The sequence below is a fragment of the Idiotropiscis lumnitzeri genome, chromosome 3 (assembly GCF_059441095.1).
Source record: "Idiotropiscis lumnitzeri isolate Australia: NSW breed Sydney's pygmy pipehorse chromosome 3, RoL_Ilum_1.0, whole genome shotgun sequence".
In the NCBI taxonomy this organism is placed as follows: domain Eukaryota; kingdom Metazoa; phylum Chordata; class Actinopteri; order Syngnathiformes; family Syngnathidae; genus Idiotropiscis; species Idiotropiscis lumnitzeri.
Window position 1 is genome coordinate 30,595,135 of NC_142393.1, and position 266,990 is coordinate 30,862,124.

At 41.9% G+C, this 266,990-nt stretch overlaps 8 protein-coding genes across 15 annotated transcripts; 2 read left to right on the forward strand and 6 right to left on the reverse strand.

The window, feature by feature from the left end:
- The first annotated feature begins 456 nt into the window (after positions 1-456).
- Positions 457-1,204, forward strand: LOC148340867 (pro-glucagon-like). The gene is made up of 4 exons (XM_088289230.1): positions 457-499; positions 585-684; positions 778-930; positions 1,072-1,204. The coding sequence occupies exons 1-4, from the start codon at positions 457-459 to the stop codon at positions 1,109-1,111; spliced, it is 336 nt and encodes a 111-aa protein (XP_088145356.1). The 3' UTR covers positions 1,112-1,204.
- Positions 1,205-5,817: 4,613 nt separating this feature from the next.
- On the reverse strand, positions 5,818-77,195 carry scn8aa (sodium channel, voltage gated, type VIII, alpha subunit a). Its single transcript, XM_088289982.1, has 27 exons — positions 76,871-77,195; positions 69,187-69,520; positions 59,862-59,980; positions 59,075-59,164; positions 58,806-58,934; positions 55,459-55,550; positions 50,501-50,716; positions 50,177-50,240; positions 49,233-49,374; positions 44,361-44,567; positions 44,015-44,296; positions 38,128-38,442; positions 36,781-36,916; positions 36,341-36,579; positions 33,716-33,889; positions 33,208-33,564; positions 31,156-31,629; positions 29,457-29,574; positions 28,212-28,366; positions 27,665-27,838; positions 20,035-20,157; positions 14,751-15,035; positions 14,386-14,439; positions 13,171-13,308; positions 12,988-13,092; positions 12,038-12,308; positions 5,818-10,362 (listed from the first exon to the last, which is right to left on the reverse strand). The coding sequence occupies exons 2-27, from the start codon at positions 69,463-69,465 to the stop codon at positions 9,203-9,205; spliced, it is 5,898 nt and encodes a 1,965-aa protein (XP_088146108.1). The 5' UTR covers positions 69,466-69,520; positions 76,871-77,195; the 3' UTR covers positions 5,818-9,202.
- Positions 77,196-90,758: 13,563 nt separating this feature from the next.
- On the reverse strand, positions 90,759-145,475 carry dip2ba (DIP2 acetate--CoA ligase B (putative)a). Of its 5 annotated transcripts, none has more exons than XM_088290525.1 (39): positions 145,028-145,475; positions 122,063-122,125; positions 120,854-121,009; positions 120,641-120,766; positions 118,752-118,988; positions 118,527-118,658; positions 118,035-118,046; positions 117,624-117,743; positions 117,346-117,543; positions 116,281-116,372; positions 116,090-116,200; positions 114,089-114,212; positions 113,745-113,854; positions 113,504-113,606; positions 111,962-112,026; positions 111,791-111,884; positions 111,590-111,709; positions 111,366-111,480; positions 109,934-110,073; positions 109,694-109,830; positions 109,205-109,285; positions 108,992-109,119; positions 108,795-108,909; positions 107,825-108,026; positions 107,641-107,753; positions 106,018-106,098; positions 104,790-104,913; positions 102,878-102,999; positions 102,679-102,790; positions 101,874-101,983; positions 99,531-99,661; positions 99,291-99,459; positions 97,125-97,295; positions 96,974-97,035; positions 96,845-96,902; positions 96,694-96,768; positions 96,131-96,305; positions 95,943-96,066; positions 90,759-92,106 (listed from the first exon to the last, which is right to left on the reverse strand). In XM_088290525.1, the coding sequence occupies exons 1-39, from the start codon at positions 145,110-145,112 to the stop codon at positions 91,854-91,856; spliced, it is 4,746 nt and encodes a 1,581-aa protein (XP_088146651.1). In that variant the 5' UTR covers positions 145,113-145,475; the 3' UTR covers positions 90,759-91,853. The 5 variants fall into 5 exon arrangements, with proteins under 5 accessions (XP_088146651.1, XP_088146648.1, XP_088146652.1 ...); XM_088290522.1 differs by having other exon boundaries at positions 120,854-121,027; XM_088290526.1 differs by lacking the exon at positions 118,035-118,046.
- A 53-nt stretch (positions 145,476-145,528) lies between these two features.
- LOC148340870 (large ribosomal subunit protein uL4A-like) lies at positions 145,529-152,921 on the forward strand. Its single transcript, XM_088292199.1, has 4 exons — positions 145,529-145,612; positions 146,438-146,510; positions 152,596-152,716; positions 152,791-152,921. Exons 2-4 carry the CDS (start codon positions 146,497-146,499, stop codon positions 152,878-152,880), a joined length of 225 nt encoding a protein of 74 aa, XP_088148325.1. The 5' UTR covers positions 145,529-145,612; positions 146,438-146,496; the 3' UTR covers positions 152,881-152,921.
- Positions 147,014-152,335, reverse strand: LOC148340871 (uncharacterized). The gene is made up of 4 exons (XM_088292038.1): positions 152,287-152,335; positions 149,805-150,488; positions 149,531-149,628; positions 147,014-147,019 (listed from the first exon to the last, which is right to left on the reverse strand). The coding sequence occupies exons 1-4, from the start codon at positions 152,333-152,335 to the stop codon at positions 147,014-147,016; spliced, it is 837 nt and encodes a 278-aa protein (XP_088148164.1).
- A 10,157-nt stretch (positions 152,922-163,078) lies between the features above and the next one.
- atf7a (activating transcription factor 7a) lies at positions 163,079-206,476 on the reverse strand. 3 transcript variants are annotated; one of them, XM_088291583.1, is made up of 12 exons: positions 206,417-206,476; positions 183,683-183,754; positions 177,647-177,740; positions 177,421-177,536; positions 175,260-175,424; positions 175,042-175,190; positions 174,059-174,152; positions 173,855-173,974; positions 172,504-172,626; positions 169,066-169,254; positions 168,466-168,571; positions 163,079-168,152 (listed from the first exon to the last, which is right to left on the reverse strand). In XM_088291583.1, the coding sequence occupies exons 2-12, from the start codon at positions 183,728-183,730 to the stop codon at positions 167,917-167,919; spliced, it is 1,440 nt and encodes a 479-aa protein (XP_088147709.1). In that variant the 5' UTR covers positions 183,731-183,754; positions 206,417-206,476; the 3' UTR covers positions 163,079-167,916. The 3 variants fall into 3 exon arrangements, with proteins under 3 accessions (XP_088147709.1, XP_088147708.1, XP_088147707.1); XM_088291582.1 differs by having other exon boundaries at positions 172,504-172,653; XM_088291581.1 differs by lacking the exon at positions 206,417-206,476 and having other exon boundaries at positions 163,079-168,149; positions 172,504-172,653; positions 183,683-184,422.
- Positions 206,477-208,654: 2,178 nt separating this feature from the next.
- On the reverse strand, positions 208,655-217,136 carry asb8 (ankyrin repeat and SOCS box containing 8). The gene is made up of 4 exons (XM_088291692.1): positions 216,992-217,136; positions 216,123-216,289; positions 215,937-216,041; positions 208,655-210,799 (listed from the first exon to the last, which is right to left on the reverse strand). The coding sequence occupies exons 2-4, from the start codon at positions 216,249-216,251 to the stop codon at positions 210,164-210,166; spliced, it is 870 nt and encodes a 289-aa protein (XP_088147818.1). The 5' UTR covers positions 216,252-216,289; positions 216,992-217,136; the 3' UTR covers positions 208,655-210,163.
- Positions 217,137-222,216: 5,080 nt separating this feature from the next.
- On the reverse strand, positions 222,217-247,533 carry larp4aa (La ribonucleoprotein 4Aa). 2 transcript variants are annotated; one of them, XM_088291004.1, is made up of 17 exons: positions 246,927-247,533; positions 239,728-239,845; positions 237,562-237,726; positions 236,615-236,696; positions 236,387-236,523; positions 236,207-236,310; positions 235,980-236,090; positions 234,377-234,430; positions 234,095-234,304; positions 231,592-231,692; positions 231,425-231,466; positions 227,349-227,567; positions 227,200-227,254; positions 226,949-227,107; positions 225,738-225,865; positions 225,434-225,659; positions 222,217-224,242 (listed from the first exon to the last, which is right to left on the reverse strand). In XM_088291004.1, the coding sequence occupies exons 1-17, from the start codon at positions 247,041-247,043 to the stop codon at positions 223,847-223,849; spliced, it is 2,424 nt and encodes an 807-aa protein (XP_088147130.1). In that variant the 5' UTR covers positions 247,044-247,533; the 3' UTR covers positions 222,217-223,846. The 2 variants fall into 2 exon arrangements, with proteins under 2 accessions (XP_088147130.1, XP_088147131.1); XM_088291005.1 differs by lacking the exon at positions 231,425-231,466.
- Positions 247,534-266,990: the final 19,457 nt, after the last annotated feature.

The window sequence follows — 266,990 nt, forward strand, 5'->3', positions numbered from 1 at the left end:
AATGTAATCACACCTTGTAACATCAAGTGACATTTTTTGATAGATCATTTTGGGGGATTTAACAGCGTGGGCTGCGTCAACAAAAATGTAACAAAACAAACAAAAAATGCAGAGTAATGAAAATAAATATATAATCATAATAATGATATTAACTGTCTCCTGATACAACGTGGTTTGTTGTGCTAATAAAACAAAAACTCATGAAAGTACATAAGAAGTCAACAGTTAAAGATCTTTCTTCTCCTCACACCTGCTGCTGTCTAAAGAAGCCAGGCTGAGTTCCGACCTTTGACCAGTGTAGAGAGCACACCACTCCACTGTGGTTCTGATCCACCCATAATGAGGAAGAGGGTCATCTTCTGTGGGAGGTGACTGCGGGCCCCCGAAGGACACCTGCAGCCTTTATAAAGTCATCGCAACATCAGAGGTCCACTCTCAGAGCTTTTCATTGGCTTCATGTCCTCCAAAGAGTGTTGCACTTCACTAAAGGCTGCCAAAGGTGAGTTGCTGTCCTTCAAAGATACCTCCAGACAGTGAAGAGTACGCATCTTTAGAAAATGCCTCTCTGCTCCTGTGCCGACCAGGCAATTGGAGGATGGTCCTTCTCATGTGGTGCATGCTCGTCACCATTTTCTTTTCGACCAGTATGGAGGTTGTCCTTGATAAAAGCAGTCGCCTGACAAGGTATTTATGTCCTAAATGTTTGCAAACGTGAGAGGACACAGTCGAGAGTTTGTTGGAGAAAATCGATCTTTATTTTATGCTTTCCCCTGCCAGATGGCAATCGTATCAGATGGAAAAGGGACAAAACATAATCGAGAACTACAAGAGACATTCCGAAGGAACCTTTACCAATGACCTGACTGGCTACCTGGATAAAATGAAGGCCAAAGATTTTGTGGCATGGCTGACCAGTACCAAGAGAGAAGGGTAAGTAAGCTCAAATTTGGGAAATGTAGAAACGGAGCAGAGACATTACAGTTTGAAGCGAAAATGTCTAATGACCTGATTGTTTTACTCAAGTGTGTAAACTCTCCACCTAGTGTAATCCACTTTGCATTTTCATTGCAGATGTCATGGAAAGTTGCTCCAGATCACAGCAGATGTATAAGAGCAAGTCCAAGGAGCATGCAAGAATAACAGCATTAAAAGTCAAATTTTCCCCTCATTAATATTAGAAACAATAGCAATAATAGTAGTTTAGTAGTGGCATTTGTCAGAATTAATCAAATGATGTACTTTTTTGTATTTGAATGTAAACTGCATTTTATTTTTGCTGTCAAATTAATTATATTACACAATTTCAGATTTAAATTTGAGAATAAAATCTTCACAGGCTGCAATGTTTCTCTATGGCTGTGTATCGCATGGTAAAATATCCAATAAATATTTTATTGCACAATGCTGTGACACCTTTGCGTTGATGCTCTTGGCTGACCACATGAGGGCGCTGTTACTCTGCAAATCTGGCAGCTAAAAACTCGGGATGAATTGGGGGATAAAGTCACGATGTGGTCGTGAAGGCTTTATAAATACTACAAAACAAAATTGTTGACAATAATAATCATAATGTACAACATTTTATCATTATTTTTTACTTTACTTAACAAGCGTTGTCTTACAAATCGAAAAGCACATAAAGGGTAAAAATGTCCAGATTTAGCCAAATAAGGTAGGAGAGCTTGCAGAACGCAGACAGTGCCGTGTAGCGCATCTGAATTGAAATGTGTCCGAATTTTATGAAACAATCGGTTGTGAGTGTCTGGATTGGATTCATAATGGGAGACCGCGTCAAGCTCGTCCCCCAGAAGTTATTAGCATAAATATGGCCTATATTGTACAAAAGGAATTTAACCAAACGCATAATCGTCAAAATTGTGTTATGGTCAGTTTCGATGCTTTTGTGTAACACTTAATCGACTCACTCTAATAATTCTTACTACGTGAATGTGCTTATTTCCGTTTCAAAGTAAGAAAAGGGACTCGGCCCCCTGGAGTTCATCATGGGGCCCGCCCTCCTCAAGGAGCTAGATTGCAGTCAAATAGCATGAAGATGCTTTGGATTTGTCAAATGACAACTTGCATTCATATTCAGCACTGCCCAGACTTTATACTTTCACATTCTTATCCATTGACAATTTAGACTTTAATTGGACCTAAAAAGCATGTTTGTGGAATGCTGCTGGAAAATGGAGCCTATAACACAATACACAATAACAACGCCGATTCAAACTTCAGCACCGTGAGCCACATAAAACCACTCGCTTCTGAGCTGCACAGAAGAACAATTGGATTTGGAAAATGAAATCGAATCCAATCCTTCTTGGTCAGATTGTGATGTATTTGTTTTATTTATTTTTCCACGTGTTGGAATCGATTTTAAGGTACAATGGGCCAGTAAAAATAAAGCTGCCAGCTAAAATAGTGCTCCAGGCTGAAGATTGGCATTCCCGATCAATTCATGTGATCATCGTCATCATGGGCAGAAAAACATTTGAGGGTATTCATGTGGAATATGGAGCGACATGCGACACTTGTGTGTGCGTGTTTGTGGCTGGGGTGTAGGTTAATGTGCCTCGCTGACAATTACGTCGAGCTAAACAGAACTTTTATCTGAAAACACACACTAGCTCGGTACGCCTGTCGTTACTGCCCGGCTTCAAGCGCACCAGAGCCGCCCTGAAGGATGTCCAAGCTCCCGGTGTCTCTCCGCCTAGCGGCAACAACATCTCCTCGGATGACAGCTATCCCCGCCCGACAAACGACGCCATCGTCACTCTCTCTGAATAGTTTCCTTTTCGAGGGTCCTTGGACATAACTAAAACTGTGCTTTCCGAAGCATGCGTCGCGCATGCATGCATACATGCATTGTGACGGAGGCGCTGGCCCAAATTGGGAGTGTGCTCCAGACTCCGCCTCAACTGCTGCATTAATTTATCTGCACTGCAGTGCTCCACCACCTCCCTTCGCTTTCTCCCCCCGCCCCACCTCACCTCCCAGCACGGTCACCGAGCCATGATGGCCAGCAAAGGGGTGTGGTGAGAGTTTTGGGTGTCGTCCTCAACGCATCAGCTTGACACCTCGATTATGCAACTGCGATCTGCTCTCTCCAAATATGGGAGGGAAAGTGTTTAGAATGTTTTTTAAAGTTCACTCATTTTAAAAATCCACGATTAATTTCAATAATATGCAAAAAGAAACATGCCCTATCAGATCGAAGTCCTTTTTTAAAAAATATTATCATATGTCTAGTCATCGCTAATGTAATTCCATGTGCATCAGCTCAACGTGCAGGATGCTGACATTTCTCGTCACCATCTTTCTGCTATGGAGACCCAAAAGAGATAATCACCCGATCACAAATTTGCGGGATCAACGACTACAACATGTGTAGCAAATGCAATGCACTTACTTGGTCACTTGAGGGAATATTGGAAGTAATTTGTGATGACATTTTGTTTGCACCTCTGCGAAATATATTGGCGGTAGGCTTGCGAATTGTGTGCTCTCAGTGGGTTTAGGTCGTTGCATTCTATTAGTTCACCACTAGAGGGCACTAACTTCTACACGCTGTGCCTAAAAAAATAATAAATAAAGGTGGAGGCCGTTATTGCTCTCCTCTGCCTATCTTGGGCACACGGAGGTGGGATTTTGTCGCGACATGTTGCCAAGGTAATGAAGATAAGATGACGCGATAAAAATTTAAACTTTCCTCTATTTTGCGTTACAGTTTGCCAGGCACGCATAAAGATAAACGATTGATTTCTGGATGATTATAAAACAGCAACGTCAGATTAAGTAAATCATTTGAGCTCAATGTCAAATCAAATGTTAAAATATTAATCGAAATTTGAATGACAAAACAAAATTTATGAGATTTGGAACATGATGGACATAGTGTTTTTCTCCCCATTTTATTAACTGTTATACCGGGCCTCTGAAATTATAAATTCATTATTTTGATGTTCACTGTAAATCTTTATTACGGTTCAGGCTTTATAAACCTCATCATTCTCTTTTCTTTTGAGATGTAATTATCAAAACCCCACCACCCTGGAAGAGCAGTTCAACATTGTTTTTCTTATTCACATTATCATTCTGTGGAGAGAAGGCGAGAGGTGTGTCGAAAGTGGTAGTCTACATGTTACATCATAAAGTTTGAGACATGAATCAGTCTGACCCGTATAAGGGTCAAATTGTTTTTTGTGCTTTTGAAATGACAATGTGAGTCATTCCTTCAATTGACCAGCAGTCTAACCACTCTTGTTCTGTGCAATTGTACGTTGATGTCTACCCTATTTAGCCGGTCTGTCCTGCGTCTGCCGTCAGTGCCCTGGGCACCCGTCCACCCTTACACTTTTGTCCTTATTCATAAAAATAATCCCCCTCAATCACCGTATATCTTTGTCCTTTTAAAGTATACATTCTTGCCTTGAACTCCCCTCCATCCCTCGAGTGTGCCAGAGAGAGAGAGAGAGAGAAACAGAGAGATTAAGAGAGAGAGAGGAAGAGAGAGAGAGAAAGAGGCAGAGGGAGAGGGAGGGAGAGAGAGAGAGAGTCAGAGAGAGAGACAGAGAGAGAGACAGACAGAGAGAGAAGTTTTTGTCCGGTATCGTAGTGGCTTAATTTATTAGCGCGGACTCAACTCGCAATGTGGACATAACATCCATACCAGGCCAGGAATGGTAAGGTTTGACAAGCAATGAAGATCATCTTCCACTTCTTGCTCATTAAAAATATTTAGCACAGCATTTGTTGTCTCCTCTCGAAATCTGATGCACCTGCCTGTTCTTGTGCAGTTGTGCACATGGAGGCTGGACAAAACCTACATTTTTTGAAAAAAAAAAAACAACAAAAAAACGTGGCGCAACATGTCAGTGTACACCTTGTTTGCTGTTTCTGTTCAACTTTGCAAATGATTGCAATGCATTATGGCATTTATTTTGCATCCTCCTCATCCAAGGTGTTCCTAATGTCCAACAGTAAATAACACACATTACATCTCGTTGAACCCATCATGGACCCTAGTGTTGAAAATGTTGCCATAATTTATATGAATATAGAGGTGCATTTTTCACCAAATGCATTTTCCAAGCGAATTTAATTCATTACTACCAATCAAGGCACATGTGTAAAATGAAAGAAGCCTTCTTTAAAATATGTCAATTCCCAAGGTTGTCTATAAAGTGTTTATCAACACAAAGTAACAACAGCCAGCTCCATTCTTAAATCTTTGTTCAGAAGCAGACAAATAAAAAAAGAGAAAGGCAGAGAGCGGTTGTGATGCCTGTTTTGATTGGTGGTTTAGATACGTATTAAAATGGTCACACAGTTGGTGTCGATATAATATCGGCAGATTCTGTGCCAACCAAACACTGCCATCCACATCAATAAATTGTCCCACCTTTGAGCAGAGACCATGCAGTAAAGATCGTATTCCCAGGACAAACATTTCAATGTGTACTCATCAATGTTACTGCTTCACAGCCTATTTACCGCATGCTGGACCACTAACTGTAAAAAATAAATAAATAAAATAAAGGAGATGTAGTCATGGGAGGTGGTGGGGACAGGGCGGATCTTGATGCACGGGTCTTTTAACAAATTCAATAAACCCATTACAAGGCGAGGCCTGCAACCACAACAGCACTCAACTGCATTTTGTGATCCTCCTGTGTCCTCGCGCCGCAAACGGCTGAAAGGAAGTCATTGTGAGCGTACCAACCATATTGACTGTGCTTTTCAAAAAAGCTGTAAAAGCACAAGTTTGTCCACAGCAAAGGGCTAATATACCAAACAGAAAATGAAACAAATACATAGTTTGAACTGGAAGGCTGCTTTATTGGTAATAAAAAGGTTCGTGCTCAAATGAAGACAATCTTTCATGTATTCTTGCCAAGAGTCCGAGGGGTTGTGCAACACACCAGCATATTGTATTGTATATCCATTTCACCCCTCATATTTTCAAATGTGGTGGAAAATGAAAACAAAAAACAAATTTTCAGCAAAAAGAAACGGCCATATAATCCAAATAATCCATGCGTTAAAAAAAAAGAACAGTGATGTGTCCTATAATCAATACATATCGTTACAAAAATAAAATTTCAGGGGGAAACGTGGAAAGGTGGAGGAACTTAAGAGAAAAGTATCAAAGGCAAGCTGCTTTTCACAAGCCAAGTGGGTGACGCATACACACATATATAGCACTAGAAGAACAGGACATTGTTGAAGTAGAGGATTTTTTTTTTCTCTTAACGACACACACGCTTGAATATTAAGATATAGTGAGGTGTCTGTATGGCAGTATTGATGACTCCACATCCCTGATGCCTGTTGTGCTCACCCCGCTCCAGCCACTGCCGCACCAGCCGCATCTTTGAATCAGTCATGATATTTGTTTTTTCTTTCATGTTTTTCAGGTGTGGCAGACATACAAATTTCAGAAAAAGCAGAAAAAAGGCACATGCCATTGAGTGGAACACTAGAGAAAGAAAAAGGTGTGGATGAGCTGTCATGGCACTGAATTTTGTGGTGGTGGGAGGAGTAAAAGGTTGGCAGGTAGACTTTACATGGTCGGGTGGGGTGGATGAGACACACCAGCTGAGTGGCAGAGAGGGGCAGTGTGCACAGTGCGTGCGTGTGGTGAGTGAATATGACGTGCTGGTAACATTATCGTTGTCGTCATGATCAGGCTAGAATTCAAACAAACAAGCTCACCCCCACGCCCCCTTACATTGAAACATCCACTTAACGTGTTGCACAGAAATAAAAATTTGACAAACCGTGTTCTTCTGTTTGATGTATATACATATAGACATATATGTATACATAGATGTTTTCATATTATATAATATTTATATCTATATATATTTATCATTCAATTCGATTCAGTCAACAAAGTGAAAAGTGTCTCAAAAAATTCAAAAGGTAACAAATGTGACAAAGGGCATAGCTGGAAGCCATTCTATATTATTGTTATGATTCTTTTTTTGTGTGTTGGTGCGATTAGTAGTAGTAACAGTTTTAAAATTCTTTATTTACAAAAACACAACAATGCATGCCGATAAAATAAAATCATATGTTACAATATTTATAGCTTCTCTCAAAAAAGTCGTCCTTTTCCAGCAATTGTGCCATTTACAGTACATCATTGCGTGCGCTGTACATCCACATCTTCTTTTTCTTGTTTTTTTTGGTCTTTTTTTTCTTTTTTATTTTGTTTGTGAGTGAGTCAGTCAGTCAAAGCGGTTCCATCCAAGACGAGCGCAGTTCAGCTGGACGGCGCAGCTCGCTCCAGTGGTTTTCTCATTGGGAATGTATTTGGTTTTAGTGCACAGCAGCCAAAACTATGGGGAGACCTCACGTTGTAAACAGACCTTGTTTCATGGTACAGACAAAAGGGGGTGTTTTCGTTGGGGGCACAGGCAGTGTTTAACACACCAAAATGGCATTAGTGGTGCGACGGCAGATGCTGGCTGGGCTAGTCATCCACGTAGAAATAGGACCATTGGCTTGGCTGGCACGTACAAAAGGAATGGCAGGAACACCTCAAGAGGCAGCTGGATTGACAAAGCCTTGCGCTTCTTCACCGAGGAGAAAACATCCACAAAACGTATTTGATTGCTCACACACGGTAGCTGCATTCATGTGAAGCCTGCTGATGCTCATCGGAAGTTTTGCTTTTGTCACCTTTGTACGACTCACTGGAAGCGTGTGTGAAAAAAGATGGTGCCAATGATACACTGACAAACATGGCAGTTGATTCAGTTGTTGAGGACCACCCGCGGACAAAGACTACTGGATTATAGCAACCACAAGCCCTTTTTGTTGCAATACCCCTTCCTTCCATTCATGCTAGGCACGGCGAGGCAAGTGCTTGGCACAGCTGTGTGCTAGCCCTGCCCGCACTTTGCGATGGTCCATGTCGTTCTCCAGCCCCGTGGGAGGATAACAGAGAAGACAAAATCCCAGAACGGTGGCTCCAAATTGTCAGAAACGCGTGATATTACACAACGACTTATTGGCTGGGAAGCTCTAATGCATATCTGTCAAGTACAAAAAGATAAAATTAAACATGTCTTATTTCTCCACTGTCTACAAGGGCTACAACAGTAGTGGGGATCTTCTATTAACAATCGAGCACTCCAGAGCAAATCACCGCAAACTCTGTCCTGACAAAGAAACAACAAAAGTGATGTGAGCGTCGCCCTCTCATGAGGATGAGCGAGCATCCCCAACATGAGAGTCGAATTCTGCCTCTATGACGCCGGCATTCACATGCAGAGCAGCAAAAAAAAGCTTGCCAAACAGCTGCCATTTGCCACATTGGAAGTTTGCATTAAAAAAGCTCATTATCCCCTCGTGGGCAGCCGCCCCCAGCTCACACTGTGAAACCACTGTAAAATGAGCAATAGGTGTTATGTGGACTATGAGTACTCATGCATGATTCCTGATCAAAACATGCCTTCATGCTATGCAATGAACAAGCACAATAATTACTATTATTGATCTGAGTCTCCTTCGGCCCGAATCCAAACTGTATCCAAAACCGGAATGTCTTTTCCTTATGTCAGCATAACAGAGAGATGAAAGTGCTTGGGACATGACCTTGATGATGCCTTTTTTTTTCTTTTTTTGCTGCTCAAATCATGGAACGATGCACTGAGGCACAAACAAGCTAAAAAACCCAGCCTTTGTCTACGTTAGTCAGTATTCCACCTCCCATCCATCCATCCCCCGCGAGCTGGCTTGCTTGTGTGGTTGATTTGTGATCTTATTTTTTTCTTCTTCTTCTTCCTTTAGACTGATGTTACAGTTCTAGCGGTGCTCCCGCATGGAAGCTTTGCAGAGAGACTTCACATGCTCACCAGTGGCAGGGACGTTGCTATTTTTTCATTCACTCAGCAGAGAGTTGTGTGCCTTGGCAAGTTGGTCCCCAAAGATATCGGTATGTGTGTGTGAGTGTGTGTGTCAGTGCGTCATGGCCAGCGCACTGTTGTGAGTCACTACGTCTAAGAACTTGGTTATTATGCAGCAAAGTTCCACAGTAAACTGATTGTGTTTGGTTCAGCTGTCTTTGATGACATAAGAAACCATGTTGCCTCAGTAGTCTGTAAACATTTTATCCAGTCGTTTTCTCGGGGTTATTACTTGCAAATGATCACTCTTTCTACTTGGGTGGGGCTCAAGAGTCTCATGGGGCCTAACACTTAGATTCCCACTCATCTTTTTGGTTTTTGTCCTTCTCTTTCCTGGCCCACTCCTCCTTGTTGTCATCCTGCTTCTCCTTGTCAGGTTTGGTTACACTATCATACGAAGGGAGCGAGGCGGTGGATGGCGTGCTCTCCTTCTTCTCCTGGTTGGTGCCCCCATTTTCAAGCTTGTTGTTAGTGAACGTATGGCGCTTGAAAATGATGCCTCGGCGGATAAGGTGAGCACGATAGGCGTTTTGGATGATCCTGGCCGAGACGTCTTCCTGCTTGCGGCGCAACGTGGTGGTGATGGGCTCGTATGACACCTTGGAGGGGTTGGCCGCCACAAAGCGCTCCTCCATCTGCTGCCTCAGCATGTCCAACTCACCACTGTCGCCCAGTACGCGCTTGGTGAAGGCAAACAGGATGTCCAGGCAGTGGATGCGATCGCCGCTCACCATGGGCATGTCCATGGCAATCAGCTCGATGGTGTTGGGCTTGGGAACACGAAGCGGGTGCTCTAGCGCGTCAGCAAAATCGGACAGTTTGGCAAAGGTAATGAACTGAGAGGCAGTGGGATCAAACTTCTCCCAGATCTCGTAGAAGGTCTCAAAGTCATCCTCACTGAGAGGATCGGCGCTCTCCTCCGTGGCCACGCTGAAGTTCTCCAGGATGATGGCAATGTACATGTTGACGACAATTAGGAAGGAAATGATGATGTACATGACAAAGAAAAATATCCCCACTGAGGGGTTACCGCAGTCGCCCTTGACCGAGGTCCCGGGGTTCTCCAGGTTGGGGTTGCAGTCTGGCGGGTAGTTGAGGATGGGCAGAAGCAAGCCGTCCCAGCCGGCTGAAGTGGTGATCATGAATAGGATGATCATGCTGTTGCCAAAGGTTTCAAAGTTGTATAAGTCGTCGATGCCGGCACCGTGCTTCACGTAGCCAAAGTTGGACATGCCGAATATGGAGAAGATGAACATGACCAGGAAGAGCAAGAGGCCAATGTTGAACAGGGCTGGCAGTGACATCATCAGGGCGAAGAGTAACGTACGGATGCCCTTTGCTCCTTTGATGAGACGCAGGATACGTCCGATACGAGCCAAGCGGATCACTCGGAACAGCGTCGGAGATACAAAGTACTTTTCGATAAGGTCAGCCAGGAACATGCCTGTAAGGATGAACAACAAACTGGATGTAAAAAAACCGTGGCTGGGTAAAGAAGACACACATAAGCCCTTTTAAGAAAAACATGGAAAATTGACATATATACATATATATATATATATATATATATATATATATATATACATATATATATATATATATATATTTATATAAATATATATATATAAATAAATATATATATATATATATATATATATATATATATATATATATATATATATATATATATATATACACACACACAAATATAAAAAAGAGAATACAAATACAAATCGATCCATTTAAATATATACCCATCCATCCATTATCTTATCTGCTTTTTCTTACAAGGGTTGCGGACGTGCTAACCAGTCATTGACCGTGTCGCCAATACATTGCAATTGCCCAAGACAGTAAATCCAAACGCACCAACACGTGCTTTGCCAGGATTGAGGAAAAGAAAGCCCATGACTCAATGCCGCACACATGGGTACTCGAATGTTTGGAACCTTATAACATCAACAGGATTCTAAGAACCTCCATTAAGAACTCAACGAGGCTGTGGACTACAACTCTGGAGGCCAACTCACAGACAGTTGCACAGGTGAATATCAAATGTGGCATACTCCAAGGAGATGCTCTGCCCCCGCTGCTGTTTTGCCTAGGTCTCAACTCATTCAGTCAGCTCATAACCAAGAGTGGTTTTGGGTACCGGTTCAAAAGTGGTCAAACGATCAGCCACCTGTACATGGATGACATCAAGCTGTATGCTAAGAACTAGCGTGACACCGACTCTCTGATAAACCTCACAAGGATATACAGCAGTGATATCAGAATGCCATTCGGAAGAGATAAGTGTAGGAGAATGATAGCAAGGAGAGAGAAGATCACAACCAAAGGGATTGATCTACCTAAAGGCAACACAGCAGATCTGCAGGCCAGATACAAATGCCTTGGAATTCCACAGCCAAACAACAATTATGAGGAGGCAGCTCGGATGGCAGCGAGGGTAAAAACCAAAGGAGGATGAGGCAGATCCTGAATAGTCATCTGATCGGCTAGGCCATTAACACCTATACCTTGCCTATAATCAGACAACCCGCTGGCATAATGACCCTGAAAGAGATGCAAGCCACAGATGCACGGAAAGTTCCAGCCCAAGTCAGGCATCCTGAGGCAATACACAAAGTGGAAAGTGGGGCGTCGTGGACTAATGAGCCTTGTCCAAGTCCACAAAGGACATCTTTGGGGCGAACTGCCACAGAGTCTGCATAGGGTGTAGAGCTGGCCTACTGTCAAACTGTCTGAAATAAAACCTCACTGCTCCTCCTGAATGTGAGATTTGTCACCTTGGTGGACTCGCTTCTCCAGCACACCCAAAAACACCTTAGCAGGGAGGCTGAGGACAGTGATCACCCTATAGTTGTACCACACACCTGTCCCCCCTCTCCAGCCAATCCAGAGGCACTCTCAACGATGTCTATGCAATGTTCTCGGTACATATCAAACAGGACTGCCGCGCCGCATCCAGGGCCTTCAGTAACTCCAGGTGGATCTCATCCACTGCTGGGCTCTGCCACCGAGGAGCTTTTCAACCATCTCGGTGTAACACATGAACATTTCAGAGACAGTAATACTGTATTATAACTAGACAGATGTTTCTCAGCCCTGCAACTCACCGACAATAGATAGGATGACCACCACCACATCAAATATGTTCCATCCATTGGTGAAGTAGTAGTGGCGAAGAGCAAATAGCTTCAGCAAGAATTCTGTGGTAAAGACCACAATGAAGATGAAGTTGACCCAGTAAAGGACATTTTCTGTCTCATCAGACTGGTCATCTGTTTCCACCATCATGGTGACCATGTTGAGACAAATAAGGATCATGATGGAGATGTCGAAGACTTGCTGTGTGACAAAGTCGAACACCATTCCTTGGATCTTGTTCTGTGGAGACATATTCACACTTCAGCATGAGCAAATTCACATATTCGCACATTGTTTTTCCAAGATAACCGCTGTTATTTGCGGAGACTCGTTGTGTTTTTGTTTTTCACCAGATCCCTTTCTTATTTGTGTTGCCCTTTAACTCAGCCCATGCTTTAGGTTTGTTTTCGAGGCAATTAGAAGCGAGCATAAATCATTTGCAGATTTTTTCTGTGATCAGGGTACAGTAAAGTATCAGACAATAAAACACACATTTTATTCCTCAGTTTTAACCCTGGCATCTTAAGAAAAGACAGCTAATTTATTCAATGTCCTGACCCAAGGAGCACGTGCTGTACATTAAAATGTAAAATAAGACATTTCTAGTTGATGTCTTTTGTAACAACCCATACATCTGTTGTATGTAGGTACAATTCTCGCTGATATTGTATAAGATCAATATTGATCAAGGCTGCAATATCTGTGAAGTGCAAATGATGCGCCTATGTACACTGAAAAGCCAGGCAATCTGATTACAGTTAGAGAGCAGGAAGAGGGCACTTGGAACAGAACAATGGAAGTGGAATTATACATCATATTTGTTTTGACTGAGGGAACTGACTAACTAATTATAGTGAGGTAAACAGTAATTTCTCAAAGAGGGATTACCTTTTAAAAAAAAAACAAAAGCATACTGTACCTGTGGTCGAGGAATGGGTTTCTGAGGCTTTTTGGAGCCCAGTTTCTTCATGGCATTGTAGTACTTCTTCTGTTCTTCTGTCATGAAGATATCCTGACCTCCAAAGTAAAAGGGATTAAAAAAAACATTTGGTCATAATCTTGTACCTGGACTGGACAGGGGGAAAGGCTGTGTTAGACTTATCTTTTTCTTTTGCTGGTTGAAGTTGTCAATAATCACACCAATGAAGAGATTGAGCGTGAAGAAGGAGCCAAAGATGATGAAAACCACAAAATAGATGTACATGTAGATGTTAACTTCATAGTCAGGCTGGTCTTCCACCTTAGAGAAAGAGAGGCAGGTCACAGGGTGTTATTTTAGTCTTTGCTGCTAAAAATTAAGAGCCAAAGTTTGGACACCACGAAAAGAATCAAAATGTGAAATTATTTGGAACCGGAATGGAAACAAAAAAACCTGAATTGAAACTGCCTGTATTTCACAATACAGACTAAGTGTGGAACCAGTTAGAGAACCGAACAGAGATAGTGTGAGGGAAGTTATAAACAGTTTAGCTAATGTTAAAAAAAATTATGGCTTGTGGAAATTCTGAATGGCTGGCAACTTTAGAGAGTCACCAGCCAACCATCTTTGTCTTGCTGTTCAAGTTCATCTCGAACCATGGTGACTGATGAGGTACCAGTGACTTGATATGCACTTGCAGGCCCATTTTTGGCGGGCACGCCTCTCCTTTGCCTTGCGCTCACCTTTTGCCTTTGGGCTTTTCCTGAAACAATGGCAGAATATCCTTCCCCATAAAAATAGCAACTGGGCATAAGACCCGGAAACAAAAGCAGAGTGAATGGACCACAGGCAGCTGAGAGGATTAAGAAGATCATACGTTCCAAAAACAAAAATTGCACACCCATGACATCAAGGGCTCTATTTTCGCGAATATATATAAAGTTGGCCAGTCCACAGGGCTGCACTATGAAGTGTGGCGTTGAAGACCGCCTTCGACCACAAACGCTCCCGGCACCTTACACAGTTGCACGGTGACCAGTGGTATAAAAACATAATAATATCATAAAAATATAATAAAGATGACAATTAATGCACCTAAAGATTTTTCCAATGACTGAGAGGGGGTATGTTGCACACTATATATATGCCAGGATGGCCGAGTGGTCTAAGGCGCCGCGTTCAGGACCCAGTCTCTCCAGGAGGCCTGGGTTTGAATCTCAAATTTCCCCATTGTGGGACTAATAAAGGGAATATTATTATTAAACATTTATCTATTTTAATTTGTATAGAAAAAAAGGATGTCTAAAAAAATACTTGCATTGTTAAAAACGGTTTTATGATGGTTATAGTTATTCCAAATATAATTGATATTGAGAATAAAAGGTATAACAAAAGTACCTCTCTGGAATCCACAGCTGCATACATAATGTCCATCCAACCTTTGAATGTGGCCTTTGAAAAGAGAAACACATTTAAGACATGCTGATAAAATTTACTATAGAAAACACAAAGGAAAAGCCAACATTCCATTAAAAGAAAAAAAACAAAGAATATCCAAACTCAAACCAAGGGTGATGCATGTCCAGTTCAACAGCTTGTGAATGGAAAGAAAGATAAGAATAAGAGAAGAAACACTCAATGCACAAAATGGAAAGCAGCCTCTGAGAACTGTGGATGCAAATGAAAAATGAGACAATGACAGCAAGTTAAAATAATCAAAGAAAAAAAAAAGAGACAAAGTCCAATAAGAGGGACACTCTCACCACTTGCAACAAGGCCAGGTAGCCGGCGCCCACATTGTCAAAGTTGATTTTGACGTTCTTCCACCTGACCTCCGTAAAATTTTGTTCCATGAGGGCCTCACATTGGGTCTTGTTGTTGACCATGTCAACAGGAAAGTATTCCTCGGAGGTCTCGTTGAAACAGAAGTAGTACTTGCCCGCAAACAGATTGACCCCCATGATACTGAAAATCAGCCAAAAGATGAGGCAAACCAGCAACACATTCATAATGGAAGGGATGGCTCCCACCAAGGCGTTGACTACCACCTAAACCAGACCAGGAAAGACAGGATACGACACTGTTAGCACCAGGAAACACAAATCAATCATTTTATCCTTTTGGCATGACACATCATACTTCTATGGCCTATTATCAATTCTTTTTTACTAGTAGATGAGCCACAATTTGTCAAAAGTATTTTATCGAGCATAACTAGTCTCACATTGCGTTGACATGTGGTGAACTAAGCACATGAGGTCACACGTCCCATGTGGTGGACTAGTGACATGCGGACAACTAGTAACAGTGTGTAGAAGACCACTTGTGCCATATGGATAACTAGAGAACCATGCGGTGAACAAGTTCTGTGTTATGTATCAGTCACGCTTGTAGTTTTCTTTTCATTTTGTTACGTTTTGATCATGTGGTAAATGGTGTGCAGAGCTTAAAGACCAAGTGTGAAGTAAGTTTTGAAAATGCCAAATTAAATATTTTTGTGTCACAAGTAAACTAATTATATTATAACTGAACCAGATATTCAGGAGACCTAAAATATTGTGCATCTGTCAAATCAGCCGATTTGCACGTTCAGGACATTTCGGCAGAACACCAGACATGGAGTAGAGACTAGATTCACGGAGACTGGAAGAATGGTAAAATATATAGGCATTTTGCCGAATAACGCAACAACAATGGCGGACAATCAACAATGCAGTACAAGTCTGTAAATGACGTAATCCCCGAAGAATACCAGAGATTGTCGAAAAAAAGCATTTTTGTTGTTCGGGTGTTGCTATCGGCCTAGAACGTTTGCGTTAAAAAAAATAAAAAATAAATACAAATAAATAAATAATGTGAATATTCTTAAAATAGATTAGTTACTTAAAATACAATTGGTCAAGTTTACTTCACACTTGGTCTTTAAAGGGGCTGAGAAAGGCTGTTCCATTGCACATACACAATATATAATAAAGAAAATGATAATGTGCACTAGCCACTGTGGACAGGTGGTTAGCATGTTTGCCGAACGATTCTTAGGTTCAGGTGTGAATCTCGGCTACGGCCTTCCAGTGTGGAGTTTGCATGTTCTCCCAGGGCTTGTGTGAGGTTTTCCTACCACATACCAAAAACATGCATATTTATCTTCATCAAAGTCGAAATTAAATCTGTCCATACGTATGAATGTTTGTTTGAAAATAGAAAGAACAAAAAACAGTACACATTGTGTTTTTTAGTAATAGCTCATCATCTGGATTACTACTACTTATACTTATTTTCCAAACTAAAGATTCCAACTTCCAATTAGTCTTAATAATAATGTCATTTTGACACTGTTTATATTATTTTGAACAGATTGATGTTTTATTACATACCAGTATGATGTGTCCAACCTCTCATAGTCCAACAACAACCACATAGTGTCTTCAAATTCTCACTATGAATTTGTTTCATGACTAGCTCAACTAATATTCTACAGCAGTCAAATCATACATCAAATTTAACCAGCCCAAATGTATTCTTAGCAGTGCAGTATAATTCACTGAATGCTAAGCTAACATAGCAGTGCTATTAAAATGGCAGGCTGACAGCTGAGCATGCATGTCCTTGTTTTGTGAAGCCATATTCCCTCTCTGTGAAGCACTGTTCTCTCAGCATGCCACCGCCACCACTGCCAATGTTCACAAATGACGTCAACAACTCGGCATCCACAGTAACGGTGCAAATCAGCATTAAAAAAGTCTTTGTTGCACCTGCTGAGAGAATGGCTCTGGTTGTCATATGAACAACAGCTAAACGGTTTTGCCAATATGCTGCTTGGAAAACAGCGGATTAAAAAATAAAAACAAACAGGAAAAAGAGGGAAAATAGCTTTCCAAAACGCATAATGTGCCAACAGTTCTAGTACATGCATGTTACGTGGCATTGTGCAACCTCAAGAACCACTCAAATCAATAAATGAATCAAGAAATAAGTGGATAGAGAGCGAGTCGAGAGATCATGGTAGAATGGCTGCTTTTGTGTTTGGGGCGTTGTTGCCATTTGAAGAGCATTTAAACTAGATTGGTCAATTGGTCAATACAAGACTGAATGCACTCGGCTAAAAGGTGGCAGGATTTGCATTGCTCAAAACAGAATCAAGGAGAAGAAGCAAAGACGAACTTGTATTGACGCTACACCTAACACTTATTATTTCATCGAAGCTGTAATAGGCCTACAAGCGTCGAAATGTGGTGAACAACTTCCATGTGGCACAATGATGATGAGGAGGATAATAACATCAACAATAACAATAAAGCCCATGTTACACATCTATTTTTTTGTCATCAGTATTGCAACTGTCCAGAATCTCTCTCAGCTCTCTATTCATCCACTTCCCCATTCATTTGTTTCTTGCTCAGCGTTGACATCAGCCACTTCAAATAAAATGTTATTTATATATGATAGGTAAACATCAACATTGTGGTCAAACTGATACAGGAGGATCTTTTTTCCCCTTTTACCTCTCGTTCCACCACCACCCCCACCCCGATTTCCCCATCTATTTATTCCACAAGAAAAGCATCTAATGTGTGACTAGTGTAACATCCATACAGCCTATCCAGGGCCTTAAATGCCTGCTCATACGCATCGCATTTGAGTCAATGAACAGCTCGAATGAATGAGCCTGGATGCACTTGATGATTGCATGCAGCTTCTTAATGCTGATTTGACATTTTGGGAGGAACCGAAACACCATTTGCCGTTCTTAACCCACAACTCAGAGTGAAGAGTTGAACGGGGCTGTTCCCCTCCCATGCAAATGGAAGGCAACCGGAAGACAGGGACTGCCGCATGCACTGTATGGTGCCGTGACATGCACAGCTTGTGTGAAATGGCAGCCAAGCATATTTGTCAATCTTCTGCCAGTGCCCCAAAAAGGTGGGCGACATAATGGAATGAGTGGAATTAGATGAAACAGATCAGTGCGCATTGATGGGCAGAAGGTAAACAAATACACTGTACTGTCACTGCCACAACACTGTGAAGGGGCGCTTGTCTGTCTCAGTCCCTAACACGCCCCAGGAAACAGTGTGCTGAACCTTCATTAGAGGCAGAGTTAGTGGTGGAACAGTAAGACGAGAGGGTAGGGATGGTGGGAGTTAGGTGGGGTGTTGTAGGGTGATGTGGACGCTGCGCTGTGCGACACGTGTGGGCCTGAAGCGGCGGATGTGAAGAACAGACAACCAGTCCAAAAGTAGTGAGAGCTAAGAGAGGTGGAGTGGGAGTGCATGGGAACTTGTGATATTTGACCAACACTATGCGAACTGCGAGGCACAAGCTTCCTATTAATCAGCTTTTAATCATCTACAATATAATTAAATAAGCCACTTTTTTTTTTTTTAAAAAACATTGGGCCCTATTTTGGTTCGAGGCGCAAGTCTCGCGGAGTCTTACTGTGCATGAGTGGGCTTTTCTTTCTTTTGGCAATTTGCTAGCCTTTTTGCCAGTTGAATTTGGTGTAACTGGGCATTTGCACATTTGTGCACCGTTATGGGATTTAAAGTAGTGTTTTCCAGCCAATCCTTGGCGGCGTCCCTCTTTTTCATCGAAATTAGGATGCTACGGAGTGTATGCCCAAGTATGCCATGATTATATTGCAGAATAATATAAACAGAACTAAGACTCGCTGGAGAATGAATTGGCACATAAACTATAATATCTCCCCTTTTGGATGATGTCGTTGGCCGTGCGTGTGACGTAGGAAATTGGAGACTTGGGTGCTATTAAAATATTTGACTTAATTAGGGCTGGGCAATTTCATGAGTTAATTTCGCATGATCTCATTTATAATGCAGAGAATTTTTATTGGAAATTAATGCCATTCGTACTGTCTATGATTGTGAAAGTCTGTTGCTTCCAGTTTCGACGCTCACTGGAACAAGAGAAAAAAAAAATCTGTAATCCCCGATTGTGGGAGAGGGCCGTTTGGGTTGCGGAAATGAGCTGTGATTGCACTAATGGTTTAAAAAAAAAAAAAAAAGGCGCATTGTTCACCAAATCACTGTATCGAAGGGTTCGATACAAATAAACCCCTAGTGAAAATGTACTTCCTTTTTGTCCTTATTCACCCCCCCCCAAAAAAACATAACTGCTTACCCTTTTGAGGAAAAGTGTTTCATATAATGGATCGATGGACATAACGGCTATTGTTGACTGCATGAGCAGTGTGCATCACATTCAACCGTAACAGTAAATACATCACAGCATACGTAGCTGGCCTGATTACGAGCTCCTGCGTCATAACAGCAATACTATGAGACTTTGTGATATTTTGTGCCGCCCCAACTTCAAAATCCTCCGAAAGTGTCTATAAAAGGAAACAGAAACTAGCTCCTTGCCATCTTCCATTGCACATATTTAGGGTGTGACTGGTTGTCTAGAGACTTTGGCATCCCGTGGTTCCCTGCTCGGTGTTGCCACCAATGCACTGAGGAATGTTGCGTGCTGGGGAAGGAGTGGGAGGTTATGGGCATGTGTATGGGAGGCTGTGAGAGAGGTAGGAAGGTAAGTGCGGGTTGTCTTCTTCTGTGAAAGCAGTGGTTGAGAATCAGGCCAGATGAGGAGCTAATTATTGATTTCATCACTGTGTGAGATGACATGTAAGCGTTCGCACTGCAAGTGAGACACAATTTGTGGTCACCAGCTGGTAACAATGTAAGAAGATATAATCAGAATTTCTTCATTGTCATTTATGTGATGAGGCAGCTTTGCGATAAAAATCAATTTCAAATTTTTAGAATGTTTTAGACAATCAATTACAATGTATGTTGTTCTACTGCCACTACAGCTGCATCATGACTTGTTTGCTAATGCTAACAAAAAAAAGGAACACATGGTACAGAATTGGAAAGGTTTGGCTTTCTGGTTTCAGAGAACCCCCTCGCCCCCAAATATTTTGGTGGATTTTGTTGTTGTTTTTCTTATGTCGGTAGTTTTCAGTTTTAGCATGCTTGAACCTGTTGAATGGGCATGCGGAAGGATCAGCTGCTTAGCTTTGGATCTTACCCTCATCCCTTCAAAACGTGACAAGGCTCTGAGGGGTCTCAAGGCCCTTAGTGTCCTGAGTGATTTAATGGGCCCTAGATCGGAGTAGCCCAGCGCATTAGCTACAAGGCTGACTATAGACACCTACACAAAAAACAGAGAAGCAAAAGAGGTTCCAAACTGTTAGAAGTGTGAGATTATTTACTAAGGAAGAGAGAGGGCTCTGGCATAGGCGAGGAGAGTTGCTTAACATACACACATAAATCTATGCAATGTATATGCATGTATAACTTTGCATTTATACATGCATAGCCACTTGAAAGAGAAGGTCATTGTTTAGTAAAGGTTTTTTATGCGTGGTGGGTTTTTTAGTAGCAGAAGGCCAAGGGGGTCGTTAATGTCAGTTAATTTGGGGCAAAAATCCAGTGTACCTGCAAAGAAATGTGGAATTGAGCGAGACAGAGAGAAAGAGAGAGTGATGGAGGGAGAGAGAGTGTGAGAGAGAAAGAGATAGAAAGAGAGAGGGCGAGTGAGAGAGACATAAGACTCAAATCAAGGGCAAATCAGGCAGAGAAGAACATGACGCGGTTTAGTACAAGCGAGAGGAGCTGGGGGGACACAGAGGAAGACTTGGGGAGGGGAAGGCAGGAGGAAGAAAAAGAGAGGTCACCCTGCAGGAGTCGATTAAACACCCAACAGATTGGAGAGCCTTACCCTTGCCCCTCTAACATTGTCTCTCCGTGTCGCTCTTGGGCTCAAATCCCAATCACAATTTAAGACAGACAAACTAACGGTACCTAAGAGAAAGAATACAAGTCAACATGTACAAGAGTGTCACTGGGCTGCCATCATTTCTCATACATCATGTAAGTTCAAATGGTCACACAGTTGTGCGGGGGAGAAGGGGAAGGGGTTCAAATAGGGGCGCCACAGTCACATGAACCACACACGAGAGACAGGGTTGGACGTTTAGGGTACACCTGATGGATTTATAAAGGGCAGATAAACCTTATTGACTACAGTCCAGTTGTACACAATTAACAGCACACGGCAAGAAACGGATACAGCCCCTCTTGTGTCAAATGTTTTAAGTGCAAAATGCAAAGTGTATGCATTCAACTAAATGATGAAACAAGCTAAAGTGGCCAGATTGTTTACCATGAGCCCCTACAGCTGTGGCCTGTAAACATGAGGAGGAAATGGACGATAGTGCGGGTGATCAATAATCAGCGGTAATGTTTTTTAATGGCCGCTTAGTTAGAAATGAAGGAAAGACTTGAGCGCATCCCCTCTAGTGCACCGCCGGCCTAGGAAGTAGAAGTGCCGAATATTGTACAATTTGGAGTTTTGCCAAAATCAGCAACAAATATTTTGGAGTTGGAACCATCACTATGGTTTTACCAACCAGTAGTATGACTCAGCCAGCATCAAAGTTGTGCGCTTGACTTTCTTGTTCTTTGACTATTTCTCACTTTTCTCGACACAATCGAAGACACATTGCTTCTTTTAAAGCCAGGTGCACGTACACACATAGCAATTATCAGGCCATCCCCTATCCAATCTTGTGGTGCGGGTTGTGTTAAAAGAGTGTTTTTTCCTCCTCAACATGCTCAAAAAAAAAAAATGCCTGGACTGGCAATTGTAAATGCGGGCTACGTAACTGTAATGTGAAGGGGAACGGCAGCCGATCAGAAAGCAAACTGAAGCTGGTCCTGTTCGCGGACTCAAAAAGTGTGAGCGTTTGTACGTGAGTGAATTACGTGTCTCACAAGACATTCATGGAATCAAAAGGTCAAGACGAGTTTGGAACCACTGCATGTACAACCTAAGCTAACAGTTAGCCTAGCTTGTCATATTGCTTCTTTTCCCACTGGGTAGTCTTTCTTTTTTTGTATTTTCTGGCAGTCTGAAATCTATTCCCTGTGGCACCGTGCTGTCCCTCAAATTTAAGTCTTGATAATATGACAGACTTCTGGTTTCGGGGAGGATGTGGATAGAGAAGTGGTTGTGAGTGGGATGTATTGTGTTGGTCAGCTCCTGTAAACCTCCTTTATGGGTGGCTCGCTCACATTTGAGAAATCCATTGTTTAAAATTAGTTTGTGTGTGTACTCGGCTTAGCCAATGCGCTTAAGCATCAGTGATTTTATTTTGGTGGGTTGTTATTTGTGGGTTGTTATTTTTTGGACTCAGCTAGTGGCATTGAGCAGCATATTATGTTTTCTGCGACTGCTGTAGTGCATTTGAGACGCTCTGCAGTGTTCGACAACAAGGACCACGGAATGAGGATGTAGACTGCTTCTCGTGCTAGCAGACAACTGGATAAGCATTTACTTCATTGAGGGTCAAACGTTTGCGAACATTTGCGAAAGTAGCCAATGTTGCGTTCTCGTCAGTGCTTGTTCAACATTCACCAAATGTTCTCTAGATGTTTACCAGACATTCACTTCTACATTTCTTGTTGCAAGGAAATTTTAAACATATTCAAAATTTCTTTGTGACAAGAAAAGGCATCAAACTGTTGGCGAGCATTTGGTGAACGTTTGCAGCCTTGAACGAACGCGTATTTGTCTCGTACATTTGTGACAATGTTGAAAAGTATAGATGTGATCTTTCCTCATTTCAACTGAATAATTCCTGCTCACTTGTAATTGACAGAGGTCGGCGCGGCAGTACGTTTTTACAAATGTCAACAGGAGTTCACCAGTGATGGACTGAGAGGGGCGCCGGTACTGACCCAATTAGTGACGATTCCAGTGAAGGATGAAAATTCACTTCCATCTGTGCATCGTCCGTCAGCTTTTCAAAGTTTTCCATCATTCGTCATTCACCAACAAACAGGGCGTACATCAGTGACTGACTGACGGACCTTCGGTCAGTACTGAATGCGCACCTCTGGTCAGGTACCGGGACTTAAACTATTGCCAATACAGTTAATAACAATCCACCAAAATTGTCATAGAACTTACCGAGGCTCACATTCTTCTCGTCTTGTGTCGCCTGCTCACTCATACAAATTGTACACGTTTAAAGACTAGGGCTGAGGGGTGTAGCCGTTTCTTACAAACAAGGAAAATGTCAATAGTCAACACATGTGAGTGTACCTCCAACCAGCCACTGACACCAAGTGGTCAAACGCACCACATGGAGTACATAAACATCAAACGCTTACCAAAGTCACGTAGGGAGGATTGTGTAGGCAAAATCTTCATTTTAACCGGTGTCACAGCAATGTCAACAAAAGTGGTTAAAGATAACATTGTGGAGAGAAAAGCAAAGACTAGTTATTGTTAGGATGACTTAGTTTTGTGAATGCAGACTTTTAAAGTAAAGATTTTGCCTTCATCTACGCTACAGTGTTTGGGGTAGTTGTCACCTTCAGCCTGACCCCATGGAGCGCACCCATTCGGGGTGCCCGGCATATGGCCCCAAGCTGGGCCAACTGGGTGGGCGTGGCCTCAGTATCTCAGCGTCCTTCTGCAATTCAAGGCCAATGACATCTGGGGCTGTGATCCCGGATGACGACAGCGCAAAACAAACAGAAATAAAGCAAACTAAAACCAGAAGGGGAAAAAAAACACAATAAAACCATGAAAAATAATCTGAGTGGAAAAAGAAGGAATGAATGAAGAACGACACTTGCTAGCCTCCTGTTCGTGCACTGAACTTCAATTTTGAACCAAAGTATTTCAAGATCTAATCCAAATATTAAAGGGGACATATTATGCAAAATGTACTTTGTTGCTATTATACATAAATGTGGGTCTCTTGAGTTCCTGCCAATCAATGTAGTGAGAAATTAAGTTAATTACTTAGTTATTAACTAAGTACTATCTGCCTGCAATTATCCACTCACGAAAATGCAAAAGATCTTTCAATTATTTTCATAGTAACTGTTCACCCTCTCCCCTCCCACACTATCTAGCAGCTCAACTTGACACTCGATATGCAGCACAGGGAGAGCAGTGGCTAATTTATATGAAACAGAAGCACCTCCCCGAAAACCAAGTCATTGTAACCAGGTTGATAAAAGTGAATGTTAAGTGTACCGTAATTCTTTATCCTTTGTCTATTTTGAGTGAATAATGCCAAAGACCTTTTATAAGGGCACCTACGACCTGTTTTAAATTGCCTCCCAAAAATACAAAATATGTCTCCTTTAACATGTACAACTTTGCTGGAGAAACGTTTAACATTTAACACTAAATTTGACAACCGACACTCCCTGCTGTCTACAGTAAATAGCAAAAGAGACACAAATGTGTAAGAAAAAGATGCAGTAACAGAAGGGTGATGAGGAAAAGAGTCAGGTGCATCCACAACAAGAATAAGATGGGCTGATTTAATGATGGTGCCCCACCCCCTTTTGCAAGTCCACGGCAACAGTTGCACCCCACAACACAGAACAGCAGAGGCCACAACACCAAACCACCACAATTAAAACCTTTTTTTTTCTTTTTTTTTTTAACAGGGGGGAGTCCTTAGTGAAGACCAAACTTACCGTTGGGCGCCTGTCACCCACCATCATTACATCTCAGCAAAACATCATCACATTTCAGAGGTTACACGTTCCAGAGGGAGTGAGCAGGGGGACGGTGGGGGAAAAAGGTTGTCACGCTTGACGGCACATTCCCTGTTGGCTTGGGAAGCTACACAGTCCCAAGTACTTGGTAACACACCAACTGGGAGGGAGACTCCAATAGCAACAACTTTGAATCAGGGGAGGGGAACTCTGGTTCTCAAGGGCCGGTATCCCGGATGTTATATACTGTATGTCTCGTATGCTCCAACACACCTGATTCAAATGATCAGGAGGAGGGAGACATATAGTATTAAAACATCCAGGATACTGGCCCTTGAGGACAGGAGTTGCCCACCCCTGCTCTAAAGTCTGCATGGACTCTTAACCTTAAAAAAATAGATAGCAAGCATATATACACTATGCAGTCAAGCCAAATACTATTAAAAATGCAGCGGTTTGAATAATTTCGGGCATGACTGCTTGCACTCTATTTTAAATAGGGATAGGCCTACAATCAAGCACAAAATATTATTCATACTCCTTGGTGTTTATATGCGAATGTATGCACTATATATATATATATATATATATATATATATATATATATATATATATATATATATATATATATGCATGTATATCTATATGTATGTACCGTATTTTCCGGACTATAACTATTCTTAGATTTTGAACCATGCGGCTAATACAATGGTGCGGCTTGTCTGTGGATTTTTCTTTCACCAGTAGGGGCGCTCTATAGTTCAGAAAATACGCTAAATAAATCTTGATTTTTTTTTTTTTCTCTTGAGTCTGTTGATTAGCAAAAGTTTTTGCCATGTTAAAAGGCACCGTTTTAACAATCTGTTTATGTACCTTTATGTGCATTCACAGTACAAAATCATTGTTCTGTACATGCAGTAAACAACTATTTTTTTTTAACATAGAAAACTGTGGCTGATAGCCTGGTGTGGCTTGTATATCTTTTGTTGTTGTTGTTGTTGTTGTTTTCCCAAAAAAAAGTTGCTGCGACTTATATACAGGTGTGCCTTATAGTCCGGAATATACGGAGTGCGTATATATTGGGGCATTACATATGTCATGAATAATGATTTGTGTTGTTAACAAATGACCCTTTGCAAAGCCATACCCTGTAATTGCAGAATGGCCAATCACAGTGCAGTACAACATCAAGGTAAAACACATTCTGGAGGTATTCCATTGAATTCAACATATATTACAGGATTTAACAAAAAGCTTTTAGGTACATTAAAGTGAAGCAATGGTATTAACCAAAATGCTAACATTATGCTTCTAACCGAGTTATGTGTTAAGTGGCACAAGCTATTAAATGGATGAAGAGTGATAGGAAATTAATAGCACAGCTAACTTTACAGAAAGTGCTGCTCCTTGATATCGTTGTTGTCTTACAGTATGTGGCTGACTCATATCTTCAGTGCCGAATCAGCCCTCTTAGAAATATGAATGAAAGGAACGAGGTAGCCGACATATTAGATATCTCCTACAGCGTATGCAGCATTAACATGCTGATTGGATATACCCTGATTTTGACTGCCAGTTGTTGAAACTATTATTTACACCTAATTTGTGCATCTGCATCGTTTGATCTATTCCATCACATGAACTCTAGATAGAAATAAAGATTGTAAAAATGTAGGCATTCAATTGCAATTGCCCTTGAACCTACGTCACTGTCATCTAGTGACATTGCCTTCAAAGGCATACGCAACCATCCGACTGCTTCTATCTCAAACATACCGATTACAAAAAAATGGACAATGGATGGATGGATTGAATTCTCTCAGACAGGAGGCATCCTGTTGAAATCTTGACCGACTTAGCGACAGCAGCTGAAGAGGGTTTGTCTTTGCAAAAGGTCAGTGATTATTGTGGGATGTTGACGCTTGTGTTTGCAACTGAGTTTAACTCCGCATGGTAGTCACTGACAGGAGTCCATTCACAGGTTTGGGCTGAAGTGTTGGACACTGTGGAGAGGCGTTTAGTTCAAGAAGGAGGACAGAAGTCGGAGAGGTTTTTCTCCTTTTCAAACACCTCATAAAGTGGAAGTGCTTTCGAAAACTTCTCTTTTCTGGTCCTTCAAACTTGACTCAAGACACAAGGAGCAGAGAAAAAGGACATTGGCAGGCTCATATCAACAACAACAACATCTTACGAGTCAGACAAGGGCAAAGACACTTTTTTTGAAACATCCCACAGCTCTGAGCGACACTTGAATATGGTTGCAATTAGTAGGCGAGTTATTAATTATTTGGTCCAATAATTTCCTAAATACTAGTTCAAAAGAACAGAGAATTTGGTCCTGCTGTGAGAATTGTTGCACATAAAGTACAGTATAGAAGCGTCTCAGAGGAGAAAACCAATCATAAAACTTGATTGATTGGGAAGTAAAAGGCACATGTCCATCTCATATGGACTGATGCAGAATATTATTGTAAAACACAATCAGGGCTCCAGACTAGCCAAAATGGTGGCATTTTGCCCTGAGAATTTCAGACAGTGCCACTTAATTTTTCATCTAGTCACGCATGCTTCACTAGTAAATTTGCTGAGTATTTCTTGTCGTTGACAAACTTCTGCTCCACACTTCCACCTATTTATCAAAATAGTGGAAATGAGTGAAAATGTGAATATTTTCTTATATTTACGCATGTTCATTTGTGACACCCTACATTCTCTACTTGCGCCCCTAAAATTTTAGGGTAGGGACCACTGCACGCTTTGTTAAATTATTAAATAAATAAATGGATTTTAAAAATGTTAGTCGGGAGCCCTGCTTAACCAATAATATATAAACATCTTGCCTTTCCACCCAGTTAAGCATCTTTTAATTAGAAACCTAACCACTGTCAGTTGACAACAGTTAGCTTAAAACATCAGATCCTATATCAGTATACTTAGCACAGTATATTCACATTTATTTTTAAGATCATTGCTTCATTCCCAATAAGATGAACGCAAGCAGTAAAAGTATGGCATTTGCATTTAGTTATCGTCATTTACATTTATTAATTGTAATGTTTAAATAATGCATTATTACAAGTTGTGGTGGCGGACTGATTAAATGCTCTAATAGAGTCAAGAGATGCACTTACGTCCACAATGAAGAAGTCCAGCCAACACCAAGCGTTGGTGAAGTACTTGACGAAGCCATACGCAACCCATTTCAGCAGCATCTCCAGGATGAAAATGTAGGTGAAAACCCTGTCTGCGTACTCCAAAATAATACGGACAGTTTTCCTTTGCTCAATGTACACGTCCTCAAAGGCCTTAGGGAGAAACAAGACAAAAAAAGGTTGAGCGCAACGGAAGCATCACATCGCGATGATTTACAATGCTGCTAACGAAGTGTGTGCAGCATCGTGACAAATCGTAATAAATCGCTGTGATATATTTCAAGTAAGTAGCAGCTAATCTAGATATGCAGAAATCTTTGCTGTAATTCAAGTAGCCTTTGACAAAATTGGGAATAAGCATCTCACCACCACTGAAAAAAGAAGCCCAATTTGATAACTGGTGCGGTCCATAAAGCAAGACAGGAAGACAGAACTACCAGTTTGATATCACCCCTCTAATTCCCACAGCACACTGGAGTGGAAGTACTTGTATTGAATAAAGTACATTTATTTGCCTCCGACTTACCAGAGCTCCACTGCTGAGGAGGATCATAAAGATGATCAGTGTCTCAAACCAGTTGTGCTCCACGATCAGGTAGCAGGTTTTCCTCAGGAACCACCAGCTCTTCCCCCAGCCCATGGTGATGTCGACATCGCAGCACTTGTACTTAGCCACGCAAGCTGCGTGCACACAGGGGGAGACGGGGATTCTACTGTCAGTGACAACACAGGATCCATGTCTTGAAAGAAGGCGTCATCCTGTGCTAAATCGCAGATTACGCCAGGATTTCAGTGGGACTGTGCCCTTTTCTTGCTTGATTGGGTGCCTCATATGAATAGGTTAAATTCATTACGGAGCTCAAGTCCTGGATGCTTCTGGAAACAGGTAAAATACTGAATTTAAAACCATGATAGTATGTTTAAAAGAATGCAACTGACTTTGCTGGCATCACTGAAAAGCGATGAATCACTGTTGTGAAGGCACGAAAAGGGGGCGAAGTAAACCGATAATATTTATATGTCAATTACTGTCTGATTCCCACTCCTTGAGTCCAGCACACACATAACCCTAATTGGTCTGATTTTGAGATTGATTGCGACCACTCACAAGTCATTTCCCAAAATTAAGATGACAAACAACCATGTATCACAATGATTCCATACAAGATAGCTTTTTTTAAATTCTCCTCCTACAATTAAACTTCCTTTTCTGGCAGTCTGGTTGTCCGGTGGCACCACTCTGCCTTTAATAAGTTAAGGTTTGGTACTCGGACAGATATCTGTTTTATTGGAGGAGACTCCCAGTTGTGGGTGGAGATATCATGTGTGTGATGTGCTGGGTTGGTACAAGTACAAAACAGTAAGAAAAGTACAAGAAAAGAACAGTAAGCACACACATGAACATAGTTTCCTTGTCATGTGTGGGGCCTCTCACCCGTTGGATTCTTTTTAGATGATTTAAAAAAAAAGAAAACGGCTTCCTAGTGACCTGAGTGAAATTTCTGACGGACACATCCCCCACTGAGTATAACAGTATTCTCAGTGTCTTTTAAAACAGCATACTGCATATTCACACTTATCTTGAGGGCATTTAGGGATCAGTGACAGGGATGGAGGGAGTCAGACAGTGATGACAAATAGCGGGCATGCTCGAGTGAGTCTTTATAATGACACTGTCCTTCACCCAGCTGCCCTATCATTGTCACTCAGCCCAAGGGAGTCTCGGTGCTATGACTGGAGGTAATGGGCGCCATGGGAGCAGCGGCCTCACCATCTGTCCAACATGCCTCTGGTTCCATGTACTCCTCCACCGTCTCCACCACCACCACCTCCTCCACATCTGGCTTGATGTCAATGGTGCTGCCCTCCGACGAGCTGGTGTCGTCCAACTGCAAAGACGCAGATGTTAAAATAAATAGATAAATAAATATACAATAACTCAGTTCTGTTCTCAGGGTAAAATAGCTAAACAAGTCTGTATGGAAATATGAACGTCATAAATAAAAATTTGTTGTACATTCTCTCAGTTTAAATACTGGATTATTTGGGCATCTTTACCTTGGAAATCCAGGGTACTTAATGTTGTATCCAAGACAATTTGGTGAAAATTATTCCCTTACGTCAGTGCTTCTAAACTATTTTCTGTTATGCCCCTCACCCCCTTAGCAAGAAGAAAACAATTAGTGCCGCCACCCCTCCACCCACTCTCCGCCGCAACTATAAATAACAGCATTTTCGTTGCAAAATAAACGTGCAACGTAGAGTTAATACTTGCTGCGCACAATGGGTAATGAGAGCGCCACTGCCAACGACTGGAGTGGATGTGCAATTACACTTTAGTGTAGTGAAGCTGAAAAAAAAGCATGTTCCCCAGGGTCACACGCGCCCCCCTCAGCATCACACCGCGCCCCCCAGGGGGACCCGCCCTGATTAATTGAGAACCACTGCATTAAGTACAAACGACAAACGCCCCATTACACCCTTTTTTACCAGTGCAAAGCTCAGCAAAATAACCAAAGAAAGAAAAGTCCACCCATGTGCACATTTGGACTGCGCTTTGTGCTAGACTTGCAGCCTGAACAAAAAAATAGGGCCCCGTGTGTGTTTGTGCGGGCAGGTTGGGTTGGGGTGCGTCTTTCAGTTACTTGCGCATTAAGTTTGAGTTCGTAGAACATGTTCGAACGTATTTGTAAACACGGTTGAACATATTTGCAAGCTACTTTCGAACATATTGATAAAATGTAGGCTAAATATGTGCAAGTCATACATAGCATTATGAGAAAAAAAAGTCAGCGTTTTTAGGGTTTAGCCTACATTTTATCAAAATACGTTCGAACGAGTTAGCTAGTCAAAAATATTTACTTTACGTTGGTAGTTCTATGCTTCCGTACGAACATGCTTGTGGTGTGTGTCATACTTTAATAATAAAAAAAAACCTAAAAAACAAAAGAACCTCTTAAGTAACTGAAGTCATGAAAATCGTTTTTTTTTTCTCAGCCCTCTCACGCAAGACCCCCGAATTATTCGCGGGAGAGAAAATATCTTGGGGCCGTACCTGATAGTATTTCCATGAGAATAGTGGCTAATTTCATTTTGGACTTGTGTAACCATTCATGTGAAAAATTAGGTGTGCGGTTCGGTGTGTGCATTATCTGCCCCAACTAAGAATAAAGGTGTATTTAAAAAGTGTGTAGTAAATTCACAAATACTGACTGGTGAAGTTTGGTTATAACTCTACGACAATTACAAGTATGTTACGTCGTTGTCTGAAACAAAGGTTTTCTGACAGTTTAGAGTACAAATTGTCACAATGGGACATTTTGTTTTGAGTGTCGACCAAATCCGAGTGCAACAAGCATCTCAGAATGCATTGTTGTCAGACATGGAGGTACCATCGCATGGTTTGCCAACACACTGACATGCATAAAGTAGTGGACTGCGCTGCTCGGTGGCGATTGAGTCATACTCACCTCTTTGCTGTTCTCATTGTCTGACTCGCTGCTGAAGTCCTCCGTATTAAGATTCTCAAAGTCAGACTCCCCAACCGCAATGGGTACGCAGACGGTCAGGTTGGGGTTGTGGATGAACGACATGTGGTCTTCATCAATCATATACTTGCCCACGCTGCTGCCAATGCCGCTGGTCGTGCCATTGCCGTTCTTTGCAAAGTCCAGATCTCGGTTTATGTCCACCCCGGTGTGGTTGGCAATGCAGTTCAGCTTCTTGTCATACATGTCGTCCAAAGGCTTTTGCTCGTCTTCCATGGGTGGTTTTCTCAGCAGGCTGGCAACCAACAGCCGCACTTTGGCTTTGATCCACGCAATGCCTTTCTTGATGCGAATGACGGAAATTTGTAGGTTGTTAAGCTCGCCGTCGTCATCTGTGGCAGCCAAGTTGTCTGCGCTGAAGGAGCTCAGCAGTAAGGCAAGGAACAGGTTCAACACCTTTGCAACAAGAAGGAAAAAAGTTACGCCAATGTTAGCATGATGGGCAATCTTCAGAAAACATCCATCGGGTAAAGACGTAACCTTCAGGGTCAACTGCAACATGACATTGCAACAATACAGTGATTATGCAATTTGGTGGAAGAAAATCAGCTTGAGAAACATTAAGCATCCATCCATTTATCATCCAAGTCGCTTCTCCTCACGCGGGTTTTGGGCGTGCTGGAGCCTATCCCAGCTGTCTTCGGGCAGTAGGCAAGGGACACCCTGAACTGGTTGCCAGTCAATTGCAGGGCACACACAGGCATGCAACCTTCTGCGCCAACACTCACATCTAGGGACAATTCAGAGTGTCCAATCAACCTGCCATGCATGTTTTTGGGAGGAGGGAGGAAACCGTAGCACCCAGAGGATACCCACGCAGGCACGTGGAGAACATGAGAACATGAGGCCGGAGCAGGGATCGAACCCACGACCTCTGCACTGTGAGGCTATAGTGCTAACCATTAAGCAAACATATTTCAAATTTTTTTATAATTTATTACCTTTGTTTGAAAGTAAATATCCAAATTTGTATCTTTGATAAAAATGTACAGTATTGGTCAGTCCAATAAATTTATTATTTTTGAAAATGATTAACAAAACTAAAGCGGCACAACTGGCTTGCTCTATAATGGCTGAACAAACATGCCATTATTTGGCTCTGCTGAAAGGTGTTGATTTCAGGGACATGAGGATTGGGTAGATGACATGCGGCCATCACGCGACAAAATATAATCGTCGACGGGTGGGAGCGGTGGGGCGTTCTGGAACATTTACAAAATTAGCTCCCTATTTCTGAAAAGGTGTTTGTGAGCGAGCTGTCCTGAATCACAACCCCACTGTCAGCTAACAATGGCTAAATTACATAACACTGCCCCCACACAAAGTTGTCTGTCACCTCTGGTCACCAGAGTACATTGTCTAAAACGATATTACTGCATTGAGTGTTGTTGGATGCACAGATTAGTGAGCACTATCTTCCAGCATTAGCTTCTAATACACCATGCATACTTTATTGCTTGGTGAAGTTGTGTTTGGTAACTTGCCTGCGGCATACGCCACATACAGATATTCAGAGAATGAATCCATGCTGTCTTTATGGGTGCTTGCACCTTTCATTTTCATGGTAACAAATTCTGTACATTCATTTGCCTATGAGAAAATGGGGCGAGGAAGGCCTGGCACACTTGCATGGAAGAACCCCCAAAAAGATACACTTGCACACACACACGCACACGCACACCCCCCCACACACACACACACGATGCATAATATGCTGGCAAGGCTTTTATTTTAATTACTTCAATGATTTACTGACGCTGTTATTGCTGTTACTGCTACAGTAGTATATGGTTTGGTGGTTTGCATTTTATTGACTGGGATTTGTGTTCTAGTTGGTCTGTCAAAGCACTTTGTCAATGTGAGATTTTCCTTTTTTTTTTATTAATATCATTATCATGCTGAGTTTTTTTTATTATATATAAAGAAGAATTGTGATATATTACAATATGGATAATTTGTGCAACAGGTACTCACCACCAAGTTGCCAATGACCATGACCATCATGAAGACGATGAGGCACATGCCCTGGCCAGCCACCTCCATGCAGTCCCACATGGTCTCAATCCACTCGCCGCACAGCACTCGAAAGACAATCAGGAAGGAGTGGAAAAAGTCGTTCATGTGCCAGCGTGGCAGTTCGCAGTCAGCGTCGATCTTGCATACACAGTCTTTGTAACTCTTTCCAAATAGCTGCATGCCCACCACGGCAAAGATGAAGACGATGATGGCCAACACGAGAGTCAAGTTCCCTAAAGCGCCCACAGAGTTGCCAATGATCTTGATCAGCATGTTGAGAGTCGGCCATGACTTGGCGAGTTTAAACACTCTCAGCTGGAGAAAGGGCAGGGAGGGAAAGGGCATCATTAGTCGGGGTCATGTCACGTCATTCAAATCTGCATATATCATATTTCCCCCCCCTTCCATCAACATGAACATACTTCACCAGCTGTGTCAATGTGCTATTACTAAAAAGATCATTTACCAATCGGAATGACCGCAGCACTGAGAGACCCTCAACGTCAGCAAGAGCCAGCTCTACTAAACTCAGCGTCACGATGAAGCCATCAAAACAATTCCAGGCTTCTTGGAAGTAGTAATAGGGATCCATAGCCACTAGTTTGAACATCATTTCGCCAGCAAAGATCCCAGTGAACACCTGGCAGAAGGGAAGGCAGGAAACATCAAAAGGCATTAATCAGAAATGTGAAGGGGCTGTAAGGATGACTTTTGGGATAGTCAGGTTGGCAGACACAATACAGAATTCAAAATGTAGTGCAAGTAGCTTCCTCTGTAAGGAATTGGCTTGAGGAGAGTCCAGAGTACATGTAAAAATCAAGCTTAGGACTGGACTGGAAAAGAAATACCAGTGCACTGCCAAGGTCACAAACTCCTTTATTCTGACATCTCTCCTTGCACATCAACAACAAAATAAAAATACAAAATGAAAGCTGTGAGAAGTGATGAACGGGCCCTTGTTCCCCTTTTATATGGCAAGATGTTGTCCAAACTCGAGATTTAGTTCTGACTGAGGCTCAATTAGGCAAATTCGCCAGGTGGAGTTCATCAATTGACAGGCCCTGGAATTCACCCAAAATGGTTGCGTCAAACCAAAATGGCCGCACTATGATCGACATGTCCACCAAATGTTGTGTTGTCCACTGGTGTACCTGTTTGGCGATGGCAGGCGGGCTTTTGGGGGAACCTTGAAAAACGTAGATTCTCACTAGGTAACAAAAAGGCCATTCATTCATCAAAATAAATTAAATTAAATAAACATAATTTTGGACTATTCTGCTTGTACCTACTGTCATTAATTAGGTTCCAAAAATATAATACAATATTGTATGGGCAAATCTTAAACATTAAGCAAGGAAAAAGGAACCATGACAATATTTTTCTTCTGCAAAGCACTGGCTTGTTGGTTTTACAGCGAGGAACCATGAAAACTATGCTGCACTGAATGCATCGGTGGGAATGAGATGCACTAAGTGACAACAACAGAGAAGAAAGCTCTCCAGTATTTACTCCTGCACGGTAAGGAAAGTAATTTCAAAGTAGAGACAATACCAAAGCGTCCAAAGCTGAGGAAGAGCCACAGGGTGATCTGAACTATCCTCACAAGTTAAAATGATACGCCTGCGGGACCAATGAGGATCCAGCAGTGGTTTAAGTCTCCCAATGGGAAAATGCCAATAGTAAGTCGTTAGCGAAAACTTGAACAGTGCAAAAGGTCACCTTGACTTGGGCGGGGATTCCAAAGTGTGTTGTCTCTCGAGTGGGTGTGTGAGATTAAAATGGCATGGAAGATGAAATACTGAGCACACCAAACTGGACCCGTTCAACGCCTTGGCTGCACCGAGATATTCGGTCCATAAAGGTTATGAACAGAATCAGTGACTAAGGGCAACCTTGGTGGAGTCCAACCATTACTGGAAATGAATACGACTTAAGCCACTAATGTGGACCAAAACAGCCAATATCGGGGGATTTCAAATTCAAAGGCATTCTCCAAGTCCACAAAACACATGAAGCCTGGTTGCGTGAACTCCCATGCACCCTTGAGAACCCTACCAAGTTGTAAAGCTGGCCGACTGTTCCACAGCTCGGATGAAAACCAAACTGCTCAACCTTTATCTCACACTGCAGGTCTTGATGCTCATTTTTTTTTTCAAACATGTTTGTGCCCAAAGTGACCAGCATGAGCAGAAAATGAGACGACGTCACTCACAACCTTCTGTTTACAGAAGTAATGTAGTAAATGTGATCCAGCATGTAGGGGCCATCTTTTTATTAGCTCATACCTACAGAGGAGTGATTTGGGAGGAAGTAGAAATACAGTATTTAGGGGAGACGAGGAAAGGCTTTTCGATCACATATCATGAAAAAAAAACGTCACGTCATGGGCATTCGTCTACGTGGCTACAACTATGACCACAAATGTTCAATTTATGATTCATGTTTCGTTCAAGTGGGATTAAATTAAATGTGACCGCGCCTGCGTGGATCAAGGGAATAATGACATCTCGGTCGGCTAGATGTGACCTGACCATTCAGATTGCGGTTGCATTGTAAAAATTCCAATACGTATCCAATCTCGGACCAGGTGTGAAAGCGACCCAGGTCAGATTGGAAAAAAATCTTAATTGAGTCGTTTAGACCGTTATCAAAAAATAAAAATCCGATACAAGTCGCATATTGGCAAAAAACTCTGATCAGAGTCGCATTTGCCTGTAGTGTGAATCTAGCTAAACATTCGACCTCCCTCTAGACGCTCCTGTCTAGCACCCCTGTGTTGATCACAACTGTGAAAACATTGTATGTGAATGATTATTGCTGTGGAGACAATTTAATTTCCCTGACAGTGATAAATCAAGTATTAAAATATTTGCAATGCATTCAATTTCACTACAGTTTGACTCTTGGGTGTTGGGAAGAAGTGGTTCAGTTCTCGTTATGGTTTTGAGGGTGCGTCTCCACCCAACTGAAGTAGGGAAGAAGGAGTAGAAAATGTCAGCTTACTACGTGTAAAAATATTACAGGATACATGAAAGACTCCAGAAGGCTGGTTTCATCTCCGAGAGAAACAATTGCATTGCCACTCACTCACCAGATTGCCCACGTAGAGCACGTCCTCGAAGTCGGGTGTCATGGGGTAGTGCTCCATGGCCATGAAGAGCGTGTTGAGGACGATGCAGATGGTGATGGCCAAGTCCACAAAGGGATCCATGACTATCAGGTTGACAATCTCCTTAATCCTCAGCCATTTGGGGGAACATTCCCATATCAGGAATGTGTTTGAAAACTTATACCAGCATGGTGGACATTTGCGCTGGGACTCCTCCAGTTCTGAAGACATAGCAGGGATCAGACGTCACAACCAAACGTACGTGTGTGCGTGAAGCAAGCCAACATGCAAAGGTCTTGAGTATGTATCTGTATTGCTGGCTATGCAAAGCGGATAAGCAGGAAATACATGTCAAACTAACCAACCAATAAGAGCAGCCCTGGTTAAATAATAATGAAAAAGCTGGGTTAAAGAGGCAGTACCCTCCACTAGTGTGTTGGTAATGACGCTCATGACACTGTTGGCCCGCTCTTTCCGACCAAAGGAGGTATTGAGCTGGTCCACAGACACCATCAGGGAGCCAGACAGCTTCTTCTTCACCTCAACCTCAGTAGTGGGCTGTCAGGAGGAGAGGAAGAATCAAGCACCCATGGAGAGGACATGAACACCATCCCACACCACCACCGGTGGCTGGCGGAGGCAAGCGAACAACAACATTGGCAGTAAAAAGTCGTTGTGGTTGTTGGGGGATCAGTATCGAGGCATGTTTCATTTTTCGTGTGTGCGTGTGTTTAATGGGAGTTAAAGGACCTTTTTGTGTGCTCTAAATTCATTTACAGGTGAGATTATCCACTCTACCTAATGGTCAATTTTAAGAGGTTGTCCATATTAAAACACTTGGCTGTCAACTTCTTCAAGAATGCACATTGCGGGCCTTTTCATGCCATGGCAATATCATGGTTGTTGCTTGGAAACCGATGGTACTGTGTGTTGCTCATAATGCTGATAAATGCAAAAATTGGAAAGAGATACTAATAATAATAAGCGAGACATTCATATCAATCCAGTTGTCATGCATGAGCATGCTCCAAGTCAAAGAGGAGAGGAATCTACAGACTAATTTGTCATGCTTTTGTTTTTTGTTGTGGCTCTACCATGCTATTGTCAAACTACTGCAGAAAATCAATTCAGTCATGTTCATCGGGAAGTTTGGAAAACAGAGAAAGGTCAAGACATACAAGGACAGCAGCCCTCCTTTGCTTTTTAAAATTATGGAAATGTGATCTATGCATTAGAGAAGCAGATAAAAAATGTCTCTGCTGGCTATGTACTCCACCTCCTACTGTAAGGCGACCCACACAGGCTTGCAGAGGCCCAGGATGCCTGAAGGAGGAACACAGCAATACACTGCGATGGAGTATGTTGCTTTAAAAGCAGGCTGGTGGGCAGGGGGGAATGGTTTTATCAAAAATGTAAGGTGTCAGTTGAGAAGCATTCATATTTTGCACCACACACTGACATTCAGAATTATGAATCAAATCAAAATTGCCGGAACCTCAGTGACAGACGCAGTTTCACAATCCCATCAAATATAGGGCTGCCTTAAGTATGTTTGTTAATGACTCCATCCTTTGCTGTACTATGGAGGGCAGCATACACTGCAGGCGTTGGGGGAGGAGAAGGGGGGCGGGCGGGGTGAGCGCTGAGCCAAGAGATACATACGGATTTGCAAAGATGACAGATCAGAAGATAGAGAATCAGAAAGAGAGGAACGGACAAGAGGGGCGGGGGGTCCATGCCTAGATAGGTCTACTCATTGACTTCCTTACACTGTTGTCAGTAGCTGCCTTATCTATTTTCACCTCAGGCAGAAGGCGTCCACCGGGCCCGGGGCCGATGAGGGACACCACGCCGTTGCAATCCACCGTGCTGTTCCTTTTCCCGTGGTAGCCACTATAGCTGCTGCGCCGATACGGGCTGAACAAAGACCCCCGGCGCTCCTCACACTCCTCCACCGTGCTGTGTTCGTCGTCCGCAAACTCGTTCTCTGAACCCACGTCCTTGCCTCGGCCCTTGAAACTGAAGATGCTGCTCTTGCTGTTATGGCGGGACAGGAAGGGCGAGCCTGGGATGCTGAGGAGAGACTAGAAGGGAGCAGGAAAATCACAACTTGTTGGTACCTTGTAAAGCTTGAATGTGTATTGCTGTGACTCCGAATGTTTCTTTGAATTTGATGTAGTATTTTTTTTAATATCCAGTAGACGACAATTTGTCTCGTACGGAGTGTGCAACCACCCAACCTTCATATTACTCTATTATTTGCAACGTCTCGCCTCACTTCCTTAGATCTCAACATGCTAAAAACATGGCTTGGCGCATTACTGACGTCACTCCCCAAGACGATTGGGCATAGATGACCTCATCTCATAATGTTTCAGGCTTTAATACACCATATTTTCTGGACTATAAGGTGCACCAGTATATAAGCCGCAGCAACTCTTTGGGAAAAAAACACGATATACAAGATGCACTAGACTATAAGCCGCGGTTTTCTATGTTGAAAAAAATTAGTTTACTGCATGTACAAAACAATTTTGTACATAAACAGATTCTTAAAACAGTGCCTTTCAACACGGCAACAACTTTGCTAATTAAAACAGAACAGACCCAAGTGAAAAAAAAAATCTAGATTTGTTTAGCGAATTCTCTGAACTATAGAGCACCCCTCCTGGGGAAAGAAAAATCCACAGAAAAGCCTCACGTTGTATTAGCCCCATGGTTCAAACTCTAGGGAAAAAGTAGTGTCTTATATTCCGGAAAATACGGCAATTGTTTTTCCCTTTATTTCATGTTCCAAAATGTAGAGTTGTTTGTTGTGTTTCCCTGTCAATTAGAAAAAGGGTGTGTTTGACTTCCATTTTTTTCATTTGTTAACAATTAATTTTGTTTAAGGTGCAGCTAGGCAAGGTAAAAAGTCTCAGAATATATAAAGCAGCAAGGGGTAACAAACATAGAGGCAAAGAAATGCTTTATTTTCACGTCCATAAGGCGCACTTTAAAGTCCCAAATCATCCCCGGAACAGAAGAGATGGTGCCCTGTACTGCAGCACGACTGAGACTCGTAGATCTGTACACATGCTATTCACTCGAGCAACGGGTGTGACGCCACGTTGAGCATTACAGGGTGCATGTTAGCACACCCTGCAGTTGAAGTCTGAGACTACTGTGCGCAGACTGTGACAACTAAATTTTGTGAATACCTCATTAGGTGATGGATTCACACAATCATACCAGTATGTATGTGTGGGAGCAAGCTGGACAAGAGAGAAGCTGTACACGATGCCGTAGTCTGTCTCATCATTCATATTATTGCAAGCAGTGGTGCAAAAAGTATGTATGCGGCAGATGCAGCGCATAGGGGCTGCAGGCTAGTGGGGGCACCAAGCGATGGGCGCAAAAGAATTTTTGAGTGGGTATTTTATGTAATAAACGGTGGTTTGTTCATTGGTCTGGTTTGATCTCATCACTAATACTAATAGAGGCATGTCACTGATAGGTGACCCTCTGCTCCGTGACTGTCACCGGCTACATATAAAAAATGAAATTGTTATTATTATCGCTATTTTTATTATTATTATTATTATTACTATATATTTTTGGGGGGGGGGGGTGGCGCCAGTTATGTGTCTGCATGCCCCCCAGAAAGTAGGTAGTTGCCCCCATGATTGCAAGCAAGAAACATCACAGGTTTAGACAACAGACTGAAAAAAACACTGCCCAAAGCGTACGCGAGCTAGCTAGCATTCGCGAGCCAGCTAGCATGCGCGAGCCAGCTAGCATGCGTCTCATAGTGCGACGTGCCTAATGAGTGTGTTACATACAGAAATAGCACCCACAACAGACACTGCAGACAGATAACTGTGTTTTGCTTCAATAAATTAATCATAACTCATTTAATTCTTTACCCATTTTGACATGGATTGGTTTGAGGAAAACATCAGATGTGATTATAATGCCAAACACACGTGGGTAACTTTATAATCGGGACTTTCATAAAATCCATCCATCCATTATCCTATCCGTTTCTCCTAATGAGGTTTGCGGGCATGCTGGAGCCTATCCCAACTGTCTTCGCGCAGTATGCGGGGTACACTCTGAACTGGTTGCTAGCGTAGCGCAGGGCACACAAAGACGAACATCCACTCACACTCACACTAACACCTAGGGCCAATTTAGAGTGTCCCAATAACCACGCATGTCTTTGGAATGTGGGACGAAACGGGAGTATTCGAAGAAAATGCACCCGGGCAATGGGAGAACATACAAAGTCCACACAAGGAGGCCCACGACCTAAGCCAGGGGTAGGCAACTCCTTCCTTGACACAATTGATTTGAATGATCAGGGCTGTCAGCAAGTTTGTTGATGAGCTGATCATTTTAATCAGGTATGTTGAGGAGGGAAACTTCTAAAACAGGCAGGACAGTGGCTCTTCAGGACCGGAGTTGCCTACCCCTGACCTAAACACTGTGAGGCGGACGTACTAACCAGTCGCCCACAGTGTCGCCCGCTTTCAGAACATATTAAATATAATGGTAGGATCAAATGTTTCGTCATTTAAAAAAGATCAGTCAAAGTAACAACAATGAACTTGATCTTATATTACATTCTTGATTTTCTTGCTCTCACATTGTTGAACAAAATGCAATTGATGGAGGCTTAATTAAAAACATCATAAGCTAATATAAAATGAATGAAATGTAGGTTAAGCTTCTATTTTGTGTTAATATTTCTATATCTTAGTCCAGAGGGGTCAGTGCCTCACCAGTCATTAACCTCACTGCAAGTCACTGGTCAATAGATAATCTGCATTTATACCTTTAGTACAAATTCAGCCCAAACTACCCAATACTTTGCATATATTTGTCAACAGTCATCTGTCTCTTTGTTTCAGTCAGCTTCAATGAAAACTCTAATATTGCCGCAAATGTCAATTTTAAAGCTTGTTTGCTTGCAGGTGTGACTCACTGAGGACCAGTACAGGGTGTACAACATCTCTTCCCAAAAGTCAGCTAGGATAAGCTCCAGCTCTGCCACACCCATAATGAGGACAAGCGCTAGGTCAAATGACCATGAAGACAAGTAAATGGATTGACGGATGGATGGAGGAACGGGTGGGGTCAAAGGGGCACTAAATGTTACTAGCCACGCTTCTCCCCGAAGTCACTTCACAATGAAGTGGGTTAGTTTTAGGTCAGCGATAGCTAACACTGCAAAGGTCACACTAAAATGCAGGTGGCCAAAATAGCATTGTTAAGTTACATGAGTCATGACAACATCAATCTGTGCCGTTGCCAATATCGATCCAGCCTTTAAATAAAACCTTAACTGGCACAATTGAAAGGTTTTGGCAACGGTCTGCCTGAATGTTAAGTGAAGAAGCAATTGCAGGCAAGCACACCACATTACATAAGTCCCATTTTGTTGTTTTCAGAAGCCCACACTATGCAACAATATGAGCGCTGCCCTTGCAAAGCTGCCGGATTGCACCCTCTGAAACATTCATGTCATTACTGTGAATTATTCAGTCTGAACGTGGGCACGTCTACACATCTGGCCACTGTATGCAGCTCCGCCCTGCTGCCACTCAATACCAAGCGTGTTCCTCAGCTGAGAGTGAGGATAAAACTGAAATCTTATATTTTGGACGATTCGTGAGCCATTCTTATTCTTCCAATATGTTGGAAACAACTTAAAATCATTGTGGGGTGGTGTGGGTGTGCTTTGAGATTACAAAACACAGTTTTGGGTTTGTTTTGATGGTTGCAGTAAATACACTAAACAGCTTGAATGAATATATTTGAAATTTGTATCACTGCATGCTTACAGACTGAGGAGAAAATTATTACCTTAAACTGACATAGCTTATCTTGTGCACACTGCACAGAGAACACAAAAGCCAGATGTGTTTTTCATTCTTCCCATTATGTGCATGCTGAGCTCACTACTTAGTAACATGATGGCTTGTGTTCATTTGATACAAAAATAACCCTTTTATCATGTTTTGAATAGTTAAGCATGACCTATTTGTTTTTGCAACAGAACTACAATGTTTTGGTCAAAGGTTTTTTTATTTGTCTGAATAATTTTGCAAAAATAGCCAATACTGTAGTTTAAAAAAAAAAAAAGTTTAATCCATCAGGAAAGTAAAGTACAGGAGCTGTCATCACATCTCAATGGACCTCATTTCATCCAAATTTGTTTTGCCTTACTCTTTGGCTTTTCTCAAGGCTTATAAGGAAACAACAATGCTGGTACAAGAGGAAGAATATCCATCAAAAGTTATCGGGAGGTCAATGCACTTGTGACGTATTTGTAACAGAAAATACTCCGGCTGTGTCCAAAGTGCTTTTCGTACAATGTTCAGTGTCACGATATGTGAAGACGACCACATGTAGAAGCTTTATAAATAATGACTGATTTGGGGATTTTGATCTGTTTAAGCCTTTTAAATTGAAAGAAAAAAAAGCGGCATAATGCCCCTACTGGTGACTGAGTGTACTGCAGGCAGTAAAATTCAGCCGCTGTCAGTGGTGACAGTCAAGGCCTTCTCTGCTGGCCTAACATAATCAAGAAATCATGATCATATTCTTCACATTGATGTCATATTATATCCTAGTGTTTAATTTTTAGGCTAAAGTTTTTATCCAATCAGAATTAATCTAGCTCATGTTGCCAGGCAGATTTCATAATACCAGTAGCACACACTATTCGTCCGAGGCCTTCAGATACAATCGTGCGGGCGTCTGTTCTCTTTCTCAAGGAGGCTTTTACTGTTGAGAGAGAGTTGCAATAGCCAATCAGATCACGAGTAGATGACAGTAAGGCCTTCTCGCTGGCCTTGTGTTGAAGATGATGAACGCGGCTTGTGATTGGATACTCGCTCGTGAAGGAGCAGCGCTATGCGGGATCAATTCACAGGAGAGTAACTGGTGACACTTTGAAAATCTAAAACATATTCATGCTTTTTTTAAACCACAATGGCCGAAGGAGGGAAAAGTGTGGATTTAATTGCAGATACACTAGCGAGTCCATTTTCAAGACGGACTTTTCAAGGGAAGCTAGTTTGACCAACACTCACTCGGTAGTGGGTCAGTGTCTTTTTGTACATTATTTCTCCAGCCGTATTCTCATAGATTATCATTATGAGGGGTATTTATTCAAGTCTGACCAAATAGGACTTCACTGAAGGCCTACATGTCAAATGCACAGCCCGCCACTGGCCGCTGTTAGGTAATTAAATGAATTGATAAGCGCTATAGCCAAAAAGCCAGGCTCTCGATTTGCTGGTCGATTGCCGTTTCTACTCTAACCTATGGTCATGATCTATGGGTTGTAACCGAAAGAATAAGATCCCCAAAACAACCGGAATGGATTCATTGTATTTCCATTCATTTCAATGGGAAAAGTTACCTCGATTTAGGAGCGTTTCGACTTACAAACGGGGTTATGTTTGTAACTTGAAGTCTGTTATGTGGAGGATTTAATTTTTTACTTGTCTGACAATGTTTCATTAAAGCTGAAAGAGTGGTAACGGGTGTTTTTTTGTGTGTTTTTTTTGAAAGATTAATCCTGAATGTTGAACTAGAGTCACAGAATGGATTGTTATCTAACTTGAATATAGCACTATGGACAGACATCAGAGATTTGCTCCTCACCTGGTTCATAATGGAAGATTTTCGCCCCAAGCGGTTATCCGGAAAGCGGAAGCGGCTCCTCTTACTGCCGTCGTCCGACTCGGACTTGACAAACTTCTCGCTATCGCCTTTCTCCTTCTCCTGCTCTTTCTGTCGCCACTTCTTCTTGCGGTTGCGTCGCTCTTTGGCACTCTTAGAGCTGAGCTTGGACATCTCAGAAGAGCTGCAAGACAGTCGCCCTCCTCCGTCATCTTCGACCGCATCCTCTGATACTGTTCCGGCTGAGGTTGCCATTGCAGCAGTCTAACAATAAACATAAGCATTATTGGCATCCAACAGTAACAACAGGATGAACAAATATACTCACTTGAGCATCTTCCTGTTGTTTCTTGAGCTGATCAAGCATGGCCTTAAACTCCTCCTCCTTCCGCTGGGCCTCCTCCATGGTGGCTTGGTTCTGCTCCTCATAGGCCATGGCCACCACAGCCAGGATCAGGTTGACCAAGTAGAAAGAACCCACAAAGATCACCAACACAAAGAAGATCATGTAGGTCTTTCCTGCCGCTCTCAAAGTCTGTTGGGAGGGATACATTTGAATGATGAGCTGTGAAAGTGGGGAAAAGACACTGCAGATTTTCTGTTACAGTTTAATGGATATTATTGTTCTTATAGGAGAAGTCAACCCATAAATGTTCTTTACAAGAATATGTTCTAATGCAATATTAAGAAGGCGCACAGAAAATGGCATTGCAAAAAATTTGGGGGGTTGACTACACCTTTAAAACATATCAACAACATGTCAAGTGAAGTTACTGGATCCAGTGAGTTGTCAAGAATGCAGATATCAAATCGACATGATGAGCTGAGTTTGTACAAATTTGAACGTTTTGGCCCTCCTCCATTGAAAGTCATTCAAATGTCTTTAAAAAATGAGTCTGAGCGATTATCCTGTGGTTTGCGGTTTGAGTTTTTCTGTTCGAAAAACAGGGGCCAACAATCGTGCATTTTAAACTGTTTGACTGATTTTCATTGAACATATCAACAGAAAACAGAAATTAATTTAGTTAGTACTGAAAGATTTAAAATGGGAAAACAAATAATCGTCATGAGCACAGTTTACATGTGCAAGACGGAGTAGGAAGAAGTAAAGAACTCTTGTGCTATCCTCTCTTCTCTGTGTATTTTGACTTGTTTCAACTCAATACAATAAATCATTTATATAATATAGTTCAATATTTACATATGATCGCCAACAGGAGTACAGCCATTCTTTACCCTCAATTTTAAAAATGTGTGCAGTGTTTGTTCATCTTCATTTTTTTTGTTCATTTTTCTATGCTTGTTGTGTGCAGCATCTCTAATTTAAATTTTTAACTCATGAAAAATGATTGACATTGTTATTCCATGTTGTCTGTTTCGGGGTTAAGCAAGAATTCCAATGAGACGAACGTTTAGAAAATAGCAGAAAGATAAAGAAAGTTATAAACTTTTGGAGGCCTTTTCTTCAGAATATAAACCTTGCTCTAGCAATGGCTGAGATGCTGTCAAATCGAGGCCCTTTTACAAAGAAATGGGTTTATGCAAATTTGACCCCGCAGGCATGGGCCTGTCATTTAGATGAATTCTGATTCATTAACATGCGCACATTGGTGCGAACAAAATGGGCCGCGATGTAAGCGTCAAGAATTGTGCGCAGAGTAAGAACATTTCTACGTATTTATTGTAAAGCGTAATGAGTCAAGCAGTCTCTGTCTTGTCAAGCAATCCTTTCGACGTGATTAAGGCATCTTCGGGGACATGGGGGCCAAGTGCTAATATGTGCGTAAGATGGAAAAAGTGCATTTTTTTTTTTTTTACTAATCTCGGCACTCAATGATATCGCAAAGTGCCCCCTTTCCCAAATTTGAGTACATCACTGAGAGGTTGGAGCCCCCCACGAACGACAGTGCCCTCCACACTGTGAGTACTCTGTGTATAGGGAGCGGAGAAAAGGCTCAGCTCTCCAACCACACTAATTTCAAGCCTGACTGGTGATAATTAATTTCAATAATGTAAAGAAAGGTCCAACAATGGGTCCCCAACCACTGTTGTCACACAGAGAGATTAAATAAAAGATTTTTATAGGGGTGATCAAAGAGGCACCATGACACTATTGCAGCATTTTAGTGTATATGGCCCGAGCAGACTTGCCGTTCGTTGACAATGCTTAGCTACAACTGTGAGGAGCAATTCTGCTTTGAAATAAAAATAGAATCAGGGACAAGCTTGTTCAAGAGAAAGAAGCATGGTGATCCAGTCTCCTCATTACACAAACCACAATAATTGTACTGATGCGGTCAGACCAAACACGAGCTGAGCATTTCTGGCAGCGCATTTTTATATCCAGTGACTGCAGGCGCGGTCGTGCGCACAAACAGACACAAGACACCTCGTTACATTCCAAAACATTCTTTTCAGGTTCAATTGAAGACTTTACAATAGCCATTGATGTGAATGGTGAATAGTTTTTTGTCTCTATGTGCCCCGTGATTGACACTGTCTCAGGCATTTTCAGATTTTAAAGTGTGTTTTATCTTTTTCATGGATTTCAATGACATTCACAAGTCTAATATACGTGCTGCCATATTTTGATGCCTCTTATGAGTCTCACTGTTCACTCACATCTCGAGTCATGTGCAAATGGGAGACTATTGTGCCCAAGATATATATATATATATATACATATATATATATATATATATATATATATATATATATATATATATATATAAATTTTAACAAATGAATCACAAAAAATGCCATGATTAATTGTGATTAATCACTTTTTTTTTTTAACTACTACTTTTTGCGAAGCTTATAACAGATATTTACTTGAATAATATCTTGGAATTGATGCAAAATCACCAAATATGAAGTATGTTTAATTCAAAGACTGTTCTAATAGCTTTCTTGGATCCTTGAATATGCTCTAAATGGAGACATCTTTGCAAACATTTATTTTCGAAACATTTCTCAAAACTGCCCACAAGCACCCCACTCCAGCAGTGTTGGTTTGCAAGGCCCAGAGGTAACTTAAACACAGTGTTTTGTTCTGAGACGTGCTAAAGACAGCTAATATGGCACAATATTTGCAAAATATGCAAATTATTTTTTAAGTAAATAAATCAAGTTCAATGAGTGAAAATATTTAACTGAGTTACATTTTTTGGGATTAATCACCTGAGTTAATGCTTTAATTTTGACCTAATATATATATACATATATATATATATATATATATATATATATATATATATATATATATATATGTTTTGCAGTATGGAGCTAAATGTTAAATGTCAGCAGCAGCAGTCAGAAGTAAGAATAGAAGCGGGAGCTGGGATGCTCCCTTTACGTCTCATTGGCCAATCCTGCACACTTAATATTTCAAACATCCTTCCTTGCACTTGCAAGTGGAGACAGGAGAGTCTCCACCATTTCAGAGAGCGAATGTGAACACTGACAGATTGTTAGCATATTAGCTTCTCAAAGCAATATCAACCATCAGCATTTTAAGACATTTTAAAAGATGGGCCTATTTTGATGTCAATACACCGCTTGTTCTGGTAATCTTTGTCTATCATCATCTCCTAACAAAGAAAAAAAAGCACTTCACATGTTTTGAACATCTGTATAAAATGGCCAGTGCCTGCAATGTATAATGAATGTACAGCTATTACCACAAGTCCTAGAATGCACAGCTAACGCCAGCGCGATCCCACATACTTTCCCTCGTCTGTTGGCAGTCCAGTTATTCATAATCAAATAAAGATGAAGAGGTAATTTGAGGACACCAATCAGTGGTGCAGCTTTGAAATACACATTAACAAATTTCGTTGTAATGACTGTCAAAAACCTCACCATGAGATTATATTAGTTCAGCTCCTGAGGCCAAAAGAGTCAATATCAATGAGCTCGACTTACCAACTTGAGGCCCAGATATAGGCAAACAGTATACACAATGCAAAAAAAAAAAAAAAAAAAAAAAAAAGAACAACCTACAAGTGCATCATTGCTGGCTATTGGAACCTTTTCCATTCCCACAATACGACTCTCAACATTTTAATTAACATAAATAAATAATCCGATTAGAAAAATGAACAGAAAACAATGTCTGCAAAACTAAATTTCATTCATAATTAACTTGGCTTTTAAAACAGATGTCCCCTTAAATGATGTCCCCAGTAGAAATGCACCTCCATTGGCTAGATTTAATGAAATGTATATATATATATATATATATATATATAGACTCGAGGAACGGGCCTGATGCCCCATTGAGCATTTCAGAGTGCATGATAGCACAACCTGCTTGCTGAAGTCAGAAACGACTGTGCGCAGACTGTGACAACTAAATTCTGTGAATACCTCTTATGGGATTGGTTTGAGACAGTAATCAGTTAGAACAGCGCAGTATGTACGTGCGGGAGAAAGCTGGACACAAGGGCAGTTGTCCACGATGCCATAGTCTGTCTTATCATTCGTGTTATTGCAAGCAAGAAACATCAAAGGTTTAGACAACAGACTGCAAAAAAAAAAAAAAAACATACTGCCCAAAGCACACCTTTTCCTCACAACTCTCTAACCAGCCATCTGATTGGCTGAGGCTAATAGGCTCCCAGAATGCCTCTGTACTTTTTTGTGTTATTTTTATTTCTTTTTGGGATATGGATGGCATGTTTTGTGTTAATTGTATTTCTTTGTTTCATTGTTTGCGATTTAGTGATAGTTTTGGTTTTGATTTAAAACCCGGTTTTAAGGAGTGTGGTGACTAGTGACAACCCTCCTCTGACACTGGCGTTGGTGACATGAGAGCTCTTGTAACATTAATGGCATTTCCTTTGACAAGGATGTCGCTCTGTGAATGAGACCTAACCTGCGCGAGCTAGCATGTGACTCAAAGTGAGGTGCGCCTAGCGTGTTGTTAAATACAGAAACAGCACCCACAACTGACGCTGCGCTTATAATACTGGCTGTGGAAATATGGTACATTATATTTCCTAGGGCAGCCTAAAGAGTACTGACTCTTGCACTTCTGAATATTTTGTTTGTTTAGTTCATGTAGGGAGCAAAATCATTTGTGGTTTATTTGGGAAAAAAATAAAAAATACACTCAGGTTAATACTCTATTGAGCAATTGATCCTTGCAATGACTAGTGTGTTTCGTGTGACAGAGCGCAAGTGAACATGTCAACTTTACCAGCATGTAGAGGTTTTCCCAGAAGTCCTGCGTCATGAGTCGGAAGAGAGCTAGAAAGGCCCATCCAAAGCTGTCAAAGCTGGTGTAGCCATAGTTTGGATTCCTTCCAGCCTTCATGCACGTGTATCCCTCAGGGCAACGGCTGAGAATGGCAGGGAGAAAGGCTTCAGTATGACTCAGTCTGTTTATCGGGGTACCTTGATGTCGGAACGCCCCAAAAGTGCAAAATATTTTTGTACTTATTTGAACATATCCTGGCCAACTAAGATTAACACTTTTTTTTTTCTGCAACACTTATTCTGTGAAGACGACAAGGGCACGAAAAGAAGAATAGCAGGATGTTAAGCTATGTTTAGTGCTTTTATTTTGGTAGGTATCTTCAATTCCCACTGGCTTGATAGGAGTTTTGGCTGGTACTGAGCAGATTTTTGTGGATAAAGGACTTTGATTTGGCACATTCGAAACTAAGGTCTCTATTTACGTAACTGGGCTAAATCCTCATGGCACATGGCGTATCTCTGCACAGAGGCAGGTTACACCTGATATTGGTTAACAGGCAAGCGCAGGCCGATTTATGTGCGGGATGGCTGACAATCTCGGCCACTCAAAGTGGCTCCTTTGATCCCAAGTCAAACATTTTTTCAATAATATTATAATTTATCTGGCGGTTCTGGAATATGATTTAAGCAGAAAAATCCACCCTTTTTTTCTAATTGAGGGGGCTGCAATTTTGCCACTTGCTGTGTTAACGACCGTCTTGGCTCATCTGTTTTTTAAATTTGCTCAAGTGACATTCACAAACAAGGATCTGTTTTGAAAGTCGACCAAATAGAAGTTTGATCAGTGTCAACGTAATGGATTCTATTGGACCTTGAAGGTACTGCGGTATCTACTATGTCAGCTCAGTGCAGGCACCCCGAGAAGGACTAAGGACAGATACTCACCCTGAGTCTGAGCTGTTCCCACACAGGAGAGCATCGGACTGGCCAGGCAGGAAGTAGAAATTGGCTGAAGAACAAAATAAAAGTTCAGTACTTAAGCATTCCAGTCATATTATATATGACAAGGTTTGTTTATTAAGCAAAATGTCCGTTAATTCTTTCAGGCCACCGGAACATTTCAATTCAGCTCATTTTACATCAATTCTTTTTGTCACGGCAGTGCAAAAGTGACATACTGTTTTCTTGTGGCAGTATGTTGGCTGACTCATACACTTAGGCCTCCACGCCACGTCACTCACAGCTGCTCTGCTCTCTTCTTCTACTTACTGTTGTTCATGATGTACTCGTTCCAGTCGAAGCTGCCGTTGACCGGGAAGCTCTCGGTTATGTTGATAGGCCAAATGACACATTTGTGGCGCAGATTGCCCATGAAGAGCTGCAGACCAATGAGTGCAAAGACACTGAGGCAGAAGACGGTCAGGATCATCACATCGGAAAGCTTCTTGACCGACTGGATGAGTGCACCCACGATGGTCTTCAGGCCTGAAGGGGAGGAGCCACGCAAAGAGAGCGCACAGCGATGATGCACAAGCGACCCATTCGACAGGTATGACTCTTTCGATATTCTATTGATAGGAATGGAAGAGGCATCACAATATCCTTGGCTAACTATTGGCCAACGATATCACAATACAGCAATTGTGTGTGATCATTGACATTTCTGATATTTTTAAAATTTATTTGTCATGATTATTACAGACTAGCTTTTGTTGCGTATTTGAGGGTGGGAATGCACATAACTCACAACAAAATTGTGTCCCAGCACTGTGCCAACAATATAAATAGTATTGCCATTTAAATGAGCAAAACCATCTATGACGCATCACAATCGCTGTAAAATAAAGTTATTTAGATGTTGCGTATAGAGCAAAATATGTGATTATCAGCTTCACTAAATAAAACTAATAAAGATGGAGGCGTCAGTCAAATTCAACATAATATACTTGGACATTGATTATGTATTAGCAGGGCCACCTTTACCAACAAGCTAACCTGGGCTTGAACCCTTGGGCCGACAGTACTCAAGGGCCTATCAGAATTCTCGCCATGTGTTACCCAACCCACTGTCGATATTGGCTATAATTATAAGTCTTAATAGTTTCATATTATTTTGCCCTTTGTTGAGATTTCTGTCAGTCATTCCTCAATTGTTGCCAAAGAAGCCCGCTATAGGGGGCCTCACTTAATGCCAAAGAGCCCATCAGAGGGAGTTAAATTTCACATTATTGCGGTCGACTAACTAATCCTTGCGTGTATTTGTTTCTGCAGCCGAGCTAACAGGACCGTAGCAGAATTATTTTATCTGTCAATATTCTGTCCAAGTGAATTCACATCTCACTTGAAAAGGACATAATGCGTGGACAGGTTGGAATCTGACAGATGCAGTAGTAGTGCGTTTTCAATTATCACAATGACAGATGCCGCACTGCTGAGTCCGTGCGATCATGCAAAGGAACAGAAAGATACAAAGTTTTGGTTTACGGGCCGTGTATACTAGGAATTGCATGGCTTTAATCTTTGAGACAAGCTGACTGACAGGATCAACCAGGTTGCCTTTGGGCTGGCAGCTGAGCAGGCTGGTGGGCGGCTGCGGCACAGCACAGGCGGGCAGCTGTGGCAACGGGCGGCCCAGCAACAGGGCAGGCAACAGCACGCACATGCACATGCTCGCTGTCCCTGCCATGGTGGCTGCTACTCTTGCGGAATGGAGAGGAAGACAGCTGGGGTTGGCCGGCCCCACTCGGAAGGCATGAGAAACGCAATGCTTGCCGGAATGCCCGTCAAAGGCGTAGTGGGCGGGTGAGTCGGGGATGCCCAAGCGAGGCATCGCAGTAGATTGGGCGCACTTGCTCAGGGCAAATCCGGTGTTGGAGAGCAACCTGAGGTCTGGAGGAGCCATCCGCCATAACGTCCGCCGCTATGATTTAAATGGTACTTCTTTTGGTAGCCTGTAGAATGTTCGCCCTTTCTTTTGCTCCCTATTTACGATTTCAAAGCTTGGCATTTCCTCACATTAGCGACAAACTCTCCACCCTGCCAAAATGATGTTGTTTGCATTTGCCGCAGGTCATTGTGGGATGTGTGATGCCAACGTCCAGAGCTTTAGCATGTTTTTCTATTGCGTTTTTGTACTTTATTATTTTTTATATACTATTTTAATCTGAACATGTATTGTAGGAGTTTGTCTTGGTTAAGAGTATTTGTGTGTTATATCAGTGCAATGCTTTTTATTTTTATTCATTGACGTGATGCACTATTGCTTTACAAAAATATAGTGTGTTGGCCATTCCATTTGTTCAAATTGATGAAATGCATAAATATACGAGCAGATCTGCCTTTCATTATTGAAAAACGAGGTGAGCATCTCAGTTAGGGTTAAGGAAGAGGTTCCTATATTAAATGGTTAGCCCCGTGGCCTATCATGAGTAGGTAAAGGCGGCCCTGGTAAGTCCCATATATATATATATATATATATATATATATATATATATATATATATATATACATAAATATACGATTAATACTTCCATCTGTGGAATTTCATGACATTCTGTGCAAACGAGCATCCCAAGTTTTAATACAGGCTGAAAATATGATTAATATGTACAGAATATTTCTATTGATGTATCTAAAGATCTTTAACCAAATTGACAGTTTACACACAACTGTAGAAACAAAAACAAGAAATATCAAAGAACCTTCCCACTCTTTTCAAAATGATCCAAACAGAAGACTCAAGTGGAGTTTGCTTTTTATGGCCAAATGTGCATAGAGTGAAAGAGAGGGGGAAGGCTGCAGAAAAGTGAGAGGAAAGCACGGCAGCACAACAAGGGGCCATGAGACGGAGGCACAGGCAGGGATGGGGCAGGGGGAGGGGGCAGAAACCACATGCAGGTCATTTAAACTCCAAGGCTGAACAGGTAGCAATTCAATGCCAGCGCCATGGCGTGTGGCCGCTTTGCTTAACTGCCTGGTGTGAGGTGTCACAATGTCATCATAGTGCAACCCTGCAGTCTGACTCATCCACACTGACGAGAAAGTCACGTTACCTTGGCATCCTCTGCAGCCAGCGTTCACACCAGGCCAGCAGGAAGGAAGTCAGATATGGAAGCCGGATGACCTGCTTTTCATGTGTTAGCGCTAGCTTCGCCACTTACAGTATACTGCAGGGATATTTCCTTGCTTCTCATAATATGGATTTAGGTTTTGGATAATCATGTAATTCAAAGAAAAAGCTTAACATCACACACGAAAAATATTTTACGTGAAAGATTTGATCTTATTTGTTTTTCTTTTTCGGGAGTGTTTTGTTTTTACAGGTCCCATTTTTAGCAAGAGTACGAAACTCCAAACTGTTAAACAGTCACCAAAAAATAAACAGAGATGTGGAGCAGAACTAAAAATTTGACTTGTACTTGTGAGTAGATGGTGAAACTTCTGTGTTGGGCTCGGTTATTTTATATCTAATAGTACTGCTATCTAATACGTTTTCACTATGTTCTCATTGTTGTTTTGAATAATTGTGCTAATTACAGGGTCCTGAATGATTTATATTTTAAAGTTCACAACTTAAACTTACTCACGTGATTCACCAATTATAAATGGTTCCATATACAATGCGGGGAATAATCATTAGCAGTCTCCAATTAATTGTTGTTCATTGATTATATTTACTATCAATGAATATCAAAGAACAGCATTCCCACAGTCAAGCATAGGGGTGAAACATGACAACTTCACCGCACTGAGTGGCCAATGAAAGGAGGCATGAACTGTCAAATCTTGAATGAAAACCTCCTTTCCTCAGTGAGAAATGGGTGAGCCACGGATGAGTCGTCCAGCTTGACGATGAGCCAAGTCATTGCCAGGACGACAAAGGAGTGGCTCAAGAAGAAGCATAAGATTATGGAGCGGCCCAATTTTCACACCACAATCCAACAGAAAAGCAGTGGAAAGAGCTGATGCTTGGAGTACACAAACCAAGAGTTAAAATTCCTCGCGCAAACCTGCTGACCAATTCCAAGAATCTCATTAGTCAAATATTTGCTTCGCCACAAAGTAGTAAACTCACTGTATGCGAGTTGAAATTGGGGACTAAATATCTATTTCACTCCCCAAAAAATGACAACACTTCATAACTTTAATATTGTGTTTTCTGTGTATATTCTTTCTATTACCATAATCAATAAACAACCATAAAAATGACAAGTTACACAGCAGGGGATCCAATAGTCGTTTCTGACCAGACAGTAAAAAAAGAAGAATTGCATTCTTGAATCTGGCCTACTTGTGGTTACTTTACAAGTACAAGTAATAATATCTCTGTTGCCTCTGGTATATAAATCACTCTTGTATAAAAGTTGTTCATTTCCCCGTGAGGCCGTCCAGAGGAAGCATGACATCTGCTCAACATCCTCCATTGACGGACACGTAAGATTTGGGTCAGTGTCACTCACGAATATCAATATGTCGGTCACGTATTGCATCTGCATCCACAACCCTCGACAACTATGCGCACTGATTCATTTTCTTTCTGGGTTGTAAAGACGAGGGGGGAGGGGGAAATCAATCATCAAATTAAGACCAAACAAAAAGGAGGAAAAAAAATCATTTGCCATTTGTCAGCCAAGCTCTCAGTAGATTAAGATTAGAAAAGCAAGTGACTGAGAAGCATCATGCAGCATAAGAGATATGTTGGCAAACTAGGCTTGGCAGTCTTCATACATTAATAACTTTGTGGGTATTTGGGGGAAGATGAAGAGCCTCTTTAGTTTTCTTGTGCAACAACATTATTGTTTCATTGCACTCTTTTCAATTTGAGAGACACTGTCATATAATTAATCAGATACTAACTAATTGGGAGAAGATAAGAACGTTCCAACAATGTTCTTAGTTGGAGAAAAGGCATCTGATTATTAGGCGGGGTCGAGGGTAGGGGTGGGGTCGAGGGCAGTTTGACCACAGCTGCCGTGGAAACCAAACTCATAATGAGTGTGCTTCCGGGGAAGAAGAAGAATGCATCAACATTGGTGGGCCCTAGAGGAGACTGCAAAGCCTATCAAAAATGTATTAGTACCATTTTTGATAATTTTGGAGAATAAAAAGAACCAAAAAAATGGCCGTCTCCAATTGGTTTGCTGCTGCTTGAAAATCATAACCGTAATCATAGTGAGTAGAAAAGAAAGGGTGGGAGGATCAGCCTTAGTGTTTAAACGGAGTCTCACCTGGAATGACAGAGATAGTTTTCAATGCTCGGAGAACTCTGAACGTTCTCAGCGCAGATACATTGCCCAGGTCCACAAACTCTGTTATATATCTGGAACAGGGGAAGGATCACACACAGAACACACACGATGACCAAAACCAAACACGGCAAGAGCACAACACCAGCGCACCAGGAGGAAGAACGACGTCACTCACAGAGCCTGTCCACGGAGGAGAAGGGTGGAAGGTAAAGAAAGAAAGGAGGACACATACACCTAACACCGACCCCGCCCACCCGCGCCCCCCTTCAGCCACCACCCTGCCCAATCCTGTCTTACCTGGAATGACAGAAATAGTTTTCAATGCCCTCAACACCCTGAACGTGCGCAGAGCTGAGACATTGCCTAGGTTTACAAACTCTGTTATATACCTGCAGGATCAAACCACAGTTACAACAGCGGGTTATTTTCATGTGCACACATGAGCACGGGGAAAGGGTACAGGTGATAGGATCGACAGCAATACAGTGGTACGTCCACTTACGAGTATTTCGAGATACGAGCAATCGCTGGGCCAACTTTTTGTCTTGAGTTTGGGCTATGAGCTACAGCTGCAGTGGCAGCCAACCGCTCAACAAGCAGCAGTTGGGCAGGTATTAAACAATTATTAAAAATACTTTCTTTAAATATAAACATAAAACATCCAGAAATATATGTTGTTTAAGCACATTAAAGTTGTCTGACTAAAGTCCATTAGCGTATTGCTAACACGCAAAGCAAAACACCACAGCTGGGCTGTATTTTTAAACAACTTGAAAAACGAGCAGTACGAAGACATGCAGACAGAACACACCACAATTCTCACAGGCATATATTCTTTATCCTCAGTGGGAAAAAAAGAATATTATTGCGCCATATTAGCTATGGTCTTCTTCTGTGTCTCATCATCAAATTTGTGTTGGTGTTTTTTTAAGGCGCTAGAATGGATAAATGGCATTTCCGTTTGTTTCAAATTGGGAAAATGATTTGAGCTACAAGCGTGATCATGAAACAAATTAAACTCGTAAGTCAAGGCACCACTGTATATAGGTTTTACAAAAAACAAAGCACCACAATGTGTCCCACCAGACATGACTCCAATTGACCTTTCGCCAACACCCACCTCCCCCTGGCGACTGTTGCTAGGTCGTTTTCAATGACACACTCCCACACTGGAGAAATATTACCTAATTTTCGGATGAGAACATTTTAGCAGCATGCCTTTGAATGTTTGAAGCCAACACGGCTGGCTCAGCAAAAGTAAGCATCGCCTCCAACACTGCTCCTGTTACTTTAGTCATTACACTCATTCAAAAGCAAGAATCAATAAAGCAATTCAATAGACTAAAACGAATATTGCAACAAGGAGTACTTAACTACCTTATGATAAGAAAATCATCTTAGCTAAGCACATAGTAATTAATCTTAATGTTTGGAGCATAACATATAAGAACCCTGACATTATTTGCACACAGCACATTTAGGTACACAACAAATATTTTGTAATATTTACTGTTATAGTGCAGGTTCCCCAAGCATATCCTTTAACAAGACTTACCTTTTAAAAAGAAAAAAAACATATATTGGAGAGAGATACGTTGGCCCACTGTTCTATGCTGCATTGTGATGGGCCTGCCTACATAAAACTTTGTTTGTGCGCACAAAAAAACAAATGATGGGCATGGCGGACATACAAACAATATACACTTACTGTTTCATCAGATCTTATTTTCAAAATAGAGTCAGTAGTAGTCATAATCTTCATATTTCATTGAAACTTGAAGGGGAGTTTGCAATTCAAAAAAAAAAAAATCACACCTGTCATTATAAGCTGACAGTAGTACAAGAGGCAAATGAACTGTGGGAAAAAAACAGCCATCCTTGGCCTCATTGTACCTGAAATTATGGAATTCCCACCTATTGGGAAAAAAAAACATCCTTTGTTTGCCATCAACAGGGCATAAGACGGTAACTGAAACGAAGGGATCGCACAGATCCCCCGACGGAAAAAGGGTGATTGTATTAGTTGTCTTTCGAGGTCATGGCACATAACAGACTTAAATGATTGGTTGAAAGTTGGTCTCCAACTGATTTTTCCAGTCAACTTCACATTATTCTTTTTTGGAAGTCTGCTCACAATTCTTTAGAAACTTACTTTGTGTGCCTCAGCCTCGTGTCAGACTCGAAATGTGTTACTTCTTGCGCCACATCGGTGTGCATCTCATGTGCTGTATTTAAAGGGAATTTAAGGAGCCACTTCCATTGGCGCCGAATCATTTTATAAATGTGTGTCCGTGAAAAAAATACCAACACTCGGTCTAACGTGTCTACGAAGAGTTAGTTTGCCAAGTAGCAGCCATGGCTAACATTGGCTTGTTGTCCAAGCTAAAGTTAAGGTAGTAATGCTTAGTATTGCTATGTGGTTGAAGCTGAAAATAACTTCTTTGTGGCTATTTGTTATTTTCATAATCGCAGGTCCTACTGAATGGTCATGTTTGAGAATTGCGCTTGTGCACGTTAGTGAGGGGCGTGGCTTAGAGACTCGGCGGAGTGAGGCCATATTCAAATCTCGCGAGCAGTTTTAACGTAGCAAACTCCCCCTTTAAAGCAACATTTTAGAAAGTGTCCCATTTTAGTTCAAAGCTAAGTGACGATGACATCATTCATTGCGTTAAGTCTGAAAACAACACATCCAACATTGTTATGGACAAACTACAATGTGAGGTATAGTAGAATACTGGCCAGGGAAGAAGAGGCGCAATAAGGGGTGACAAAAAAAGAAATGTGAGGATCTGAGGTGTCACGGTGAGTCGAGTGGAAATCTTCAAGTTCCAAAGAGAAATGCCAGAGATGATTCTCAGTAACAATGGCGGAAAAACAGAAGATGAGTTGTCAGTCAGGACATACTGCACAGTGGTACCTTGAAGTTGAAACTCCCCAAAACATTTGGAACCATCATTGTTCGTGACATCATCACATGGCATCAGCTATCTGCATGCCTTTCTGTACCTCATTTGAGCCAGGATCAAAGCAGTAACTCAAAGCAGTTGTGAGCTTTGCACACTTAACACAAGGATGAGGACTATAAAGAGAAGACTATGATGTTGACGCTGCAATCTGGAATGAATCGTCACAAATATAATTGCTGTCAAATGGAAATTGAATTTGAAAATACACAAATTGGAAATCATTTCGGAAGGGATTGTGATCAAACTTCAAAGTACCACTTTACATTCTCCATCCACACTTCTCAACACCACCGATTGCTTCTTCCGATAGAAATCTCCTACAAGTGCTTCTCCTTAAGACTTCTGGAGAGAAATACTTACGCCATGGAGATGACCATGAAGTCCAGCCAGTTCCATGGGTCTCGGAGGAATGTAAAGCCATCTATACAGAATCCTCGGGCTGTGATTTTTACAAGAGACTCAAATGTATAAATTCCCGTGAATGTGTACCTGAAAGACAAGGGTATCAACATATCAGCAAATAATAGTCAAGCGAAGATAACACACGCAAAGCATATAGTAGCGCAAGACTGGAGGCGCAAAATTCAAACAGGATCATTTTGAGAGAGAATAATGAAAGATGTACTTACTCTACTTGTTTTGACCACTCGGGAGGATCACTAAAGGTCATGAATATACAGTTGGTCAAAATAGTACACATAATGATCATGCTGAAAAGAGTGAGCGTGAGGTCAAGGAGGGACAACGGCAATTGAAGGAGGCAATGACAAACATAATAAAATGTATCATTAACATTCTGTTATTATTTAGATTTTTTTTGAGTCATTCAGAAGCTCATTTGCCCACTGATCACGACACAAAATAAAATCATACATTGACTAGCTTGACTGAATAACAGATGAGCTTCCATTTGTGTTATATTCTTTCACGTTTCACCTTGAATATGGAAATTCTTTCATTCAATTTCATCCATACATACTATTATGTTGATCAAGAAATGTAAAAATGGGCAAGTATATAAAAGTAAATCTATACAAATAAGTCTTAACCTTGATTATACACATGGGAATAATCAAGCCGATTTTAAGAAGAACCAATTTAAGCCCAAAAGTCTGTGTGCTGCACATGAGTTCATGAGTATTTGGGTTACGAAAAAGAATAATTTTTAACAGCACTCAAACATGTCATGCCTACAGATGCAAGTAATCTTAAAGGATGTTCGGCTTCCACATCATTACTACAACCTGAAGTCAGCAAAATGACTTGCATGCTCCTACTGGGAGGAAGCTGTCTGTTATTCAGTCCACTTTGCACTGTTTATTCCTCACGTGAAACATCCACAGACTCTGAGGGCAAATCATCATGAATAATACACATAAGCAGGCTTTGCATTTAAGACAGCATATAAAAGGATATGAATGTATCAAAATTTTAATAGCTATTTGCCTAACCAGATTAAAAGGACTTATGAAGTACAAGGCAGGTGTGGCACTGAAACGGAAGATTGTCTTCCCCCTATTTAGCACTATAAATGTCTGCGGAGAGAAGAACAGAGGGAGAGAAAATATGTATCAGTAAACAGAACAGTTGGTTTGAAGAGCAACTTCAAATGCAGAGACCAACACAATGTAGTATACCAAGCGCAATTTCTAATGCATTGGAATACACATGAACGCACAATTAAAGTTGCACTTAATATCGTATTTTGCATAGATGTGATCTTAAGTTGAAAATGTGAACATGTGCATAAAACCATAACGCGTGACAATAAAGCCAATGCGCACAAACAATATGAGCTACTGCAGAAATAGCCAGGATGCTCTGTCATTTTTTTTTAAATTTGACTGGGTTCCTTAATTGTTCGAACTGGTAACAGGATTGAAAAAAAACACAATGAGGAGGAAGAAAACTAAAGACTGATGTGACTTTTATTTTCTTTCTTAAATTAGTATCCCCCACGACCCTAGTGAGGAGAAGCGGTATAGATAATGGATGGATGGATGGAAATTAGTATCCTTGTTAAAGAACTGTTTTTTTTATTTTCATTATTACACAGAACAAATATTTTGTCATTAGCTGGATTTTTGACCGAAGTTTTGTTTTATTTTCTACCCTTACAGAGGAGGTAAAATCTAAATTAGAGCTGCAAAATATATTTTTAAAAAATTGTGATAATGGCACAGGCAGTCCAGTAGCCGAAAGACTGGTATAGTATGCTTTCATCTAATCAAATGCACATGGCCATCCATTAGAATTACTGTATGGGCATTAATAACATCAAATATTTTTTATAAGGATACATTCATTTCTTTCATTCAATAATAAAGATGTTATTTCTTTAGGTCCATTTTATTTATCGCAATAATATCAATATTGCAATATGACACACCCATATCGAAAAATAAAGTTTTTCCAATATTGTGCAGGCTTACTTTACAATTATTAGCGTTATAATGAATGACTTTGAGTATCATTTCTGTATCTCCAGACCAGGCTGACCGTCCACTTTTTTTGAAAATCCAAATATGGTCACCTGGCATTATTAGTATATTGTCTATTAATGCAGCATAGCTGTTTAATCACAAATTGTCCCTTTCCCACTGAATACATCATAGAAATATGTATGTGAGTGTGGGTGTGTGTTTCTGAGGACCAGTAAGTGTGTTTCCTGTTTAGCCGCCATTCACTCTTCTTGCTTTTTGAGTAACCAAAAGAAGCTGGCAAGCCTCTTCCTGTGGATAACCTCATAATTGTTTAAATAAAAGATGGCGAAGGGCATGAATGTTTAATGAGACACTGCATTTGCACAAGTGATATGGCTGAGCGTGCTTTAACGAGGTCTCCCTCGCTACATGAATCCCCCGGATGTGTGCGTGTGCGTGTGCGTGTGCGTGTGTGTGTGTCACATGACTCATGTCATCTGTGCAATCGCAGCCCAAACCAAGCAAAGTGTACACAAAGCAAACCAGTACATCAACATCTCAAGATCAAATATGGAGCATCTTAATTGTGGTCACGTGACCCTTGTTCATATGCATTTGATTGACATTTAGAGGTGGTCCAATTAGGCCAATGAAATGTTCCTTTCCCTCGTTTATCATCATCAGTGCAGTGTAAGCAGCCCAAATGCACTTCAGCTTCTGCCAGCAGTGAAGGATCTCGCAATATACTCTTCGAATGTGCAATTGCTTTTTTTGTTCTACATATATGGTGAAGAAATTATAGACACAGTTAACTAATGTAAAATGAAAATTTCCATTTGTTGTGAGGAGGTTGACATGAAAACAGTTAAAAAGGAGAATAGAGGGTGTCTCTTGAACACAAGATGACATTTGGAACCTGTCAGTCCAAATGGACAAATTCCCAATAAAAAAAAAAAAATAATCAAAATGATACCGGTGTTGGAAAATGACGATAAACATCACTTCACAAACTATTGGCCAATCTCTCCGCTCCAAATATTCTCCAAAATTCTTGAGAAACTATTTAACCTACAATTATGCAAACTTATAGAAAAACACAGATTACTCAGTGCTTGACAGCAAATCGCAGATTTGTGGCAATGTAGCCAGAATATTGTTGCGGTTTTCCTGGAGATTGCTCGTCGATCGTGTGCTTCTTTCTTCCGCCATGTAACTTAGTCTCATGTAAGTAATTCTGGTTTGAGTAATTTTGGTTATCCTTTCTTGTGCTGTTAGGACTTACTTTTGTTTTTTATAGTCACCTGTATTTCTCCCAATCGGGCTGACTTCTTTTGCTAGTTATTCACTGCGATTTCGTTACATTCATTTCCGTTTTGTGGTTTTTGTCACTTGTGTTAATTCCGTAGTCGCATCAGCTTTAGGCTGATGTAGTTCTTATTTTACGTACTTTGCATTTGCTCATGTTCTCGTATTCCTTAGGTTCGATAGAGTTTTGTCATCGCTCAGATTTGTGTTTGGCTCTGCTTTGGGGTTTCGTGGTACTGGGCACGCGGTCGAATAAAAATAAATCTCTTGGGGTAATTATTGATGACAGAATTAGTTGGAAATATCATATAAAACAGAGATGAACTAAACTATATAGAAGCATTTCTGTCCTGTTCAAAGTCAAATTCTTCCTGAATTATAAATCACGCTACATTCTTTATAAATGATTGATATTACCATATTTGTACAATATTGTTCAGCGATTAAGGGAAATGCATGCAAGAGTTCTTTACAACCGTTTTGCATTTTTGAAAACAAGCTAATAGAATAACACGTCACCTGTCATGAACAGACTAATAAATTATTCATACAGTCCACAATAATTACATGATTTGATTTAATTGAATTCAAAACTGTCCAACCAATCTACAAAGTTAGAAAAAATCTATTACTGGGAAATATACAGGCAATGTTTATTGATGTAGGTGTGCTATAAGTAAAGGGAACAACTCCATCCAACCATTATCCAAGCCGCTTGTCCTCACGAGGGTCATGGGCATGCTGGAGCCAATCTAACGGGTTGCCAGCCAGTCGCACGGCACATAAAGACGAAAAACCAACCGCTCTCACGCTCGCACCTTAGGGACAATTTAGAGTGTTCAATCAACCTACCATGCATGGCTTTGGAATGTGGCAGCAAACCGGACTACCGGGAGAAAAGCCACGCAGGCACGGCGAGAACATGCAAACTCCACAAAGGAAGGCCGGATTCCAGAATTGAACAATGCATCTCTGTGGCATACATCCTAATATTTGCTCCTAGCCCCTTTCAAGCATGTGAAACATGTGAAATTGTCTGCTTTCATTTTGTTATATTTTTCAGTTTTGTTTTTTTCTTTCTTGTCTGGTTTTGTATATACATTTGTGTGTGCGTTTGCGTGTGTGTGTGCGTGTAGGTGTGTGTGTATGTGTGTATATGTAAGTGTGTGAGTAGACACATACAATACAACAGTACAACTTTATTTATATTGCGCATTTCACAACAGCACAAACACATTCATATATATATATATATATATATATATATATATATATATATATAAAAGACAGTGTCAAACATCATTTCATGCGTCCCATGAAAGCAAATAATGTGCAGCGTCTCCATATTCCAAGCTAAAATCTGTTTTTCGCATTGCGAGTAATTTGGTTCATTTTTGTTAGCAAACCCTTTTTTAAAACCAACTCTGAAAAGTGATTTTCATTGACTTTTGATTTTCAAAATCAGGTAGCCATGAATTTGCTGTGTACAGGTAATATGATGACGAGCCTGACCGTACCTATGATGCCTCTGTTGCCACAATTTTTTTTTAACGTGAAGTCACGTCAATGATCACTTTTAGCTTCGTCCCACAATTAGCTTTATATGCAAATCATTTATATGCTCCACTTTCTTGTCCTGTATGCTTCTTTTGAAAGGTGAATCAAAAGTTTAGATTCATTCATTGTTGTTGGATGGAGCAAATAAAAGTAACGTTAAAGAGATCATCCAGCCAGGATGCTCCATTTTCAATAACAAGCTCCATTTGTACATTCTTTTATCAGGAAAATGATTTCAGCTCGCATTTTGTTTTGGAGAAATCAGAGAATAAATTCCAATTTTAAATCAGGCCCCTAAAAAGAAGGACTACGTCCACTCGCCTCCCTCGATGTCTTGTTGAAGGCACTGTTCACAATTTGTCCATTCAAAGTCATTGTAAATGTGTTGCTACTAAATCAAAAATAATGGGACCAACCGGGCCCAAAATGTATGTGGACATCTCTACTTTGGCCCACTTCAACCTCTGAAAACTTCACAAAACAATTCGCCTTTCAATGGCTGACTTAAAAGAGAATGAGGGAATGAGCAGTTTCTGTCTTGTCAGTCCATGTATCATTCGTTCATTCGCTTTTCAAAACAAAATAGAAAGTGAAAATTAAACATTTTCAATGCACTTATTTTAGTTGCATTGTAGTTACATTTCTTGATGTTTGCAACAAAACAAACCACATGAAAATCGTTTACATATTCAGCAAGTTATTATGTTTTAAAGTTCCCGTCAGTCAGGTGAAAGCTCTCTACTAGTTCAACTTTAGATACGGGTCACATAATTTGCAGCAGATGACAATATCTGACGTGCATTATTTGTTTCTTTTTTTCCATTTGTGCACAAAATGGGAAATTAGAAAACGAGTCGTTGTCCTTTTTACATTTTGTTTTTTGGAATCAACATTGACAAAAGATCCTTTGGTTTTTTTTAACATCCCGTTTTGTTTTGAAAAGCAAATGAATATGACACAGATTCATGTGCCTCACCGTCTCTTTAGCTCACACAAACAAGCACAGGCGCATCGAGCGCAAACGTGCACACACAGCTACCATGTATGTATCAAGTCTTCTCCCCACTCTGTAACGCATGATTTAAGTGCTGCAAAGCTGCTGAAAATTTCATAACAGGGCGCCGGGTAAAATGGCGAGTGAGTGAAGCAGGCAGGCAGGCGGCAACTGTGGCGGCGGCAGCAGCAGGCCAAGGAGGCAGCCAGCCAGAAGATGACGAGAGGCAAAGGAGAGGGTGGGAGCAGCGAAAAGAGGCGGCCGCCATTAAGCGCACGGCTGCATCATCTACATTTGGACGGCTCGTGGTGAATATTCAATGAACCCTCGTCACCCGCCCTCTTATCGGTTTATAGATTGCATGGCGCCACAAACACAGTGCTCCAAATAATTACGTAAGCAAGAATCTGTATTTCAGCCACCCCAACCAATCTCAAATAGCGAAATGTTTGCCATGGCGTCAGAAATACATGAAGACTCATTTTCAGAGCGTTTTATTTACTGATGATTGCCATGCTTCTTTGGATGGGTCAGAAAAGTGGAATAATGGCTGGTTGATTGCCAGCCACCAAGTCCCAATAAGGGTGCAACATCAGCCCTGAATGATATTTTGGGCAGGCATGACTGGAAGTGCGATGATGGTCCCCTTTTAGATACCTGAAGGCGTCAAAAGAACTCCTTCGCACTCTAAAAACACTTAAAAAACAAACGTCAAAAATACCCCAATTTGGGTCAAACACGGACTGATCCACTAATTGGGTTAATTTCTTCTTCTTTGGTTGTTTTGTACAACAGTACTCATTTTGGCGTATTTTTTGCAGAAAACAACCCCCAAAATGGGTCAAATTGACCCAAAGTAGTGGATTGGCCCGTTTTTTACTCAAATTGGGTTATTTTTGACCAAACTATTTTTAGAGAGCGGAAAATGTAGTGCCTAATTTATCATTTCCTACCACGATATAAAAGTGGAAGAGAGCTTTCTGAAGCAAATTATCATGGAAGTACAGGATATACACTGCGCAACACGCACGTGCACTGTCAGGTGCTCAAGTCAAAGGAAATCACCCCCATCGCCAAATGCATTCATATAGTTAAGAAACTACAAACAAAGGAAGTGAATGGAAGCTACAGCGGTATAAAATGGCAGGTTTTCGTCATATACAAAAAGGGGACACGATAAATACATTGTATTTTTTTTTTAATTCTATTAGTCAAATGTTTAAATGGCCACCAGGACTCAGCATGCACCGGCCACCATTTAAAGTACATCTCATTCACCACAAACAAATTTCCATTTTTTTTTTGCAGTTCCATCTTACAACACAAGCCGTGGACGACAGCTTCTGCAACATTATAGAGATCTCATTGTTCATAGGTATTAGTTGGGAAAAGGGTACAAAAAGATTCCAAAGCATTAAATCTAGCAGGAACACAGTGAACACAAGGAAAATATGGCAGGGACAGCTCTAAGAACAGGACATCAGGTCGGAATCCAAGCCAGGCTACCAAAGACATTGTGAAATCACCTTTTGGCCGTAATTCTTAAATTTATTTTGGGTGCAAACACAGCACTGCTCATCAACAGAAGGACTCCAAAACGACTGTACAATGAATTAATTGAAGGAAATTCTAATTAGCAGTTCCAAATAGCAGTTCTTGTTAGCACCAGACACTCAGAGCCAAATTCATTTAAGGATTGTGTGGCTTTTGCGTGGTGCTAACGTTAAAAACAGTGTAAACAAAATGAATCTAATTCACAAAGCAAGCAAAGACAATATGCTGTTGGCATGTTGTTATGTCCACTGCCTATTAGGTTGTAGTATTGATTATTTGCCAAAATCTTTTGACGTTAACATCAACTGTTAAGGTATAAATGGTGACGTGAGAGTTTTGGTCAGGATACCAAAATTAAAAAATATTAACATTCTACTGCAAAACGTGTTTGTGGTCATGCTTTTTTTCTTCCGGCTTTAACATGAATATCATTAAGATTTTCACTGAAATAAATCTCGTGAGCTCTGTTGTCGATATGCCTCCCCTCCCTGTCGCTTCATTAAAAATGGCAATTTAAAGTCAACAAACTAGACAAGGCTTTGAATCCCAGATTTTATTATTATTATTTTTTTAAATTATGTGCTAACCATTACCAAACCAGCTAGCAAGGTTTAGGGTGTTTTTCAGCAAGTGTGGTCCAATCGCATGGTCGAACGCCAGTGGTGTTTCATCAGGACCTTCAGTCCTTCTGTGCAGGCCTTAACTTGTCAAAAGCACAGACCTGTATTTAAAAAGTTGGAATTTTTAAAAAAAATATTATATCAATTTATTTACAACAATCTTTCATCTTCATTCAATATCATGTGTCATGATAGCGCATCTTAAGGTCATTTGTGCATTATCCTTATTAACTTATTAGCATATTTCAGCTTGTATGTGTTGCTATATCGTCCGTGATATATATAAATTGACCTGCTGGCGTCGCTGCGTCCTCGCTGTGCCCGCCAGTCAGGGGAACGCGTTGACAAAAACGTATCGCAAAAAAGAAAAACAACTTTGACCTGATCTAACGTCAAAGCAGCATCACCAATGGCCAATGACACTAGGTACACACTACCGCACATTCAGCACTCATGGCCTTCGTGCAAGCTTGGCGTGAGGCATTTTCTGTCCTCATATTGGTTGAGCTAAATAGTCTTGCGATGAGCGCAATCGGTTACAAAGGAGGATGAATGTCAGATCATTTTTATTAGTTCTTCAACCCATAAAATGATGTATAGTGCTTTTCCTGAGCAGACAGCTAGCATATAGGCAGAGACAAAGAAATGTAAAGAATCTCAGAATCTATGGTGAGTAATTCATTTAAAAATGTATGATTTGGCCACGCTACAAAATGCTGCCACCAAACTGTTGACACTTCTACTCTCTTTCCATGTTTGACAACGTAAAGAACTATCAAGCACGTTAAACAATTTGGTCATTAATTAAATTGACACAACGGCTCTGGTGTAATATGAAAACACAGGCAAGAACATCGACCCGCTTTCACTTGACCGAAACAAGGTAGCTTTTTGTTCCTTTACAATCACATATACTCATCATTCCCTTTAAGTAGGCTGACTGTAAGAGGTTCTTGAGGCAATTTGTAAGCGTAATCCAAAGAGAAATGACCTTAAAAATGAACCCTCAGCACTCGTTCCCAATGCAAAGGCACATCTCGACAGGAGCAGCTCAGCTGAAAACGTCATTTTACAGCCATGGGGAGATGTTGACAAGGTCACCCAGACCAGCCAGTCCAAATCTATCGTCATATGGAACAATGAGTCACAGCCTCTGACCTAAAGCTGTGAAAGCCCCAAGAGCTCCTCGTAACACCATTAAATCCTGAAATCAACCCTGCATGGCAGCCAGTGCAAAATAGAACACATGACAGCCTAACACCATGACGTGCCCTGACGTCATTGCGATGAATGATGGCCGCATCCACCAGTCATCACAGCAACATGCTTGCTGCAAAGAAGATAACAGAAGGGACAACAATGGAGGACGTGCAGCTCGTTTGTGTTCCTTCTTATAAACATTGTTAATCAATTAATCGATGTGTTTATATTTTAAAAGAGAAAAATATTTTTGCAAATTTGTCACGTTGAGAAGAATAAGGTTGCCCAGAGGAGGTGTTATGTAGCGTGGCAATATCTCATCTTCGCTTAGCTTATCTTAGGTTATTTTAGCATCGCTGATGTTATGTTGAGAGTAAATCAAGAGCCCAGACGTGAACTTCATTTGGCCTCAACTGCTTCGCTTAGAGATGGAATGAAAATCACTTCCACTCAATGGATGATCAATTGTATCCATCCTTCCATTTCGTCGAAAATGCCGTATAACTAATTCAGAGATAACTGAGCTAGTGGTGTCCCACTAGCTCACATAACCTGAAAAACTCACCAAGTGTAAATAGATCCTTGCAAACTGCGACCATGAAACATGTTGGGCCCACTCCTTTCTAAAATCCGTCCCACCAAGCATTTCCATTATTAATGTAGCCATTTTTACCTAAAAACTTTCTTATTAAATAATTATGTAAATAATTTTTTGTAATAACATATAATAAGTCAAATAAACAATTTACATTTAATTTCCAACCGTTCTCATTAGGCCTATTCCTTGTGTCCTTGTGAGTGTTTTGTCCACATGTTTCCAGATGTCTCGCCTTTTTGCTGAGTGTTTTGTTACTTCAGTTGACTTTTAGTGCTTCTTTGCTACTTTGAATCTTGATTATGAATGTATTTGGTTCATTTAGTATTTGGATTCTTCCCTTTGACCACATTCCTGACATATTCTGTCAGGGATGCATGTAGACAGAGGAAAGAAATTGGAAGAACGGATGGACCAGATACAGGAATTCAAGGCAGAATGAATTTCACAAACCAAAAAAAAAATGTTTCAAAAAGACAATGCTTAAACTCACTTTCTGAGAATTCAGGTAGTACGGGTCCAGATCCTCCAATGGTACCGCCACCATTCCCTTTGGGATGTCCCCATAAATGTAGGGCAGGCTCTTGCCAGCCTCCAGGTCACTGTTGGGCTTGGGTTTGTTCTCATCATCGTCATCACGGTAACTGCTGTCCTGCTTGGGCGGCTTCTTGCTCTTCTCCTCATTGATGCGCAGCTCAAGGGCCGCCAATGATTCCACATTAAATCTCTTGAAGCTGTCAGGTCCTGGCGGTGCGATAAGGGGTGCAGCCATGTTTTCATCCTGCAACTACGTGGTCTTTAGGTTGTGACCATCCAAGGTGGCAGATCTGAGGGAAGAAGGAGCAGAGGGCAAATCAACGTTGTTTCTGTACTTCACCATCGGTGAGATGAGCTCCCCAAAAAAATTAATAAAAGGGTTTAGTATTTTCTCTTTGTAAAATAAACTTTGACACCAAAACGCACATTTGAACAATCTGAAGAAGCAATTCCCAAAACATAATGCTAGGTTAAGTGAAGACCCTAAATTATCCGTAGGTGTGAATGTGAGGAGTCTGAATGGTTGTGTCAACTATATATGCACCAGCTTTGGGTGTATTCCGCCTCTCCCCCAAATTCAGCCGGGAAAAGCTCTAACACACCCACAAACCTAGTGAGAATATGTGGTACAGAGAATAGGGCAAAAATATGGATAAACCACTGGTGTGACACGATATGATGATGACAGAGAATATAAAGATATTAAGATATAGGACAACTGGATGGTTTGCCATGATCCACTTTGGTTAAGAAAAACAAATCTGAAAAATGATACAACAATAAAGGTAAGCGTGGTGTACAAAAAAGTATTTGAATTAAAAAATTAATTTTGATTTAATGGATACAAATGCAATAGAAAAAAAGCTCATGATACTGCATAAAAACTCATGATATGAAGGAAAAACGCTGATACTGAAAGAAAAGAACAATTTTGTGTTTGACAAAGAAATAGGATTGGCCAGTCATTTTTATTATTACGCATTTATTATTACCATGCGTATTGGATTAATGCCCCAGAGTATCATGGTCCATGGAGTTCACAATGCTGTGTTTGGCTGAAGTGAGCAAAAAGTAAAGTTTTTTTGATGCAGTTGAAAAATATTTGCTGGTTTGACTGTGTATCAAGTCAATTAGTGGAGGAACCCAAAGGTTAGATTCCCCTTCATCTGGTGATTAGCGTGGGTCAATATAGGTGGCCAAAATATGAAAAATTCAAATTAAACTGCACTAATAAACTACCCGACGAAGGGTGCCGGAACTCCACAAATTGAAAACAATTTGTCCTTTTTAACAGATGTGCTCCTTTTAATATTGTGGCATGAAGATGACGATACTGTGACAATTTTAATATTGTGATATTGACATTTTTGTTGCATCCCTACCGCTTATCCTGTTCTTTGTAATGGGAAGCTGGAGCCTATCTCAGCTGACGTGAAACGTGAAAGTCAGATATCACCCTGGACTGCTTGCCAGCCAATCAAAGGGCACATATATAGACACACAAACATTCACACTCGCATTCACACCACAGATAATTTAGGGCTCATTTTCATAACAAGGTCAAATTCAGCGTGACTCTGCAAGGAGGCGGTTTAGACCAGGTGTTTGTAATTTTGCAGATGTATCACAAACCGGCTTATTTTAAAAAAGAGCGGTTTGCGCCGCTGTGGGTGTGAACACAGGCGCCTCCATTTGTCACTGTTCAAAAGCTTTTCTCCGTCCCTTTTACTGTGGCACACTCAATTGACACATGAGAAATCTCTTATGTGGAAAAGAAAACTGCAATCTGTGCAGGACCGGAGCATTTTCACATGGGGTGTGTGATACAACTGTTAGATGGGCACTTTACCCTATTTTTTTCCTTGTTTTACTGGCTTTGGACCTGGCGGGGATTTTTGTCTGTGATTGTTTTGGATTGCGGACCTTTTACAGTATCTCCCTCTGGCCACAGTGAGTGATCTGGATCATGTTAAATTTCTTGAAATTCAATGTTAAGAAAACAGAGGTGATGGTGTTTGGTCCCAGTGGCACTTTTATTTCCCATCCTGCTGACCTGGGCACCATGGCTCCTTACCTAAACACTCTCTAACAGTGATTTTAGATTGGACCGCCAAATTGGTGCTATTGTTGGATTCATTTTTTTTTCATAGGCAGACGGCTACAGTAAAGTATCTCCTTTCTCAATAGCACCTTAAAACAGTAATTCATGCCTTCGTCACATTTCAGTTGATTACTGTAAAGAAATTCATTTTGGAGTCAGCCAATCCACCATCAAGCGTCTCCACTTGGCCCAAAATGCTGCAGCTCACCTCTTGACTGATACTCGTAAGAGGGAGCATACTCCTACAGTGGCATCGATTCACTGGCTCCCTGAGCATTTTAGAGTTACTTTTAAGATTTTATTATTTGTTTTCAAATCTTAAATGGTCTCGCCCCACCTTTCCTCTCTGAGGTCCTCCACCCTAAGGCACCTGCCCAGCGCCTAAGGTCAATGGATCAGACGCTGTTAGAAGTACTCAGCGAAGGCTCAGAGGGGATCGAGCCTTTTCCGTTGCTGGTCGCTCTCTTTGGAATGACCTCCCGCTCAACGTTAGGAAAACCCCCTCGATTCCCATCTTTAAAACTTGTCTTAAAACTCATTTTTATTCTTTGGATTTTGACACATCGCGAGACTTGGTTTCTGGCTTTACAGTTTATGTGGTTTTTACGGTCTTCATTATTCATTTGTTTTATTGTTTGTTATATGACTTACTTTTGCTCCGTGTGCACTTTGCATACAGCGGTGGTTGTCTTAAAGTGCTTTAGAAATACAGTTGGGTTGAGTTAATCCAACGACCAGCTGCAGGGCCTATTACACCACAAGCTTCGACAGAGGCTCGCATTGAACCACCTGAACGTTATTCTTGGGAACCAACCAGGTAATGGTCAGGCGTTTCTGACGCACCAAACTCTATTTTTTTTCTTTTTTAACTACAGCCTTTTCTCTTTTCCAACAGGGCGCTTTCGCGTTGCCTTCATTGTTCCATTGCTTTCTGGCAGAGATATTCTTTGGGGAACTGCGCAGTGGGAGCGGTCCTCTGCTAACTGTGAATCTTTCCGCTCCTTTTCAGAAGCTTTGAAAAAGGTATTTGACCCAATTTCATGTGACACAGAAGCATCTCATAGACTTCAGCACAATTCGGTCATCGCCTCTCCATCCTTATAAAAATAATCATCCCCGTCGGTCCTTGCTTTTCACTACTCTGCCCCACCCTCCAAAAAAAGAAAAAAACAAAGAGAGGCAAATGGCAAAGGTTTCCTACTTCCTGTTTGAGCTTCCAGTTTTTTGTTTGCATGGTGTACCATTGACCATCGTTTCAGACAGAGGACCCCAATTTGTATAGCAGTTTTGGAGGAAGTTTTGCCGACTTTGTTTTTTTTTTTTCGTCAGCCTTTCCTCTGGTTTCCATCCCCAAACAAGTGGTCAATGTGAACAAGCCAATAAGGTTTTAGTGACCGGATTAGGGTTCCTGCGTGTCGACACTACTACTACTTGGACCAAGAATTTAGTCTCGGTTGAAAATGTTCATAATTCTCTCCCATTGTCACAGGTCCGCCTGTTTTCTTTGTAAACTATGGTCATCAACAACCAGTGCCAATCCTGCGAGATCAGGATGTACATGTTCCTTCTCCTCATGGTCTGGCCTGCAGATATCAAAGGGCTTGGAGGGGGGCACAAGTTGCCATGCTCAAGAAATCGGTTGTATGTCAAGCAGCCCAATCGTCATCGTAGGCCTGCACCTGGATACTCCGTGGGACAAAAGGTTTGGCTCTTCACTTCAAATCTGTCATTACACCTTGATCCTAGAAAATTGGCTCCTTGTTTTGTTGTACTCTTTCCCATAGAAGAAAATTGCCAATCCAGTTGCTGTCAGCCTTATGCTTCCAAGAGCTCTACGCATCCACCCAACTTTTCATACATTCTAAAGTCAAGCTGCTCAGAACTAGTATCCTGTAAATAAAGTAAGTAAATACAATAGGGTAGGGAGATCATTTGGACTGTTTTGGGAATGTGGGAGAAAACCAGCTTATCCAGAGAAAAACCTCTGGACACAGGTATGTCATATAATTTGAAACTACAAAATGAAAGCGAATTAACCGAAGAAGGAAACACTTTCTAAATCAAAACATCAAACCTACAAAATGATTTTGAATATGGAAGTAAAGATGCCAATATTCTGTGTCTTTCTGTTTTGAAGTTAGAGAAGGTACTGGCATGTCAACAATCAGGTCAAATTTGACTTTTTGTTTTTTTTTTCTTCTGATCCAAGCCAGTTTAGTTGAGCTGATCATCATAAGTGATTATTTTGAAAACTAAGGAGTTTACAAATGCCTCTTGAAAATGAGCATTATGGCCACCGATCACAATTTGTTCATTCAAAATCATTGTAAATACATCGCTCGTAATAACGGAACCAACCAGCTCCAAAATGTATGTGGACATCTCTACTTGGGCCCTCTTCAACCTCTGAAATCATCAAAAAAAACAATTCGCCTTACCATGGCCATTTGAAAGAAAATTAGGAAATGAGCAGCTTACGTGCAGCTTCTGTCATGTCTTGTCTGTTTTCTTTAACAAGTTCTTTAACAACAATCTTGATTCGCAAACACAATGCATTGCGAGAGGCTTATCGTCAGGTTAAAGATCATTGCCCGTCTGCAGGCTGTTGCTGCCTGCCACCCCACGCCGGTTGCCTCCTGAGACTTCACAAAACTTTAGTGTGGCTAAATGTCCGGAATATAACCAATCGGGGTTCATGTGTGCATTCTTGCTCTTGTCCACTTCAGCCTGTGTAAGTGGAGAAGAGATTGACAGTGTATTTATGATTTTGTGGAGGTGATCACATGAGGTCACATTTGATGTCAATTACTCCAACCGATTGTGCAGATCCCTTTTATACTTTCACAGGTTGCAGTGGAATAGAGTAGTAATGTGCAGTTGCATTTTGGTGGCGATCGGTTGCCGTTTTAGACAACAGACCTAACAAAGCAAACAATATTGCAATGCTTGCCTCCCTGCTATGTAGACAGCTAAGATGGGAAAAAAAAGCAGAGCTCCAAAAGGGGGCGTGCCAATTTGTCGTAAATCTCATCACAAAAAAGCCCTTAAAACACTACAGCCTTTTTTGGGGGGGAGGGCATTTTATTAGTCATTTTTACATGCAAACATGATATAAGTGCCAATGTTAACATCAAACAAGTTTCCCTTTGAGAATAACACTTTTTCATTTTTTTTTATTTAAAAAAATAAGTAATGTTACATTGTGTAGGGATAATTATCGGTACCTACAGGTTGTGAAAAATTGTTGTTGAATGTAACAACATTATAAATGTATAATAATCAATTTTTGCTCCTCAACCAAAATTATGATGGCCTCACAAGTGGATTTTATCCTTATTGGGACTGGGTGAGAAACAAGGAAACAGCCATAAATCAAAGCAAACATGTCTATGGCATACTGATGGCATTTATTTGTATAAAAGTGGGTGCTTTTAATGTTTTATCATTCAAGGAATACATTTGTTTTAACGTGTCAACACTTGGACATCAAACAGCCCAAATATTTTATAATTGATGATTTTTGTATAGGCACTGCATCATAAACACCACAGTATATAATCTGTGATCTATCAATGAAATATTGCACCATCCTTAGTTCATTTGTTGAACATTATTGTTTATCTTCAGCTTATTCTTGCAAATTCCATCTGAATCAGCAGCCGACTGAAAATGAACTGAAAGTCAACATAATTGTAAAGAAAAACAAAATCTGCCATGTAATGATAAAGTCAAAGCGGACCTGTGCTCTTATTAACTGTATTTTTATGTTGCACCTGAATCACTGTGCAAACTTGACTAATAACTAAATTGTATTTTTACTTTCGTGTCAATGATTGGGCTCCGCCAAGGTTTACAAAGTGGCTCAGGACCCAAAATGTCTAAAAACTTTATTTAAAATATCGCTGAAAAATTGCAATACAGAGTGACAAATTAGTCAACTGTCATTCCAAAAAAAGTAGAACAATGTTGTTTCTTGTGTGATTGGTTGAGGACCAAGTGAGTGCCTGTTTTAAGGTTAATTATTTCTGGGGAAAAAAATTCAAATGTAAGACTTTGTAGAGGATGTATGCTGTGCTGTATCTCAGCTTAAAGACATCGGCAAGTTCTAACAGAAAACCCGCACTGCCCTATATTAGACTACTATTTTTTTAAGCAGCTCTTTAATGGCTGCTCAACTTAGGGAAAGCCTTTTAGTCAGCCCATGAAGGTTACATGACAAGTGCTCAAGCTGCAGGAAATTTCAGGGCCAACTCAACTCATGTGAAGCAGCATCCGCAAAAAATGGCATATTGGAGTATAGAACCACGTTCAAGTTTAGATGGGATGTGCCATTTTCTAGACAGTCGCGGATGCAGATTTGTCTAATTTGGACGCTTTCCCAACACCGTCTATGTGAACATGTTGGTCGTGAGAACCTCTCTCTCTCTCTTTCTCTCTGCTTCTCTCTCTCACACACACACACACACGCAGGAGCGCGCGCCCGCACAATCACGCACACACGCACGCACACGCACGCACACACACACACGCACACTAGTTACAACAATCAAACATGCATCCCCTTATACAAAAACGTTTGTTTGTAAAATGGAACCCATAATAAAGAACCACTGAGCCTTCTGTTGCTCTTTTGGCAAACGTGTACACCACGCAAACACACGCGCACACAAACCGCGCGCATGTATTAAATTGAGATCATCAGAAAATAAGACAGTCAGTCCTTCGACGGCGGAAAAAAAACATTGATAGCGTTCCACACACGCCACACTGCAAAAGACACGTACATGTGTGCATTTTCTGCGATGTGATGGAGATGATGACGACAACGAAAGTGGATGTTTGTGTAACATTGAAGGCTACAGTGCGCAAAAAAAGCGGCACAATGACCGAGGCAGGCAAGCAGGTTGCTGCTGCAGTGGGTGGTAACATAAAAAATAAATAATAGTCGTCATATTCAGCAACCCCACCAACCATTATGATCATTTTGGTGAGACACGCAAAAGACTTCTATGCGGCGCACCTGGCGAGCTACATTTTCCCTGAGCGCTGCCTTGAAGGGTGTGCACCACACCCGTGGAGCCTCGTCGACTAGCAAATCAATACACACTCTGTGTCCGTGTGCGTATTATATGTATTAACAATAATAAAGAGAAAAACGAGACAATGACGCATGGAAGCCATGAAAAATGAAGGAATACTCACAGGCATTTTGTCATCCAAGGTTGACCCTAGTGTACCGCAATGTGAAAATCATTTTTTAGCTACAAGCAATGTAAATTTTTTTGTTGTTGTTGTTTAAGATGGACCCATCTTATACTCAGTCGTATGTGTGCTCCTTCCTCCCTTAGCACATATGATGAGCACTTGACATTTCTGACGTCCGTGGACGATGCTGAAGACACATATTCGGCTCTTTAAAAAAAAATGGGGGGGGGTGCTGTTCTGCGACATTCACGCTAGACAACCCCACCATGAAGAGTAAATTTCTCCTTACCCGTCACCCACAACGAGTTCCACATGTAAGGGAAACTGCGCTTACCTCGGAAGCGTCACAGGGAATCCGTGAAGCCGTGGCAAGACTGCAGAGGCGCGAGTGGTCTTGGAGAAACTGCGGTTGTCGCCATATTGCTGCTGCCGTCTTCCCCCCCACTCCACACGCACACCAGCGCCTCCACCTCCAGCAGTAGCAGCCCTCCTCAGAGCGAGCGGCTTCCCTGCATAATTGATGTCTCTCAGCACAATGTGAGGGAGTGTCGGCCAGTGCCTACTGCTCCAATCCTAAAGGTCATTTAGGCCTCCTGTTCCGCGCACCTCCGAGAACCCGACGACTGTGCGCCACCACGGGGGAGTGTGCATGGATGGTGCGCATTAAACACGCGTGCGTGTGAGTGAGTGAGAGAGGTCAATGCCGGAATGCTGATCGCATCGAAGTTGTACACGTGTGCACATGACATATGTAGAAAGTCATGGAAAATGGTTGAACACCAGTCGACTTCCATGTTGGTCACATTTTAAAATCAACAAAATAAGACAAAATGACGGTGCACAAGACTGAACGAATGGTGATCTCATAGGTTCCAGAGTCACATTGTCACCCTTATTAAACCTTTTACAGCATTGACAGTTTGTCATTTCTGCACACGTCATTCAGAGGCATTATTTTTTTGTATGCTTTGCTTGTATTGCTCTCAGTCTTTTGCATATGAGTAGGGAATTTTTGGGGTGTCTCTGGCAGAGAAGGTGCTAGAGCTGAGGTTGAGAAGCTCTGATTGACTTTATTTATATGGCACATTTCATACACACGGCAACTCAATGTGCGACATACAAGCAAAGACATTTAGAAAACTATTTAGAAACAGAACAGTCAACCACATTCACAAACTAAGCAGAGAAAACAAAAGAATCTCCAAAATTACCAAGTGAATGTTTGAAAGTAAAGTAAAGGTAAAAAATTTCTTTGCAAAATTACTAAAACAGAGAAAATATTTTCTAAAAATATTTCATATCCTCAATGCTGTCAGGCTTCGCCGTTCGGCAAAGAGGAGGTGGACCCAAAATGCGAGGAAGCAAGGATAAGGATAACTTAAGGGAATTTATGAAATGAATTCAACGAGGGCAAACAAGCGTGGCAGGGTGCAAAAATCAAAGACAACCTAAACGTGACAAAACTGGATTGAGGACGAGAACAAAAACCGGAACAAAATAACGAGGGACGTGAACGAGAGCGAAGGCAAGATTAAACACATGAACAAGATCGGAGCGCGATCGTGACAGTCCGTAGGGAGGAAAATGGAGCTACACGGGAAAATGACCCGACACTGAGTTGACGGTATCGGGTGCTTAAATTGTCCAGTCATTAGGGGTGCAGATGTGAATCAGGTGTGTGACGGTTAACGAGGAGCAGGTGCGTGGCTGGTGAGGACGAGGTGCTGAGGGGGAAACGCCCCTACTCAGCTGACCGAAAACAAACCAAAACAACAACACAAAAGCATGAACCGTAAAAATAATAACAAAACCCTGTCATGCCAGACGCGGATCATGACAGTACCCCCCCCCCCCCTCAAGGGACGGATTCCAGACGTCCCAAAACAAATGAACAAAAGAACCCCATGTCCAAAAACGAGGCTGGGCGGAAGGGGTCGGGAGGTGGGACCACCACCCGAGTTCGAGGCCGGTCTGGCGGATGTCCGGGAGGCCAGACCAGCGAGTCTTTTCGTGGCCCTTCAGGCGGCCGTGCAGGTGGCCAGACCAATAAGTCCCATTGTGGCCATTCAGGCGGACGTCCGGGACGACCCGGACGCCACATGGAGTCCGCTGACAGGGCTGAGACGAGAGGCGGCGGCGGGACGCTGGATGGAGCTTGGACCGACGGCGAGGCGGATCGTCGGGTGCCGCCGAGTCAGGAATGTGGAGCGGCGGCGGTTCGTCGGGCGCCGCCAAGACAGGAACTTGGGGCGGCAGCTGATCGTCGAGCGCCGCTGAGACCGGAACCAGGAGCGGCCGTGGGTCGTCGAGCGCCGCCGAGACAGGGACTTGGACTGGCGGCGGTTCGTCGAGCGCCGCCGAGACAGGAAACTGGAGTACCGGCAGATCGTCGAGCACCGCCGAGGCGGGAACGTGGAGCGGCGGCGGTTCGTCGGGCGCCGCTGAGGCAGAGGCGAGAGGCGACGGCGGGTCGAGCTCTGCCTGAACGTGAGCTTGAGGCGGAAGCAAGGCGAGCTCCACTGGAACGGGAACTTGGGACGGACGCAGGACGTGCTCCACCGGAACAAGGGCTTGGGACGGACGCCAGACTGGCTCCGCGGGTACGTGAACATGGGACGGTCGCAGGACGTGCTCCGCTGGAACGTGAACGTGGGACGGACGCACAACGTGCTTCGCCGCAACATGGACTTGGGGCGGGCGCAAGACGTGCACCGCAGCAACATGGACTTGGGGCGGACGCAAGACGTGAACCGCCGGAACATGGACTTGGGGCACACGCGGGACGTGCTCCGCCGGGACATGAGCTTGAGGCGGACGCAGGGCGTGCTCTGCCGAAACAGGGACTTGAAGTGCTGGCGAGGCGCCAGAACGGGGCTCAGCAGCTGGCGAGGAGCCGGAACGGGACTCAGCAGCTGGCGGGGAGCCAGGACGGGGCTCAGCAGCTGGCGGGGAGCCGGGACGGGGCTCAGCAGCTGGCGGGGAGCCGGAACGGGGCTCAAGAGGCTGCAGCCGGCGAGGGGCCGGCACTGGAGGCTGCGGCTGACGTGGAGGCGGCGTGGGTTGCAGCAGCAGACGTGGAGGCGGCGTGGGTTGCGGCAGCTGACGTGGAGGCGGCGTGGGTTGCTGCAGCCGACGTGGAGGCGGCGTGGGCTGCGGCAGCTGACGTGGAGGCGGCATGGTCTGTGCCGCTGACGTGGAGGCGGCATGGATTGCTGCAGCTGACGTGAAGGCTGCGGCGGGCCGCCCGCAGCAGGCGGGCCGGGCGCAGCCGAGACGGGGTACCTGATCCCTATCAGCCTGCCGCCATAGGGAATCAGGGGAACGGGAACAGTCAACCACATTCACAAACTAAGCAGAGAAAACAAAAGAATCTCCAAAATTACCAAGTGAATGTTTGAAAGTAAATTAAAGGTAAAAAATTTCTTTGCAAAATTACTAAAACAGAGAAAATATTTTCTAAAAATATTTCATATCCTCAATGCTGTCAGGCTTCGCCGTTCGGCAAAGAGGAGGTGGACCCAAAATGCGAGGAAGCAAGGATAAGGATAACTTAAGGGAATTTATGAAATGAATTCAACGAGGGCAAACAAGCGTGGCAGGGTGCAAAAATCAAAGACAACCTAAACGTGACAAAACTGGATTGAGGACGAGAACAAAAACCGGAACAAAATAACGAGGGACGTGAACGAGAGCGAAGGCAAGATTAAACACATGAACAAGATCGGAGCGCGATCGTGACAGTCCGTAGGGAGGAAAATGGAGCTACACGGGAAAATGACCCGACACTGAGTTGACGGTATCGGGTGCTTAAATTGTCCAGTCATTAGGGGTGCAGATGTGAATCAGGTGTGTGACGGTTAACGAAAAGCAGGTGCGTGGCTGGTGAGGACGAGGTGCTGAGGGGAAACGCCCCTACTCAGCTGACCGAAAACAAACCAAAACAACAACACAAAAGCATGAACCGTAAAAATAATAACAAGACCCTGTCATGCCCGACGCGGATCATGACAAATGCAGCTTCACCATACTATTAAAGACCTCGTGTGAAGTAAGTTCAGAAAATGCCAAATTTAAAAAAAATCACAAGTAAAGTAATTTCACACACACACACAATACAAATAATAAAACATTTATTTGGCATATTTGACAAAATAATAATTTTCCCGAAGTGAGATTCTGGAGACTGACAAACCAGGAAGTGTGATGTCATTCCAAGACAACTATGGCAGTGCTCAACATAGAAAGTGTACTAAGCCAGTCAAAAAATGACTCACAAAACAAAAACTCAAGCATATCTGAGGGGAGCGAATTATTTGAAGAGTTGGAGGAAGATGAGCTTGTTGGAATTATGTTCGTTGGACCATACATATTCGAGCCAGATGAACAAGAGAACGGCAATATTGTGCAGCTGTCAAATCGGCCTCTGGTGGAACGATTCACACGTTCTGGACATTTTGGCAGAACACCGGACATGGAGTGGAGACTAGTCTCATCGAGACTGGAAGAATGATAAAATATATAGGCTGGGATTATTAGTTTTGCATTATTGTTTTAAATGCAATGCTCGGTTGTGCTGTAAATGATGCACAGTGAGATTATTCAGCTAGTACTGAGACCACACATTATAGTGGGTTGGTTTCCTACGTTGTCATTGGTCACGTATTTAAAGTTTATATACACACTTGCTGTTCAACTCTCTACTTAACACCCGCCCGCTTATTCTCCTCGGCTCCTTGTTCACACATAACAAGCGAATGTACACTCCGCATGCATACATCACAGCCGTCAGTCACACCCAAGCTGTCACAATACACGCAACACACCACACGTTTTTCAAAATGGTTTATAATCACACCTACATTTTTGTGAACACTTTATCATAAGCAAAAGGGTTCGGAAAACAGATATCTTTGAAGTGCTCGTGGCAAAGAACACTCGTCGACATTAGATTGAAATTCCCTCTCCTTGCCAGAACTAAATTGGTTCATTTACGTGACGTATTTTTTTTTGTTTTGTTTTGGCCACTCAAACAGATGCTTCCCAGAATGCGAACAAGGCATTGTCACACAGCGCGTCACAGTATATGCAGGTCCATGTGAACAGATACGTATTTTAATACTCTCAACACAATTATGATTATAGAGCACAACAAAAAAACACAATACAGAATAGATTGTCACGGTCTATTGTGCAAATGCAACAAAATTGAGCTTGTGACAATCGATAACAAACTAATAATACTGACGAGCATAAGATTTTACCCGATTTTGCCGGTCCATCCCCCGTCCGCTGACGGGGCACCGTTCTGTCGTTGTTCTTTTAAAGCGCTTCCTTGCATTTCACCTGTCCGACCACAAACCTTGGCAAATTTCCTAGAAATTTCCACTGATTGTAACTTCCAGACAACAAAACATCCATCCATCCATCCATCCATCCATCCATTATCCGCCGCTTATCCGGGGTCGGGTCGCGGGGGCAGCAGCTTCAGCAGGGAAGCCCAGACTTCCCGCTCCCCAGCCACATCTTCCAGCTCTGCCGGAGGGATGCCCAGGCGTTCCCAGGCCAGCCGGGAGACGTAGTCTCTCCAGCGTGTCCTGGGTCGTCCTCTGGGCCTCCTGCCGGTGGGACATGCCCGGAACACCTCGCCAGGGAGGCGTCCAGGAGGCATCCTAAACAGATGCCCAAGCCACCTCATCTGGCTCCTCTCTACGTGGAGGAGAAGCGGCTCGACACTGAGTCCCTCCCGGATGGCCGAGCTTCTCACCCTATCTCTAAGGGAGAGCCCAGGCACCCTGCGGAGGAAACTCATTTCGGCCGCTTGTATCCGAGATCTTGTTCTTTCGGTCGCGACCCACAGCTCGTGACCATAGGTGAGGGTAGGAACGAAGATCGACCGCTAAATCGAGAGCTTTGCCTTCTGGCTCAGCTCCCTCTTCACCACGACAGACCGATACAGGGTCCGCATCACAGCGGAGGCTGCACCAATCCGCCTGTCGATCTCTCGCTCCATCCTCCCCTCACTCGTAAACAAGACCCCAAGATACTTAAACTCCTCCACTTGGGGCAGGATCTCCTCCCCGACCTGGAGAGGGCACTCCACCCTTTTCCGACTGAGGACCATGGTCTCAGATTTAGAGGCGTTGATCTTCATCCCAACCGCTTCACACTCGACTGCGAACCGCTCCAATGACAGTTGGAGATCACGGCTTGACTAAGCCAACAGTACCACATCATCTGCAAAGAGCAGAGCTGAAATACTGAGGTCACCAAACCGGATCCCCTCATCGCCCCGACTGCGCCTAGAAATTTTGTCCATAAAAATTATGAACAGAATCAGTGACAAAGGGCGCCTTGGCGGAGTCCAACCCTCACTGGAAACGAATCCGACTTACTGCCGGCAATGCGGATCAAACTCTGACATCGGTGGTACAGGGACCCAACTGCCCGTATCAAGGGGCTCGGTACCCCGTACTCCCGAAGCACGCTCCACAGAACTCCCCGTGGGACACGGTCGAACGCCTTCTCCAAGTCCACAAAACACATGTAGACTGGTTGGGCGAACTCCCATGCACCCTCAAGGACCCTGTAGAGAGTGTAGAGCTGGTCCACTGTTCCACGGCCAGGACGAAAACCGCACTGCTCCTCTTGGATCTGAGATTCAACCTCCCGACGGACCCTCCTCTCCAGTACCCCTGAGTAGACCTTACCAGGGAGGCTGAGGAGTGTGATTCCTCTATAATTGGAACACACCCTCCGGTCCCCCTTCTTAAAAAGGGGGACCACCACCCCGGTCTGCCAATCCAGAGGCACTGTCCCCGATGTCCACGCAATGTTGTAGAGGCGTGTCCACCATGACAGCCCCAAAACATCCAGAGCCCTAAGGAACTCCGGGCGGATCTCATCCACCTCGGTTACTTCAGCCCCCGAGATAGGTGAGTCCACCACGGAGTCTTCAGGCTCTGCTTCCTCAAAGGAAAGCGTGTCGGTAGAATTGAGGAGGTCTTCGAAGTATTCTCCCCACCGACTCACAACGTCCCGAGTCGAGGTCAGCAGCACCCCATCTCCACTATAAATAGTGTTGGTGGCCGTCTGGAAGTCGTTTTCCATGTCCTCACCGAACTCCTCCCACGCCCGAGTTTTTGCTTTGGCAACCTCCGAAGCCGCATTCCGCTTGGCCAGTCGGTACCTGTCAGCTGCCTCCGGAGTCCCACAGGCCACAAAGGCCCGATAGGACTCTTTCTTCAGCCTGACAGCATCCCTTACCGCCGGTGTCCACCAGCGGGTTCGGGGGTTGCCGCCACGACAGGCACCGACCACCTTACGTCCACAGCTTCGATCGGCTGCCTCAACAATGGAGGCACGAAACATGGTCCACTCAGACTCAATGTCCCCCGCCTCCCCCGGTACGTGGGCAAAGTTCTGCCGGAGGTGGGAGTTGAAACTCTTTCTGACAGGGGATTCTGCCAAGCGTTCCCAGCGGACCCTCACAATACGTTTGGGTCTGCCGGGTCGGACCTGCATCTTCCCCCACCATCGGAGCCAACTCACCACCAGGTGGTGATCAGTTGACAGCTCCGCCCCTCTCTTCACCCGAGTGTCCATAACATGCGGCCGCAAATCCGATGACACGACTACAAAGTCGATCATCGAACTGCGGCCAAGGGTGTCCTGGTGCCAAGTGCACATATGAACACCTTTATGTTTGAACATGGTGTTCGTTATCGACAATCCATGACGAGCACAGAAGTCTAGTAACAGAACACCGCTCTGGTTCAGATTGGGGGGGCCATTCCTCCCAATCACGCCCTTCCAGGTCTCACTGTCATTACCCACGTGAGCATTGAAGTCCCCCAGCAGAACGAGGGAGTCTCCAGGGTTGAACGCTCTCCAGCACACCCTCCAAAGACTCCAAAAAGGGTGGGTACTCTGAACTGCTGTTTGGTGCATAAGTACAAACAACAGTCAGCACCCGTCCCCCCACCTTAAGGCGGAGGGAGGCTACCCTCTGGTCCACTGGGGTGAACCCCAGCGTACAGGCAACAAAACACACATCATTAAAAGTCACAACAGCTAAATTTTGGCATAAAAACGAATTTGTAGATGCATTAGTAGCTTCAGATGAATAGTTGCGGGTCTCCACTTGATTAAATGGGGTATTATCTATATTATAAACACCGGGAGACTTTTTACCCAGCAGACAACCACAAACGCAGCTCTAATTACACAGCTTTTCAGACACTTGTTATCACATGAAGGAAATTCACAGATGAGCTCAAATTAAACGCAACATAAGATCATAATTGAATTGAAAAAATTGGCTCTCAATTGCTTCTTCACACAGCCCTGCATATGTTTTTGCCAACTCTCTCTCTCTCTCTCTCTCTCTCTCTCTCTCTCTCTCTCTCTCTCTCTCTCTGCCCGAGTGCAAATATTTGAATTCCATACACATGGTACTTTACCCGGTTAGGGACGATTAAAAGGTCAGACAAAAACCCACTTCCGGCCTTGCTTAATCCATCTTTTTTATAAAATTTCTCATCTTCCGTCATCCATCTTAGAACAGAAACCCTGATAAATTAAGATATGATAGATGGAGTGATTTTGATTGTGGTTGGATGAAAATTCTAAACATAGAACATTCATGACATATAACTTAAAACACACTCTATTGGTTTGTGCATGATACATTACACCTGCACAAGATGCAAATCAACAAATAATGACAATTGCCGCACTCAAACTAGTCCAGATGTATAGATGTCTGAGTGTCCATGTTCCAACCGAGTACCAGCAGCGAAGTTCACAACCAGAAAAGCCAGCCAACCATCGCAGATCCCTGTTCTTACATGGGGGAGATTTTCTAAAATAACTGATTTCAAATGCGCTGTAAATTTTGCGAACCAAATCAAAGTGCCGCCAGGTCATGGATTACAAAAACTCGCCGTCAAATTTGAAAAAGTATTTTGAAGGAAGCTGAAAGTTTATTATAAAGGGATGTTGAGGGATGTTGACTTAATTAGACTTGAACCAAATGTTGTAATGCGAATTCATTTTATGGCTACAGGTAATACCTAATAAAAATATTATTGCATTATTACTGCATTATTTTTCTCTCATGTTGAGTCAAAAGCTGAAGAATAAAAATGTGTCTTCAAACGGGTTGTAAAAATGGACAGAGAGGGGGCTTGCCTAACATTCAATGGAAGCTCATTCCATTGGGAAGGTCCGGCAACAGAAAAGGCGCTATGCCTCCTGAGGCTGCGCTTAGTCCTCGGCACCTGTGCAGAGAGGCCAAGATTGGAGTTATATGATCCGTCTTCCGATCTCCAGTTATCAAAAGATGAGCAGCAGCATTTTGCACCAGTTGGAGGCGCCTGAGGGTGGACTGGCTGACTCCAAAGTAAAGTGCATTACAGTAGTCTAGCCTAGATGTAACGCATGCATGGATTACCCTCTAAGTGCTGCTGGGAAGGAAAGGGCTTCACTTAAGCAAGCTGCCTAAGATGCAAGAAGCTGGATCGAACAACGGCACTGATTTGCCAATCTAATTTAAAAAAACTGTCCAGTTTAAAACCCAAGTTTGAGACTGTTGGCTTTAGATAAGATGCCAAGGGGCCAAGGTCACCAGGGTTGAAAGTAGAAGGACCACTGGGCCCGAACACTATAACTTCTCTTCTTTTCCATTAAATTAAAGAAATTAAGACGCATCCAGATTTTGATTTCCTCTACGCAAGACAAAAGTGATTGATCTCAAGGAGAAAGCGTCTTTTTTGCTCAGCGGGACATAGATCTGACTGTCATCCACATAGCAAAGGAAGGAAATTCCATGCTTCCGTAAGAGGGAACCTAGCAAGCAAGTATTACGAAAACAGCAAGGACCCCAAAACGGAACCCTGTGGAACACCTTATGACATAGGGGCAGAGCGGGACTCAGAACAACCTCACCTAACTTAAAAAATGTAAATCAAGAAAATTTGGGCTGGAATGCAATACAATACAATAGAACTTTATTTATATAGTGCATTTCACAACAGCTGGAGCTGTAACAAAGCGCTATCCATATGCCGTCATATAAATTAGCAGGTCATTAGAACACAAATTAAACCACATAAACACATGTACATTAGATAATAATTAGAAGAACAAACACAACTGTAGTGATATTTAGTCATTTTTAAATTGTTAGATTTGCACCTGGTCGTCATCATGGCCACTGGTGACAATAATACACTCGACGCTGGCTATGGCAGAGAACAGGTGTCCTGAGCAAAGAGGCATAAAGCTTCCAAGTTCAGATTGGCCTGTACAGACAAGGGGACACAAAAAACAGCACAGTGCTCCACCGATGATAAAATGGTCCCTTTATTCAAGGTTTGATTTGGCCTGGCTGTGACGCACGAGTAGCAACAGAGCCAACACCTCATTGAAACATGGGCCCACATATGGAGGAGACCCAAACCCCCCAAAAATGCAACCATTACAGCTGTTGCCCACAGGAGTGTGCCAAAGATCCCCTACACACCCCTCAACACACATAATCAGTACGTGTCAGAAAGAGAGAGAGAGAGAGAGAGAATTAACAGAAATTGCGACTGTCAATTTAAATACTGCAATATTTGATAACTGATTCAGTTTAATAAAGGAGAACAATGGCCACATTTCCAACTTTAATTAGTTTTTTCATTAGGTACACATTGTTCATTTATGTTAAGAACAGAGAGTTCTCACTGTGTTAGTCTAGTGGACATGTTTGTTGTTTTTACCAAACTGATACTGCTTGGAATAGACCTTTACAATTTGGTCCTGTTTATGAGTTATAAGGTAATTTAGTCCTAAATCATCATTAATGCTGCAATGAAAATAGATCATTAAATCACATGCAATTATCTACTCATCTATTTACCCATCGATTTTGTTCTGCATATCCAGGATCTCCTTCCTCTGGAGCCCCACAGGCCAGAAGGGCCTGAAAAGACTGCTTGTAACTTGACATCATCCCTCACCGCCAGTCTCCACCACCGGTATATTGGTTGCTGCCACTATGCCGCCCATCTTATGGCCATTCATTGAGCAACACTGCCACCACACACAAGACAGATGCTATTGTCTCTCATTTAAGAAATGTGTGAAAATGGGGGAAAGAACAGGCGCTTCTGACAAAGCCTCTTATTTTTTATTATTTCACATGAACCACATCCAACGACAGCATGAAAGTTGTTTTTTTTTTTTTTTGTCAAGACAGCTTTGAAGAAATCACACCATTGATTGAACTGCTGCTTGCAGCTCGTCAATGCATAGCGGAGAGACAAGTCATTGTTGAGGTATACATTTTGGGCCCTCGGCTTCCTAATGACACCAAAAGCAAAAACATGTCCATGTACATCAGCCTGTGCTTGGAATTACTTTGGAGATATAGAATGAACGTGAATGATAACAATCCAATGTAGAAGACAGCAATGAACAGCAACTTATGAGGATCCAGACACACGTGGAGGACATTTTCACATCCCTAATTGAATAGCACCGAAAGAGGTTGACGTTAAATTATAAAACTTTATTAAAAAACTTGTAAGAGTTACAACAGAAGAATAGTCACAAAGTAGCTCATATGCTGCACTTATCCATGAGTGCTTCTCACATGCCGGTGGCACACATGTCACTCAATGCAATGTGAAGAAAAAGAGCAATTAAAACCCTGTCACATACTGTATATTAAATTCCACAGTTGGATGGAAAGGGTTCTCTTACAGTGGAGGCGACAAAAAATGAAAACAAATCAAACCATTAAAAATGAGTTTACATTTTATGATATTAAAAAAAAACAAAAAATCAAAAAAAGCCAATCACTCACACGCACACACATTCAAATACACACACAATAGTATTGGAAAAAGTGCATGGTGTTCCTGCCAGAATCATCTTATAAAATTCTGATGTTCTTTTGTTCTTTTTTTTTTGCAAATGAAAGCAGAAAATGCTGTCAAGTATGAAAGATAAGTCGAATCTCATCGACCATTTGCATGTGCACAATAATAACAGCAGTGACAACAGTATTTGCCCTAAAATACAGAATACACATTGACATCCTTACCCTCACTGATCCCCTACACCTTTGCTAATTTATCTATCTATATGACTAGCTTACAACTAGCACTCTGCTGTTCCTACCTTGTTTTCAGTGTTAGACATTCAGTTAGCGACATGAGAGACAACTAAATAGCATGGATCCAGGAGCTTCCGCAGGTTTTGATAAGGCAAAAAGTTGTGTCCTCACTCACTGATATCTTAACGATATAACTTCATTGTACAGTGTGTCACAATTGAGCTTTTTCCTGTGAAAAGGCACGGCCCTGCCTTCTAACGAGCAACCTATTTGACCAGCATGACAGAAGCTAACAGGACAGTTTTTACACAAAGTTAAAACGACTGAGCACAAGAATGTGCTTGTAACGGCCATGTCATGTGCTGTTTGAGAACAATCATTCTCATCTGGTGCTTAAAAGGATGCATGTTGCCATGTATTTCAAGACTACTTTAACTGAAATATAAATGTGCTCAGTTTAGACCTTAACTAGGGACCAGTTGAGAAGACCTGCTCTACAGTGCACCAGGTCAAGTGAGAGCCGTTAAGGTCCACACATACATGGATATTTAAAAGAATCCAAATAAAATGTATATTTTCCTAGCTCCAGGATTTTTTTTTTTTTATTACAATATACATCCTCAACACACCTATCAAGTGCGAAATTAAACAACCAAGTAAATCTTTTGTTAGCTGCCTATTTCTCCAAAATGTGTCTGTGAGCAAGCCCTTTTAAACTTTGAAGTACAGCTGATTTGCATAATTCCGTCCCCACACCAAGTCTCTCAGCCCATGACCAGAAAACTGGGCTGTCTGACGATCCACGATTTTTAAGCCACGGTTGGAGTTGGGCCACTGGACTACATAGAAGGACTACTATCGCAAGCCAAAAGGTAAGCAGAAGCTGCAGATCAGCATTAGTTGACGTTAAATTGTGCTAACTGGCACTTGCACAATAGATCAGCAAATTTGTTGAAACGGGGGAGGGGTAAATTTGTCTTTTAGATATATCCGCTGCATGCGCCACATGCACAGGCAGCTTGGTGATGAGGTACTACCTCCATCAGCGGAAATCCAAATGATAGTTTGATTTCGTCTTGATGAGGGCTCGCTTTTCTCTTTGAAAATAAATAGGCACTCACTGACTACGTTTACATGCAGTCAATAAACCTGCTTTTTAAAAGCCATGCAAACGCACGCAATAACCCCAATTGCGCTAATTTGGGTTTTTAAAATTACGAATATCATGACGGGGTTACTCCTTAAAGAAAACATGGCGAAAGCTAGAGTAAGGCCCAATCTATATACCCACACTTGCACCCTTGTGCCCTTCAATTGCGCGTTCCCATCGAGGTTGCGAGTGTGTACGGCGACCCAATTGTCAAACGTATGCTCTCGCCCTGTCCTTGCTCCACACTATGGCTGAGCCGGCATCCACGACCCCTCAGCCAAAGCACATCTCCAATCTATCTCTAACAAGCAACCTATTTGACCAGCATGACAGCGCTAACGGAACAGTTAGTCACAATCAGTCGCATTGTGGATTTGACCAAAATAACATTCGGTGGATTTCCTTTGCCGAAAAACATTTTTTCCAAGAATAAATATTGAATTATTACATACTGTATATTGGTTCATTTCCATCAATTTGTAAATATCACCTGTGGATTTTTAAAGTCACCAGAGCAGTTTGTCCTAATGTACTTGCTGAACTTGCAGCCTTCTGCACATGCGCCTGCAGAATGTGCAGGAGCTGCAAATAGTCCAAATAATGGTGCCAGAGCTCCCATCGACTGGAAGACCAAGCCCGAGTTTTTACTTCAATACTAATAATTTCAAACATCAAAATTGTCACAACAACAACCAATGTCGCCATGTTGACGCGGGGGGTGGTAAGTCGATGACGCCTCGTGCACTGTCCCAATTCTGCAATCTTTGTGTGCTTGTAACCAGCGCTTTCGAACACTACTTGCACATTACACTTCAATGAAGACCGTAGGGTGTAGTGTGCCTACTGGGATTTGGCCTAAGTACAACACCAAACTTTTGGAGCAAGGAAGAAGAAAGGAAGGAAGGAAGCGGAAGAATAAGCGGAGATGACGTAATTATACGTCATCTCCGCTTATTCGTCTGTGCGTCGCCATTTCAATCGTTTTATTTAAATGTTGGGGGTAACTCTGTCCGCTCAAGCCATGTCAAATGGTTATTCCGAATGACCTTTACTCAAATATTGACTGCATGTAAACGTAGTCCCAGTTCACAAACTCCACCCCTGGTAACAAAGGCTCTACTGGATTGACCCAGCAGTTAAGGGGGCAGCGACAACAGTGGCTCACTGACATGAGACAGGACTTCACCTTGAGAAACAGGTTAATTTCAACGAGGCAAAATAAGGAGGATAAATTGTGATGTTATTCTTCATGCTTGGCGTAGTTTGACGAAAGCATGTCACTGGAATGTTATTTAGACACCTGGGAATTGCTAAGAATTGGGGGAATTGCAAAATACGTCTCCTTTAACAGCATATATTTTCGTAAATATCCGTGTGGATGTGGACGGGGCCTTAACATGCAGCGGGCTGTCCTTCAAAAGGCTTTTTTTGTGCAAGGTTTGTGCAGAAATTCCCCAATTTGTGCTGTCAAAAGAAAACTCTGCTCACTTATTAATTCAATATTGTGTCACTATTGCCAGCTGGCTGCAGGAGAAGACAATTCAACATGAAAAAGAGCAGCTAAATGGTCACAAAACAATTAGCTCTCATCTTAACCCTCCCGACTGTCATTCAAGTGCATTTTCAGGAAGTTTTGTAACATGCGCTGCCATCGTGCACATACTAGGACACCCCCTGCTGGCGACGTGGTTTAATACTGAAGACGAGGTTTGCCCCTGGGACAGCAGCGAATGTGGAAGGAAGAGCGTGTTCCCTTTGAGGCCAGCCAGACAGGAAGTGGACTCCGAGGTGCGAGGACTTAAAGTGCAAGGGGGAGGAGGAAAGTTCCACCTCTTCTCGGTAGTTCCAGTCGGCATGCCTCCCGCTACTGAGAAGTCAGGGTCCATTATGAGGGTGTGAGGGGAATAAGAACAAAAAATAAAAGTCTGGATGGATTGTTTACTTGGAAAGCAATGAACGGCTGGGGCGAATACAAGTAATTAAAAAGATGAGCCTGAAAAGATGAGCAATGAAGGAGATGAAGGAAGCCCGCTTTGATTGCTCGTAAATTTCTTCTCCCTCAGATCACATGTTGTAGGCCACATAGATGGGGTCGAGCTGGTCGGCCAGGAAGGAGTCGCGCAGGTGCATCCGCTGCTTCTCCCCTCGGGAGTTGATGGGGATCACGCCAGGGTCCACGATGACCACTACGCCCACGATGAGGTGGTGCTCCTCAAGAACCACGTTGGTGACAAGGGGAACCAGGTCCAAAGCCTCCTGCTCGGAGCCACTCAGCTCGGCCACCACCACCAGTAGATTGGTCCACGTAAACACGGCGCTGGAGAGAACACACATGCAATTTTGATGTCAAGGAGTAATTGGTATCTAAGCACACATTAAATTCCACCCACATTTTCAGGAAGAATAAGTCTCCAAAAGGACGAATAATTTGCATGTTTACCAAAAGGATAAATACTGGAGTAGCGTCCCGAATCTGGTAGCTGATGGGTGAGCCACAAAATGGACCGTTTGTGGGTGCTTTGTGTTTAATCAAAGATACCTGGACAAATTCTCAACATCGTCAAAGTACCCCGTATTGAAAAGTACCATGTTGCTTGAAAAATAATAAAGTAAAATAATCATTTGTTCGACGTTACGAAATTACGACTACAATGTTGAAGTTTGGTCCACCTGAAGAGTTTAAATCAGGGGTATCAAATGTATGGCCCGCGGGCCGTATCAGGCCCACAAAGAACATGATTTGTTAAAGTATAAAAAATAAGTTTGGGCCAATTGAATAAACAGCCAAATTCGTCAAACAGATGATGTTAGTGGCACATAAGTACGAATTACTTCTAGATTAAGTTCACTGCACTTCTATTATAACCTTTAATTTAATAATAATAATAATAATAATAATATTCCCTTTATTAGTCCCACAATGGGGAAATTCGAGATTCGAACCCAGGCCTCCTGGGGAGACTGGGTCCCGAACGCGGCGCCGTAGACCACTCGGCCATCCTGGCAGCCAAAGCTTTACGAGCTTAATGAAGAAGTACATATGATACATTTAAAAGCATTTTTCTTGACATTTACAAGCAATGCTCAATTGAGCAATTTACAACAATCAAGTAATTGGCCAAGATGTAATTATTTAACACACAACCTTAAATCACGGTTTGTTTTGGCCACGGCTGTGTCACACTAATTCAGTTAATGATGTCAATGAGAGCCTGGGACAGTTCCAGTTTTTGGGTGAAGTCGGCGAAAAGGCTAACTCAGATAAATTCACTGATACACTTGAAATTGAAAAGACAGCACTTCTCTTTAAAATAGGTACAGGTGCCGATGTGACTGGGATGAATGAGAATACCTTCAAAAAGGTCTCTACAGCCCATAAATTGAGTATAGCGGAGAGACCCTAAATAGGTCCAAGTGGGAAGCTCAGATGTAGGGCGTGGTTCACAGCCAACACAGCATACTGGGGGAGAGAATACACTTTTCCTGTATATGCAATAAAAGGTAACTGCGGTAGTTTGCTCAGTCGACCAGAGGGTGCGGTAATAGGTCTTGTCCAGAGAGTAGAGAAGGTGAAAGCAGTTATGGGAACATCTGGTCTATTAAAGAGATAACCTTTGAAAATCATCCTAAATGACGATGCCCAATCGCTTGCAGTCCACAGTGCTAAACGAGTACAACTGCCACTAGAACCATTAGTGAAGAAGGAGTTGCACCGACTCAAAACAGAAGGCCTCATAGAGAAGGTAACACAGCCTACAGAGTGGTGTGCTGTCATGGTTCCGGTCATAATGCCAAACAAGAAAGAGGTTCAATGTTGTGTAGATTTAAAAAGATTGAATAGAGGTATAAAACGCAAAAATTCTGTGCTGGCGAGGAAATCGTTCACATCATTGGATGCTGCAAGTGGGTCCTATCAGATTCTCTTGCATGAAGAAAGCCGCAAACTCTCCACCTTCATTACACCCTTTGGGAGGTATGCCTTCCGAAGACTCCCATTGAGGATAACAGGTGCACCTGAATTTTTTTATAGGAAAATGGCAGAGACCCTACAGGGTTTAGAAGGAACGGAAGTCTGGATGATATCCTTCACGTGGAAACTGAGGAAATCCATGACAAATGCCAGGATCAGGTGCTAAAGGTCATTGAGGCAGCAGGCCTCAAATTAAACAAAGCAAAGTGCAAATTTCAAACAGCGGCAGATTTGCATTCTAGGACACATTTTTGATGAGAATGGTGTCAGACCTGCTCCAAAAAAAAAGCTGGCATAAAATACTTTCCACAACCTCCAGACGTGTCAGAGCACAAACGGTTCCTGGGAATGGTCAAGTTCCTCCCATACTTATCCACTATAAGTCAGTTGTGGTATAAACGGCTAAAAGGGACAGTTGGGCACACTCCTGCTTAAGCAGAAAGCTAGGATTGGAAACGTGTGGATAGACTTCTAGGACACTCAGAGGTTCTAAAGCAAGATACGTGCAATTAGAGAAAGAATGTCTCTCCAGTGTTTGGGCATGAGAACATATTGATAAATACTTGTTTGGACTGGACCATTTCAAACTTCTCACTGATCACAAGGTCTTAGTACCACTAATGAACAGGAAAGACTTGGACAGTGTTCCTATACGTGGCAAAGGCTTCTTATGACATTGATGTGATTTAATGCAGGAGACATTAGCAGTGGCAGATGCTCTTTACAAAGGTCTTATTCAAGGTGAAGGAGACGACATGTACAGTAATGATGTGACTGCACACATTGACTCCATCTTGAGTCATCTCGCAGCAACCACACAAAGAATGAAAAAGAAATAAGGAACCACACAGCCAAGGACTCCCAACTTCAGCTAGTGATGGAGTTTATTCAGTTAGGATGGCCTGAGTATGAAAAACAAATATCTGGATCAATTAAAGATTAGGAGGTGAGCTGTCCTTGGTGGAGGGGTTCGTCACTAGCGGAAATCGTACCGTTATTCCCTGCTCAATTAGGATTAAGATCATAGGTAAAATTCACGATGGGCACGCGGGGTCGGTAAAATGTAGAGAAAGAGCCAATCTGTGAGGATGGTGGCCGAGAATGTCACAGGACATCAGGACTAATGTCATGCAATGTAACATTTGCAGCGAAAACTGAAGCACTCAGAGAAAGAGCCTTTAATGACAAGTGAGTTACCATCTAGGCCGTGGAAGAAGGTACGCATAGATCTGTGCGAATATCTGGTAGTATCAGATTACTAATCTAGGTACGTTGAGATTGTAAATGTGCCGCTGATCACAAGTAAGCAAGTCATTGGAAAGCTAAAAGCTATATTTGCAAGTACATTCCAGACGTGTTAGTGAACGATAATGGACCACAATTAGATTAAGAGGAGTTCAGTCAGTTCTGCAAAGAAATGACTTCATCCATTTAACATCTCATCTACATTATGATCAAAGTAATGGCCAGGCTGAGAGGGCTATGCAGCGGGCAAAAGATATTCTTAAACGGGAAGATCCTCTCGCAAGTTTTGATGACATACAAAGCTACATCATCATCATCCATAAGGGTTAGTTCTGTTGAGCTCTTGCTGGGTAGAACAGATTTTTAGCTGCTTGACAACAAGTAGCCACGCACCAAGTTGCAATGCCTGAAATTCGCCCTTGGTCCTCAAGGTAATCAAAGCCATACTCAATAATGAGCCTGTACTACTTGTGGGACAGACAGTACCACTCTATTAAAACGAGCCCTATTAACCAGAAAGTGTACCCGCTTACTGCCCAAAGATGGCTGGGATCGGCTCCAGCACGCTTGCGACTCTCGTGAGGCTGAAAGCGGATCACATAATGGATGGATGTTACAACTGGCTATTAAGCGTACTGTAATTTCTATACTTTCCTATTTTGACGGGAGAATATCAGATATCCATTTTGAAGACACCTAGGAAAAAAATTAAATTGCGAGAAAAGAAATACATGTCTCCTTTAAGGTATTGTTTGTGATTTTAAATTTTTGTAACATCTAATATTTTTACACATTAAAATTTGACATGAACCTGTATTGTTGTCTTCTTCACGGCCATCACTACATTGGACTCAAAACATCATACTTCAATTCTATAGTGTTACGCATACGGATTCAACTGTAACACATAAACATGTCGAGCATGTTTGTCAGCTCACCTCTCTGCGATGCTGCGGTGCGCTCGAGACACGGACGTCTCAATGTCGATGGGGTGGTAACGTAAGCCTCTTAGTTCCAGCGTCTCATCCAGGGAGCCAACTACAAATAAGGCATCGTGGCGATCTGCAGCAGGAAACCAAAAGGTCATTAACAGTTTCACACTCCTTATTTAAAAACAACAAGTTACCTCCACTAGCATCCAGGAGCTCAGTTCTCTTGATGAAGCCCAAGTAGCCTGTTCTGGCCCACAGCGTGTTGGGATCACCAAAGCTGAGTCTGGTGTTGAAGTGGTCCGCCTGCAGGCTCTCTTCACCGTAGATGGTGTAGTAGCCACTCGCACTGTGAGGACTGTTCACCCAGATCTACACAAACATGTAAACACACGTACACACACAGAGTGACTTAGATTTGACTCACAAAGTCAATCAAATCGTATCACTTTTTGTCCAACAAAACCACACCACCGCAAAAGCGCACACACTAAGACGTGTAATCACAATGAAGCAAACGCACTAGTTAGGTCAAAATTATAGTAAATTTGTATTTGAAAAAAAAATCTAATTCCAGACGCTAAATATAAAACAATCCAAAGAAACACTTGAAAAGCCGTATCTCAAACAATGAGAATGAGACAAATGATTTGGGGCAATAAACCTCTATAAACATCTAATTAATTATTATAATTTTTTTTCATCAAATGAAACCAGTTGAGCAAATGCTAAGTTCTTGGGATCATCTCGATCCACTTACTTCTCCAAGGTGGGAGTCTCCCAGTGGTCCTCGGGTCTCAGGGTTGACGATGATGACTCGGACCCCCGGTAGGATCTTCAAGCAGAACACAATCAGCGTTTAACTGCAGGGTCTGCGGCATGGTGACAATCTGTCAATAATGATCACTCACAGTGCCAGACTCCATGAGCGGAAGACTCTGTGGGGCTCCCCGTTCCACCAGCCTCACCCTTAGTGACACAGACGTGTTTTCACAACACTATCACCTCAAAAATGTCACCATAGTCGTGTTGAGCAATACCTGTCATGACGTAACGACTTCATGTCAACGTAGACGGTGGAGGGGTCTGGTCCAGCCGTGCCCTGCAAGACAATGCGAAAGAAACACGAAGACAGCCATTAGGTACACAAACCTTCAAGAAAGGAATAAATTGAAATGTCAAAATTCGCACCTGCATACAGATGGCCAGGTTGACTCTGGAGCCGAAAGCGGTACTGACGGCTCGTGACGACAGGCCGACATCTTTGAAAAGCTTGGAGAAAGATTGCGTGAGGGCAAGTCGGGGCCGCTCCTCAGCTATCACCACACAGCTGCGCACGCATGACAAATTCACACCACGCGCCTGCAAACACACACGCACACAATTGCAGTGTTGTCATAGAGAGAAACAAATTATTTCTACGATACCAGTGAAACATGGACAAAATATGCACAGTGGTAGACAACCACATTTATCGCAACAGCCATTATCAAATTGTCAATGATGGTGTTTATGTCAAATATTTTGACCACAAAAGTGGTTCAACAAAACTGTTTTGCTTTCTTCTTGCTGATTAACAGATGGGCCATAACTTTCAGACAACCTGCACAAGCTATCGATTTACTGGTTGATCTACGTTGCCACCCTCACCTAAGTCTGGGCTTCCCTGCTTAAACTGATGCCTCTGCGGCCCAACCTTGGATAAGTGGAAGAGAATGATGATGTTGACCCACTATCGTGTTGATGGGTCAGACTTAGGGATGTAACAATTTACTCAAGCCTCAATTCGATTCGATTTTTGGCTGTCAATTACAATTTGATTCAATATTTTTATTTTTTTAATTGCTGCTATGCTTGTCTGTGCGCTCGTGTGGTGCAGCAACCATCCAGAAAACACAATACACATTGATGTTTAGCGCAAACGTGTAACAGTTTGGTGCATTTTAAATGCAAACAAAAATTAAACTATGATGAGTAGCATTATCACTATGAAACTATGTATAAATACTAAGAGAAATCCTTGATAACATTTCACTTTTCTTGGGCACCAATGCATTTTTTTACGTAGAAGGGACTGAAATCATCTGAATTAAATTGAGGAAATGGCCTGTGATTTATAATTGTGTTTTTATTTAACCTGAATACACTAGTATGCATTATATAATCTACCCATTCAAAATGTGGCATGTGCCTGAAAAAAAAACATGAAAGATTATCTTCCAAGGATACGACGGCAGATGTTCGTTTAGTTATCTCTATTTTTATTATTACAACACGGCATCGGTGGGCCAGAGAGAGAGAGAAAGAGAGAGAGCGAGAGAGATGCATTTGAAAAACTTACCACATCAATACGCATAAACCATTTAGGTACAATATTTATTTAATTCTTTTTTTAAGCACTGTTAGTATATTCTAACGACCTAGGTAGGTGTTGTTTTATTGTTGGGTGCTGCCGTTAATGGCTTGTGGCAAATGCGTCATTGTTTCGGTTGGGTAGTGAGATTTCCGATTTCATAAATGCAACACGTGGTAAGTGGTTGCGACTTAAAACGTGCTCTTACTGTTTCCACGTCATCTATCCATTATCAATCACAGGTGTATAAAAATTTTGTTTTGCTTTTTAATACACGTGAGTTGGCTGACTAATGCCCAACAATCCACAGTAGACGCTGTGGACGACGACGTGTTAGCATACCACAACAGGACATTGTGTGCGATGTGCCATCAAATGTAGCCTGTTTGTGCTAACTACAGATAGCTTTCAGACACGTCTGTAAATTAAATCGGGCATCAGCAAAGCTTCCTTTTGCAGGTTTATCACAGCATTGCTGCTATGAAAGGGATGTTTACATTGGAAATAGGAATTGTGCGTATGCAGTATGTTTCCAGCAGAGACGAGAGAGAGAGGCTGTGTTTAACATAGCGTAGCAAATCAATTCTTTTATTTATTAATTTTTTTATATTGATGCATATTTTAGGCATTTTATGTCGATATTAAATCAATTTTCGATGAATCTTTACATCCACCCATAGTGAGACTGTTGTTAACATCTTATTTTTGTGAGCGTTCCTGAAAGATTATGGTGAGTACTAACCCTATTTTTACTGGGAGATACGTGCTTGCAAGAATTGGAGAGCTTTCAGGCACGTGAATGCCTAACAAAAGGTGTAAGAACAAGAACAATAAATCTTACCTAAGCACAACAACAAGAGCTAGATTGGATGCATAAAAGCAAACAAGATAAAATGACATAAAATGGGTGATTCTATCCAGACAGGATTCTTTTGTGTTGATTAAATGTGTTTCACAAAGACAGAAAAGACAATGGAGAACTTTTAAGTGTTTTACATTCCAACCTTCAGCAGCTCCGTCTGTGTCCCGAGGCCTTTGGTACAGAGCTCCATGACAGAGTAGGAGCAGAAGGTGTCTCGGATCTTGTACTGACTGAGTGTGCTCAGCCACAGCGGAAGCGAGCTCTCCAGCTCCAGGGGAGGGATGAGGATTGACTGGTGACCTGAGTAAACACTGGACACAGCAAACAGTCACTTTTGCAACAATCACACTGCTTGTTATCATCCGTGCACCTTTTTATATACCTGGAGAGGCACCACAGGACAAAGCCGAGGCCGCAGTACGGGTCCAGGCAGATGGCTATTTGGCGTGATGAGTAGAGTTCACACTGCAGCTTGATGGAACGACACAGAGTGCTGACTGCAGCATGAGACATCTGATAACAAAATAGGACAGAACTTCTTCAAATACCGCTCAACATCGACAAAAACAACGTTGAGTGTGAGATATTACATACCAACAATATTAGGCAGTTTAGTGACATACAGTGCCACCTTGTAGTTTGGGCATGTGGTGTGTGTATATATATACACATACAGATATATATTATATATATATTAGGGCTGTCAACATTAAAGCATTAACTCAGGTGATAAATCCAAAAATTTTTAACTCAGTTAAATATTTTAACTCTGTTAACTCAGTTTGATTTACTTCAAAAATAATGTGCATACTTTGCAAATATTGTGCCATATTAGCTGCCTTTAGCACGTCTCAGAACAAAACACTGTGTTTAAGTTACCACGGGGCCTTGCAAACCAACACTGCTGGAGTGTGGCGCTTTTGGGCGGTTTTGAGAAATGTTTAGAAAATAAGTGTCTGCAAAGATGTCTCCATTTAGATCGTATTCAAGAATCCAAGAAAGCTATTAGAACAGTCTTTGAATTAAATATACTTCATATGTGGTGATTTTGCATCAATTCCAAGATATTATTCAAGTAAATATCTGTTTGCAAAAAATGGTAGTTGAAAAATGTGATTAATCATGATTCACAATGAAATTCTTTGTGATTAATTAGTTAAAAAAACTAATCACTTGACAGCACTAATATATATATATATATATATATATATATATATATATACATATATACATATATATATATATACACACATATACATATATACATATATATATACAGTGAACCCCCGCTACTTCGCGGTTCACCTTTCGCGGGTTCAGTGCTTCGCGGGTCTAAAAAATATTCGGGAGCATTGTAGTTTCGCCGAGCGGCACAAGGGGGCGCTGAAGCGGTTAGACGGCCGGCGTGCGCCGAAGAGGAGAGTGGACGAAGAAGAGAGTGGCCGAAGAAGAGCAGGTTCCCCCGGACACGATTGGTGGCGACGGACACGATCGGACACCGTGCGTGAGCTCCGAAGGAGACCGGCCGGCGTGTGTGGCTGTCAAGCCGAAGATAAACAACTTCCGCCCGGGCACTCGCGCGGCGACATTTGGCTTCGTTCGGGACCGTGCGTGAGCTCCGAAGGAGACCGGCCGGCGTGCGTGGTAGTTAAGCCGAATAGGAGCACCTTCCGCCCGGGCAACGGCGGAGAGCGAGGCTGTCAGTTATGAATGAATAAATAAATAAATGAAGAATGCCACCATTCATTTCACTGTCATGATCCGTGCCTGTCATGCCGCGTGTGTTTTTGTTTTTTCAGCTGCTGGGCGTTCCTCCAGCGATCGTCTCGCGCCATGCCATCAGCTGCTGCGAGACGCGCTGATTACACTGACTATATTGTGATTATAATAAATATTGTAACGTTGTATAATAAATCAGGCCAATTTGTCCATCAGCGAACGCTTTTATTATTAAGCCAAAAACGGCTGCTGTTGGCCGCAACCACGCCGATCAGAGAGAGAGCAACACAACGACAACAACATAACGTTCACTCCCCTGCTGCCTTCACAGCCTCCACAGAAAAGAGGAAAACACAGAACCCTTGAACTATTTACAAAGTCGCTACACTATCTTTGTATCACCACATTTTTTCCCGCGTCTGCGTTTGGAGAGTCCTGTTCAATCCTCCAGTTCTGCTGGAGGATCATAACATTCACAGGGCACACCGGACGGCGTACCAGCAGGTAAAAGTCGAAGTAATTAAATAAATACAAAAAGAAGTAATTGAATAAATACAAAAATAATGGCTGGGGAATAAAAAAATAAGAAGTTTTAATAATAATTTGTTTTTTTTGTTATAACATGAATTTCACTCTCCTTCTCTCTACCAGTATATATATATATATATATATATATATATATATATATATATATATATATATATATATATATATATATATATATATATAGGTGCGAAGTATATATATACACTGTGTTTTTTTTTGTTTTTTTGAAGGTGCGACGCTACTTCGCGGATTTTCAGATTTTGCGGGTGGTCTCGGTCCCCATTAACCGCGATAACCGGGGGTTCACTGTATATATATATATATATATATATATATATATATATATATATATATATATATATATATATATATATATATGTGTGGGGGGGGGGGGGGGTTAGTTAATTTTGCTTATCTACAGTATAAAATGTATTTTAATTCAAGGGGAGCAAATTATTACCTTTACTCCAGTTAACATGCCTGTGGTAGACACACTGAAGTCCAGGTAAGCCAACAACTCGGCTGTTGGGGGCTTATAGAGCTGCGGTGGCCGCTTTCTCGGTAGATCATCTAAGAGGGGAGCAAACAAACAAAATATGTCAATTTATTTTTTAAATACAATCGAACCTCAATTTAATGGACCTGGAACCAACAGACAGAGAAGGAGTGTCCAGTCCTCTTAAAACATCGCTTTGCTTGCACATTGCGGTCAAGTTGGCATTTGCAAATTTTCCATCGCAGGTAATGGAATGCATGGACAATGGCTTAGCTTTGCCATTAGGATGCAGCTCAAAAGGAACGGGTCGTATCTTCCTGCTCCTATCTATAGTAGTTTTAACTCAGGCGCCAGTTGTGTGTGTTTCTCTGTTCAGTGTTCTATTTTTGTTATAATACACAAGATTTAATAAAGCCCTTATCTATAGCAACTAATCATAACAAAGGTGAGAAAAATAAGCGCCAACAATTTGGTTCATGCGAACAAATGCATTATTTTCCCCCAAGCATCAAAAGGGCAACGTTTTAAAACACTTTCAAGCTTTTTTTTAAATATTTATTTTTCAATAAATTGGTACTGTTCTGGGCATTTTTAGACTATGAAGATAGTAAAAATATAAAATTGTGTACTGTATTGGGTGTTTTTAGGCCACAAAAAAAAAAAATTTTAATTTCAAGTATTTCAAAGGACACCCCCAATTAGTCGGTTAACTGAAAATGAACCTTTTTCTTTTCGCCAGTTTTCCTGCAAAGACTTGCAAATGGCCCACCTGTGTCGATGATAGTGGGCCACGTTTTGATATTGACGCTTGTGGCAGCTTCCCGGGACCTGAGGATCCTCATAAGAGGCTGAGTGGTAAGGATGCAGGCTGCTTTGCTCACCTGAAACACAAATCCATTACACACGCACGCACTTTCGTAATAACCTCTGATCAAATATGTTTCGAGATCAAGGTGGCACACACTCACGTCAATGATCATGCGGACAGTGGGGAGAGTGGCAGCCAGATTCTGTGGGTGGGGCGGCCTCACAGTCACAGGGATGACACCAGCATAGAGGCAACCATAGAAGGCAGCTATCAGGTCAATGCCTGCATGCACAACAAACGGGCACCTTGATTACTAAAATGCACAGACTAAAAACTATTAACATAATATATATCATAATATTCTCAATGGCACACCACCACCCCCTGCAGCTACTTAATCACTTAAAAGGAGACACATTGCGCATCTCTATATCAAAACTGTGTTTTAATTGACTGCATACACTGTATTTGTTGTTGCATTATTGTTATTTTATGTTATACAGTGCTTTGTTACAGCTTCAGCTGTTGTGAAATGCGCTATATAAATAAAGTTGCATTGTATTGTATTGTATGGTATGTTAAATTGCTGAATCGTGACATCACAATTGGCCTCAGTTAGACAGACAGACACATTGACAGAAATAAGGAGCTAACTGTGGTGATTGTTTCTTCCTTGATGTGTCAATTGCTATGGTCCTTTTTATGCTTCGTTCCTTGATTATGTCATATAGGCCTGATGTCTTACAGTATTTACGCTTGAGTTACTCAGTGACACATCAAGCTTCCTTCCAGCGAGGATGTCAGCTTTCTTTTATGTCATGTGAATCTAGCCTTGCTCTTGCAAGTTTTGTGATTAAATCCAAATCAACTTGGTTACAATTGTCAGATTTTTTGGGTGATTTGGCATGGAATGACGCAGAAGTGTTTTTTACTTCAATTGTACCTTACGTCTGGTAAATTTAACCAGATTGCTTCAATGTTACCAATGTTACCAAATAACATACAAAATTGACTCAAAATAAAAATAGCTCTCTCACAGCAGCAAAGGCATTGTTCACCCCAAAAGATGACTCATTTGCAAAAGTCACAACACTTAAGATTTCACTTAGATGCGAACATCTAAGTGACAGTCTTTGCTAAGTAAATCAAGACAATTAAATACAGCTGATGGAGCCATGAGGTGCTAATGGGTTGGAGCAAGGCCAAAGCCCATGCTAGCACCCATAGCATTGTCACAGCTAGGTTGACTTGTGCAGGTGCTAGAAACGAGCCAAAACTGCATGCAAGAGTAAGAGCTCTTCTTTCCGTGCACATGCACAGTATTTCAATACAGCTGAGCTGAACCGAAAAAAGTTTGTGTCGTTCAAACATTTTCTGTTTCTGCTGTCGGACAATGGAGCAACTTGGCCCAGTAAGACTTGCTTTTACCAGTCGCTATCTCAAAGCCGTCATCAAGGTTGGTGCGGCTTTACTGAAACCAGAGATGTATTTCATCTCGGGCTGTAAAGCCAAAAGTGATGACACACCCACCACAGCTCTCTTGTCACTCAACAGCGGAGACAGAGAGAGGGAGAAAAACCTCAGGAAAAAAAAAATCCAGTACAACTGAAGCTTTTTCCAGGCCATTTGACTTGTTTTCTCATTTTCCAGGATGCGTGGGAGCGCTGCTATTGAATAAAGAGCCTCATCATCAAGCATGATGAAGTGCCTCTGACCATTTCCTGCTTGACTCAAAATTGCCGCAATATTAAAGACCCAGGCTCATTGGTTCATTAGTGCATGATAACAAGCTTATTATTAATTATTTTGTCTTGTTACAAATGCGATCAATAGAAAATAAAGTGGCACTAGATTAACAAAGGAATGTTGAAAGAAGCTTTTTTGTTTTTCTAGTACATGCGGCATGTTGTATCCTTAGATCTTAAACTCAGACTGTACTCTAATCTCGTTGCACACTTGAGTACAATGACAATAATGGGATTTCTAATTCTAATTCTATTGAAGGAGCAACTGCTTCACTGTTCCTGCTCTGACAATGGTCTGTTAACATTTAATTTGATGCACATGTTCACCTGGGGGATAAAGCAGCACCACATTGTCGCCGGTGTTGAGGCCTCCTCGCTCCATTAGTGTGGCTGTGATTTTCTCGGCCCGCTTGTGCAGCTGCGCACAGGTGGCCGTGCACACCGCCACCCCCTGCAGCCAAAACAGAAGTAGAAATCAAACGCTATGTGCCATTATACTGTATTTGAAATATTATGATACTACTGTTTTGTCCATTTTCGAGGTGTGTCAGAAAGGTTCCAGGACTGGCGTCCAGATTTCAATCCAAACTAAAGGATTTCCCCTGCAAAGTGTTGCCTCTTGTTTCTATCACACATTCCCAGCATTATCAGCCTCATCTTTAGGCACTACTGGAAGGATTCATCGGGATCCTTTACAGCTCTGGCATCACAACCATCTTGATGTGAAAGGATCATTGATCATTGGGGGTCTGGAGGGGGGTGTCCATGCCTCCCTGTGAGCTTGAGACTTAGCAAAACTTTAGCGAAACTTAATGTCTGAAATATAACCAGTTGGGGTTCATGTGTGCATTCTTGCTCTTGTCTGCTTCAGCTTGTTGAACTGGAGACCTGGGGGCGTGCCAAATTGTCGTGAATCTCAGCCAGGAAGTGTCAGATGCACAGGGTATTGTGAGCAGGTGTCATGTTGAAGCAGCCAAGCGTTGTCCTGCCTCAACTCTCGACTCTTCAGGCACACTGAACAAAGTAAGTGTTGTAGAATCTTTTTGTGCTGTTGATCGCTTGGGCCACAATAAAAGGGGGAAACTTGTAAATTTTTGTTTGGGTTTCAACTACATCTTTTGTGATGCCAGTCCTGGGAAAATGTCTGACACATGTTGTGTTTAGAACAATTTGTCTAAGAATTGTTACACTACTTCTGCAATATGCTCAAGCTACTTTTATCAAAACAACTGCAGTATTTTAAAGTATGACACATTTGTTGTCCAACAAGAAAAAAATATCAAAGCAACACATTACAAATGAAATGATAAACAATTAAAAGGCCTTTTAATTTGCACATTTTCACAAAACCTTTAGTTCAAAAATTTTATTTCAGCCATCTTCAAAAGGCACTTCCAAAATTCTGATCAACTGAGGCAGTAATGCTTTCCATTACAGCCCTACAAAAAAAAAAAGATACTTGTGCAACACTAACAATCACAGTTCCAATTCATTCATCATCGGTACAATTTTTTTTACAGACATGACTAGGATGTTGTGTACTTGTTTACTCTACCTTTGCATTCAGCAGCACATAGAGAATATGGTCCGGGTCGGTCTGGGCTCTCGATTGCAGTGCGTCAGATAAGAACTGGTGCTGAAAGGGAGAGGAATAGACTTTTATACTGATGGATTATTTGTATCTCAAAAACAGACGCATAAAATAAAAACAACCCCATAAACATGACAGTGACTAGCAGCGGTTGTTTGTGAATGCTCGCTAAGAGGCGCTCACACACACAACAGGAGGGTAGCGGTGTGCAGAGGAGGTTATTTCGCCAGGTCATGCTGGGACCATCTGCACCTGCTAACAAGCCATATAGTATACAGCAGTAGGCTTTGCAAAATGTTCATGGCTCCAAAAAGGACGTGCACGGTCCAAGTCACCATCCACAACCCGGCACATGTCCTGGATTTTGGCACATTCTGATCACCACAAAGAGTACTAATGTGATTCTATGTTTAAATAGACGAGTCATAAGGCATATTTTCTTTGTCATTTTCAAATCTAGTCACTACAAAAACAAATTGTTATTCACTCGAATGACAATTTAAAAGTGCTTGCCTATTCATGACAATTCAACACAGTTTTTCAAGTAATGTTTGCTTTGTCCCTTAAGTGAAACATAAGTAAGCGTGTACTATATTTACCGCCACTTTATCTATCTGCAATTGTATGACGTACATGTCACTCTGAGGAGAGAAAAGACTTATTTCAGATCTCTGGTCTCTTTGCTGCCATTGCAAGAAACTTTAAAACATGGAGGGGAGGGCACGGAGCGAGGAGGGTAACGTGTCCCTTGGTGGTGGCCGGGGTCATGCAAGACAGAGTTGCTAGACCACTCGTCAAAGCCATGCCACACAAAGTGTCACAACGAGCAGAGGTGCACACCAAAACTGGCGATAACAATGTAGTGGTAATACACGTTTGCTTTTTCTGAACATGAATCACTGAATGCTACACTTGGGACAGCTGATAATGAGCGAGCAGTATATAAACACCATTGTATTACCTATGATTGGATATATACTGTCCAGTTTTGTCAGCGAATGCGTGTGGACCCCTGCTGGCTGATCTGTACCACTTATCCTGCGGCTTGGAGGACTTTACGACTGCTATAAGCACGTTTTGACTGACAAGCATCAGAAGCATAGCTGGCAGAAGCCAGACTAGAATCTTACCATCACTGTGGGCCACAAACACAGCTAAATGCCAACCCCAAGTGAGAATAAAAGTTGAATGACAAGAGTTGGAAGGTGAGACATCAACATGATAAGGTCCCCAACAAACTGCTGAATCATATATGGAACGGGGTGCACACAAATAAGGGTTGTTTTTCAGTCCTTATCCTTTATTGATACATTTTTCCTTGACAGTGACCTACAGTGACAGTGACTCTAATTTAAAAGTTCATTACGTTCTACAAACCTAATAAATGTGTGCTAGCTTGCTAAATTGTAGGTATGTAACGAGTACCCTTGTTCCAATCTTGTTGTACACGGAGTATAATGACAATAAAGGGCATTTGGATTCTGATTTTGTTTGTTGTCCTCATGACTGTTCGACTTATGTGCACTCCCTTTAGGATATTTTGTGTAGAGGTGCAGTTTAGTTACTCAATGTAGTGTGCTGTATTACCTTTCGAATCTGATCTTGGTCCTCCACCACGCCCAGTTCTCTGCCTGTAGCCTGGGCAATACGTTTTCCTGCCACTAGGTTTCCCACCAGCATTGACGCTGGACCAACGTCCACTGCACAGATCAAACGTTTTAAGCATAACCACTTCATAGAGGATTCGCATGGATTAATTCAACAAACTCACCAGGCTGTTTCTGCCGTGGTTTGGGCATGTTGGTGACGCAGGTGTGTGGGCACATGAGGATGTTGCAAGGGTGCAGGTTTCCCTCCAGGAAGTTCTGCTTGGTTTCACAGATGTGGATGCCACCTAGGGGCGTCTTTGGAAGGGTGTTGGCAGGCACCAGCGCAAGGCAGTATAAACCCACTTGGTGAATACTGTCGATGGCCTGTGAGGAGAATGTGCGTCATGACATACTGCAGTGTTTATACACAAAAAAAAATAAAAAAATAATAATAATAAAAACAAACATTGTGTAAACACTCTCTTAGCTATAATGCTGAATGGGGAGGAGTGATGAAACTCAATAAATGTCTCCCTTTCATTTAAATCATTAATTGTCACACACACACATATTAAGCAAAGCCAGCCACCAAGGACGCAAGACTAGAAATAAAACACTCATGGAGAAGCCATCATATGGCAGCTCGCGAAGTCAGTGGCTAAATCATAATGAGTGCAAGAAGCTACTATCCTGCACACAATGCTCCTTCCTGGGACACTTCACAACTAAATGCATGACACCATTCACAACGTTAAAAAAAAGGAACAGCTCAATCCAGTTGAATAAAGCCAATGGCTACGGAACATCAAAAGGAAGGAGAAACGTACCTTTTAATAACCAGTAATAGCACTTCAGTGAAAGAAATATCTTTGTATTCCTACGCCTACTGCTAAGGATACGAGTCTGCTTACATTACACACATTTTTTTGTGGCCATTCTTCTTCTCGCACCATCATTTCAGAAAAAATGTCACAAAAAGACAAAGAGAAAAGGCAAGAGTTCCTTTGCTGATGCTGAAGAAAATGAAGTCTAGTACACTGACAGCTTGTGTCATACATAACATGATGTCAAGTCACTCTCCTAATAATTTGAATTTTGGGGCTTATATTTTACTTAAATTCTTGATCACCCAAATTCTGAGGTTTTGCATACCTGCAGAACTCGACTCATCCATTGGAAGCTGTCCTCCTCACTGGCATCAGGCCGCTGCTCTGCCACGATCACAATCCTCTCATCATAAAAAACAGTCACTGAAAACACGGCGATCCTAGAAAGAGTGAGAGGGATGAAAACACACACACATTATAAAGTATTACACATTTCATATTAGCAAGCAGGTAGTGTCTCACCTCCCCCTGTAAACCGTTTTGACAGGCTCCACGGCAAGAGCAGTGGCCACCAAGTCGTCAGCGTTATGGCGTCGCCGGCTCACCATCAGCAACCCCTCAATCTTGCCCACAACAAATACCAGGCTGCCCTGCGGAAAGAACAGAGGAGCACCTCAGCATCTACTAAACGTATACGGAATGTCAGCACTATATTTCTGGGTGCATGGGACTTACTGGGCCGACAAATCCAAGCAAACCAGTTCGGGTAAAGGGAACTTCTCCTAAAGGCGCTCCAGTCTGGTTGACAGGGATCACCTGAAGTGGCAAAACATTAGATTGCTGTAGACGACACTGTAGCCAACGCAGCACCGGCCAATTGTCCATGAAACTGTACAGGTACAATACATTTATCTGAGATGAGAAGCATTTTGTATCACTGTTCCTCAGGTGAACACGACTGCCAACGAGTTGAAATTAAATTGTGCTTTCAATGACATAAAAACAGGTCGCAACTTTATCAAACTTGACTTAAGAGGAACAATTTGTAGCCAGCCTTATTTGTTTAGTGAAATCAATTTTACTCAATTTTATTTTCCCATGTACTCTGAAGTGCACTTTACATGTGTAGTTGTGATCATTTATGTTTACAAAGGTGTGTGTTTTCAAATAAATGTGCTTAGTTTCACTTTTATACATATCGCTTCAACTTGGGCTTTGACAGACCTCAAAAGTGTTCTTGGTGACGCCAGGAAGACCGTAGTACATGGTGCCCCCCGCTCGGGAGCTGATCACAATCTCTCCAATCTCGTCCGTTTTGCACAACTGAGGTGAGCCATCTGGTTTCACGGTGCACATCAGAGCTGAAATACACATTATGGTCAGAACATCAACTTGGGGCATATCAACGTTTTGTGTTACAATGCTGACAGTGGTTAGCATTTGCGGCTGTGGCCAGCAACGAACCTCCAGGCATGATGTGGCCGACGTCTTGAACAGTGAGAGCTGAATTCTTGTCCTCTGTGTTCACTCTGATCACGCCGTGGCTGAGCCCGCCCATGGAGAGGATGGCTCTGGCTGGCAGAGGAGCTCCTCGCGCGCCAGGTCTGCAGTGGAGGCAGGGAGAGAAGTGATTGTGTGATCTACAGGCTTGACAGCCACGTCCAAGTCATTTCCTTCTCATGGCGTTGAATAATCTCAACTCGCAGGGTTTCCCCCAGTACTTTATAAGCCTGCCGGTTTTATATTGCCGCCCGCTAGGCTATGGTGCCCCCAATTTGGATGCTGAGCTTCTCTATGTCTGATGCCAGATCCGTAACACACAAAACGGGTGATCTGGAACAACAACTAGTGGGAAGCTATAAATTTGCAATGTTGCATTTATTCATAAAAAAAAACCTTGCAACACACTCAGATTCCCCATGCCCCAACAGTGGCACGAAGTGAAGTTTTATCACCAGATTAAGATGTCCAACAGTGCGCAGAATTATTGGAATACAGACACCGATGGCTCGTTGAAGTGTAGCTATGGTGAGTGAACCGTATTATTATTATTTGCCTGCTCTTACATTGTACAATAACAGACTTTACTAGCGTAACATTTATGTTCCCCAATTGTAAGAGAAGGCTTCATCTATTTACAGGTTTTGTTTGGCGTTCTTTCAACGAAATCTCAAATCTAACTGCATGGTGCTGAGGGACGGTCAAGTAAGGAGCATGTTTTGGCTTTGGGTATCAAGCTGGTGTTAAAATGCCAACTCTACAATGCTTCACGTTTAACGCCATTGTTGTTTGTATGTTTAGATCGCACAAGGTTCTTATTTGCAGTAAAAAAAAATGGATTGGCTCCATTTCCATGCAGACATGGTTATTATGTGATTTTGTTTTGGTTGACAACTTGTCGCCAAATATCCTCCTTAGTGACTCACCCGACCCGCAAGGTAACAATTGTTCTCCTTTTGTATTAGAAAAAATGGGTGCTGTACGCCCGGGTTTAAAAATGTATTGCTTAAATTTCTTTTTTTTTTCAGGTATCCCGGCAAACATGCAATGTGGATTTTTTCTGCATCTAGTGTATTCACGCAAGCAATCGAACCTGAAATGTTACAAAGTGTAATATGAAGCTCAGCCACAGCTGTTCAATTTTGTCATTTTGTGGCTATTAAAAATTAAGAAAATTTAAAAAGCCGCCAACTGAGGCAGCACTAATTAAAGCAAGTGTGGCATATACACATATAACTACATTCAAACTTAAAGAGCAAAATAAGATGTAACCTTCCCAAGGGCGCTTTTGACCTACGAAAGACTCGACTGCACACAATCGGAAAAGTGCTTAAATCGACCAGGGAAAACACGCAAGGCAAGATTTGACTGGACACAATCTATGGACTTATTGTACCTGCGAATGGCCACCGTCAAGGCTTCGGGCGAGGTGGCACATGGACAGATAACCTCTGGCTTTAGACCGTGAGATTGGAACACATTCAGGAAGGCATCGCATGACGACACAGACCCTAATTGCACAAAAAAAAATTTAAAAATGAGGACAAGGGTAAATAACACTAAACCAAAAAAAGGTCCACATAATGATAAAAAAACAAAAAACAAACTGATTTAGCTCACATGGGTTTGCTCCATCCGCTACTATAAGCATTCGTATGGAGGACAGGTTAGTGTCCCTCTGATCTTTGTGGGCCATCATTGCCCAGTGAAGGTCACGGCACTTCACCAAGGCCACGCGGGCTGTGAGATGACAAGAAATAAAATGCGCACTGACAAACAATAGACAGACAACTATCATAATAAGGAGTGATGAAGACAAACCTTTGTGAATGTGCACCCTCTGCACCCAGGACATGGGACAGGCTTTCATGACAGAATATGGCACAGTAATGGTATGAATTCTATTCATGACACTCTGTGAAAACCACAAACACATTGTCAATGTTGGGACGTGTCACCAGTCTATTGACTATAGTGGACAAATTAACTTACCGTTAAGACGCCATGCCACAAGCCCATGTCCTTTTTGCAATCCAACACATTGACCAGAGTCTCACCTGAGACAAAAAGGAGTCACAAATTAGTGAATAGGAGAGACACATACAATTCAAAACAGCTTGCCACTACTAATTAGAATGAATTTTAATCAAGAAATGTGGTAAATTGACAGCAGTGACAAAAACAGCAGCTGGTGCTCTCTCAATCACTTAATTGAACAAACAGTGATAAAATACAGATACACATGCACATTCTTAGCCAACCTATCAACTCCCTCAATTGACTGTCACACTGCACACATGGCGAGTAATGCTAAAGCCAGCTAACAACCGAACAAACGTACGTCCCTTATGGCTCACTTAACCAGGTAAGGTCTGCCTTTGAAAGACAGGTACACATTCTGGGTCATAGATAGTCATCCAGTATGGTGACCCCAAGTGGAAAAAAATAATACCTGCACCTTACATGCAAACTTTTAAACTTTGTTTATGACAGTATACGAAAAAAAAAATACAATACAGTGAAACCCCGCTACTTCGCGGTTCACCTTTCGCAGGTTCAGTGCTTCGCGGGTCTAAAAAATATTCAAAAAATACTTTTTTGCCCGGGCACGATCGGGGCTCTCCATTCGCTCCGCTCCGCGGGGGCATTGTAGTTTCGCCGAGCGGCACAACGGGGCGCTGGAGCGGTTAGACGGCCGGCGTGCGCTGAAGAAGAGCGTGGGCGAAGAGGAGAGTGGACGAAGAAGAGCACGTTCCCCCGGGCACGATCGGGGGCGAAGTTTCGCGCGGTTCGGGACCGTACGAGAGCTCCGGAGGAGGCCGGCCGGCATGCGTGGCAATTACGCCGAAGAGGAGCACCTTCCGTCCGGGGCACGAGCGGGGCAAAATGAAACCGCGTTCAACCGAACGGAGACACGCTTCGGGGGAGCAGGTCCGGCGTGCGTGACAATTAAGCCGAAGAGGAGCACCTCTTCCGCCCAGGCACGAGCGCAGCGCGAGGCTGTCAGTTATGAATGAATAAATGAATAAATAAATAAATGAAGAATGCCACCTTTCATTTCACAGGGCACACCGGACGGCGTACCAGCAGGTAAAAGTCGAAGTAATTAAATAAATACAAAAAGAAGTAATTGAATAAATACAAAAATAATGGCTGGGGAATAAAAAAATAATGTTTTAATAATAATTTGTTTTTTTTTTGTTATAACATGAATTTCACTCTCTCTACCCGTATTCTATATGGTGTACTGTATACAGGGGGGTATACTGTATACCTGTATAGGTTTTTTTAAGCATTTTTGAAGGGGCGCCGCTACTTCGCGGATTTTCAGTTTTCACGGGTGGTCTCGGTCCCCATTAACCGCGATAACCGGGGTATTACTGTAATCTGGAATGTAGCCCCCATAAGGCTGTACTGTAAAATGCCAGTGCGGGTGGTAGAGGGCGTGGGAGAGAAACATTAGGGCACTGCTATTATTTTCTGTACTTCTTCCAATTGACGCCATGTTTAATTGTGATACTATTGCATACTGACCTTCGCAGTAGTTACAAGCCTGTGTCAGGGCTTGACAATGAGTCAGCATGGAGATCTTGGACACAGCAACACCCATCACTGTCCCTTCCTTACTGGCTTTGTACTGCAATGAATCGAAATGCACACAAACAACCTTTCAACAAGAGCTGGAGGTCAACCCGTATTTTCCATACTTCACTACACATTTGTGATGTTTCAGAAGCTACAAGATGAGAAAAATACATTTGCCTTAAGTGAGTACCTCAATGTAGGCAGTATCCGTGTTGGCGGTGGGAATATGTGGCTGCCAGTCTTTGGAAGGTTTGGTCAAGTACTTGGTGTCTGTCACCACCCATTTCATTCTTGGCCATCCTGGGGAAGGTGAACAAGTTTAAGATTACACAAAGAGAAGGGATCTCTCATGATGAGCAACACTAAAACAAAGTTGTCACTTTGCAGTCTCAACTCCTACTACACACGCAAAGAGGCCACCCAAGCAAATCTCAACACAACAATGTAAAGTCTTTCTAATGATGATCTCTATTATGTCTCCGGAGCAACGCAGAGCCAGCTATATATTGGTGATTGGGGCTTCGGCTGGCTGACCTTTGAACTGGATGATCTCTCCATTTGGTGTCTTGGGCAGCCCTTTGAGACACACTTCGCTGGTCAGTGCCAGACTGACACCACAGCTGCCCAAGAGGAAGCCAATCTGCTGGCTGCCTGCATCCTATGGAGAGAGAATATTTCATTAGTATAATGGATTATTACAAATCTATAGAACAGACGTGAACATTATGCGGCCGCCGGCCACTACAGGCCTGTCCACAATTTCTGACCAGCTCTGACATAATAGTTAGGAAGTGCCAATAAAATGCAGTGTGGTGCTTTTATATTTTGATATCGTCTGTCCATTGGGAGTAACAATGTGTTTGCCACCATGGCAATGTTGAATTGAAACAGGTGTGGCAATGCTAATTTTTACTATGTTGTCCACGCTGGTGAAGGGCGAGTCTGGCTGATCAAAAGTTGCACCAAAAGCTACTTTTTCCCCCACATTGTAAAATGGTTTACTTCGGCACCGATACGGGACTCAAGGAGAGGTGCTGCTGATTGCTCAAGAAATCAATGGAATAATCAATAGTAAAAAGATTTGGCATCGGTTTTGTGTCTGATAACAATATTTAACCATATTTGCAATTTCATATGTAGCTTGGATGAAATAATACAATTGTAATTTTCCAAGCGACACGCAAAGCTTGCTGCCAGCACTCATTCATTCTGAATGGAGAGCTCACGCTCATTTGGCCATTGTCTCGTGAATTTGTTTGTATTTCGTACCTTGTTTTCTTTCGGTTCTTGTCAGTGCATTGTCCCTGTCAGGGTCGACATCAGTTGCCCTCCTGCCTGTCTCGCCTTTTCAAGTTAAGTCCTTGTGTTTTGTTGCTCCCTGTTGTTTTATACTTTGATATTTATTATTATATTATATTGATTTATTCCAAGTCCCTTGTTTACTTTTTGTTTTGTCAATTAAAAATACAGCTTTAAGTTACTCCTGCCTCACTTCCCTGCATTTGGGTCCTCCTCCCACTCAATCTCCAAGCACAGCCTGATAGTAGGTGTGCTGAAAAGCATCACTCATGCCAATCTCCACTTTACAGTGTATCTATAATGCAACCTCCTCACTCGACAACACAGCAGTGCTACAGCTACTGGCAAGATCATCATTACATTGTATGTTTAAAAGGCTTGAAGGTAAACCCATCAGTAAAAATACAAATGAAAAAAAAAAAAAGCTTTAAAATAGTAACATTCTTAATTCCTGCAGGATGGATGGAAGAGGGGGGTTGCTCTGATGATTACTTTGGTGTCCCAACAAGAAACAGCTAAGAAGTTAGTGTTTTGGTGCTCAAAATGTCAGCACACTCTGTATGTATAAAAATTGGGACACACGGTTGACACATTTTGTGAACGATTACTGAATAGTGATATTCAGTAAAATCCCCGGCTAACACGTGCCCAATCACTAATAACAAAAAAAAAACAGGGCAAACAACACTCCCCTAAAAAGGTTCATAATTGCATATAAAGGGATTGCCCCAAAGCACAATTTTTCTATTAATCAGTGCAAAGCACATCCCGTGGGCATCATACCAACTATCTAGTCTATGAACAGCTTTCGCGGTCTTTATGAAGTCAAAACCAAGAAAATATCCAGTGCTTTCATTTTGACAGTAATAGTTTTATTTGGATGTGCATGATAAGTATTATAAAGGTCTTAATGTTCCCAAAAACATGCCTGCGTATACTGCCCTCAAGTGTGTTTCTCCACCCATAACATGGCAGCAAGGGTGGGCGGCGATCCATCATTGTCAAGCACTGGCCTTAGTCGGCGATATGTCTGCTGCATATGCCGCATGCATGGATCACATACTGATTGACAAGTGTTCAAAGTGCTGCCTGCCAAAGTGAAAAGGCTTTGACTGTTGACTCTTGTCTTGTCTAGAGTGTCCGATAATTCTTGATTTTAGGGGTATTTTGATGATAGCAAGTCACTGACGAAAAGCATAAAGTGTCACCTTCAAAGTTTGATTGCATTGTCCTTACTTGTTTCGAAAGTGGTACTTCAATAGGGACAGGGATGACCTCAGCCAATAAGCAGCCATAGAATGCAACCCAGAACATACCGGGGTCACTGTTTGGGTAAACCAGCGCCACCTAGGAGACAAGAGATAAAACATTTCAATATCACAGGTGTCATGTGAGCACACTGCAGGCAATGATTGACATGGTCATACTCGATCTCCAGGTGATAGCACAGGTTCCGTCTTTGTGCCCAGTTTGTTCAGGAGAGTGTAAGCTAGTTTCAGACTGCGACTCCACAGTTTGCCTATAAGGAAAAAATCAAAGTGGTGAAAAAGTTACGGTATTGTTGGGGGATGCTGAGGGAAGATTTGAATGATGCCAAGCAACGTGCAAACTGTACAAACATTTTTTTTTCCATGCACCAAACTAATTTTGTCTTTGGGGGTGTTTTTTGTCATTCAGATTCTGGTCAGCTATTTACATGTGACGCAATTTATACAGATCTGCCGTTTACATCCGTTTAGCACCACTACATTAATCAGAACAGCCGTTTTACTGCTGTGACACAAGCAGGCTCATGTACAGTAGCTTGCCGCAGTATTTGGCTCCCTTGAACTTTTTGACCTTTTACCACATTTGAGGATCCAAACACAAAAATATACTTGGTAAAACTGGATTTTTTTTTCATAGTCAATACCAATTGGGACACAGTTGTGAAGTGGAATGAAATTCATGCAATTATTATTATTATTTTTTTTTTTAGAATAAACCAAAAAAAGAAAAGTGGGGCGTATTATTTGGCCTTTCAGTACGAGTTCAGCCAATTCACTCCAGAAGTTCCTTAAGGATTTCTAAATGCTCCAATGTTGACCTAAATGACTGATGATAAATAGTCCACCTGTGCATAATCTGTCTCAGTACAAATGCACCTGCTCTGTAATAGTCTTAGTGGTTCGTTTGAAATGCAAATAATATCATGAAAACCAAGGACATCAGCAGACATGTCCGAGATACTGTTGTATAGAAGTTTAAAGCAGGATTGGGAAGAAGGAAGCCATAAAAAGACCGACTTGAAGTTTGCCATAGGTAACCTGGGAGACACACCAAACATGTGTATGGTCAGGTGAAGCCAAAATTGAAATTTTTGTGCTAAATACATAAAAAGTAACACTGTGCATTACGCTGAAAACGCCATCCCCATTTTTTTCCCCCAATATATGATGTTGCTCTACTTTGAGCTACAGCTGTAGTTACAATTGGCCACAATTGTTGCTCACCATAAGTGAGCGTGTAGAGTGGTTTTCCTGTGATGTCCAGTGCTGTGAGGGCGGGGCTCTTGGCCTGGGTGGCCCCCCAGCGGGCTAGGGCTGCTTGGAGGGCAGGAGGCCAGTTACTAACAACACCAAGGGGCTCCCCCTTCACTGGAATGATTTGACGACCCTCCGGCTTTGGGGTGTTGGGGTCTGGTTGGGGAACTGAATGAAACAGAGATTCACAACAAAGTCATGGTTTTTTTTTTTTTGTTGTAATGAATGTAATGAAGTTATCTTCTCACCTTCAACTATTTCCTCTGAGTCATCGAGGAAGAATTCACTTAGTGGTGGTCTTTTTGGCCGTTTGAGCGTGTTAAGCAACTGTTGAATCTTAGTGGACACTCTGCTGTTGACGGGCACACCTGCATAAATAACCACCATCGTCAACAAACAAAGCAATAAAGCAATTGATTGTGCACACGAGCAACTCTAACACACATGTAGTACACACTCGCTCACACATTCAGGGTAAGAATCAGCAACGGGAAAGATTTGAAAGCGAGTTGGACAGACTCAGGTCGGAGAATTGAGGAAAAAAGAGCATAGGAGGTTGTCTATGTCTATGTCGAGATCACAAGACACACATGGAGAGTGACAGGCTGGAAAGCAAGCTGACACGGGCGTCTTCAGCATCCCTCCCCTACCCACTTTACCTTTTCGCTTTCCTTTTTAAATGAAAGTCAAGATGGATTAATGGACCCAAAAGAAAGAAGACAAAATGTGTAATTAGCATCATGTTCCTTCACTTAAATGAACACACTCATTTAAGTGTCAACACCACAGATGTCTATCGATAAAATTTAGAACATGGTTAAAAAAAACTCACTTCACAGTAGTGAAGTCGTTCATGATTTCTTTTTTAGCAGTTTTGATAATAGCTCACACAGCTAATGAAAAACCAAAATTCACCATCTCAAGAAATTAGAAGGTTACACAAGAAAAAAATATTATTGAAATAAGGTAGGAAATGGAATGAATTCAACTCCTGAAACAAATTAACTTTGATTGAGACTCACATGTGTGACTGGATTGATTAAGAAGTAATTGCTGGGTTTTATTTCCCACACAGTAAAAATGTAAACAAGCACACACATGTGATATGACCAACACTTTTGTGTGAATGTATAGCCTTGTGTGTTATCTACCATCAGCAGTATCCAGCATGCTCGAACGGCTCTGTCCACGGCTCATGCCCCTGACGGCGGGAGGCAGGTCCATTCTCGAGCCTCTGTCCTGGACAGTGGAGGACGATGTCACATCTGGGGGAACGCTGTTCTCTAATGGAGAACCACAAAGCGAGCCATGCTAAGATGGATGTCTACAGAGGATAACAAACGTATTCATACGTGTTGCTGATGAAGGCAGTTTACCGATGCGCATGTGGGCTAGTACATCAGCCAGCACAGAAGCAGCAGGCTGAGGCGTTGGCTGAGGCTGGCTTTTCGGCTCTCCGTGGGAGAGGGTGGAGGACGCAGATGAGGACGTGGAGGAGCTTTGGACGGAACGGTTGATCCAGTAATCAGGACTTTGCAGCCCTTGGGCCAGCGCCGCACTGAGGGCGGCTTTTCTGCGCAGTGAGCCCTCATCCTCTGATGCAGAAGATGTGTCTGGTGAAAAAATCATTGGAAATCCGTCCCCTGAATCAATACTCATACACAGGTGAACCATGATGATCCAATGCTGCAAAAATTTTCCAATATGCAGTTCCACCAAAACTCAGGTGAACACTATGCCCCAAAGGTGAAAAAATTTTGGAGCCTGTATTGTTAACATACCACGTTTACAAACAGCACCTCATTTTAGCCAGCATCAAAGAATTAATCTTGTTCTTGTTCCATTGCTCTGGGCTTCAGAGGCCACTCAGCTGGGATAAAGCAACATTTTGTAAACAAAGTCAATTTGGGTCTTCTGTGACTGGTGTGGAGCATTTAAGTCCAATTACCCAAAAAGGCTTAATGTTAGACCATGGGCAAGTTAAAAACATGAAAAATGCAGAATGTGTGCTATGTATTTAATTTTAGCATCTCTTTATTTCAAAATAGCTTTTATCACTCAGTGTAAGTTACCGTATTTTTATAACCAATAGACGCGATGTATCAAAGGGCGCAGCACTGGTTGAGGGTGCTATTTCTAGATTTAATACTTAGACTAGGCGCGCCGCACTGAGGCGCATGTAAGCATGCTAGCTCACACATGCTAGCTTGTGAAGGCTGATGCCTGTTAGTAGCAAAAATGTCATGGCAACACATCTAATTGACCACGTCAGGGGAGGGATGTAACTGGTCACCACACTCCTTACAGTCATGGTTTCAAATCAAAACTATAAATATCTCTGAACAGCATAAAAGCAAACAATGAAACAAAGAAATAAAATTAACACAAAACATGCATCTCTCATGCCATTCCTATACAGCTGGACAGCTGCCCCTTTGTCCAGCTTACTTTTGTTTGTTGGCCATGAGTGAAATTATTTTTGCTAAACGAGGATGTGAGCTATGCTGTAATCTTACCAAAGGTGTGTCGAGCTATTCTCACAATGCTCTTACATATAGTGTAAAGGCAATGCAGTATGCATTAATAGGGCAGAATTCGTACAGCATACACGACAGGTAAAAGTGGACAAACGGACCGTCCGGGCTTTTAGCAGGAGCACAATGTGAAGTGAGCAACTTGTAGCTGGTAAGAAAGTAACACTTGTTTACAGCTGTTGAACCAAGAAAGCAATAGTTTGCGCATAAAACCCGGCCACCTGAATGACTGGCGCTAACCCATAATGTCAGAGAAGAAATTTTAATTGTATGATTTTTTGTTGTTGTTGTTGGTTTAAATATTTTTTCCATTGCATTTTTGCTGTGGCGGGGTTAAACTATAGAGTAAATAAACAAGTTAAAAAATATATATATTGTGCCATCTTCTGATCGAATCGCTGCTCGAGTATAGTTTTTTTCAAACGTAATGATCGCTGTTTGACTCTTAAAAACCCAGATCGCGTAAACTCAATTTTCAAAGCACTACTTTTAGACTGGTTAATGCCTGCTTATTTTTGTGGCGGTTAACAATGCTCAAATATAACTCACCTGTCTCACGACAGTCTAACCCCAGCTCAGGTTCCCCATTAGTGGGTGTGTGTGTGTATAATAAATAAAGGCTTTATGATGGCGATAAATGAAAGGTGGTCAAGCATCAGCAAAATTGGGCCAACTTGAAGGGATCTCTGCTGAAGAATATTAAAGTGAACGTCATTAGCCATTATTTGTACCTGGGGGCGTGCAAGCATCACCAGGAGACTGGACAAAAGCTGAGCGTCGCTTGGTTGGCATGGGCAGGGCCATCTTCTCCTCTTTGTGTTTGGCTAGCGCTGCCTGCACCGCTTCTGTGTGAATGTCTAAACAAACAGATATAGCGAATGAGAAAAGTCGGAAGTAAAATACATTAAATATGATATCTCATAAGTGTTGTAGTTGGTTTGAACCTGATCTATAGCGCTCATCTCTGGCCCCTCCACTGCGGTGTGCACGATGGTGTCTGGAGGCTGAAGATGTGGATGGTCCCGGGGCCTCAGGACTCGGCGTGGGCTCACCGCTGTGGCCCCCAGAAAGCTGCACATCTGGCAGAGTCACATCCGCATCTGGAGCAAGGTTAATACCTGAACAAAATGTTTAAAAAAGCTCAAGAAAAAAAAAAAACAAAAAAAAAAACAAGTGCTTCTATAATAAAAAGAAGAAAGAAATCCTAAATCTTACAAACCTAACTACAATTTAGCAAAAATGTCCGTAGTATTTATCTGTGTGAATTAATATGATAAAGTTTTCTATTTTGGCATTGCTGTAAGTCTGTACAGAAGAAAGGTCAAACAGTCGTTTGAGAATTGTTTACTTTATTACACAATTCTTAGTGAGCTTTTTCTTCCTAAATGTGCGCTCATCAAACACTCCATATATCGAAAGAACTAAAACTAAGAAAAACCAAAATTGACTGAATAATAAAAGACAAAACACAATAAAAACTAATGATATTGAGAAATCGAAAACTATTATGACACTGATCTGGAGAAATAGCATTTGGCAGCTGAATAAATAAATATACTAAACATGAATAAATGCTGCACGATACACCAAGAACACCCTAGCAACAAAATCTCTGAACATAACATCTTGTGTTAGTAGATCGCGAGCATGACACTTTGATGGTTCTCTTGGCAATCCAATTCTTTGGTGATATGACACGTCAGGTAGCTAAAAAGATACTGCGGTGATGTTTTTGGGGGGACCTTTACTGGGGAAATGGTAACTGTATCCTCTTTCTGAATAGTTCCCAGAACTACCCCTTTTAGTTTGTATGTTGAAGTGAGTCAGTTGAGGTTGTCACAAATATTTTGGTCAAACCCACTTGTGGTCAAATTAGGGTGATGGTGGCCCTTGAACGAGAATGCATTTGATACGCTGGTTCAGCAGATTACAGTGTATGTGACCCATTGTTGTGTCTTGTGTGCAAATCTAATACTGACCACTAGAGTGAGACAAAGTATCACAGATGATGGGGGAAGCAAAATTACTCAAAGGTCACACTGGACATCAACATAGCTGCTTTTTTTTAACATGAATATACTTAAAAGTTTTCATGGGTGAACAAGTGTCACAAGGAACATGAAGCTAATATAAGATTTGGTGGGTGGTCTTACTGGGCAAACAGGAGGCCAGCAGCTTGGCTCTCTTCTTCTCAAAGCCTTTCTGCGTGATGTCACCTAGGAGAGAGAACAGTGACACTAAACTGTTATATTTATATCTATTGCAGCACAAAATTCACTGTAGACACACACACACACACTCTAATGTGTGCACACCCACATCTGTCAAGCAAAATCAAGAGCACCACTCGGGCTGGGTAATATGGACAAAATTTCACATCTGAATATTCATGCCAGATATTGCAATAACAATCCTGATTTTACTAGGAAAAACAAAATCCAGTGAGAGCATGGAAAGTCCACAACTGACATTGTCTTAATTTTCTATATCAATATCTTGAATGTTCATATCTAGATATCAATACAATGACAATCCAGCCCGAGTGGAGGCATATAATTGATGGGCGGCGAGGGTCATCAAGGCCTTTTCTGCTGTCCTAAACACTATCAGAGGTACTGACCTACATTTACAACCTAAATTCTAATACTTGATCAAGTCTCTCTTGAGGGGGGCACATGCAATGAATGGGCGGGGCAATTATTATTACCAGAAAGACAGTATTTGCTTTGCTCCATATTTTTTATCCATTCACACTCTATTTATGCAACATTGCTGCACAAAGTCAACTGTCTTGAATGCCGCCCTGTGCAACACTTGCGGGCAGGTATTACCATAGACAAAATTTACAATCAATATTCATAGACACTCCCTTAAGTGCTGAATTATACGTTGATGTCGCAGCCATATCAGATGTGGCAAAGAAAAGCAATCTATGAAGATGCGTCATTCAATGCATCGTCATGCACAAACTCATGGCATGAAGACTGAATCATTACTTTTGATTGAAGTATATAATTCTAACACCATTTCACAAATATGATTTGCAGATTATATGGCTAATAAAATGGCAACATCTAATATGGCAGACGCACTGTTGTATTTCACAGAAACCGTGACCCTGCTGAAGGTGGTGTCTTTAGCAGAAGTTAAAAAAAGAGAAAAAAACAACACCATTTTAGAAATAAAGGCTGCCGTTTTTTCGATTTTGTATGAATCAATTTCAAATGATTCTAAGTTGCTGAATCTTGCCCATACTAACGCCAATGATTGACATCTTCGCTTGCCACTATGTTTTGGTGTACAAGTCCACCCAGTGCCCTTGTTAGGCTGTCATTATTTCCAAATACATACATATATCACACTATTACACAATCCCACAAAAAAAAAAGATAACCTTGAGCAAGGACTGACATATTCAGCACGTAAGCTTGCAGTGTTGCATGCCTAACCATATTTTCAGTAAAGTGTTACCAGATCACATTGGTCATTAATTAAACAAAGCCATAGCAGTATTTTTTTTTCCATGTCTCAGCGATTACAAACTCAACATTAGCATTCCTTAACAAAAATAACTATAATATATATTTTTAAATGTTGATTGTTAGAGATCCATGTAAAGTGGGGGGCACAGGCATCTTGGTGGGCAGGAACGGCGCTCTATTGCCCACCCATCAAGACCGGAGTGTATTTCATCCGTGAAATTGTACCAGTTTTTTCTGTTTACTTGACTGCCCTACTTGCAGTTTGTGAAAGTTACATTACATTACATTTACGTTACATTTTTCCCCCAATCAGATTTCATCTTGTGCTGCCATATCAATCTGACCTTTCCAGGCCTTGATATTCAGTTGTGCTGGCTGATGTAACTTAATTTATACACTGGTGCCTTCAGATATGAGTGACTCAACTTACAGATTTTCATTATAAGAGCATCCTTTTGGCCAATTTCTTTGCTTTGACTTGCTTTTGTCACGAGCGCTTAAAAAAACAAAAAAAAAAAAAAACAAACGACTTTAGGCAGCTTAATACCACTCCCAGGTGAAATTTATTGTCAAACGAAACAAACAAAGAGAATTAGACTGTGTTTAAAACAGCCAAACAACTACCCAAAGAAACGCCCTGTTAGCTTACTGCTAAATAGCATCTTTGTTGCTATGCTTCAACTTTTTAAGTAACAGACTGAACACAAATGTTTTTCTATACAGTTTTTTTTTCTATAATGCATTGCTTGTTTTTATAATTGTGAAGTGAAGTGATCGCGGTGGTGTAAAGAAGTGAAATAAGTCCGTTAAGTCCCCACAAAAGGCCCAGGTACTAAATGCACAGCCAGTCATAATAATAATAATAATCCTCTTTACACTAAATCTACTGAACAAACACATGGCGAGAGGTAGGAACACTCACTGCTCAGCAGGGGAGATAACATCATTGTTTTGCTTTAAATAAGTGTCGGTGAAAAGACATGATGAGGAAAAAAGCTAGGCTGGTGCTGCAGTGTCAACTCCACTGCTGTAGCAGTTAGCCAGTTTTGGGTGTCCAATCTCATGAAAACGACCGACTGCTGACCTAAATCCCCACGATTGCGGCGTGTGCCAAAACGAGTACGGTGGATCTGCATTACCAGACGGCGACTGTGTAAGAAGCCGAGAAGAAACGACAGCACAGCGATGTGAAGAAGGGGTCGAGTCCGGAGCGAGAGAGATTCCCCAACAAACGGAAGTGTCACAGTTACAGCAGGATGTTACTTCAGTCTTATTTATCAGCTTCATGTCACTTGGCACTTCCTCTTGTAGACAAAGTTAAAATGGGGCTTATTTCTGGCTGAGCTGGCTGTGTTTGTGACTACAGGAGTCGATTTGGGAGGGAGAAGAGGTGGGCAATATAAAGTTGCCTTCACAATGTGAAATTTTAAATTATCAAGTAAAAGTAGGGTCTCAAAAACAGACCCGTTCCGGTGCACTCACTGGCTGCAAAGTGATGAAATCAGCCAAAAACTGAAAACAAGCAAGCAAAGCAACACACTCATGCAACTCTCACCAAGTTGAGCAAACAAGCACTGCACCATAAAGAAATCAAGTAAACGTTGGCGAGACATCGCAAAGGCCGCCATCACTGTAACTTTACTTTATGCGAGTGGGTAAAAGTTCACTATTCATTTAGTCCTTACACACTTGTACTGCACTAATGATGGTGGCTGCATCTGTTGTCACAACAAACGCATATGCAATAACCACACTAACAGCTATATTTCTCTTTCCGTCTGTGTTAAGGACGGTTCACAAAAGACATATGTGGCATAAACCACCATACAACATATAAAGATTTTTTTATTTCATTACGCTTGCTGTCGTAGTGGAAGACTAGTATTTACTGAAGCTCAAAGTGTGATTATATCTGTCATTAAGGCGTGCTAAGAAACATTTAAGTGACAAGAATATTCACCCCCCCAAAAAAAAAAATCAATGAAAACTCCCAAAAGGTACTAGACATAATAGGAATTTCAACTTTGTTAAATATTGCTGCAGTGATTGGTGGTTTGTCTCTTTTCTACTTTTCACAAGTCATAACAAACAATGGTAATGTGGAAAGATTTGAAAAACTGAAGCTGACGTATCTTTCATTAGAGAACACCAATATCAGAGTGTAGAACAGGCTTGAAGGGGACATAGAAAATTTACTTTTAAATTTCTAAATCCAATAGTTTTGTCCCTGAAGTGCCAACCCACACGTCAAGAATGAAATTGAACAAAAAAATGTGCTAGTAGTAGGTTGGAAATTTATCATCATGTGTGTGACATCTCAATGTGGCAACTTAATGTCACCCAACACTGAATTTCTCTTTCGAAAAATCTCATGGGTAATCATCATACAATGTCTCGCCCCACCCCGCGCCCCCTTGCGTGTGTTTGTTTGTGGGGGTGAGTACACCGGGGTAGCTTCTAAAGTAGCAGAGACCCTCTTCCTTGTCCGCGGGCAGAAAAAAAAAGTTATTATTAATAGTTAAATATTTTCATCCATCCATCCATTTGCTGTATCGCTTCTCCTCACTAGGGTTGCGCGGGGTGCTGGAGCCTTTCCGAGCTATCTTCGGGCAGTAGGTGGAGGACACCCTGAACTGGTTGCCAGCCAATCGCAGGGCATACAGAGACAAACAACCATCCGGGCTCACACTCATACCGAGGGGCAATTTAAAGTGTTCAATCTACCTGCCATGCATGTTTTAGGAATGTGGGAGGAAATCGGAGTACCCGGAGGAAACCCACGCAGGCACGGGGAGAACATGCAAACTCCACACAGAAAGGCCGCAGCCGGAATCTAACCCACGACCTCTGCACCTAGAGGCCATCGTGGCAACCAGTGATCCACCGTGCCAACCTGCACTTAACTGATCGACACAAAATACATACAAGGATTGAAATAAGCTGATTCGCAATGCTGTTTGCGACAATATGCATTTTGTATTTTGTTAACGTGACAAAATGCAGAGCTGACAAATATTACGCAATCACTGAGTGAAAGCAAATTTGTTGACAAACCTGTCACACGTCAAGATTGTTTTGAATATTGAATATAAACAGAAATCATATAAGTGTGTGTGGGGGGGGGGGGGCGCGTATGTGTGTGTGTGCGTGTTTGTGCGTGCGTGTGTGTGTGCGTGGGTGTGTGTGTGTGCATGCGCAGCTGCGTGTGCGTGAGTTTGAGACGTGAGCGACGCGGCGTGCAGCTGTCCCTTTGAGTGTCCGTCATAACCAATCCAGGTCATGTATGAGCCTGTCTTTCGCCATTTTTAAGCATATTATTATGGAACAAGTGCAGGGTTCGCGGTTAACCACTTCCCGATTGCCCGGGGCAAGTGAAATTTGGCCACGGGCAAGGTAAAATTATGGGCAACTTGCCCAACCGGGCAAGCATTTTTTAAAGCAGTCAAATATCTTTAATTTCGACGAAAACGGTGGTGTGATCTGTTTGTGTGCACTGTATGGTGATGGTTTAACCCAGACACCCCCTTATGTTGTGGTATGGTCTATTGGCCTTATCGGGGGCAATGGGCAGGCGCTACGGGGATCAGTTAGTTCAGTGAATGTCGAGTTAAAGTGGGCGTCAATAAATCCCGCAGTATTGGAACTCGCTGTAGTATCATCCCCTTTGAAGTTTGAAAAACACAACAAAAACCTACAATATTTCAGCCGAAAATTGACAGCCGGAAGTTTTCTTACCTTCTGCGCATGTTTACAAGTGGCGACGAGTTTGTTCAAATCCGAACATTTCGGATTCCTCTGACATGACTAAAATAGCTCGAATATTTTTAAGTAGACAATTCAGTTGTGAGTAAGGAAGGGAGTAATATTTGATTATTGGCTGTTAATTCATTAGCTCCATGATGTGACCTGACATAGTGTCAGTGACTGTGTTCTGTTTATGCTATGAACCTTATGGAGGCAGCACCACAGGCACTGGTCTCAAAGGAATACACAAATTTCCCACACTCATAATTTACTCATGTGATTCCTCAATTAATAGGCTCTCCTGGATTTAAAATTGATAATCTGGATTGCTGTAATATCATTTTCCCAATTTAACATGCAGACTTGCTGATTATTAAAACTACAATTAACATTTTCAATAACTGCACAGGATGATACATGCTGTTGTGAGTAGGGTTTCATGGTTGATGATGAAAACAAGATTAATTTATGCTTATCAGATTATATGTTTATTTACATTTGTGGTGCACATTTTACAACCATAAACATTTTATTCTTAGAGAAAAAAAAGTGTCACTTGCCCAAGTCGGGCAAGTAATTTGGCCACTCGGGCAAGGCAAATTTTAGTGGCACTTGCCCAATGGGCAAGCAGTTTTTAAAGTTAACCGCGAACCCTGAAGTGGCTCAACCAAGTTTGTTGAATCCTGTTCCTCAAGGGCTGCTGTCCTGCCTGTTTTCCATCACTCCCTGCTGCAACAGACCTGATTCAGATAATCATCAAGGTCTGCAGAAGTGGGATTTGAATGTGGCGCTAACAATAGGATGGCCGAGTGGTCTAAGGCGCCGCGTTCAGGACCCAGTCTCCCCAGGAGGCCTGGGTTCGAATCTCGAATTTCCCCATTGTGGGACTAATAAAGGCAATATAATATAATAGGTGTCATCTGCGTCATTTTCAACGTTTATCCAGTACAGACATAATCATTGAGTGGGAACCGATCCCACAGTGCCCGCACACAAGCCAGGTGAGTGTACCACTACACCATCAGCGTCACACAATAGGTGATTATCTTTATTTTAGGTTTAGTTAGACAGTAAATGTAAACTGAGTGGCAACAAACAGCTTGCAGTGCATTGAATGATGTTGTTTGATGGTTTACCATGGTTTGAAAAAGTCAAGCTTTCAATAACCACTAATACTGTTCTAAAAATAGCTCACCACTGATGGTGCACTGACTTACTTAGAAGAATTACAACAGAAGAAGAGTATTTATATTTACTAATATAAACTAATCATGGGCCATGATTTTTCTCTACCAAATGTTCTAAATTTTGTTTAAAAAGAAAATAGATTGAGTTCAACGGGGGAAAAAATCCTGTTTTTGTTTACCCAAATAGTTTTGCTCTCAGTGATATCGTCAGAATTTAATATTGGCCCATGCGTAGTTAAAATGTTTGACCTCATTAAAGCACAGCTCGCGTTTGCTCCAACAGGTTTGTCAGAAGATGAAAATAAGACGACTATCCAGAAAAAAGATCACGGCTAGAGTGTTTGAGTTACGAGAGGTTTCTCTCAGAGAAAAACAAACTTGCCACCGGTGACTGATTTCAGAGGCAAAAAATAGGTCGCCCAACTTCCTTACCTACCTGTTTGACATATTGAAGGCGTCACTCAATGGGGAAATAACAACAGTGTTTTGACATGTTTAAACACGAGAGATTTTGGAGAACACATGTGCCTGGGCCAGCATTCACCCAGCTGGTGCACGATCACCTGTCGTTGCCTCTAAAAGAGCTTGAGCGCTACTGCTCATCTACAGATAGCCCACAATCTGCAAAAAATAAAAACTGCTTGGGCGGTCACATTTGATTGTGTTGCCTGAAATAAAAATTCAAATTAGAAAACAATAAATCATTCATCCCTACTTCACATCCACCATTTATGCTGCACTGTTCTCTCACATTTCTGCTCAAAAGTAAAAAAAAATAAAAATAATAATTTGGCTGAATAATGGTACCTCTCGAAAACCCATGAATCGGGTCACTTGTATCTCAATGGAAACATTTTGTTTAGGGTTTAGTTTGAACTATCTTTATTAACACCAGCCCTGGAAAAATTGTCACATAACCCGTATGTCCATGTGGGACGTTTTTGCACGGCAATGGTTTTAGTTTGTTTACTAAATGTAATCTAGCCTTGTAAACGTGCCGCGGCACATCCTGATGCCGAAACATCCATTCAAGAACAGTGATGTGCACATGGATTGTAGCAGACTGGGGCATCATTGTTCCCAGAGTCCGAGTCCTGTCACAGCCACTCCTGATCCTCGCTTAGTGCCAGAAGAGTGGAGAGTTGTCGGCCATTAGCAAACAGAGGAGAGCCTGTCGTGGATGTGGGGCAAAACAACAGAGCCAGACTGGCATGGCCACACTGACTTTGAGTTGGTTACAGCTGCTGGCAAAACAGAGAGAAAGCTGGACGTTTGGAGTGCAAGAATGTGGCGCCAGCACAACAGTACTGTGATTGTGGGTGCGTGTAATCTGAGGTTAGTGGACAGGATATGAACGTTACTCCACCCTGTGCATGCGTGCTACCAAAATTGTCTCCGCAAAGAGGAATGTGCTGATTGAATAATACCATTCTTAATGAGAGAAAGCACCAAATGGCCGAATAAGTGTGTGTACACAGGTGGTACAGGTTAAGTCAGGGGTGGGCAAACTTTTTGATTGGCGGGCCACAATGGGTCCTAAAATTTGACAGGAGCAGATGGATGGAGTGTTTTGGTAACCTCACCTCATCGGAGAAAAAAAATACATTTAATTTTAAATGTAAGTGAACAAAAGCATTACAACTATATATATATATATATATATATATATATATATATATATATATATATATATATATATATATATATATATATATATATATATATATCTTTGAAAAACCACAGTATTTAGAAAATAAAACATTAACAAGTTTAATTCATTTAATTTTTTTCAAGTTCGGCGGGCCGGAATAAAACGTTTAATGGGTCGCATGTGGCCCCCGGGCCGTAGTTTGCCCACACCTGTGTTAGTGTCATGTTCAGTGGTTGAGTTGTGGTGTTTTTCCAGCCCGTGGGGCCGGCGGATGGGCGGAGCCTCCAATACACACCTGCCTGACATTCCAATCACTTGGGTATAAAGGTGCTGAAGAAGTGGAAGCCAGAATATTGTTGCTGTTTGCTAGTCGATCGTGTGCTTGTTTCTTCCGCCACTTAACTCTAAGTCTCAGTAAGTACCGTATTTTCGCACCCAAAAGACGCGCCGTGTCAAAGGGCGCAACACCTGTTGGGGGCGCTATTTCTGTATTTGTTACATGGATAGAACGCGCCGACTCATCGGGCGCTAACACAACCGACCAATCGAGCAGTCTCGCTGGCTGCTCAGTCGGGCTAGCGTGTTTTTAAAATGGCAGCGGGAGTTCAGTGGTACTTTATTTTAGCTTTTAACAACGTGCTGAAGTTGTCCTCATCCAAAAATGCACCAAGTCCTTGTCTTCTGTATCCAAGATAAACAGCTGGACACTTCGCCACCAAACACGAGTCATTATCAGTCTGCCTCGCCATCTCGCTGCTTCGCCGTCTCGCTGCGGCGCAGCCCCTCAGATGGGATGCCGACACAATGCCGGTGTGAGCAAGTCACTTGTCAACAAACGATGTGCGGTCACGGTGTTACATCAAAACTAAAACTATCATCCCAAATCAACTGAAAAGCATAAAAGTGTAGGCCCAGCAAAATTCTGCCTCCCAGCCTACCATACAATACCTTAGTTTACATGCATGCACACTAAAACAGACGATAGCATGGCTAGCGTGGCTAGCTGTTTTGAAAAACGGCAACAGGAGCAAAACTGCGTTTGGTTGCATTTTATTTAACAAGGTACTCACATTAAGAGTGATCAGTCATCCACAAATCCTTCAAAATCATCGTCTTCCGTATCAGATAGAAATAGTTGGGCAAATTCTCCCTCAAACACGGCAGGTTCCCTCTCGTCATTGTCCGATTCTGTGTCGCTGCTGAGCGTCTCCCCGGATGTAATGCCGGCTTTCGCGAAAGCTCTTGCAATAGAGCTAGCAGACACGTTCGTCCAAGCAGCTACAATCCACTCGCAAATTGTGGCATAACTTGCTCTTCGCTGTCTCCCAGCCTTTGTGAAGCAGTCTGTCTTCCTGCTTCCTCCACTTGCGAACCATGGATTCGTTGATGCTTAATTCTCTCGCAGCTGCTCGATTCCCATGAACAATGGCGTAGTTTATAGCGTGTAGCTTAAACTGCGTCGTAGGAATGTCTCTTCAGTGATGCCATTTTTTGCTGCTGATCAATTGCTTAAGCAATGTGTTGCACCTAGTATATATAGGGGCATCGCGCTGCTTTGCACTGGGGGCGTGCCTTTGTGTTGTGTTGTCTCCCCTCTCCCGCCTGTTGTCATTCACACCCATCTCCCCTCTCACGTCCGCCTGTTGTCCACACCCATCGATCCCCTCTCACGCCCCCCTGCTGTCGTAAGCCACACCCGCCTTCTCTCTCTATATAAGCGGTGTGCAGGCAGTTGATGTTCGCCGTCAGCCCAGCGGCGCACTTGGTGGACGCAATGGGCGCTCCACCTCAAAGGGCGCCCTGGCTTTTTTGGACGGCTTTCCGGACTTTAAAGTGCGCCTTATGGGTCCGAAAATACGGTAATTCCGGTTTAAATCATTTCTGTCTTTGTTACTTTTGTGTGTCCTTTCTTATGTAGTCAGGATGTCATTTTTGTTTATTACACTCACCTTTCTCCGAATTGGGCTCAGTTCTTTAGTTGGTTGTTTATTGCGCTTCAGTTACATTCAATTCGTTTTGTGTTTCTTATTGTCACTTATTCCGGCGTCTAACTTCCACTGTGCACCGCCTATCCACTTGTGTTATTTCCCGTATCAACATCAGTCTTATGCGGGTGTAGTTATTATTTTGGTTACTTTGCTTTAAATACCTTGCTCACGCTGTTAGCAAATGGGGCTTTACTGACTCATGCCTCTAATTCATAGACGCCACAATATATAAGCGTAATTAAAAACAACACATTGTCTTCCGTCACATCAAACACGTAACTTGTGTGCGCTAACCGTGGCTAGCCTCCAGATACAACTCTCCCAATGTCAGAAATGGAAATCAGGCACCAGCCACAGCCTGATTTACTTTCATTTCACTGTCATGCTGCAATAAAAGGCAGGTTTGCATCTCATTCAGTATTTTTTGTTAAATGCACCTTAATTTTTAGACTCTGTTGCTAACACCAATAGCCGTGACATTGTCACAGTGCTTTTGTTTATCACAGATAACCCAGACACCGCTACTGCGCATGTGCATCAAAGACGGTGTGGCAGACGAGGACGAGGACGTTTTTAGAAGGGAAAAAACTAAATTGCAAAAAAGATAATGATGACATTAACTATTAAATTAGCCTTTGCCGGATTTGGTCAACGCAGTCGTGGCTAGTTGACAAATATTGGCAGCCATACTCAGAACGCTAACTCCAAACCTACACACCCTAGTCCAAAACTTGAAAGCCACTCTCCCTAACCCATAGCCTTAACTCTTCATCTCAAACCCTGCCAACAAAGTTCCAAGTCAATCTAAGGAGAACCATACAAAAGTGGTACTGTCCCTTCAAGAGAGGTGGTGTGCAAATGTCATCGAGGACATTTTCAGCAAAAGGTTGACACAAAAACACGGGCTGAAAGGGGAAAGAACATCACCCGACATGATTTTACAGTATTTCTAAAGACTTGAAAGCAGAACGGTAAAAACAATAGGCAGATTGTGCAGGGGACCTGGCTAAACTGCACTTGGCAGGAAATCCTCATTAATGAGAGCCATTCCACTCCACCTGTGTCAGTTCAAGCCGATTTCAGAAGCTTAATAGTGTATTTCATAATGAAATCTTTTTTTTTAACTCCGTTTTCACATTCCAACATGTATCGTTATTTATCCATCCATCTTCTATAACGCTTGTCCTCATTAGTGTCCCGGGTGAACTGGCGTCTCCCACAGCTGACTGGGCGAGAGGTCAGTTTTTGGTGGTCAGTTAATTGCAAGATACAGACAAACAATCAACGCTTACATTCTGATTAACAATTAAGAGTCAGCAAGGAATTAGATATCCAACAAATAATTGATTCAACAACAAATAATCAATTATAAAATTAATCGACAACAATAAATAATCCATCTATTAATCATATAGATAGATATTGGTGACACCCTCCGAGGCAAATACGAACAGGCAACCTCAGGATATGAAGCAAATAAAAACTATAACTCTAATTAACTTAAGGAATTGAATGCTTTTATCTGAATTTGACCAGTCAGATGTAAACTTAAATGTGCATCACCACCCCAAAAGTTGGACATATCTCTGGGAATAACAATTAGTGTGATCTTGCCGCATGAAAAAAAATTACTTTTTTCGCTAGATAATAAAGATGCTATTTCTTTTGCTACATATTAAATCTTGCAATAATATCAATATCACTATAGTCAACACCAATATCACATATCAATGCATGTCAATATCGATATCAAAGCTTGATTCAATAACAGCACAAGGGGGCCCAAGTTAGTGAATGGGAAGTACATGGGTCACGGGGGTCGCGGGCATGCTGAAGCCTATCAGAGCCGTCTTTGCTTGTATTCACACTCTGACAATGTAGAGTAGTCTTCGAAGAGTACATCAGGCATGTTTTTAGAATAAAGGAGGATGCTTCATGAACATTGGGGCATATCTTCCACCAAATTTCTATGTCTGTCTCTGTGTGCGTGCGTGCCAGGTGGTGATAGCATGAGTGGGAACGGATAACTTTTGGGGCCATTGTAACTTGAGGGTACCAATGTAGTGGTAAGATTAATAATGCTCCATTCCTTGCAGTACAATAGGTGAGATTGTATAAGCCAAGAAAGGCGATTAGAAATGTGAACCACACCTAACCTATGCGAGGGGAGTCACATCTCTGATTTAGCACTTTCCCCGGGCCAGTTGAACTTTAGGGAATCTGAGCCAAGATTTGACACAATGCATTGCAATGGGCCAAAAGAGAAGATACACATCAGCTTGTTGGGGGGCTTTCCTGAGGACTTTCACCCAGAGGGAATTTCTGACAACCCTTTGGCACAATTCTACCAAGTAGATTTAGGAAGACGGCTATTCAAAAGTCACCCACAATTCCACAAAGGGAGGGGCAAAAAAATTCAACTTTGTGCTTGGACTTTTGGAAACAGTCCTTGCACATATTACCTAAAAAGGTATTTAATGTACCAAATAAGTTTTGCCTTTACAAATAAAATAGTGTTGACCCCCACCATGGCCAAAGGATTATTCAAATGTCTGTCTGGTTTGCTTGTTTGAAACATCATGACGCACTTGGCAATACAGACAGCAGGATCAAAAAGTTTGGTTGTACTTCATTGAAATATTTAACATCTCAGTATACTTCTCGTCATTGTCAGAGTCAGTGTCGTTGCTGTGCGGCCCATCAGAAATGATGCAGGCTAATGAAAAATAGCGCAATCATACACGTTAGCCCAAAACATCCACAATCCATTCACGAATTGTGCTGTCACTCGCCTGGCGCTGCCTCCCAGAATAAATAAAGCTGTGTTTGCCATCTTGCATCTTATACAAGACCCCTTCACAGTTTGTAAACAATGTGACGGCTGAGCTGGAGACAAAAACAACTCGTGCGCTTGTTTCCAAGCATATTTCAAAAGCATTGTTTATACAGGAATGAACGCGAAAAACTGACATTTCAGAGAGTATGCATGTAAACTTGCTGTCCACGGCTGGAAATGTTTAAGAAGTTGACTCTGACAGACGGAACAATATCTACAGACCCCAACGCCCTCAACCACTGGATTGACAATTTAACAAGACTGTGCACCATGCAATGGCCAGACATTTTCACCTAGCGCAAGTAGAATATAATAATAATCCACATCATGAGCATCTTAGAATATTTTCAGCCACAACTAAATTAACCGATTTAATTTTCCAGGCGGAAACTGACACAGGGGTGACTACTGTAAGGTAAAGACGGAAGAGCTTCAAAAGGATGACGACGGACGGTGACTGTGTTTATTCCAGCATTGTCCATGTGAGGGTAACTTGCTAACAAGCACCAAGCCTGCTGCACTTCCTGATCCACTTGTTCTCCGAAGGGTATTTTGTGTCATTCATTCTTTCAGGATTAACGCTATGATTAATTCTATTCAGTGTAGTTCTGTGTGTGTCATTGTGCATTCTAGTCCAACGTTTAAACACTCAAGTGACACGTTCAATGAGAAGCTGCAGGTATATTATTTTTAAAATCATTTCTAAAGTTATTAGCTGTACATGAAAAATAATGAAGTTAGCAATTTTTTTACTTTTTACTGCTGCAGACGGTGTACATATATGAAGCGTTCCTTTAAACTTTTGATTTTCTATTTGCTTAAAGTTTTACTGAAACACACAATTTTCATACTTTGAATTTGTCTCATTTTGACAATTATTTTTATGTAGCACAACATATTTTACAATATTTCTTGGTTGAATTTGATTTAATGAAATAGTATTGTCCCCTAACTGTTTCGAGACACATTTGAGTCATGAAAAAGTTTAGTTTTCGTCTGTTCAACAAATGATTACCCTGTTTGGCCAGCGACCTAAAGTTTGAGTTTTGGCCCTATTTAAGAGCATGAGAGGCTAACATAGCCGTGTGCATGTGGACTAACTAATTACTCCTTCTGAGTCTTCTTGCAGCTGCTGTGAAAGGGAACCTTTGAAGTAAACATACAGCAATGATGTCAACATCTTTGTGAGCATGCAAAGCTATTGGCACATTCTTAACAGGTCAATCAGTGGACTTGAGGAGGACAGTTTCCAAAAGGATGTGATATTTCGAGCAAGCCACTGGCACAACGCTGACCCAAACGAGCGGCTGCCTAATATCCAGGAACATTCCAACACAATTACGTCCACACTATGAGCAATGACTCTTTAGGATGTTAAGAGGGTGCCCGCCACCACAAGAAGGGCAGCACTTCTGTCAAAGAAATGCTTGTTTTCTCCGACTTGGCCTCGAAAGCCGATTAGGCTTGCCTGCCAGCTCTATTTATATTCACAAGAGCATTCGTCAGCATTACAATACTCACGCCTGATATTTCCAAACATTGTAAAGACAAGCCACCAAAAAGACGTAAAATACAAAGGAAACTAGTGTGAAGTATTACTACTGTATATGTCACGGTCTGGTTCGCTGACTAAATGTCTTCCAGACACTCAAGAGCTGAGTAAGGAGGTTGTATAATGAAACGTCAGCGGGATGTTTGGCCATAACCTTCGGCCTAGAGGAGAATATGTGTCAAGTGGTGAATCACAGCGTGGGTGTAGAAATGGCTTTCTGCAATAAAATCCGCCAGTCATTATTTACTGGTTTTTGACTCATGTCTGGCATCATCATCACCAACACACCTGTCACCTTGACAAACAGCCAAGTGAGAGGAGACCAAAACGAGTTCTTTCACCGCACGGATGGGCCCAGGAGTGGATGACACACCTAACAGCAGTGACTCAAGGGTTGCAACAACGCAATATGCGCCATTTGAAGAGCCTGTAAATACATCTGCCTCACAGTCAAGCGGTGCTGTGTTCAAATTACAGATGTGCATGCATTTTTTTGTCCAGGTACCTCGGCTTCCTCGCATTTTCCAAAAACTTGAATGTTATGTTCATTAAAGACACATGACACATCACTTATTTGCTCATAGGTGTGAATGCAAGGAGGCAAAAGATAGGTACTTTGGTCAAATACACCTGCACCAACTTGCAGCTTTTCCTGGACCAAAGAGGTCAAAGGTATTCCTCACAGTGAGGAATGAAGAGGACATCCTCTGAGGGCAAACCCCCGGAAACATAAAAGTAAAAAAGTAAAAGTAAAAATATTGGTCAGTTGAATAATAAAAATAAATAAATAAATTCAAATCCAAGGTAAGCAAATGCTAGTTACTAACCTTAAGACAAGTCTTCGCTTAGACTGCAGCACACGAGTGTTAAATTAGAGCATGTGAATTATTGTGCCTCCAGCATATCTGGAGGATTGTCCATTAACTATTCACAACAACATGCATATGTTTTCATACTGTATGCACATAATAACAGACTGGCCTAAAGTGTCCAACCATCTGCCTGCTCCTCAGGCCTTAGCCCAAAAACGACACATGAAGCAAGACGGAAGTTCTTTGAATTGTGACAGAGGAAAACCTGCGTCCAGACAAATATAGAAACAAATCATTATGTTCTCTAGTGGATGTTCATTTAGATGTGGTGGTAGACAAAAACACACATATACAACAAGTTGACATCTTTTTTTACACAGCTATCCAAACAGTTGTTTACCATCTTATCGTTCAGTTCCCGAATCTCACCGTTCACAAACCAAATTCCACTGCTGTTGTTGCAGCACTTCTTGGGGAGTAGACGGAAGAGCTCCCGTGCCAATGTGACAGTAATGCAGTTTAATTTAATTTTATTATTTAGTGAATCAATATGCAAACCAGGGGTAAAAAAACACAGAGGCAAAGACATATATTTGAGAAATATGTGATTAAAGCGTGTCGTTATTAGCAGGCGTGCAGCCACCGAAGGCTCCCGAACATATCTAGCAAGCTGACTACTTCTAGTATGGATTCTGGCTGTTCTCCCCGTGCCTGTGTGGCTTTTCTCCGGGTACTCTGGTTTCCTCCCACATTCCGAAAACATGCATGGTAGGTTGATTGAACAGTCTAAATTGTCCCTAGGTGTGAGTGTCGGAGCAGATGGTTGTTTGTCTCTGTGTGCCCTGCGATTGGCTGGCAACCAGTTCAGGGTGTCCCCTGCCTACTGCCCAAATACTGCTGGGCTCCAGCACCCCCGTGGCGCTTGTAAGGACAAGCGGTACAGATAATGGATGGATGGACTTTGGTCATACAATATTCAGTTTCAACAGTCCACAGACTTTGAAGTACAATAAGCGCAGTGCATGATACCGCTTCTAAAGTTTGATGCATGCATGCACCTTAATTACCGTAAATAAAGCTCGGATGTCATGTACATAGATCTAGGGTAGAGAAACTATTGACTAAGACAAAAGTTGTGAAATAGTTTTACTTTTGCTATAAGGGCGTCATCCTGCCAGGATCTGTGCATCACGTTCCTCTTGTTCACATAAAACCACAACCATGCAGCACAATACGCACGGCTACAGGAAACAGAAAACCATACACGAGGTGAACCCTCATAATGGTATCTTTCACAATACAATATAAAATAGCCAATGTCACCTTTATATATGTATGTACCTACACATATACATACATATATTTACACACACACACACACACACACACACACACACACACACGCATACAAGGCAGAGAGAGTTACACAAAGGCCGAGTTGAGCGGAATGATCTCAACTGAAGAGCTCCTGACCATGTCAACTCAAAGCAGCTGAATGGTGGCCATTGTTGTCATGTTCACACGCGTCCTCACGACAGAAGTAGCTTGCTTCCAAGAGCTCGTTTGGCAGGCCAGTGTTCTTATCCAAGCAACATTGGCTCAAAACTGACCCATTTAAAAGTTAAAAGGAAAATGAGAAGAATAGTGGAAAGTCATTATTCGGTATGAAACATACAATAAGTAAAACACGCTTGTTGGAATAAGTATTAAATATTAATTGGGATTTCAATTTTAAGCTTCTCGTGTTCTTAAAACATTATAATCAAATGAATTAATGCACGTGTGATTGCAAGTTTGAGATGTTGAATGAGTACCCTAAGGGTTCGTACACCTTCTCCATGGCCAAATTCAAGCACATTTTAAGGACTTTCAAGATCAATTTTCCAGTTTTTCCAGTACCCTTCAAAAGGAGAAAACCAGTGTGAATCAATTCATGTTGTTAGAGGTCACCAAAAGTTGTCGGTACGAAAAATGTGCTCAAATCCAAGCCTAACATTGATCCAGCAGTTATTTTTAACTGAATGGGGCAAAGAAAATGAAGCAGCGTTTCTGGAGATTATTTCAAGGTCATTGGTGTTTGCAAACGTGTCTCCATTTGTGTTGTTTTATTAAATTTCTTGTTCTTTTTCTTACAGCACTCAATGACATCAAACATCACAGACTGATTCACACGGTATTTCTGCTTGTAAACTGCGTAATGTGATATAAAAACACACACTCGCAAAACGAAAAAAAAATTGCACAAAATTGTTTCACATTAATATAAGGACAATAAATGAAAGGAAAACATTTTGTTTGTTTCACAATACCTCAATCACCTTTCATGAAGTAGATAAATGTGGCTATGTTGCTATGATTATGACAATGTTACGATTTTAATGTAATTAACAAAATATAATAGTTTTTTTTTTTTTTGCTTTCAGTGAGGTAGCCAGACAAGTTAAGTAGCTAGGGAGAATTTTTTAAATTATTTACCGTGTGCCAACAGCATGTAGCTTTCATTTGGAAGGAAACATTAGATTTTTTTTGTATTTCATAATTAGCATCCTGAGTAAGACTGCCGAGAAATATGATGAATGCTTTCAAGCATTTACAAGCACTTCTGCCACAATTCAAGCACTTTTCAAACATTGAAAACACAACATTAAAATCCAAGCACTAACAAGGCAGAGAACTACTTGGCAGATGCATCAAATCCTGAACCGAAATCAGTCAAAGTGAATCTTAACTCGAATCAAATTAGGCCTTTGTGAATCAAAATTGATTTTGGAAATCTGGATTAATACACAACTTTATTTTATGCAGAACCGTACATAAATAACTATTTCAGTAGTTTGTAAGAAATGTTAAATGTTTCGTGTTCAATTGTTCTCAAGCGTTTAAAAATGTTGAAAAAAATATTTAATCAGATGCTTTGAAGTACTACTGTATGTATGTACATTTTTTTTTCTAATAAATACAAATGCAAAGAATTTGAAGTTGTTCAGCTGTCAGCTATAATTTTTATTTTTTATTTTTGCCATGGTATCATTTCAGTGCTGTTAGCGAGGTATTTTATGCAGGTATATTATCAAAAGTGTAGTAACATGACAACAGAGTGCTAGCGAACAGAGTGCTTGCTTTAAAGCAGAGGTATTCAATTAAAAGTCACAGAGGTCCACGACGAAAATTTCTTCCAATTAAAAGGTCCGAACCAAAGTCCAAGTTCCCTTAATGTCTAGCCTATGTTCACATTTTTATATAGTTTCAATATTTAGTCATTTTCAACAGAGCGCACTTATATGCTAAATATTTAGCAATGTTCCCATTAAACACCTTTGCCAGTCAAACAAATATAAGGTGTTTATTTCACATTTAAGAAAATGTGGCTCCAGGAACTTAAGGGTGCCACTTCCAGAAAAAAACAGTAAAATATCGCCTGCAGAAATATATCAAGTGCTAAGCATTGAGTTAACATCTTTTACCTTTTCTTTTTAAAATCAAAGAGTGAGCCTAAAAAAAACCGGAAAGCCTAATTATCCAAGTAAAACAGGTCGACATGTTCAGTACACAATCAATAAAAATGGCAGTCCTCATGAAAAACTAATTCAAAATGAGCTTTGACACCACTTCTTTTGAATATGTTTTTAACTTCTCTTAATGAGAAAAATGAGTTTGTGACTGCCCTGCCAGTGACTTAAATCTGGGTTGGAACGGAGTCAGGGCCATTGGGATTTGGTAGATTATTTCACACATCTGGGCTTTGTGTTTTCCTTTAAATAATGTTTTTGCAACCGCATTTAAGCACTCCTTCACAACTTCCCCATCACTTGAACGTTTTTTTTTGTTTCCCCAAAATCCATGATACTTTTACTGAATATTCGTTTGCATGCCGCTGGGATGTAAACGAAAATGGAAAAATCTGTTGTACTGCACTTGAAGTTCGATGTTTTTGCCTGCGCTCACCTCAAACTTCAGCGGATAACTTTGCAAAAAAGGGCGGTGCTTTGTTTCGTAGTGGCGCTTCACAATGTTGCGACGGTTTCGGAGCATATGATGCACACTGGTTTTGAATTGGCTGCAGCCAGAACGAAACTAAATTTCTCCGTCCATCTATTTATAACAACACGCATCGACCTTGCTAACTTTTTAGCAAGGCATACTGTCAGCAGCACTCTCTTCCGATCTGCTGCGCAATTGGCAGTGGATCGTAAACAAAAGATTTGATTGGCTCAAATCAGTGACGCCATTTCCGTATTAACTAGAATTGCAGCGCCAACGTTTGCGAATGCGCCCTGAAAAAAATTCTGCATAGATTGGCCATGGGTCCGGTCCGAACCATCCCGCGGTCCCGCCATTTGGTGATGCCTGCTATAAAGGTTTACGCTCGTGTCATCACAACACCCTTTCTTGGCCGTATTGTTTCAGTGACAAAAAAGTCTTGTCGGGCCGAAACTGAAAATGCACTTCTTGGCCAAATATTTTTGGTGCATCCATAATGTTCGCACAGCTTAGCATTAGCAACCAGTATTATCTGCATTACCATTCGATAGCAAACACAAACTTGAATGTTCGGTTGTTGACTAGTTTGGCGATGTCTGCTCTGCTGTGTGCGCCACATGCAATGATAGGCAAGACCAGCAGTCACCAACCTTTTGAAACCGAGAGATACTTCTTGGTTGGTAATAGTAATTAATGCAAAGGGCTACCAGTTTGATACACACTTTTGAAAAGAAAAATGCTCAAATAAGCATTAATTACAGGTCCTTATTACGAATTACTTATATTCATCTATGTAAAGACAGAGATCATGCTAATGACACGACAATTGTTAACTCATTCACTACCAACTGAATATAAAAAAAAAAATTAAAAAAAAGGATCTTTGACGTTTTTAGCTGTCAATGGCAGTAAATGAGTTAAAAATCAAGTAAACCTTAGGCGGAGTCAAGTTTGAGACAGCCAATCAGCATGGAAAGCGCATTTATGATGTCACACGCACGTGCACAGCAAGCAGACACACAGCCAAATAAATTAAAAAGAACACACACACAGCATGGTGAAATAAAAACAATGTGGGACAATATTATTGCAGTCTGTGGGACTGAGAGGTATACAACACAGTCAGCTTGCCTTACCGGCCGGGGACGAGGGGGAAAAAAAGTGCAGGCTTGGCAAATTGGAAGCAATAAGTTGGAGAATCTTCTAAGTGGCCTGAACTGTTTACAGCTGTTGAACTGTCAAACAAGATAGTGTTTAGCAGCCAACACAACCATGGGTCACCAGATAGACAAGCAATATTAAAGGTTTTTTTTTTCCCCGGTCGGAGGAGGGGATTCCCTCCTCTTGTCCGAGCGAAGCAACCCCAATGTTGTCACCGCTGCTAAAAAACACATGCGAGACACGCATTCATTCTGAATGTGGCATTATATTGATTCATTTTTCTCATCACACTCTGGGGCAGTAGTAGCAGATCCTAAAAACAACTTTATAGGGGCTGGAGTGAGCACTGGCTCTATTACATGAGACAAGAACACCATCTCGAAACATGCGAATTTGAGCTAATCAAAATAGGGTGAAGAGTGCGTCAATCAGTGCGCAACTCCTCCGTGCCCCATGTTGATGATGCTTCTCATCCTCAGCCCCTTCACCCATGCATGAGAGAGAGAGAGAGCAAGCGAGCGAGCGAGAGAGAGAGAGAGACACTCAAATTGTGGAAAAACAACAGTGATATGAGCAGCTGTGTGAAGAAGCAATTGAGAGCCAAAATAAGCATCTTGTGTTGCGTTTAATTTGAGCAAAGGGATCAAGTGAAATAAATGCAACCATCTCGACAGTGCAACCAACCCCAGTCCGAGCTCATCTGTGATTTTGCCTTGTGTGACAATATGAGTCTGAAAAAAGGTTCCAGTAGGCCCTGTAACGAACGTAGCTGCGTTCTGCATCATTTGGGGAAAGATAGCTTCTGCCTGTGTTTAGAAAATAGATAATATCCCATTTAATAACGTGGAGACCCGTGGCTATTACTCCAAATCTGCTAATACCGTATATGTATAAATCCATTGTTATGGCTAAATGTGGCTGTTGTAGCTTTTAATGAAGTGGGTTTGGTGGTCTTGAAATGAGGGTAAGTAGATGTGAATGGGGAAATTAGCCAGCTAATGAACTTTAAACAATTGTGACGAGGACAGACAGGGACAGGAAATTATTTTTTTTTTTTTATGACTAAGGACGCAGGTACAATGACGGAAAGGTGCCCTCGACACAAACGGACGACGGATGGGCAAAATAGGGTAAAGTGCCCATCTTTGTTTGTTTGCATTGTTGTTGTAGTCTGCACTTACTAATTGCACATTTACATATTATACAAGTACCGTAATAGTATATACTTGCAGTATGTTTACAGCACACATGTGTGGCAGAATTATGTTGTTGTGGTAAACGCTTACCAAACTGCACGTCAAAATATTTAGTATGTTTATATCTGTAATTGCAGTCGTAAAACTGTCTTTAATATGACAGGAAATTAATGCTTCATTCGCCTTTTCCTTAGTATTCTGTCACGTATAACAGATGTGATATTGTTTTTGTAAGAAAGATTAATTGTTGAACAATAAATTAGAGAAGGAAAAAATAACACAGATCAAATTGCAATTTTTAGGGTAAAAGAAACACAAGATTATGTTCCATAATTGTTTAACCCTGCATTAAATGACAACAAAGGTGGAAAATTTAAACAAAAAAATTGATTTTATTGCAGAAGGCTGCAAACACAAAACTTTAAAGTTCCTAAATTCCACAAAATGTCTTCGATAAAGTGGTTTAGTCTGGGTAGTCAGAGTGCTCTCCCACTTCCAGTTCAAGTGAGCCCTCTAAATTATCTGGAGGTGTGAATATGAGTATAAAGGTTTGCGTGTTTATGTACCCTGCGAACGGCTGGCAACCAGTTCAGGGTGTACCCTGCCTTGTGCCCAAAGTCAGCTGGGATGGGCATGACCCTATTCAGGAGAAGCAGTGCAGAAAATTGATGAATGTACTTGTGTTAACTTTAATAAATTGAACGAATAAAACTCTCACATGACCTTTCTTTACATGTCATCCTGGGGGTGGAAGTAAAAACACACTGGAAGTGACATGGGGGGGAAAAGGAGGGTCTTCTTGGACTGGAGACGTCTGTGCCTGAAGCAGTGGAAGGCCAGAACATTGTATGTGTGAGATGCATGAGGGGGCTAACAGCTGCTTGGGGGAGGGTACTATGTTCTATGCTTTGGATTCATTGTACAGTGTGTATGTGTGTGTCATTCACATCAGTCGGAACAAGAATGAAACTTAACGTCAAACAAGCAGTGACAGGCGCTCTTCACAGTCATAGGAAGTTATCACACAGGTACAGGGATGCGGTACAGTAAATGGATGCACTAGTCGGATTCACAAACACCCTGACTCATTGTTCCAACGAACACGTTTCAAATGGCATCATTTTATCTTTCCTTCAGAAAGCCAAGTGTGTTTTAGCAGCTTACGAACAAGGAGAAATGACAGCATAATCAAGCCCTGACACGTAAGGCCTTCGAGCTTCTGGCCATGGCTACCACACACACACACACAGAAATGACATATGGCTAAAACATACGATGCCGAAAAGAGTTCGCGAGTAGCAAGAAAAAGAAATAAAAATGTTTGGTTTCTAACAACAAGGTGTCGGATCTGAAACCAGATTGCACGTCTCAAGGAGCGGCTAGCAACCTCCAGCTTCAACTGACAATAAGCTAGGTTACGCCGCGTGCGCCCGCTGCCGACAATAAAACAAAACACATTGGCGGCTCCAGTCGAGATATGTCTTCACATGGAGACCATCGATGTCTGCCGTACGCATCGCGTGTTTACCTTCAGACAGCTCCAGGTCCAACTCCGCCAGTTGGTCTCGAACCTCCTTCGGCAGGGCGGATATATCCACGCCGCGGTCTGCCATGACTTGGCCGAAAAACAGGAACGCAAAGGAGACGCAGGGTCGATGCGGGAAAAGACACTAGAAGGGTAATGAAAGCCCTCCGTCAAGGCACAAAACAAGCATTCGAATGGAGGAGAGCGTCCATCCGCGCGGGTGGCCACTCCGCCATAATGGGAGAAACTCAGTCAGAAGCAGCAGCAACGGGCTCCGCGGTCACGTGACTGCGTTAGCCTAGCCTTGCCGAGTCGCCGCCACCGCCCCTTGAGTCCCTCAACTGCTCGTTCCTGTCGAGGGTGAGACTGTTGAGGGTCCAAGTGCGCCGTCGCCACGCCCCTTTTGTGCCCGCGTTCCACACTTGCGCTGAAACCTCGCAACCATTGCCCCTCAGCCGAAGCACATTACCCACAATTCATTGCGGAAAACGGAGCGTAAACATAGAAGTGCACATTGTGTTCGAGAGCGCAAGTTACAAGCTTATCGTTTTTTTATTCTAGTAGAAAACAAGTTTAGAACAGAATACAGTATGTTTATTGAACTAACATATTCGAAAGCTTAAATAACAGTATATTATTGTACAGTGATGGGGCAACGCATTACAAAAGTAACATAGTACAGTAATACATTTTGTCACTAACCAAGTAATATAACGAGTCACTCCCTTTTGTTTTGTAACATTATTACAGTTGTTGAATATCGCACCGAGATACGAATTGCGGGATTTCGTCATTTTGATTAATTAAACCTTACATAATCAAGTGTTAATTTTCTCCTCGATTGTTGTAACAATTTGTGTGCCCTCGTCATTGAAGCGTCAACTCACTTGTATCCACATACATATTTATTTTTATTATTGTTTACTATATCAATCACAGTCATGGTTCCATCAAATAAAATGCAAAACAATTTTAGCGAATTTGTGAATAGTTCAAGGGTTCTGTTTTTTCCTCTTTTCTGGGGAGGCAGTGAAGGCACCGGGCGAGCGACTGGAGTGAGCACTATGTTGTTTTTTTATCGGCGTGGTTGCGGCCAACAGCAGCCGTTTTTGGCTGAATAAAAAAAGGTGTTTGCTGATGGACAAATTGGATTGATTTATTCCACAACGCTACAATATACTCAAAATACAAGGGGGTGGTAAATCTAAGTATGAGGCTCCATTGAGTGGTGTATGCGTAGCCTGGAGTTGATAGGTTCCAATGAATAAAACGGCGCATTGCAGTTACGTCGCTCATTCCCACTTCAGTCTCAGTATCCCTGGTGCTTTTATGCCGTGCGTCCTCACCGTGATCAGCAAAGAGCAATGTGCCGCATTCTAACAGGATAATCTGCACCTCTGCTCACTTCCACAGTTCCTGATTCTCATATAAATGTCAGGATCGCCGGTCGGCGAGGTGGAGAAGGACCCAAGATGCGAGGAAGCAGGTAACTTAAAAGGAATTTATTAACTGAATCAAACAAAGACAAACAACGTGGCAGGGTGCAAAAAATAACAAAGGCAAACTAAAACGTGACTAAACTGGGTCAAGGACGAGGAACAAAGATAGTGAACAAATACTGAGGGACGTGAACGAGAGCAAGAACGAGATCGGGGAGCGTCCGTGACAGTCCTCAATGGCGCAGCGGGCTCGAGAACGAGATCAGGGGGCGGCCGTGACAGTCCTGGTATGGAGTAATGTTCCGACCCTGAGTTGTCTGCACGGGGTGGTTAAATAGTTCAGAATTATGGGAGCAGATGGGAGTCAGGTGTGCGAGGCTAACGGGGAACAGGTGCGTGGCTGGTGGGGACGGAGTGCTGAGGGGACACGCCCCTACTCAGCTGACCGAAATCAAAACAATAACAAAGGCATGGCATGACGGTGACAAAATAACAACAAAACCCTGCCATGACCGACACGGGTCATGACAATAAATCAGCCACAGAGAGTTTAATCCTTTAGATATGTTGAAGTGGTTATAAGTAGGGATGTCCACGAGAATTTTGGTGCCAATTGATCATCATTTATTGATGTTATAAGCAATACAATTACACTGATTTCCAATGGAGAGTTTGCAATAGTCCCTTCAGTGACTCGAGCAGTACCATGGAGCGAGCGGAGGGAGGCGTGGCCAAATTCCTCATTAAAAGTAAGCGTTTTTCAAATCGTCACTCATGTCCTAATTTCTCCAAAATTAATGCATAAAAAAGAAGAAAATTAGAATAAATTGTTGGCAGAGTGGTACTACGCAGCAGTAGTATCGCGTCCAACTATTTTCAGGATGAGCAAACCAGAATCTCTGTATTGACAGGGGAATAACTACACACAACCCGTCTCGTCTGACAGTGTGGAAGAAGTGAAGATTTTATTATGAGGCTACAAAGGATAAACGAGATGAAAGGGACGACACATCATAAGCATGCATGTAAAAGATAAAGATAAAGATAAAGATAAAGATGTCCTTTATTAGTCCCACAATGGGGAAATTTGAAGTGTTACAGCAGCAAAGATATAGATCACACAGAGTCGGCGGCGTAATGTAGCCGTTAATGTGTAACATTAGCAGCAGACATTCATAAAAAGCATGCAAATATACACAGTATAAACGTATCTAAGTGTAAGGAAACCCTCCTAATGCCTGTCCATTATACAGAGGGGGAAACACTGTAATGATAAAAACTACTGAATGATTGAAAATACTGCAATGATAAAGATATTACACTGATAAAAGTACTGTAATGGTGAGAGTACTGAAATGACAGGAAAGTACTGCAATGATAGAAAATACTGCAATGATAAAAGTACTGTAATGGTAAAAGTACTGCAATGATAAAATATACTGCAATGATAAAAGTACTATAATGGTAGAAGTACTGCAACGATGGAAAAATACTGCAATGATGAAGTATTGTAATAGTAAAAGTACCGCAATGATAGGAAATACCGTAATTATAAAAGTACTGCAATGATAAAAGTACTGTAATAGTGAACATCCTGCAGTGGTAGAAATACTACAGTGATAGAAGTATTGTAATAAGAATACTGTAATGGTAAACAAAATACATCATTGGTCGATGTTAAAGTACACCCTTGGCTGAAAGTACAGTAGTAGTGTATATTGCATTCTAGGACTGCACAATTGCACTAATGCCCTCCTGTTTGTAGGCCTGACCCAATGTTCTTGTTAAAAAGTCTGACAGCAGTCGGCAGGAAGGAGCGGCGAAATCTCTCTTTGGTACAGCGAGGGTGTTGGGCTGGTTTGTCCAGCATTGATGACAGTTTTGCCGTCATCCTTCTGCCCCCCACTGAGTCCACAGAGTCCAGGGAGCAGCCCAGGACAGAGCTGGCCCTCCTCACCAGTTTGTCCAGTCTCTTTTTGTCTCGGCCCGAGATGCCTCCTGCCCAGGAGACCACTCCATAGAAGATGACTGATGAAACCACAGAGTCATAGAAGTTCCTGAGGAGTGTTCCCCGAACGCCAAAGGACCTCAGCCGCCTGAGTAGGAAGAGTCTGCTCTGACCCTTCCTATAGAGAGCGTCTGTGTTGTCGCTCCAGTCCAGTTTATTGTTCAGATGAACACCCAGGTACTTGTAAGTTGAGACCCTCTCAACGTCTGTTCCCTGGATATTCACTGGTGCAGGTGGAGAGTGCCGACGCTTGCGGAAATCCACCACCAGCTCTTTGGATTTCCCAGCGTTGATTTGGAGGCGGTTCTGCTGACACCAGTCCACGAACCCCTGCGTAACCCCTCTGTACTCCCGATCGTCATCGTCAGTGATGAGGCCGACAATCGCAGAGTCATCAGAGAACTTCTGCAGGTGACAGGTTGTGGAATTGTATTTGTAGTCCGAGGTGTAGAGGGTGAACAGGAAGGGAGCCAGCACAGTTCCCTGTGGCGCTCCCGTGCTGCAGAGGAGCACGTCAGACACACAGTCCTGTGTTCTCACGTACTGTGGCCAGTTTGTGAGGTAGTTGTGAATCCATGTGATGAGGTGGTGGGCCACTCCCGCCTGCTCCAGCTTGTCTCCCAATAAGGCGGGCTGGATGGTGTTGAAAGCACTTGAGAAATCAAAGAACATGATCCTCACCGTGCCCCCCGCCTTCTCCAGGTGGAAGAGTGAAGTGTGGAGCAGGTAGATGATGGCATCATCCACACTGATGCCAGGCTGGTATGCAAACTGGAGTGGGTCCATTGAGGAGCTGACCAGGGGGCGCAGATGGACGAGGACCAGTCTCTCCAGGGTCTTCATCAGATGAGACGTCAGCGCCACTGGTCTGAAGTTGTTGAGCTCCTTCGGATGGGGTGTCTTTGGAACCGGAACCAGGCAGGATGTTTTCCACAGCTGGGGGACTCTGCCCAGCTTCAAGCTCAGGTTGAACATGTGCTGGACGATTCCACACAGCTGGTCTGCGCAGGATTTGAGGAGCTGGGAGCTGATCCCATCTGGGCCTGCCGCCTTCCTTGCCTTCATCTCCCTCAGCTGGTTCTTCACCTGAGATGTTGTGAGGAACAAGGCTGAGCAGGAGGAAGTGGTGGTTGTCTGATGAGGCTGGGAACTGGAGCCTGTGGAGAGAGAGAGGGGCGAGAGAGGGGGAGAGAGGGTCTTGTTCGCAGTGGCAGGAGGGGTGGGTGGGGGCTGCATCAGGGAAGCCTGAGCGGGGTCAGACATTTGATCAAACCTATTGAAAAATAGGTTCAACTCATTTGCCCACTGAAGCCCCCCCCCTTCTGGGTCTTACCTGCTTGTCCGTGGCCTGAGATGGTCTTCAGGCCCCTCCAGACATCCCTGGCATTGTTCCGCTGCAGTTGTTCTTCCATCCGCATCCTGTAGGACTTTTTCCCCTCTCGGATCCTCCTTCTCAGCTGACGCTGCACTCTCTTCAGCTCGTCCTTGTCGCCTGAAACAAAAGCCCTCTTTTTCTCCTTCAGGAGAGCTTTAATGCCCGGTGTGATCCAGGGTTTGTTGTTGGAGAAACATCTTACAGTCCTGGTGGGAATGGTGTTCTCCATGCAGAAGTTAATATAGTCTGTAACTGTGTCTGTTAGACCATTAATGTCCTCACCGTGAGCTTCGCTGAATACCTCCCACACAGTTGTGTTGAAACAGTCCTTCAAGGCCTCCTCGGCTTCTCCGGACCATCGCTGAACTGTGCGTGTCACAGCTGGCTGCCTGCGGACGAGAGGTTTGTACACAGGCAGGAGAGCAACCAAGTTGTGGTCAGCTTTGCCCAGCGGGGGGAGGGGCAGTGACGTGTACGCCTCCTTGGTGTTGGCATAGAAGAGGTCCAATATTTTATTGTCTCTGGTTTGGCATGTTACATATTGTGTGAATGAAGGCAGAGAGGAGGAAGGAGAAGCATGATTGAAGTCACCAGAGATAAGGAACAAGGCATTTGGGTGCTGTGTTTGTAGCCTGCTCACAGCTGCATTCAGTACATCACAGGCTGTCTCACCGTTAGCAGAGGGAGGCACGTACGCCGCCACCGCGATCACATGACTGAACTCTCGCGGTAAATAGACCGGACGCATGCTAACAGCTATCATCTCAATGTCCCGACTGCAAAGTTGATTCTTAACAGTTATATGCCCAGGGTTACACCATCTATCATTAACAAACACAGCCAGCCCTCCCCCTTTTCTCTTACCGCTCTCCAGTGTCCTGTCCGCGCGTAGTATTTGGAAGCCGTCCAATTCCACGACGGCGTCCGGCGTTAGCTCTGTTAGCCACGACTCCGTGAACACCAGCAAACTAGTGTTGGAATATATCTTTATATCAATGTTAGAATTTAACTTTAACCCAATGTAAACTCAAATAAGTAATCTGACTCCAATTTGCGACCTTACCCAACTCCCACACATCCAACAATATGCGCGCTCGTTCTGCAATAGAAAGGTATCAGGAAGCCGGCATTTTCACACACGAAGTGGATTTATTCCCAATACACAGATTTCTACATGGCACCTGGATCTCGAATCCCTCTCAATACAAGTCTACACCTCTCTTGCCACCAGCGAATGTGTTCTACCTCCGAGTTGCCCAGCACTGATTCATACTATACAACATGCAAATGGCACAGACAAAGGCATCCTGGCATGATTCTATTGGCTATGTGTATTGCAGTTAACTTTAGCTCGCTCTCATTGGTCTTTCTCCTCCCGCCGAATCCCGTGGCTCCTCCTGCGTGCGATTCCCCCGATGGCCGCTCCTTCCCGGAGTCATCTCGTCTCGCTCAGCACCTTCTGTTTCTAAAACATTCCATTCTTGCACAACCCCCGCAACCAGTTTCTCGCCACCAGTCACACTCTCAGCATTTTACAATATCACATTTTCATACATTGGATGCACCAACACCTAATGAACTATGTTAAGCTCAAACTCTTATATTCCTTTAATAGTCAAAAGTATGAAATCCTTTAAGTGTAACTGAAGTTTAGACCATGCTAATGACCAGACATTCAGGAGAGGAATGCAGGAAGATTAGATCACAGCTGCACCACAGGAGGTGTGAACGAGACCCCTCTGAAACAATGGACTTCCATGCCAGGATCACAAAAGTGGCTCCGAGCCGTCTAACCTTTGTTCAGTTTTAAATTGACTGCCATTTACATTATCCTTTAATAGCCTCCCGGACAATCCTCTCGTGCCGGGTTAGCGCTGTTAGCTCGTCCATTTTGTTGGGGAGGGATCGAACATTCCCCATAATAACGGACGGGAGGACGGGGTGATATCGTCTCCTCCTTGCCTGGCGTTTAGCCCCCGCACGACATCCCCGTCTCTTCCTCCTCAGCTCGCGGGGAATATCGGGTCTCGCTCCGGGAGCCCACGCGGGGTTAGCACGGAGTGCTAACAGCTGATCTCTTGTGTACACGATCGATTCGTAGCTCCGAGTTTCGTCTCCGGACACGATCGCGCAAAAAACAGCCCCCAACAGCAGTAAAACCACCGCAAGTTGGATGTCCATTGCTGAGGTGAGGTAAAAATAAAATAAAAAAGGGTAAAGGGAAAAAAACACACGAAAAAGGCTCAATAGTGAGCCACGCTGCTGTAAACAGGCAGCCACTCGCGCGGCGCCGGAACCGGAACGTTGTGACAAAGTATTACATCATAAACATATACATAACAAAGTAAGGACTTTGAGAACACATCTTTAACACAAATTTCAGTTTCCTGATAAAATATGTGTAAATAAAACGCGCTTGTTAGCACGGGCCATCTTGGACCTTGTCCTCCTTTAACTCTGTCAGAACTATCAATCAAGAAGAAAAACATGCCGGGCGATTCCCCAATTATCCAACAGGAGGTGCTAGAGGTCATTATATGTATCATCAGTGAATGACGGTATTGGTTCTAAATTGCATTTGCTGGAGCTTTGTCGCATTTTTTATTCCACACATGTAATGATAGCATTGCGGAGGGAGAACTTCCAGCCACCGTGTCTCATATGGAGGACTGAAAGTGTAATAAATAAATCATTACACCATGAACTGTTTAATTACATTTTTCATTAAGAATTTGCCTCCTCCTTGCAGGAAGAAGATCGTCCGCAGAGTCCTGAAGAAGAATTATCTTAAGAACATGAGGATAATGTTCAAACTGAACCCATATGCGAAGTCAGCTAGACGTCAAGCCATTCGAAAGCATGACCCTACGGTAAGAAACTGGCAATCACTCTTAGATCATGGACCTTGTAATTTAATCGTATTGCATTGTTTTCGTTCCAACAGATCAAGGCGAAGATGCTGAAACCTAAGAAGAAGCCTGGAAAGAAGGGAGCACCCAAGAAAGTTAAAGTCAAGGCTTTAATTTATACCTGACTGGAGTTCACTGAACAATAAATAAGTTTGGTTCAAATCAAGAGAGTCAGACATGTCTTTAACATTTTATACTAGAAATAAATACTGTAGAAGGCATGTGTGTGAAAATTCTCCATAATCACCTGAAGAAACTGTAGCTCCCTGAACATCTCAAACATGGGGCTCCTCGTGTCTCCACAGACAAGTGTAATATTCTGCAACATTTTAAATGGTTTGCTACAACGTGTGTGTTACAGTTTGAGAGCAGGTGACATTTGAGTGTAAATTCTGGGTACTAGAGTAGCTGTAGAGGACTGCGGGGGTGTCTCGAGGACCTTCTCGACATGGTTCCACTTGAAATCTACGGTCACACTGCTTTGTGACACAATTGTTGTGTTTTCAACCACAGTGGAGCCAAGCATGATGAACTGAGCGCTTCCTTTACTTGAGATCTAGAGGCAATCACAAAAGGAGTTAACAGAAAACAGTAACAGAAAACTCAAAGTAGAATAGTAGGATGTTGGTTTACCGTGGATGGGTGGTGTCTTTTCTTGTGCTCTCGTTTTAGCTTGTTTAAAGTTATAAGTGCACTTTTGTCCACAGGGCCTAACAGTTACATTGGATTATTTTTAAGTCACATTCTTTGTTACGTTGGTTCATTGTGTCTCAAGATGAATTACGCATTTCATCCATATATAATGCATGGAACAGAGTATAATTTGACACCAGACACTTTACTGGCCACGCAGAGACCTTTAGCTCAAAACCAGGTTGTACGAGCTGGACCTGACCTTCTGACCTATCACATCGTATCCACAGAGGTTGTAGGGCAGGATCATCCACAGCATGAACATTGCCATTTTGAGATAACGTGTACCAAGACAGCAGCTGCCTTAAAAATAAAAACAAACCAGGATAAAAAAATATTTCTGTTAGACCAGGGGGCATTAAAATGATGCCTTTAGGCAACTGGTCACCCCGAAGGACCACATGAATAGCCCGGCGTGGACTTGTTCTATAAACGGCTCACCAGTGATGGACATTATTTCCTAAGAATGTTGAAGAATAGATCATTTAAAAATGTAAACACTTGCAGAAATGTATAGAAGTAAAGTGATGCGTACTGATACAGATTGGCTTCTTAATACGTTCAATCATTGCAGAGAATTAAGGTACCGTGAGAAAGCAGTGACATGATCAGTGACTTCACATTTGTTGTTTCAGAAATGTGTATCAGACTGGTAGCACTTTCCATTAATCAGTACCGAAGAAGTAGCATTCGATTTCAAAAAAGGTGGTGACCCTCACGCAAGATTATTTGGCTTGATAAAAATTGGTTCTACCATTTGGGGTCTTGTTTTAACGCAAACACCTTGCTTTTCGGATGGTGAGCGGGTGCGGTGCCAGTTCAGTTTGACGGGCAGCTAGCACAAAGCTGACTATGCAGTTTGATGTCTCAAGCGTCGACTCATCGTCAGAGTCGTTTAGTTTAGGAACCTATGAGAAAACAGAAATAATACACAGGATTAAAAAAAGTTAGTGTAAATTAAATTTGTGGGCAAAGAACAAAGATATTCCTGATATTGAGCGCTTCTCACAGCTTTTTCACAAATGAAAACTTCCTGGTTCCCGTAGTCCAATAAATTTAGAACTGCAATTTTATCGCCATACTTTTTAAATATTTGGATGTCTTCCTGAAACAAGGTGTACTCACAATTTAATATGAAAATGACGAGAAAACTCAGCCTCGTCAGAAAATGCAATTACCTCATAAGTGCAACTGTTATGTATTTGTGGTCTGTGTTGAATCACGTGGTTATGCGTGACGTCATCACGCAGTGCGTGCGATTGAGCAATGTAAATGAGAGCTCTTCAAGTCTTCCTGTTTTGCTTCGTTGTAATTAAAAAGTCTTCCGTCTACACCTGAGCCTTCATTCATCCTTACCCGAATTAATAGTAGAGGATACAACAAAAGTGGCGACGAGGACGTCTGAACCTGCGACGGCTTTTTTGGGGGGAGTTTCTGCGGGTCGCGGAGCTCGGATCCGTGTGTTGGTCGGTGCCATTCCCCCGGCGGTGGCGACGTTTTTTTCTCTCTCGGGGAGGACTTTACGCTGAGTGCGGAGGAGAAGTGGCGGCAAAAGGTTTTTGGAAGCCGCGGACATTAAAAGTTTTGAGGAAGACAGTCAAGTAAGTGGCAGGCTGATTAACCAGGCGCAGAATGGCGGGAGTTATCGGCTCGATTGGCCCCTTTGACGAGGACGTTGGCTATTTCGTTCAAGCTAATGCTATTGAGGACGAAAGGAAAGTACCAACGTTTTTGAGTGTGATGGGCCCGAAGACATTTACTTTGCTTCGTAATCTGGTACAACCAGCTGCACCGGGGAGTAAAACATATGAAGAGATAGTGGGTGTTCTCACTGGACATTTTTCACCAAAACCTCTTGTCATTGCCGAGAGATATAGATTTCACAAGCGCTGTCAAGAGGAGGGGGAGTCCGTAACCATGTTTGTGGCAGCTTTTAGAAAGCTAGCTGAACATTGTGAGTTCAAAGAGGTGCTAAATGACACACTAAGGGACAGACTAGTGTGTGGATTAAGGAATGAAGCAGCACAGAAAAAGTTGCTGACTGAAAGTGACCTGACCCTGGAAAAGGCTATCAACATCAGTGTTACAATGGAAATGGCGTCCAGAGAGGCTCAGCAACTAAATGCTACAGGAAGAGAGCACAACGTTGCCGGCAGTCAGAGCAGCTCTCCGGGACCGTGCTATAGGTGTGGTAACACAGGTCATCTTGCATCTACCTGCTGGTGTAAAGAAATGGACTGTCGTCAATGTGGCAAGAAAGGACATGTGGAAAGAGCATGTCGGAACAGAAAAACTATGGAAAAGAGTAAGAAACGGGACTTAAAAGACAAATTCAGAAATAAAAAAAAAGTGTACACTGTAAAAAATGACAAAAGCTCATCTTCTGATGAAGAAATGAACGTCAACACAGTGCGTATAATGAATGCAGATGAAAGCTCAGATTGCTATTGGGCTCAGACTAACCTAGAAGGGCATCCAGTTAAAATGCAGATAGACACAGGGTCGAAGGCATCACTAGTGTCATATCAGGTCTACAAGCGGTGCATGAAACATGTTCCTTTACGCCCTTCTGACACTGTTTTCAAGGCATATACAGGACACAAAGTGCACATTAAAGGAATGACCGATATAACGGTTATGTGTAACAGTCAAACTGCTAAGCTACCAGTGTATGTTACGAGAGGAAACTTTGCACCAATCATGGGGCGTGTGTGGCTGAAAGCATTACGTCTTGATTGGCAAGAAGTCAGACAGTTGTCAAACGAGAATTTACAACTGCAAACCATCCTTGACAAGAATGAGGAGGTTTTCCGACCAGAGTTGGGCAGCATGAAAAATATCACAGTGAAACTACACATTAAGCAAGGAAGCAAACCAGTGTTTATGAAGGCTCGGACAGTGCCTTATGCCATTCGTGACAAAGTCGAGGCAGACTTGGAAGCATTGGTCAAAAGTGGAGTGCTGGAACCTGTTTCAACAAGTGAATGGGCAACTCCCATTGTGCCAGTACCCAAAAAGAATGGAGGAATACGCACATGTGGAGATTTCAAAGTGACTGTCAATCCGGCGTTGAGTGCGGAGCAATATTCACTCCCACTGATTGATGATTTGTTTGCTGGACTGAGCGGTGGACAAAAGTTCAGTAAGATTGACTTAAACCAAGCATATCTGCAAATGCATGTGGAGGAAGAGTCACGTGAAATACTAACCATAAACACTCAAAAAGGACTGTTTAGGTATTGCAGACTGCCATTTGGTATTACATCGGCTCCAGCAGTATTTCAGCGTGCCATGGATCAAATTCTCAGTGGATTACGTGGTGTACAGTGTTATTTGGATGACATACTGTGCACCGGAGCAACCGATGAAGAACATCTTCAAAATTTGGACGCTACACTGCAAAGATTACGTGATTATGGACTCAGAGTTCGCAAGGAGAAATGTGACTTCCTGAAACCATCTGTGGAGTATCTAGGGCACGTCATAGATGGGAAAGGCCTGCATACGTCACCTTCAAAGATCACAGCCATTGTGGACGCCCCGCCACCTGAGAACGTGAGTCAGCTGCGATCTTTTCTCGGATTGTTGAATTATTATGGAAGGTTCATACCAAATGTAGCATCACTGCTACGACCGCTACATGAACTGTTATGTCAAGACAAGAAATGGAAATGGACTAGTGAATGTCAACAAGCATTTTATGATGCTAAAAATGCATTAACCACGTCTAAGGTGTTAACACATTTCAATCCGTCATTACCAATCCAACTGGCATGCGACGCGTCACCCTATGGAGTGGGTGCTGTCATCTCTCATGTGTTTCCAAATGGTGAGGACAGACCTATTGCGTTTGCATCCAGGACATTGAACAAGGCAGAGTCGAACTATGCTCAACTGGAACGAGAAGCACTGGGCATTGTTTTTGGCGTGAGAAAATTTCACCAATACCTATATGGAAGGAAGTTTACTCTGCTCACAGATCATCGACCTCTGACAACTATCTTGGGACCACACACAGGAATACCATCTCTGGCAGCTTCGCGTCTCCAGCGATGGGCTTTACTGTTGTCGGCTCACTCCTACGACATTAAGTATCGGAAATCAGTTTCTCATTGCAACGCAGATTGACTTTCAAGGTTGCCACTCCCTGTCACGAAACATGAATCGATCACCGTGGACATCTTCTACTTCAGGAGCGTTGAAAGAGCGCCTATAACTGCATCCCAAGTGAAAAAGGCGACACATACTGACCCTGGCTTGTCAGTGGTTATGGACATGGTCATGAATGGACGTTCAGTAGGTGATAGTGCTGCACTGAAACCTTACAGTAATAGGAGGTGGGAACTTACTGTCCAGTCCGGTTGTCTGCTGTGGGGAAGGAGGGTCATCATTCCACAGTCACTGCGTGCTAAAATGTTGGAGCAGCTTCATGCGGGACACAGTGGAATAGTAAAAATGAAGGAGATGGCCAGAAGCTACTTTTGGTGGCCAGGGCTAAACAAGGAAGTCGAACATATGGCCATGAGTTGCCCATCCTGTCACAAAACCCGTAATAATCCTCCAGCAGCACCACTCCATCCATGGGATATCGGATTCATATCGATTTTGCGGGTCCATTTGAAGACAGAATGTTTCCTGATTGCTGTTGATGCACACAGTAAGTGGCCAGAGGTGGCTATAATGAAATCCACAACTGCCGAAAAGACAGTTGAGGAATTGGGAGAAATCTTTAGTAGATTTGGTGCTCCTGCCCAACTTGTTTCAGATAATGGCCCTCAACTTGTGTCAAAAGAAATGTCAGACTTTCTGCATGTCAATGGAGTACAGCACATCAAGTCAGCTCCATACCACCCTGCAACGAATGGGTTAGCAGAGAGGTTCGTGCAAACACTAAAAAATGCACTTAAAACATCACAAGGACAAGGAACGCTCCACCAGAGACTACATGAGTTTCTTCTCAAATACCGGACCACTCCACATTCAACTACCAAGACATCACCCGCCAGCCTGATGTTCAACAGAGAACTACGGACCAACTTGGATCTTCTTAAGCCTGCAGCAGTGAAAGACATTGTTCGGGCAAGTCAAAGGAAACAAATAATGCAACGGGACATTCATGCAAAAGACAAGAGTTTTCACACCAGGAGAGAAAGTGCTCGCAAGGAATTATCAAGGCAAAACTAAGTGGATTCCTGCTACTGTGATTGCCCAAACAGGACCTGTCTCCTACACAGTTCAGTCAGCTGATGGTGTTTGGCGCCGCCGTGTGGACCAACTTTTAAGGGCGTCTCCAAGCACCCCTGAATTGTCTGTGACTATCGATTGTGACAAAAATGTTGAGGAATGTTTACCTGAACCCTGTAATGTATCTTTACCTGTGGCAAATTCCGTTAGCCCTGCTGTTGTTCATGGTTCAGATAAATCTGTGGAAGAGAGCGCACCAGTACTAGAACCTAGTCATATGGGAAAGACTGCTGTAGTGCTAGAACGTCGCTATCCTACTCGGGAAAGGAAAGCACCTGATCGTTTGAATTTGTAGGTCAGAAAGGTGTTGGGAAAAAAAAAATGTTCTGAGTTGTTGGTGTTTTCTTACCTAGTTAAAGAGTCTAAAGAAAAAAAAATGAAAAAGGGAATTTACTGCTTCTGATGTAAGAGGGGAGGAGATGTTATGTATTTGTGGTCTGTGTTGAATCACGTGGTTATGTGTGACGTCATCACGCAGTGCGTGCGATTGAGCAATGTAAATGAGAGCTCTTCAAGTCTTCCTGTTTTGCTTCGTTGTAATTAAAAAGTCTTCCGTCTACACCTGAGCCTTCATTCATCCTTACCCGAATTAATAGTAGAGGATAAAAACAGCAACCATGAGCAAGCATTTTGTGCTGGGCCACCTGGAACAACAGCAGAGCTATGCAAGGATGCTCTTTGTGGACTACAGCTCGGCATTGAACACAATCATCCTGGACATCCTCGTCGCCAAACTGGACATTCTCGGTCGGCCTCCCTGCCCTCACACGCATCTGGATTAAGGACTTTCTGACCAACAGACCCCTGACTGTGTTGCTCGGCCCCTACATGTCCTCCACCCGTACGCTGAACACCGGTTCCCCCCAAGGGTGCGTGCTGCGCCCTCTCCTATACGCCCTCTACACCTACGACTGCAGCCCGGCCCACGGTAACAACACCATCGTCAAGTTTGCTGACGACACGACAGTCGTCGGTCTGATCTCGGAAGGTGACGAGACAGCCTACAGAGAGGAGGTCCAGAGACTGACGGCTTGGTGCGAGGACAACAGACTGCAACTCAACTTTGCAAAAACAAAGGAGATCGTCATCGACTTCAGGAGGAACAAGACGGTGCCGCCCCCCCTCTGCATCGAAGGCGTGTGTGTGGAGAGGGACCACACGTTCAAGTTCCTGGGAGTGCAGATCTCCGATGACCTTTCTTGGACACTCAACACCACAGCAGTGGTAAAGAAGGTCCACCAGCGTCTGCACTTCCTGAGAGTCCTCAGGAAATTCAACCTGGACAGGAAGCTGCTGCTGGCCTTCTACAACTCGTCCATCGAGAGCCTGCTGACGTACTGTGTCTCCACCTGGTACAGCGGCTGCACTGAGGCGGACAGAGTGAGGCTCCAGAGGACAGTCAAAACAGCGCAAAGGATTATTGGCTGCCCTCTCCCCTCACTGTCGGACATCTACACCGCCCGGTGCCTCAGAAGGGCTCTCAACATCGTCAAAGACAATACCCACCCGAACTCACACCTGTTCGACCTGATGCCCTCTGGCAGGCGCTACAGGTGCATCAAATCAAGGACCAATAGACTGAGAAACAGTTTCTTTCCAAGAGCCATCTCGATTCTAAACTCTCACACTCACACATGACCACCCTTACCTTGCAGAACAGCAACGTGATGTGTTTTTATATATCCTATTCAGTATTATTTTCCATTGCACTAACTATCCTCTTATTTATCTAATTTATATATTTATCTGAATTATTGTTGTATTGCACTGGAGAGGGGAGCCCTCTAATCTCGTTGCACACTTCAGTACAATGACAATAAAGGGATTTCTGATTCTGATTCTGATTCAGATTCTGATGACTGCTTTTATCGTGGTAATGATACCTGTCAACAGAAAACCACAAATAATATTCAATGCACTTCACAGCTAACGGCTACCAAAATAAGGCTTAGCGATTTCAACATTCTAACAGTGCATACCAAGTAGCGAAACTCACTTGAGTGTTCTAAAAAACTCTCACACTTGCTAAAACCTTGGTGACCATTAGTGGGGGAAAAAAAGCTTTAGTTGCAACTCCAACTTGGGTGCTACTGTTTTTATTTGTATTTTTTTTAATTCTTATTAAGAACTTTAATATACAAAAGCAATACAAACAACAATGACATATAATCTACTTGTCATGGTCCGTTCCGTCATGTCATGTTTTTGTTTATGTTTTGCTCAACTGGCGTGGGGGCGTTCCCTTCCAGCGCGTGTCGTGTTGGCTGGAGAGACGCGCCCACCAGCCCCGCACCTGTTACTCGTTTACTCATTTAATATTCACTACTTAAACGCCCGGCGCTGACTATTCTACGTCGGTGCATTGCCCCTTTTGGATGCCCTGTTTTCGGACATCACTGCCCTTTCTTCGCCCTTTCTTCATGTCACTGTTACTCTTTGCTCTCGTTCATGCTCACAGCTCACAGCTCACAGCTCACAGCTCACAGCTCACAGCTCACAGCTCACAGCTCATGGTTATTTGTAACTGTCCCTGTTTCATAGTCCAGTTTAGTTCTGTCCAGTCGCGTTTTGTTCGTCCTCATTGTTTCGTTTATTTGTTCCAAGTACCTTGTTTGCCTTTTTGTTTGTTTTGTTAATTAAACTCCCTTGAAGTTACCCCTTGCCTGGCTTCCCTGCATTTTGGGTCCTTCTCTCCTACCTCCTCCCCCGCCGACCATAACACTACTTAACTGGTACAAATAGACTAATTTGATTTTTGACAGTCCCGCTCTCTGAAAAAAAAAAAGACATCACCGGGTCAGGATTCAACACAGAGTTTACTTTCAAATTAATTATGAGGAAAATAAATACATTATGAAGTAATATATTCAGGAAAACGTTTACGTTTATTTTAGAAATTAATCCACTATATAAAACAAAACAGTCATGTTCCGAAAGTACTTCCGTTTGTAAGTCCACGTTCGACAACATGGCGTCAAGACATAGTTCCCATAAAATGCACCATCGTAAAAGTACACATTTGAACCTTAAGAATGTAAAATCATAAATGAATAGCTTTAATAGCAATTTAAAACGTTATATATTATGTTTGTCGTTGTTACAGCTTCTTTGTTAGTGTTTGGCTTTGGCGGAAGTGGTGTTCCTTTCGGCGGAGGCAGATAGCTTTGTGGGTGAATTGCTGATTTCATTTTTTCTGTGGCCGCAATAGCGAGAGGAGCGTGTTTCCAGGCGAGCCGAAATTTAAATAGCGATTATGGTGAGGAAACAATTGTAATGCTGTTTGTGTAACGTATGTGTCACGTTATTGTAAAAACGGCATCTTCAGGTTACCAGCTAGGAGTATTTACAATTGTAAATCAACTTTCGAGTGCATTGCTCCCGGCCACAGCAAGTAGCACAAGGAGCCATTTTGAACAAGTGGTAGACTAATCTCATTGGGACACGTGTGTCGGCATTTTCCATAACTCTTCTGTGGAAACCAAATAATTCACATTTACAGTTAACGTCAGTCTAGCCGCTAGCGACTCATTTTTTTTACTGTCAAAACTGACAACATAACAGTTATTGTCCCGTGATTGGGCCTTGACAAACAATTGGTATAACGCAATTACAGTACAAGGAAGGAGAGGAAAAAAAGAAAAACGTGTGTGTGTTTGATTGATTTAATTCCATATCCAATTAATAAAATTTACCAATGACACTTTCATTATTTTATGGTGCATTTATTTATCTGATTTTACAATTTTTATTCAACATTTCATGGTGTATTTATTTAATTTGGGCACTTTCAGTCCTCTACAGTCTCAAGGCCGAATCATCCAAATTCCGAAACCTAAAAAAGATCTACTTTGGATAATTGGAAGCCTTGTTCTTCTCAATAACGATTATAAACTATTTGCTTTGATTTATGCAAAATCTTGGACATAATTATTGATGAAACCCAATCAGGATTCATGACTAAAAAGCATATCACCACCAGTGTAAGACTTGTATAGGACCTCGGTGACTGATTATTCTGATCTGATTGAGACAACAGGAGACAGTGGGCGACTGGTCAGCACATTGGTCGACCGTTCAATTCCAAGTCCAGCCTTCTGGTGGATCGTTAGTGCAGAATTGAATTTTAGTTACTCTATCTGATGGGAAAGGGAATCAACACTACCTGGAAGAATGACAATATTCACAGGCATGTGTGATAGTTGGTTCCTATTTTTGAAGACATTTCAATGCAACTGCCTGACTAATTGGGTTAGTTTGGGATTTCAAAGCGCAGCTCACGATTACATTACCTTAATTAGTCCCTTCTTCAGACCCAGGAGACCGTTAGCACTCAAAAACTAGGGAATAAATGTCAAGTAAAAGTATGGTGCGCTCAACATACAAAAATGTATAAAACATGTTTTATTTCTCACTTTGTTGAAATTTTTACTATATGATCTGCATCTGAATTTGAGAGCAAGTTAACAATGAGCGCAAACAGTATTGTTTTGCGAACAAGCGCTAACTGAAAGCAAGTGTGCTACAATGTTCATAACACCACGTTTCATTTATGAAAACTGCAGCAAAACAGTTCATAATATTGCATTTGGACATGCATGAAAAAGTAAATATATTCGTATGATACAGATATTTACAGTATAAGGACACGTCATCCATTCATCAGTCTACCATGGGAGTGTTACAAAAATACCTTGTATGCAACAGTAACATTATTGCAACATAATGAGCACACTGCTCCCTTCACTACTTTAACCACAACTCAAATTAGTATGCTGAAGACTGTCATGATTACTGGCAATAAGTTAATAAAAAGGGGAAAAGACCAAATTCACGATTAAGTGTTACGTAGCAAGTTTAACAGTGTTTTGGTGGTGTGTGTGGAGGGGGGATGCAGAAATGAAGATAACTGAAATTAAAAAAAAAATTAAAAACAAAAATTAAAAAGTAGTCAAATTTGAAAGGATTATTCCCCCATTGATGTTTTACAGTACATATATAAACTAAAAAAAGGATGTATTTGACATTTTAAATATCTGAAATTCAACAAGAACAGCATGGAAGGCACAGTGAACCTAAGCAACCACATTCCTGCAAGTTTTAGTGCATAAGGACATGCTCGTACATTTCTTAACAAGTATCTCTTTTGCAAATATATGACCATACATGGCAGAAAAGGAATTTATAAAAATGACAACAAAAAAAAAAAATCTGCTCATGTTCTCTCCCCAGATGACATCATAGAAAAGTGGTTGGTTTTGATTCTCATTACATTTTTAATCTTTGGATCCTTGTTCGGTACATTCTTCTCCATAAAAAAAGTTTACTTGGGAATATGAGGCACACATGATTTTAAGGCCAACTGATCAGCCACTTGAAGTGCATTTGAATGCAATGATATTGTGTCAAGAAATACAAGACATTTGGAGAGGTTGATGTGTTTTTCTATTTGTGGTCATGTATGGCTTTGTATAGTTTTATTTTCTTTTTAGTTAAGGAGCACGTGGGATGTGTCCCATTCCTCTCAGCAGCATGAATGTGCAACCGTCCTGAGTTACAGTAAAGTCACAAGTCCCACACGGCGAAATGGAAGCATTACCAAGATGGAAGCAAATTCCCTTCAGTAGAGAAAACACATCGCTAACTCTGGGTACTTCGGTTTCATCATCTTGTCATGTGTCATCATCCACACCGCTTATCCTGTACAGGGTTGCGGTGAGTTGCTGGAGCCTATCCCAGCTTGACTTTTGAGCGAAAGGCAAACTACACCCTGAAATGGTCGCCAGACCGTCATAGGGCACACAGACACCGTCACTGAGCGGGAATCGATCCCACTCTGGTTTCCTCCCACATTCCAAATACATGCATGGTAGGTTAAGTGAACACAAATTTTCCCAAGGTGTGATTGTGTGTGAATGATTGTTTTCTGAGTCTCCCTGCGATTGACTGGCGATCAGTTCAGTGTTTACGCCGCCTACTGCCCAGAGACGGCATATAGCTCTACATAAAAGTAGGCCACAGGAAGAAATCTTGCTGTCATACATAATTATGCATAAGCAAAGCGCTATGTTGGGATACACACGGAACCATCAAGAGTTTAAGTTTAGTCAACCCTGAATAATTCTAACCAAGAATATGTTCTATACATTTGCTGTTGACTGAAAATGGCATCATAGTTGCTCAGGTAACAACCAATCATGGCACAGCTTGAGAAAGCAGGTGAGCTGTGATTTGTCGTTACCTGAGCCCTGAGCAACTGTGATGTCATTTTCAGGAGACGTAAGTGACAAAAATGGCCACCCACTAAGAGTCAAAAATGGATGGATTTTGCTGCTTAACTCACATCCCACAAACCCAATATCAGAATGTCATATTTAGACTAGTGAAGGCACATAGAACATATTATTGAAAAGATTATTTTTGGGTTGACTTCCCCTTTAAAAAAAAGTCTCGTAAAAGAGTGTAACATGAGGTAAAATTTTAAAGTCGACATCAGTGTGTGAGAGGCACTTTCCAGAATATTTGCAAGTACAGTATTTTACATATGAGCCATGGGGCATGGCTTAGAAGTAGAGGCACTCTTTTGTGTGAAAACATCTAAAAGGCTAGATTTAAACCGCATGCGTCAAGTCACAATTACAATATTTGGCACAATAGGATGAAAAATGGCATAAAATCGGATATACTCAGAATAAGGCCTTTTGCAGATGTGGATAAAAATTGGATTATGTATCTGCTAATGCAACCGGCCTGTAGCGATGTTTGACTTCGCAGAAATATAGTAGTGCATACATTGATCCAAATTGCAGAGCAACTTAGATCTATATAAATAAAGTTGTTTTGTATTGTATTATGTAATTCACTAAGGTCCCAACTACGGCCTTGGGGGACGTTTGCAGCCGCCCACTGCTTTTTAGAAGCCCATGGCATGTACAAAACATAACATTTGACACCCCCCACAATGCTATTAATGAGGTTGTGGGAGTGTGGCAGTCGGAAAAAATGAGGGGACGTGAGTGATGGGAACTACCACTACTAATAAAGCTTTTCTAGATATGCAACGACATAAATTGATCGCTAAAATAGTACTAGAATTTCTGGAGAGAATAAAGATATGTTTTGCAAGCAAAAATGTTTTCCTCCTTTTTCTGTTTAGTGTCAAGATCCAATTTGTGAGCGTATAAAGTTAATGATCCTTAAATATGGTCAGCTTACTACAGCTCGCTCTTGGTTCGTTTCTGAATGAGATGAGATTCCGCTGCTGCTCAGTGGAGGTGTGGCTCTATTCTCGTGGCATGGAAGGCCGCAGAGCACCCCAAAAATGAAATAAAAAAAAAATTATGATTGCAAATAACATGATTCATACAATATGTAATTACGAGGGCTGCACGATATTGGAAAAAAATGACATTGCGATTTTTGGGGCGGGTGCGATGTACATTGCGATATTGAAACTAGAAAAAAATTCACCAGATGACTCAAATAGCTGTTTGGGAAGACTTTGCTTTGTTTATTATACAGCTCTGCGATGGCCACTTGAAAGAAATACGTGCGCCACGGCATTTTATACCTTTTGTCGAGCGTGCGGATCATTTTTTTAAACCTCTCTTTCGTGACGCTGTTGAGTTGCTTTCGCCCCGTGAAAAGTTATTGCATTCGTGATTTGTCGATGCTGTTTGGACTTCTTATCATAAGGTGTTAAAATAAAGGCGTCTTGTCATTGTTTTTTGAGTAGATGGTTTTACATCGGGTCCAACTAATGAGTCTGAACTGGTTATAAAGGGGCTTAGTGATTCAAATGGTCGGACAGGTTGGTTGTATTACCTAATGTTGCAGCAACAATGGCGAGACACTGTCGGCAGAGGGTTTTTTCTGTGTTGTATATTCCTTTTTATGGCCGAAATAATTCCATATTTTGGATGTTGACTTTCTTTTGGGGACTAAATCTACTGGCCTTTCTGCTGCCGTCTCTTCCTCCTGTTTTCAGGGCAGACTGCAGTGGCTATGAGAGTGGAGAGGGGTGGGGGTGGATGGGAGACATTGACTAATTCGCAGGGGGGGGGGGGGGTGAGCAAGAAGGTCTGTGTAGTCTCAACAACGTAACGCGTAGTGTAGTCTGCTGCTTTTATGAAACAAACCAAAAGTTTCCGTGTTCCAAAAACAAAAAACCGTGGCACATCCTACGATGTGACTATTGTGCATGCGCAATCGCGGTGTTCAAACAGCATATCGTGCAGGCCTAGTAATTACTTGTTTTTTAGTATCAGTAAAAATGTAAAAAATAAGTTAAACTGGCAACTTCCTTCCTTGTATTTTTCTGTATGCAGGCCTTAGGAGGAAAATAACAAATTTGGACACCCCTGATGTAAATAGAGTTGTACTATATAGCATAAGGAATAGATGTAGTATTTTATAAAGAAGGTAGTTGCGAGGTCAACACAAACGTGTGTTGTTTTTGTGGAATATACACCATGTGGAAAGCGCTTTGTTACAGCTCCAACTGTTGTGAAATGCGCTATATAAATAAAGTTGTATTGTATTGTATTCAAAGTAACAGGGGGGAAGGCTCGGTCCAGGCCAACTAAACACTACGTCGAGTTTTAATGTTTATACCGTTGTGCCTTTTGGAACCTGTGCGCATGCGGCTTGTTTCCGGTGTTTGGTAAATGACACCGCACTGATACCAGATACGGGTGAACCTAAAAATACATCTAAAAATTCTGACATAGATTAAGGAGATGCTAATGCAGCAGTCTAGATTACATAGTAGTGCTCCTTCTCATCTAACCTCCTAAACAGGCGCACTGAAATACACAACAGGAGGTCCAACTCGAAGTTGTTTGTTCACAAAAAGTTGGGTAATGCCAGCTCTGCCAGAGGGAGAGTCCGATGCAGCCGTAGCCCATTCTATTGGACACTTAGACGTGCTGTGTAAATCCAGCCGAAACAGGCCTGTGTGTGTATGTATGAGTGGTACATGTCAACAATTGAGTGTGGAAGTGAAGACACAACAAGGAGCAAAAGGGGGAGTCCAGCCCCTGTCATCTATGGCAAAGTGAACAGGAAGCTCTCGCTAAAAGTCTCAGTCCATTTCCAGAAGGCTGCTACTGAGCTCCAGGCCACAGCGTGATGGCTCGACAGAAGAGGGGCTTGAAGGGGCCGGGAAGACGCCGCTCTTCTTCCTCGAGTGACAAACGTGAGGGGAGTCCGCGTGGCGGCGATGCTCATCATCTGGCGGCGGACTGCGAATGTGCGGCCATGATGATGTGAGAGGCTCCACTCTCGACACTTTGCTGCTGACCCAAACCGGCCAGCACAGACATGGCCATGGCTTCGGCCGCTGCCCTCGAGCTCAAGCCGTTGTGGCCGGCAGAGGGGCTGGGCGCCAACGAGCTGTGCTGGATCACCGGCGCGGGGGAACCCGTCGGCTCTGAGGTATCTTTCATGCTCCCGTCCACAGCTACTGTGAATGAAAAGATGCAAAATGGGGAACTGGCGGAAAACCACAAGACATACTACCGACTCAAATGATCAAGTCAATATGGCATCTTCTTTATGCCAACTCATCACAGCTTGTATCAAGCAAATATGTCTTTTGTTCCCTCGGGGAACCAATCAGAAGAAGAGCACTCAACAGTACACTTCTGCAGGTGTCGCCACCACCATCTTCTAAAAATCAGAATCTACTTCTCAAAGCCGTACTAAAAATGCTTACTAACTATAGTTTCTTGGTCAAAGCCTCATGTTAATGAGTGTTTTTTGTTTGCTCGGCTCACCCAGGTAGGTGGATTTCTTCTGCAGGGTGGTGACAGGACAATCCTTGTGTGCCAGCAGCAGCTGCTTCAAATGAGCCACCTCGTTTCGCAACAGAGACACCTCATTCTGGTCAAGAACAACAATTAGGAACATGGTTATGGAAAAAAAAAAGGACTTTGCACACTGCAAAATGCTGAACATTCATCACAGCTCATAACAGTAAGCAAATTTTCTAAAGTGACTAGACTGCCTTCGAGGCTTATGAGTCTGATTCTAATCAGAGTCATTCAAACTGCTGGCATGAAGAACAAAAATGACTGTCATGCAGCAATTAACAATATAAAATGTAGAAGTAGAATAGAATGGATGTAATTATTATGTTATCATCTGCATTTAGTGAGTCTTTGCCGCACACCTGGCGATTGAGTACGGCATGTTGACCAACTTGCAACGGGAGAATTATGAGTGACTCTGTATCGGGTTTTCGGCACCCACTACAAAATGGTGCACTGAGGACGGCTGAATGAAATTAATTCCAAACAGCATTGTGTGACTGCTCATAAGGTATATCTTGTTATACGACACCCTAAGGGTAATTTGCTCCCTGCCCACAGACGTACCGAGAGCGAGACGTTCATGCTGCTGAGCTCCTCTGCCTTTTTTTCCAAAGAGTTGACCCACAGTTTGCGTTTCTGTCTACAGCGTGACGCCGCCGCCCGATTCCTCTCCAGGAAGCGCTGCCTCCGCTCGTCTGGGTCATCTTCTGCCGTCCGTCGCCGACGCCCACCTGTGGGCTGCGCTGGTGATACCTGCAGATGGGCGGGTAGGTGGGGTGCAGTGGGGCACAGAGTTTGGACGCGAGACGAGAGAAGAAAGCTTGAGTCATCTTGGTTATTTGTGGGACATCACACTTGTTTAAAATAAGACAGCCTGAAGCTTCAGGTCAACAAAGATTTTTCCTAAAGGACAACAGAAGACGACAGAGAAGAACATCCAGTGAAAGTTAGCATAAAGTAAGCAGCACATTCACCGGTTTTGTTTTGTTTTATATTGCTAGCTTTTCACATCTTGTTTTTGTTCACTTGCAATCTGTTGCTGGTACTGAGCAACACAAAGGACTTTCAATTTGGATCATCTGCATCATGAATTTGCTGTCCGATAAGAACGAGCACCAAGTGATGATGTAGGCTGTGAATTTGCTTCTTGCATCAGCTGCCAATTAGTTAGCAGCCATATGTGTGTCGCTGACGATCAAAAGATATTATGGGCCATTTTCATTTCATTTGAAAAAAATCCATGAAGACACTGGTGGATTTTCTTTTCAATTTTCTTTTTTTGCCGCCTCGGTTCTATATTGGTAAATGCTGAAACAGCTACACTCAAAATCTTATTTTCACAAAGTTATTTTTTAAAGTTATCCAATTTCAGGTATTCATAGTAAAGACAATCCTTACTGACTGGGCCACACATCTTGCATAATAGTAAAAAGTAGACAAAAGTGCCAGACAGTAAAGGCATAAATAGCTTCTAGAAAATCCAGCAGTGCGCAATTAAATGTTGCTTTTCAAACTGTGAAAACAAGCGCATAAATGATGCAAACTACTCATTCAACCCATCACATTGTCTTTATAACACTGCTTCTCAAATAGTGGGGTTGGCCCCCCTGGGTGAGGGGGGCGCGTGTGCCCCTGGGGAACATGCTTTTTTTCTGCCGTACTACAAAGAAGTGTAATTGCACATCCACTCCAGTAGTAGGCAGTGGCACTCTCCTTGCCCATTGTGCACAGCCAGTAGTAACTCTACAGTGTAGGTTTGTTTTCAAACGAAAATGCATAACTCCTATTTATAGTTGTGGCGGAGAATGGGTGGTGGTGGGGCAGCGCGAATTGTTTTTTTCTTGCTCGGGGGGGGGGGCGTCACAGAAAATAATTGAGAAGCACAACTTTATACAATCGTGATCAAAGGAAAACTATGAAATAGCTGAGACACTTTTAGCAATTCATACATACTGTAGCTTTTTTTTCGTTCTCTACAATTGGGTGAATGCAAAATGACTGCACTTTAGCCGACAGATCCCTCTGGTCTATTGTAACAACTTAAAGTTAATGTTTATGTAGAAACCTGTAACCGTGATTACAACTGCAAGTGTTTTTGAGGTATCAGTTTTAAAAATAATTTTCTGGACAGCCAAAGATGCCTCAGAGTGGATGCAGTACTTCTCTCTGTGTTCACGCCTTGTGTTTGTGAAAAGCAATTTCATTCTATAACACCGGAATATGTTTAGTTTTGAACCATTCCATTGTAGATTTTGCTTTATATTTAGGATCATTTGTTTTGTTTGAAGGACATCGCAGCCCCAGTCTCAGTACTTTTGCAAAATGGTCCAGAATTTGACTCCACCCATCTTTCCATCAATTTTAACCATCTTTCATGTCCCTGCTGAAGAAAAGGAGCCAATGAGGCCACCACCATGTTTGACGGTGGGGATGGCATTTTCAGGTGATGTGTGGTGCTTTTACAACAAAATTCACGTTTTGCATTTATTTTATTTCAGATTTTTCATTTTGTTCTCATTGGACCACAGAACCTTCTTCCAATTGTGATGTGTCGCCCAAGTGGCTTATGGCAAACAACTTCAAACGGGAATTTTTATAGTTTCCTTTGAAAAATGCCCCGCTTCTTGCCACTCTACCATAAAGGCCAGCTTTGTGCAGTGTGTGACTAATAGTTGTCCTATGGACAGATTCCCCCACCTCAGCTGTGGATCTCGACAGTTCATCCAGAGTAATCATGGTCCTCTTAGCTGCATCTCTCTTCAGTGCTCTTCTTGTTTGGGCAGAAAGTTTAGAGGTACGGCGGGGTCCTGGTCGGTTTGCAATTGTTTTATTCTCTCCATTCCAATATGATTGGCCAAATAATACTCCGCGAGATGTTTAAAGCTTGTGAAATCTCTTTATGTTCTATCCTGCTTTAACTTTTCCACAACTTTATCCCAGACCTGCCTGGTGTGTTTATCATCATCGTGATGCTGTTTGCTCCCCAATATTCTTTGAGCAGACTTCTTAGACCAGGGGTGTCAAACATACGGCCCGCGGGCCGGATCCGGCCCGTCTGGTGGTTTGCTACGGCCCGGGGAAGAAAGCTGCATTGTATAAAAAAATATGAATTTTCTTTCAAATCTGTAGTGCTTGTATTATCCGCTAGGGGGCGCAGTGTTTTAGTACGTGTAGACAACATGAAAGCAACACTGCGGCGGAACTAGGACCACCTTTAAGTTCCACAAGGCTGTTACTAAATGTTTTTGGAACATTGTTACTATCCCTGTGATCAGTTTTATGCACAACACACTCAAATATATGTTTAACTGTGTAAAGGTGTTGTTAAAATTGCACATACTTTATTTATGTTCTTATGTTGTTCTCTTGTTCATAATATATTGTTCATAATGTAAAAGGAAAATTCTGTTAATAAACATTTTGATAATTTACTTATTCTTTGCACTGATTATTAGTATTAGTGACTAATACAAAGGAAAAAAGTGGGCTTATTGTTAGTTCTATGTAATTTTGCAATGAGTTTACTGGTCCGGCCCGCTTGATCTCAAATTAAGCTGTATTCGGCACGCAGACCAAAGGGAGTTTGACACCCCTGTCTTAGACCCTCGCGGAGCAGGTGCAGTTATCCTGAGATTAGATTACACACAGGTGGATTTTATCAGTCACTTAGGTCAACACTGGATCATTTGGAAATCACCAGAAAAAAATTGGATTTAGTTGGCTGCACTGAGAGAAAAGGGGATCAATAATTTTGCATACCTTACTTTTCAGTAATTGTCAAAAAATGTTCAAAATGGGTGTCCTACTTGCTGTTCATTCTTTTGTTTGAAGCATGTAATGTGGCAAAAGGTCAAAACGTTAAAGGAGTGCTCATACTTCCACAAGGCACTGTTCATTTCATGCAAGTCAAGGCAGGTGTGTAAACATTTTTGTCAATATAGTGTATGTTTTTTTTTTTTTTAAATATCTATATGACGGATGACAACAGGTCAGACCGTGTACCTGAGGCTGTGCAGGTGACGGCGCATCTGGCTGCTGGACAAGCAGCTGGCTTTGTTCCGCTCTCTGAGGTATCATAGGACTGTTCCCCATGGCCATCATGCATATGCTGTGTCCTGATGGGCTCTGTTGGGACAGCGCTGCCTTCAGACGCTACAGGAAAAGGCATCAATCAGTTGGGAGACTTAGATAGCAAACAGCGTAACTGAGAGATAAATGACTTCATCAGCGGCTATGACAAGGCTCACGGGACCAAGACAATTGGGCTCTTTCACAGGAGGACTGTAAATGACCTGGGCCTCATTTATCAACTCATTTCAAATGTGTCTAGTTCCACAAAAAAATCAGTATTTAGCAAACATGGAGGCACGAGTCAAACGTACACCAACAAGTACAATTAGTGTTGCTAAATCCAACCTGTTTTAGAATCCAAACAAAAAGTAGTATTTGGAACACTTAAGAATGCGCGTGGTATAACAGTTCTGATGGTTCAGAGTTAAGAAGAATCGCAGAAATCAAATAAAATAGGCTCCAGCACGCCTACGGGAAATGAGAATGTTCCTTGAGCGCACATTTCTTCGCGGATTTCTACAGATGTGTGTGAGCAATTATATAATAAGTGAGGCCACTTGACTTCCCGAGCAGCTGAGAGCGAGCTTGTTAAGACAATGCTGCACTGAACCAAGCAAAAGGTTGCTCGCGATAGAGTTACACAACTCTGGCTTCTATTATGCATAATAGTTATGTATTATGATGAAACGGTGTCGTGTACTCAGCAGACTGCTTTTTCTTTTTTAACCGCTAAGTTGTAAACCACCGGCGGTTTGGCTCGTTATTTGTGCTTCTTGATTCATGAATCACTCGCTAGAATTCTACCCGTTTACCTTGTTTTTAAGTCAAGAGGTGGACGTAATGGTTGGATGTGGTATGTTTCAGGATCTTGCAAGCATGAAAAATGTGCCAGTAGCCACTTTTTGCTATTTGGAATGTGTAAAACATTCATGTGGATTTTATAATCCAAATAAAATCATTACAATCCTTTAGGTGCATGTATCTGTTGTTTTGTTTGGGTTTTTTTTGTTGTCGTTTACAATTTTTTTGTGGTATCGTGCCAATACCGATAACTGTGATATTTAATTCACTACAACTATTCCATATCTATACAATTGTCTCTTTCTTATGCATAATAATTTAGTAAACTTGGGTCTCAAGGGTTAAGTGTCATAATAAAAAGTCATATGACTAAGAAACTGAGTCAGAGGAAGGCACAGGGTGGCTGCAGGGTGAAGATGGAGACAAAAACAGTGGATAGATAAAAAAAAAGTTAAAAATAGAGAACTAATCAATCTCTAACCATCTTGGCCTCAGAGTGGATGCTGTAGCCAGAAGGAGAATTTGAACCGCTGCTGCTGCTTCCCAGAGGAGGACCTGGGATCCCGGGAATGTTTGGTACCATGCACATGGGCCGAGCCAGCTTGGGAGGAGAAAAAATACACCACATGCTGAAATCACTTAAATTATTGATCCGTATTTTTTTTTGTTTTTTTGCAGGCCTTACATTGATGACAGATGGTATCTGAACAGGCCCTGGAAGAACGGGCACCGCCTGCCCCGAGGGGAGCATCATCATGGGGTAGTGGCTTGTTGGTGAACTAGACGGAAATTAGAGGTCTTTGTATCAGTGATAAAAATGCAGAAAAACATAGCAACATCACGCCGTTTGTACCATTTCTTCTATTGTGAAAGTCTGTTGTGTCCCGGCTGTGGCACTCACCGGAACAGGTGTTGTGCCAAAGTACTTACCCCCCCTCAAAAAAAATATGCATCCGCTGGTCGCGGAAGTGCGCACATTGGGTGAAAACGAAACGAGTGGAAAGCTAAGCACATTTTGGCATTTGTTATATCTACAAAGTTTTACAATATCCCAAGCAATGAGATGACCATGGTGAATTTCAAGTCATCAAACATAATATAAAAGGAAGAGGATTGAGGAAGTGTGATCGTTTCCAACAGGTTCAAATTTTTTATTTTTGTTAGAGAACACGTACTGATTAATGTTTTTTTTGTAACGGTCGATGGCTGCGTCAAGAGAAGCAAAAGAAAAACTAAATAAAGTCACTCGCGTTCCACATTGGACTTGAGATGCGTTCAATGACCAGTCACAAATTTGGACACGTGACCAACTCATGCGCATTCAATGCATCAAACAGCTATAAACTACACATCACTAAACAATGCGGGCTTTCTAACATGATGCGTCATTACTAAGTGACCGTTTCATCCAAAGAATATGCACTTTTGTGAATGATTTGGATTTTCATGAAAAAAAAAAAACAATGATTGCAATTGCCATGACTGTATTTCATTCAGCGAATTGTGCAGTACAATTTAAAACATTTATGTACATTTGCACTTGAGTATGGTGTCCTTGTTTAAAGAAACAGTGCATTGGAGTTTAGGAGGGCCGGTGCGCCCCATTTGGTGGCCAGAAGCTGAAAAGTCAGATGGTGCCCCCACCCCATGAGGTGCACAGAGACTCACCCCAAAGTGCGATTAGAAGGTGGTGCCTGTGTGATAACGGAGGTGGGCGACGGCATGGTGGGCTGAAGGGCATCAAAGCCCATGTGCAATGGAAGGGAACCTGGACGCACGATCGTAGGTGTCGGGGCTGAGCTCCTGGGTGGCATGTCCTGAAATAACATCCGAGTAATGTCATTTGAATGAACTCCTTGTTTGCAATCACACAACCTGTGTCTTACCTTCACCTTGACCAAGGGCTCTCTTCTGCTCTCTGGTGTCGCAGAGATGGAGTCTGGACTGTCTGGTGGAGAGGAGTCAACCTCTACTGGTGCCTCCTCCTTCACCTTCACATCTGATGGTGTCTGCAGGCTCATGTCCAAAGCCACTGAACAGGGAGCAGGAAGCTACAAAGGCAGAGAAGAGATTGCTTTCGGTGACACCCAGAGTGCTACTGCACTTGAAACCAAAGTGGAGTTGTTTTTTAATTACGCACAGTTGTACAGTATGTGTGGAGAAAAAAAGTCAAAGGCAAGCCACCATCAGTTGAGAAGGGGAATTACGATTTGGGACTGCTTAACAGAACGCATTGACATCATCGATCGAAACTTTAATTCCAAAGTTTAACAAGAGATTTTGCAGTAGAACTGAAAGGACAACAGAATGGCTTAAAGGGAAGAAAATATGGCAGAGTCCTGACCTCAAATTGAGAATCAGGGGCTGGCCTGGGCAGTGGCAAGACGGGGTCTGCACCCCTCAAATAAATGTTTTCCCCCACCATACTAAATCCCCAAAATTTGTTTCACATATTTTTATTATCTCATAATCTCGCTCCTCCGCTCCACTTCTTACTTAACGTCTTAATGTCTAGCTTGCCCCCCTCAAACATAAACAATATTACCTTGCTGTGTCATATTTCTTCACTACTCATCTAATCGCCTGTTTGTAAGTAAATTCAGTAGATTTCCCTCCTCGTATCCTTTTCGCAAACGCTCTTTGTTAAGTTTATCATTCGCACAGTTGCGCGTACGCTTTTTGTTAACGTCCGTTCCTTGCCTTTTGTGTTTTTTATTGAAGTTGTGTGTTGTATTGTTAATCTTGTTTTTGTCACCCCTTATCTGTGTCTGCACTTTATGGGATCCGCTGTCCCGACCTTAACACAAATGAGCATTAAACTAGTTTATAATTTTCTGTAGTGACATACTTCACTTATTCATTGCCAAGAGTGAATCCATTCGTTAAGCAAAACAGTTACACCCACTGCCGTTGACGAATGAATTCGTCAAACCGTTTTTTTTTTTTGTTTTTTTTTTTAAATGGGATGGTGCTTGTGGACGAGCTGAGGTTCTAAAGCGTCAAATCAAACAAGCTGCGCTATGATTGAGAAGTGAAGCATGAAAGACTCCTCCCCACCAGAAGCGAAGGTAAGTTGCTAACTGTTCGTAACGTGATCGCGGCTAAACTTTACATAGGGTAGCTTGAATCATCACCCAGTCAAACATTTGTAGCAATGAGGTGAACATTGCTTAAAATTTAAGTGTTTTATGTGCAGGAGATTTTATGTGTGTGGTGAAGAAAGATAAAAAGCATTAGGATAAGCGGTACAGAAAACGGATAAATGCTTGCATACTGCAGCAATAAAAATATTTTGTGGTACCGTAATTAGAATTGCATATATTTCTACAATTTTCAGAAAAAGAAAGTTCAATAGAACAAAAAAACAGAATTTTAAAAAAACGCACTGCAGTCATCGAAAAAAAAAATCTGAATTTGTTGTAATTGTTTATTTTTCTATAATTCACGAGCTGGAAGCCAAAAGAGTTGCTCTGACTGTCCTCACAGAAATGATGCACCACCATAGTGGATGAGACACACACAAACGTTTATATAGTTCAAACTCAATTTTTTTTATTTATTTTTTTTAATCACGGACATACTTGCATATAGCTCACAATTCATACGGTATGGACACATTTGAAAATTGTAAATATTGTACTGTAAATAAATAATTTCCCCATCAAAAACATTTTGTTTGCGTTGGTTATATCGTTGTAAAGAAGGAAAGCAATGTTTAGACGTTTGAGATGTCCATCCATACATCCATTATCAGTACCGCTTCTCCTCACTAGGGTGGTGCGCAGGGGGTGCTGGAGCCTATCCCAGCTGTCTTCCGGCAGTGGGCAGGGTACACCCTGAATTGGTTGCCAGCCAATCGCAGGGCACACAGACGAACAACCATCCGCTCTCACACTCATACCTAGGGGCAATTTCGAGTGTCCAATCAACCTGCCGTGCAAGTTTTAGGAATGTGGGAGGAGTCGGGCCACCGTGCCGCCCCTGTATCAACATATGCAAGCATACATGATAATCGGTGTGACATGAATACATTAAAATCCATCTTACAGAGTTTTTTGCACGCTTGTTGTCATCGTCATCTTGTTCGAAGGAGTTGGCCAGATCATTGAACAGACCCACTTCCTCACAGTTCTTCAGGAAGCGAGTGGGAGTGGGCGTCTGGTCTGGAAAAAGAGACAAATAGACAAACTGATGCTCGCTGAGCTGCATTTTATTCATTTGGAAAAAGTTCACAGGACCATTTTAACGTGCTGATAAATAGCAGAATTGGTACCTGCGATAATGACAGAGTCCGTCCTGGGTGCAAACTTTAGCGTCATCTCATGCTTGTGCTTGTGTACTGCCAAGTGGTCCTCATTGGTAAATCTCTGGTGAAGTGAAGGAGGAGAGAAGAAAAGGAAATATGATGAAGTGAACACACTGTAGGCTCAGGGCTATCATATTGTCTCTTGGAAATGTTGCCCAACAAACGTGCCTTGTGTCTGAGGAGTCGTGCAGCCACAAAGCATTATCTTGCTAACCGAGTAGTCACTGATAGTGGTCGTGATTAGTCGACTAATGTAAATCGCAGCATATTGTTCGAGTAAGCAGGATCTCTTATCAACCCATCAATAAGAATACTGCATGACTTCTTTCAGCAATGTGCAAATTAAAAATGGAGACAAATAAGATCATCCTACACTCAACTTCAATCAAATTTTGCAGCTTGTAAGACCATGTTTATAAATGATGGTGCAACTTCAAATCGATATGATACGATACGATGGTGTTAAGATTTTTAGCTGTAAATATTTAGTGGATTTTAAATGTAACCAAAAAAATTTGCACTATGCAGAGTAGCTCTATGAATACTTTGAAACCATCGACAAACACAAAAAAAAGATACTTGTAAACATATTTCATTCTTCTCAGGCAACAAGATTGTTTTTTCAAAGAAGAAATCTGATGAGTCAAATGAGTAAAAGGCACTGTGCTAAAAAAAAATAAAAATAAACACTTGTATTGGTTTTAATTTTACCTTATTTACAAAAATGTTTGACCTTTAGTTTTTTCATGAGTGCAATTTAAAAGTACTAATGTGAGCTACAAAACCAAAGAAAGAAATTCACCTGAAATGGAAAAAGTAAATCCTCAAAGATGTGGCGGAACAAATTTTTTAGCACTTTAACATAGTATATTGTAACGGAGTGTGTTGCCATTGAGGTGTTGAGTGCTCCTGTCTTTTTCAAGTTCTTGAATTCATCACTCTGTTCGCGAATGGGGGAACCACTGGGAGAGAGGACGAGAGAGCGGGTGAACTGTTCGTGTTCTGGCGTCAGAGACACGGTAGCTGTGTTTTGAGATGATGTGTTCACTGTTTTGTCAATCTGCCTGCCGAGCCTTTTTAGCCTCTCTAAGTTTAGCTCTTTTATTGCTTTTATTTTAGTGGGATGCTTCTTTTTTTCCAATTGTGCTGGTTTGAAGCTTAGTGTGGACAAAATACTTGGAGGGCTCTTCTGTAACTGATGTCATCCATTTGAGTCCGTTTTTTCATCATGTTTGTTTGACATCACCGATTGAATATTTACAATACAACTTAATTTAGACTGCTACATCTTCTCACGCAACTGCTAGCAAATTGGCTGCCTACCGGAGACACTTGTGCTCAAAATGTAGAGGATATTGTATGCATATAAAATTTAGTTTTTTTGGTTTTGTTTTTTTTAACTTTAGTGCTATTTTTCATTTCATACAAAGGGTCCTGTCTGTGATATTTCCTGTTTACAAACAGCTCAAACTTTACTAGTTTGTGCCCCATCCAGAGTATAAGTGAACCACAGGAGTAAAGACAAGTTCATTTGATCATTTTATATTAAGAACTTGGAGTGATTCTATCAAAAATTCCATACATTAGAAGAGGTCAATGAGAGACTACATGTGCTCTCATTTACCGATTCAGGTATCATAAGAATGGAACGGACGTCCTCGTAAACTGAGGAACACCAAACTTCATGTCATGTGAAAAGAAATTTGTTTAATTACATTTACCTTCCTCAAACATAATCAAGTGAAAATATTCTGATTATAAGATGATAAAGATTATGGTGCAACTTTGAGGTTTGGCACTTGTGAAAGTCAGGCCTCAGGAAAACAGAAGCATCCAAGATGTTACAACACTTATTCTGTGGAGAAGTGGCTACGTGAATCAGTCAGCAGTGGAGGAGGAAAAATCTTAGTTATGGCACAGGGCTTGTTGCCGTTGGCTGTGTCCTATTTTAAGGACGCCGCGTTGCAGTTGTGACTGCTGCCATGAGAGAGTGAAGTGGAAACACAGTCAAGTGTCGCGAGGAGGGGGGGGGCTTATTTTTAGCCCGGCTGGGCCACATCACCAATAGAACGCCGCGTCTCATTTGTTTGCTGAGGATATGATCGCAGACTAATCACCGCGTTGGGGATACAGGCAGGTAGGATTACCACGGATCACAGGGAAAATACTGAGCAGCATAAAATGGGAGTTGGGGGGCAGTTGTTGTTGTTGTTGACGCTGCTGTTGTTAGCTTGGTGAAAGGAAAACCATGAGAAGAGCCAGGAGTCAAACATCCTCCGTCAATGCCAGCAGTGATTCAGACTTTCCTGGTAGCTGTTACTTGTAAAACTACAGTGGGACACAAAACATCGTACACACACTGAACACTTTGCACACACCTGGACATCTAATGAGATGTTAAAAAAATGGAGCTGAAAAATGGGAATGGAATTGGGTAAGAGGAGAGGAGTTGTAGTGAGCATAAAAATCCACTTTACGTTGCCAGGACACAAATACAATTATAAAGAAATTCACAATTTTTGTAACTCATTTCAAACAATTTTATCCAACTGTACAACCAATGTAGAATATAAAATAACACTGTGAATTATTAAAAATGGACCCTCCAGGAATAATGAAAATGCCTTGTAAATGGAACTATAATTTTGAAGTTATGATCCTACATGCCATGTTAAGTTAGCATCATTCTACTTGCAAATGTGCATGATAAGAAGATGACAATTCATCGTTGCTTTTGTCCAGTGGCTGCCGGCTAGTTATTAGCGGCTAAACTGCTTTTTGGGTCGGACGGCCGCACAAAATCTGCTTGCATTTTCATGCTTGCCAATTCATCACTTGGCTGTTACTTGTTCAAATTTTGAACAAGTAGGGTTTAATATATTGCCTTGTTTTCAACAAATTCCTCTGCATCTTTCTGGGGATTCCGCAACAAAAAGTGAAAATAGTTTCATCTTTGGAAGATATCACCTCGTTCATGGCTGCCCATCAGTTCCACGTTTAGCTGCACGTTATTCTCATTCTTCCTCTTACTTTTTGTTTACTATTTCTTTCATTTATTGGCAGATTCTGTTAACTTCAACTTGAAAACCAACATTGGAAGGAAAAGCTGCTTTCCGAATGGCTGCAGTCACGTACATTTCCACCATGTCTGATGGAATAAATATGCTCACAGCTGGTCATGTAATATCACAATTCTCAATCATATAATCAGCCTGTCCAACTTATAATGCCCCTTGGAAGGTAACTGGAGGTTGTGGGAGGCTGATGCTCTACCAAATACATATATACATCCATCCATATATCCGTTATCTGAACCGCTTCTCCACACGAGGGTCACGGGCGTGCTGGAGCCTGTCCCAGGCAATAGGTGAGTACACCTTGAATTGGTTGCCAGCCAATCACAGGCCACACACAGACAAACACACAAACACACTCACAGTCACACATAGGGACAATTGCGAGTGTTCCATTAACCCAACATGCATGTCCCTGTAATGTGGGAGGAAACCGGAGGACACGGAGGAAAACCACGCAGGAAGGCAGGAGCCGTAATCGAAACCACGACCTCTGCACTGTGAGGCGGACGTGCTAACCAGTTGTCAACCGTGGCGCCCGCACCACATATATACACACCAGGGATTTAACGATTCACCCAAGCCCCAATTCAATTCAATTTCAATTCCCGATTTCGATTCGATATTTTTTATTAAATTGCTGCCACGCTTGACTGTTTGCGCTCGTGTGATGCTGCAGCCATCCACAAACAAAATACGCATTAATGTTTAGCGCAAGCGTCTAAATGTTTTGTGTATTTTAAATGTAACCAAAAACCATACAATACGCTGAGTTGCACTATAACACTATTATTACACTATTATGACACTATCCATCCATCCATCTATCTATCCATCCATTATCTGAGCCGCCTCTCCTCACAAGGGCCGCGGGCGTGTTGGAGCCTATCCCAGCTGTCATCGGGCAGTACTTCGGGGGACACCCTGGACTGTTTGCCAGCCAATCGCAGGGCACACAGACGAACTACCATCCGCGCTAGCGCTCACACACATACCTAGGGGCAATTAAGTGGCAAGGTAAAGATGGTGGTCTCCTGTTAGAGAATACATACTGATTGATTGTTTGGGAACGGTCGATAGCTGCATCAACAGAAGCAAATAAAAAACAACACAAGGTCGCTCACGTTCAGCATTGGACTCAAGACGCGTTTAATGACCACTCGCACAGTTGGATGTTTGAATAACTAATGTGCATTCAATGCATCAAACAGCTATAAAGTCCCCTTCGCTAAACTAATGCTAAACAACAATAACACGGTGTGCCATTACTAATCGTGATTGTTTCATCCAAAGAATACGCATGTTTGTGTTCGATTTGGATTTTCTGGACAAAGTTTGGCCCAAAAAAATTTCACTTGTGAGAACTATATTTAATTCGGCGCATTATGAGATAGACAGGTAGGTAGATAAGTACTTTCATTGCTTATTGCCCGTCTGCTGGCTGCCTGCTGCCAGCCCCCGTCTGCCTCCTTAGAGTTGACACAACTTAGGTGTATAGCTAAATGTCCAAATTGTGAATTCTTGCGCTTGTCCGGATCAGCCTGTGTAAGTGGAGAATAGATCGGCACAGTATTCTTGATTTCACGTTGGATGTCAATAAATCCAACTTATTGTGCAGATCACTTCTATACTTTCACAGGTAGCAGTGGACAAGAGTAGTAATATGCATTTGCAATTCGGTGGTGATCAGGCATCGTTTTAAAAAACAGAACTGACAATATGAGCAATATTACCTCGCTTGCCTCCCTGCTTTGTCGTAGACCGCTGAGATCGGGAAAAAAAACAAGCCAAGCTGCAAAAGGGGGCGTGTAAATCTCATCACAAAAAAGCCTTTCAAAAAAATTTAAATCACAACAGTCTTATGGGAATGGGGGGGCATTTTAGTACTGATGTCATTCTTACATGCAAACCTATTATAAAAGCTCATAATAATGTCCCTTCAAGTAATAGAAAGATACATCCAGCGATTAGAAATTTGATTTGATCAAATTGATAAAATTTATCTTGTGGCCAGCTGTTGCAATTGACCTGAGGATGTCAAACGTCAAATGTATTCTTCTCATTGCCACAGAAAAGAACACAAAAAAATACCCGGGTAGAAGCGCAACAATTGGAACAGTGTAACAATACAATCTTTAGCTGTTCATACAAGTGCTCTATTACGTTTCCTTTTCAGTCATTTTGTTTGTCACATTGTGTTGTGAAGGCATTAAATTAATGCAGTTTAACTTCCCATAATTTTTGTGAGTCATATTGATAATTAATGCTATCCCTCCATTTTAAAGTTGATCAATTAAAAAATAAGCAAACCTTCATGCCGACTCCTCTGACTGAATACTCATTTAAATGGAAACAACCACAGATCAAGACAAAAACACAATTGAATATTCAGATAAACTCTCAAACTTTTACAGATAACATTTTCAACACAAATAGAAAATTGTTTGTGTTTATCCAACAACTGACAACCAAGGGCAGCCATTCATCTGGGTTCCACAGCTGCACACCAAATGCTGCCATCAAACAAGCTCACTGAATAAAGATGTTTACATCACAGGAGCATGTCAAGAGGATGGATGTCCCGAAGTGTGTCCTGAATCCTCAATGTTTCTTGAACACACAAATCAGTTAGCTCAGGAAAGCCAACCCCTCATCAAATCAGCGATAAAACATCTCCTTTGGAATCCCTTGAAATTCTAGCAGACATTTGGAGTTGCGGGGAAATCGGGACCGGCGTGTGAGTCACCGGCAGCCACAGCTGCAACCTGTGACTGCAGCCGCTCGGGGACAGCAGCGGCAGGTTGCAACAAGACTGGTCAATAATCTGACTACTCACAGGAGCTTCCTGCATGACTCACCGCTGGAGGAGACGCGACCGTCGCGTCTTTGCATCCACACAAATGTATAAAGCACAGGAGAGCAGACTCACCTGTCCACAGCCGGGAGCGTGGCACACAAAAGGTCGGTCGTCGCCCATTTTTGCAAAGAGCTTGCAATGCAGCTGTGGGAGAGGAAAAGAGGAGAACATGACTTGGTGGTTTCTCGCTTGATGCGCCGTGGGTGCGAGCAGAAAGCTATTTAAAACAAGCCCTGACGAGGAGGAAAACACACACCAAGGCAGCGAGAGCAAGTTTCTCTGGTGAGATTTCCTCCACACGAGGGGGCTTCTGCTCAGCCAATAACGAGCCAGCTAGCAACATCTCACTTTCTCATCTTCTGTCCCGTTCGCTTTGTAACCCCGCCTTCCCTCGCTTTTTTTTCTCCAACTCGTACTTCTCTGACAACTCACTGGTAGTACAGGCAGAAGAACTTAAATGTTTTTTTTTCCTAAATGACAGAGGGCACAAAGGCTGGATTGTTCATCGGTGAGGACTTGGGGCATGTTTCATATCGCGCTGCAGACAAAATGTACAAATAGCTCCTAGTTTGTGGAGAGATGCGAGTCGCCTTCCTGGCTACTGTAGCGGTGCCCTTTGAGCATTCCTCTGCTTAAGCAGCACTGTTTGCCTGCAACTTTCATGATGACTTCCCTCTGTGTATGCCAGCAAAAATTATACAAGAGTGCGAGTTAAAATAAGTTGACAAAAACCAGTGACAGCCTCATTTGTCGTAGCAAAAAGTGAAACATGAGTAAATCGAAGGCTGCTATAAAAATTCAAAATGTGTGTCTTGTGTTTCTGTTACTACTTAACTATTTCTAATTACATTTTGTTTTTTGGGAGGGAGATATTTCTTAAAATCCCAAATCTAATTGAAATGAAAATGCCAATGCATTTATAGTGCACCTCTTTAATAGAAGGAATAGGGCTGCAATTAATAATTATTCCAATCAACTAATCAGGTCATAGCATGTCTGTGTTATGTGATTTAGTGATCTAAATCCGAATGTCTGTCAAGGTGTCAGATCCCTTTAAGACAAAATATGTATATAAATGTTTTTTTATTAGATTTGTTTAAATACAGGTCCAAAAATAAACCTGGACCGAACCATTTTTTAGCGTCGCATAATCTCAGTTTAACACGGGTCCTGTTACCGGCACCTGGTGCAACGATCAACTCATCATGATTGGTCGATTAATCGGATCATATATAAATCTCAGCATGTTGCACCAGCAAATAGCTGTTCTTATATAACTGTCGTTGGCTTACAGCTTTGATTTGTTAAGGTAGGGCTGCTCGATTATGAGAAAAACAATCAAGATTTTTTTTTTAGTAATAATTAAAATAACGATTATTCAAACGATTTTTGTATAAATAGAAAACAATATTAAGTCAAATCAAATTTGTGTTATCTTAAAATTTAAAATAAGGTGCAAATATCTACATTTGGTACGGTTTCCTTGAAAACAAACAGACTGCATTGGAGTTTACACTTACACAGCGATACACTTATAGATTGCCATACAACTGTTCTAACATCTTAATAAACAATTTCAATAGAACGCCCAAATTATGAACTCAAGTATACTCACTTTAGTATTAGAGATTGTAAAATCAGAACTATTTTCCCAATCTTTTATATATAAAATAATATACTTTTTTTTTAACAAAACTATGCCAATTTTGTATACGTTGAGTGTAATAAACGTAATTGTAATTGAATTTTGATTAATTGCACAGCCCTACATTAGGGTACAAATTTTTATGCTGTAAATGTTTAGTGCATTTAAAAATGTACGGAAAAACTATGCACTATGCAGAGTTGCACTACAAATACTATGAAACAATCTATATATCCAAAAAAAAACACTTAAACATTTCACTTTTCTCAAGCATAATTTTTTAAATATAATAGTAGATTGTAAAAACAGATGAAGATTAGGAAAAAGCACTGCGGTAAAGAAACTAAAATGAACACTTTTATTTGTTTTGAATTTAGTTTTTTATGAAGCCTTTAATTATCCCAAAAGTCTAGCTTTTCTTCACTAGTATCAATGATTTAATCAGTATTAAATTGATCTCCGAAATAAATTTTATGCACCTGAAATAGGAAATGAAACATTTTTTTTTTTAAATCAGGAGGGACCTATTTTTTCGAGCTGTCATGAGCTGAACTGTGTAATGAATGTCTTGTCATTGAGGGGTTGCCTAAAATGTCAAGTTCTGTAACTTTGAGTACTCCTGTTTCTGCGTTCTTGAACGCATCACTCTGTTTGCAAGCGTGGGGGCCAAAGACAACGAGCATCTGTGCTGATGTGTGTGCATCACTACTACATACAGTAACTGCGCTTCAGTTGTTAATAAACAAGAGTTCATCGACTAATGCCTCCTTAATGCATAGGAGATAATGAAATACGTTTGCTTGACCAAACATGACATCGCTATTACAATGATGGTGCAAAATGCTGCTGCTTGTCTTGTAACTGGATCTTTGAAGACGGATCACATAACCCCAATCTTAGCCTCCCTTCACTGGCTCCCAGTGCACTTGAGATCGCTTTAAGATACTTCTGTTCATCTTCAAATCTTTAAATGGCTTCGCCCCAGCGTACCTCTCTGAGCTCCTCCACCCCTACGCACCTGCCCGCTACCTCAGGTTAGTGGACCAAATGCTGCTGGGGCCGCCGAGGACTAAGCGCAGATCGCGGCTTTTCTGTTGCCGGTCCTTCCCTATGGAACAACCTCCCATTAAATGTTAGGCAAGCCCTCTCTCTGTCCATTTTTGAAACTGCTGTTCTTCTGGTATCTATTGTGTGTTTGTGTTTTAATTTGTATGCTAATTCTCTGCTAATTTATATTACACTGTATGTAAAGTGCTTTGTTACAGCTCCAGCTGTTGTGAAATGCACAATATAAATAAAGTTGTATTGTATTGTATTGTATAGTATAGCATCAAACACACTGTAACCTGTGTGTGCTAGGACAGCTTGGTGGTATAGAAATGTTTGCATTGCATTGTAAGTATTATGGTTGAAATCCGCCCAAAAGTTTGGACTCTGTTGCTAACTCAAGTTAACCATGCCAAAGTGCTTCTGTTTAGGGCTGTGAATAACCATTATTTGAATAATTAATCTGTTGATTATCTCTTAGATTAATCAATGAATTAGGGGGAAAGAAAATATTGCCAATATTTAACTGTCATAACATTATCTCAAATGGGCAGAGCAAAAAAGTGCACAAGTTGTTGCGCAAAAATACAAGGGATCTTGAAGCAAAAAAAAAAAAGAGCTCAAATTACAACACACAAAACTTCCATCCATCCTTATCTGTACCGCTTGTCCTCAACAGGGTCGCGGGGGGTGCTGGAGCATATCCCAGCTGTCTTCGGGTAGGCGGGGTACACCCTGAACTGGTTACCAGCCAATCACAGGGCACACATTGACAAACAACCATCCGCGCTCACACTCATACCTAGGGGAAATTTAGAGTGTCCAATCAACCTGCCATGCATGATTTTGGAATGTGGGAGGAAACCGGAGTACCTGGAGGAAACCCACGCAGGAATCGAACCCACAACCTAGGGCTGGGCGATTAACCGAAAATTTACCGTTACCGAAATTTATTAGAATGACCGACATAATTTTGCCCATGTCGGTAAATTCGGTGTCTAAAAAAAAAAATGAAAAAGGAAAGTCTTTTCTGTCTGCGGCAATGTTCATGCCTCTTTAAGTCTGCTCCAGCGCATGTAGTCACGTGACTCAGGCGCTGTAGAAGAATGTAAACAGAAGACGCGTTCGTAGCTGGCGATTCAAATTCAGAAGCGGCTGACACGGCTAAAGACGAAGTAACGTTAGTTGAAATTGGTCTTGTCGCGCTTGTCCCAAAATGAAATTCGACATCTGTCGTTTGGAAATGTTTTGGGTTCCATAAAGACGATGTTTGCGCAAAAGAACATGAACTACAAAGTGCGTCGTAAGCACCTGAAACAGCGCGTCCAACCTTTTCTTTTTCACCACCCACAACACAACCATGCTGTTGACTTGGAGCTTGTGCTAAAAGTTCAAAGTGAGAAGCAAGGTTGGACAAGTGACAACAGCCCACTAACGGAGGCGAAACCATACGAGAGAACGTCTCAGTGGTGGACGGGATAGCCTAGCACATAGCTAAAGATAGAGCTCCTGAAGTTACAGTGGAGCGCACAGGATTTAAACGCCTCAGGAACGTAGCCGACAAGAGGTACGAAAATATTTGCCGCAAACAGCACTTCCCGATATGGACAACATCGGGACGGGAGCGGAGACATGTCGAGCATTTTGCATCCACATCCGACTTGTGGTCGAGTCGCAACATGCATCCCTGTTTGAGCCTGAAATGTGCAGTACATAGACGACAAGTGGCGACTGCGCACCGGAGTACTCGAGACGGCACATTTTACTGATGAAGCACACGCGTTTGTTTGGCACTGGCATTCCATTGATTTTTTTTTTTTCATTTTATTTAGCATTTTGTTTACAGGCGACTAGTGCCTTTGCACATGGCATTATTTATATTGTTTACAAGATACCTTTACACAAATCTAAGCATTTGCAAATGGCATTACACCATCTCGGCACAATCTATTTGCAGGAAAAGATTTTGTGAGAGGTACCCTTTTTTTCCTGTTCTTTGTGACATTGTTCAAGTCATGCAAAGCAAGCTATTTTGAATGTTTATTCAAATGATTTTTGTACTTCTATTTTTCATTGAAAGTAATGTGTACCAGTTGGTCAATAAAAAAAGCAGTTAATATGCATTTTCTGCATTTATTTTGATTTTGGTCCTCAGGGGGAATTTATCATGCATTTATCGTTATCGAGGTAAAATTGCCCAATTTATCGCGATATTGATTTTAGGTCATATCGCCCAGCCCTACCACAACCTCTGTACTGTGAACCCATCGTGCTAACCAGTCTTACAACGTGCCGCCCACACAAAACATGTAAATGTATAAATTAAAGTATCTGCAAAAATACAACTCCCACATCAAGACTTTAAGGCTTGGGCTCATAACCTCACCACCCTTTATGAATCGCATTTACAAAAGGGTCGCATTCTTACGTTTGACCTCATATGAATTCCATTTAATAATTACATTTACTCATTCACTGGCCATTGGTGGGTATAGAAGCCCAAAAGTACATTCATTTTACCTAGGCTGGCAGCTAATGAGTTAGGAAATTAAATTGATGAAATCCACATCCAAAAAAGTAAAAACACAATTTCAAAATTTTTTTAAGTCTAGGACCCGAGTGCAGGTATTCAGCAAACTTTTACCATTCATCAATTAAGGCATTATGAACAACATTTTGTCCAAATGATGTACTAAGAAATATGTAATCCAGTCTAAATAAATGTCGACATTGTACTTCGTCAATAAAAAACTTACTTATTTGCTTTATTTACATACTGACAATGAGTGCATTTCCCTTTATGTCCACTGGATGGGCAAAATCCTGTTAAGTTACATATTTTCATAGAGTGCACCATACTAACAGACAGTCTCAGTTGAGTGTGCTTTTAGCAAATTAAGCACATACAATTGGCGCATCATATTATTGGGCGCAAGCACTTCAAGAAATGCTTCAGCACTAAAGCTGTCACGATCCGTGTCTGTCATGCCATGTGTCTTTTGTTTTGACAGCTGTGTGGGCGTTCCTCCAGCGATCGTCTCGGGCCGGGCCATCAGCAGCTGCGAGACACGCCCACCAGCTCCACACCGGACTCCTATTCACACACTGATTGCACGCACTATTTAAGACACTTACATTGACTCCCCAGCGTCGGATCGTTAGCCCACATCGCTCATGTTCATGTTCCACGTTCTAGTTCGCTCTATTGTTAATGTGTATCTTGTTACTGCGTTTTTGTGTTTTCGTCTTCGCCAGCTATTGCTCGGTGCGCTTTCTGTTTATCACTGACCTGATTGGTAAGGAATCCTCCTCTTATCCTTGTGCGGTAAGCTATTTGCGTTGTTTCTTTCTCTTGCCTTTTGCAGGCGCTTTTCGTTCCTCCGTATTGCCTTTTGCGTCCTGGTGTGAATCCCCACCAGCGCTTTCTGTTTTCCCTCGTCGTTAGTTATTTTTCATAGTTGCTATAGCCGATAGCCCCGGCTAGTTCACGATTGTATATTGGAGATTGCCTATTCTAATTATTAATAAATATCTTTGTATCACCTATTTTCTCGTGTCTGCGCTTGGAGAGTCCTGCTCCATCCACCAGCGTTGCAATATCTAGCAAGCAGCTCAGACACAGCAAGATGGAGTTAGTCACATGACATTAGCAGCTCACCCGGTGCGAGGGCCATTTTTGGGACAACTAAATCAATAGTAGGTAAGACACATTAACATTAACAGTATGTGATCCTTCCCTGTCGGGGGAGGGATGTCACTAGTGATCACACTCCTTACAGTCACAGCTTTAAAACAAAACCAAAACTATCGCCCAACATCAACTGAACAGCAGACAAGCAACAAGGAACAAAGAAATAAAATTACAAGACATGTAGTGCAAAGCATTCTGGGAGTCCTTCAGCCTCAGCCAATCAGGTGGCTGGTTAGAAAGATGTCATGAGTGGTGTGCATTGGTCAGGAGAGTAAGACGTACAAATCTAAGACAAAGTGCTTTGCATGATAGGTTGCTCTGTTTACTTTGGGGATGAGTTGGGACTTTAAAATGTGCTTTATGGTTGTGAAAATACAGTAATTGTTATACTATCAAAGTATTGTTCAAAGTTCTCACTTGTAACTAGTGATGGGCATAACAGTTATTTTAAGTGATAGAATCCGTTCATCAAAAAGATTTGTCCAAAAGAGTCATTCACCGAATTGTTCAACTTCTCACAGCCCCCCTGAGGGCGTGAATGGAGTTAATCCCCAAAATAATTTTAAAAAATAATTTAAGAAATTGTCCAACACTAATGTTGCACTTACTATAATTGGCGTGTTTGGATTATCATTGCTATATCAAAAACATTGCAGCCGTAATGTACAACGAGAATGGCAGTACAGTACGTTCACTCACTGACCTGCTGTCGAACGGGAAGTGACGACACGTTCTGTCACTGAGTCATTCCTTCTCTGACCAAATTATTCATGAACGGAAAGTGACGACACGTTCTGTCAACGAGTCGTTTGTTCTCTGACCGACTCGTTCAATAACAGGAAGTGACGACATTTCCTCACGAGTTTGTTCTTTAACCGAGTCATTCGTGAACGTAAAGTGACGACACGTTCTCATCGAGTCGTTCTTGAACAGGAAGTGACAACACGTCACATTCGCTCACTGAGTTGGTGAAAGGCAGTACGTTCAGCCAAGAACATCCCCCGCCTGACTCTGTCGCGGGCCGCCGTATGGCGAGGAAGAGGAGGTGATGCAATCGCCGTACGGCGAGAAGGAGGTGGACCCAAAATGCGAGGAGGCAGGGATAAGGGTAACTTAAAGGGATTTTAATGAGTGACAACCGAAGGGCAAACCAGGGCACATGGACAAACCAAGGGGCAGGGTGCGAAAACAAAAAACAACTTAAACGTGACTAGACTTGTGTGAGGACGATAACAAAAACCGAGACAAAATACAAAGGAACGGGAGCGGGAGCGAGGGCGAAAAGCAATAACAAGTACATGAACGTGATCAAAAGCGAGAGTCGAGAAAGTCCGTAATGGGGCAACAGGGAGCAAAACGGGATAATGACCCGACACTGGGTTGATGGCAAGGGAAGCTTAAATAGTCCGGTAATCAGGGGAGCAGAAGGGGATCAGGTGTGTGATCGTTAACGGTGACCAGGTGCGTGACTGGTGAGGACGAGGTGCTGAGGGGAAACGCCCCTACTCAGCTGATCAAAACAAAAACACAACAGCATGCACACAAAAACAATAAAAAAAACCTGTCATGCCCGATGCGGATCATGACAGTACCCCCCTCTCAAGGGACGGATTCCAGACGTCCCAAAAACAAATTAACAAAAAGAACCCCATGTCCAAAAACGACGGTGGGCGGAAGGGGTCGGGAGGTGGGACCACCACCCCGATACGAGACCGGTCTGGCAGATGTCCGGGAGGCCAGACCAGCGAGTCCTTTCGTGGTCCTTCAGGCGGCCGTCCGGGTGGCCAGCCCTGCAAGAACCGCCGTGGCCACTCCGGCGGACGTGCAGGTGGCCAGACCAATAAATCCAATCGTGGCCCTTCAGGCGGACGTCTGGGGGGGGCCCGAACGCCAGATGGAGTTCGCTGACGAGGCCGAGACGAGGAGCGGCGGCGGGACCCCGGGAGCAGCAGAGGCAGGAGCCTGGAGCGGCGGCGAGTCGTCGGACCCCGCCGGAACAGGGACGAGAAGCGGCGGTGGGTCGTCAACCGCCGTCGAGGCAGGAACTTGGAGCGGTGACGAACCAGATGCAGCCGAGACCGGAACGTGGAGCGGCGACGAGTCGTCGAGTGTCGCCGACACAGGAACGTGGAGCGGCGGCTGCTCATCGAGCCCCGCCGAGACAGGGACGTGGAGCGGCGGCTGGTCGTCGAGCCCCGCCGAGACAGGGACGTGGAGCGGCGGCTGGTCGTCGAACCCCGCCGAGACAGGGACGTGGAGCGGCGGCTGGTCGTCGAACCCCGCCGAGACAGGGACGTGGAGCGGCGGCTGGTCGTCGAGCCCCGCCGAGACAGGGACGTGGAGCGGCGGCTGGTCGTCGAACCCCGCCGAGACAGGAACGTGGAGCGGCGGCTGGTCGTCGAACCCCGCCGAGACAGGAACGTGGAGCGGCGGCTGGTCGTCGAGCCCCGCCGAGACAGGAACGTGGAGCGGCGGCTGGTCGTCGAGCCCCGCCGAGACAGGAACGTGGAGCGGCGGCTGGTCGTCAAACCCCGCCGAGACAGGAACATGGAGCAGCGGCTGGTCGTCGAACCCCGCCGAGACAGGAACGTGGAACGGCGGTTGATCGTCGAGCGCCGCCGAGATAGGAGCTTGGCGCGGCGGCTGGTCGTCGAGGCCCGCCGGGACCGGAACTTGGAGCGGCGACGGACCGTCGGGCGCCGCCGAGACAGGAACGTGGGACGGCGACGGACCTTCGGGCGCCGCCGCGACCGGAACCTGGAGTAACGGCAGATCGTCGAGCGCCGCCAAAGCAGGAGCCAGGAGCGGCCGTGGGTCGTCGAGCGCTGCCGGGGCCAAGACGAGCAGTGGCGACGGGTCGTCGGATGCCGCCGAGGCTGAGGCGAGACGCGGCGGCGGACCATCGTCCATCGCGGGCACCGGAACCGGGAGCGGCAGCGCTTCGTCGGTCGCCGCTGAGTCAGATACGGCAGGCGGCTGGTCGTCGTCCACCGCCGAGGCAGGAACCTGGAGCGGTGGCGGATCGCCGGACGTTGCCGAGACCGGGGCGAGACGTGACGGTGGTTCCTCTGACACCCCCGGGGCAGCGGCGAGAGGCGGCGGCATGTCATTGACCACCTCTGGTGCCGGAACGGGGGGTGGCGGCGGATCGTCGTCCACCGCGGGAGCAGGAACCGGGAGAGACGGCTGCGGGCCGGGCTCTGCCGAAACGTGAGCTTGGGTCGGGAGCTGGAACGTGGACTAGGGGCGGACGCAGGGCGTGCTGCGCCGGAACGGGAATTTGGGACGGAAGCAGGACGTGCTCTGCCGAAACGTGAGCCCGGGGCGGAAGCAAGGCGTGCTCCGCTTGAACTAGGGCTTGGGGCGGACGCCATACAGGCTCCGCAAGTACGGGAACAGGGGACGGACGCAAAGCGTGCTCCGCCTGAACGTGAAGTTGGGACGGACGCGGGATGTGCTCCGCCTGAACGAGAACTTGGGACGAACGCAGGACGTGCTCCGCCTGAACGAGAACTTGGGACGAACGCAGGACGTGCTCCGCCTGAACGTGAACTGGGGACGGACGCACAACGTGCTCCGCCTGAACATGAACTTGGGACGGACGCGGGATGTGCTCCGTCTGAACGAGAACTTGGGACGGACGCGGGATGTGCTCCGCCTGAACGAGAACTTGGGACGGACGCGGGATGTGCTCCGTCTGAACGAGAACTTGGGACGGACGTGGGATGTGCTCCGCCTGAACGAGAACTTGGGACGCTGGCGAGGCGCCGGAACGGGGCTCGGCAGCTGGCGAGGAGCCGGAACGGGGCTCGGCCGCTGGCGGGGAACCGGAACGGGACTTAGCAGCTGGCGAGGAGCCGGGACGGGACGCTGCAGCTGGCGAGGAGCCGGGACGGGACGCTGCAGCTGGCGAGGAGCCGGGAGGGGAGGCTGCAGCTGGCGAGGAGCCGGGACGGGGCTCAGCAGCTGACGAGGAGGCTGCCGCGGGCCGGGCGCAGCAGTCGGGCCGGGCGCAGCCGAGGCGGGGGACCTGATCCCTATCAGCCTGCCGCCAAAGGGAATCAGGGGAACGGGAGACATGAGGGACCGTGACTACTGGTGCTGGTGAACGTGAGCTGTGAGACGCAAGGGGGACGTGACAAGGTGCTGAAGCCGATGGTGAACGAGGTGTGCGCCGTGACCGTGACTTGCGAGATTTGGGACGTGAAGCGCGCGAGGTAGAGTGGGAGGTGGTCTCGAAAAACTCAAACGAAAAAGGTGTCAAGAACTGTTCGGGGGGAGGAAGGTGACTGGTGTTGAATGACTCCGGGTTGCGCTGAGCGTCTAACAGATTGTAGATGTAGTCGGCATCGTCCTCGTGATCCGAGTCGACAAAAACGTGCGGGGCATAGTGCTCAAAATCATCGATGGTGTCGGAAACTAGTAGAAAGTCAGTGGGTGAAGGGGCATGGTGCTCAAAATCGTCGTCGTGATCCGAATCTATTATCAGGTGTGGTGGAATTACGGGTAGACCGTCGATTACGTAACCGTGAGATGAAGGGAATGACACAGACGCGGTGCGGGGCTGGTCGGCAGGCTGATGAGGGCGGTTGTCCGTGCGGCGGCGTCAAAGAGATTTTAATTAGTGACAACCGAAGGGCAAACCAGGGCACATGGGCAAACCAAGGGGCAGGGTGCGAAAACAAAAAACAACTTAAACGTGACTAGACTTGTGCGAGGACGATAACAAAAACTGAGACAAAATACAAAGGAACGGGAGCGAGGGCGAAAAGCAATAACAAGTACATGAACGTGATCAAAAGCGAGCGTGGAGAAAGTCCGTAATGGGGCAACAGGGAGCAAAACGGGATAATGACCCGACACTGGGTTGATGGCATGGGAAGCTTAAATAGTCCGGTAATCAGGGGAGCAGATGGGGATCAGGTGTGTGATCGTTAACGGTGAGCAGGTGCGTGACTGGTGAGGACGAGGTGCTGAGGGGAAACGCCCCTACTCAGCTGATCAAAACAAAAACACAACAGCATGCACACAAAAACTATAACAAAAACCTGTCATGCCCGACGCGGATCATGACAGACGCTGGCTATGGGTGCTGATTGGTCGTTCACAAAGATTGATGAGTGAGTGACAGCTGAGTTCAAAATACCCAAGGAGATACTGATATGACAATTTTTTTATACGCTCGTCTGAAGTCTATTTGACTACATGTGTGGTTGTTAAATTAGTTTTATCACACACAAATGAAAATAAGTAATAGTAAAAGTGGGAACTAATGAATACAATGATGAATGACAAATGAAAATTAAGACTCAAACATAAACAAAAAGGCTTGATTTACAATAAGGGCAGAAAAATATAAAATCAAGACCCAGAAAAGCCAACATAAAAAAATATGAATTATACAAGTCAGTATCACCACCTTCTCCACATCAAATGCGTCGCTTGGTGGAAGTTTGCCCCCATCTATGTGTTGGCATTAATGTACTATAATCTTGCAAAATAGTCGTATTACTATTTGCCTGTGGTGATAATGCACAAAAAAAAAGAAAAATAACTGAATAAAACACTCCAAAAGAAGTTGTAATGTAAACGTACAATAAAAATGTATTTAAAACCAGCATTATAATCACAGTTATAATAATGGTGATAAATACTAACAATAGTAATAAATAGTAGACACTATTCAAATATATATAAATATTTGCTATTTTGGAGGACGTGTTTTTGTTTTCATGCGTTACAAGGGGCAGGCGTGTCAAATGAAGTGGATGACTGCATGTCTGCTGGTTAACCGTTCTGCTGAATTTAAAACGAGAATTAATAAATACTCGAGCACAAAAACAAGTTTTGAAATAAAACTAAATATAATTTAATGGCAAACCAGCATTTTGATGATAGAACCACATACTAGTTGCAGTAGACAGAGAGCATAATAATATTTACGTGTACATTTGTGTGATTTAAAATCTATTGTAGTAAAACGTTTTCAAATAAAGATGCCCCCCCCCCTACAACATCATCTTCTCCCAGCTGCTGCAGACCTCATCACGATCTGTGAGGGACTGGAAGTTTGTCATTCGCTCTTATTTGTTTTCATGCGCTCGAATAAGTAGCACAACTCCCGACCATCATAATTTCTATTTTTGTGTTAAGAAATGCTGGTGTTGAGCTGGTATCACACACACATTAAAAAGATAAAAATAAACAATGGTGTTTGGTTTCATTGATGGAAATATATTGTACAACAGCCTATCGTGCCACAAAGTAGGTTTCAAGTGTGCGTGCGTGCATGGGTGTGCGTGCGTGTGTGTGTGCGTGTGTGCGTGCGTGTGTGTGTGCGTGAGTGCGCCCTTGCTGATGTCCCTCTGTTGACCCCTTAAACTGCACCTGCTAAAGCTGCGCATACTTGCCATGTGGCTGAATGATTTATCGTTCCACTTTGTAGTACTAGAAGCTATATCTAGATATGAACATTCAAGATATTCATATCTCAAAATCAACCAAATCCTTTTTCCCTGTTTGAAACTGCATGCACATTCGAATGCAACGTTAAGGCTAACCAATCACAACGCTCGTTTCATGATTGCCGTGCCAAGTCAGCTAAGGCCAGCCAATGACAAATCCGAGGGCGGGAGGAATGACTTTGGCAAGAAGGGAATACAAAGCCGAAGTCAAGGAGCGTGCAGCACAAAATTTGGCTGTTGTAGTGGCAAAAAAAAAAAAAAAATCAATTAGCCTTTAATATTTGGAGCATTTTTGGATGGACAAAAAAGGAGACTGAATCAGGGTGAAGTGTTGTTCTTGTTATGCTCACTTTTCAAAAATTGTGAAAAAGCAAGCCAGCCCAAGGCTATGTTACAGTAGACCACGTGAAACATTTTTGAGGAACATTGTCATTAATGTGAGATCCACATGACTTTTTTTTCTCCCAAAAAAATCTGTACAAGTTGCTCTGTTGCTGTCATGGTCTGTGTTTGTTGATTTAGGTGTTGGACTTTACTTTTATGTTTTTCCTTGAGTGCCTTTGCGTGCCTGTCTCATTAAGCTTATTGGGTCCACCTGTGCTTGTCATCCCACCTGCCAAGTGTTCGCCAATCAGCTCCCTGCAACGCTTTGTCTTTCTCCTCACTCAGTTTGTAATTGTTCCCCGGTTCCTTTCAGTACTTGTCTGGTTCATTGTCAACTGTCATGTGTAATGTCTCTTGCCCCCGTCCAAATCCTTTTCCTCATATTTGTTTGGTTACTTTGATCTGTGTTGGATTTGAACTTTGGTATTTTTATTTATCCTCGTTCCTCATTTGCCTTTTAGTTTTCTTTTGGAAATTACTTTTTATTTTTGGTAACCACTCCCTGCCATCTGGCGGCATACCAAGGCTTCTAAAACTTCTTTTGGCAGTAGCGTCAATAACTTACAGATTTTCACTATTAGCATTAACTGTACTACTCTTCTTTGTATTTGACAACAGCCTGCATGTCCTGGAGCACTGTGCTGCCTCTCACGTGTCAATCTTGGTATTGCAAAAGAATTCTGGTTCGGTTTCAGAAGCCTCACAATTGTGGGTGGAGATAAAATTGTGTGTGGTGTACTGTTTTGGTTATCCTCAGTATACCACGCAATGAAAGAGCAGTAAGCTCACACCTGCACATAATGTTAAAACAACGAGGCGTGTACACTTAAACCTGCTCTTGGATGACACGCCTTCTTTAACCACAGTACACAAAATCTCCTCTTGGCACTCTTCCCCAACAAACTCACCACGCACTGTTAAATATTCCGAAAAGCTGGTAAATACTTGTCCCTTCAATAGTGATCATTTTTTCAGAAAAACTGCGGACAGGAAGTCCCCGCATTACGACATGCTCTACCTAATGTTTTGACTTTACAACGACAATGCCTCGTCCGGCAATTTAGGTTCACTTTAGGTTCACACTGCAGGAAAATGCAAGTCAGATCAGATTTTTTTTTTTCCGCATGCAAACTCTTTTTTTTTTTTTTTTTTATGACAGTCTGAATGGCTCAATTGTTTTTATAATCTGACTTGGGCCAGTTTAATATGTGGTCCTGGATTGGCTACATACAGAATTTTTTGGAATGTAACCGCAGCTTGATGATCAGGTCACATGTATTTGTCATGGAAGTCATCCGGAGCCCAAAATGTGCTCCCCATGGGCAGAGGGAGAGTGCTGGCAGCTGGGAGATCCAATCTGCAAAGTTTTTTTGAGTATCAGTATTATTGACTTTATATTTTACTTTAATTTAATCCTGCTTGAAACATGAAGCATAAAGTGGACATTTATGGTGATGGTAGTAATTCAGACGTCTTTGCGCTCTGCAAGGATGTGCCGTCTCCATGAAATGAGATCAAAAAGGCTTGTCTCATTACCCCCAAATTCAGTATTTCTACCTCCAATCGAATCGCACCACAGTAGAAATGCCCGGAAACGCTGGACCATATTTACTTCCGTAAACACTACGTCGTGAGTTACGTCGTCTTTTCTGTGCATGAGCGTCACTTTGGGGATGCAATAATTTCACACACCAGACAGTCCACAGTGGCATTTATAATGTCATGTGAACGCTTACGTAAAAACCATTTGCATGATGGCCTCACTTCTCAGCAGCGTTGGTATGCACAGTATCTTGTTAGTTTAATTTAATTGCATTAATATAAAGTATAAAACATGCATTTGAATATTTAGAGATTTAGAAAGTATTAAAGGGTTAATTCCGATTTACACGGAAATTCGGGTTAAATCGCCAGCATAGGAACAAAACTTGTTCGTAATTTGAGGACTGCCTGTATTTGGTCAACCACTAACATTGCATTGCCAAAAAGAGCAAGACATTTCAACACTTTAAAGTAGATTGGTAATAGTTTGTAAAAACAACACACATAAGGAAGCGTCCATTAACATTTCAACGGTGACACCTGGCTGCGATCATGCTTAATTGCCATACTGAGAGAGAGCACATAAACTGCCAACATGTATCGAGGCGATCGGCCACTGCTGAAACCTTCGTGACAAGCCTTCTTTTCATTGCTCATATGAGGCTGGCGGGGTGTAAATATCTGAAAGTCTTCCCAGTGCTGAGGTCAGTCGATTTCCCTTCTTGCTGTCTGCGAGTACAGCTGCGCCTGAGCCAGCAGCCTGAGTCAATGCCTCGCATTACACCAGGTGGGAAACGGGTCGCATTGTTGCGCGTCAGTCTCCGTCGCCGATATCCATGTTTAACACTAAGTCTTGTACAGCGACACATCAGTGCCAAGGCCCTTAAAAGTACTTCCAATCGGCTGAGCCTATTTGGGCAAAGAGTGTTGTGCACACGGGAGTCTGCCGAGTTCGTTAGAGCGAGGGTGTGGACCGCGCGCGAATGGCAAGCAACACGTTTGTGTGGGAGAGCAGCAACTCATTTAAATCTTACTCTGAGGACACGCAAGACGTGAACTTGGCCGGCACCGATGTGAACTGTCATGTTTGATTTTTCGGGGAAGTCCACCATAAACGCCTAGAAGGATGTGAGTGGGGAAAAAAAACATTTCGTTTTAGGTTGAGCACCTGATATTTCAATCATGTGCTAATGATTCTCAACGGGTGGGTTGAGATCCAAAAGGGGGTCTCTGACCCATTTTGGGTGGGTCGAAAACAGCTCGCAAAAAAATTACATGCATTCTTATTTTGCTTATTCTGGTACAGTCCAGAGGCAAATGAAGCTCCGACATGGAACATATTCGATAAGCAACAGCGGCCTTGGGCGTTAACAACCAGTTTACTCCATAAACGTAAACAGTGCGGCTCAGCTTCTGACTAGAGGATGTTATGACGAGCAAAATGCTTTCAGGTTAGTGATCATTAAACTCATTTCAGATGGCTTTTTGTTTTCAAAGGCTGTTTTTAAGCAAAATATGTTCCTTGTTCCCAACTTCTACATAAGTGGATCTCGCCATTTTGCAACAATAGGAAAATTCCAATCCCTGGGTGATAACAATTGGGAACCACTGTGCTAAAGGATTACCACATGCACAAAGAGAAAACAGCATGAAAACTTTGGAACACACGCACAGTTAACGGCAATTATTATAACAAAGTGAAAATCAACACACACAAAGACATGACACACTTAAAGTGGGCAGCACAGTGAACTAGCGGTTAACATGTCAACATTAGTTCTGAGGCTCAGGGTTCCCATCATGCCTCTGTCCTTCCTGTCTCACATCTTCTCCCCACACACCAAAAACTCAGCACAACTTCATTAAAGAGGACCTGACTCCTCCATACGATATTAATGCAATAATTACTATTTGAAATGGTCATTCTAAACGTTTTATCTATAAATTCGTTAATTTCAACACATCGATATATTCTAATATAAATTACAAATGTAATGTCATTTAGATTACTTGCACGGACTGCATCATACTGAACACTTCAGACTCGGTCCTCTAACTAAATGCAGAAAGCAAATAGTTTTGACACAGCTTTTCTGATGATCTAGTCAATGCAAACTACAAACATGACAATGAATACTAGGGTTGGGAACAATAAACCACGATGACCAAATACCCGTTCATAAAGGACAGAGATCTGTATCAGTACCAAGACTCCTCAATTGATACAAAATCCACCAGGACTCCTAGGATACATTGATTGCAGAGTTGTGGACCAGCTATTGTGAGGCTACCTCGTTTGGTTTGTCGAGCGAGAGCTCTTGTGTTGTGCTATGTACCTAACAATTACCGGATTTTCGCAGCCATAAGGCGCACTTTAAAGTCCTGAAACTCGTCCAAAAAAGCCGGGGCGCCTTTTGAGGCGGAGCGCCCATTATGTGGACAAAGTGCACCAAGTGCACCGCTGGGCTGACTGCGAACATTAACTGCCTGCACACTGCTTATATAGAGAGAAGGCGGGCGTGGCTAACGACAGCAGGGGGCGTGAGAGGGGAACGATGGGCGTGAACGACAACAGGCGGACGTGAGAGGGGAGATGGGCGTGAATGACAACGCAAAGGCACGCCCCCCAGTGCAAAGCAGCTCCCAATGCCCCAACATGGGCAAACGTGTCTGCTAGCTCTGTTGTTAGGGCTTTCGCAAAAGCCGGCATCATAAGGAGCCGCACGCAGCAGCGACACGGGGAATCTGACAATGACGAGATGGAACCTGCCGTGTTTGTGGGAGAACTTGCCCAGCTGTTTATTTCTGATACAGAAGACGATTTTGATGGATTTGTGGATGATGACTGATTAATAATAATGTGAGTACATTGTTAAATAGTTCAATAAAATACAACCAAACTCAGTTTTGCTCCTGTTGCCTTTTTAAAAACAGCTAGCCACGCTAGCCATGCTATCTTCTGTTTTAGTGTGCATGCATGTAAACTAAGGTATTGTATGGTAGGCTGGGAGGCGGAATTTTGCTGGGCCTACGCTCTTATGCTATTCAGTTGATTTGGGGTGATAGTTTTAGTTTTGATGTAACACCGTGACCGCACATCGTTTGTTGATTAGTGACTTGCTCACACCGGCATTGTGTCGGCATCCCATCTGAGGGGCTGCGCCGCAACGAGACGGCGAGGCAGACTGATAATGACTCTCATGTTTGGTGGAGAACGTGTCCAGCTGTTTATCTTGGATACAGAAGACAACAACTTGGTGCATTTTTGGATGAGGACAACTTCAGCACGTTGTTAAAAGCTAAAATAAAGTACCACCGAACTCCCGCTGCCATTTTAAAAACATGCTAGCGCGACTGAGCAGCCAGCGCAACTGCTCGGTTGCTCGGTTCTGTTTGCGCCCAATGATGCGGTGCGTTCTATCTATGTATCAAATACAGAAATAGCACCCTCAACTGGTACTGCGCCCTTTGATACGGCGCGTCTTTTGACCGTAAAATACGGTATGCTTACAACAAAAAGCCAACAGTGTTCAGAAGCAGTGACGCAATTAGTTTCATTTACATTTTTCAGTGGCATCACCATTTTCAAGGTAAAATTGATTTTCAGGCTACCTTTTGTCTTGACATAGCAAACATTACATGCAACATCACGTTACATGCATTTTTTTTCTGAGAGCCCCTAATGCACAGTGAACATATACATTCACCTGGAAACAATGCCACTGTAGATCTTGGCGATTCCCACGTGTTAACAAAGCCTCACATTCCACTTATGTTTTGATGGTTGTATTGTACGACTTCAACAAAGACACTCCCATGAACATCCAAGATGTCCATTCAAAGGTCACACAAATATGTCCCAAAGCTGACATGACAATTGCCAACTAAAACTAACCGCAAGGCATTCTGTAGGATGCTACAGAGGATTTAGGGCGCACCACAAAAAATAGATTTGAATCGGAACATCATGCGAATTGACAAAACAAATCAAATTGTTACATTTTAAAATCATTGCATTCTTGAATAACATCACATCCCATGTATCGAGAATCATTTCGAGTCTTTTGTGAAGATATGCACACTCCTACCAGCTATGAAAATGTTAAACCATCAAACTTACTCACTTTATGAAATCTAAAATTAAACTCTTGAGGAATATGCACACTAGTGATTCACTGTTTGGCCAAGGTATCTCAAAAGGACTTAAAAAAAAAAAGACTGCCATAAAAACGAACACAAAAAATTATTGTAATGGAATGAGAAGTAATTGTTGAGAGGGAAAGTGACATTTCTAGTTTGGCCATATTTTTAGTGGGTGAAATGTGTTTTGATTCCATGTTTGCTAGATATTTCCTGCTAATTTATATTCCACCATATAGAAAGTGCTTTTGTTAAAGCTCCTGCTGTTATGACTTGTGCTATATAAATAAAGTTATATTGTATTGTATATGACAACGGGTTTTGTTTGATGTCACAGACGTGAAAACCTCAACTTTATCCTGGTTGCTATGTTTACAAAATACTATATTTTGATTTTTTTATGTGTTTATTTTGTCAATGTGTACTTTTTGCAATAACATAAAACAATGCTCAGTGATAGGTGGCATTGTACACATGTGAAAATACTGTAAGAATGTAATTTAGTGTTTTTAAGATTAACATCAACGACAAATTTTAACTATCGCAATGTTTACAATATTCCATCTCGCAACTTGTGTAGAGATATTTATCGAATGGGCCTAATGCTATAGATTCCCAATCCTCGTGAATACATCAAAACTGAGGCAGAATAATTAATAGCTTTGATTGGGGATCATCAGATTGAGCAAATATGTCAGACCCCGAGTCTAAAGACTGACTCCAATCTAGATCGGCATCTAAAGACATTTCGATCCGAAACAAAACTTATTAATCCACTGGAATTATATTCCATGCTTCAAGTGACATCATTCTAATTGTTTGGCGGAGATTAGTGGCACTTAAACCAAAGGGGATAATACACAGGCCAACTCAATTCAGTTTTATTTGAATTTTAAAAACTGCATCTGAAATTAAGTGCTGAACAGCAAGATAAAATGAACACAAAACAATAATACATAATCTAATTTCAAAATGATAAATATAAACAAAAGAGCCACATGCTGTGTTAAAAGCAAAGACATAAAAATGGGTTTTAAGGCATGTCCAGGTGAGCTAAACATTGTGCAACATTTTCTATTATTTCTGACTAATTGTTTATTTGGAAGTTGTTGTTGCACAATCTAGTTGCTTTGGTGATATTTGTTCAGTGAATTAAAAACAGTTCAGAGTGATATCATGAACAGATTATTAAATTTCAGTTATTCGCTATATGAAAAAGAGTAGGTGTGGATTCCAAGAGGGGATGGTGTTGAAAATTGTAGGGTCTACTGTAGCACTGTTTTAATCCCATTTATTCCAACACGAGATATCAAGTGTGCCTATTTTCACCTCCTTTCATCCAAGGTGACATGGAAGCCTTTAAAGTGTCCGCATTTTTTTTTCTCCTTCCCATTGAGCCGTAGCCAAGCTCCATCCATTTAACTTGGGTTTCTCCGACTCAGCAGGTGTAAGGGAACAAGTCTCAGCTAAAAGCAGCAACAGCCACTCTGTGTTTGATGTAGCTTGCTAGGAAACTGACTAAACAAACTGTATTAATAGCTCACGCTGCAGCCATGACGGTGGAACTGGAGGCTTGAATTGCCAGAGTGTCGGGGGGAGACCCCAGCAAAAGAAAAGAAAAGAACGTCAGGGGTGGAAGAATGAAAGTTGCCTATTGGTCCACAGCGGGATGTTGGGATGCTGTTAATGTGGGTTATGACCTTCTAATCTGGGTGTGTACATGTATTTATGTAAGCAAGAAGACCGGAGATTTGGACAACGGAACAAATGAAATCCAATACCCACCACTGGTCTAAAAGCTACATTCACGCCATGTGACCACACCATGCGGGACCATGCTGAAAAAACACAGGTAATCTTTCTAAGGAAGAATGAAATAATTCAAGCTGCAATAAAGGGGGCCCTTTAACCCGCTTTTTCATGGAAAATCCTGAAAATGATCATCAAACTTAAGCGCAATGCTCCACCAAATACACAACCACTTTTAACATGATACACTCATTTGCAAAATGAAAAAAATACGTTTTTCGCCATGTTGAGCGCAGTGTTGTTTACGTCTCCTTTTTTTCCATGACGATAACGAGACGATGACGAGCTAAACGTGTCACTTTAATGACAAAAACATGACGTGACGTACATGAATTTTTGTTGACAAGACTGGACGTAATTGTTTATGGACCATGGCAACAGCGACACTCTGTAGGCTACTTCGTTGAGATAACCGCAAGCTGTTCTAAGTAAACATGACTTATGTTTGATAGTTTTTACTTGTGCTAACACGTCTGCTACAAATCAATGTTGTTAAAAAAATTATTTATGTTGCTTTATGTGAAATAAAGCTGCAAGAGTTGTGATATAAAATGTTTTGGTTCTCATCTTATTTCAGAGCAATGAGCATAATCCTTAGAGTTCCAGAACTATTGGGTGGAAACCTTGTATGCTTATTTTTAACTAAAATGGACTAAAATCTTTTTGTTTTCGTCGACTAAATTTACGAAAACGAGACTGAAACTTTTTTTTAGAGTTTCTGTCGACTAAAACTAGACTAAAACTATCACGAATAGAAATGACTAAATGTGATGAAAACTAATAAGCATTTTTATCCAAAAGACTAAGACTAAATCTAAAATGCATGCCAAAAACAACACTGGTTGAGAGCCACAAAAATGGCATTCATCTGTCAGATGAAGAACAACTGAAGCTAGGAGCAGTGATGAAATGAGCCTTGCATGTCCTTTATTATGGCAAATCATGACAGGATCATTTAAGTTTAATCATGAAACTTTGATGCCAAGTGCTTCCCCCATTAAATGACACACTTTTTCCATGAAGAAACATGCTTGGCAAAATAGACAAGTTTATGGACATATTAAACACCCGAAAAGGAAATTGAGTTGTAGCAAGCATGATGATAACAATAAACAATGGAAAAGCAAACAAACAATATGTGACAGTTGTGCACGTGTCACATTTAACGTCCAATTTGTGGCCAAGTACGCCTGCTTGCTTTAGAATAGAAAAGTGTGCCAAAACATGACCTACATTCCTAATGAAGGCGTTGACAAGCATATGTTTAAATCCCGAGGCGTTCAGCAGCTCAGGTATCAATACTAAACATATCAGCATTACTTGAGCCTGTTCTTGCAGACCCACAAGCATAAGGATACGGCAGCTGAACAGAAAGCACACTTTTGAGACGTCCAATGCGCTCAGGAGAAAGAAAAAAAAGTTCTCGACCGTAACGAGAATTCGCGGTATTTCACCATATAGTTTTTAGCCTCCATCAATTTCAGGCAAACTTAGTCCATCCTTTTACCGTAATACGCCAGCAAATTCGCTTCTTCGATTGGCTTACGCGCACGTCAGTCAATAACATTTAAGGCAATCAAAGCCACCGAGGCTGTCACTTGGCTCGTCTCGCAGTCGCTCATTGGCTAAAAGCTCCAAAATCACTTTTTGTATCCACGAGACAAAAAAGAAAAAAAAGAAAAAAGAAAGAAACAACTAATGGCTAACTGCTGTGCTAGCGTTAACAGCAGGCCAAACGCACACTCTGTGCTGTTAATAACACCGTTATTGACAGTTTCCGACATGACAGCAATGTTAAATAAACGCTAATGCACACGCAGCCGACGTGCCCGACACACTTTACGGGCCGCCAAACTGACAAAAGTCGGGGAAAATAAACTATCAGTTGACTTGTTAGCAGACTGACACTTTGGAGTTCAAAGCGAGTACGAATGGAAGGTTGAGCAGCCATAACACTTGACGTACACTTTAAAAACACCGACACAACAAGAAAAGAAGACTGCGAAAAGTTACTTCAACAACAGGTAACGTCAAGGACACATTCACGCCTTATTTAAATGGTAATAAATTGTTTACAAACTCACTCTTGCGCCTCTCTCTGGCTCTCCTTTTCCTTTCCCCTGGAATTTGACACTCCCCTCGACGTCGAGTTATCGCGAGAAGAAGCCCTTCACGTTGCGGCTCGAGAACCGCCCAATCTTATTTACCTAAAACATATCATCTCGCTCTCTCCCCCTCTCTCTCACTCACACCCCCCCTCCAAAATACAATATAAAACAAAGTGTACGTCTAATCTAATCAGAAAGAAAAGGAGGCAGAGATTTAATAAGGTGTTTTACCTGTTGATCCGTCACAAGTATGAATAATGGGAAAGAATCATGCTGACAGTGACAGTGATGTAAAATGACATCTTGATCAAGTATAAGTGCACTTCAGTAGAGTACAATGTGTGCTCAACGTGATCATGCTTGATTTATAAAATAAAAGTGAGAAAAATCAGCTTTTGCCATTTGTCATTTGCCTTTGATTAAATATGTCAAAGATATCGAGTTTTAATTGGTTTCCTTCTAATCAGAGACAAAGCTATGGAGAACCCTGATGGATCATTGCGAATACAATTTTGCATTACGTATTTTTTTCCACTTCCAAAAGTTATATAAGGGTTTGCCGAACTTTTGACAAGAATCAATTATAAATGGCTAATTGTTCGTAGGTTGTTTTGTAGGTGTTAATCCAGGTGTGGTTGGGAACAAGAAAATATGGTCAAAGACAAGGAACGACAGTACTTGGACTTACCAGTAGAATGTGTGTCCTAACCCGTGAATTATAATCACAGTAGGTTGGAAGAATTGGACCTCTAAATTGCTGGCATCAATATTTGCCTTCTTCCAAGTTGTGTTCAACCTTCTTTTGTCCCTGTGTGACGCTGACGCTCCTGTTGCGGCTGCTGGGGAGCGATTGTGACGTTTGCGGCACTTCGCTCTTTTGATCTGCTCCATTGTGCTATTTACCCAGCACGAATGATAAGGAAAATAACCGAGGAAAAGAAAACATAAAAGAGTGAGGAATGAGGTCAAGAATTGTCTCTCGTTAAATGCTTCTTTGGGAAGAGAAAGTCAGCGGGAGTGCATAAGCTTTTAATGGGCAACGTTAAAAGACTTCAAAGAGAATCGAGAAGTGACTGGGTGCGCGCGCGCCCCCGTTTAGTGACTTAACTTTGTGTGTTGATGTAAGCCTTACATCATTAGATCTGATTTTCCAAAAGAATCATAAAACTCCACATCAAAGCACCCCTAAATTTCACCTGAACGACCTTAAACCGATTGTGATAGTTATATGAAATATATATTTATCTAACATTGTCTTTCAACCCCGAGACGCATGTGTACTTGGACCGCAACAATGCGAAAATGCTCGTGTCCGTATTTTGCGCACATTGCGAATACTACAAGTTCCAGAATGCACTGGTGCTACGTCACGATGATCATATGGTTGCGTTCGCGGAAGGTGTGAAGTCGGACTTATACGACTTCTCACAAGGAAAAGAGCACTTGAACGCCCCTTTGAACTGTGAGGTCTGCGTTGCGAATTCAGAAAAAAATGACCCCGAGTTCACCGACCAACTTCAATGTGACGTCACTCGAAAATGGCAACCACTATGGAGACACAACGTGGAGGGCAAAACATAATTTACTAATATATTTGCATAGTGACTAGATTAGATGTATTTACTATTACAGTGATTCGGGTATTTGACGTAACATTACGTAACACAACTTGATTTGCACTGAGTGTGTGACGATAAGCCGTATTGGTGAAATTAATTATATGCTTTGAACATATTGTTTTATCAAATAAATTAAGATGTGCTGGATGTCAAATTTTGTTTGTGACAAAACAGAACAACAAACAATTGATCGGAATTAGCCATTTGTTATTGTTTATATTCACTTTGTACGCTCTGAGGTCGCTACTCGGACTTCCCAGCTTGACGAATGTAGCATCACCCATCTTTGTTGGTACTGGCAGTAATGTCTCTGGTGTTTCTCATTTGAATTACGTTTAAGATGTCCTTTTTTACATGTTTTTACGATGTCATTTTGTGCGTTGCTCGTTCGCTAGTTTATATCAGCAAGCCAGTGCGCGACCTGGCTTCGGCGGACAATCAGCAAAATAAATGTAATTTATGCATCTCCAATCGCCAATCAATTTCCTCTGAGTGCATCTTTTAACATGCCTATTATGACTGTTGATTTTGATAATCGTTAACTAACTCCATCGACTGCGGTCATCTAAACTAGGGAGGTTGCTGGTACGTAATCTTCATCTGTGATGTATTTTATTTTAAACCTTGTGATGAATATTGAAGAACTACACAGGTAATGAAAGTCATTACTTTCATTAAAGTTACTGGGGGGGAAGCAGCACTTTTACAGGCATAAACAAGATGCGACTTTAACATATCTGCAGCACCACAACATAAAACAATCCATTTTCAACTTAAACACATATTACAAAGCATATTATGTAAATCTTAAAACATGAGTAACGCAAAGTTTTGCTTTGTTAATAGTTAAATTAAAGACAGTCTTTAAAAAAACAACTGAGGATGTATCCATTCGCTCCTCTACGGCAGATTTGCTTGACATTGAATTGCACACAGAACAGCAGGCAAATTGTCTCCACGTTAATCGGGCGAGACTTATGTGACCAATCAATTTTGCAAAGCTCGACAATTACACACACAACTGTTCCCGTCATTTGTTACCTCAGTAGTGTAAAGGACAGTGACATTAGAGGCTCCCTGGCACAACATTAAACAAGAGCCCAAGTTGTCATTCATCCATCCCGTGCATTGAAGACCACCGTGACAGACTTTTCAAGTGCTCGGAATTCTAGAGGTGCATACATGAATTATAATGTGAATGTCTATGGTGCAATGTTCCTATATACACTTCACTCTACCTCCGGTGACAACATCCCATCAAAAGTGACTTGACATTTCAAATGCCAGCGTCATGCCCCTTTTCTACTGTACCTATGACGCCTTTTGGGTCGGATTGTTATCTGAAGTTCAGTCAAAGTTCTAAGCTTGGCAAGTCGATATCTTATCAGTACATTTTAGAACATGCAAAATCCCAGTTGACACATGTAAAATACATGCAAATCTCACTCTCCTTCAATTTTAGCAACAAGATTTATATGCTATCGAATCGTTTCGTATTCATTTACAGTTAGAGACCACAATGGGTGGGATAGGGAGAAATGTCAAGTTTCTCAAAAATATACAACTTTGTTTTTGTGATTTGACTAAATATACCACGTTTTTTTCTTGAAAATATATATTTCATTCTGTTAAGATTACAACTTTAATTTCTTAATAGCCTATGATTTTTTTAATGTGGCCTTATGATGCAAAGGTGTTCAAGATCCATATCCAAGTACTCTACCATTTTCAATGTACATAAGTTCTAAAATGTTACACGTCTGGTATGTCATACTGTGCTAAGTACCAAAAAATTTAAAAAAAAATTGCACTAAATATGCTCAAATATCTGACATTTGGGTTTAGTTATTTGCTCCTGAAAGAAACACCATTTGACAGATCTGCCTTTGTAGGTATTTTTTTTTTTCAATATAGTGTTGGAATTTAGATAGCCATATCATGACACGAGAGTGAGTGAGTTACTTTAGTGAGCATGTCTTGTTGGGACTGAGGCCCTATGTGCAGCGCGGTTTCTGACAGAGGGTATCCAGTACTGCGCAGCAGAAAAGGGGCATGAAAGGCTGTCATGTTTGTTTGAGGAGAGGAGGAAAACTCCACCACTGTCTTAGTCTCTGAGGAGGAGATATTCCTTGATGGTCTCTGGTAGAGGAAGCTCTTTGACTGCTGTGGGCAGGAATCGTATGCCAAGACTTTGCCTCACGGCACAACGTGCCAGAGAGCGCAGTGTGGGCGCCTTGGCCACCATGCCGCTAAGCCGGGCAAGCAGCTGCGGATCCTTACTGAGCTCCTTGGGAAGCGTTCCATCAGCCCGGCGGATCTCGAAGCGCCCGGCTGCCCGGCACAACCATTCCAGGCACTCCTCTTCCTGCTCGGTGCCCAGGCCACGTGCCAAGAGGGCCACCAGACGGGAGATGGGTGTCTGGCCCTTCAAGTTGGTCACGTGCACCTGTGCGCCGTAGTCCAAAAGCACTTTGACACTTTCCAGGTTGCCCTTCATGGCTGCCCAGCTCAGCGGCGTGTCACTGTTGTAGTCGCGGGCGTTGGGACATGCTCCGCTGTCGAGCAGCGCTCGCACACATTCGGGGTTGTCTTTAAAAGCTGCCCAGTGGAGCGGAGTGTCCTTATTGCCATCCAGAGCATTGGGCTGCGCCCCGTACTCCAGAAGCAGCTCCACACAGCTCTCGTCCTTCTCTGCTGCATAGTGGAGCGCGGTGCGGTTATATCCATCCAAAGCGTTCACCTGACAAGAGGTACAAGTTACGCGAGGGCAAGATTTATAATGCAAAATCCAAATTCCAATCAAAGGCCTGTGTCAGAGTTTTACAAACAGTGGCTTGCAAAAGTATTCAGCTACCTTGAACTTTTTGAACTTTTGCTTCATTTCAAGGCTTCCAACATAAATTAGTAATATAATTAGTTTATTTTTGTGAAGAATCAACACCAAGTGGGACACAATTGTGAAGTTGAACAAAATGCATATGATATTTTAAACTACTTTTTAAAAAAATAATAATTAAAAAAAAAAGTTGAGTGTGCAAAATTATTTCATAGCGCATGTGATAGAATGATAATGCAACACAGACGCAGACCGCATTTTTGGGTTTACTGCAGGTGGATCAGTTATGTCTTGCTTTCATTTAATGAATATGATGAGGACTCAAATGGACATTGAGTATTTTATTTGAAAGTACCAACCAAGCATATTTTTTCAGAGTTTAGAAATAGAAATAGAAATCCCTTTATTGTCATTGTACTCAAGTGTGCAACGAGATTTTAGAATGGTTTTGTAACAAACTGAATTAAGAACTACATGTTCTTTGTAGCAGCTCATTGATTTTACAATATGCAATATAGTGTTATTAATATATGCAGCTGATTAAAAAATAAAACAAAACACAAACAGAAAAATATGAGAATATTCGAACCTGTCGGTGCAGAATCCCAAGTATGCAGGATTCCACTGAATGCCATAATGTCTCTTTGCCCTCAGGCAAGTTCCCCGTCCAGAACCATCACTTTAGGAACCCCTCCACCCCCATAAAAACATGTTTGTTGAGCCGCTGACATGTCATCACCAAGTGAGCAAATCAATTTCAACCAGGTAGCTAGGAATATAATTTGTGAAAATAACAGAGCCAAGTGGGAACTGACCAATATTAGGAAATTGTGAAAAAATTAGAACTTAAGCACATTTGAACAGAGTAGTAAATTTCAGCTTGACGCTTCCGTTGCAAATCCAATTTTTCTCCACTTGGGGTTGCTATCGTCACATTCTCCTGTACTATAGAGTCTGAGCCTATTTGTGACAGAATGCTTGAACTTTAAAGGGAGGTCAAGCCTGTTGTGGGACGTAATTAATAATTGTATTGCGATTTTACTTACAGATATTTCAATTTCATTTGCAATTTTCTTCGCAATGTCCAGTGACATTTGCAAACATGATTGAAAATGCCATTATAACCTTAAGTTCGTATGCCTCCTCGGTTAAAACTCTATTTGTTAGTGGGGTAGTTTTTTGGCACCACAGGAGAGATGATCCGCATTACGCAGCTCATTGCTGCTGCTCTGACTTGCATATAGTATAAATAAAGTCCATACTGCTGTGGCGCAAGATAGATTCAAGCAAATGACTTCCAGGACTATGGGCGACAGCGCAACATTTTTTTTTAAAATCAGTACGCCACCGTTTAGTGTGAACTGCTTTGTGAACGTGGGGCACAAACGCAGCGTTGGCGATCTCGAAATCGCGTGGTCAGAGATCACAATTTCTGTCTCAAAATGATAAAACGTTCAGCCCTTATGTTGATTTTGTTGTTGCTAGCAGTATTGGGCTATACTAAATTAGCTATTAATGTTTACATGGCCCAACATGCAATTGTGCACCTTAAAGGGAACAACCAGCTCGATTGTCCACGTTTAATTCAATTGTCTCTTTATTAAGTTTTGGACCAGAAAAACGATTTTAGCTTGTACTTAGAGTAATTTATCAATTTGCTTACTAAGGCAGCTGGGGTAGGCTTCAGCACGCACGCGACCCTTGTGAGGAGAAGCAGCTCAGATAATGGTAGGGCTGATAAATGTCCTATATTAAAGTGGATCTCAATCAAAATATGGGATTTCCCTTGGTGATGGTAAATGAACGGCTTGTTGCTTTATTAGCAGTGTTGATATTTCATTTTGCCGTGGTGGCAGATTACAAAGTGCTGATGTTTCATAAAGGTGGGTGTTTGTAAAGGTGGGTGAGACTGTACACTCATTTAGATTTGCGGTTATTAACTGTCAATGCCTTGTCCACTCAGATGACCATTCTGCCTAGGGCTGGGCGATAATACAAGATCAATATGTAACGCAATAGTCACATGATTGGTAGCGAAAGAAAATGCTTTCGAGATAATGTTCGATAGAAAAGAAAAACGAGAGAGTGGCGTAACTTCATTCCAACAAATGACCAGTTGACTCGTTACAATACAATTAATCATACAATTATGCCCCTAAACCCAATTAAACACCTGCTCATGCTAATTATTCACAACTCATCCACTTGAACTCTTCTAACTGCACACGTTTCTTGAGATTTTCAAAATTGAGAAAACCTAATCTCCACATTCACACCAGACAAATGCAATAACTTTCTCATATAATTTCATCCCAAATCCAATAAATTTATAGTTCAGTTGTATCCAATACTTCCACTCCTTTGCTCTCAGAACCTGACATTGCTCCTCAAACAACTCTTGGATTTTCATCCTTCTCTTCCCTGACTCTGACATCGCTTAACTCCTTTCATCTATGAAATTTTCAAATCGCCACCATGTGATCATCCCATCTCCTCTCCAAAAACCATGTTTCACAACTCTCCTACCTCTCATCACCTCCCTTTCCACTGGCTCTGTTCCATCTTTGCTCAAATATGGCACCCATCCCCCCCAAAAAATACTAATCTTCACCCCAGACAACTTCTGACCATTTTCCAATCTTCTCTTAATCTTAAAAATCCTGGAGCGCTCTGACATTACTCAACTTCAACACATCTCCAGTCCACCGAGCTGTACGAAACACTTCAGTTTGGATTCCGTTCACACCACAGCACAGAGAAAGCCTACCTCAAAGTTTCCTGTGACAAATCAAGCCAGGAAAAAAATATTACAATACTTGCCTCTACTTAAATGACCTCATAAGGCTGATGTGTCAATCAAGCAGTTTCCTCCCAATTTTGAAGCATTACAACTTGTGCAGAAAGTTGTCACATAAAAAAAAAAATAAAAAAACTTAAAATCACTATAGAGTTTTCCAGTAGGGTGAATTTTAGTGCCGACATAATTCTTACTTATAGGCATTAAGTGCCATCGTACAGCCCAATTAAATGTTCCTTTAAGCCAGTTGTACTTTGCATCAGACCAATTGCTATTAAGTGTGAAATGATCCCAAAGTTCTTTTCTCCTGACTCATCTTCCTCCTCCGCAGTATAAATCAGAGCAGAAATATAATAACAACATAGGTTAATAATCTGTGATTGAAGTACAATTAAAAAGAAAAATCCACAATCCAGTAAAGCCTTAAAAATTTAATAGCAATATAGGAAGGGACAACTGTATCCACTCGTCGCAGTCGACAGTTAATAATCAACACACCAAAATTATATTTACACGATATTTGACGTTAAATACACCTCTAAAGGAGTATATTTACATCATGTAATTATCTATGCATTGCCTGTAGTTTAGATTTACAGTGAGTGTTTTTTTAATGTTTATTTGTGCTGTTTGGACAGATGCTGGAGTGTAAATGTCACCAATCAGTATTTCAGTTATGTCAAGCCGGCAATAACAAGGTATCACATCAGTGTGTTTAAGCTGCACTTGCATTGGGAGATATTCATTAATCAGATGATCTTTATCCACATTTGGAGTAGCCCTTATTGTGATCTGACAATAACAGATTCAATGTAATTTTTTTGTCACTTGTACACTGCAATAATCAGGGCCCGCGCTGCCTACACGCAAATTACGCAGCCGCATAGGGCCCCGACTTCACCAAAGGGTCCCGATCTGGCAACCCATTGCCGACACATCCTATAACTCATGAGCACGCACAATGTGTGCTCCATTTGTAATAATATTTCCGTGAGGCAACGAGCAGTTGTGTGTAAACAAGGGCACCAAGCAAAATGTCAAAAAGACTGATCGGGTACGGAAAAACGAAGGAAAAAAAGAAAATGTGAAAAACATAAACAATCCCGAAGTAAGTGCGGGTGTTGGGGCCTTGAGTTTGAGTTGAGAATAGCAACATACGTTGTCGTGTGACGACGCAGGGGCGTGTGCTCAGACTGTGAATGCCCCCACAATACCTCTGCATCATCACATGACAGAACTTCTTATTATAGTTAATTTATTTCAACCGATATTTTAAAAGAAAAAAAAGCTTAGATTGTGTCTGTGCATGGTGCCTATTCATTTTATTTTCAGGAACGTTAGAGTTTGCTAGCATGAACTGAAGATGTCCTGCACTCAACCTTTTGGCTTTTTTGGCAATGTTTGTGTTATTTTTAGTTATGTATTTAGTGTTTTATTTAAAATTGGTTTGGCACTAATGTGCTTACAAATTATGTATTTAATCATTTGGAGGCAGCAATAATAATAATAATAATAATAAAAATAAGAATAAGAATAAGAATAATAAGAAGAAGACGAAGAAGAAGAAGAAACCTAATGATACATTTGATCTTAGACCATAAAGAAAGAAAGAAAAAAAATATACATGTAATTAGGTATAGGCATTTATTATGGTACTTTAATACTAAATTACCTGAGATACTTTCCTTTGGCTCGTTTATTATATAATTCATAAATGCATTAATTCTCACTGTTCTTATCTGATTAGTTTAAAACTATTTTGTTTGTGTATAAATATTAATTATTAGTCTTTTGCATTTAAGTGTAAATCCAAAGAATTAACTCAACTGGACCAAATTAAAATGCAGGAAGGCAGGAAAATTTCATTTTTTCTAGGGTGTGGTCCTGACTTGACTTGTACATTGGTAGCTGATTATAAAGGATCCAATGCTTTCGTGGTGCTGTTTTTGCAATGACAAAAAGTATAACTGAAGAGATTGCTACAGTCACATTGACATGATGGGCTTTGGAGTCATCAATGGCGACACGGTTGGCGCTGCTAATCAGTTAGAGTGCCCGCAAAGGAAACTTTGCTTAGGGCTCCTGGAAGACCAGGGCCTGGCCATGATGCATATCCCAATGGCTCCACAAAAACATATCTAATTGTTTCAGAGGACATGTAAAAATGACTTTGGAGTTGCTCGTATGGAAATAGTTGGATCTCTGGAGTGACTGCCCACTCACTCATTATGGCACAACACATACCTCTGCACCTTTCTCCAGCAGCAGCTCCACACAGTCAGCATCAGCAACCATGCAGGCGCAGTGCAGGGGCTTCAGTGTGCCGTGCATGCGGTTTACATCAGCGCCCTTAATGTGACATATTAACACCCATCAACACAAAAAGTGGAAAGAGACATTTTGAATACATAATTGGACATAAGAGGTCACCTTGCGAATGAGATCTTCCACATTGTCGTGCGGGAAGGAGCGGATGGCAGCGATGGTGCGGATGAGCCGCTCGGACAGCGAGTATTTACTTTGAATGCTCTGCATGATGTACCACATAGTAGAACTCATGTGTTACTGACGACCATGGCACCCATACAGGGGTGGCACTGTAACACATCCACACACATAGTTTTAAGCGTTAAAAGGAAAGCAATATATATAAAACAGCAAAATATAGTCAACAAATCTTGCATGACTTCTGCTCAGTGTGCATCTAAGGCAGGGGTGGGAAAACCTGGTCGCTTAAGCGCCGCATAGATTTTTTTTTAAGGAGACACATGGGCCAGGTCATTAACATGGTGTAATATATATATATATATATAGTTACTGCAAAATCATCCATCCTTAACTTGATATTATTTAGCATACATTTAATGATTAATCATTTAATTTCATGAAATATTGACACAAACAGGTGACGCGCAATAGATTGTCTTAAACGTGAACTTATAAGCGATGTCAATGCATGATCCGCAACGTTAGCTTTACTCGCGTTCCAACGCCAAACGACAAGATATTGTAGACAAAAACGATGCACAGGTTACGCCGAGGGGCGACGTTTGATTGCCACGTACCACCTGGTTGGAAAGCACAAGCTGACAGTCGCATTTCGAAAACATTCTCGGCTATTTTTGAAGCACTATCTCCACTGTACAGATAGCAAGCGCGCTAGCTAGCTAGCTAACGCCACTAGCATCGAGAATCGAACTCCGGAGGCACATAAAACACAAACGGCACGAATTGTCAACACGCGGCAACGGACCTTCCTTCGACCATCTACAAGTGCACGATTAAAGGTGGAGACGTACCGTTTCGGATCGGCAAACTGACGCGTTTGACAACCTGCCTGGTTGGTAGGACCGTTTGTTTGCTACTCGGTTTGACAGACACAAAAACACGACGTCATTGTCACGTGTGACCACGCCCCACGTTCCTCGACCGCTGCGCTCGTGCAAACCGCACAGTTTGAGCTTCCACTTGGAAAAAAAATAACAATTATAAAAATGTAAATCACTTTTCATCACATCAGTTAAAACAGTCAATATGACCTGTCAGTAGAACATGAGTAATCGGTGAAAAATCTGTGGGGTGGAAAGAAAAATCAGCCCTCTTTGGCCGAATCTTGTGCCTCTCGTGCAGGGAGGGATGCAAGGAGAGGACCTGGATCGGACTGGATCGAGGTTGTCGAAGACCTGACTTGGGCACCCCTACTCCCGACTCTAATGAATCAGGACTAGACTTGCACAAAAAAAATGCATTTGTCTTACACCGGAAGCACCTAAAAGCATGACTGAAGACTTTTTTAATATACTCTTGACAATGCCTTGACCAACTGGGCCTGGATTCACTTCACTCAAACCATCATCCTACGGTGATTCATCTGCTTGAATAGACTTTCACATTATATTAGCAAGTCACTGATGGTGTAGTGGTACATTCCCCTGATTTGTGTGTGGCCAGCGTGGGATCGGGTCCCACTCAGTGACGGTGTCTATGTCTGCCCTGTGACTGGCTGGTGACCTCTTCAGGGTGTGCTGCGCCTTTCGCCCGTTGTAAGCTGGGATAGGCTCCAGCACCCTCCCGCAACCCTGTACAAGATAAGCGGTGTGGATGACATGACATGGCTATATCAGCTGACACTGCATCCATTGCAGAAGTTTGCGAGTAATGTTCTTTCACGCGGGTCTAGCGTCATGGAAATGGTGGGTTCATTCATGGAGTCTGATGACAGGATTGGGGACTGGGTTGCGTATTTCGAGAGGCTTCAACACTTTTTCCTGGCGAATGACAATGACGGGGCAAAGCAGAGGTCCGTTGTCGTCAGTGTGGCGGGAAGACGTAAAAGTTAATAAAAGAGTTTAACCACGCTGCAAAAGAAAATGAGGTGGACACAGGGGCCGCAGATTCAGTGATAAGTCAAGACACCTACAGCAAATTGTGGCGCACTGGATAAGCACCTGTACTTAAAGAGAATATTATTTCACTTAAAACACATTGAAGAGTGTATTCCACTTTTTGAAGTGCATGCAGAGTATCAGGGACAACAGGCACATTGGGGTACTCTCAACAACTTATCAAAATACCTAGAGATATTTAAAGAGAGTTGGGTACCCTCCGAGGCACCATAGTGGAACTGTGCATAGATTTCAAAGCATGGCCATGCTCTTTCAAGCCCCGTTCCGTGTCATATGTCATAAAAGCAAAAGTGGAGGCAGAATTGGAGAGACTGCAGCAACTAGGTGTCATTGACCCTATTGAATACTCAGAGTCTGCAGCTCCAATTGTACCGGTACAAAGTGAAGACGGAGGTGTATGTATCTGTGGCAATTACAAGCTAACTTTCAATCAAGCCTCACACCTCGACACCTATCCAATTTTCCAAATTGAGGATCTGTTTGCTAACTTTGAATGAGGCGAGACTTTCTCTCAGCTCCATATGAGCCAGGCATATCAACAGCTGGAGGTGGAGCTCAGAGAAGAACGCCAAACAGTATGTGACCATGAACACACAAGGGACTGTAGAAATGCAACCGCTTGGAGTTGCAGCTAGCCCAGCCATTTTTCAGCGCACTATGGAAAATCTACTGCAGAACATTCCCCACGTAGCTGTTTACGTGGACAACATCCTCATCTCAGGCAGGACGGAGCAAAGAACACCTGGAAAATTTGAACCAGGTGTTGAAGAGAATGGCAGACGCCAGGCTGCGGCTGAAACGCAGTAAGTGTGTGTTACAACCTCCCAGCGTCACTTACCTGGGCCAGCAGATTTCAGCTCAGGGGCTATCCCAGGAGACAACAAGGTGAGTGTGACAAAGAGTTCAGGTGGTTTTTGGGCTTTAAACTACTACGAGCGGTTCTTACCAGACCTCTCGACGGTGCTCACTCCCCTTTACCAGCTGGTGCACAAAGACTGCTCACCAAAGTGGCAGCAAGTGTAGGAGATAGCCTTTCAGCAGCTTAAAAAGCTGTTACACTCTTCACATCTGCTGGTTTACTTTGTCCCAGACAGGTAAGTGGTCCTGTCCTGTGATGCTTCTCCTTATGGGGTGGTGGCAGTACTTTCACATCGGACGGATCAGTATTGCATTGTCTTCAAGAGGTGAAAATGGCAATATGGGTGGATTGATGCTGTCTCCCCCCCTCAACACACCAAGCCTGTTCACAGTGACTGTGTTTTTAATGGACAGACTGTCAAACTCTCCCGTGACGACAAAACACAAAATGTGGCCAGCAAGAGACCCATTTGTAACTTGTCACAGGTTAGTGATGCAGGGCTGGTCAGCAGCGCTTGAGCAGGAAGAGCTCAAACCCTTTGTGAAGCGGCTGCAGGAGTTAAGTGCACACCTGTGGGCGTCAAGGATGAAGGGCCTCGCCAGGGCTTTTGTTTGGAAGCCTGGGATGGATGGAGCTTTAGAAGAAAGGGTAAAAGCTTGCACTCAGTGTCAAACAAATCGAAAGATTCCTGTCCACACGTGTGAGTCATCTGAGCTTCCTTGGTCCGGACTCCACCTTCATTCACCTTCACATGTTCTTTGGGCTCATGGACCTGTGTTTGAAATGACTAGAAGCACACATCATGTCAAGCATTACGGCCTCAGTCACCAAAGAGAAGCTCAGGCCAATCTTTGCCACTGTAGTGTATTTTCACAAGGACTAACATATACAACTTATTTTATGGCCATGATGATATTGTTGCTTTTAGGAATACCAAGTCTTGTGTTGGACCTCCCTAATACATAAGTTACAGTCTTGAGAGGCATGGGGCCTCAACATTATTTAAGAAGGGTCAGGGATTTGAACAGGGGTCACCGACGCCCCAAGGAAGGTGTTTACAGAAAAGGGGTCTGGCGCCAAGGAGTCGCATCTGCGAGGGGGTCCGTACCTCGCACCCATAGGAGGCTGTTGAAAAGTTCAGTTAAGGGGCAGCAGGATAAGAATGCATATGCAATAAGGGAGAATTAAATATTCATGTCTTTTGTTTGCCTTCCCTCTAAGAAGGGAAGGCTCGAGAGGGGGACAACCTTTTTTTTCTTTCGGGAACTTCTGACATCAGCTGAGATCAATAAAATCTTTTTCCAACCAACGGTGTGTGTCAGAAGTTTTTTCCATCACCAAGCCAACCTTGCCTGGCGACCTGTTCGGAGGGGAGCTGAGCCAGACCCGCACATCAACAACGAAATTTACCACACCACTCATGGGTTGCCAGACGCGGTGGTGACTGATAACGGGACCACTTTCACAAGTGAGGTGTTCCAGGAGTTCATGGAGAAAAATGGTATCCGTCATGCCAACACAGCCACATATCATCCGGCCTTGAATGGGCCAGCCTAGCGGAACGGGCTGTGGGCACCGTGAGGATCAGCAAAACATAACAGGACCTTCACTGGAAGTCAAGCTGCAGCGGTTGTTATCCCAGTACAGAATAACTCCTCACGCGACTATGGGAGTGCCCCCAGGGAAGATGTTAATAGGGAGAAGACCCAAGTCACGTCTTGATCTACCCCCATCCAGACGTCGGGGTGAGAACCACTCAGTCACAGAAGGAGCAGAAAGAGAGACATGATAGGCATGCAAAAGAGAGGCTGATTGTGTGAATGTAAAAAATGTTGCCAGGGGTTTGCCCTGGTTACCAGGGGTCATTCACCACTAGTCAGGTCCGATGTGATACGTAGTGGATCTGCAGAAGGGAAGACAGGTCCGCAGGATCATTTGCATGTTGTTGCATGATGTGGAGAAGGAGCCGCGGACCGTGGTGAAGGAGGACAACGTGAGAGGTTTTGTTGAGTGTTGTAGTAGCAGAGAGGAGAGAGGAGCTATCAGTGCTGAGGGACCATCCTTACAGGTGGCCGCACCAGTTCCACAAAATGGCTAATTGCCTTTAATGATTTATTGAAATTTGAACTTTCTAATCTATAGATCAAGAATTAGAATGTTGCTCCAGAACTTTACGTCACATAAACCACTAACCCACTTTGCTCCAGAAAGAACTGGGCGACATATTTTCAACCCTTGGCTTTTTGCTCCCATCTAAGCTTTTTCCCTTTCCGTGTTTTGGCTACCGGACTTCAAGGGCATCCTGCAGTCTCCACCTCTACTGATAATGTGAAAAGCTGTCAGTCGCTGCAGGCTGGAGCAGGAGGACTGAACCATTTGACGTAAATGGAGAGGTGGAGGCGTTGAGAAAGTTTCCTCAACAAATACACTTACTGTTGCCAGCAATGCATTATAAATTAAATATATGGGTAATTATACATTTATTACTGAGTGTCATATGTTGTCAGTATTATAATTTCATCAGTGGCCCTTCTGGGCCCCGGTCGATCACTGGCCCCTAGAATCCATCTTATTTTCCTCTTTTCGTCGCCCCAGCTGAAAACAGAGAAAGCTTTCCCAGCAGCAGTGTTTTTATGTCATCGGCAGTTTTTATTTCTTTATTTTTTTAAAGTTCAATCTATTAAAATAGATTTTTTTTAATGCTGCATTATTTGAATTTATGTACCGCTCTTGGTTTTGGCTGTGGTTGTAGTCAGGGGCAGACCATAAACATGTAATACTTGACCTAAGCTCCAAGCGCTGAGCTCGCAAACATCTGAGAAATCCCAGAAAACATGTGAGGCCTTAGGCATTGTGAAGCCATTTACAGTCGATAGCAAGTGTCAAAATGGCTGCACCCTGAGATGGATCAAAACCGGTGGATTTTGCAGCTAAATTAATATTCCACAAATGCAGCATCAATCAGAATGCCGGGTTAAGTCCAGGCAGCATGGAACATATTGTTGGAAAGAAATTTGTAAAGTTGACTTCCCCTTTAAAGTATTGACAGTAAGCACAGGCCATATTTTTACTCAAGCACCTAAGAAACTTGACTATCAAAAGCCTGCCTTTTTTTAGTCTCGCCTACCCCTGAAATGAACAGCGCTTGCATAGAAGCTCACTTTCTCTCAGTTACAAAAAACAGAATATGTCCAATATAATTGCCATAGTGTATGATGCACAATACAGAAGGGGGGAGGAAAGAAATGAGAGTCCGGAATGCCAAATCAAAATAATTTATTTTTTTTGGTGACAATTCTTACAGTTCTAGGATTGTGTCTCAAACATCTGTTTGATCAATTAACTATATTTCCTTTTACAATCCCAACCCAAAAAACCAAAATCAACGAAATAAGCCAAACATAAAAAGGACGGGGCAGGGGGTGGTGGTCATTTCTGTCTCAAGCAAACGCTTGCAAAAATCATTTCACATTTTCCACGAGCAGACGTATTTGGACATTAGTGCATTTTTTGTTAATTGAAGTCATTGGTGAAAAAGAATGACAGCTCCAGTGATTGCTTATTCATTTACTGCACCGCCACACCCAAAGCGTCAAATATCATCTCTCTATGCTGGCATGTTGAACGATTCATCGTCACAAAGCAGGACTCCATTTGGTTTTGTCAATGAGATTTCACATAACTTCGGGGAAACCAGCCTACCAAGATTGGGAGAAAAGCCTTGCGCAACAAATTATAATAAATATTTAAAAAGCAATACATACAATGAGTTCAAACCTCAACATTCTAAAGTTAAGCAGTTTTTATCCCCCCAAAATTAAAAAACAAAAAAAAGAGCCAGACTCACCCCTAAAAAGCACAATCAGGCGGATCCCTGCGGTCAGAACCTTCCATACTAACTATTGAAATTTCCCACACATCTAGTGAAGGGTTATAAGAGCTAACAGCGCAGCCAACTATTCTGCTATGGTCTCTTCAAAAATCAACTTTTGCTGTGCCAAATCATCCGCCTGACCCCGACAATGATATTCGGCGGACTGTATGCTAGCGGGCCGCCATCTCAGGCAGCTTGACAATAATTATTTTACATCCAAACATAGCTGAGCCCTCAGCGAGCAAAACACTGCAGACTCCGACGCCATGCCGCCGCTTGAGTGCGGTCACACATCCCGTGAGCGCCAACGGTCTCATATCGTCCCTGCTACACTAAACAAATATGTAAACAGAGATCCTGACTTGATGATCAATGTTCTGAATCCAAAACGATGAAAGGTTTGAGATAGAAAGCAACTGTAGAGCAGGTCTTGCAAAACTTGAAATCGGTACTTTCTGATATTTGCCCGCCGCAACTTTTAAGCCAAAAGTGAAGTGGGATCAGACAAGCTTCCAGTCGGACTTTCTGTGCCTCATGAAACCGGTGCGTCAATCATTTTGTTTGAACAATCAATGCAGAAAACAGTCAACCCCTTCAGTCATACTTGCAAACCAAAGCACAGCTCAATGTGTGTTAGTGATATCTCTGTATATGTACATGTCATATGCATGTTCTCCTCTTTAGTGCATATTGTTCTTCAAATCAAAAGTTGGTAGAGGGCCACATACTGGGCGCCAGCATCCTACCTCTCCCAAGGCCAGCACAAATGAGAGCACCTCCATGGAAAATCAAGTCTTTTTACCCAAAAAAAGCCTTTTTAAATCACTTGTTTCAGTACGCCAGCAGTCCTTTCGCCCACAAGTCTTGGATGTGCTGCCATGTGGAAAAGTTCCAGGGAAAGGTAGCTACCAAAATGTTGTTGCTTTTATGTTTATCATTTTTATATAATTAGACATATATCCATGTAGATTTCCACACATCTTTTTTTTTTTTATTCATAGAGTTTAGTTTTTCTTTACTTTGGCGATACTGGTGGGATATTCTGCTCTTTGCCAGCGTGCCTGTAAGCTCCTTGTGGAGAAAGGCGTCGGGCAAGAGGCGGCCGCCTCTGCTCTCGGAACTTGAGGCCAGGGCCGGGGCCCGGGCCAGGGCCTCGGGGTGCGGCGTTGCGGTAGTGGCCCTTGGAGTCCCGCTCTCGTGCGGGCCGGCCATCTTTGGACTCTCGTGCAGCCTCTCTGTCGTGGCCTCGCTCCAGCTTGTCTCCGGCGGTGCCGCTAGCGCCGGGCTCTTCAGACTTGTTCACGCGCAATTCGCGCAAAGGTTGGCCGGCCGCCGCGCTGCAGGGGGCTGTGGGCGGAGGGTCTTTCGGAGGCCGTTGGCACACCTCAGCGTAGCTGAGTTTACGGGGCTCCTAAACAAGGGGGAGGGAACACAAGTGATCTTTAAACTAGTCAACAGCTAACTTGAATCAGAGATGGCTTTGTGTGTCCCAAAATGAATTTTGCCGCAGATTTAAAAATGTATTAACTTTTTAGGTCTTTGAGATATTTCCTTTTTGTGTGTTTAAGTTTGAGATTTTAGCATGCGTCGTAATTTGGAGCTATGGCGCCTAAGGAAAATTAAAGCCATCTGTTGCTGAACCTAACACTTAATCTATCAATTTTAGTAAATACATCACTATATTAAATATTGTATTAATATTCTGAAAAATTGAAAAAAAATTAGGCAGATTTCGATCAGCACAAAAAATCTAGAAAAGTTTACTTGCATCTGTGACCCATGCAATTCTTCATAAAAATAGAATTTTACTCATCTATTTTTTCCAAACTGAGGTCACAATTTGAATAATTTACAAAATCCAAAAAAAAAACAAACAAAAAAAACCCAAAAACCTTTTTCTGCCAATGACTAAGCTGCCCGGCTGGGCAAATATTTGCCATTTGCAAGCGTTGGCTGAGCTACGTTGTCTGAAACATCATCATGGCAAAGTCGCAAGGTAAGAGGAGCTGCATTGTGTTTTGTTGGATGCATCGATTAATCTTAGCTAACAACAAAATATTCTGACATACTCAGTATGTAAAGCTGTGGATACAGTGGGGGTTATTTTTGTCTGTTGCTGTGTCCGCCGCTGCATGCACAGATCTGCAAACCAATCGATAAGTGAAAGAACTTCTGCCTCCACCAGTGAAAATGTCTTTGGCTTTATGAGTGCTGGCTTTGCCCCACACCCCGAAAGCCATACTCGCCCAGCATTAAAGGGGTGTGGCCAAGAGTCACTCACTTGCATGGGGACCTCCTCCGTAAAACATGCTATTTCAACAAAGCAAAAAAATAAGGATTGTAATAAAACTGACTTAGGGGAAGATTTGTAGATTGTAGTTTGCTCTTTATTTTTAATAAATAAATATTTTGAAAAAACAAGTTTGTGGTTGATTAATTTGAGACTTCGAAGACTGAGTGCATGAGAGGGCTCTAAAGTAAAAAGGTGACTTCGGTTTCCTGTAAAAGCTGTAAATACCTTGAGAGCATTAAAGTAAAGTCGGAAGCTGGACGGACAGTCTCGTAAATAATTTGCTGCCACTTAAAGGTGTCAATTGCTCACCTGTGCAGGCGCAGGAACAGCAGCAGGAAGAGGCGGGGGCGTGCTGGACATCAGTGGGGTGGAGGCGGAGCCGGAGGCGGAGGCAGAGGCAGAGGCAGAGGCAGCAGGCGGCCTCCAACTGTGCACAGTTTGCGTGGAGGAGGCGGGGCTGATGGTGGTTTCGGCAGGCACGCTGGCAATCGCTTTAGAAACCGGCAGCTCCTGCTCGACCCTCTTCTCCCGAATCCTGGTGTCATGTCCAAACCAAGATGACTCACACCTCCAGCTGAGTTAAGTGTGGACTTGCTATGCGACCGTTACTTACCTCGGGGCCAGTGGTGCTGGTGGTTGTGTGACAGACTTTGCAGTGGTCTGGCTCGGACTTGAACATGCCAAACCATCCTCAGTGACTACAGCTGGGCTTGCACTGCTTTCTTTACTTCCCACTTCCATCTTTAAATGACATGCAAATGAATGTATTTTACAACTCATTACTATATAGCCATGCGACGTGGTACCTTGAAGTTTGAATGCCACGAAAGTTATATACAATTTAGGGAAAACTGCATCCCCAGGCTTGTGCACCCTTGTCATACGTGTCACAAAATCTTTAACACCTCGTTAGACCCAATTTCAGCCATCACATAAGTCTGTGTGCATTTTGCCGATTTCGTGAGAATCTTTGACAGCATTTGTGTTTAGCAATCATGTGCTATGTGAAGTTGTGGCTGGGGCCGGGGGGCAGTTTGTGTTTGCCGATGTTTACATGAATCAATAAATCTTTCATTGTCTTAAGCACTCTCGATTTCCACAAACTAGCCTCTGCTTCCGCTAACAGCTACACGGAGTAGGATGTCATGAACCAGGGGTCTTCAATCCTATTCCTCAAGGGCCGGTGTCCTGCCCTTTTCCACCTCTCCCTGGTGCAACACACCTGAACAATTGTTATCTAGCTTCTACAGACCTTGCTGATTATCTGATCATTTGAATCAGCTGTGTTGCAGCAGGGAGAGATGGAAAACCTGCAGGACACCGGCCCTCGAGGAACAGGATTGAGGACCCCTGTCATAAACCCTTTGGCAGCCACAATGAAATTAAACGGATCGTTAGTGATATTTATATTTTCACAGGAGTGTTGACAGAAAAAAAATCCATCCCAAACCATTTAAAAAAAAAATAGTGATAATGACTTGTATTGTGATACACTTTTTAGATAATGCCCAGTCATATTTTGAACTTTAGCCTCAAATTTCCCTTTTGCTCTGAAACACAAATGCCTTCAGTATACAACAAATACAAAGGGATTTACCTCTGCATTTCAATACTTTTGGTGGGTACTGTCTTGTTTGTTTCAAGGCAGTGCTGCCTCACTGCGGATAAGTGGCAGGAAGGCGTCTACCAGTTCCAGCCAACAGGTTTGACGTTTTAACAAAAGCTAGGCTGACCATTGGTCAACGGATAATTGATCTCAAGAGTAACTTGAGTAAGTGGTGAAACTTGAAAGGTACCACTCTCAATTACATTTTTTTCCCCTACCTTGTCTCTGTACAAACCGCGAACAACATCCGACATTCTGTTCTCAAGCACGGGCTCCCCTTGAGTACTGATCACACAGCCAGGAAGAGGAGGGAAATTGGTTGCAGCCAAGTCAAATTTGGGAGGAGACACCTTAACCTCGGCCAGTGGTACGGGCCTCTGCGGGAGTACCGGTACAAGTACATGCAAGCAACTGGTTATCATCAGAACAATGGCATCAATGTGACAGTCCAATATTCAAGAGAGTGTACCATTATTCGTTCGTCTTCTCGTCGTCTACGTGTCCCTCTGTAAGTTGTGTTCCGCCTGAAAGGCAAACAGTCAGTCAGGGCTTACAGCTGAATTCAGCACCCATGAAAAGGAGACCCACTAGACAAGTACAAAACGAAGACAGGGTTACCGTCCACGTCCAGCCATGCTATTGTCATCGTTCGGGTCCAAGGAGGAAGACGAGGAAGACAGATGTGAGAACATGGAGCTCAGGTCAGAAGCCGCCTGCGCCGTGTTGCATGGGACAGGCGGCTGTGGACTGCGCAGTCCCGTCAGACTCTCGAGAGGGACAGGGGCGATGGACGTTGGGGTCACCTCGTTCGCCCTCATGGGGGGCTTCACATGGTTTCTACGGCAGAGGCGCACATCAATTATACACGTGGCATGTATTACAGACATGAACACTTGCTAACGGGTAATTTCTGATTTTCAAAATTGACACTACTCAAGTTGAACCAAGACAAATTCAACACTTTGTAACAACTGTAAGGCCACATAATTTCATACTTTGATAACAAATCAGAATGAAACATTTTTTACAGTAACTGAAGCCAGCAAGTAAAAACATTTATGAGATGTTCCAAAGTCACGATGCACTTTATTTCCTCATCGTTGGTGGGAGCAACAGGCCTTCCGCTGCGTGGTTTATCAAGAATAGATTACGTTTCAAGAAACTTGCCATGAATAGTGTAAGTCTTTCTCTTTCAACGCACTAGAGCGACGCAACTGCCTTAAGAATTTGTTCACGTCGACTGCGTGACCAGCTTCGTATGTTTTGAAGGAGCAAGCTTTAGCGGTGATTAGTTGAAGTAGTTACAGAACCTTCACTGCATGTGTCCAAATGTAAGACTATTTTTTAGAGCAATGCAAGATTTATTCGTGACAGGGCATGGTCTGTACAATGTGTACAATAAACGAGTACGAAAAATACTAGTATTTTTGGGGAAAAAGATTAATTTAAGTTAATAATACTGAAATCGTTAAGACTCAAGAACTCTACTTTTATATATGTTTTTAAGGACAATCATTTGGCAAAAAAAACCATTTTTCAGGGATCAAAGGACATAGACAACTTTAGCAATAAAATTTCGGGACATAACATTCCGAAAATTGATGTTTTTGCCAGAACCAGATGCATCCTGATGTGTGAGACTATTTTTAAGGTAAAAAATGGGATGGTTGATTGGTGGCAGTTGCAAATGTAATTTAACTGTCTTGTGGATGGTCAAATTAAAGTCTGTTTGCACACAGTTTGGGGAACTAATTTGGGAATATGTAAACCATAATCTTACAGCGTGTTTTAAACAGAAGGGGATTGTAGCATACACGTGTGCTTATGATTGCCTGAAGCAGTAATCAATCAAACTCAGAAGAGCACATGATATGCATTCAATCAAAAAGCACACCACAAAATACACTTGAGAGACCGATGATGAAACAAAACCAACCAAAAAAAAAAAATAACATCAGCATCTGATCTCAGCAGTCTGACCCTCAGATCTCATAATCTTAATGCTCATTGGGATGGACAGAGTGAAGTGCCCCACTTTGTCAAGGAATGTCAAAGCGAGACAGCCAGCAACAAAGTCAGTCACTTCACACCTCCGCGTCCCTCTATGCGTCATGATTTCATCACCGGGCCTGACTGGAGGAGATCTGGACGATTTTTTTTTAAAAACAATCTAGGATGCAGTTTTTTTCACTGAGAAACTGTTTTGAAAAGAATAATTCAGTTTAAAATTGTGTATTATACATTATCGCTACTGACGCGGTGTTGTAGACTGTTAGTTTGTCTTTGCAACCGCTTCCTGGCCATGTTAATATGAATGAAAACTAACCAAGTGAAACAACTTATTTAAAATTAACTAGAATTATTATCTTTGTCAATTAATTCCAAACATGTACCGTATTTTCGCACCCAAAAGACGCGCCGTGTCAAAGGGCGCAACACCTGTTGAGGGCGCTATTTCTGTCTTTGTAACATATACTGGACGCACCGCCTGACAAGACGATAGCACAGCTGCTGTTAGCATAGCATGAACTTGGCAGAGCTGCCCACACTGACACAGCCGATAGCAGCCTACTATGCCCCAATAACATAAGCAATCACCCCAGCAGACGCCAAGTCTCTATTGACAATAGCTGACATTGACAATGGCTCAGGCCAATATTAGGTGCATTGGCAATAGCCTACAAAACAACGTCAGGGGAGGGACTTGGCTGCTTACCACACTCCTTAGAGTCACGGTTTAAAAAAAAAATAAAAAACTCATCATACAAGCAAACAATGAAACATAGAAATAAGATTAACACAAACATGTATCTCTCATGCCATCAATATACCCAAAAAAAATGAAAATAACACAAAAGCCACTCAGCCTTAGCTAATTCAAGCAATGCATTCTGGGAGCAGAGACCCACAATCCCATAGCTGTTTAGAGAGATTTGCATGGCTGTTTAAAGAGATGTGCTGTTATGCTTTGGACTTTTTGTCTGTTGTCTAAACCTGGGACGTTTCTTGCTTGCAATAACATAAATGATAAGACAGACTAAAACATTGTGGACAGCTGCCCTTTGTCCAGCTTTTTCCAACACCATCACCCAAACATTATAGTCAGATAGTGTATTTGTCACGGTCGATTGTAAACATGAACAACTCACTCTTTGCCCAGCAGGGTGTGCTAACATGCACTTCCAACAGCTCGTTGATGACAAGGGCTGATGGACGTGAGTGGTACTTTGTCCATTTAATGGACGCATCGACTGACAAGGCGCTTTGTTTGTTAAGGGGAATTTTTGTGACTTTAAAGTGCGCCTTATGACTGCGAAAATACGGTACTTTTTTAACTTCATTGTTGCACCTGAGAACATAGAATTGAAGTGCCTTGCAGAAAGTTTCAGTTTGTGTGGTTGCGCTATTTGTGACCAAGAGGAGAGAGGCCAGTACATCGAGCAATCACTGCTGTGTGCCCACCCTGACATACAGGTTCTTCACGGTGTAACTGCGCTTTGAGGAGTGACGGAGACATTGTGTTGTTAACATTCGCAGAGATTCTCAGAGTTTACTTCCTGCTGATGTAATAATGCAACCGTCAACCCCACAACGTCGCCATTTGTTGATGCTGCAGCTCCCACTGCCGTCATTTTAACAGTTCTCAAGCGTCATGTGTTGTTACTCCGTTTACACAGATTAAACATGTTCCTGGTCTTTAACGTTTGCCGTTATTTGTATATCATTCCCATGCTGCCATTTTATTGGGTTAAAAAATATACACATATTTCACAAGTCCTAATTCCTGGGTTTCCAAAGCTACCACTGTTCAGCAGTGGCCTTGATTCTCGAGAAAACGTTACATCTGTTTTAGGATGTTAACATGTCCAAGCGCGAAGCACAAAGCTCTCTGTTCCTCCCTCTTCTTTATCTCTCTCTCTTTCTCTCCCTTATGCTCCAGCGAGCGAGCGAACAGGAAAGGGGTTGTTTGAAGAAGCAATTGAGAGCATTTTAAGTTGCGTTTAATAAAGAGATTCAATAAATGCAGCCATCTCTACAGTGCGATGCCGGTCCAAGTTCATCAGTGAATTTGCCTCATGTGTCAAGAGTCTAGGAAGGTACTATGGACTCCCAGCATGCTTTGCAGCATTAAGGAGTATAAATAGCATTTAAAATGCATGTTTTGTGTCAATTATATTTATTCATTATTTGTTACTTTTTCATTAGTTTTTTTTTTATTATTTTTAGTGTGTGTAACTGTTTTTTTGGTGGACATTACTTTCAATGATACACTTACAACAATAACTGATTATGAATTACTCGCAACTTATCATCACCAGATAAAACTGTGTCGTTAGGGTGAGCTGCAACTTTTAACACATTTCTCAGTACATCATAGTAAGTGCAAAAGAAACTGCGATATAACAAAACCACGGTGAAAAAAATGAAATCAAATAAAATAAAATAAACACACAACTAAGGGGAAAACAAATGGGTGGTTACAATTAGAATGAAAGGGAAACCGTTAGATGTTGTAACGGGGTAAACAGCTGTTAATAATAAAAAAAAAAAGCTAATTGCCAAAGCCATATTTGATCGCATGACTTAACTAATTATTGACCATTTACTGGTACATGACACCAATTCATACACAAGGGGTTGAATGGAAAGATGAGAGGTTGCAATGAAGCTTATTGTGAAACATTTTTTTGTACCTGAAGGCATTTATAACATTCTTTCTTGAATAGAGGGGGACACTGTAGGGATAGCAAGAAGACAGGGCGTAAGGAACAATTCCCTGCTGGGGTCAAAGTATCTCATGGTCATTCACTTGATGAACATTCGCAATGTTTCATGAAACAAAGTCAAACGGGAGCCTTACCGATTTCTGTTAAAAGGTCGAGTGATCGCAAGAGAACCAGATCCAGTTTTGTAGTGCCCGGAGCCGTAACCATTCACAAAGCTACTGTTGGGAAAAGGTGCCTGTAGAGAAAAGGCAATTTATGTATAGAAATGAAAACAAACTTGCATGAAACAAATGTGTAACAGCAAAACAATGTAGCGTTGTCATGTGTCAGACTTCACTGGAACACTAATACAAAGTCAGTAAATACATCATCTCCATACACCGGAATCTCGAACTCAACAAATGGATGTCTTGTTTGCAAGCTATTTATCTAAATGTGTTAACTACATTATTGACTGTGAGTTACATAAATTAGTGGGCTATCTATTTTTTGTGGTATAGGAAAGCTTTAACATAATTTAAGTGAAAGTTGTAATTCATTCCATTGTTCACCTTAGTTTAGATTATATATAGATATATTTACATTATATATGTAATTTAGGTCATTAATGCTCATTTGTTTTTCTTAGTTTCACTCTGTCATTTGAAGAAGTTTGACTCAGAATTTGGCATGCTGTTTGTTTCCACAATTTCGCAAGTTAAAAAAAATCAGAGAGAACAGTACATGAAACTTGTTTTCGTAATTGTTTGTCTTTTATTTTATAACCTGCCTTTGTTTGTTTCGAACATGTTCAATACAGACAAAAAAACTGTTGGATGGAGGAGAATGGCCGTTCTACATGAACGGGCAATACATAAAAATTCATGTAGTGAATGCTGTGATCTTGTGCGTCTCTGACCCTCAGATCTCATAATCTCATGGTTCATCGGGGTTGGAGTGAAGCGGCCAATTTAGAGAGAGAAAGAATAGTTGAGAGAAAGAATAAGATAGAAAGCAAGAGATAGAAAGAGGAATGAGGACCATAGCCAGTTACTTCACACCAGACACCCTCCATGCGTCAGGATTTCATCACAGGGTCTGACATAAGCATTGACACAGTGACTATTTATGCTATAATTTCACATTTGTCCTTTTTCTTAAGGACGTCGGGCATAAGAGAACAGTTTGTTGAAATTGGCATGAGATGAAATCACATTCTAAGCAGAGACTATTAGTGTCAGTCAAAGCACTTTTGTTCAGTTTCATGATTGTGAGATGATGGCCAGCACTACGGTTTATATAATAATAATAATAAATGATAATGTTTCGCTGAAATGCGGCGAGGCTTTACAATATTTCATGTTGAGGTCACATCAATGGCGCACATCATAAATTAATCATCGATCTCTGGGGCTGAATTACTACGATTTATGATCATATTGCATTCAGTATGTTCATAATGTCCAGGCCAAGTGGATAGTTTACACTTTACACGATTTGAATCTGCTTTAATATCACTTGTTTAGCCCCAAACCCATAGTTTGGTGAAATGTTTTGAACTTAATAAACAATGCAAATAAAATGTAACATTACATAAATATGCCCAAGAGGGCTAAAGGGAACATTTGATAATTTTATAACCACAATGTGTGTGTGTGTGTGTGTTTGTGAACCTGGGTATGCGTGAGCGTGTGTGCGTTCCAGCCCCTAGCTAACTTTATTGAACCACCACTCTTGGAAGATTATCATTTGAATTATTGAAAATGCCACAGTTCGGGCTTTAAGAAACACGAAAAAAGAAAAAAATTAAAATAGAAAACTGTTGCAAATGGACAGAATTGGCTTTTTTTTTTTTTTTAAATGTAATTTACATGATTAATATTTTTAGAGCAAGTAGAAAACAAATAAGCAATTTCTCAATTAATTCTGAGGAAAATCTAAAACAAAACCATTACACCACTACTACTTTGTTGCACCACATCCGGCCAGCTTGAAGACTCTGTGGCATGGATTTAACCAGCTGGTTCCAATTTCCTGTGATTTCTATTATCAGCTTAGCTTTGCAGATTGGGGCTTCGTCATTTACCATTTTCTTTCATTTATTTGAGGCAGGTCCTGACTATTTGCAGGCCATGACATTACAGAAGAAAGGTGTGACCCATGCAGCGCCATTTCACCAATGACTGCGGAAATGTGCCTGTTTTCTTCGTAAATCTCATTGCAACAGCGCCACACAGCAGCATCACTTTCTATGTGTTTGAGTTAGAATTTTGTTGTTGTGGTTCTTTTTCTTTTACATTGAATAACATTTTCTCCTTTTTATTGTATTTTTTTACATGTTCAAAATAAATATAACAGATTGTTTTGTTGTGCATTTTTCTTGAAAATGATGATTTACGTTCTTGAAGTTTTACAATGCCCTGCGTTATTTAAATTGACACCGCTTGTGTTGGAGTCCTGATTCATGTCAATCCACGTGGTGAAACAGCTCTCCAAGGTGTGAGCGCTCCTATTCAACTGCTGACGAAATAGTAGTCGTGTTTCTTAAAGCCAGAAGAGTGGCATTTGAAATAAAAATTGTTTTGTGGAACATCCATAATTGGCAGCAGTGATTTTCTCATTTTTGCTTGGGGTTGTAGACCATGCGGCATGTCTCACCAAAGGAGTTTCAAAGTACGGTGCCGGCGAAGGGGTCCAGGTGGGAGGCACGATGCCGTAGACGGGGTACTGTTGCTGGGGGTAGACGTGCTGCATGTAGAGCGGGGAGCTGTACTGGGAATGGCTTTGGGTCTGCTGGGAGTAAAGACTGCTGTCCATGCTACGGTAGCCATTCTTTGCAAAGAACGTGTTGATGGCTTTTATCCTGGCCTGTCAACAATAAACAGAAAAACAGTGAAACCAGGCCTTACTGCAATGACAAAAGAAAGAGCTTTCACTTACCATTATGGGTTTTCCCTGAAATGTTTTTACTTCCTCTCGCAAGTACTCATAAGCCTGTAAAGAGCAACATTTCAATGAATTGCTTATGAAAGTAGTGCTGTGCGATATAATATACTGTATACCATTGGGCGATATTAAAACATCTGCTGTACGATATTACCCTCTATTATTTTCACGTGTGAGGAACGGGTTAGCTCTTTGGTGCAGTGTGCGTGCGATCAAAGAGTATGCGTTTGGGAGGGAACAAGAGTGGCTTTAGATGCCCTACACCTCAGACATATAACAACATTGTATTAACATGTTATTGTTCTATGGATGGCCGAGTACGGGCTGCCAATGCCGGACACTGATGAGGCAAAAAAATGAATAAATCTGACCGAGTTAGTCCTCCTCGGCAGTAGTTGGCAATACATTGTAGCAGAATGACACATGGGCGAATCACTACACCAGAAAGGTCTTTGAAAGGCTCAAAATAACTTTTTTCTTTAAGGAGCATTTTTGTTAATCAATACCATAATTTGTGGAACAACCCTGTAATATTGATTACAAATGTATTGATGGGCATCACGGTAACCAGAAATAAGAATTTAATCAAACAAAAATATGACAATAATGGGGGAGTTGCAGGGAGGCAGCTATTGAATATTCGAGTATTTGAGTAAACTACTGAAAAATAAATAGACTAATCATTCAAATAAGATATTTTTTCTTGATTAAAGAGCAAGTACAAAAGAGAAAACATTTTATCAATAACCAAATGGTTTCCTGTTTTTTAATACATATAAAATACGCTGTTTCTATTTCTTAAATTCACATCGTGCATAGCAGCAGACTATTTTCTTGTGTTAAAACATTTTCCGTGGGGCAACTGCAAACACAAATATTAAACTTGCAATTCTCGTCTCAAAACAGACAAAAAAAGAGCATTCCTTAAATTAATAGCCTTTATCCAACTTGACTTGAGTAACGAGCATTTTAGCAAATAGGTTCATAGCTGTGTTTATATGAGCTAAGACCAACTGAGAAGGATTAAGAAATATTCATTATACTACTCAAAGTTTTTGCGTGTTCAAACTAAAATGAAGACAATACGTAGTTCGAGAAGTATCTGTACTCAGAGAATATTTGTATTGTATAGGGTTGAAAAAAATTATATTGAATATCCCAAATGTTTACATCACATACACCGCAAATACTAGTTTATGGCAATGCTAACGGAGTATGATGTAAACAACATTGTACATTACACTGAATTACAAAGTACACGACAAGTAGTGGAGTGTAGATTCGTCGAAAATTGGTTACTTGGTTAACTACCAGTTATTTGAAACGGTAATGTTTGTCATTAATTGTATTCCGATTTATTTTTTGCACATTTTAATGTGTTTGCTATAAAAATAAATTTGTATTGTACTGTATTTCTGTACAAAATGTGTTTTTATAAATAATTGGACAAAGGACGCAAGAACATTGCCATAAAATTCTGGTAATTGCAAGGAAAAAATACAATATTTACGTATTAATTTTTGTAGCTATATTACAGCACTATGTTGTGGCCAAAAAAGAAAAAAAAAAAACAAGAAAAAAAAAAAGGAATATTTACCTGCTGTGCATCAGTGTCTGACTGGAATGTGATGTACCAGTTGTTGTTGTGTGCAAACTCAACGCTTATCACCTTCGGACAGTTGTCGCTGTTGAACAGTGACTCCACTTCCTTTAAAACGGAAAAAAAAAGGGAAGGAAATTAAAAACCAAAAAACGTTAAGGTAAAGAGTGGGTGTCAATGCACGTTGCAAAACCACACCATCTCAGTGGCAATTTGACATTTACCTCAACAGGTGTGGTCTCAGGGACCTCCCGCAGGATGATAATGCACCGTTTGTGGTTGGGACGAACTTTCTCCCCCTTCTCATCCACTTGTACCATAGGTGATGCTGGAGGGATACATTGTCAATTGCAATATTCCTATGCAAACATTTCAGCATGAAACGATTGAAACATGCCACCTACATCTCAACACATCCAAAATGAGCTCCATGTCACTGGTGAGAACCTTGATGCCATCCATGCTGGCAATGGTCCAAATGGGGACAAATTGGTCACTGTCCATCTGGGACATCAGGTACAGATCCTTTGAGAGGTTCTCTCTAAAATGTTAGAAATAATAATATTTATATTGGATCTAACTCATTGAATAACATCTACTTCCCAAATTAGGTCAGGGATTTCAACTCTTACCTCGAGAAATAAAACTCAAGTTCTTTTTTCAGAGACTCACGTAGATTCTCTGTAGAGATTGGCTGATCTTCTGTTTTGGCATCTACAACACAGCAAAAAAAAAAAAAAAAAAAAGAAATCAAAGGGAGCAATGACAACTGAGGAGGGGAATGAAACCCCATTTTGGAACGATATCTTTCACCATGTATACAAGCAAACGTGTGCTTTTTATGTTACTCTGCCCTCCCTGAGGGCGCTTCAAGCGTTTTAATGGAATCAAAGGGTGGTTTTACAGTATAATTTAACAACAAAAAACAATGACAGGTTGTATATTTAAATACAAGACATAATTCATTTTAGAACCATCAACCGTAAAATACCATTGACAAGCCAAGAGAAAATTAGCATCGTGTTCCAGGAGCAATATTCCTTCAAATAACGAATAGTCACACACAAACACCTGAAGATATTCAGTCAAGTAAAATAGCAATAGTCAAAGCCATATATATTGTTCCTCATCTGTAACAAGTTAGAACACAAATAATTTTTTTATCTTAAGGGTGCACCGCACTGCCCTTAAGAGGCCAAAGCGCACACCGCGGGAACAGTCGATTTATTTTATTTATTTTTTTATTTCAATAACATTAATATAGTATTTTACTTGGTTACCAATTTATTTTCTGGTTGTTCTTTCAAGTTATACTTAAAGTTCAGTTTGTATGGCACTTTGATTACATTACTAACGGCATTTTTTAACAAGTAACTAGCAACTGTATGTATGTATCCGATTAATAGTCAGATGCGATGTGATGCCGTCAAAAATGTTGCTGCAATTAACATTTGCGCTGGGGTAACCAAGAAAATACCAAACAAAACACACTTCCGTCATAAATAGAGAGACCCCTGTACATGAAAAGCAAAGGCTTCATCTCCATGAAGGGTTGTATTTATGGGACGGTGTGACAAACCTGCAGTCCCTGCAGTGGAGAGCTCGGCAGGTGAAAAGGCCAATTCTGGAGGGTCCATTCCATTGACTGCTATCTCAGCTGTTGCTGTGCCGCTGCTGCTTTCGTCCGGGCTTGGGAATCCCACAGTGTACGGCTTGCAACCAGCGGACGGCGGCTCAGCGTAACCTGGGAAGCGTTACATTCAGTCAAGTGACACCTTGGGCAGGAGCTTTTGTTGTTTTTCTGTCAAGCCCCTTAACTCAGACTCGCAGCCGGGTCATTCCATCAAATTTCGGAAAATCTTCCTACTTGACTATGTCGCAGCATTTCTTGAGAAAGATCTAGCATGAAGATATACTTGGTGATGGGGAAAAAAAATCCAAAATATTAGCTCTCTAGTGTCAAGAGTTTTCTCATGAAAAAAATAATTGAAGGATCTGGTGGTTTTTGGCATGTTACTCTGAAAAGCATTTTTTAAACTGCAATATCTAGAAAACTATCAACTGTAGCCATCAAATATTTCAAATAGTCAAGACATGGACTTATTTTTTTTCAACAATTATAAAAAGAGGTCAACGCAACTACAAAAAAGTCAAATAACCGGTCAATATAAATATCTAATAACTCTAAAAACTTTTTGTACATATTAGGGTTGGGCAAATGTTTTTCAGGATAAGCATTTCATAACAGTCGATAATTATTGATTTTTTTTAACCTATCGAAAAAAAACAACAATCCATTGTTTTGACACAGCGATTTAAGAAATAAAATCCAAATGTTGGTGGGGTTTTTGTGTTTGTTTTGGTATTACTTAACCAATCCTACTATTAAACAGCACAGCAAGGTAATTCAAATCGACTCCAAAGACTTCTATTTCGACAGATTATAATCTTTATGCTCCCTAACCAATTGAAGCCTCTCATTACATTAGATGGGATGAAATAATTTGTTGTCATCAACAGAGAAGAGATGTTCATTTGAAAATTTGTAAAATGAGATTATCATGAGATTTTCCGTAATGTAAAATCTTTCTATGATGAAATCAATTTTATCATTTGATTTTTTTGTATAATCTATGTGTATGTACATACATAGTGTGTCAAAATGTGTCTTCAATATTATGCCATTTCATATGTTTGTTCATGGTTAAAGACACAAAAAATCTGCTTTCGGCATGAACAATTTACATTCGAGGACTTGTTGCCTTTGTAAATACGATTTTGGTACATTTAAATGCATTTATCAAGTCTTTGGTAAAGGAAAAAAGACAATGAATTGCCCTGCTGTGATGTAAGGCGCAAACTATTAGGACAGGCAGTACCAAAAAATGGCCTTTCAGGCTTTAACAAAAAGTCACAGGGTGAAAACTCGGCAAAACACCCTCCCTATTTTTCAATATGACATAAAAATCAATTTGATCTTTCAAATAAAGTAAGTTTAGACCTGGTATTTGGTAGTCTTCAAGAAGATGGCTCCGAGGGGTAATGAATATGTGTTAATTTCCTTTTCTGAGCCTTAATATGTGTGAAACTGATCAAGAAGAAAGAGCATATTTTGTAGCTTGTTTAACCAGAAATAGGGTAAAGAAAATGATAGAAGTCTTCATTCTGCAAAAATGGGACCCTCGGACACTTTTTCCATTTTATTTTGACAAGTTTTGGAAGATGTTTAAGTACCTACCATACTAGGTTTTAATTTAGCTCCACACCAGAAAATTCAAAATTTCGAGGCTATTAGCAAAAGATATTGACTGCCAAAATTTTGAAGGCTACAGGTGAGACAGTTTTCAAGATATTGCCATTTAAAAAAGGCTATTTAGAAGACAAAAAACATCTCAACTACTCTGCATGTAATGATCGTCCATAAAAAAAATATTGACAATAGAGACCTCATATTGGGGATTTTGCGTATTAAGTGTCTTTTTACTGGAGGCATTTTAATGAAATGACACACAATGACCCGTGCCTATTATCGCTACATCATTAACTCATTCACTATCAGCCGAGCGAAAAAAAATGGATCTTTGACGTATTTATCCGTCAATGGCAGTGAGTGAGTTATGTAAAAGAGAACCTTGTGAGGAGAAGCGGATCAGATAATGGATGGATGGATGAAAAGCGAAATCAAGACTATTTCTGTAAAGTTGACTAGCTGGGACATTAGAATTAAACTAAGACTTAAACTCACCATCGCTGATGTCCGGAGAGGGCCAGTGGGGGCTGTTGGTCGCCACCTCACTGGGGGTCACAGGCATCTCCTGCCACACCTTGGCATTTGGGTTTAAACTGGTGCCTTTTGATGTGACCTTCAAAGTAGAATAAAAAAAAAAAAAATCACATTTTATGTACTGTAGTTGTGTGTGCATGCGCACACGTGTGTATGAAGAGTTAAACAAATGGCTCACTTTTTGTGATTTGACTACCGTATTGTCACAACCATAGGACGCACCTAAATGGGCACCTCATAATGTGGACTGCCTTATATGTGAACCGAGTTTCAAAAATCTGTACATGTGTGACTTTCATGAGTGCTCTGTTTGACTGACTGGGAGCTTTGCAGTGTGCTACCACCTTCTGTTGGAGACGATTTGAGACTACATTCAGTCGACAACAGACCACTTACGTATACGTACCATACGTGCTTGAGAAAGCTTCAATAAAAGGGCCGCTGTCCACAACGTCTTAATGTGTCTTATCACTGATGTTATTGCAAGCGAGAAACACAACAGGTTAGATTCACCTTTACACAACCGGTGCTGCACAAAGCACACCACTCATGTCATCTCTCTAACCAGCCATCTGATTGGATGAGGCTGAAGCACTCCCAGAATGCTTTGTGCATGTTTTATATTATTTGCATTTCTTTGTTCCTTGTTTTGGTCGTTTTATTTTCTTGCTAGTAAGCTATTCATTTGATGTTGGGTGATTGTTTTGGTATTGATGTAACATCATGGCCGTACATAAAATAGTGACTTGCTTACATCGGCATTGTGTGATCAAGCGACTCTGAAGCTAATGTGTCTGCTTGCACTGCTGTCCGAGTGCGAGACTGACTGATTGGCAATGATGAAGGGTAACCTGCTGCGTTTGATACAGAACATGCCCAGGACTTTGACGGATTTGTGGATGAGGACTGATAAAAAAATAACCTGGGTACATTGTTAAATACTTCAAAGTACACGTGCTTACACTGCCTTTTTAAAAACATGCTGGGGGGAGGGGGGTCAAGAGAGAGAGAGTAAGAAGTAAGAGAAAAGAAAAAAGAGAGAGCGAGTGAGAGTGAGAGCGAGAGTGTGAGAGAGAAAGACCGGAAACAGAGGGAGAAAGAGAGCGACAGAGAAACAATCTCAAATCTCATGGATGCTGCTTTCATAAAACTCGGAAATAACATACCTCAGAAAATCACAAATCAACAAGCATAATCCATTTTGTTTGAATATTTTATTTAGCACTGTAAATTAGTATATTCTAATAACCTAGCTAGGTTATGTTTTATTGTTAGATGTTGCCGTTAATGGCTTGTGGCAAATGCGTCATGTTGTACTTTAAGTAATGCTGTTGTGAAATGCGCTGTAGAAATAAAGTTGCATTGTACTGGATTGTAATAAGATTTTGCGTGGTCACGTGCTCTTGCTATTTCGATGTCATCCATCCATCCATTATCAATTACGGGTCTATAAAAACTGTGTTTTGTTTTTTAATACACGAGAGTTCGCTGACTAAAGCCACAACAATTCACGCGACAATCAATGCCACAATAGATGCTACATTATGTTAGCGTACCACAATAGGACATCGCGTGCGGTTCAATCAGACACACACAGCAGCATGTGCATGCTAACTACAGCTAGGTTTCCAGACACGAGAGTCTGTCGTAAATTAAATTCGGCATCAGCAAAGCTTCCTTTTTGAGGTGCTTGTTTATCAGTGCTGTGCTGCTATGAAAGGGAGGTTTACATTGTATAAAGTAATTGTGCTAATGCAGTTTGTTTCCAGCAAGGACATGAGAGAGCAGCTGTGGGTAACATGGCATTGCATATCAATCATTTGATTTTTATTTTTTTTTTTAATATATATTGATTCATATTTTGAGCAGTTTGGCGTTATTAAATGGCGATTTTTGATTTATCTTTTTCTCCCCAAAAATTATACTTGACGGCAAGTAGTTTTAAAATAATAAAGAACTGCCCCCCTCCCAAAATCTCTTTAGTGTCTCAGCATTATTACAGTAATAGTTTTTGTTTTTAAAGGTATAATGGCATCTTATGTCATGTTTATAAATGTCACTGTACATTGTGAAGAAAATCGCAAATTAAATCAAAATCTCAATATCTGTCAGAAAAATCGCAGTACATGTTTTTCCTAAAATCTTTCAGCCCCACTTTGAACAAGTATAACAATAATATCAGATATACTAAAGGCAACTCAAGCATTTTGGCACATACACCGGCCCATTTGTCGAGTTATGTTTCAGTGGGTTCATCGGAGGGCCAAAATATGCATTTTACGTCAGAAAGAGCGATGCAAAACCGCTAATTTGAAGTCATGTCGTCATCTCGCCCATCTCTACATCGCGACCATGTTACCAGTGGCGGCAGTCCAATCAAAGGAAACCAATAGAATGCTTTAACCTTAGCTTAGCATTGCTGCAAGCATCCATCACAAAAGCAGCGTGTCATGTCTTCCTATTAATAGCGATGGTTGTTTATTGGAGCAAGTTCACGAGTGTTTTTTTTTTTTGCGCAGCCTTGCTCCATGACATCTGTAACAGAGGTGAAAAAAGGAAGCGCATTAACATTGCGTCTCATTAGACGGAGGATAGATTTTAATTGGTCAAATCGATCATGTCCGGGCGCAGACACGTAAATAGAAGTCAACCCTTTTGCTTTATGGGCAGCATGCGCCAGACAGCCGCGATAGCTCACATATGACAGGTTAATCATCACAGACACTTCTTTCTATTAATCTCCCACACTGCCATGCACTCCTACCCACAACGTCAGGTTCTTATTTTAACCCCATGAGGCGAAAAATACGTTTGATACTTCCCTCAAAATCATATGAAAATGAAAACTCCCTGAACAAGCACACCCAATGCAGCAGGCATTAATTACAATGTCGCCATCTAAGCTTATTCTGAATTCCTCCGTTCTCTTCCGCTCCACTCCCACTGACCAGTCAAATTGTAGCCTTTGTGATTAACAAATTGCATTTTCTCATATTGCAATTAATCATTCAGCCCTAGCATTAACAGACAAACCCTGCAATTGAACTGCGCAAGTGTCCATTGCACACATTCAGTCTGCAGGCTTCAGCCATAACATTTTACGAGTCCTGAGACTTGGCTAGTGGTTTTGCTGCGATTCAAAATATGAATCGCCATTGTATGACATCGCAAATTACATCTTAAAAAATGCAAACAAGTTTTGCAGTTGTATCTTTGTTCGCAACAAGCAGCAGCGGCTAAAACGGATTGGTTATTTTTATAGAACGCTAAAAGAAGACAAAAAAGGAAACAATACCGCAGCAAAAACTTAAAACATCAGTAAAAAGCAGATAATAGCAGAAAGCTAAACAACTTCAAATTTGAAAACTTGTATCAGTTCTACAAATTACTAGAAGCATACTAATTAGAATACTTCTGTAACATTAAAAAAAATCAAATTTGAGCATTTGTAGGCACTTTAGAACAATTGAACATGGATAACATTTAACTTTTTTTTTTTTTTTTTTTTACACACAACTGATATTCCTATTTATTTCCAGGACCACACAAGTCTTAGGACACTAAAATTTTTGTTTTTCATTATTTAAGCCTTTGGCAAGTAGCAAATCTCATATAAGTCACCTTATCTGCATCAAGGGACTTTTTTTAGTTTGAGCTTGAAATGTCAGATGTGTTTATAAATTATAGTGCAGTTTAAATCAGAGGCAATAGCGTGGCCTTAAAATTATTAGTAATCACAATTGTTCAGCGCATTTTCAGATCGAACCAAAACCATCATCTACGCAAAGTTGCACTAATATTGCAAAACTATTAATATAAAAAGAAATACTTGAAAACAAATGTCAGTCTTATTGGGCAGTAAGCCTTTTTTCAAATGTAAGAGGTCTTAAAATCAGAGTATAGTAGTAAATTAGGAAAATGTACTGTGCTAAAGAAAACTAAAATAAATTTTAAAATATGAATCGCCATTGCATGACATCGCAAATTACATTTAAAAAAAATGGACATTAGTTTTGGAGTTGTAAATGTTTGCAAGAAGCAGCGGCTGCCAAAACAAGTTGGTTATATTATAGAACTTTAAAAGAAGTAGTAAATTAGGAAAAAGCACTGTGCTAAAGAAATCTAAAATAAACATTGCATTGCATTGTTATTTTTAATTTGTTTTTTATTGAACCCTTATCCAAAACTATTTGCTTTTCTTCACTAATATGCATAAATTAAAAGTAGTTAATTGATTTACAAAATCAATGCACATGGTACAAACAAAAAAAATCCTTACGAGAACAATATTCGGAGGAACATACTTTTCTGCAGAATAACGTAAAATATTGCTACAAACTTAATTATGCGTTTTATTTTTATGTAATGCCATTGAGGGCTTGTGGCAAATACGTTCTGTTACTTTGAGTACTGGGATTTCCCAGTATGACGCATCAGTCCATTTGCGAGAGAGAGCGTGTGACGTCTTTCTCCTTCAATGTCAAACACGAACTAACACACACAGTTTTGGTTGTTAATAACCGTGAGTTCACTGACTAACACCTCCTTAATTCATAGTAGATGCCACAATATGTTAGCGCACCATAAAGGACATTGTGTTAGTTTTAGTGTTACAAAGTTACATCAGATGCACACCGTAACATGTGTGCGCTAAAAACAGCTCGCTTTCAGAACGACTGAACGTGTCAGAAATGAAATCAGGCATCAGCCACAACGTGCTTCCTTTCTCAATGATCGCGCGTCCCCGTCGTGCTGCCATGAAAGTGAGGTTTGCATCTTAGGTTTTGTGGTTGAAATGTGGTGTTAAGTTAGGACTCTGTCGCTAACACCAGGTAGCGTGACGCTTTTTACCCATAATGCTTCAGTTTACATCGTGGATGACCCAGATTAATATTACGACGCATGTGTGTCCTGAAGAGGCATACAACCAGCGGGTAAAAGCGCGAGACAGGGCTGTTTTGAGAGAGAAGAAATGCTCCAAATAAATAAATGTATAAATAAACGACTCGTCGACTACTTAAATTAATTGTCGACGATTTGTATTGTCGAAGTTGCTGTGATTATTCGACAAATCCTGGCACCCCTAATAAACACAAGGAGCAGTTCTGCTTGCTACAGTAAGCTGCCTTGCCTTGAGGCTAAATCTAATCGCTCCCCAATTGTCACATTGTAGAGGGAATTTGTTACTTGAACGTCATATGGCTCCAGAGATAAGTAAAGTTAATGATAACACTGAAAGGGAAATTGTAATAAAAGTAAGAAATTTGTGAGTGCTAGTGTGTGCGCTTCTGTGTATGTAAGCCACGTCATGAAAAGCTAAACTCAACTTTATTTATAGAGCATTTTAAAACATCAACCGCTCCATACAAAGTATCGTGCAAGCGTTGATGGCAGAGCACTGCAAGTGAAAGAAACATAGCAAAAAATTTCACTTTTCCATCGCATATAGAATGATTATTTGCTAAAAACAAAGTTTATCACTTTGAACATTAAATATCTCGTCTTTGAACATTATTTTCAATAAATTGTATTCAGTTTTAATTTATGTTAAACAAATCTTCCGAACCTCATAAGAATTGGGTTTGTATGACATGGTGCGGTCAAGGCGAGTAGGCCGGCAGTCAACATGGCCACCAGCAAACCTCCCTTTGATTGGCTGGCAGTGTCTGCACTTGTTAATAAACACCATAGGGTTGGGGTGCACAAGTCTTATCCTTGAGAGCCCCTATCGACCCTGTTTTACATCAGGATCGTTATAAGAGTTTCTCAGGCCTTGGTGATGATTGAATCATGTGAATCAGGTATGTTGGAGCAGCATACAGATTCTCCTGTGAAAGCATGTTGTCATCAGGTGACCTTGACCATTTTTTAAGGTCATTGAGGGACAACCTTTCCAGCACCCTTTGCACATTGCGTCATACGGTTCTGGTGTTGTATTGTGAATATTTTATGCAAAACGCTTTAGCAATTAGAAATATTGTATTTGGAAATTAATAGCCCACATTGCTTGATCACAAGATTATTCTTTTGACTTAGGTAACTGCATTAAATAAAAGGGGCAATTTTATTAACTTCAAGATTGAATAGCTCTGGACTGGCTTGATCAAAGTTGCCAAAGAAGGTAGCTTTTTTTTCAGTTATACGGCGGGACACGTGATGAAACCGTTTTAAATGTAATTTATTCATTTTAGGAATATTTTCCAAGTACCTACTGTATAGTATATACAAGCAAAATATGGCGTTAATGCAGACTGTTCACTTGGAAATAACTGAGCCTGATCAACTGAGGTACACAGAAACGCTATACTATGATGATAATGTATGTATTACCAACAACAAACTAGCAGTAATTTGGGTTACTGTACTCGTTGTCCGTTGACATTGTCAGCGGCCACCTGCAATCAGAGGTCCCAGCCCTCCTGGTCGGAGCAACCCACTCCAGGCCTGACAAGAACAGCTGGTCACAAGAAAGCACGTCTCCTCCCTGTACGCCATTTAACGACATTATCGATGTAGTCGTTACCAGATTCGCCTCTGAGTGACTGACAATGCGTACCTCTGTGTCACAACCAGCCAAGTGGAAGCGAGTCAGCTGACTGAGCTGCGTAGGCCGGGTTCTCTCGACGCATGTCACAGCTGCTAGCTAGCCTAGCTTTAGCCACATGACCGATTAAGCTAACGTCAAGGTTCGGGGCGAAGGAACGTTTAACTTCAACGAGATAATCATCAACGTTTGTGGCATGCCGAGTGTGGGAGCTCAGTTGAACCCATTGAAACCCCAAACAAACCCGTCTATCATACACGCGGGGCGGCTTCATAACTTATTAGCTAATGATTAGTCAGCAAACGACTTAATAAGCTTCCCGGTGGGCAGCTAACGTAAAGCTAGCTATCCATCTGTCGCAAGTTGGGTCCGAATGAACTCTGTTGAAAGCGTGCGTTGACGAGACTGCTTGCGCATTGTAATCGAAATCACGATCACAACGAGGCAACGTTTGAACACTCACGAGGACCACCAAACAACCGACAATTTTTGTGACTTAACAGGATTGATCGGGTTAAATTTAGCAGTTAGCTAAAAATATGGCTCATCATGCAGAGGTCCCGATGGGTCGCGATGTCGTAACGAGCTACATGGTTAGCCAGCAGGCCTCACTCACCATGCCGCCTGACCCTCCCTCGTTCCTCGGTGGAGTCTCGTCCTCCCCACCGGTCTTCGGTCCGGGATCAGCCTCCTCCTGCAGCAGCGGCGGCTCTCCGCTCTGGTCTGAACTCATCAGCCGCTCCTGACACACTTCCACCACCGTCGCGTTCTCCCGACCCCACCGGCCTGCCTGGCACCCGCCTCCTCTGCCGGCCGCGTTCACCAGTCCGCCGGGCAGTCTGTCCCCGCTGCTCAACTGGATGGTCCAGCGACGCTCTGGAACTAGCTTACCTCGCAAGGTAGCTAGCTAGCGGTTATGCTCCGGACCTAGCGTGCTACGAATCAATGAAGCGGGCTAACGGTAGCTAGCTCAATAAGTCAAACGTGTAGTGTGTGCCGCGACGCTAATAAAAGCCACAAACTGCAACCATGGCTCCTTGCACGGTGCAGCGTCCTCGGTCACTTTGTCACAAAGCACGATGCTCAACTACGCATTCCAGACTAGGCGACCGGAGCGGACATTGGGGACACGCACCTACTCTCGGCGCAGGCACACAGTCCGCCGACGTCCCGGCAACCACTGCGAGTTCTCGGTGACCTCTGCCACAACCACTTCCGTTTCCGGTTTGACTTTAGTAATTTATCGAGGCCCCTAACGTATATGTACTCTATGTACAGTATATATATCTATAACTATAAATATCTTTGGCTATATCTATAGATCTCTGTATCTCTCCCTCGCTCCCCTTAGAGAAAAATAAATTGATAAATAGATATAGATATATAGAGAGATATATCGCTATTGATACGGCATATTTATATATTAGCTATGTGTTGATGAAAAGTACAAATCAACTAAATAAACTGTCAGAAGAGCTTTAAATAATATAATCCACTAATTATATATATATATATATATATATATATATATATATATATATATATATATATATATATATATATATATATATATATATATATATATATATACACATATATATATATATATATATATACCAGCAAATCTGGTCCTCAGTCAGAAAAGAGAGTGCTCGTTCCGGGTCAGGGCTGAGATCCTTGCTTCAAACGGAGAAATTTAATTATTCACAACCAAAAGTGAGGGCAGGATGGAGCGTGAGATTGACAGAAGGATCGCTGCATGATGATCGTCTGTTCTGATGCGGACTCTGTATCAGTATGTCATGGTGAAGAAGGAGCTCAGTCAAAAGGCAAAAAAGGCAAGGCTCTCAATTTAGATCTACATTCCTACCCTCTCCTATGGTCACAAGCTGAGTGAATGAAAGAATGAGATCCTAGATGCAAGCTCCTGAAAACACTTTCCTCTGAAGGTTGTCGGGGCTCTCCCTTAGTGATAAGGTGAGAAGCTGGCCTTGGAGTTGAGTTGCTGGTCCCCCACATTGAGAGGAGCCAGATGAGGTGGCTCAGAGATCTTGTTAGGATGCTTCCTGGATGCCTCTCTCCTGAAGTGTTCTGGACATGTGCCACTGGCAGGAGGCGCCAGGGACAACCGATGCCATGCTTGACAGTCTATGTTTCCCGGCTGACTTCTGAATGCATTGAGATCAGGAAGACGTGGCTGGGGAGAGGGAAGTCTGGGTTTCCCTGTTTGAGATGCTGCCCCCGTGAGCTGACCTGACCTGACCTGACCTTCATCCTAAGTAGTAGAGAATGGATGGATGGAAGAATGGACTACCGTAAGACTATTGTGCACAGACTGGTATATATAAACATTCATATGATTAGTCACGCTGGGCAGTAATTAGTTTTGGCTCAGTAATCCAGTATTGTTGTTGAAGTTCATAATAGGGCTCCACATCTCCAATCAAGTGCAATTTCCTGCGCACTAATCTGCCTGCCTCAAGTCTTTGTGTACTTTTCTATTGATACAGAATGCCAAAGTCTAAAAACTTCATGTCTAAACTAATCTAGATATTTACACTTAACAATGTAATAATAATATTACATTTTATTTCAAGGCGCCTTTTTGTCATTCAAGGTCACCGTACAAAACACATGAATCTATGAAATAAATAAAACTAGCAGGAAAAAGACGAAGGATAGCAGTTAAAATAAATTTAGATAGGATGCAATTACAGAAATGGTTGAGAGTTATAATAAATAGGCTTCTTTAATCAGATGTATATTGAATTTTGACTTGAAATGAGAGAATGAAACAATGTGTCTGAGGTGGGGTGGGAGAACATTCCAGAGACGAGGAGCTGATCGGCTGAAGGCTGCTCCCCATTGTGGTTAGACATCCAGATGGGACTGACAAGTGTAATGATAAGGATGATCTGAGAGTACGGGAATGAATGGGAACATGGAGGACGTTGGACAGATATCGGGTGGGGGAGGTTTTGGATGGCCTTGAATGCCAACAGGAAGTCTTTGAAATGGATACATGACTGGATGGGTGCCAGGGAAGCTGATGGAGAACAGGAGTGATGTAGTGCATGGACGGAGTTCTGGTGGCGATGCGGGCAGCTGATTTGACTAATTGTTATTTATGGAGGGCTTCGTGTGGGCGGCCAAAAAGAAGGGAGTTGCTGTTATCAAGACTGGAAGTGACGAGACGGTTCACCAGAATGGTTGCAGAGTGAAATTTGAGAGAGGGCAGGAGACGATTTAAAGGAGCACAAGATCCAAGATGGCCAATTTTTCACTAACAAGCTCAGTTTATACATTTTTTTTGATCAGGAAACTGAAATTAGATATCATTTTCCTTTTTATCTATTCATTTTGGAGAAATTAGGAAATAAGTGACAACTTGAAAAACTACTTTCAATGAGGAATGTGGCCACGCCCACCACCGCTTTCTCCATGTTTCGGCAAGTTATTAAAGGGACCTATGACAAACTCTTTATATGAAATCATTGTACTTTTATTGCTTATAGCGTCCAAAAACTGTGATCAATTAGCATCAAAATTCATGTGGACACAACAACGCACTGTTTCATTCTTTGGGATGCGACAGCTCCGGGCTACGCATACACCACTCAATGATACGTTCCAATGCGGCCACACTCGGCTGTGGAGTCGGCCTACTCGCTGGAACTTTTTGGTCGCTGAACATTGACACTCCCGAAGCGGCCCGACTAAGAGCGCATGCTAGTTCGCGATGCGCATTGTTCGAGAAGACCGCCTCCAGGGTTTATTAAAAAGGAATTTATCCCAAATCAATGCCGACTCGCGCTCCGACGTTGACAGCTTCATGAATTGGCAGCAAGTGGTGGTGGACGTGAACATGCATCAGTGGCAACAGCCAGACATCCAAGTCGGCGCTGAGAAGCTAATTTTGTTGTGCTAACCTCGTCTGTTTAGCGACCAAAAGCTAATTAAGAACATACTTTTGTTACCTGTGCGGGTGGGAGGTGTAAACATCGATGCCAGGCAGCCTCTTCACACTTAACAAAAGATTAGCATAGCTAAATGTCCGAAATATAACCAGCTGGGGTTCTTGTGCGCATTTTTGCTGTTGTCCGCTTCAGCCTGTGTAAATGGAGAAGAGATCAGCACAGTATGGTTTTGTTAGGTGATCACATGAGCTGACGTTTGATGTCATTTAATCCAAACTATTGTGCAGAACGCTTTTTATGCTTTCACTGGTTGAAGTGGACAAGATTAGTAATTAGCATTTGCATTTTGGTGCCGATCGGTCACCGAATTAGACAACAGAACTGAAAATTCGAGCAATGTTACCTTGCTTGCCTCCCTGCTGTGACGTAGATGCTTGATTTGTGTATGGCGAGGCTGGTTTTTCTGTGAAGTTGTTTCATTTGCCTTCTTTTTGCTTTCATATGTTGAAGATCATCGGTGGACCTGGTGTATGTGTGCCCTGGCACAGACCCACTTTGGCACTCATGTCCAAAGTGCCCTTTTGTCCAAATTTGTATTCTTTTTTTTTCCCGTTCATGTAAAATCACTTTTGTTATGTTTCAATACTAAAATTCAACAACACAATTAAAAGGATTAAATCATTATTACGCTTGGTGACAAGATCCTCACGGGTGATATCATACTATGAGACGCACCGCCCTTTGAAGCTTGGTCACCTCTGAACCTGCTGTCGGTAATCAGAATCACAATCAGAATTTTTTTATTGTCATTGTACTCAGTGCACAACGATATTGGAGAGCTCCCCTCTTCAGTGCAGTATAACAAATAATTTAAATAAATATATCAATAAAATTATTTAATAATTAAATCATGAGAGAAAAAATGAATATGAAATAAAAAAAAAAAACCACATTATGTTGCAGTTCTGCAAGGTAAGGGTAGTTGTGTGCGAGAGTTCAGCATGAAGATGGCTCTTGGGAAGAAATTGTTTTTCACCCTGTTTGTCTTTGATTTGATGCACCTTTAGTGTCTGCCAGAAGGCAACAGGTAAAACAGGTGTGAGCTCGGGTGAGTATTGTCCTTGATGATATTGAGAGCTCTGCTGAGGCACCGGGTGATGTCCGACAGGGAGTGGAGAGGGCAGCCAATAATCCTCTGCGCTGTTTTGACTGTCCTCTGGAGCCTCACTCTGGTTGGTAAGTTGGTCAGTCCGTTTTTATTGTTTAATTTGAGTAGTCACGCATTGCACAAAAAGGTGTCTGTAAGGCAGAAAACTCACACAAAACATGTTTTATAATTTGATCTGACATTATCCAAGATGGGCAGTGCGGTGGACGGACTGGTTAGCACGATGGCCTCACAGTGCAGAGGTCGTGGGTTCAAATCCGGCTCCGGCCATCCTGTGTGGAGTTTGCATGTTCTCCCCGTTCCTGCGTGGGTTTCCTCCGGGTACTCCGGTTTCCTCCCACATTCCAAAAACATGCATGGCAGGTAGATTGAACACTCTAAATTGCCCCTAGGTATGGCGGATGGTTGTTCGTCCCTGTGTGCCCTGCAATTGGCTGGCGACCAGTTCAGGGTTTCCCCCGCCTACCGCCCGAAGATAGCTGAGATAGGATCCAGCACCCCCGCGACCCTAGTGAGGAGAAGCGGAACAGAAGATGGATGGATGGATGATTATCCAAGAGTTCGATTATGTACAGCCAGGTTGCTTAAATTGAAGTGTAGTGACATGAGTCTCGTTCTTTTGATCTTTTATTCAACTTGGACTGAAGTTAACCATCTTATAACATTTTATTGGTTGAGTGTCATTGTCCTAACATGTTTTTGTGCAACAAATCAAATATTACTGCCTACAAGCATAGTATATTTAAGTAAAACATTTTTACATTGCACTGCTCACAACCAAATACATCAATGACGTTGTTGTCCTCTGCAACATTCATTGTGAATATTGGTTGCTACAATTGTGCCTGTTCCAGATTAAATATAGTTTGTCATTTCAACCTTGTACAAGTACTGCAGTGAAACAAGTTCTATTGTAAATTATTTTTCTTTTCTCTGTTATTTATTTTTTATTTTGTCATTTTTGGTCTTCTGAATGGAGGAGATTGACAAAGTAACGAGGCCGGAGGAGGTCAAATGTTTTGGGGTAATGCTGCATTTGAGGAAGGTGGGAAATTGGACTTTTCCGACTTCCGACTAGGGAAGGTGCACTGGAACGTCCCTTTGAACTGGGAGGTCCAAGTAAGGAAGTTGGAAAAGAAAAAGGACACTTAGTTTCCTGATCAATTTCAGTTTAACGTCACTCAACAATGGCGACCCCCATAGAGTCACATACTGTGAATGGCAAAACATAACTGACAATGTTTTAAACATCTATTTTAGTAGCACTTGGCAGACTAGTGCCGCTTTCCCATTAGCCCCAAGAGGCGGCAAACGAAAGGGCGAGCATTCTACAGGCTACCAAAATAAGAACCAGTTGTAGTGCCGGCATACGGCCAGACGGCTCCTCTGACCTGCGGGTCGTTTCCCATCACGGGGTTGCCGTGAGTGAGCGTCGTTCATTATTTGACATTGTCGGCCCCAAATTGTTTTGGGCCCTATTGTGAGGACAAATTAAATCTTAACACACCTCACACATATGAGGTGAATCTTACAAGACAATCGTCTAAAACATAAAATTGTCGGCCATTTGATGTCCTATTATATATATCTATATATATATATAGATATATATATATATAATATAAGCTACGCCAGAGAAATTTGGGGTGAACAAATCAGCAACCAGCATTGCAAGTGTCCGACGCTTGGCGCCCTCCAGAGGTCTCTTTCTGTCCTGCAAAAGCACAATGAAAGTAACACATGGTTGTTTTTTTTGTTTTTGTTTTTTAATGCTTTATTGAACATTTTGAATAGACAATACAACAGTGTCACAAATTCAATTCAAATATTAAACCAATACATTTTGCGTTGTCACGATTAAATAGAATTCACAACAAAGAAAGATAAAGATAAAGATAAAGATAAAGATGTCCTTTATTAGTCCCACAATGGGGAAATTTGAAGTGTTACAGCAGCAAAGATATAGATCACACAGAGTCGGCGGCGTAATGTAGCCGTTAATGTATAACATTAGCAGCAGACATTCATAAAAAGCATGCAAATATACACAGTATAAACGTATCTAAGTGTAAGGAAACACTCCTAATGCCTGTCCATTATACAGAGGGGGAAACACTGTAATGATAAAAACTACTGAATGATTGAAAATACTGCAATGATAAAGATATTACACTGATAAAAGTACTGTAATGGTGAGAGTACTGAAATGACAGGAAAGTACTGCAATGATAGAAAATACTGCAATGATAAAAATACTGTAATGGTAAAAGTACTGCAATGATAAAATATACTGCAATGATAAAAGTACTATAATGGTAGAAGTACTGCAACGATGGAAAAATACTGCAATGATGAAGTATTGTAATAGTAAAAGTACCGCAATGATAGGAAATACCGTAATTATAAAAGTACTGTAATGATAAAAGTACTGTAATAGTGAACATCCTGCAGTGGTAGAAATACTACAGTGATAGAAGTATTGTAATAAGAATACTGTAATGGTAAACAAAATACATCATTGGTCGATGTTTAAGTACACCCTTGGCTGAAAGTAAAGTAGTAGTGTATATTGCATTCTAGGACTGCACAATTGCACTAATGCCCTCCTGTTTGTAGGCCTGACCCAATGTTCTTGTTAAAAAGCCTGACAGCAGTCGGCAGGAAGGAGCGGCGAAATCTCTCTTTGGTACAGCGAGGGTGTAAAAGTCTGTCACTGAAGGAGCTGTAGAGTGTTCTCAGAGTGTCATTGAATGGGTGGGCTGGTTTGTCCAGCATTGATGACAGTTTTGCCGTCATCCTTCTGCCCCCCACTGAGTCCACAGAGTCCAGGGAGCAGCCCAGGACAGAGCTGGCCCTCCTCACCAGTTTGTCCAGTCTCTTTTTGTCTCGGCCCGAGATGCCTCCTGCCCAGGAGACCACTCCATAGAAGATGACTGATGAAACCACCGAGTCATAGAAGTTCCTGAGGAGTGTTCCCCGAACGCCAAAGGACCTCAGCCTCCTGAGTAGGAAGAGTCTGCTCTGACCCTTCCTATAGAGAGCGTCTGTGTTGTCGCTCCAGTCCAGTTTATTGTTCAGATGAACACCCAGGTACTTGTAAGTTGAGACCCTCTCAACGTCTGTTCCCTGGATATTCACTGGTGCAGGTGGAGAGTGCCGACGCTTGCGGAAATCCACCACCAGCTCTTTGGATTTCCCAGCGTTGATTTGGAAGAAAAAGGCTCAATAGTGAGCCACGCTGCTGTAAACAGGCAGCCACTCGCGCGGCGCCGGAACCGGACAATAAATAAAAAATAAATAAAAAAACAAAATAAAAATACGCAGTAAAACAGGAACATCGTCTTTGGATATATGCAATTAAGGTTTTAAAGGAAAAAGGCATTAAAAAATGTCAATATCTTGTTGCTTTTTTGTTGTTAATTAATTTAATCGAGTTAAATATGGATTTCAACTCTATCAGGAAAAGCACAAATCTGGGAGAGGATTTTGAGAATTTCTGTTTGTGAATAAAAAAAAATTGAATAAAGAATGATGAAATTAAATATGCAAAATTGTTATCATTTGGGTAACCATAACAGCAAAAAACATCCCTCAGATTAAGAACACAGGGGGTTTCAGATGGGTTAAAGAAATGAAGCATTAAATCAGCCCAAAATTGCTTAGTGATCACAGTCAAAGAATAAATGAGATATTGTTTCAGTGTCATTCCCACAGAAAGAGCAAATATTGCTAATGTCAATGAATTTGGAGATTATAGAATTAACTGGATATATATTATGTAAAATATTAAAATGTATCACCTTGGCTTTATTAGTAATACAGTATTTCTAAGATAAAAGCCATGCTTTTTTTCCAATTTATAGCCACAATCCGAGAATTCTAAAAAGATTTCCCTCTAGGCACAATTTTGTTATTTTTTTTAAATAGAATTCGGTGTATATGCTTATTATTACATTTTATGTCTATTAATTCAATTCCATCTAGTGTGTGAATAGAATCTGTCGGAGCAGCTTTACTATATTTTAAGTGGTTTGCCATAAATTGAATCAGACCGTTAGGAATAGCACGTACTACTAAATTAAAGATTGTGAAAGGAATTGGGAAGTTGTGTACAGACATGAATTGCTCATAAGATAGATAGATATTACCCGATTCATCAAATAAATTCAGGAGGTGATCAATTCCTTTTTCGTGCCATTTGGGAAGAAATAGAGACTTGTTTCTAACAAGTATATTGGAGTTGTTCCAAAGGAGAGTTTTGTGATGTGAAAAATTGTGGACAAAGGCCAATACCCACGCAAGTAGAGCCTGTTGATAAAAATTGGAGAGTTTGATAAGTAATTTGTTTGCCACAAAATTACACGAAAGAAGAAAATTAAATCCTCCAATTATGCTGAAAATGTAATTAGGAATAAAAAAACAGATTGAATTTGGATTAGAGAGACACTTCTTTAACCAGGTGATCCTAAATGTATTAAGAACATCACAAAAATTCAGGACTTCAAGACCTCCCTCTGCTTTGCAATTGGCTAGTACTCTATTCTTGAGTTTGTGGGTTTTATTTTTCCAAATGAAATCTAAAAATATCTTATTTATTTCAGTGACTGTTGACTCTTTCACAAAAAGAGACAAAGATGGATAAACAATACGAGAGAAACCTTCTGCTGTTGAGAGGAGTATCCTTCCTATTATAGATAAGTCCCTTTGGAGCCATAAACCAAATATCTGTCGAGATTTTTTAAGTCGGTCTGTAAATGCTGCCAAACTATAAGATTTTTAGATATGAAAATTCCTAAATACTTAACTGACTATTTCGAAGGGATATCATCCAATAGAGAATCCTCAGTCATGTTAGGGTAAAATTTCACATTTGGTTTTATAAAGGGATTTCTATTCTATTTCTAATCCAGAGGCCTTGGAAAAATCATCAATCAATGCTATAGAACAGAGGTATTCAAATAAAAGTCACAGAGGTCCACGACTAAAATTTCTTCCAATTAAAAGGTCCGAACCAAAGTCCAACTTCCCGAAATGTCTAGCCTATGTTCACATTTTTATATAGTTTCGGTATTTAGTCATTTTCAACAGAGCGCACTTATACACTAAATATTTAGCAATGTTCCCATTAAACACCTTTGCCAGTCAAACAAATATAAGGCGTTTATTTCACATTTAAGAAAATGTGGCTCCAGGAATTTAAGGGCGCCACTTCCAGAAAAAACAGTCAAATATCTCCTGCAGAAATATATCAAGTGCTAAGCATTGAGTTAAAATCTTTTACCTTTTTTTCTTAAATCAGCCTAAAACGCAAAGCCTAATTATTCAAGTAAAACAGGTCAACATGTTCAGTACACAATGAATAAAAATGGCTGTCCTCATGAAAAACTAATTCAAAATGAGCTTTGACACCACCTTTTCTTTTGGATATGTTTTTAACTTCTCTTAATGAGAAAAATTAGTTTGTGACTGCCCTGCCAGTGTCTTAAATCTGGGTTGGGACGGAGTCAGGGCCATTGGGATTTGGTAGATTATTTCACACATCTGGCCTTTGTGTTTTCCTTTATAAATGTTTGTGCAACCGCATTTAAGCACTCCTTCACAACTTCCCCATCATTGAATGTTTTTTTATGTTTCCTGAAAATGCATGATACTTTTAGTGAACATTTGTTTGCATGCCTCTGTGCTGTAAACGCTGTAAAAATCAGTTATACTGCACTCGAAGTTCGATGTTTTTGCATGCACTCACCTCAAACTTCAGCGGATAACTTTGCAAAAAAGGGCGGTGCTTTGTTTCGTAGTGGCGCTTCGCAATGTTGCGACGGTTTTGGAGCATATGATGCACACTGGTTTTGAATCGGCTGCAGCCAGAACGAAACTAAATTTCTCCGTCCATTCATTGAAAACAACACGCATCGATCTTGCTAACTTTTTAGCAAGACATACTGCCAGCAGCACTCTCTTCCGGTCTGCTGCACAATTGACAGTGGATCGTAAACAAAAGATTTGATTGGCTCAAATCAGTGACGCCTTTTCCGTATTAACTAGAATTGCAGCGTCAACGTTTGCGAATGTGCCCTGAAAAAAAATCATCATAGCTTGGCCATGGGTCCGGTCCGAACCATCTGTCGGTCCGGATCCGGACCGCGGTCCGCCATTAGGTGATGCCTGCTGTAGAATGAGCTACCTGGTTTTTATCTTTTAGAAAAAAGGTGGTGTCATCTGCAAATTGAGAAATCCTAAATTCCCTGCCAAAAATAGTGATCCCTTCCAGTATTCTGTCATTACGAATATAAATAGATAATATCTCTGTAACGATAAACAAGAAGGGGAAATTGGGCAGCCCTGTCTATCCCCTCCGTTGACAGAGAATCTATTAAATGTTTTCTGATTTACCATCACAGAGCTATTGATATCTTTGTAAAACATATGGACAACATTAACAAACTTGTTCCCAAAACCAAAAGCCCGAAGAGATTGGAAAAGAAATGCGTGTTCAACCGTGTCAAAGGCTTTATAGAAGTCCAAGAACAAAATAAGAGCCTTAGATTTGACATCTGCGTAATCTAGCAGATCAGTCTTATATTACAGCTGATGTGGCGATTTTTCATAAATCCTGTTTGTGTTTCAGCAATGGAGTTCAGGTCTTTCTTCAGCCTGCTTGCATAAGATAAGGCCAAGATCTTATAATCTATCGTTAATTTTGTAATGGGGCGCCAATTTTCTATTAATAAAGGATCTTCATTAGGTAAGCGATATAACTTCATGCTTCATTGTAGTTGTCATTTCTCCTCGCCAGACGCATTCTCTGTACATTAAATTTAAAGGAATATTGAGTAACACATGGTTGTGGATGGCGGCTGGCAATACTCATGACGTAGTTTACGACCTTCAAAACGAAGGGGCTGATTGGCCGACGAGGAGATCTATGTATCTGGAATCCATTGCTCATCCTAGAGGCACCCCTGTGGCCTGATATTTGTGCCACAAGAAACTGAATCTGAATATCGATTTGAATGTGAATTGCTTGACTTGAATATTTCAATTATTGAATCGAAAACTGAATTACATTGTAGATGGAAAACTTCAGATTCAAATTAAACAATTATGCAATTTATGTAATTCAATAATTCAGTTTTCAATTCAAATATTCAAGTTAAGCAATTCACATTCAAATCGATGATATTCAGATTCAGTTTCTAGTAGCACAAATATCAGCCCATTGGCTTAATTCAAGTAGGACTAAGTAGGACTTTGCTGAAGACCTACATGTGAAATTCATGGCCCGCCATGTGGGCTGATATTTGTGCCACTAGAAACTGAAATTCAAACTGAATATTTGAATTGAAAACTGAATTATTGAATTACATGAATTGTAAATGGAAAAATTCTGATTAAAATTAAACAAATATACAATTGTTGTTCAATAATTCAGTTTTCAATTCAATAATTCAGTTTTTGATTCAAATATTCAGTTTTTAATTCAAACATTCACTTTTCAATTCAAATAGTCAAGTTAAGCAATTCACATTCAAATCGATGATATTCAGATTCAGTTTCTAGAAGCACAAATATCAGCTCATATAATCACATCCTTTGTCAGGTCTACAGAGAAAAAACCCAAAAATCTTGTATTCAGTACATGAAGGAAGGGCATATAAGGTGCTCATAGTAATGGATTTTTATTAACATGCACATGCCGAACATAAAAATGTCTCCTCTGTCGGAGGAGCCCCAATACACGTGTGGTGGAACCACCTGCCACACTTAGGTCGTCTGTGAATACAGATTAAGATAGAGCCAATGCTCTAGTCATCTATGTAAACCATAAATGAAAAGCACATTTGTAGAACTAGCACTAATGGCACAGTAAAGAAAATTCATATGAGTTGCATAAACATTGGTTGCATATTACTTGCCAGTCTCTTGTAGGAGAGTGGTTGCAATTTGGAACCTGTATCCATTTATGTCTCTCAGCTCTGCTGGGAAAGCCATAGTCTCTTTTCCCAAGAGGCGCTCAGCGAACTGGAGAAGACAACATGAAATGTTTACAGTGCAAAAAGGATGCTTCAAATATTTACCGTTTTAAGCCTGCATTTCACCTTACAGACAATTCTCATGGCAAACAATGAAAGTCACTGTTAGACCCTTGGACTGTGTAAACTGTAATTTAATATTCCTGTTTGGCTTATGTTTTAACAGCAAAATATTTGCATAATGGAGTCATGCAACAGTGATAACATCTATGTTTAGCAAACACATACTTTTAAGGCAAAGATTCCACAAGACGTTGCATCTTGCTGCCTGGGATGGGGGACAGTGCCACATGTCCAGCGAGGAACATTGGACCACTTCTTGCGCATGAATGCCCTGAAAAGGAGAGACCGTAAGATATTTTAGTTATGAATGTAATTTTCACATTTGAGGGGCCCATGCACATTTCCATTTTCATTTAGAAGAACAAAAATCTAGTCAATTTTTAAATTCACATGAACATCCTCAGTTACATTTTGAAATGTCAATACTGTACTGTATTTTAAAAGCTGTGCTTACCTTGTTGTTTCCGGGCCTTTTAGACTCCCCTAGAGGATCAAGGACCTTTTTTCACTGGGGAGCATTGCCGTTTTTTTTTTTAAGATAACATGTTTCATTAAACTTGTTTTATTAAACAAATGCTCTGCATTTTAAATTTACTGATGTTATATGCTACTGCTTTGTATAGTATTTAAAACACTTTTTCCTGTCAATTTTCAATGATGATGCTCATTAACGACCCCCAGAATGATTTTGTATTACTCCGGGTACATCTAAAAATAAACAGAAATTAGCGAGAAAGTACGTCTATAAAATATGAAATAAGATGTGTAAAGAAATTTGCTAATTTTTCTAGGTAACATTCAATATACTAAACAAAGACCTTGAGTCTTGGGCTTTTCATTATTGCCATCAAAATGTCAAATATATATACACAAGTACAATAAATATGTAACATAAGGACCTAACATGTTACATGTTACTTTACAAAAAAAGAAACAGTTTCTTTCCGAGAGCCATCTCCATTCTGAACTCTCACACACACACACACACACGAGAACACCCTTACCTTGCAGAACAGCATTGTGATGTGTTTTTATATACACTATTCAGTACTAAATTCCATTGCACTCTTATTTATTTATCTAATTTATATATTTGTCTGTATTATTGTTGTATTGCACTGGAGAGGGGAGCCCTCTAATCTCGTTGCACACTTGAGTACAATGACAAAAAAGGGATTTCTAATTTCTAATTTTCCCTCGTGTATTGGGGCGTCAAAGATGGTATTGCTGCAGTTTTTGGAGCTGATGCTAGAGGAGCTGAGGCTGGAGGAGTTGAGGCTCGTTGTGGTGGAACAGTTGGTGTTGAGGATGGTGATTGTGTCACCAGTGAGGAAACTACATTTTCTTGTGCATATCTGTGAGGCACTCTTGGTTTATCTTCTTTATACATTTTTGACTGGTCTATATTTATTTTGGGTATTAAGGCTCCATTCTTGTCTTGGAGGTCGGCAGTCTTAACTACAATAGCTACAACTTTGAATGGTCCCAAAAAGTTAGCTTCTAATTTGCCATCCTTCCTCTGTTGACTCCTTAGGTTTTGTCTTAGGATGTTTTCCCCAATATTAAAAGCTACTGCACTCCGAGCATTGATTTTGGGTGCTTTGTTTTCTCTTGTGCTTTTTTTTTATATTTTCTCTCACCAGCTCAAATATTTACTGTTTCTTGCCTTCATCTTGTGCCACCACCTCATGTTGCACCACAGTGCAATCAAGCCTTGGATCAAAATATTAGTTCTAAGTATTAAAAGCTTCCTTCAATAATTTTGCACAAGATGCACAAATCAACTTATTATGTCTTGGAAAAGTCAATTATAGTTCTGTAATATAAATTTCCTCAGCCTGCATTGTGAGTTCTTGCTGCCTTTTGTAAATGAAATATCAACAACAAACTGTCTGTCTTGGCCTTTTGGGATCATATCCAGTTTTGGTTATGAAATAAATGCAAACAAACACCGGAAACAAACACGTTGTGTTCAATGCATGTTTATAAAGTATTACATTTTATTCGTTTCATTGAATTGTGGACAGAAATACACTTTACCATGATGTTGTGAGTAATTGTGACGGATCGTGCATAAAGAATAACAAAAAACCTACCTCATAGTGTTCTTGCACCTCTATGGGGTAGCTGGCCTCTCTGCCAAACATTTGGAAGTAAGGTGGTCATCTGTTTCTTTGTCCGAAGGCCAAACATTACAGCATCCAAATACTCATCCCAGCATTCTGAATGATGTGAAACTATTTTGCTCAGGGCTCTAAAACAATAAAATCCGTTTTTAAAATCTGTAATTGTTTGACAGTTGATTCTATCATTCCATAATGTAATTTGCATAGAAAGTCTCTCTTAAATGATTATAAAGTCATAAGCAATGTTTTGACACACATAATTGTCAAAGCTTAGTCTGCTTAAACAAAGGATTCACCTCTGAATTGTTCCATTTAATCTTTCAACCAAACAATTTGTTTGGGGATGGTAAGGGAAGCAAATTCTTCTCCTTATTTGAAGAATGCCACACACATTCTTGTTGATCTGCAATCATAAGGGGAAAAAGTATGAAATTCAGTTAGCATTTGAGAAAGTGAACTTTCCACTCAAACAGGTTATGCCGGCTTTGCATCACAAATACAGTGAAGGATAAGACAACACCAAAAACCAAGAACAGACAATAATTAAAAAAGGGATTTCAACACAAGCGATACTTGTGTGTGCGTGTATATGTACATATATATATATCCATCCATCATCCATTATCTATACCGCTTCTCCTCACTAGGGTCGTGGGGGGTGCTGGAGCCTATCCCAGCTATCATCAGGCAGTAGGTGGGGTACACCCTGAACTGGTTGCCAACCAATTGCAGGACACACAGAGACGAACAACCATCCGCGCTCACACTCATACCTAGGGGCAATTTAGAGTGTCCAATCAACCTGCCATGCATGTTTTTGGAACGTGGGAGGAAACCGGAGTACCCGAAGGAAACCCACGCAAGCACGGGGAGAACATGCAAATTCCACACAGGAAGGCCGGAGCCGGGATTGAACCCACGACCGATGCTGTCTCTCACTGTGAGGCCATCGTGCTAACAAGTCGGGCCACCGAAAAACAGTAGTTGAAAAATGTGATTAATCATGGAATTTTTTGTTATTAATTAATGAAAAAAAAATCATATACATACATATACACACACACACACACACACCCCCACGCACCCCACACGCCACACACACACACATATACATATATACACACATACATATAGATATACGCACGCGCACACACACGTGCACGCACCCCCCCACCCCCGCACACACACACACACACACACACACGAATTCCATGATTAATCAATATTAATCACATTTTTCAACTACTATTTTTTGCGCAGATTATAAAAGATATTTACTTGAATAATATCTTCAAATTGATGCAAAATCACCAAATATGAAGTACATTTAATTCAAAGACTGTTCTAATAACTTTCTTGGATCCTTGAATCCAATCTAAATGGAGACATCTTTGCAGACATTTATTTTCGAGACAATTCTCAAAACTGCCCACAAGCGCCACACTCCAGCAGTGTTGGTTTGCAAGGCCCAGTGGTAACTTAAACACAGTGTTTTGTTCTGAGACGTGCTAAACACAGCTAATATTTGCAAAGTATGCACATTATTTTTTAAGTAAATCAAACTGAGTTAACCGAGTTAAAATATTTAACTGAGTTAATTTTTTTGGGATTAATCACCTGAGTTAATGCTTTAATTTTGACAGCCATTATATTATTACATACGCAGTAGAGCTGTGATAACAATAACTTCTGCGAAAGACCTGAAGTACTTGCTGCATTGACAAATTCTTCGCCTTGATCTGTGAGTATCCTTTTGGGGGACTCAAATTGATCGACAAACTTCACAATGCAAGCTGTGACCTCTGCAGCAGATTTTGTGTTCAAGGCGGAGGCTTGAGGCCATTTAATAAAATAATCTACAATGACGCAGGTGTACTGGTGACCCTCTCTTGTCTCCGTCAGTTTTCCTATCAGGTCCATGCCTACGAGCGCCAACGGCTGAGAAACCTAAGAAAGAAATATTTTAAAATTACCTTGATAATGCTATTCCTGACAATAATGCGTATATACTGTACTTTCCATACAGAAGATGAAGATGTCAAAATAGAGAAAACAAATATTTGGATTAACTGACCTGTATAGGCATAAGCTCTGTTGTTTTTTTTTTTTTTTAAACAAATGCCACTGGCCTGACATGCTGTGCACTGGGAAACCTGACAATGACATTTATTGTGAGAGGGGGGCTTAATCATGAATAAATACATGCAAACGCAAGGACACATTTTTCATTAATCATTTGAAATGCTACAGAGAAATAACGCAGATAAATTGTTTAGCTCCTTAATATATCAGAATTGTTTGTATTTTTAAATACTATCACAAAATTATATAGGCTATAGTCTTTGTGTGTTCATTACTTACCCACGTGTTGATGTCAACAGACATGCCGGGCCAGTAAAATCTCAGAGAAATACTTTCCCTGGTCTTTTTTTGGCCTGAGTGTGTCCCTGCAGGGCTGGCATGAAAACTTTTAAAAATTTCATTTGCCCCTTCTGTACCACAAACCAATTTCACCCGCAGTGCTTTGGTAGTGCCTTTTTGGCGCCAATGTTATATAGCTCTCCTCCTGAACATAGATAAAAAAATAATGAATTTGCAAAAATGGATTTTCAACATCTCTGTAATATATTAAATGTACATTTTGTAGATACAAAGGCATTTTTTTCCCAATTAAATGTTATAAACTTCTAATATCACATCTCACTTTTATCACATTTCATGAACAGGTGACATCATACATATTGTCCCAATCAGCTTCTCTTCCCCTCTGCAGAAAAATACGCATCCCATATGACTTAATGACTTCGGTCTGTTTTTTCTTGCACACATGTCCTATTATGCAGAGTCCACACTATTTAGCTAACATTCAATCCTAGCTGACCAAAACCTCATGCCATTTACATATGTCTAATAAATCAGTCAGCAAACAAGATTGTGATATAAATGTATATATAATATATTCATCATCATCTAGTGACTTTTTTAGATATGCTTTTAAAAAAAAAATATCTCCAAGATGGTGATTTGTTAGAAAATTACGTTGGAATGAATCGTACATATGTTTAATCATCAATTCCCTTCATACTGAATTGTGTTCGCTCTAATTTAATAATTAATTCAGATAGTCATTTACATTTTAAAAGAATACACAGACACGATAATTAAATGTGTAAGGACACTACTTTCTCTCAAAGGCTAATCTGTTGACGTTAGAACTGCTGTATGACAGGACACAATTTCCCAAAACGTTTGTCTAGCTAAAAAAGACTTTCTGCGATGCGATTTTTCGGGTGGCCTAAGGCTTCTTTTTACCTTAATTTCCGTCGCGTATCTTACCTTCAATGTCATACAGAGACGCTTTTCTTCTGAGAAGCAACTTCTCCTTCTTTGTGAACCCAATTGGGTATTCACGCTTATCTTTGTATGCAGTTATTTTTTTATGCTGTGTCCGTACTCCGTGATTAAAAATAGATATTTTAATAACAACGATCTATATTGTACGAGTCCACACTTTAGTTTGACTTTTCATACTGGTTTAGGTACTTCACTTCAATGTGAGGAATAAATTGACCAAATTGCTTTGTATTAATGCACACAGAGATCAGGATATTATTGACCCTAAAACCCTCTGAAAAGGATAGGAATCCTGTTGCGTGACCAACATCAGAATGACAAAAAGCACTGTGCAGGAGTTTATTTTTCTCCTCATTTATTTTGACGCGAACACTGCCATTTGTTATCAATTTAGCACTGCTCAACTGTACGTACGATTTTGCACACAACTACTAATTCATAGAAATGTCTATTTATAAAACAAGGAAATATTTTATTCAGAGAACGGTTTTCATACATGGCAACGAAACTCAAAATACTCCACATTAATAACACCCCAAACCCCACCCCAGCAAACAAAACTTCAAAGTATCCCACAAATAAATATATAGACTAAACTTGGGATACTTCGCTTTTACATTTGCACCAAAGAAGTATCCGAACAGTTCCTGTCTGAAAACCCGAGCACATCAAAACCCAAGGCTCCAAGCTCACCACCAAACACCTCAGGAAATCGTCCGAGCACCTCAGCCATTTATCAAAGCTCACCCCCAAACACTTCAGGAAATCTCTCAAGCTCACCTACAAGCTCCTCAGTGAGGTTTCCCAACTCATTCCCAAGTTCCTCACATTCAACAGACAGTGACCAGGTGTTTTGCTGAATTTGCCTCATTTTATTGTCATTACTCAGTAACAATTGTGATTTTGGAGGAAGGTTGTGTTTGGTTGACTTGAAAAGTGTAACCTTTATTGTGTTTTTGTCTGTAGCCAAATGGTGGTTTTCAAATTCTGAATGAATGAAAAATTCTCAAAAGAAGAAACAAGTTGGAGAATGTGAAAGAGTATCATGCCTCAAATATAGATGAGCAAGATCTGACTGTTGGTTGTGATTCTGGTAATAGTGACTTTTTATTCTTCATTGGGGGTGGATCTCAAACAAATGAATTTAATTTGTGCACTTTGTTTTGCCACAGATGGAGAAACTACAATTGAATGGGATCCAGAGCTTTCAGAAACCTGTGGCGAAGAATCAGCTATTATTGTTATGAATGTCCCCTAAAGTGAAAGTGCCATAATGGTAAGTAAAATTGGTGACTGATCGTAAAGTATGTTGTAATGTATTGTTATTATTTTCTTTCTCTCTCCCTCTCTCTCTCTGTGTGCATATACATACACACTCTCTATATCTCTATATAGATAGAGGTCTAGATCTCTATATAGATAGATCTCTAGTTTCTCTATATTGGCTGGCAACCAGTTCAGGGTGTCCCCCGCCTACTGCCCAAAGATAGCTTGGATAGGCTCCAGCGCCCCCCGCGACCCTAGTGAGGAGAAGCGGTATTGAAAATGGATGGATGGATATTTATTTTGTTTGTTTGTATTTTTAGAGTCCTCCCCATGTGATTTAAGTCCAAATTCCAAATGAACATCGTGCAACTGCAGCCAATGTCACAAATGTTCCTGAAGGCGCACAGATATGATCTTGGCATATTTCCGTTAATGCTTGTCATTAAATTAATTTAAAAAAATGCTTACTTATAATGTTAAAATACAAGATCCACCTGAGCTCTGCTTGCCAACTAAAAAGTCTCTGAACATACTGGTTTTCACTTCCATACCCTCCTTTCAAAGCTGCTGTTCTGATATCACAATATACACAATTTGTTCAACCCCCAAAATTCATAATATTCAATTATGTGTTCTAAGCAACTTCACTAGTCTAAATATGACATTGTGGTAATGTTGCACTTGGGGAATATGAGTTAAGCAGCACCTGTTTTTCCCCATCTCAGGGGGCGACCATTTTCTCACTTACGTTGG

What these genes read in the sequence shown, in the direction of transcription:
- LOC148340867 (XM_088289230.1), top strand. Translation starts at nt 457, where the DNA reads ATGTCCTCCAAAGAGTGTTGCACTTCACTAAAGGCTGCCAAAG. An exon ending in TTCACTAAAGGCTGCCAAAG is followed by an intron (nt 500 to 584) that starts GTGAGTTGCTGT and finishes TGTGCCGACCAG; the next exon opens with GCAATTGGAGGATGGTCCTT. An exon ending in ACCAGTACCAAGAGAGAAGG is followed by an intron (nt 931 to 1,071) that starts GTAAGTAAGCTC and finishes TTTTCATTGCAG; the next exon opens with ATGTCATGGAAAGTTGCTCC.
- scn8aa (XM_088289982.1), bottom strand. Translation starts at nt 69,465, where the DNA reads ATGGCTGCACCCCTTATCGCACCGCCAGGACCTGACAGCTTCAAGAGA. An exon ending in TGCTCTACGTGGGCAATCTG is followed by an intron (nt 33,890 to 36,340) that starts GTGAGTGAGTGG and finishes CCCTTCTGCCAG; the next exon opens with GTGTTCACTGGGATCTTTGC. An exon ending in TGGACTTCTTCATTGTGGAC is followed by an intron (nt 20,158 to 27,664) that starts GTAAGTGCATCT and finishes TTTTTTGTGTAG; the next exon opens with GTGTCTATAGTCAGCCTTGT.
- dip2ba (XM_088290522.1), bottom strand. Translation starts at nt 145,112, where the DNA reads ATGGCAGACCGCGGCGTGGATATATCCGCCCTGCCGAAGGAGGTTCGA. An exon ending in CGGCCACATCATGCCTGGAG is followed by an intron (nt 109,831 to 109,933) that starts GTTCGTTGCTGG and finishes TGTGTATTTCAG; the next exon opens with CTCTGATGTGCACCGTGAAA. An exon ending in GCATGTTAACTGGAGTAAAG is followed by an intron (nt 99,662 to 101,873) that starts GTAATAATTTGC and finishes TTTTGTTATCAG; the next exon opens with ATGTCTCATGCTGCAGTCAG.
- LOC148340870 (XM_088292199.1), top strand. An exon ending in TTCGAAAGCATGACCCTACG is followed by an intron (nt 152,717 to 152,790) that starts GTAAGAAACTGG and finishes TCGTTCCAACAG; the next exon opens with ATCAAGGCGAAGATGCTGAA.
- LOC148340871 (XM_088292038.1), bottom strand. Translation starts at nt 152,335, where the DNA reads ATGTTTTTCTTCTTGATTGATAGTTCTGACAGAGTTAAAGGAGGACAA. An exon ending in CAGAGTTAAAGGAGGACAAG is followed by an intron (nt 150,489 to 152,286) that starts GTCCAAGATGGC and finishes TACTGAATGCAG; the next exon opens with CTGTGAGCAGGCTACAAACA. An exon ending in CTCAGGCCACGGACAAGCAG is followed by an intron (nt 149,629 to 149,804) that starts GTAAGACCCAGA and finishes CTCTCTCCACAG; the next exon opens with GCTCCAGTTCCCAGCCTCAT.
- atf7a (XM_088291581.1), bottom strand. Translation starts at nt 183,781, where the DNA reads ATGTTCTCCTCTTTTCCTCTCCCACAGCTGCATTGCAAGCTCTTTGCA. An exon ending in TCCACTCTGAGGCCAAGATG is followed by an intron (nt 172,654 to 173,854) that starts GTTAGAGATTGA and finishes CTTTTCCTGTAG; the next exon opens with CGTCTGAAGGCAGCGCTGTC. An exon ending in CGTCACCTGCACAGCCTCAG is followed by an intron (nt 169,255 to 172,503) that starts GTACACGGTCTG and finishes GCCCATCTGCAG; the next exon opens with GTATCACCAGCGCAGCCCAC.
- asb8 (XM_088291692.1), bottom strand. Translation starts at nt 216,251, where the DNA reads ATGAGTTCTACTATGTGGTACATCATGCAGAGCATTCAAAGTAAATAC. An exon ending in TGGAAGATCTCATTCGCAAG is followed by an intron (nt 216,042 to 216,122) that starts GTGACCTCTTAT and finishes TGTCACATTAAG; the next exon opens with GGCGCTGATGTAAACCGCAT. An exon ending in TGCTGGAGAAAGGTGCAGAG is followed by an intron (nt 210,800 to 215,936) that starts GTATGTGTTGTG and finishes ACCTCTTGTCAG; the next exon opens with GTGAACGCTTTGGATGGATA.
- larp4aa (XM_088291004.1), bottom strand. Translation starts at nt 247,043, where the DNA reads ATGAGTTCAGACCAGAGCGGAGAGCCGCCGCTGCTGCAGGAGGAGGCT. An exon ending in CTCTCCGGACATCAGCGATG is followed by an intron (nt 237,727 to 239,727) that starts GTGAGTTTAAGT and finishes AACGCTTCCCAG; the next exon opens with GTTACGCTGAGCCGCCGTCC. An exon ending in GAGAAGACGAACGAATAATG is followed by an intron (nt 227,108 to 227,199) that starts GTACACTCTCTT and finishes GTACTCCCGCAG; the next exon opens with AGGCCCGTACCACTGGCCGA.